This window comes from Alosa sapidissima, chromosome 20 (genome assembly GCF_018492685.1).
Source record: "Alosa sapidissima isolate fAloSap1 chromosome 20, fAloSap1.pri, whole genome shotgun sequence".
Lineage (NCBI taxonomy): Eukaryota > Metazoa > Chordata > Actinopteri > Clupeiformes > Clupeidae > Alosa > Alosa sapidissima.
In genome coordinates this window covers 2188414-2444154 of record NC_055976.1, presented here as the reverse complement: position 1 = coordinate 2444154, position 255741 = coordinate 2188414, and the positions used below count along the sequence as shown (strand labels likewise).

General features: G+C 39.2%; 6 protein-coding genes and 1 long non-coding RNA gene across 20 annotated transcripts; 2 read left to right on the top strand and 5 right to left on the bottom strand.

Moving 5' to 3' along the window:
- Positions 1-36563: 36563 nt before the first annotated feature.
- On the bottom strand, positions 36564-49355 carry ctbp1 (C-terminal binding protein 1). 5 transcript variants are annotated; one of them, XM_042073525.1, is made up of 10 exons: positions 48851-49343; positions 47314-47360; positions 44659-44813; positions 43183-43327; positions 42572-42778; positions 41922-42136; positions 41521-41651; positions 41167-41294; positions 39964-40078; positions 36564-38019 (listed from the first exon to the last, which is right to left on the bottom strand). In XM_042073525.1, exons 2-10 carry the CDS (start codon positions 47321-47323, stop codon positions 37800-37802), a joined length of 1326 nt encoding a protein of 441 aa, XP_041929459.1. In that variant the 5' UTR covers positions 47324-47360; positions 48851-49343; the 3' UTR covers positions 36564-37799. The 5 variants fall into 5 exon arrangements, with proteins under 5 accessions (XP_041929459.1, XP_041929458.1, XP_041929460.1 ...); XM_042073524.1 differs by lacking the exon at positions 47314-47360 and having other exon boundaries at positions 41167-41288; positions 48851-49355; XM_042073526.1 differs by lacking the exon at positions 47314-47360 and having other exon boundaries at positions 36564-37986; positions 48851-49346.
- A 2684-nt stretch (positions 49356-52039) lies between these two features.
- On the bottom strand, positions 52040-62109 carry brcc3 (BRCA1/BRCA2-containing complex, subunit 3). The gene is made up of 8 exons (XM_042073561.1): positions 61921-62109; positions 58496-58615; positions 58302-58389; positions 58112-58200; positions 57978-58033; positions 53961-54092; positions 53297-53340; positions 52040-52943 (listed from the first exon to the last, which is right to left on the bottom strand). Exons 1-8 carry the CDS (start codon positions 62023-62025, stop codon positions 52795-52797), a joined length of 783 nt encoding a protein of 260 aa, XP_041929495.1. The 5' UTR covers positions 62026-62109; the 3' UTR covers positions 52040-52794.
- An 8653-nt stretch (positions 62110-70762) lies between these two features.
- On the bottom strand, positions 70763-76198 carry LOC121693858 (proline-rich receptor-like protein kinase PERK14). Its single transcript, XM_042073562.1, has 3 exons — positions 76175-76198; positions 72475-72630; positions 70763-71781 (listed from the first exon to the last, which is right to left on the bottom strand). Exons 2-3 carry the CDS (start codon positions 72618-72620, stop codon positions 71175-71177), a joined length of 753 nt encoding a protein of 250 aa, XP_041929496.1. The 5' UTR covers positions 72621-72630; positions 76175-76198; the 3' UTR covers positions 70763-71174.
- Positions 75168-90185, top strand: maea (macrophage erythroblast attacher, E3 ubiquitin ligase). Of its 2 annotated transcripts, none has more exons than XM_042073545.1 (9): positions 75168-75315; positions 79094-79276; positions 81280-81483; positions 81630-81752; positions 81914-81990; positions 82071-82179; positions 82411-82544; positions 82983-83178; positions 87413-90185. In XM_042073545.1, exons 1-9 carry the CDS (start codon positions 75247-75249, stop codon positions 87506-87508), a joined length of 1191 nt encoding a protein of 396 aa, XP_041929479.1. In that variant the 5' UTR covers positions 75168-75246; the 3' UTR covers positions 87509-90185. The 2 variants fall into 2 exon arrangements, with proteins under 2 accessions (XP_041929479.1, XP_041929480.1); XM_042073546.1 differs by lacking the exon at positions 75168-75315 and adding an exon at positions 75928-76076.
- Positions 90186-94057: 3872 nt separating this feature from the next.
- On the top strand, positions 94058-140284 carry uvssa (UV-stimulated scaffold protein A). 9 transcript variants are annotated; one of them, XM_042073516.1, is made up of 16 exons: positions 94068-94107; positions 94197-94269; positions 95391-95452; positions 97288-97397; positions 98964-99294; positions 99878-99998; positions 100281-100613; positions 103073-103182; positions 112276-112404; positions 121144-121237; positions 126762-126963; positions 127736-127873; positions 128572-128755; positions 128899-129010; positions 138844-139036; positions 139436-140284. In XM_042073516.1, exons 4-16 carry the CDS (start codon positions 97288-97290, stop codon positions 139527-139529), a joined length of 2151 nt encoding a protein of 716 aa, XP_041929450.1. In that variant the 5' UTR covers positions 94068-94107; positions 94197-94269; positions 95391-95452; the 3' UTR covers positions 139530-140284. The 9 variants fall into 9 exon arrangements, with proteins under 9 accessions (XP_041929443.1, XP_041929448.1, XP_041929450.1 ...); XM_042073509.1 differs by lacking the exon at positions 95391-95452 and having other exon boundaries at positions 94058-94107; positions 94197-94375; XM_042073514.1 differs by lacking the exon at positions 95391-95452 and having other exon boundaries at positions 94067-94107.
- Positions 125384-137364, bottom strand: LOC121693870. Its single transcript, XR_006025608.1, has 3 exons — positions 137032-137364; positions 135598-135603; positions 125384-125394 (listed from the first exon to the last, which is right to left on the bottom strand). It is a non-coding gene; the product is annotated as an uncharacterized LOC121693870 (long non-coding RNA).
- A 4609-nt stretch (positions 140285-144893) lies between the features above and the next one.
- On the bottom strand, positions 144894-147759 carry nkx1.2lb (NK1 transcription factor related 2-like,b). The gene is made up of 2 exons (XM_042073547.1): positions 147357-147759; positions 144894-145636 (listed from the first exon to the last, which is right to left on the bottom strand). The coding sequence occupies exons 1-2, from the start codon at positions 147757-147759 to the stop codon at positions 144924-144926; spliced, it is 1116 nt and encodes a 371-aa protein (XP_041929481.1). The 3' UTR covers positions 144894-144923.
- Between the last annotated feature and the right edge of the window lie 107982 nt (positions 147760-255741).

Genomic DNA, 255741 nt, shown 5'->3' with positions numbered 1-255741 from the left:
AGTACTGTATGTATGATGTATGTGAGTGATGACAGTGAAGATGTGTGTGTGGGGCGGGAGGGGAGTGGAGCAGTGACCTGTGTGTGTGTGTGTGTGTTGTGTAGTGTGTGTGGGTAGGTGGGGGGGCAGTGGTGCTGTAAGTATGTAGAGGATGTGTGTTGGAGAAGATCCTGAAGACAATGTGCTGTGTATGTAGGGAGGGGGGGGGGGGGGGCAGTGTGCAGCAAGTATGTAGAGGAGGCTTACTGTAGCAAGCAGTGTGCTGTATGTATGTGAGGTGATGACAGTGATGATGTAAGTGTGTGTGTTGGGGATGGGGGGGGTGGGGGGTGCAGAAAGGCTAGGCAATCAAGGACATGGGTAGATAGATGGAGGGAGAAATCAAAAATAATAAATAAAAAGTTCTATGGAGATGTGCAAAAGTTGGAGAAAGTCAGATGTGTGTGTGTGTGTGTGTGTGTGTTTTGACGTGTGATGAAATAAGAAAATAAATAAAAGGTCTTTAGCATATGGAGAGGGATGTAAAAGTGCTAAAAGTCATGTAGGTGTGTGTGCCATCTACATACTTACAGCACACTGCCCCCACCTACACACTACACACACACACACACAGTCACTGCTCCACTCCCCTCCCGCCCCACACACACATCTTCACTGTCATCACTCACATACATCATACATACACACACACATCTTCACTGTCATCACTCACATACATCATACATACAGTACTCTGCTTGCAATAGTAAGTCCCTGCCCCCCCCCCCCCCCCCCCCCCCCCCCCCCCCTACATACACAGCACATTATTTCATCAGGGAGCTTCTCCAACACATATCCCCAACATACTTACAGCACACTGCCCCCCCCCCCCCCCCCAATACACAGCACATTGTCTCATGAGGAAGCTTCCCCAACACACATATTGCACACTGCCCTCTCCCCACATACACAGCACACTATCCCATCTCCCCTGTCATCCCCCCAACACACACACCAAGACCCCTGGCAGTTGGGTTAGCCCCTTGAGCCGTGGATCTGCCCAAGGTTTCTTCCTTGGTAAGGGAGTTTTTCCTTGCCCCTGTTGCTCTTGGGTGCTCCTTGTTGGTGCCCCCCACCCAATCCCAATCCTCCCCCACCTTTTTTATGCAGCCCTTGCCACTTAATCTTGCCCCCCCCCCCCCCCATTAATGCACAAATAGGCTGACACCAGACATAATTTCACTGCATTTCTTACTTCCAGTAACTATATGCATGTGACAATAAACTTCCTTGTATCCTTGTGTGTGGGGGGGGTCATGAGTGCTGAGGAGTGAATGAGTGCAAAGTCAGTATAGTGTGAATTCAGAGTTGGGAAATGTTTGAGAGTGCTGAGGAGTGAATGTGTGCAAAGTCAGTATAGTGTGAGTTCAGAGTTCGGATGGCCTGGGGATAAAAACTTCTCCTGAGTCTCTCAGTTCTGGCTTTGTGACTACATAGGCGTCTTCTTGATTTCAGCGGTAGGAATAATCCATTGTTGACAAGAGTCCTTCAGAATCTTTTGGGCTCTTAGGAGTACTCTTCTGGAATAGATATCTTGTAGAGCAGGGAGTTGAGTTCTTATAGTACGTTCAGCTGAGCGCACTACTCTCTGCAGAGTACTACAATCTCTAGAGGAGTTCCCATACCAGGTGATGATGCTACCAGTTAGAACACTCAACCACTGAAGTGTAGAAGGCCTTCATGATGGATGTAGAAACTTTGAATTTCCTTAGCTGACGAAGGAAGTAGAGTCGTTGTCTGGACTTCTTCTGAACATATTGAGTGTTAACAGTCCATGTTAAGTCTTCAGTAATGTGGACACCAAGGTATTTAAAACTTGTGACTCTCTCTACAGGTTGCCCGCTGATCATTAGTGGGATGTAACTGTAGTTCTGTTGCTTTCTTCTGTAATCCACTACCATTTCCTTGGTTTTATTGATATTCAGTGTCAAGCTGTTAGATTGACACCACTGTGCCACCTCATCAACCTGATCCAAGTAGAGCTGTTCATTGTTGTTACTAATCAGGCCCAAGATCACTGTGTCATCTGCAAACTAATAAACTTTATTTTACGGTTTGTGAAGGGTGCAGTCCCGTCCTTTATTTGGCTAACGCAGGTAGGCCTACTAATCACCTTTACTTTCTTTGGTTGTAGGATAGTCCGTGATTCACACTAGTTTTGGCTATCATCGCAATTAGGCTACTAAACGCAAGGCTTACCCAAGTTCTAGGCTATTCTGTCGCCACATTTATAATATTGCTATAAAACCTTCGTTAGTAACAGTCAATACTTTTGCCTGCATCAAATCGCGCATTTGCATTCAGTGTGCTACCATCGGCTTAACGTGAGTTCTAAGCGTCTTTGTATGCTTATATCTGATTTCACTCGACAGTGAATGCATGTATATATGTTGTAAGACATGTAAAATAAATGAATGGCACTGGCACTGTGCACAAATTAATGTAGCCTAAACTTACACCGCACTTTCCTAATAACTTAAGTTCTCTCGCGTCACTGACAGTAGCTAGAATGCATAAAAAAACACCGGGAAAAACAGTGTTCAGTCCACCAAGTCATAAGCTATCGGTATGAAAACTAGTATTGTTAGGCAATACTATAAGTGCAAGTCCAGGGCAGCTGAGGTGTGGCGATGACATCATCGATACGCAAGCAGGATGTGCGGTTTTGCTGTCTAAACGAATTCAAACGGGCTACGGTTTCAGATTTTTCCACTCTGGGACCAGGTTTCAAAAAAGTGCGGTTTTGGGCAGTGCGTTTACAGGATTCGTTTGGCCCGGACGCTCGGCCAAGACGAAGCAAAACCTCTGCGTTTAACTTAAAAAGCGTCTCCGTGTGGACAGGCCCTAATGTGAGGTGAGTAGGCCCTGGTGAGTACCTCTGTATTTACCTTTGTTGTCTTTAATCTCTCTTTTTGTTTCTATACAGATAACAGCTTGGATAGATTGGGGGCGGTGCTGTCCCAAGTGCGAGGAGGTCAGGAGAGGGTCATCGCCTATGCCAGTCATGAGAAGAGAAGAATCAAAATTATAGCTCATCCAAGCTGGAGCTGCTGGCAACTGGTTAACACAGAAAAATTAAAAGATTACCTCTGGGACATGGACATAGAGATGTACAGAGATAGCAATTCTTTGGTACACCTAGAAATGGTGAACAGTACTTAGTGGCTCAGCTATAGAATCAGGTGTCGGACAGGACCAGCCAATGCTAATGCAGATATACTCTCTTGATTGCCCAGGGAGCAGTAAGCAGCAGCCATCGTCCAAGCTGTGGCTGGAGAGTTGAGGGAAATGACAGAGGTGGGGACAGCAGTTGGCACGTAAAACAGAGACCCAGACATGGCTAGGACAAACTTTACATAAAACTGGAGTTCCAGGTGTGCATAGGCAATTGACACTGTCACATTCCAATCTTCTTAGTGTATCACAGTGTAGAATCAAAATGAGTTTGAAGCCGGTTATTTTAAAGTAAAATAACTTCATGTATTACTTTAACAAGACTGGACCAGAGGTAAGCATGCCCTTGTACCCATCCACACTCAATTCCCTTTCTATTTTCTAGGTATTCTCAATTAACACATTTTGGTAATGATTAATCTCTTTTTTTTAGTACGTAATGGACACATCTGGTGTGGACACATCTCCTCCAGGTGTTTGGAGAGGCACTTAATCACTCTGCAACAATTTGCCACTTTTTGAGGTATGCTTTCATCAGGCAACTAGTTTTTGTTTTATCTTTAAATTCATTTTGATGATATATGGTCATGTGCAGTACAGATAAGATAAACACACATGTCGTTCCCACCAGCCATCCAGGAGATGTGAGATGCAGTTGTGTGTTCCGGTTTGGAAATGGAATGGAAAAAATAGAAAGAATACCTTTCACAGCATGTTAGCAAGACACCAGTTAGCATGTTCCTTGCAAGATTTTGCATTCCTGTTAGATAAATAGTTTGCTAGTTTTAGACAAAAACTCAGTAGTGCTGCTTTGATTGAATAGACGTGAAGTCAACCAATCACAAAATGATAAAAAAAAAGATTCATGGATAATTTGGACAAATGTGAGTTAAACATCATCTGGTCAGCTGTAGCCACTATTAAACTGAGAAACGTTCAAAGAGAACCCTGTCTTCCATTTAATTTGTATGTACAGTACAACATATACCAAGCCTTTTGTGATTTGAGTGACAAAATGTGTTATTATCATATTATAAAGTATGAGTTAATAATATTAATAATAGCAAAATGTGTGTACATTATGTAAGAAATAACGGCCGCTGAGCTGTCCCAATATACGGAATTAATGGACTAGACAGAGGCGAAGAAGTTTCCTCCTCCGAATCCATTAATTCCGTAATAATTTCGTAATAATAAATAATTATCTTTTTGTTGCTGGTACAATCTAGCCTGACGAGCCAGACCCACATTAAAATGTAGGGTCTGGGCACTCACCGTTCGCAGTGCTCAGTCCGAGGGGCGGGATAATCGGTTGTCTTTCAAATTCCCTCTGCACACAATAGGACAGCGCTATGAGTCCCATGCGTTTACCACCAGCGGAGCTAGTTGGCTAGTTCAAACTTTTGCCAACTTAATGAAAGCTTAACTCGTGTCACACTGTTCGCCAACAGCAACATTATCTTATTTGTTTTCAAGTAGCAGGGAATTCAAGCCAAACTGTTGCAACTCTGCCATCAATCATTATGTTAAGCCCGTCTAACGACTCTATACACGATTTGATTGGCCTGATAGAAGTTTAATTTTTCGAGCTCACAAGGCAACAGAGAGTTGCTAGACTAGCCCTGGCAGCAAATGTAATTTGCTAGGGTGCGTCTAGATTTCTAGGCTAGGCACAATCCACTAGATGTTTAAAACGCAAATCAGGAATTCTGGGTGAAATTAGCCCGAAATGCCACTGTGGCCCTTTGGCATAGTTCGAATTACAGGGGGTACTGGGGGGTCCCCCAAAGAGACAGAAATATTAGTTTTGGGGGGGTCAGATAATGTTTCTGATATTGTGAAAAAATATCATTACAGTTACAATACAAGTCAACTCCTATTTTCACTGTAGGAACATTTTAATGTAAAGCGATTTCAGACACCCCTATTGTGGACCGTACCATTTTTAACCACCGTGGCGCTGGAAGCAACTGAGATAGAGAACCACTTCAACTTTTCAAGCAAGTGTCAACATTGCATGACAAAACGCTAGTTAAATTCCTCCAGTAGGCTAAATTCAGTTTGCTGCTGACGTGCATGGGTAAATGTAAGTTGCTAGCTTGTTGAAGATTTTACTACCTTCATTTATAACGTGTTTTGTTCTTTCATAGCTCATGTCACGTCTTCATACATTGAATTACTGGCTACTTACCTGCTACTTACCCACTGAGGCTAGTAAAGTGGACCTCGGTTAGTTACCAAGGTTATTTAGCAAGATAGGCTAATTCTCTATTTAAATCAAGCTTTACATTGTGGTGAGGTGAAATCGATTGTCATTTCCAAGGAGATGAACTCCATAGCCTAGGTGTCCATTCTCATTTTATCTTGAATAAATTATTGTGCCTTTTTGAAATTACTTTGGCACAGATCCTGTGTTTTTATATTACCGGGCACAAGAGGGTCTGATGTAGCTAAGCCTACATATGTTATAACATCAGAGAAACCTGTGGAAACATAAAAGTAGCCTAGGCTAAATATTATGTGCTAGAATTCGAATTTGTTTTTAATTGGTTGGTATTTACATTCTATTATTTCATATTTTTAGTTTGATGAATGTAGTTTCATCTGAGAACCCTGATACTATCTTAATGAAACTAGGATTTTACGTATTTTATTCAAAGAGACACTATGAGGAAAAGGAAAAGGCACACATCAGGCAGTTTTTGGTGCTAAAAGAGTAAGCAGGAAATATTAACACTAAGATCTACAAACAATTACATTAAAAGTGTAGGTGCAGTTAGGTTTTATACACTGTTCATATGTGTTAAGGAAAGGGGTGCTCAGCAGACAGGAGAGGCACAGGATATAACCGTGAACAGGCCGCAGGGAGACAACAGGATATATAATAACAATGAGATATTCTGTAGCCTACTGATTATCAGTTTGTCGCATGTTTAGACCTTGTATGTGTTGCACAACACATGTTGCACTTGGTGATCACGGTGGGGATTGATATGGTAGTGGACCATGATGGTCATAGAAGAAGTGAAGGAGCAGTACCCCCCAATTATGGTGGGGTAATTCACACTCTGCCCTTTGGCTACTGTATGCAAATCTATGAGTTCTGTTCGACCTTAATAACAGAAGCAGCAGAAATAATAGAGGGAATCTGCTTTTTTAAAAGGATTGTTTGAGTTTGTTTTACTGACATTTTCCTGTGACATTATTGTGTTGTAGATTTATTGACAACCTCTAGAGTGGTCCACTCAGAAATGTCTCAATAACAGGATGAGAAAACGTGAAAATGGCACAAAATCTGTTAAAGTTGCAGTGAGCCACATGATCCATTTCCTTTTGTCCTTCAGGTTTCATATTGAAATATCAGGGTTACATTTTATCAGTTACAGCCTCAGAGGATTTTCCCCAGAGGATTCTATTTGCTTTTGTAGCCTGATTTTGTTTGTTGCTTTGTGATCTTACTAATTTGGAATCTTAAGAACATTAGCCGAAATATGTTCATTGCCAGCTTCAGGAAATATTTCCTAGAAAGAAACAAACATAAGTATTATGGCTGTATAGCCCTTGCTCTATACTTGAGAACATGGAAGGCTGACAAGTAAGTGAGAGCCCTCTGGTAATTCAATTGCTCGCCCCTGCAGTCACAATGACTGCCCTTGGACCGGAGGTATAATGGACATGATTTATAGCTGCTCCCTGAGATTCATTTTCCAGCTTCAAAGTCTGTTTACAAGAGGGTTCTGATAAATTATAAAGTAAAAATCACCTTCATAGCTTTGTCACATATAATTACCAATGTAGCATGCATTATGAAATGTATACATATTTACATATTCTATAGGTTTACAACTATTTAAGCCACAATAGCAACATGTTTGAAAAAAGCTCAAGCAAAATGTATTCCTTGAAAAAAACTGAGATTATTTATAACAATACTTCAGTGGTGTTGCATAAGCTGGTAGACAAAATGTTACTCCATTTACTACAATCTACATATGTGCTAACAATGTAACCTTAGAACTGTGAAAGGAAGGCCTCATGCTATATTCATGTAAACATATTTGTATTAAGTAAGGGATAATGTATTGTCCGCCGGTAATTATCAGAAAATAAGTCCCGACAGGGAGAACAGAACCCCGACGTGCAGCAGAGGGGTTTTGCTTCGACCTGAAGGGACTTATTTTCTGATAATTACCGGCGGACAATACATTATCCCGCTTATTACACGGCTACTTGCCAAAACGAGAAAAGCAACTTAACACAATGGGTATATTAAAAATGATTTTGCTACCATCTCGTGGCTTCCGCTGACAAAATAAATAGTTAGAACACACAGATAGAACTTGACAGTTTCAGGTGTTATGGCAACGTATTACTAGCTGACTTTCACTTTCAATAAAATTCCATTGCAATAAACGAACACATTTCTTGTGGAGTGATATGAAAGACCTTAATTAGAAGCACAAAACCTGTTGCCATTGGCAGTGGTGATTATATACTTTGCTGGTGATTATATAGATTTAACAGACCACTGAATGTTGAGAAGGCCCATTCATGCAGCACTCTGAAGAGCCGTAACATACTTTATTACCATAGAAATATATGTATATTTCAGTACAGACCTAAGATTTGATGAGACCAGATCATAAAGAGCAATATTAACCATGATATATAACGTCAACAAACTGACTTTTAGTTCAGAAGAATGGCAACAATGATGTTTGCATTCTGTTTGAAGAAGTAGAGAGAGGTTGTGGGGTCTGATGGTGTGAGCACATGTGTTATAAGCATAAGCAGAAACACATGGATATGTAGTGATTGAGATATAAATATAAAGAGCACATAACTTATTGGTTGTGGTGTGTTGGTATAAGTAGGACTTATCATGATACATACACAGGTGTGATGTATTTACTCAGGAGTACTTTAACTTCCTTATGGCTTCTCTCTGTGCACTGACTTGTTTTCCTTCTTCCTCTGTTTCAGCCCCAACAAATCTATGAGTGTTGTGCAATCAATTCACGTGTTGGGAATGACATCACGCATCTTAAAAACAAAGTGGGGGTTGTTTGGGTAGTGATCCGTATGAGGAATCTTGAAGTGGCCTGGTAGCGAGTGAGCTGTTCTATTTCTCTTCATGACTGGACTGTTTTCTGCGTCACTGGCTTTTAACACATCCTCGGCCAGCTCTACAGGCTCTGTTCGCCTGGGAAGTCTCTCCACCACGCATACACATTTCTGTACCTTCTTGTCTTTCTCAGCTCTGTGGCCTCCAGAGGTTGTGTACAGAATTCTGAATGCTTGCTGCAGAGAGAAGAGAGACTGTCTAGCCCTTTGCTCATCTTCTGCGGGAGCTTTTCCATTGCCTGAAGAAGGATGTTGAGAGCCTGGAAAAAGAGGATGGACTGGAAAGGCCTCCAGCTGTCAGGAAACACAATGGCGGAGGCTCATCGCTGTTAGTGAGAGCGATGAACTCCCCCTCCAGCTGAAACAGGATGTTAGGGATTTCACTGTTACATAAAAGAAGAAAAATGCACAGACCTACGTCAACCAGAACATGTGCAACTGTTATCTTACTTTTAACTATCTGTCAGTGTAGTCCTCACAGAGACTCCCCCAGTGTTCTGATCATGAAGGCAACTACAGGACAGTGTTTTCCACAGAATTGGATTCTATTTGTGGTGCTAGATGACTTGGGCAAGGGGGGGGGGGGCATTGTATGTGTGTAGGTTTAAGTTGAGTTACTGTCACTTTAAGATTGTCTTGTTAGTGTGTAGGTCTAATTAAGTGCCTGTCACTTTAAGACGTTTGTGAGGGAACCCTTGCATTTTAAACACAGTTAAAAGGCTGCTGATATGTGTGAATGGAATTCAGAATGTTTTCTACGTAGTTAGTTAAAATAAAGGTTCGTACTTCTCCTTGGAACAAGCACTTTTGAGTCTTGGAAAACACTTTTCCATTTTCATCGGGATTTTGCAAACATTCAGTGTCAGAGTCAATAAGTCAAGTCAAGTCACTTTTATTTTTATAGCGCATTTAACATGCACAGAGTGCAACACAAAGCACTCCACAAACAAGACACATAACAAAAAGACAAAAGATGCCGGACGGAGCGGCATAGTCACCAGCGTTCCCGCAACATCAAGACAAACAAACTAATTTACAAAATAACAATTGACGCACAAGACAAAAGATGCCTGATAGAGTGGCGTAATTGCCAGCGTAGGCTACCCGAGACACCTAACGGTAGACATACAAGACAGACAACAAACAAAAATTAACAAATAATAAAATAAATAAATAAGAAATTCAAATAAAGAAAAGTCCGTGTTACTTAGTCCAACTCAGTCCAATGGCAATGACAGGGCTCACAGCTGCGTCTTCAGACCAACCCGGAGGATCCAACGTTAACATAGGCTTTCTGTAAGTGATGTTAGTAGGCCTACTTGTAGACTACAGTCTAGAGATCACTGGAAGCATAGAAGCTAACCGTCTGAAGTCATGGGCGATCCCGCAGATCAGCAACTCAGAGAGACTGCAGAGTGAGAGCTCCCCAATGTCAACGGTAGTTTCGAACATTAGCGGCTAGAAGCTAGTCTGCTCAATCATCAATCCGGACACAGTTAACGTTAGTCTGCACAATCCAGACTCCAGGCAAGGCAGATGGCAGCTCGCAGGTCAGCAGCAGCTCGGCGGCCACGGCAGATCCCTCGCAGAGTACTGAGCTGTCCTGATAGATCTCCTCGACCAGACAGTGAAGTGCAGCACCGCTCACGGAAGGATGTCAGTCCAGGGCAAAAGCTAGTTCTAGCCATAGCAAGCTCCCAATGGACCAACGCCAACGACATCAGCGGACTTGGAAGCAGTAAAAGGGACTAAGAATAACACGACAACTATCAAAAATAACATAAATGAAGAGAGAATACATTTAACTAGACAAATAAATACAAAAAATGAACATGACATTACATAAAAACAAACAAAAACATGATGCCAGACGGAGAGGCGTGTCTCGCCAGCGTCCTCGTAACCTAGCAACTGAATAAAATGAATAGATCCCTGCAAGGAACTGTAACTAAGCATGCTAACCTCGACATCCAAACAGTATTGTAACGTTAGCTTAGAGATACGGCTTGACTGTGTAACTTTTTAGTCTCCTCAATGTACTATGTTGTAATAAGACCTTAGCAGAGTTAACTTGAATGCAGCAGTTTTGAACAAATTTGCGCAGCATGGTCACGATGCCCGCCGTCTTCTATGCAATGCTTCTATGTGGCAACAACAATCCTTCAACAATGGTTAATGTTTTGTTAAATATACATGTAGAAGAAGGGCAGCGGGTTTGTTACGAGATAGAGCGAGGCGGGGCAAGGAAAGGCTGCATGCGTAAAAAGCACAGCTTAATGAAAGGATTTTAATCTCATTTAAATAGTACAACATAGAACATTATTGTGTGGCGGCCAGTTTTGATTTTGTGGCGGCCCGCCACAGATTATTCAACATATGGGAAACACTGCAGGACCTTAGGACAGAGGCCTTTCCACCCACCCTGGAGGTGCGGAGCGCCTCCCAATGTTTGCCTGCGACATGCAGGTTTCAGACTGCGTTGTGAAACTCCTAATAGGCCAAGGGGATCTACATGTTGCAATAGGCCACTGCCTTTCTGGCCACAGACTGAGGTGTTGGAAGTAGATGGAACCACAGTTCCAATAGTGGCTGTCATTCAGCCAAATCCGCAGCCTGCAGTACACTCTTTTGGAAGGCCGTGACTTCCTGCTGATTGTAGAAGCCTCTGTGACATTAGCTGGGAATCTCTATGGTGGACACTCCAGCAAGACCCAAGGTCAGTCTAGTGCCCACAAAGAAACAAAAAACAAAAAAACAGCCACAAAAAAAGGAATCTCTGTTCCACCCGGGCCGCTCCTGCTGTGGGATGGAGATTACAGCAGTGTCATATGCTAACATCACATCAAACTCAGCTACTCAGGTTAATAGTTTCTCATATTGGCATGAATATATCTGATTGGTGTGAGACAACATGCAGTTGGATTACCATACTCACCCACTTGTGATTTTACTGTTATGTTTTCATGGAAATAGTAGTAGTAGTAGTAGTTTTGTGGAAATAGTAGTTCTATGGTTGTGTATCATACTTATATGATGTGCCGTAATACCTCTATAATAGCCCTCTATAGTGTTCCTATAGTCAGGGCTTTGAACCGATCTTTTTTTCCAATCGGTTCGTTCCGAACAGAAACGGAATTATAACGTTTCCGGTTATGAGTTCCACCAATAAATTGACGTTCCCGAACCGGTTAGAACAAAAAAATACTGTTCCCGGAACGGTTAATTTCGTTCCTGTCAGCTGTTTAATGCTATAGAATTATGTCACATCTTTCTCATCCAGCTTAAACCAAATGTAATAATATTACAACCATTATTAAATAATAATAATTATATTATTATATAATTTACAACAAATTCCAACTGTCGGGGGGAAAGGCCATCCAGTAGGCCTACTCATACCGTAACAAGTCATCTGTGCATTAGGCAAACAGAGGTGTTGGCGCCATTTAGCCAAATGTTCGCTAGTCCATCATTAACGTGGAGTCGACAAATATAGCTATTGTTATTGTGTTTGGAATGAGCGTTTTAATTAACGATGGATCGTAATTTACCCCTTATTTAAGATGTGGAGTGGAGACTTTGTAATCCACCGCTCTTTCTCCATACAGTCAGCGAATGTCTGATGTGATGTCACACAGGAAGTGAACCTCAGCCGTCATGGTAACGTGCGCAGGAAAATAATTACTTTTTTTTTAGGCAACGAAAACTTTGAGGAACGAAATAAAACCGGTATTAACCGGTTACCATTATTTTTAAATAAGTGTTCCTGTTCCAGAACATAAAAAATAATAACGTTTCCGGTTTCGTTCCTGTTCCCTGTAAAATACAAAAAGTTCCCGGTTTTCGTTTTCGTTCCTTGAACCGGTTCAAAGCCCTGCCTATAGTACAGTTTTCTATAATATGTCCCAAAATACTTTAGTATTTGTCTTCTATAGTATGTCCCAAAAAAGTCACCACTTGTCACAGTGAATAAAGGCAATCAAACTTCGGATGGGACAACAAGGTCTAGCCTCAAATCCGGTGGAATTCAGTGTGAATGCTCATTTTATAGTTATTGTTCCTGGTGTGGACAGCCCTTAAATGAGGCTAGTATTAGAGACAATCGTGTTCTAGAGCATCTTTGCTAGGCCTACTACTGTAAGAGTCTTGTCTTAGTTCTGTTTCCATGGCTGCAGATCATTTGTCTTTTTGTCCATCCCCCCTTCCTTCCTTCCTTCTGTCCTAATCCCTCCTTCTAATTATTTTTGTGAAGTCAACGAGGAAGGAACGATAGGAGGATGGAGGAATGAAGGAGATACAGATATGAGAGATGAGATGTCCTGCTCACTCACACATTCCTTTTAAAGGGACACCAGGCAACGTTTTCATGTTAATTACTCATCTTCGTAAGTCGGTATATGGTTAAATAACTCGTTACAGGGCGAATGAAGACTCTCTCGCCCGCCCCTACTGCCTGTAGGAAGAATATCCCCCTTGCAAGTTCAGTGTATCCTACCCGCCGGCCGAAGCAGGCAGGCTAACGAAACGCTAGAGATTTTGCAAACGTGTGTATAATGGCAGAGCCGGCGAAGAAGCAGCGAAAACCCTTGACAGAAGACGCAAAGAAAAGGAAAAGAGCTTCAGACCGAGCGAGGGGACGTTTTATAGAGAAAAAGCATCAGGCTTGCCTGGTGTCCCTTTAAGCGACGTCAATTACTGATGATGCAGCGCATCACCTTTTAGGCTAGAATAAACAGACACACAAATTGCAAAGAATATGAACTTATACCAAAGCCTACAAATATCATATGAACATGGCCTCTTCCCACTTACTGACCCTGATAATGAGGTATGTTTGATAGTTTTCAAGACATGAATGAATACTTATTATACAGTCCGTGAACAAAACAAGCATGAACTTTTTAAAAAAAGTTAGATCATAATAATTCCAGCATATAAAAATATTTTCTTGACCAGGTATACTCCAGTGCAGTACTGACCAAATTAGTGAATCAGATCAGAAAATACAAAACAATAATCCAATTAATGAACCCAAATTATCTTGTAAAAGCTTAACTTTGAGCATGAGTTAAACCGGTCAGCAGCAGAAAAGGGCATTGTGAATGCTCTGTCACTGACTGTGGTAGTACTCTAAACTTTCTTCATCTGTATTAATCATGCCAGTCTACAGCTGACACAACATCAAACACAAAATTCACAAATAATTAGGTCTTCTCTCAAATAAGTCTTTCCATTTTGTATCACAACCCAGTAAAAAATACATGATAACACTATAACTAGGTGGAAGGGGGGAAAAGAACAAGTTGTTAGTAGTTGCTGCCTGGACACCTCCAAGAATATGTATAATAATCAGTTAATTACAACAGAAAGTTTAGGAGTAATTCCTTGGATTGGGAGCGTAATTCTCTGGAGGTGGGTTAGACCAGTTAGCTCCCTTTTAGCTATAGGCTAACTGGTCTATCTCACTTTCAGTGAATTATGCTAAGGCATGTCGAGTCCACATTCGCTAATTAAATGGCGTAATTTTGTGATCAAACACTGGGCGCAAAAGAGTTCTGAAAAACAAAATGTTTCTTATTCAGTCATGGGTCTGTTTTTGGGCATAACATCCTTTAAACCAATGAGAATGACATCTGTCATTTCCTTTAAGAGCCAGCAGCGAAACATCAAACAGCCCGTTGGTAGTTTGACAGTTTGACAACGCATCTGAAGGAATCTGCTTGCACAATTCCACTGGTAGGCTACTTGCTTTACTAAAAACTGTGTGTGACTAGCAGAGTATAGCCTACATCAGTGTTTCTCAAACTTTTTCAGACCAAGGACCACTTAACCAATAAATAAAAAAATCACGGACCACAAATAAAACAGTAGACCTACTTCAAAAGTATATTACACAATAGGCCTACTCTCTGAACCACCTTGCTTATTGTCTTTGCACCTTGCTTATTGTGTCAGAGGATTGATTGAAACTAGCGTAGTGTTGCAGAACTGTTTGGATTTACATACAAGGTTCAATTTGCAAACAATTCATCTCTATTATATTTTATCACGTCTGCTCGTGGACCATAGCTTGCGGACTACCAGTGGTCCCCGGACCACACTTTGAGAAACACTGGCCTACATGCTTTCTGCACTCGCCTATTATTAACTATAACTGACTGACAAGGGGTTACAATCGAAAACGTAGCCTGAAAAAAACAACAGTTACCCCAATAATGTTCGAATGACTGAATAAAAATCCTAAGGATATTTATCATGCAGAGGAGATGTTTGGGACTGGTTGCTAAGGGCTGCTTACATCTCGTGACCGTGTGTCTTCAGCTGTGCTTTATATGCACCTTTCCCTATAGACCTGGGCCCAGTTTCCCCATAACGACGGAGACACGCTCTTACGAGGGTTTTCTACGATTCATCTTACGATCGTTTGTTTGGTTTTTCCGACTATTTCCCGAACATGCTCGTAGCGTGAACGCGCGTGCACTGCTCTTAAGACGCTCTTAAGGGGAGCTGTCCACGTTAATAGTTCTGAAATATCCTTTGATTTGATGGTGATGTCAGGTGACTGCACGTCACAGCTATAGGCCTACCGTTTAAGCTTCAGATCTACACATTAATTCACATCAATACGAAAATAGAAAGTAGGCTATGATGTTTTGCACGCTAAAATCTAATTCATCACAGGTAAACACAATAAAGAATGGGAACGTTGGATTATGTATTCTAAGTTGTAATTCCTCTGTATGTCCTGTTGGTGACCTCAGTGAGAAGTACTGTTAAGACGCTCTTAGCCGGTAACGAGTACTCTGGAGCACTCGTAGATCTACGAGTGTTTTCACGACGCTCTTAAGCTACGATGGTTTCGGGAAACAGTCGGCAAATCTTAAGACGTTCGTAAGAAGGACTTTACGACGCTCTTAGGCTTAAGATGCTTTCGGGGAACTGGGCCCCGGTTTTTCAGTGGCATGATGATTTTTAGTGGGTGTAACCTTATGTTGTTAATTGCCTCACCCCTGGGCGCAAGGTTTAATAAAAGTGGAGCGCATGCCAAAAATTCACTGACTGGGTGTACGATATGAATAAGACTTGTATCGCGCTTTGCGCCGGATGCACGATAGGGCTCTAAAAGTTCGGTGCATGGCCACTGTAATGGTCGCAACACAGAACACACTAAATACGTAGTAGTGAAGTCGGTAGCTCCTCCACCTTGCACTCTTTCTTATGTTGCTTTCTGATTTATAGTTATATGCTTATTTTTGTTACAAATGTCTATGTCTACATGTATGCATACTGTATATACATTCATACATTCTCCTTCTGCTTTGCGTCCGACTAATAGCGATTTTTATTTGGCCTATGGCCTGTCAAAATAATCTTAGCATTCACAGCGCAAATTAATTTAATCTTTTACGCAGTGGAGAAAGTGACAGCGCATGGCAAGAAAGAAAGTTTGTCCAAATTCACCCATTTTTCTCAGTTGAACTACTCCCGAAGTAGCCTAGACCAAGACATACAGTAGACCGCAACAGTCCAGCCCCCTGCTGATTCTGGAAGTAAGAATTCAATACAATTTCTCTATTGACAACTGGAGTATAAGCCATAAAATCATAACTGTCCATGGTAGACTTAAAGCCAGCTACATCATTGCCGCGCCTGTCGTCTCATTACTCACTGGAATCAAGATGGATACCGAGGCTGTCAGAACCGATGTGTGGCCGTCCAATAAAAACTGTTCTCATCTTGAAAGTTGAATTTACTCAATGGAAACAGTAGGAAGTTAGTCATCTTGTTGTGTGAGATTAGAATTGAAACATGTTAAACTATCATTAGGCTGCAAGGATGTTCGAAATGTGTAAGTTTGAAAAGGTTCATGGGATAGTAGTTCCTTCCGGAATTCCACTCGGAATTTAAAATATGTACACAGTCTAAGTACACCTTTGCCTATTTTTTGTATTTTGTTCGTTTTTTTACTCGAAATGATATGTTGTATGATTATGAGTTAGCCTAAGGTATGGTCTAAAACTCTTTATATACAGATGGAGAAATGAATGGGAAACTTACTTTCGGAAACGAAGCTCTCTCGGAGGAGGGGCGGGACTGTTGGAGGTCTTTTTGTCAAAGTTCTTAAATGTTTGTTCAGTCTTTCAACCCAGTCAATCAAGTCTGTGTCTTTTGGAGAATTAATAAACCCAATTGTAGTTTTTCTCATGCCATAAAGTAACAAAAATAACAGTCTTTTATACAGTGGGCATCGCTTTCAAATGACCACTTCATTCGCGCATTACGCGGCGTGAAGCTGCGTGAAGCTTTAGTACCACTTTCAGCCACTGTGCGTCGCTCTGCCACTGTACATCGCTCTGCCTGCCGTCCCTTACATAATTGTTGCCGAGAGTAATCCCAGCCTACGAATTCAATAACAAAATAAATCATGCATAATTAAACATTACCTCGATTTAGGCAACTTGGGTATGGCTTAAGGCTTGACTACACGAAAATCGAAATCGAAATGTGCTGTCTACATTATTGTCAGTGTTGGGGTTAACGCAACTACGCAAATCAAAACAGTGGTGTGATAATTGAGCCAGTAGAGAAATAACTGTTCAGAATTAATCTGTAGCCTTGGGTAGGCTTCTGCAGAAAACAATGTTGTTGCCGATTTAATACTATCTGGCGACGTTTTTAACAGGCTACGCAATAGAGGCTTAGACAACTATGACCCACGTTTTGGTTTCGTAAATTAATTTGCCCTACTTCTTGACTGCAATGTAGTCAATTGACTGCTTGACATGTCATTTTTATTTTTCTGTACAATAAACAATTACATCTGCTTTATGCCGCAAAATTACATTCATATTTGGCTGACTGCAAACGCGCCACTTCCCTCCCCATATTCCAAGATTAAGATAGTATGAAGTGCTTTTTGTATAGGCTACTATCATAAAAAAAATTGTTAAAACGAATAGCTATTTGCAATTTGACAAAACACTGGTCCTCATTTTGCGAATGCGAGGACGATATGAGCCTGTTGCATTCAGTTAGATGTCCGAGTCACGCATAATGTTTGAAAACCACTGGCTCGTAATCACAATAATTTAACACACGACAGTTGGATAACCTACTTCATCATGTCCCCATGCCTACATTTTTGTGAGTAGCATAGAGATCGTTAAAAACAATAAAGTATGGCTCTCCGTTTGGGACATCGAAAACTTATATTTTTAATAGACTACCGTCGAAGATGCTGACTTGCAAAAGCCTCGGGATAACACGTTATCTCCACTATCATCAGTCATGCCCCTTGATCAAAGTGGGGAATGAAATAAAAGTTTGAGAACCACTGGCTTAACAAGTTACCTACAGTCCAGAACACAGAATCTGTTGCAATATTCTGATGATCGGTGATGATATCGGCAAATGTTTGTTTTCCAAAGTAAGAATTTCACTTCACCATGCACCTTCGACAATACCTGGCCTACCTGGTATCATTACAAACATTATTCTGTGTCCTAAAACTGGCATATTTTATGGCATTGTGTCATGTAAGTTCGTTGCAAAATCTAGAGAAATGTGTGAGGTGGTCAGCGGGGGACAATTGAGACACACATTGGATTGTGTTATTACTTGAACATTCCACACTATCCACAGCTGTGGTAGGCCTATCAGGGGCAGGAGGATTACTGTCAGCGCAGGCTTTATATAAAATTCTTCAACAGAAGGCCTCGAATGTTGTCTTGTTTGTGAAGCGCTTTGCTTCGCTTCTGTAATTTCGGCTTCATTGAAAATGAGGGCTTCCCTCAATGACCCTCCGAGAATAAATAAAGGTTGAATGAATGAATGAATGCAGGCTTGCCCAAAATAAAGGCATGTGGTTTGCGCAGCCTACAGTATATAACAGACCCGCCAGAATGTGCGTTATGATGCTTTTTTACGAGCAAGATGTTTTTGGTACCCTACGCACACTGCATGTTCTTAAATAACAATGATCATCAGTAATATTCGACCATTAATTTGGGTAAATGGGCAAGCGTGACCACCTTGATTGGCTGATTGGCTGATGATTGTAACGCGGGCATGATTCCAAACACCTCCCTTACGATGATGAGTGACAGGTCTCAGAATGCGTGCGCTACACAAGGACGGAAGATGATGAATAACTGGGGCCGTAGGCTATTCACAAAGGCTTTTTATCTTACTACTAGGAGTAGGCTACTCCTAAATCGCACTTAAAGATTTTAGATTGGAGTTTTCTCTTTAAAGTTATTCACAAAGCCTTTCAGACAACTCCTAAACTAGGAGTGAGTCTTCGTGGCTATGGATGACGTCATTACTCATGCACAAGCTTGACTGAAGTGACCACCTTGATTGGCTTGTAACGCGGGAATTCCAAACACCTCTCTTCCGATGATGACTGACAGGTGACAGGTCGGAGAATGCGTGCGCTACACAAGTAGTGCGAAGGACGGAAGATGATTAATAACTGAATAAAAAGGCCTAGCCTAAATGAATAAAGAGTAAGGCAAAACAAATAGCTTAGTAGCCTAATGAAACATAGGCCTATGGATTGATGCAGTAGCCTACCTTTGCAACATTATTAAATTAATCTGTCACCATATCCCTAGGCTACGTTTGCAAAGAGGAGAACATTTTAATTTGATTCACAATGAAACGTTACATTTCATTTACATGTTAACAATGAGTAGTTTTGGTTGTTGTTGGTGGCGTTATTGCATCCCTTTTATGAATGCAAAATTGTTCCCTCGCGATTGGAAGCTCCTGTTGCGCATAAGCTATTTCAAAACATCGCAACGTAAAATGCCACAAAAAAGCTGTTTATGAATAGGTCAGTGAGTTAGGAGTCCTCTCGACTTAAGCTGTCCCAGGCTTAGGTGCTACTTTTAGGTCTAAAATGCTTCGTGAATTACTTTTTGTGAAAAAATTAGGAGTCCTAAAGTTAGGAGTGACACGCCGATTATTTTTAGGAGTTGCTCCTAAATTCGCCAGTTAGGAGCTACTTTTAGCCTTAAAATTCTTTGTGAATACGGCCCCTGAATAAAAAGGCCTAGCCTAAATGAATCAAGGCAAAACAAATAGCCTTAGTAGCCCAATGAAACATACGGATTGATTTAGTATCTTTGTAACATTATTAAATTATTCTGTTACTATGCCTACGTTTGCAAAAGAGAACATTTTAATTTGATTCACAATAATGTTACATTTAATTTACATGTTGACAATGATTAGCCTAGTTTTGGTTGTTGTTGGCGGCGTTATTGCATGTTAGTTATGCCTACAATGCAAAATTGCTTCCTCGCGATTGGAAGCTCCTGTAGCTGCATAGGATTTCAAAACCGCAGGTTTGTGAATAGGTCTGTGAGTAAGGAGTCCTCTTGACTTCTTTTAAGCTGTCAGAGGTGGTAAGGTGTGATTTCTTGGGGGAAGGGCCGGATTAACTGGGCACAATTGTCTGATGGCCCCCCTTCCCCCCAGCCAACGTGAATCGGGTGGTTAGTTAATAGGCCTATCGTGAAGATTTTTCCTGCCATCTAAGGCACGAGCTCATCTGTGAGGCCAAGCCTCACCAAGTAGCTCGTTTGTTTACAACTAACATTCCATTTAATTAAACTGCTTTATAGGCTATGCCGAAATAGTTTTCAACATTTTGAATATTAGTGTCGGGTGAATTGAAATGTTCTCAAAGTAGCCTTATGGCTGAAAGCTGCTTGGGACCCCCCGTCAAGCAATATAACCATACAAACGCGCTTCCTGCACTCATTGTTTCAAAAGGAGTAATTTTGGCTTTGTCAGAACTGAAGAGCTGTGGACGGCACGGCACGGTATGCCCAATGAAAATAAATTAACGCAACGCAACACAACACAACACAGACCCCGCTTCTCTCGCGTCAGTCACTGACATGAACGAAACACAGAACCCGCTTCTCTCACGGCAGTCACTGACAGTAACCTAGAATAAATGCATGGGGAAAAACACTTCCCCATGACAAAGACATCATAAAACACTGAAAGTTAATATTTTGTCACTAGCAACATTCATCTGTCCAAATGTATTATGTTCCAAGTACCCTATGCGTAATTCTGCTTCATAAAGTTGAACAAATACATTTGCTTATTAAACAGAAAAATATAAATAGCCAGTCTACAGTGCAGAGTTGGTAAGTTATGGTAGGCCAACCTGCAGTGAACATACAAACAGGGGAAATTATTTATCTTGCAGCTGACTAGCCTCAGGTGCGCACGTAGACATAAGGCCGAACATGCAAGCGCCAATGAATCGTGCTCTCACGACAATCGCGCCGTTAAACTTAAATAGGTTAACATCACTCTAAGTTCGCCTTCAAGCAAGGAAAACGATGATTTGAAGACATCTGTTTCGTTGGAAGGGCAAGGGGTAGCAACAGGGCAACACAGAGACAGGCCCGATGGCAGGGCTGTTATGAGTGTATTAAAATATGGGATATTCTACGGGAAAACATTAAAACGGCAAGACAGCGGGGAAAGTTAAAATACGTGATAAACACGGAAAAAGTTGGCATGCATTGTTTCGGTCCCCGTGCACAGTGATTATTTGTCATACTATTAATCACATATGATTATTTGTGAAATTGTGCAAACAGGCGCAACACATTTGAAAAGGATGGACTGGTAGCATGCAAGCTCACGGGAAAGATTGATTTAAGAACGTTATCACAAAGTGTGTGGCTGTGGCGCGGGCGGAAGACAATTGGCAGGGGAGGGTCATTGAACAATTTCTAGCAGGCAAGAGAGGGTCATGCAACCTCCAACTGAAGCACTCAAAATTCCTCCGGTGGCCCCTTCAATAAATAACGATCAGTCCCTAGATTGCTGCTGGGCTATATGTCTTGGTTCTGTTAACAACTCATTGTCAAACGCATAGCCTATCTCGCGGTTGCATCCATTACAAACAAACATGCAATGTGAACGTCTGGGATTGGGGAGAGCACTAAATGCTCTACTGAATAAGCACGAAGTCAAACCTTGAAATGAAAAACACTCTTTAATAATCCAAAAAAATAAACCGCTAATGAAGTAAACTTGTGACCATCAAAAATCGTTTATCGCTTGTAACTCCGTGATACCAGGATGTAACAGGAAGGCATTTGGCTGAGCAACGGAGGTTAATATGCTCCATGTTTTGTCCAAATGATGACTGTCTATCATCGTTGCACTCGTTGAAAACCGGAATGTTTCATTCGTCCCCGTTTCAATCGTCCCGGTTGTACCCACTCAAAACGCAGATAGAACCTTATTATTCTAAGGTAGCGAAATAGCGTTCAGCATGATTCATGCCCAATTAATTCCCCCTGTTAAAGTGTTCGCCTTTGTAGTTTGGTTTCGTGATAGCCTATGATAAACGGCGTATGGCCAAATATGTGAAAACGTTAAAATACAGTAAACCCGGAAAAAGTTGACAGTGATTTTTTCATAATCACTTTGGAGGGTCATAGAAAAATGTATTGCTGGCGAGGGAGGGTCACGTCTTTTTGGACTAATGCTCCCAAAACTCCTCCGGTAGCCCCTTAAATAAATAACGAACAGTCCCTAATGAAGTAAACTTGTGACCATCAAAAATCGTTTATCGCCTGTAACTCCGTGATAACAGGACGTAACAGGAAGGCATTTGGCTGAGCAACGGAGGTTAATACTCTATATTTTGTCCAAATGATGTCTGTCTATCATCGTTGCACTCGGAGAAAACCAGAATGTTTAATTTGTCCTGCGTCTCTACGGCTGCAAACGGGATTCACTCGCAGTTAACCAAATATTTCTTTATTAGGGCAGGGCAGGCATATTTCTGGCTATTACATTATTTCTAAACCAGTCTGCTAAAGTCTGTAGTGAAGTCTGTGTAGGGTTTTCCAGGCTCCATTTCTTTTTACGAGACACCCTGCTCACTTGAGCCATCTACCGGTTGTTTGGGTTGTTGCAGCGTCTCACTGGAAAAATACAAATTAAAGTCGCGTGATACCGCGTGATCCCACGCGCGGACCGCGAGTGAAGCTGGCCAAGTCGAAGCACTGCCTACTGTAGCCTATCCACTTGATAATTTATGTTATTTATAGAATTGGATACTATAGAATGGAAAATAAAATTTGAAAATAAACAAATGTTATGAACTGTATTGCATTGAATCGGATCGAATCGTACCAAATCATTCTGTATTAAAACGTATAATTTCTGAATTGTATCGTAGGCCTACCCAGAGCGGTAGAAAAACAGAGTGGCGACACTCCCATAGACTTCCATAGGAAACAATGGGGGCACTTTTTCCAGGCTACTTCGGCGTTATGCAGAGCTCAAAAGTTCCTAACTTTGACATTCACGGCTTTAGCCCCATCCACTTCCATTGCTTTCTGCCTGATATTGTCAGTGGTAAGTAGACGAAGGTACGACGTTTTTTCAATTAACATATGCATTTCCTATACCAACTGCACTAGTAGATACTGGTATTGTTCTTTGAGGTTTTTGTGCTGCTTGTTTAACTGATATTTATTGCTTAAATGTTAACCGAAATTTTAAAGCCAAAAGTTAGCCTGCAAAGCTTGATGTGGAGAGAGGCTAGCTTAAAGATAATGTTCCTACGTCAATAATGAATTTCATACAAAACACATTTGGTTAGCCTATTGTAGTAGGGGAACTTTAGATGATAGGTTGGTTGTCAACAGGTTTTTATTATGTTTATAATGCTATATTTTTCAAACCTGATTGCGTTAGCTTACTAGCTTACGTTAGCTAGTCAGCTCATTCACATACATAGTGTTAACGTTAGACATGCTATTGTAACCTGCGTTGTGTTGAACCTGCGCGATTCAGCCCTGCACACGCCCGGACTCGAACCCGCGAAACAGCAGCACCTCGGATCGGGAGGCGAGCGCGCTAACAATTGAGCCAATAGCCCAGGCTACTGGCTCGCATGCCAGCAGCACTCTTGAGGCGTCAGGGAGTGAGGTTTACCAACGTTCCACAAGCACAGGTAAGCTAGCTGGCATCCGTTACACTCACCCCCGTAAACCTCACTCCCGATCCGGGTCACGGCACCAATGTAACCTGCGTTGTGTTGAACCTGCGCGATTCAGCCCTGCACACGCCCGGACTCGAACCCGCGAAACAGCAGCACCTCGGATCGGGAGGCGAGCGCGCTAACAATTGAGCCAATAGCCCAGGCTACTGACTCGCATGCCAGCAGCACTCTTGAGGCGTCAGGGAGTGAGGTTTACCAACGTTCCACAAGCACAGCTAAGCTAGCTGGCATCCGTTACACTATGAGGGGGAACACAAACTTTATCTTGATAAAATACATTTCATACAGCATGGTAACTCTATATTCAGATGTGCTGGTTATCAATGGGTTTGTGATTAATGCTCTTCAGGTGAAAAATCGAGGAAATTAATGTGATTATTGTCTTTAAACCTGATATAGATTAGCTTGCTAGATGGCGAGTTTTATGGCGTTATGAACTGAACCGTGGGCTGAACATGACATGAAGTAGGCTAGTGTCCACGACTTGTGAAAGAGGGGATTTCAGTTATGTATTTCAGGGGAAGCAGTAGGAGCAAAACCTAGACTATTGTAAGTTATTGTTGTTGTTACTGATGCGTGGCTCTTGTGTCCCTTGCCAGCCCAGTCCTGTGCCACTATCACTGTTCCAAACAGGACAGTGGCACAAGCAGTAGGCGAGTGTGGTACGAGCGTGGTCGTGGGACAGTAGCGTCTGCATAGTAGCCTACAGTAGGTGTTTTTGCTCCAACTGATGATCGGTTTCAGTTCATTTAGTTTTCTGTAATTTTACATTTCGTGTTGGTGTTCTTGGTGTAATAATTTTGATTGCTTTGTCTGCCAAGTCATTTGTCAAATACATAGCGAAGTTCTCCACTGTGCCTGTTCTGCTTATCCAGGACAAAGGATGCAGAGGACAAGAAGGGTGTGCGATATATGACTGGAATGGTCAGATAAGATCATTTTTTATGTTTGAGGTCCACACGATGGGGCCCTTACACAAATGGAGTTGTGTTGATCCAGCATCTTCCACACCTTCCATAACACTCCCGACTCCAGCCAAATGTGTTGCATCCTCCTTACCATGTCCCTCTTATAGGTGTACAGAGTACACGGAGGGCTAGCCATCCCTTCCACATTGTGTCTTTTGTGTAGTTCACACACAATTGTTGTTCAAACTTTGGAAACTGAAATCTTTTTATTTTTTGGAAACCTAAATGAGTGTCAGACCTCCTTTTTATGTTGCAGTGTCACCATACCTTTCTCCCAGTCTTTTTTGCATTTGTTCCTGTTCTTGTTTTAAACACACATTAAAAACTTCTATTGAAAACCTAACATGTATCAGTCATCCTTTTCATGCTGTAGTCTCACCAGCCGGCTGAAATATAAGTTATAAGTATTTTATTGAAACAGTTGATTGCTTATTGAGTTACAAGTGTGTTACTGAAACAGTGGGTGTCTTGCAGTATTGATCAAACTTTCACATTTAAGTTGTTATTGATTCTTATTTAGCCTATGTGTTTTTGACATGTTTATGGCTAGTCTTAAAATGTTACTACCAGCCACCTTTATACTATTTTTCTAAAAGAGAACAGATTTAATGCATTGATCAAACTTTTAAAATTTAAGCTGTTAGGCTACTGAATGCTATTTATATATTTGATAGACGTTTATTGTTAGTCTTATGCTACAATGATCAAAGCTGTGTGGTAGATTGGGGGGGGGCACCTTCATCTTCATCTCACCAAACGAACTGAAAAGGACACTGGATCTAATGTCCACACACAAAAAGGATACAAAATGCATAGCCTACGTTTTGACAATGTAAGTAAAGTATATGTAGCGTGATACAGGCAAATGTAGGAATCCAATAACATGTCCAGCAAGGAAACAAACGTTCAATGTTAGAACTACCAACATATTTTAGATCGATGTTGCAGACCAATTATACTCGCAATATGTAATTGACACTATAATGTAAGCGTACTAACACGTAATAACACTCGTTTTTGTTTTGTTGTAATGTTTCCCGTTCAATAACGCACTTGCTGCTGTCTATCCCATTGAAATAACACTACACGCGAAGAGCTGTTTGGAACTGTTGAAGCGTACGTGACCGCGTGGCGGCGACTTCAAAGAGTGTCGCAACTCTCTTTCTATGGCTCTGGGCCTAATTTATGCATCTAGATCAGGGGTCTCAAACACCCGGCCCGCGTCCTGCCCAATTCCGGCCCGCGACGTATGACAAAATAATAATGTAATCCGGCCCTTGAGGCTATTAATTGCGACAAACAACGATACTGATTAAAATAGACGATAGATCCAGGTACGGTGACAAATCTCATTTGTAGGCCTACTCTGCTCCACTATGTGCAAGACATCCAGAGCTGGATTCAAACCCAAAATCGCTGCGCAAAGTTTTCAGGAAATACTTATTACACGCGAGAAACACTAAGACGTGCATTTGTAATGACGCGGAAGAGATGCAGGCCATAGTGTTGCAGAAATTAAGCAGAAATAGGCCTACACCAAATGTTCACGTGTGATGAAGTCTTAGGTAAGCTATGTTATTCACCTATTCTAATTCTGAAGGAGAATATCCTTTTGGAGATTATGATCGATCGTCTATGACAGCGTCTGTGAATGGAGGTGCGTGTATACAACGGTGTCCACTAAGCATACCATGCTTGTTTCGACCCTCTGCCCAACATAGCTTGGAGGTTGCAGTGGTAATCGTGATGATAGTGTCCGTAATGGATGTGGTACAGACAGCAGGACTAGTAGAAATAGGGCTCTAAAGAACTACAAAGTCACCCGCAATATGATGCGAACTTCTGGGTAATGCAGATTACCCGCGATAGGAACTGTTTGACCAGAATACTTTATTGTAGGCCTATATTGTAGTAATCTATTACTAAACCACAACATCTTAGGTGTTGGTATACATCTTAGGTGTTTTCCTGTTAATTTGTTATGTGGGTAATATGAAAAAAGGAAAGTAAACCTGCTTAAATATGTTCATCCAGTATTTACTGAAAGGTGCATAATTTGAGGTGCTTGCCATCCAGTGACAAATTAGATGGGTAAATTTACCCCCTTCATAAATTTTTGTTTTACTAAAGATTTTTACATTTACAGTAGGACTTTATCTCTGACCACTTTCAAGCCATGGCCTTTTGAAATTTTGATATAAAAATCCAATGGTGTTGCGTTCTTAACCCTGATGCCTAGTTTGCCAGGTTTAAAAAAGTTATGAGAGGAAATATTTTTATTTGGTGTGAAACACACACACATACCTGTTTTTATGTTTTTCATTTATTTTATAATTTGTATTAATATTTATTTTATCATTATTTTATTTATAAGCTAAGGTTGCTAGCACAGGTGTCTAAAACTAGATAAAAACACTTGCACTTTCTGTTTGCAGTTTTGTGTGGTATTTGAAAAAAGAACATTGCATTTTCAGAAATAGCCGGCCCTCCGATCAGATGGCGTTGGCAGAATTGGCCCCCAGCTCATTTGAGTTTGAGACCCCTGATCTAGATACTAGATGATACTCTATTAAATCGTCTTATAAGGGAGAGATGCACACCCCTAATAATTTTGTTTGTTCTCTTTACCCTTGTGTTTGTGGTGTTCCCACGGGGGTAGGAGAATGTTTGGAAAGACTATTGATAATAGATGATCACTTAGGGCCCTAATTTAACAATCTAAGTGCAAAGTCTGAAGTCCAATGTGTATGAATGTTTAGGGCGTGTCTGAAAAGACATATACTATCTTGACTTTGGTAAAAATGGTATATGCGCCAAGCGCATAGTTCAAAACTGATGTTCTTTTTTGTTTCTTAATTAGTCATGGGTGTGTTTTGGGCGTAACATCCATTAAACCAATGAGAGTGACATCTGCCATTCGCTTTAAGAGCAAGGAGCGCAAAATCAAACAGCATGTTGGTATTTTGACGACGCATGAGCACCTCTGGTATACAAAAGCAGGATTCAACTTAAGGTTGTTTGTGTGTGACAAGCAGACTATAGCTTACACACATCTGCACTCGCCTAGTATTTGAACTTGTAGGCAACGACAAAACAAAGTTTTACACTTACAGTACTTACAGTCAATTATTTTCACTATTGACTGACAAGGGGTTCCAATTGAAAACATAGCCTGAACAAAAGCAACACTTACCCCCAAAATATTCAAATGACTGAATAAATATCCTAAGGACATTCATCCAAGCACCCCAGCATTGAATTGTGTTGCCAGAGACTTACAGTACTGCTAAGGTCTCTTGTTGGAGCTGTGTGCGTCGCTGTCACAGCAATTTACGCTCATGGAATTGTTCATGTGGGTGCCAGATAAGCATGAGGGGGCGCTAGATATCTGCTAAAATGGGCCATTTTCTTTCCCAACCTAATTATAGGGTTGTAAATGGGCTTGTAAATAGCATCTGAGCATGTGTTTGACAGACCAACGTTGCAAACCTTCTATGTTAACATCCGAGTAAAAGGTAAAATACTCTGTTCATGTTTCTTGTGGTTCTCTTATTTTAGGATTTCTTCCCTAGAAATGTTTTTTCTGCATCTGGTACCATGTTTTTATTACCTTTTTGGATGTCTTTTATGCCCCAGTCAACTGTTGGATTAAATGTTACCGCATTTTTTCCAGATTAGGTTTTCTTTTTATTGTTACACTCTTCTCTTAACATTCTGCAACATGTCCCTATAACTCCTCTAAGAAACATTTGAAGAGTTTGGTTCTAAAACGCTATAGCTCCGTTTTTAAAAACATTATAAAGTCAGGCTATTTAATTGTGTATTTCAGGTAATATCACAGGGTATAGTACAGCATCTCAGACTTAGCTTGAATTTGCTGGTACAGTACTTGTTATTTGTTGATCCCCTCATCAAGGGTTTGCGTTTTGTTTGGATATGTTGCTGATCGGATCATAATGGCCACAGCAATGAAGAGGATTGACTGAAGAATTAGTTGGTTTTGTTGGTAGAGAATTCATTATGAGTGTGGAGGGGGTTGGGCCTGGGACACCAGACACCACAGTAGTGCCTTCTGGAGGTGTTGTGGGCCTAATTCAACTAAACACAGATAAAGGAAGGTGCTTGCTTGATAACCCCAGTGAAATACTCTCAGGCTGCTTTGTCAATGATGTTTTTTAACCCACAAAAGTTGCTTTGTTGATGATTTTGTTTTTTGATGGTAAATAGGCTTGGTTGTTGATTGGCCACTGTGGAAATTCCCTTACCTATAACACAAAGAATTGAACACCTGGTGTTTAATACCTGTCCTGTGTATATCTGGAATAGAAATATTTGTGAAACTGGCCCAGGGACATCGCCTCTGTATTCCTACACTAAATAGGATTAATGCATTATCATACCGGATATGTAACCATCCCACCCTTGTAACATACACCTCAGGTAGCTTTAAACACCATGTTCTATTCTCTACATCTGACTAACTTAGGCATTTATCATGTATACAGACCTTACTGTTCTGTAACTGACCCTAGGCAGATGGGTCAGGCCCTAGAGTTGTGGACCTGCTTGAGGTTTCTTCCTATATGTATCTCCAATTCCAGAGAGTTTTTCCTCGCCCCTGTTACCCATGGGCCTTCTTTTCTTTTCTCTGATTGTCTAACACTCTGTAAAGTGCCATGAGACATGTGTAATGTTTTGGCGCTCTATGAGTAAAATTGAATTTAAATTGAATAGATATTGAAGTGTGACGTTCCATTTCCATGACTGCAGTGTCACTGGATCTACACAAATGTATCTGATAGGTATTTAGGTCCTGCTCCATTTTCTGATTTATAAACAAGCAGGAGTGCTTTAAAGTCAATTCAGTGACTTACTGGAAGCCAGTGCAGGGACTTAAGAATTGGAGTAATATGGCCAGTTCTTTTAGTTTCCGAGAGAACCCTAGCTACTGCATTTTGTTTCACCTGAAGCTGTTTGATAGTCTTTTTAGGAATGCCCGTGAAAAGCCCTTTGCAGTAATCAACCCTGCTGGAGATAAATGCATGAATGAGTTTTTTTAAATCATTTTTTGACATCAGCCCTCTATGTTTGGCAATGTTTTGAGGTGATAAAAAGTTGATTTAGTTATTGTTTTCATGTGGCTGTTGAAATTTAGATTATTGTCAATTAATACACCAAGATTTTTAACAGTATCCTTTGCTTTGAACCCTTTTGTGTCGAGGAGAGTGGCAACCCTAAATCTTTCCTCCTTTTTACCAAATAGAATTACAAAATAAAAGTTTAGACATCCAGTTGTTGATTTGGTCAATACATTGACATAGATTCAAGGGGACCATAGTTGTTTGGCGAGATGGTTGGGTGTCATCTGCATACAGGGGCGGAGTAAACATTTATTGCCCCCCCAACACGCACACACATCAATTGCACAAACAAAATATATGTCAATTTAAAATACTAATAGGCTACGTATAGGCTATTGGAGAAAGGAACTATGGATAGTGCTAATGCAGTACAACAAGCCAGTCAACCACAAACCAGGCACTTTCAATAAATGTGTAAGGAACTAGATAAAAACAGCTTTGTGGGTGGATGGAAATTTCAAGCATCATGCAAGGACATGTATCTGGGTATCATAGCACTCCAATAGTTGCCTGTATAACTTTAAAAAAGGCCTAGCCTACAGACAATGCCAACCTAATAACACAGGTAATTCAATAATTGGAAAACCAGGCACTTTGAATAGGTTTGTAGAGAACGATTAAAGTTGGCCTATAGGCTTACATATAGACAGTTCCAACGAACCCATTTATCAGCCTGAGCCCACTAATTAGTCATTAGGCTAGGTCTACATATCAACATCAGACTAGCTTGTGCTAGTTTCCGCCTAGCAATAACGTCAATGCTTTAGCTCCGCTAACCTTTCTCTCTGCCTTCCATCCATGTGTAAAACAGCAAACAACCACGCAAATCCGTCGACTGTCAAAAATCCTGTAATTTTCCTCGAACTTGATCACTTGTAGGGTCATGCCATTAGACGAGGGGCCGCTCATTTATCCCCCTACATTTCTGTAAATAGACTTGACCTGCAATCGGTTAATTTGATAAACCAGAAACACATTCCCAAGAGGCTTTGCTCCATTCTAGCCTAGGCCTAGGCCTACGTTAATTTAGGAACAAACAAACAAATGAAATTGTCATTTTTTTTATTTGTGACCATGAAAGTTCTGTAATGCCTGAATAAGACAAAAATTGGGCAGCTGTGGCCTACTGGTTAGCACTTCGCACCTGTAACCGAAGGGTTGCTGGTTCGAACCCCAACCACTTGAGCAAGGCACCTAACCCCTCACTGCTCCCCAAGCGCCGCTGTTGATGCAGGCAGCTCACTGCGCCGGGATTAGTGTGTGCTTCACCTCACTGTGTGTTAACTGTGTGCTGAGTGTGTTTCACTAATTCACGGATTGGGATAAATGCAGAGACCAATTTTCCCTCACGGGATCAAAAGAGTACTATACTATAAATGAATTAAGATAAAAAATTAAGGCTAGCCTACACAAAAATCAGCATGGGAGAGATGAGTGTGCAGGGTAACCATGAATGACATATAGACAGTGAGCGAGTGGTATATTGGTTGGACTTCTTTAATTCTTAAAGTGTAGATCTTAGAGATTTTCGCGGAAAGTTCTTCGTCGAGTACACCTCACAGCCGCGATAAAAGCTCTATGGGACGGCCCGCACCGCGCACACTCCTCGGCCGGCCGACCGGGAAAACTCCCGAACGTCCCGATTGCCACTCCGCCTGTCTGCATAGCTATGGTATTAAATCAAATTATTTTTGATTTGTCAAAGTGGGAGGATAGGCGCTGAATAATAGTGGCCCCAAGATCGACCCCTGGGGAACACCACAGGTCAAGGACGTTGGTGTTGAGGTACAGTTGCCGATGGCAACAAAGAAGTTCCTTTCTTGTAGATATGATTTGAGGCAGTTGATAAATACCTGTAAATCCAACCCAGTGTTCTAAACTGTGTAGTAATATGTTGTGATCAACAATGTGAAATGCTGCACTAAGGTCTAGTTGCACTAGGACTGATGTTTTCCCTGCATCTGTATTGAGGCTTATGTCATTTAAAACCTTAATAAGAGCTGTGTCAGTGGTGTGATTTGCCCAAAAATCAGACTGAGTAAGCAAATCAAGCAAATACATTTTTGATTTTCATTTTTGTGTTAATCTGGACATGTTTTGAATTATTGACTTGCTGGATGATCCAATCATGACCCACTTTTGAGTGTCTTGGAAGAGGCAGACAGTTTTTTTTATTTCATGACACCATGCAAAATAACAAGGTTCCCAGGCCCTTTGGAGGAAAAACAGCCCCACAACATCACAGACCCTCCACCTTACTTAACAGTAAGCACGGGATTCTGGAGTGTTTGTTGCCAAAAAGCTCAACTTTCATTTCATCAGACCACAGAACAGAACTCCTGCCAAAGTCCTGGTAGCATCTGGCAAACTCCAGCCACTTACATTTGTAATTAAATGTCAGGAAAGGCTTTTTTCCCTTGGCATGCCTTCTAAATAATCTATTAGCATGGAGGTTGTGCCTGCTGTTTTTTTTTTTTGGAGACTGGTAAAAACACAGTTAGCCAGTTTTGACTCTCAGCAGTTGCCAGTGGCAAACTAATAAAGGTAGTTCTATCAATCACTCTCAAGATGTTAAAATGTTGAAGGTTTATGTTGAAACCTTCAACCTAAATTTCAGAGGTGGCGACTGACTTCTGGACTGGTGCCACCAGTTATAAAGTTGATGCGTAAACAGGTGACACTATTGGGTATTCATGAGGAAATAGCTACCTGATTGCCTGTTGAACTGTTTTCAGAAGCGTTCCAGAAGTGACATTTGTAAAAAATACACTGGGCATATTCGGAGCAAAGCAGAGCATAGAAACGTTTCTGATATCCTTCTGAAATGTGCCACTGCGTAGCAGGTGGAGCAGCAAGCACTGTTTAGAGTAGTGGCTATCGGAACCGTCAACACATCGCACAGATGGATGTTGTGGAAAACAGGACTTACTCTAGCATCTAAGATTGGAAGAGACACGAGCCACCATTTATAATGTGAAAAGTTCAAATAATCTTTAATTTAGTTGAGAATGTTTCTTGTTGTATAGATTATATACATTTTATAATTTGAGGCCTTTGGACTGAAAAACTGTTATTTAACTGTTATGTATACTGTTATACTTAAGCAGTTCTGAGTGCCACCTGATTTAGTCAGTGTATTGCATTGAAGCTGAAACTGAATGTGACATGGAACAATATAACAATGAAAGCTCATCTAAAGTAATTGCTATCCTGTTCTATTAAGGAAGTAAACTTAGTGAAGCTGTGGTATCCCCATGAACTCCTGAACTCATGTGATCGTTAGGCCAATACTTTCCTGATTTATTTCACTGTCATGCAGTTCAGCAAAAAATATTTATGGATACCGTAGCAATATTTCAAAGTTGACTTCTGATTTGAAAAAACTATTATTTTGCACAACTATTTTGTGCAATTAAGGCTTATTTAACATAGCCTCTGATGCTGGTGCTAATAAAGATATAAACAAGTTGTTCCTTTCATTTTGTGTTTTGTTTTATTCATTTTCCCTCTCAACACCTAAATCATGTTACCATATTCTGTGGGTATAGTGAACACTGCCAGGCTTTTCCATTAATTCAGGAAAGGGATGTCTGGAAATTCTGGCCGTGGATAGAGACTGTGGTTGATAAATTCCATTGTGGGAGAGAGGCCGCTATTGTAGGCTGACTGCTTCCAAAGATCACACTAGCGAAGGAAATTCAAAGATGCTACAGAAAGTAATAGTAACTGATGCATAAACCATAATCTGTATATCAAAAATAACATCACATGCTTAATAAGAGGAAGTAAATAAATACATAAATAAATAAATAAAAGCAAATAAATAGCCTTTGTGTGCTCTTGTTCATATGGGCCAAGGTACAGTAGTTCTCTGGCGTCCTCAGACAAACGGGCAAATAGCATTTGGATAGCTACACTGACTACAATGCAGGACCAACTTCTTTGTCATGTAAGAAATATAGACGAAGAATTTAAAAATCACACACCCATCCCTGTGCCAAAAGAGCCAATTATGGTACTTGCAAATGGTATAATATGCCACTAACATAGATAATGTGGACAAGTATTTTTAACTAATAAAGATCACTCAACAGCTTGTGGGATAACTCAGTCTCAGTCATCATAGTTTGGCACTAAAAAATGGATAGTTCACTAAACTGTTATATTTTATCAGACATCATGGTCATATATCATTTTGTAATAAAAATCAAGTTGCCATCAATATACTAAAAAGCAGTCAAACCTGCAGAGGCTTTAATATGTGCTTTCACAATCAAATGGTCATGCTCTAATGGCATTTGGACAACATTAATATTTCCCATATGGTCTTCAATATCTTATCTCCCTTTCCTATAGTTATTTCAGTTCAGTCCACTGTGACTGACGGCAATGTGTGCTAACCTTGCAGTGTTAAAGACTGTTATGCCATCATGTGGTATCAGAGAGTATCACAGATACAGTGCATGTGCATTGGCATGCAAAAGTTTGGACATCCCCTGCTGTTGCATAGCTTATGAGTAAAAGATGACCTTATTTCCAAAAAAGAATACATTTGAATATAACACACAAAATTTCACATCAGGAGCCATATAAAATGAACAATAATAACATAACATGTAAATTGCTACGTCTGAGTCGTGCCATTTGATAAAATGCTGAACTTTATATATGATTCTATTACTTCCATCTAAAGAAGGGTTGGTTAAACTATACAAAAATATTGTTAAGTTCAGGATGTTAAGCTCTAATCTTTTTAACCAAATGATGTGACATAGGCAAAATGCTATACATTCTCACCTTCATTGATTAGACTAGATATTTGTTTTTCCACACAATGTTGATGGTAATCATTTGGTACAGTAAGAAGGTAGTTCAATTCCAGAGAACAGAATGTTAGCCTCAACCCGCTAACATTCTCATTGGGTCTCTATGCTCTCCGTGGTTGTTAATCACCTACAAGTGCGCTGTTGCACCTTATTGACTATGCATCAATATATAATGGCACAGCAGAGAGTGTGGGAGGATATTATCAGCGCTGCATGTGTGATTGACTTCACTCTGTGGTTGTTTGATAACTTAACAAATGCACTTACGCATTGTTAATATTATGTTGGTGAATTAACCTTTGGTTACAATGAGGGGATGGTATATGTGTTCCCACTGGTTAATGTTGAGTGAGTTTGACTGAAAGAGAACACAGGGTTAGTTACTGCAGGAGAATGTGTGCGAGACGTTAACCCTTTCACCCTTATTTACTCCTGATTCTGGCTGTATTGGCTGCTTCAGAATGTTGAAGGAGGAAGATTATTTTGCAAACAATGCCTTTAATACACTCAGCATGCAAATATTCCCCCACAGGATGGGTGATTGGAGGTTTCTGGTCAGTGTCATCATCTAAAGTTGGATTCCCATTGGTTAACATCTTGTGTTCTTGGTTATATACATAGCCTTAGGTTTGCATAATCCTGTTGAATCCTAATGGTAAAAATGAAAATCCTATCACATTTTTTGATCAGAGAATAGTAATACTCTATGGCAGCCTCTGGTGGTCAAAAATAGTCCAAACTGTGACAAGATGAGACATGAGACTTATTATTATTATTATTATTATTATTATTATTATTATTATTATTACAGTGCATGAACATTCAATTTCTGTTATCCGAACATTCAATTTCTGCTCTACTAGGCCCCCTCAAAGAGTCAATTAAACCAAAGTCCTTTTAGGCAAGTCCCTCCACTCGGCGGCCATATACCAACGTTTTATGGGCACTCATCGGGCACAGTCTTTGGGTCGAACTGCGCGTGTGCAAGGCTTCACGACACCAATCTTGCTCCAGCGGCGAGATCACAACACATGATTGGCACGATGTCTTCACAACACACTATATGATTGGCTCAATGTATTCACATCACACCACATGATTGGCTCAATGTATTCACATGTCGACGTTTTGCCGAGGAAGGGGTGGGATATGTGTAGAACGTGTAGTAACGGCCATATTGGCGTGACAAACTAGCCCCATGCATTTCTATGGAGTATTTTTTGAGTGCTGTGTCTCCACATTAGAAAGTCTCTGATTAAACTGATTGCACCTGTATCAACTGCTTTCTGCTCAACTAGGCCAACTCTCTCTGTGTCTCTCCATTCTACAAGGCACATTCCATACACCTGTATCCATCCATCTTCTTCAAACCATTCACTCATCCACCCATTAAACCATCTATCAACATCTATTAAACTTTCTGTCTATCAACATCCATTACACTATCTACATTCAACTTTTAAACTATCTACACTGTCTGATCTTGTTCAACTGTGTCCTCTGCCCACAACTGTTTTTAAAATAAAAATCCTCACTACAATAATTCACTATTAAATAATTTAACCATTTAAACTACTCAACTATTTAACTGTTCAGCCATTCCAACTGTCAGTTATCATATGACTCCTATGACTCCCTAACTTGAAAGTAGCCTAGATACATTTTTGCATTATATTTATACTGTGTTATGTATACACCAGACTGTTCTATGTGGAAACATTCTTCTGTCTCCCATTTTGTTTTTTAATTGTTGAAAATGTGCTTGATATTTTAATTCTGGTGTCATGTTTACAGGCCACTTTCTGCCATATTGAATCACCTAAGGCCTTGAAACTATACAGATACCCACAAATGTTTGTTTTACAGCAGAGTATTATTTGTATATTTGTAATACTTTTTGGGGAGTGGATGGTCACAATATAACTGTCCTCATCAGCAAAATGATGGGTATACAAGTAGCTGTATAAGACCCCACACACTGTAAAAGTTGCTTTAACTTAATATTACTCCATGTGTCTAATACTTGGGATCTCCCCATCATGTTGGTCAATTTATCTTCCATGTAAATATGAAGTGTGGAAACTATAAGCTCAAATCTCTTGGGGATGTCCAAACGTTTGCATATGCTCCTTTCCCTTTTTTCACTAAAATTTTACAAAACAAAGATCAGAAATCAGTTAATGTTCTACTCACTAAATCAATTAATTTGAAAGTTCATAATTACACACAAAACATGTTTACTGATGTTTTATTTATTTTCTAAAATAATTCATACAAATGCATACGGTCACAAACACCTCTTTTTGGAGTTTGTTTAACAAAAAATAATATTTTATATTTGTATGTGTTTGTGTGTATCTGAATGTGTTTGTATGTCTGTATATGTATATACAGATAGATTGATAGATAGATAGACAGATAGATAGACATGTATTGCTAGCCTACCACGTTACCAGGAAGATATCAATGTAGGCAATATAGTCTGCTGCCACTATTCTTTGCAGCAAAATGCTATTTATTTAACATGTAACAATAAATTCACACATGGACAGGCAAGCATGAAGTTGGCTTTGCACAATACATTTTTTTATCAATGATGTAATCATTTCACACAGAAAAGAATACATGCTCCTTTAAGTGAATAAAGTCACATTATGAATATTTTTGAGTCAATACTAACAAATCACAACACTCTAAATGGCTTGGGGGCCAGGGAATTATTTTTTCCTGAGAAGATGTGCAAAAACTGCCTCATTTGGGGCTTGCTGGGGAACGTTAAAACATACAGTATAAAGACCCATCCACACTGTCAATTACACCTATAATAAAAACATAACATAACCTATGAATGTAAAAACAATAGTTTTAAATACAGTCAGTTCATAAAAATGTCAATGTTCACACCCCACACTACAACAAGAGCAACATGATGAATGATATTGTTGGGCATCACTCAGAGCAAGTGTCTTAATGACAGCTCATCAGAATACATCAAATTAATCATTGAAATATGAAGGATATTTTTTAGGCTTTCTCCTTCATTGGACAATGTGGACGCTGATGTAGTTACAGTTGCAGTTACCATCATAGTTATCGTTGTCAGTGTGGCTGGGCCTTAAAAGATAGCATTTTTTTAACATTACTAGAACTAATAGTTGGAATAATTTAAGAAATGTTTCAACTGTATGTAAACCAGGGTACATTCATGTTATGTAATTTTGATGAACAAGAATCCAAGCGACACAACAGATAAAAAATGCCCACTGTACTCAGACAAACTACAAAGTAGGGTTCTTTTACAGAGACTATTTTCTTTTCACTCTGAATCCGTACAATTCTTATTTTTAGGTGATGAAACAAAACAAGTCACAATTAGACCAAGGTAATTCCATGGTAAATGTTGCCAGTTGTTCAAGTTCATGACTTTGTCCTCTTCTTTAAGACAGTCAAACAAGCAGCTTTAGCAGAGAAGCTACAGCTGCTCATTGGGGTGCTGTTCTCTGTCAGGCTCAGATTTGCCTGTATTTCCGGGCGATGGGGCATGTGGTGGATGCGTCATTGTTGGCAAGCTGTGTGTGATGGGCACAGTGCTCGGAACAATTCCCTCAATGGGGGGAGGCAGCCCTCCAGAGGCAAGGCTTCCTACACCAGGCGGATACCTAAGATTGACAATATAGCTTTGAGGAGCAAAGCTTTCAGAGAAAAGGGTTACATGACGTCTGTATTTTAAGTGAATATACAATATGCCAACAGATCATGCATATCCTTTTTTTTTACTAATACTAATATTTGCATGATGATGCATGGAACTGAACACATATGTGACTAGTAAGACTTGTTTATTTCTCAAATGGTATCTATCCCAATTATTGATGACCTAACCTTTCTAAACTGACAATAAACCACATCAGCAATCAGGAAACGATGTATCTAGGCCTACCTTCACTACACATAAATCTACACATTCCACCAACTGCAGTTTTCATGTTTGCAGGCGTGGCTACTACTGTTTACCACAGCCACTTTTGATTTCCAAACTATAGCACCCCCTCTGGTCGCTGATTGGCCCGTCACCCTTTGTGCTCAGGGGAAAGGGTGGTGTCGTGTGGCTGACTAGTATCTCACTGAAAGAAGATTCTAGGTGGGAGTAGCCAGGCTACTAAATTAATGAAAAATGGGCTAAAATTATTCCCAACTATTATAAAGTTTATGCAACCTGGAAATATTTGATTGAAACTATTGTGTTTACCCAATACAAATTAAGCAGTTGGAGTCTCTGGATTAAAGCATCCGATAAATCCCAGTCACTTCATTAGAAGAGGTTCACATACTTTCAATTCTTGGTCCTCTGCTTTTCAATCTGTACATGCTCCCACTTGGGCCTATTATTCAGCAGTACAATATTTCTTATCATTCATATGCCATGACACGCAATTATATATCTCTGTTTCTTCCAATAATCCTAGTCCAGTGAATGACCTCATCCAAAGCATTTCTGATATTAAAACTTGGATGGCCCAAAACGTCTTAAAACTTAATGATAATAAAACAGAGATTCTTTTAGTAGGTCCTAAGGTCTTGAGACATCAGTTTCACTCATTGCTAACTCCCCTGTCTATAAAACCGTGTGAGAATGTCGGGTATGTAGGTGTGATCTTAGATGCTGATGAACTTTCAGAAGCACATGTATCTAATATTTCCAAGACTGTGTTTTATCATTTTAGAAATATATCTAAGGTTAGATGCTTTTTAACTCACAGTTAAAAACAGACTCTGAAAAGCTGGTTCATGCTTTTATATCTAGTCGATTAGACTATTGTAACACACTTTTTGCTAGACTGACAAAATAGAACCTAAACAAACTCCATCTTATCCAAAATGAGTACTAACCAGAACACAAATATCTCATCACATCACTCCAGTATTAAAAATCACTCCATTGACTCCGAGTACAGTGAATAATTGATTTTAAAATACGTGTAGCTCCCTCCTACATTTCTGGCATGCTTATTGATCCTCAAGTAAAGGGCTCCTTGCGATACCCAGAATTAACTAAAATTCAGCACATGGTGCCTTTAGTCACTATGCCCCCACTCTCTGGAATTCCCTGCCTCCTGAACTCAGGACTGCTCCGACAGTCTTTTGGAGATTTTAGGTTGTATTTATGCAGATTTTCAGGAATTTGGGCTAATAAGGGGTTCACAATTGTTTTTAACAAGACTATTAAAGGTGCTCTAAGTGATGTTACACGGTTTCTAAGCTAAACAAATTTTTGTCACATACTGCAAACATCACGTCACCATCCGCTAGCTGCCTGTACCCTGAATACACTGTAAAAAGAATGGCTTCTGTGAACAGCCCAGGCTCCAAAAACGGCAACAAAAACAACTTGGCCCAACCTGGACCATAAAAACATATCAAACTGTTCCAGCAAATCACCGACGAGATGCGCGTTTAGGAGAGTTTCCATCGCACGGGAGGGAGGGGGAGGGAGTAGCGAGCTAGCTCTCTGGTTTGTTTGAACGTCAACAGAAGTGACGTTACCCAACATCGCTTAGAGTGTCTTTAATGGACAAGATCTTACATATCTATAAGTGTAACAAACCAATATGCCTGTGGTTATTTGAGAGTATTACCTGTATGCTCCATTCAGTTCTGGATGAATTGTAGAAGGATCAATGCTTGCCCAATGTGTAGTTTGGTTTAGAAATTCTTTGTTAACACAGTTCTTCAGGCTGTCCGGAATGCGACCTACAAGACAAAACATATGTGTTATTTTCCAGAAATGTTCTTTCATTAAAATTAAGGAACATGTTATTACCCCTTAAAGGAGAAATCCGGACGATTTTTACAAGGATCTTGATTGCTAGATGTTGCCGAGCACTATTGATAGGGGGGGGTGGGGGGGGCAACCAAAATCGGTGCTACCAAACTGGAGTAGCTGCAGCTAATGGCCAATGCTCCCATTGAGCTAGGCATCATCTAAACAATAGATGAAACAATATAGCCACAGTGTGATTGAACGTGTCACAAATTTTTTGGACTGATTTGTATTTATTTATTAATATATTAATTCAATAGAATGGATTCAGGAATTGGCTAATAGCTGCATGTACCTGTAAAATGCAACAGTGTAAGAGTCGAACGCTCTAACCACTGAGCTAAAAGCCCAGGCTTCCAACTCAGCAGTTAGAAGCGTTCTTAAGGTTAGGGGTGTGAGGATTTACACGGGCAACTAGCACGTTAGCTCAGTTCGCCTCCGCTACACATGGGTCTGTCCACACACAGATGGAAGTTCATGTATGAATTACGTCCTTCGATATTGTTCCTTTTGTGTGTGTGTGTGTGTTTTGGTGTGGAAAACATACTAATGGACTACAAAACCAGCTAGTTATAAAGTTGTCAATCAGCTAGTAAATATCTGTATTGAATTAATCTGTCATGAAACCCCTACTCTAGTCTTTGGTTGGTCAGTGTATCACTTTGTTTAAATATTGATCCATTTCAGGTAGGCTATAGTAGTAGGAGGGTTTGTCCATGTGAACCTCTGAGAATAAAAAATGGTTGAATGAATGAATGAATGAATGAGTATGTATCACCATCGCTATAAGTGGGAGGGTTTTGCACATGTGTATCACCACAACATAAGCTATTTTTCACTTTCTGTTTTAAACTGAAACTGAAGTCAACAGGTATGATAACAAGTATGACTGACTCAGTGGCTGGGGAAGGGAGAGGAAACGAAATGTCATCACACCCCAAAAACTGTCTGTACAGTGAGCAGAGATGGTTCCTCTGTTCTAAAGAATCTTTGTTTTGTTTTTTAAGGCGGTGGTTACCTGTAATGGCTCTGCGGATCTCCCTAGCTGCCTCTTCTCTCATCTCTATGGATGCCTGCTCGCTGTACCAGGCTGCATGTGGTGTGCAGATCAGATTTGGGGCATCCTTCAGTGGACCTTGACTGAAGCTGAGAAAGTGATGCTTACTGAATATAGTGGCTTACAAATACTTTTGGTCTAAGATGGGACAAAATATAGTAAGTAATAATAAACCAAGCTGAAAAAAAAACTAATTCAATAATTACACAATACACATTGGGATACAAGAAAAAATGCCTTTACATTACAGTTTGAGATTCAAAAGCAATACAGTCATGTCATATACAGTACATATATATATGCATACACACTCACCTGAAGGGCTCCGTCTCATGGACATCTAGGGCTGCTCCACGTATCCTCCCCTCCTTTAGGGCTTGTGCCAAGGCCTTCTCATCCACTAATCCCCCCCTTGCCGTGTTCACCAGGAATGCACCCTGACGCATCTAAACCATGGATAACAGATGTGATTGTGCATGCAGATAAGTGAACAATGTTACATAAACTAGATAAGGCTGACTATTCACGCAGACGACAAATGTACAACTGTTGTAATAATAATAATAACAATTATTGTTGTTGTTGTTGTTATTGTATGACAAGGCATTAGCTGCAAAAAAAGCTCTGATGGGGCAGAGTTTTCATTGCATATCCTGAAGCTAGAGATAGATATGAAAGTAATTTGATATTCTTCAGTTTGACACCACTTTCAATACCTGCTTGATGGTGAAGTCATTGATGAGATGATGGTTGTGCTCATTCAGGCTGCAGTGGAGTGTGACACAGTCACTATGGAAAAGAAGATCTTGGAGGGTGTTTACTCTTTGTAAGCCCAAGGCTCTTTCTATCCCATCTAAAAGGTATGGGTCATAGAAAATCACATTGAATCCAAAGGCCTTAGCTCTCAGTGCAACTGCCTGACCAACGCGACCTGAAGAAAAGATTAATAGAATATCAGGAATTGAATTGAATAAGTGAAATCATGAATTTGGATTAGTATGTTACAAACAGCTTAACAGTGTTGATTATTTATGTTGCTTCCAATACATCCAACTACACAAGTTCCTCTTTTACAGAGCACAATAAGACTTGAGGCAAGGAGTGATTGTCACATATTAGGTTTCATCTCACACTGTAACACTGCACAGCCTCCTCACTAAAAGTATTTCAGTTTAGCTGCCTTCTTGCTACTAGATTCAGTCTGTCAGTTTGTGGGTTAAGTTGAAAAACATAATCATTAACAGAAATCACCATCAGACATTCTGTCTTATACATAAGTAATGTTAACATATGAAATTTGGGTCATTTTATGGTCTCAAATCTCACTTGAATCTAAAATGACACTTTATCCTCTTTTTGTACTGACCAAGACCAATAATTCCTAGTGTCTCTCCTCGGATCCGCGCAGCTCCTGATGCCACTTCCCGGATTTGCTCTACGCTTTGGACCCGAGAGCCCTCCCGCAGAGTCTGATGCAACCATGTGGTTCGTCTGTATAGGTTCAGGATGTGACAGAGGGTGGAGTCAGCCGTCTCCTCGACAGATGCAGCTGGCATGTTACACACGGCAATACCTGTGTGAGAAAAAATATATATTGTTGACTGATGATTTCAGTTATGACTGACATTCAATTAATTACAAATCATCACATTAATACTGATGATATTCTACATTAAGAGTAAAAATAATACTGGATTCACCTGACCCTTATGAGAGAGGAAATTGCATTATAGGACATGTGGTACAATCTTGCAGTCATCTAATCCTGAATCAGCAACTGTCCATAGCAGAGATATGTAACTTGAGAAATATGAGTATGCATATCTACTGTGTCCAAAACTTAATTCAGAGTTTCTGAAGATTAGTGCAAGATCTCAAATACAAGTAATTAAAATATTCAGCATATTCACCATGGATAATCCTGAACCTTGTCCTATTGTAGTAATTAAAGAAATGTGTGTGACAAGGCTCATTTACCTAGGTCTCCTGCAGACTTGATATCAATGTTGTCAAAGCCACTTCCTATGCGGACAATAATTCGAAGTCCTTTGAATTTCTCAAGGTCCTCTCTCATGAGTGTGATGGTATGATACATTAAGGCACCCACAGCCTCATTGAGTACCTGAAAAAGAGGAAGACATACATAGGCATTTGCAGACATTATACATTACCTTTTTAATTGTATTTTTGGAATCCACAATTTAGGAGCATGGCTTTAATTAAGTATTAACAATCTCATAGGTTGGAGCTTGTTCTTTGATGTTAACATAGAAGGCATACAATTTTGGTGCGTCAAAAATAGGCTCCAGCTTTTACCTGAATATTCAACTCGAAAGTGTAGGCCTACACATTAGCCTATGTTCCATTGCCTGTTTACTGGAGGGACAGACCCATGGAGCCCTGATGACATTGAGCTGCATATGTTTGAGCCAGGAATTTGAGGTGGAATCAGATACTGAAGAAAAACCAGTCCCTCAGAGATTGGAATTAAATGTTTTTTCTATTCTGTCATAATCATTAGCATAACCATACCACTTTGGATGCTCAACCCTAACAGTATAACTCAAAAAATGAAAAACCCATATAATCTATAACAAATGTAAAATCCTTCCAACCTAGGCCACACATAAGTGAGGTTGTAATGAATTGGGTGCTGCCTCAAACTTCAGTATCAATATGTTCAGCACTGATGTATAAGCTATTTGAATAGGTCTATTTGATTAGGAATACGAATTATGAGTAGGCCTGTTAATGCTTACTAATTCTACAGGTTGTCAATTAGCCATTATTATTTATCTAACCTAGCAAGTAGCAACAGTAACACTAACCTAGCAAGTAGCAACAGTAACAAGGCGGGACTTCCTGTAGCTGACCTGCGTGGGCTGGTGTTGTGAATTTTGGGGGCATACCAAAAGTGCGATCCCCATGTGTTACGTAACATTGGGCCTTTGTTCATTTCAAGTTGTGGGATGTGTATGTGAAAGAGGTGACAATGGGATTTGAGGTTTACTATGTCCTTTTAAAGATTTAAAATATTTAGAATCTTTCATTGCCTGTCTGACACAGCGATAGCCTATACTGCAGAGGCAAAACATGGCAAGAGGTCCTTCAAGGACAACCTGCCTTGTTATGGCTGAATTTTCCATTTTAATAAATGTCTAAAAGAGTTGACAAAATGTGGTGATGTAACTGAAACCATACATGTGTAGTTTGGAAAACAATCTTGCTCATACCATAGAAGATATTTCAAGATAAGTCACCCAAATCACAAATGTTCCTATGCCGATCTTATGGAGAAATCCCAAATATCAGGATCACATTACATCACAGTTTGTCAGAGCGCATTAATACTCAGATGTTACAACATTAAAAAATGTAACAAAAATATGACAAAGCTGTTGTAAAATGCTATACTCAAGATATTTAAAACAAATGATATAGTCTATATTTCACCTTTTCATGGATCTCCTGGGTAGACTGAGCATCACAAAAGGCCACTGTGGCTACATCCTTCAAGATGGGCATCTCAATGGTGCAGTCCCGCCCATCTAGCAGGGCCACTAGTGGCCGTGGGTGCATTGGTCCATTCATTATAGGGGGTCTAATACCTATACAGAGAGAGAAGGTATTGTGTTATTGACAGTCTACAATATATCTAGTCTACAATATATCTAGCATCTTTCCTTTTTCACTTAAGGTACTTAAATTAATATTCTCATTCAGGCGACACATAATTATTACTCCTTTTATGTACTAAAACATAGAAATAATGGGTGAGATACATACAGCCAATTGGGTTGTAATTATTGTACAGCAACTTTAACTAGGCTACTGTATATTAAACATGAACTGTTACATGTCTTAAATGTATACTATGCAGGTTTAGCTATTTTTGGCGACTGTAGAGCCCCCAGAGTTGCAATATATATTTTACTCTGCTGTTGTAAATAGCAAACTTCTCGTGACTTATCCCCGCACAATGAAAATGTTTTTGTTGTGGAGGTGAAGGATTAACAACGGGCAAAAATTATCTCCAAAGAGCTAGATCTACTGACAAGGTAATGTTTCACGAAGATTTGTCTGGCCACCGTTCTTGAAGTTGCATGGCTGGTTTTCTCGGTATATGCTAGGTGAACGATTTGCCTATTACAAGTTCGTTTACCATCAAATTGGCTTCGTAAAGGTGAAAATCTAGCATAGTGTACTTTTAATAGCAGATGATCTCATCCCAAGGACTAAGCGTATCATCAGTGTATACACTGGGAAGGAGCTGTGTGTACCAGTAGTTTTTGTTTAGATTAACACTCAAAAATTACCTACAAGTAGAAACAGATTGTGGAGAAACGATGGTTATGACGCACTGCCTGTTCTCTGTGTTGCCCAGATATCCACTAAAGTTAAGATGCTAACCAGCTAGCACTGGGTCCGCTCTCTTGTAGTACCATGTTGTACCACATGTGGCACTGTATTACAATGCAAGTAAATAGAGGAGTGTCAACAAGAGTATAATAGCGCACTCAAGACAACTCAAAACTAGCACCTTGCATTACTAGTTGGGCCTTAATATCATTATCAAATGTCATTATAAAGTGTAGGGATATTAGAAAGCCATGTGAACATTACTTAATATTGTCAAAAAATATTAGATGTATTAAAAATATGGGTTACACTTTACTTGACAGTGTTGACATAAGAGTGACATGACACTGTCATGAACGTGTCATAAACATGTATGACACAACGCTTCTGTTATTAAGTGACATTCGGTTTTTGTCATAACAAGTTAGGGTTAGGATTAGGGTTAGAGGTTAGGATTAGGTTTCATGTGTCATGACAGTGTCATGTGTAGACCATGAATGAAGCTCAGCTGAGAGGGTATGGAGGCAGCACCTCTTATAGCACAGCACCTTATACAACATATATAAAGTTTTCTCCTAAGCCACATTATTATTTACTTTAATTATGGTTACTGTTACCTTTGTTCTCATAAATGTGACAAAACTGAAGTTGGGCTACAGCTGAAGAATCTGACAATTCAGATCAAAGTCTAAACCACAGTGGGATATTCATATAAACTTTACAGGCTGCATTTGAGTAATAGCATATTTGGTATTTGCAAAAAAAAGATGTGTGGCATCCCATTTTATTTTAAAATGCCCTTACAATATTTTTATTAGCTTATTTATTCTCTCACATCAAAGCATTCAGTAGCCTACTGTATATGCCTTCTTTTACCAATAAGCAATCTTTCTCACAAACTACTGCAACTTGAAAAAGGACACTGTGCTTAAAGTCACCACATCTTCATGCTCAATCTCAACAGAAACACATGTTTGTTTGTTTTTTTAAAAGTTGCCAATAAGACCAAATCTGCTTCCTATTCTGAAAGGGTAATTCCTTTGCGCTTCTGCGGACATCTGGTGCGTCTATGGGAAGGGACAGTCTCGTATTAGTAGGGAGGATTGCCGGAGCAACACAGAGGTTTACTTATTTCTAAGTTTTAATGCATAGGTGATCACTTTTTAGTAGTCCCTTGCTGTTCATCTATGCATTAAAACTTAGAAATAAGTAAACATCTGTGTTGCTCCAGTGATCCTCCTCTATTGCTTCCTATTCTAATGGTGCTGTTTATTTTGTCTCTTACAAAACTCAAGAGGGTCAAGAGTCCATATCTAGTTTTATCATATCTATCTATTATTCACAACCACATTTGTACATGAAACCAAGTGAAACATTTAAAGCTAAGCCATTGTCAGTGTTGTATTCCATAATAGGCAATCCTTCATTCAACCATTGGGGTTTGATGATTTTGCCAAAACATTTTGCCAGATGGGTAGATGAGGGTATACATAACATCATAAAATTGATTATGGGAGGCTATTATTATTTATCAGGCTATTATTATTTATCATATTTATCATATTATTTGACAACCCTTTCAGATACATTAAAATTCGAGTTTACATGTGCCACAGGAAAAATTCGCCAAAACCAATAAAAATATTCACTGACTCAAACAGAATAATATCTCATCTGTACCCATTGTACAATCAATGCTCAATGGGAGCAATAAAACAAGTATAGAAGAAGAGCTACGTTTGAGTATACCTGATGACATATGACAAGGAGGTTTGGAGTATCTGCTCTGTTAATGCCTGAAATGGTTGAATCCAATTTAAAGTACTGCACTGTAGCCTACTTGCAAAACCACAGTGTTGAGAGTTCTGAAATTGTAGGGAAGAACACAGACTCGGATACAATGATAACCCTTTTAGGGATACCTGAAAGGGTCCAGAGGCCAACTAGACAAATGCCAACCTAAACACTCATGTTTTGTAAAAAAAAAGGCACAATCATCTAAACAGTGGCCCACTAAGCTAGATAATATACATCACCTTGACAACAATCTTTTAAAGGCTAGGTTATTTTCCTTATTGGACAAATAGACCATTTACTTGCTCCATCACCAATATGGTTGACCTGCTCAGGGGTGTGGGTTGGAAAAGGAGACTTGGGATTTGCTCTGCCTGACTAATATTTTTTCCCCCCCGTTTTTGTTTCATTGACTTACGTGAGGAAAAAAGCAAGCCTGGTCACCAGCATAAAACAAAGCAATAGCAGACTGCTAAGGTACACCTAGAATGCAGCCATATATTTTATAATTATATCCAAGTGCACAAATCTGGTGTGACCATCTTTCTCATGTTTCCCCAGGAGCACTCTCCCCAGGATTTTGACACACCCCTCCTCTTTTCACATTTTTTCATCTAAGTGCTTACAAATAATAATTTAAAAAAATCAAACACCATATCTCAATGACATATAGGCTAGGTTTGTTGACACACAATACTGAATCACATAGTGATTGTGTCAGTGGAATTTTTGTGAGATATTGGATTTCACTCTATTTATATTTGCATACCCTGAAGGTATGTTTGAATTAGCCTGCTTATATGAATATAATACAACATAGTCGATCTCACACGGTGCCCAAAGACCTCCGAAAACCTCAGTTAATCATTCAAACTGACACAGATGTTGCCCATGAACAACAAGAGCCCAATACAGCTGCTATAAAGGTAATAAAAGTGAGACACAAAAGCATACAAGCTGTAAAACACAAACCCTGGTTTCTCGGTGACTAGTATTTCTTTACTCATTTGTTCATTTCCTCAGAGAGAAGAAATTGGAGAGCAATGAAGGCTGAAACAGCAAACTATATTCCCAGAGCACAATGCACAAGAAATCCAGTTCTACTACCTGCTGAAACCTTTCTAGTCGTAACATTTTTTGAGAGATAATGTGCATTTCTGTCCTTCAGGTCATGCAGCTGAATCAAATCTGAACACTACACTGTTGCCGTACCTATTCTCCATGATAATACACACAACACATGAATAAGAAATACTCAGAAAGCACAATTTTCTGAGTATTTTCTGTGGGCAAATGGTTAAGATGAAAGATAATGGAGAGAGACAGAAAAGATGGGGGAGGGGAGGAAGGAAAGGAAGAAGGGGGAGGGGTAGACAGAGTACTGTACAATACGCACCCCACACACATACACCACAGACAAATATAGGAGAATGTAGATCTTAGATTAGTTGCATGCGTGGAAGTACTCGAAAAGGCAACGGTTAGTGTTTACCTAAAGGCAAGCCTTTGTTCAGCAAATGCGAGCTTCCCATCTTTTTTTCTACACCCAACAGGAAAAGAGTGTGTCACTTCAGCATTCAGAAAAATCCACAGCATATGGCGGCTACTTCAATTTTCTTATTCTTTCCCCCTGCCCTTGAGTAACAATCGTACACACATGCCCCCTCCCTCTCTCTTTTTCCTGTTGTCCACTCTCCCTCCCACTTACTCTCGTTCTCTCTCCCTCACGTTCTATTTCGACTCCTTCAGCCTGACAAACACGCATACACACACAGAATGCAAGTGTCACTGGGAGTGAGAGTGAGAAAGAGAGAGTGTGTGCGTGTGAGAGAGAAAGAAAGGGGGAGGGAGGGATGTAGATGGTTGCAAGGAAAAGAGAAGGGGAATGAGGTGGAGCTTATGCCACCCCACACAAAATTGATCTTTTGTTTCCTGGGGAATCATGGAAAGAGGGGAGGGAACAAAAGAAACAGAAATAATATCTGAAATGCTCCTTTTCACATAGTTTCTTCCATTTATATTACAAACAAATGTTCATCCTAATAGTTTAGATGTTACACCCAAAAACATGATAGACCATTTTAAAAATCTGTTTAAAATTAAAACGCACATATGTAGCACACAATTTTGTATCTCACATTTTTGGAATTATTTTGATAGGGCAAATCATTTGTTACACATTCACTGACCTGTCAAAATGGCCCAATCACAGTTGATAGTTTAATTCATACAGTAATGTGGCATTGGTGGAATTCCATGGCAGGCACACTAATTATATTTTTGCTCTTGACAAACCGCAAATTGATTTCATTGTCAAAGTCATTGCCAACACAGGTCCGGAATGCCTATATTGCATGTAACTTTGGTGGCCTGGGCAGGAAAAGTGACCCGTGTCACAGACCTGTGAGGCCTACAAATAAAACAAAATCAAATAAATAATAAATAAAAAAGCCTACATACAATTGTAAAGGGGGAAGGGGAAAATTCATAATAATAATAATAATAATAATAACCAGAATCAGAATCAGCTTTAGATAGATAGATAGATAGATAGATACTTTATTGATCCCCAGGGGAAATTCAAGTTTATTTATTGGCCAAGTTGTGTACAACAAGGAATTTGACTCCGGTTAACCTTTGCACTCAGTGTACATACAGTACATAAATAATTTAGGAATAAAAAAAATAAATAGACAAAAAGAGAATATCAATTTTTTAAAATAAAAGGAATTAAACTTTTAAATATAAGGCAGGAATTTTAGTTCAAATAAGAAAATAAATAACAATAAATATGTAGTGGGTCTTGTTGAACAGTGGTTTTCTCCATGCTCTGTGATTGTTGGATGTTCATCAGAGCGACTGCCTGGGGAAAGAAACTGTCTCTGTGTCGGCTGGTTTTGGCAAACAGTGCCCTGTAGCGCCTACCAGAGGGAAAAAAGTTTGAACTGTTTGTGTCCAGGATGTAAGGGGTCAGCAGAGATATGTGTTGGTCAGGTCGTGAATGGAGGGAAGGTCAGACTCAGCACCAATGACCCTCTCTGCAGCCCCGATTGTCCATTGCAGTCTAGTCTTGTCCCGTTTGGTGGCTGAAACAAACCAGGTGGTTGAAGTGCAGAGGACAGACTGATTGATGGCTGAGTAGAAAATGATTAGTAGCTCCTTTGGCATGTACATTTTCCTGAGCTGTCGCAGGAAGTATAACCTCTGCTGGGCCTTCTTCTGGACAGTGACCAGTCATCTTTAGGCCCTGAGAGATGGTGGATCCCAGGAACCTAAAGGAGTCCACAGACACTGTGTTGTTCCAGATGATGGGGGGACTTCTTCTAAAACTTCTTCTACTGGCATCTCCACCGTCTTCTGTGGGTTTAGCTCCAAGTGGTTCTGACTGCACCATTTGACCAGTTGTTCCACCTCCCATCTGTAAGCAGACCCGTCACTGAATTGCAGATACCTCACTTCCTGTTGGCTATGGCGAATGCAGTGGAGTGCGTTATAACATAAACTGTTCATGTTTTGATACAGTACAACCATGTCACTATCAAACAGAGGACACCAATAAAGTTATATTTAAATGTGATCGTGCACAGAGTTGGTGTTCGATTTGAGATGACAATGTTGCTATGTTCTGAACGTCTGTATTGTATAGATATTGCAACGTGACAGTTCATTTAAACTTCAAAACGAGTTTGGCAAATGAATATACAAGTGTGATACAGCTAAAAAACTGGAGCTACTTCATAGGTGTGAAAATAACCTACGGTTATTACATGGTCTGAAGAATGCATGACAATGGGCCATTCAACCAAGCAGTGGCATAACATTAGTTAAATTGTAACTAAACATACCATTCAAATCAGGTGGCATCGATTATCCAAACTGTGCTATTCATCAAATGTACCAAGGTTAAAGGTGCTCTAAGGATGTTAAATGGTTTCTAAATATTTAAGATAAAACATTTTTGTTTTGTTTGAACGTCAACAGTAGTGACCCTACCCAACATCTCTTAGAGCACCTTTAAGGTTGTGAGATGTGCATATCTACTCACAATGACATATATTAACATTATTATGACAGTTTTTATATTTTTACTTCACAATTAACCTGAGAGAGAACCATCCATTAATCAAACCAAAGCAGAGGCAACAACATTTGTACATAGTTCCCTTGTGTTTGTTCTGGATAGGAGTTCTACATTGAACTACACAAGTTTGTTGGTTAATGTAAGTTGCTATGGATCAAAGCATCTGTTAAGTAGGGGTAAATCTAACCCTTATATTTGACCATGAATGTGTATCCATTGCCTTGGAGTTTTATGTGTATCTAGATTCGTTCACTGAATGTTTTGCAATTAACATTAAAAAAAAAATCTTTTTCTGGTGACAATCAGCCTAGTGGGGCTGCAAGCACAAGTTTCATGTGTACAGATGCACTGGTGTCTTTAACCTATAATCTCTTACAGAAAAAAACCCTGTATTTTGCAAGTCAGCATAGGGGGAAGCACAGGCGTAGTACTGCTACTTGGATGCAGAGATATCATGCAACACATCAGTACTTTCTCACTCGCCACAGCACGGACAATCTCTGCACCCAAGTAGCAGTGTTTTGCCTGTGCTTCGCCCCAATATAGTGCCAAGTCAATACCTGCCTAGGAGATCGCCCGTCTTAATCTGCACTGCCACATTTGTTTTGTTGGCTCACTTTTACTCACGGCATGCAATCCGCCAACAAAGGATTCCATTCACTACGCTAAGCTAACCTAGCGGGGGCGCTGCCGAACTATGACAATGCATGCATGGACACAAAAATGTTTTTGCTCACTTATCTAACCCTAGGGGAGACGGTGAATAACCCAATTTTATAAAACGGTGGCATGTTCCTTTAAAACACAAAATACCCAATAATACACATCTACAAAGAACAATAGGACCACCTCTCTACCGATGTAGGGTTTTCAATAAATAAGCTTTTAGGTCACATATAATAAAGGAAGGAGATTACCACATTATTGGTATTTTATTAGCAATTCCCATTAATTCCCATAAATTTAAGTCTATTTAATTATAAGCACACATATTTAAGTATAAGCCTCTTGACATAAAATATTGGTCTATTGAGGCAGAGTGAACCAACAGTGGACTAGAGAGAGAAAGAGAAACAAGATTGTGGGAATATTGGCAGTGTGAGTAGAGCACAATATGGCTTCAAAACTTAAGTGGATACAATTAACTTTAAGAAATCACACACATAAAAAAATGTTAGCAAGTTTCCACAAAATTTCAATCACATTGTCAGAAGATCTGTGTATTGTGATCATTTTAAATTAATTTATATACATCCTTAAAAGTCTGTAAGGATGTGTACAAGTGCTCTCTCATCAAATGATCAAATAAAAAATAACAGACACTTCACTCCATGCATTCCCATTCATGCATTTCGTTACAAGGAGGCAAGTTCCAGGGTGAGGCGCTCTTTCTCCTGTTGCAGCTCCAGAATGCTCTGCTTATTCTGTTCAAGACGGTCCTCCAGCCATTGCAGTAATGGGCCACTCACAGCAGACATCTGACTACACAGGTTCTTGGTAAACACTATATGAAAATATCATAACAGTTTGTTTATGTTTATGGGATCCAGCATATGTTTTTACAGAAAGTTCACAAAGTACAACATTAGGGAAAAAAGGATGCTAGGATGGAAAAGTGCTACTGTCGGAACGGCTGGATGAACTGGGGAAAGGTAAAACTCAATTGTTTAACTCAAGGGGAGGTGGAAAATGAGTGTATTTCCCCAAAATGGTGGAGTATCGCTTTAAGGAAGGGAATGAACCACTTAATTATGTAAATCCAAGGACAATGTTTTCTTGTAATCATTCCTCATCATAATTTGACTGGCAAGACTTACAATTTAGAGTACAAATCAGTTAACAAAACACATGCCATACCTGAGCCATTATGTATCTTTGTGATTGGGTCCAGGTGGGTTAAGCTGTAGAAGATTACAGATGTTTTGATTAGGTACTGAAATATTAGCATTGTTTCTCCTCCAGTTGTCATTAGAATGCACTATTGACATTTTATTTGTCTGTTGTGGATTGACAATTGGTTCATTCCGTGTCAAATCAGACAAAATCTACACCATCTCAATTTGTTCACAGTTGGTCTAAGAGCTTGTGTTCAACTCCAATGTTTTCATGTCATCATTTTGTTTTGTAAACAATTAAAAATGCCTTATGTGGGAAGCCATGTTCTGGCATTAAAAGTTTGTACTGCATGCCCATTGATTTTATAAGGCCCTAGATTTGGAACAAATATTGATATCAAGAAGAGCAGCAACCCTAAACTTTTACTTTTTTTAAAACAATATATAATTTTTATATAAATATATTTGCTTATAATTTTCTTTGTCCAGCAATATTATATATATATATATATATATATATATATATATATATATATATAAAATATTGCTACCTAGTATTAGGAAATATTACATTTACCATCATTTGTTCAAATTGTACTTAATCATTCATTGGAGATAGGCATCCTGAGTGTTTTCCAATTGTGTTACTTCTTTTCAGCCTTCACAATTCCTTCTTAAAGACATACCTGTGGATCCTTCTGTATGTGTCCTGCTCCTCTTGGCAAAGGATCCTGGGGAGCTCTACAGCTGATTCCAGGCAGACTTTACCAATGGCCTCATGTGGTACCACATGAATTGGAATCTCTATTCTCTCATACCTAAAGGAATACCATCAAAAGCAGATTGGTTTATTTGAGGTCATCAATTATGCCATACAACATGTTAGTTTTATAACTTAAATAATAAAAAATGACTTATTTGACTGTGCAAAGTACAACAAATAACATGTGCAGCAAATTGCAGTGTGGCTGCGGGTCTGATTTGTCCGTTTTCGTTATGCATTTTTGCTACACAGCATGAGTGAGAGTGGGGTTGGTAAGGGTTATACCCATAGCTGTGATGAGGCACGAGACCATCACGACTGCAGCTACATTGTTAGACTGTATGTAAGGTATACTTGGTCAAAACAGTTGAAGCTGCTATAACTGCAAAGAGTGGACCGACGTCATATTAAACCTTGGATTAAGAATGGGATGTCACTTAAGTTCATATGCGAGTCAAGGCAGGTGACCCAATACTTTTGGCAATATAGTGTATAACATCCACACCCAATTTCTGTCATAGCTCATATTTTTAAAAGAAATCAGTGAAACAAATCCTGACAAACAATAGGCAACATTTTAATGCCTCATCAAGTGATAGGCTAACGATCATTAACATCCAACTTCTGTCATGTTTCATATTTGTTACAAGGATACAAGGAAGTTTATTGTCACATGCATATAGTTACTGGATGTAAGAAATGCAGTGAAATTATGTCTGGTGTCAGCCTATTTGTGCATTTATGGGGGGGGGTAGTTTACTTTAGTAGTGGGGGTTTAGTAGATTAAGTGGCAAGGGCTGCATAAGAAAGGTGGGGGAGGATTGGGATTGGGGGGGCACCAACAAGGAGCACCCAAGAGCAACAGGGGCAAGGAAAAACTCCCTTACTAAGGAAGAAACTTTGGGCAGATCCACGGCTCAAGGGGCTAACCCAACCGCCAGGGGTCTTGGTGTGTGTGTTGGGGGGATGACAAGGGAGATGGGATAGTGTGCTGTGTATGTGGGGTCAAGTCAAGTCAGTTTTATTTGTATAGCGCATTTTAACATGCACAGAATGCAACCCAAAGCGCTCCACATATAAGACATTGTCATTGACACATAGACTAACAAAGACAATAGCGGACGGAGCGGCGTAGTCGTCAGCGTACCCGTGACACCAAGACATATAACTACATTTAAGAAATAACAAACGCAAAAGATGCTGGACGGAGCGGTGTAGTCGCCAGCGTACCCGTGACACCAAGACATACAAGACAGACAACAAACAAATTAATAAATAAAATAAATAAAAAATAAGAATAGAATTAGTCCAATTTCCAACCGGCTGAAAATGTCCAAGGGCAATGATGACTCGCGTGAAACTGCGCACAGCTGTGTCTCCACAACCGATGCAACGCCAACAAAGTTCTTTACACTCACTGGCAGTCTGGAGATAACGTGAACGTTAGGCCTTGTTAGTCTGAAGATCACTGGAAGCATACCAATCCGAAAGTCGTGGGCGATCTTGTAGATCAGCAACTCGGTGGACTTGTAACGGCGACAGTTTGTTGGTCCTTAATGCAGAGTTCTTCAACGTTAACGTTAGTCTGCTCAATCCAGCTCGGCGACCTCGGCAGATCTTTCGCAGAGCTGCTGTCCCGAGAAATCCCCTTGACCAGACAGCGAAGTGCAGCACCGGCTCACAGATGGATGGGAAGGATGTAAGAGGCCCAGGGCAAAAGCTAGCCAGCAAGCTCCCAATGGACAGACGACTTGAAAGCAGTAAAAAGGACTAAGAGAATAACACGAAAACTATCAAAAATAACGTAAATAAAGAGAGAAAACATTTAACTAGACAAATCAATACAAAAAATAAACATGACATTACATAAAATTACAAACATTACATAAAAACAAACAAAAACATGATGCCAGACGGAGCGGCGTGTCTCGCCAGCGTCCCCGTAACCTAGCATGTCATGAGACAATGTGCTGTGTATTGGGGATGTGTGTTGGAGAAGCTTCCTGATGAAATAATGTGCTGTGTATGTAGGGGAGAGGGGGTGGGGGGCAGTGTACTGCAAGTATGGTGAAGGGACTTACTATTGCAAGCAGAGTACTTTATGTATGATGTATGTGAGTGATGACAGTGAAGATGTGTGTGTGGGTCGGGAGGGGAGTGGAGCAGTGACTGTGTGTGTGTGTGTGTGTAGTGTGTGTGTGGGTAGGTGGGGGCAGTGTGCTGTAAGTATGTAGAGGATGTGTGTTGGAGAAGATCCTGAAGACAATGTGCTATGTATGTAGGGGGGGGGGGGGGGGGCAGTGTGCAGCAAGTATGTAGAGGAGGCTTACTGTAGCAAGCAGTGTGCTGTATGTATGTGAGGTGATGACAGTGATGATGTAAGTGTGTGTGTTTTTTGTGTGTGTGTTGGGGATAGGGGTGGGGGGTGCAGAAAGGCTAGGCAATCAAGGACATGGGTAGATAGATGGAGGAGAAATCAAAAATAATAAATAAAAAGTTCTATGGAGATGTGCAAAAGTTGGAGAAAGTCAGATGTGTGTGTGTGTGTGTGTTTGTGTGTGTTTTGACGTGTGATGAAATAAGAAAATAAATAAAAGGTCTGTAGCATAGGGAGAGGGATGTAAAAGTGCTAAAAGTCATGTAGGTGTGTGTGTGGGGGGGGGGGGGGGTCATGAGTGCTGAGGAGTGAGTGAATGAGTGCAAAGTCAGTATAGTGTGAGTTCAGGGTTGGGAAATGTTTGAGAGTGCTGAGGAGTGAATGTGTGCAAAGTCAGTATAGTGTGAGTTCAGAGTTCGGATGGCCTGGGGATAAAAACTCCTGAGTCTCTCAGTTCTGGCTTTGTGACTACATAGGAGTCTTCTTGATTTCAGCGGTAGAAATAATCCATTGTTAGGATGAGAAATAAACCACAGTGAAGCGTAACTTCTGCCAACGCGTAAATTCCTCTGTAGGTTATCCGATAGCCCAGTGTGAGAGCCGCAAGCCGCGCAACATTGTTTACTTTTGCAGCCAATCACTGCTGTCGTTGTATTTTATTGATTTTATCTTAGTCATGGAAGCTAGATTTGAAGGCAATTTGCAGGCAGGCCACTGGTAAAATCCAGCGGGCCACTAGTTGAATAGCCCTCTCTTAGAGCTTTTGAAAGGCACTGTTAGAATCCTTGGAAGTTCGTCGGAAATGCATTCTACGTAGTTGGTTATGGTCATGATTATGGGATTTTTTTCATTGCTTATAATCTCCTTTGAATCTGTGTCAGGGTCCATTACACCATTTATTGAACTTGACCTGTTTACCCTCTGTTACCTGTTGATTTAAATATTGGGCGAGTGCAGGCCACTTGTTAATGGACCCACGCACCACTGGCAGCTAGTTGTATTCAAGTATAATGTCCAAGGATTGTTCAATAGAAACTGTATGTATGGTTGATATTAAGTTTAGACATGATAAAATATGATTTAAACAGCCTAAGCAATCTAAAAGAAAACTGGATATGGATTTTTTCAGCTCTGGCATGGCATTTGGCATTTTTCAGCTATGGCATTTCTTTGAGAAACACAGTTAGTGGAAGGCCGTAAGATGAAGCTATGACTTCATAAGTTTATGCGTGTTGGATATCAACTGAGGTGATAAAAGGCATGAAGGTGAGAACATAGTTTAATTGCTGCTTGATACCAGGTTAAAAGTTGGAACACCTTTGATACAAGCCTTTCTCTTTATGTCTTATCCTAGTGTGTTTTTTATGTTCATCAATGTTTGGCTAATGCAGAATAACATACCTTGATCATATTTAATTTCCAGACAGAACTAGGGCTATACACTGTGTAAATAAAGGGAGGACCAAATACAACACTTATTGGAAAAGACAACAAGAAAGTTTCTCTTAATGGCAAAACATGCCAGTGCTTTCATGCAAAAGATTCTGGAAGCAATGCACTCACTCTGAGCCTTTCTGTGCCTGGACTGACTGGAAACAGGTGTAAAGCACTCTACCTGTCTGAAAAGTACAAATGGAATGATTATTGAATATTGAGTGATTATTTTAAATATATGGATGATTCATTTTATCACTCACTTTAGTGTTCTTGTCCTCAATGAAACAAGAAAAAATAAGTCCCACAAATCCTTGATCCATCATCTGATACATTGCTTGAGTTCTCACATCTAGAATTAAAATGAAATTATGTCATGACATTCCATGGATTGATCATAACATTATGCATATTGACAAAACGAGCAAAGCTTTACAATCATCCGTAGCCTACCGACGTGTGATGGCCAAACTGTGATGTGTGGATGGGAGTGATACCATCCAACAACTCTCACTGGGCGCCCAGTCATCTCAGCTAATCTGTATGTTTGACTTAAGGACAAACTGCTACTTTTATCAGTGCCAAGGTCTACTGATAAAGCAAAAAACACAAAACCAAACAACTTTGCTACAAGGGTAAAAGGATATTTCTGCCTCGGTTGAGGCAGCAGAGAGCTGTTCAGGTGATATTTCGACACGATCTTTCCTTTTGTCTGACCGCCGCAGGATGATCACAGAGTGAATGTGTACAATGCGATTTGTATCAACCTGACAAAAAGAGGCATACTATCATGTGAAAAGTATGACAAATGATTCATATGTATAGAATAAATTAAATGGTTGGGTAATTAATGTTAGCTACTGGATTAATCCAGCTGCAGAAACAAAGACATGCTGAAGCTATACTAGCTATACTAATGCACAACCAACATATACGGCGTCATGCTATCCTTTATTTTTTTTCTATGATTGCTGCTAGTCTCAGATTTACGGTATAAATTCACTGTCTGAAAACTTCCAAATGTCTTGACACTCACACTGTTGGAATATTCTATCAACCATTTTAATATAATACACTAGGCCTACATTTTTTAAAGAACAAGCATAAAAGAAATCCACACAAACACTTTGCTGTCAGCCCCCAAGCCATGTCTACTACTGTGAGTTTTTCTTATCTAATCTCAAAATTAGATATACTATATAAAAAACACTTTAATTCATAAAGGAACAAAATTTAAGGAGAAAACCAAATTTATGGAATGAATTACGAGGAAAAAATTGTTACTGAATTACAAGCTTTCAGAGGGATCATCTAGCCTATGTAGACATTACATGTTTCATGTCTACAGGATAGGCCTAGTGCACATTGACTGCATTGCAGGGCAGAGCTGTAATTGGGAGAACTACCTGCAAGCTGCCATCATCAGGATGCTCGCGTTTCGTCTCTCCGGGCGTACAAATCAAAGTTCGCTGTCTTAACATAGATGAAGATCACAAAACCCACTTGAAAGCAGATGACAAGTGTAGGGCAAAATGTCGGCATTTCAGACTTCTTCGTCCCAGCGTAACAGCGGTTATTCAAAATCTCAATGTTATTTTCCCATAGGAAAAATAGCAAGATACTGGATGTCCTTATATAGGCAAAGATGGCAGGTTTTTTGTAGGCAATCTTCAGAGGTCTATAGAGCTCAATAGTAACTGCCCACTCCGATTCTGGAAGTAAGAATCCAATTCATTTTCTCAAATTCATTCATTTTATAAAGCATAAAATCGTAACCATCCAAGGTAGACTTAAAACCAGCTAGGCCTATATGATGAAGCAATTGTATGCTCATGTATAGTATAAGTATAAGTATACAGTATATACTCTTTTAATCCCGTGAGGGAAATTTGGTCTCTGCATTTATCCCAATCCGTGAATTAGTGAAACACACTCAGCACATAGTGAACACGCAGTGAGGTGAAGCACACACTAATCCCGGATTCCCGGCGCAGTGAGCTGCCTGCAACAACAGCAGGGAGCAGTGAGGGTGCCTTGCTCAGTAGCTGTAAAAATCAAACTTCGATCAGGCCAATCACATTATGTATAGAAGATGGATGCTGCTGCTGGCAAAAAGCGCCACTCGAGTTAAGCTTTTTTTAAGTTGGCAAAAGTTTGATTAACTAACCAACTAGTTCCACTGGTGGGAAAACACACGGGACTCGTACTATTCTATTGTGTGTTAAGGGAATTCGAAAGACAACCGTTTATCCCACCCCTCGGATTATGCACTGCCAATGGTGAGTTCCCAGACCCTACATCTTGATGTGGGTCTGGCTCATCAGACGGAGAAGCACTACACTACCCAAAATCCTAAAGTGTAAAGCAGAGCCTTTGATTGGTAGAGATTACCTTTGCCATGGAAATGCCTCAAACAACGTTGATTTGCTGCTCACTCTTGCAAGATGGCTAACGTTACCAAGGTAATGAGGAGCAATGCGTGGACATCTGATGAAAACTGTTTCTCACCTTGAAAGTTGAATGTGCTATGTAAACGGTATGAAGTTAGGCATCTTGTCTTTCATTCAAAAGGAAGCGTGTTAAACTATCTTTAGGTCGGAAAACGTATCGCTAGTAGTAGTCGTCCCGTATTTGAAAGGAAAAAGATGTGTTCCGTGAACTGATGCGGAAAGCATTTTGTTCTGTATTATTGAGAATCAACTCAGTGCAAATCCATGACAGATCAGTTTTATAAGTTAGACTATAAAAGCAAGAATGCACGATTTGTATGAGATAAAGGGAAACCTTGCTGCTATTTATCCCTCGGTTTGTCTGTCATCACTCTCCCAACAGAGAATTGCACTTTTCGTTTGAGCCACTGGGAGTCACATATATTAGGCTACGCTGATAGTAGCGTGAGATGACATGTCTGGCTCAGAGTTTTACAGTGCATCTGTGCTAGATAAACAACTAGGCTAGCATACTTGCTGCTGAGACAGAAAAAAAACAGAGATAATTAAGGCTTCACCAAATTCAGAGCTGTGCTTCTGGAGATGCTTATGATGTTCACAAGATATTTTTTCTGTGATATCTGCCAGTTCAGTTTTATACATTTCAGAGTTGTTTGGTTTGAGTAGAATATAGGCTACAAAAGAGTTGTCTTTATTGAGTGTTTTTGTATCGAAATGATTCTTGTTTTTCACCGGATAGAAAATTAGTAGGCTAGTACATTAATGCCATTTCGTTTTTGTATATCGTGAGAATGTGCGCTCATTTGACCAAATTGTGCACTCAATTATGCTCTCATTTTACTAGATTGCGCAGAATGTATATTATGCATTCATTTTAGTAAAAAGGCTGTGTTCATTTGACACCATTTAGTAAACAGGCACACAATTTTTTTCTTTTCGAAATGCAGTGTTGTATGAGTTACTCCATAGCTGGTCAACCTTAGTTAGGCAAGGCCTAAACACATACAGATTTGTACAGACCTCAAATGGAGAAATTAATGAGAAACTTACTTCCGGAACCTGAGCCATCACGGAGGTGGGCGGTGACTGTTGAATTTTAAAGGGATGTACAGTAGGCTATAGAAGAACTACTATAAAGCTATCATAGCTTTATAATGCTCTGGGCATAACCAGAGACGGTTAACTAATGTTGGGACGGATGTAATCTAAGTTATGGATATTTGTCAACTTACAACTCAAACTTCCCTAAAACTCAGAGCAGGTCATGTCATGGCAACGTTAATTATGTGCACAAGGGGAAATCAGAGCCCTGTGAGGGAAATCATTTCTCAAAATCCATTCCATAGATTTAGTTTATTCTCGGTGCAGGCTATGTCTTTACATCTGGAGTCGTTTATTGTCAAATTGAAATTAAATGAGTGGTAGAATAGCCTGGGCGGTGTACAGGAGTGTACAAGAGTTTAGGTTTCCAGATCTGACTAAAGTCAACTAACACCATTTCAACGAAGACTAACCAGAGACATATTGTCGGATAGTAGGCTATGACGCCGGTACCAACATACGAACATTTGCAAGAAACCATCAACAAATACTAGTAGGGCCTACGATAAAGTTAACGTTACCTCTCCAATGCATAGTCCCATAACCTCTTCTTTCTCCGTACTTAAGGCATGGTTCATACAGACAAGAAAGGCGTCTGATCCGAGATAAACGGCGCTAACAGCCATGTTAAAAGAGAAGAGAGTAACAGACTAACTTGATTTTTATTCGTAATGCATATCAGGAATCATTTGATACCACAGGCTCGGTTGCTTTCTTTTACTGTCTATGCTCGGTTGGCGTCGCACGCAAGTCTTCCGGTGAGTTTCCTCTTTCTTCTTCTGTTGAGTTTAATCGGCGGTTGGCAGATCTTATTTAGTCCATTACCGCCACCAACTGTTTGGGGGTCTAGTGTTACTGGACAGAGCACTCGAAGCAAAAGTCCATCCTTTCATAATTTGTCCTTTCAATATCATGTCACATCATGAGTCTAAACGGACAGTGACTTTTTTTGACATGGCTGAATCTTTGCCATCTTTGCAACAATCAAGGAAAATAACATTAAAATCCATTTAAAATGTATGTTGTTTTTTTCTCCTCCACATTGACTGACAATATCAACAAACAGGCTACATTATAGGCTATCCCAGACATCCCAACACTAGGCAGACACCCCCCCCCCCCCCCCCCCCCATTACTTTAGCCTACTTAGATACTGAAACACAGATGAATATATTTGTTCAATAATGTCCGTACACCAAATAAGGAAGGCAGATATAAATTGTGGTAATAAAATATGTAGATTTTGGTAGTTTGGTCTTTTAGCCTTGGCTATAACCATCTATGGGCCTGAATAATATGCACATAAAATGGCATTTGTTAAACTCACCTCAACATGTCTTTTGCAATCATTTAACCCGCCATGGGCAATGCTAAAGTCACTGTTACAAACAATGCAGCGTGCAAGACATAGATTTTTACTCTTATGAGACAAGGGTACACTTTTGTGTAGTCTAATGTGAAATGGGTCTTAAATGTTCCTTTTTGGGGGGCACTGACTCAGTTGTTTCAGGCATAACATCAGGGTTCTAAATTAACGTTTTTGATCACCAGCCAATGTGGCTGGTAACTTTCTAAAGTTACCAGCCAATCAGAATTTCCACTACCCAATTTTTTTTTTCTTATTTTTCCGGTGAAAATAAGAGAAATTATGAGCGCCACTGAAAGCATATACTTCATTTCAAGTTTGGGATCTATCTATCTATCTATCTATCTATCTGTCTGTCGATATCCTCATCCCCTGCCTCGTTCCTCTTCTCACCCCCAGAAGTCTGTTTCAACCACCGCCGCATTTAGTTTAATCTTAACTTTTTACTAAGGCTGTCAAACGATTAAAAACGATTACTAATCAATCTCATATTTTGACATTCAAAAATTCAGGCTAATCTAGATTAATCGTGATTAAAAAGTAAATTTTCTCCTTAAAGACTAAAGCTTCTTAAGTGACATTTTAAATACAACATAAGTCACAAAATGAGTAACCAAAGGTAAAAGTTTAACACTTTCATATTATTTAAATGACAATAATGACACAGTAATTTTATGAATTTCTAGTAAGTATGTAAGTATGAATTTCTTAAGAAATATTACTCATTTGATGCTGTTTAACTCATTTGTTAATGGTGCACTGTCACTTTAAACCCATTGTGTCCACACATTCTCATAATGACCTTTTTTTACCAGCTCCATTCAAATATAGCCTACAGTATGGTTAGTCCACAAACTCTAACATTGTTTGTGCCACATGTATAGCACAATATTAATAATGATGTTAAGTTGGTATAAACAGCTTTCATTCCTTTGGAAATAGAAGCATGTAATTACATGATACTAGCTAGACATGTTCTGTTTGCAAAGTGAACTAGAAAATGTAATTCCAGGGAATTACCATTGCATGTAATTGCAAAAAGCTGCTGTTTATAACATTATATTACTAGCAGTATAATTATTCAGATTACATAGACTTACAGTATTCCTGAAAACCACTTACTTGGTTAGATGTTTAGAGTATATGACAGTCAGTAAAAATAAATTGTTAATTCAATATTGATCAACATTCTTTGTTTTAATACAGCAGAATGATACTCAGAATACACTAATGAACACTTAAAAACCAAAGTAAGCTTGAAGTCAAAAAATCACAGTTGTTGAAACCAATTTTAAAGTTACCCAATAATGATTAGGGAGAAACCAGATGTCTACTGAATTTGCATTCTTACAGAACTTGATAATGCCAATCATATTGTCCTAAGACAGATCTATTTATCAGTGGTAATTCTGAACTGGCAGCAAGAGCTAGAGGTCTCAGTTAATTGTATACTATACTATATTATATTATATATATTATATACTACTATACTATACTATACTATATTATATTATATATATTATATACTACTATATAATACTGTAGGTCACATTTGATGGTATAGACTGAAGAATAAGATTCAGCCCATCAGATGATCAGTTTTAGACAGAAGAATCTTAATTTTCACACAGCACAGCTCAGGTCTAAAAACAAAGGTCTAACAGCACAGCTAAGTTTCACAGATGTCACAGCACAGGTATGATTCAAATGTATGCATGCTTCGTATAGTTGTCGGCATAGTCCTCCTGTAACAATATAATACTCAGAATGTCTCAGTGTAGATATCAGATCTACGTCTCAGTATAGTTCAAAGGTATGAGCAGATATGTTGAGATATGGTCACATGTTTTTGGGAATGAATGTAAGTGTTAATGTCAGCGACGTATGGTTGGCAGGATGCGCACAGACAGGCACACACGTAATGTAATACACGGTCATCACCACACTGGTCTGGTCTGGAACCTAAAAGACAAAAGCAAACAAGTTAGAGTTATACCAAAAACAAGGAATGTGTACAATTGTTCAATACAACTTAGATATTTAAGTGAGGTTGTTGCACCATAAATCTGTAATGGTAGTTAAATATACTAGCCTATAGTATTTCATTGCAAACAATGCAACATTTTGTGTTTCATTCATTTCAGTTTAAGGATAGTTGATAGCCAAACAGTTTAAAGTAAACAGCTTAGAACACTTTGTAGGATAAGGATGTGTTGTCGCTGTTGATAATCATAAACTGAGTCTTAAGGATGGACTATTCTGATATTAAGTATCTTAATAACCAACTACACCCTTGCGAGGTCTGTCATCCACATGTTTCTACAGAGACGATGTAGGCATGGGCGGACTGGCCATCTGGCATACCGGGCATTTTCCTGGTGGGCCGACGCACCTTTTGGGCCGATAGAACAGGCTATATATATAATTTAATTATTTTGGCCAACGATCGGCCCAAAGGAAGGACAATCAGCGGCCCATTGGTTACATTTCAATATTGACACTGGACTGATCCAATAACAGCTCACGTCAGACCCCACCCCTCCCATTTTGGCTCAGAGCCAGGATTCTGTGAGCGCATCAAAAGTTAATAGAAGTTGCCTACACAAGGAAGTGACAATTATGCAAAATGAACACCAATGTAGAAGCTTCAAAAATACAATATTGCAAGTAGGCTAGCATATGTCAGCAACATATTGAAGTTTGTTGAGTTTGAACGAGGATGTAAGCAAGCATACAGAGCAAGGGACAGTGAGCAGGTGGAGAGTGCGAGCCTAGTTGAGGCTACATGATAAGAACTCAATGGTGGAGCAGGTAGGCTGTGACATGCCATGCTGACTATGATGATTATGATGACTTATTAATTGCGATAATTTAATGATATGGTAGCCTAATGATAACATAGTAAGGCCATGCTGTGATTATAATAACAAATAGCGCAACTTCAATTTTCTAGGCCTAAATGAATGATTTGCAAACCCGGACAGCAAAATAGTGTCAAATCGACGTTAATTGTTGGTCAGATTGATCAGTTTCCGTCAGACGCCCAAAATTCAACATCGATGGCATGAGTGGTGGTTGGTCTCTCAAAGTAGAGAAGGGTTCTATCTTGGAAGGGTTATCTGTAGAGTGTAGTTATCTGTAGAGTGGTGGTTGGTCTCTCAAAGTAGAGAAGGGTTCTATCTTGGAAGGGTTAACTGTAGAGTGTAGACTGACGGAAATGTAGGTTACAAAACGTCACGTCATGCACAAGCCAACTAAGCTACAGTATATATAACCTTTACGATAGGCTACTGGAAGACACTAAAGATAATTAGTTCATGTACTGTAGCTGTACTGTTCCAAAATGTACCAGCAATGTAGGTAGGTAGTATATCCTACAGGAATAAAATATTTTCAGCAACAGCCCTGTTTATTTTGTGTTGTTTCAGTTGTCCTACAGTGATAACTGGTATAAATGACGGTAACACTTTATTTTAATGTGTCGCTGTTACAGTGTACTTACCTAATTAGGTACAGTGGTACAACCTGTGTAACAACATGTACTATCAGGTACTATCATTGTACTTGCATAATGTATTTGTGGGTACCTACATATAGTTGTTACATTGTGATACTGAGTGCTTTTACAAAACTTTGCCAATTTGCCTAAATTTTCATCACAGGCAAAGAGCTGACCTGAGACCTGCTGGATGGGGTAAATCAGGTCATGATCGATTTGATATACAAAGCATGCTTAGCTCCAGTCAAGGCCTCATTGTCTTCAGTGTACATGTAACAGCTGTGCTGCTACAACCTTGTTACTCTTTGATACAATGGAATAAACCTATTAAGTGTACCAGTTAATTACTTACATGTACATATGACATGTATGTTATGTCTTCGATGTCTTGGAACAGGTCTACTAATTCACTACATAGTACATATATCAACTGTGTTGGTACACACTTATTGCTCTTTGATACAGTCTTCCGCTGACAAAATAAATAGTTCTAGCCTGGCGGGCCATCCTATATCATTGAAATGTATAGTCTGGAATCAAACCATTTACCTCGCTTAATCCAAGGGGCGGGCAGAGAATTGTCTTTCAAACTGCCTAGGCATGCAATAGGCCAGCGCTACGACCATATCCGTATCCGGTCGGCAAAACGGCAAATACATCCTTCTTCGAAAGGAATTACTTAAGTGCATTGTGTTGCTCAACTTTCAAAGAAAAGCACAAGTCCAACTCCTCCAAAGTTGACGCCAACGCCGATTCAAACAACCGCTCTTCGTTAGCCATAGCCACCTTCCTTGTTGTTCACCGTCACAGGACTGTCGTTATCCTGTTAAGCCCGCCTTAAGACTCTAACAAAATAGAGCGCTGTAATTGGATGAAGTCCACGGCGTCAGCCAATAGAAATCCCTATGGTTTGATACTAGACGTACAGGCTGAGCAAATTAATTTGCCGCCGCTAGGGTGCGTCTAGATTTCTAGGCTAAAATAGTTCGCCACACAGATAGAACTTGACAGTTTCAGGTGTTGCGTGGCAACGTCTTACTAGCTTACTTTCCCTTTCAATGAAATTCCATTGCAATAAGCGAACGGAATTCTTGCGGAGGGATATGAAAGACGTTAATCAACCCGTTGCCATTGACAGCGGTGATTATATACTTTGCCGGTGATTTATATAGATTTAACATAGGCCCGAACGTTGGGAAGGAACGTTTCTGCAGCACTCTGAAGAGCCGTGTAATAACGTTAGTTAAAACACTGCTGGTTAGTGAGCAAATGTAACGTTAACGTCAGTGCTTAGCTGGGAGCAACGTTAAAGTTGATGTTGCTAACGTTATCGAAACCTACAGCTAACCGGTCACTTTATAGTTGACGACATATTAACGTTGATTAGGTGGGTTTCCTTACATAATAAATATCAACGGATAGGGTAAGTGTTATCGTTAACTATTCCCCTAACGTTAGAACTACCATAGTGCTAACGTTATAACGTTAGTTTGGCTATTTGTGACCTACAGTATCATTTCATACATAGCCCATAGTAGGCCTATAGACTGCAACATAACATAATGTTTGACGACATAAATTAGTCAAATACCAAAAGTCGGACCACTTATCTTGTCTGTAATTAGAGAAATGTGCCTCTGAAGGAGAGTTTTTTACGAGCAAGTAAAATATCACGGCAGGCCAAGACGTTCAAAACGTTCAGAAGACTCACAGCTCCAGTGCATCGCTCCAGTGGTAGAAAGATTGCAGCGGCGGTTGATTGCTTTCAGCTGGAGGTCACGTCATAATGCTAAAAGTTGCCGCCACGGCGGTCAATGTTAACTCTATGGGAATTTATTGCTCTTTTATCGTAAATATCTCAAAAAGTATAAAGTTCACAAATGTAAAAATGACATTGTACAATTGTCCGTTACAAGAACTTTGTAGGAGTGTTTGAATGATGTCAAACGGTTCAGTGGTTTTAGTGTCATTAAACGTCGAATTTGGTCGGAAGAAGAATAATAACTAGAAAAGCATTTCCTGAAGGAAATACAGTGCATGAAAATTCAAAAATATGAGGTAAAATATCATACAGAGTAAAACTATATTGGTTGCTAGGTAGATGAGGTTTAATATAGTTGGAATGACTGAACAGTTAAATAGGTGGATAGTTTAAATGGTTAAATTATTTAGGTAGATAGTTGACAATAACTGACAGTTGGAATGGCTCTAATGTTTGCTAGCAGTTATGCTAACTATGTTAACAAAGATAATAATGCTAACCAAGTTACTTAGTTAATTTAGCTAATGTTTTCTAGCAGTTTATTTTTAAATGCTAATAATGTTAATGCTGTTAACTATGCTAACAATGTTAACTATGTGACTTAGCTAATAATTTATAGCAGTTATGCTAAAATACTAAGAATGCTAACATGCTAACCATGTGACTTAGCTAACTTAGCTGTTCATTTTTAGTAGTTATGCTAACAATGTTAACCATGTTACTTGTTTTCTAATAGTTTTGTCAAAAATGATAACTATGTTAACAATGCTAACTAGCATGCTAACTATGCTAACCATGTGACTTAGCTAACTTAGCTAATCAGTTTTAGTAGTTATGCTAACTATACTAACTAGCATGCTAACAATATTAAAATGCTAACTATGTTAACCATGTGACTTAGCTAACCTAGCTAATCATTTTTAGTAGTTATGCTAACTATGCTAACTAACATGCTAACTATGCTAACCATGTGACTTAGCTAACCTAGCTAATCATTTTTAGTAGTTATGCTAACTAGCATGCTAACTATGTTAACCATGTTACTTAGCTAACTTAGCTAATCATTTTTAGCAGTTTTGCTAAAAATGTTAACAATGTTAGCAATGTTAACTAGCTAACTATGCTAACCATGCTAACTAGCTACAGTGGGTAGGAGTCATAGTTGATGACAAGTAACAGTTACAATGGCTGAACAGTTAAAAAGTTCAGTAGTTTAAAGGGTTAAATTGTTTAACAGTGAAATATTGTAGTGAGGACTTTTATTTTGAAACAGTTTTTGGGAGAGGAAGCAGTTGAACAGGATGTGTAGTCTTAATAGAGCCAGTTTGTATGCTTAAAGCCTGAGACTGGCAGTTGATCCAGGTGGCCTGGCCACCTGGCAGAAGATTCTAATTGCTATGATGTCATAAAGGGCAATGTTAAGTCAATGGGGAAATTGTAATAGTTTTTAATTAATAGTTTAAAAAGTATACAAGTTACAAAGCTGAAAAATACATAGCACCCATGTCCTAAGTAAGACCTACGTAACATAGTTTGAATGAAGTGTCTACGTTAAACAGTTGAAGCTGCATTAAACGCGTTAGAAGAAGAACTAGAAACGCAATTCCCAAGGAATTACCAGTGCATGAAAATGCAAAAGTTGTGATGTAAAATATTATGTATAGTTAAAATAGATAATACAGAGCTTGTTACTGCGGTGATCCTAGAACAGACATGGTGGTTGCATAGCTCAATAAAAGTTGATAGTTTAAAAGTAGACTGTTTAAAAGCTGAATGTAGATAGTTTAAAAGTTGTTGATAGACAGCTAGTTTAATAGATAGATAGATTAATGATAGTTTAAAAGTAGACCATTTAAAAGTTGAAGGTAAATAGTTTAAAAGTTGTTGACAGACTGGAAGTTTAATGAATGTTGATATTCAAATAGTTTAATGGCTGTGTATAGGTAGATATTTGACGATAACTGAAAGTTGGAATGGCTCTAATGTTTGCTAGCAGTTATGCTAACATTTTTAACTATGCTAACCATGCTACTTAGCTAATGTTTTCTAGCAGTTTTGTTAAACATGCTAACTATGTTAGCAATGTTAACCATGCTACTTAGCTAACTTAGCTAATGTTTTCTAGCAGATTTGCTAAAATGTTAACTATTTAAGCAATGCTAACATGCTAACCATGTTATTTAGCTAACGTTTTCTAACATTTTTGCTAAACATGCTAACTATGTTAGCAATGCTAACATGCTAACATGCTACTTAGCTAATGTTTTCTAGCAGTTTTGTTAAACATGCTAACTATGTTAGCAATGCTAACATGCTAACCATGTTACTTAGCTAACGTTTTTAAGCAATGCTAACTATACTACTTAGCTAACTTAACTAACGTTTTCTAGCAGTTTTGCTAAACATGCTAACTATGTTAGCAATGCTAACATGCTAACTATGTTAACCATGTGACTTAGCTAACTTAGCTTATCATTTTTAGTAGTTATGCTAATAATGCTAACATGCTAACTATGCTAACCATATGACTTAGCTAACCTAGCTAATTAGCATGTTAACAATGCTAACATGCTAACTATGCTTACCATATGACTTAGCCCCTTTACGCAGATAGGAATTCCAGCTTCATTTGGAACGATTTGTACTTGAAGACTTTAAGATTCTTTATCTAATGTTTTACATGCAGCACATTGGATATTAAGGGCTTAAATTGAAGACAACAAATGGGCCAAGACATTAATTCACCTCCAGACCTTTATTTCCTTCATTAAGTCTACATTTTAGAACATCATATACAGAGGAAAATGTCAAAAAAGTAAAAAACGCCTATTATTTTTGTAGTTGTCAGTGTGTCCATGGATGGTGTGTTAGAACAGCAGGTCATACACTACATTTCCTGTATCTACATGTTCTTAGGAAGCAAACTCCAAAATTTTAAGCAGATGCATAAAATTACATAGGTTCTACACAGCAATTTCTAATAGGTGCATATAGGCGTTTCCAAGTGTCCATAACCTCTCCAAGCTCTCCAAAATACAAAAACAAGATTTTCCCCATATAGCAGGTTGTGTGTGTGGTATTTTTGTGTTTTGACCTTGTAAATATAAATTTCACTTCATTTCAGGCTAATATTTACACTTATTTCAAGTTAACCAATAAGGAGGATCCTTACCTCTCCAAATGCCAAATACTGTATTGAAACTAAGCTTATGTCTTTTAGGGGAAATGTAGAAGTGTTAGAAAACAGTCCACACCAGAGCCCCGTTAGCCAGAACAGTTGCAAATATGAAAGGAGGAGGACTTGAAAGAACTTGAAAGGAGGAGGCTCCACATCTTCCCAGTCTGCATCATGCCACATGTCCACTGGGGGGTCACTCTCCACTGGGGCTTGAGCTGGGCGCTTGCCATGCCTGGCACCACGCTTCGCTGTAGGAGGGCATGGAGTTGAGGCTGGGGCTGGGCGCTTGTCACGCCTTGCTGCTGGAGGGCATGGAGTTGAGGCTGGGACTGGGCGCTTGCCACACCTGGCACTACACCTTGCTGCAGGAGGGCATGGAGTTGAGGCTGGGGCTGGAGCTGGGCCTCTTGCACGATGCTGAGGTGCACTAGTGCTGGCTGAGGGACCAGTGGCAGAGGTACCAGGAGTGGCGATGGGGGGAGACGCTGGAGGCCTGACAGGTGGGGCTGTAGCTGAGGTCCCTTCCAAAGGGTCACTGGAGGTGAGGGAGCGAGGCAGAGGGGCAGATGGTTCAGCACTGCATGAACAAAAAGATGGGACAATATATTAAAATGAGAAATGGCTATATGTTCCACTGAGTAATTAATTATATTTTGTGCAAGCTAATAAATGTATCACTCACAAAAAATTGATCACTATACCAACATAACAAGTGCATGTTTGATGGAGTCATATAGTATAAGAACAATGAGCCACATGTAAAAGTTTGCATATTTAAATGGTCACCATGTAGTATTATAAGGCACACCTGCATGGCATGCTACTAACAGGTTAATAGTGATGATAAAGTAGCAACTTTAGGGTGGGCAGCAGTAGCACTGACCACGTGTGAGCGTGCAGAACTTTTAGGCAGGGTGGCTACTAGCTCGCAACACTGGTACTGTATGCATCTCTAATTTCTATGATAAATTACTCCATTTTACTTGCCAATACATTATAATAGTATGCCTTACCCTTTCCTACACTGTGCAAGACATGGACATATTTATGACGAACAGGCTGCCAAAGTATCTCACTCTTTCTCTCTCCTACATAACATGCACTGCGTTCAGCTAAATGCAAAGGCTAACATTCGTGAGACATTTTAGTATCTCATTCGCTCGTACGTGACATGCACCATAAAGTTCAGCTATGCAAAGGCACACATCCTTATATATATACATTTGCATTACTTCAACTACATTACGTGAATAGACACAAGATCACTTACAAGTCAAGGAGGACATCCATGCCCTCCGCGAATGCATCCTCTACCTCGGAGTCCACGCTGCCAGACTCTGAACCACTATCACCAATCTCCTCGAAGTTGAAGTCCGACTCCACATCAAGGAAGGTGTGAATCTCCTCCAAAGTCATGCTTCGTGGTCTTGCCATGATGCAAAAATAGCAATATTATAGTCAGAAGCAAAGATATTGCTCGTCAAAGCCACTGACTTTACCGGCGCCGTGTCTCACCTCTGCGTAATCAACATGCGCATAAGCACTACACGTGGGTCCTTGTCATGACGCACTATCCTTGGAAAGGCATGGTTAGACCGATCAAGGTAAATTACACATCTATGTTTTTGTAAGAAGGCATACTATTCGTTAAGAAAGACCTCAATCACTTCTGGGAAGCCTGACGCGAAGTAGGAAGTAATATTAGAGACCACGTTTGAATGTAAACAAGACAAGCGTTCTCACCATAGGTGAAAGAGACCGTCATTTATCAAAACTAGTTAGTTTACAGCAAATAACAACTCTGGAATTATAAAGAGGACATCTTTAGCTTTTGATTCATGTATAACATTGTATGTAAACTTGAATTTGGCGGTCGGGAAGAGTTAGAGAAGATCTTGTTGCATTTATATAGGGTAAATGTTACTGTTCTTCACTGTAACGTGAGCAAGCAAATAAACAACCTTTTTGGACATATCCATGCAGCTGAAGCCAATTATTAAGATATGTTGAAGGTAAATAATTTTATTTTGAGTTTATTTGAACTTAACTTACATCTTGAACATGTTTAAAGAGCTCCGTTTTAAAGGGAGGCTACTTCCGGTGTAAACAATAGCAACATGCTAGGCTAGGTGAATATAGTTCGTTCTAGTTAACTATTGCATTAGGGCTATCCACAATACATATGCACATAGTTGGAATGTTAGTAACAATGACTAGTTGGTTGTTTTGGAAGAATATTGATGACTGCAGGAATAAATTACAAGCTAATTTGAATATTCATAATGGGCCCGCCGGCGGGCCCACTAGGGGGCGCTTCTGCCTAATAGGGTTAGCTAACCTAACTAATCATTTTTAGCAGTTTTGCTAAAAATGCTAACAATGTTAGCAATGCTAACTATCCTAACCATGCTAACTAGCTACAGTGGGTAGAAGTCATAGTTGATGACAAGTGTTGACATAGTTGATGACAAGTTAAAAGTTGTTGATAGACAGTTAGTTTAATAGATAGTTTAATAATAGTTTAAAAGTAGACTGTTTAAAAGTTGAATGTATATAGTTTAAAAGTTTAAAAGTTAAATGTAGATAGTTTAAAAGTTGTTGATAGACAGCTAGTTTAATAGATAGATAGTTTAAAAGTAGACCGTTTAAAAGTTGAATGTAAAAAGTTCAGTAGTTTAATGGGTTACATTGTTTAACAGTGGATTATTGTAGTGAGGACTTTTATTTTGAAACAGTTTTGGGCAGAGGAAACAGTTGAATAGGATGTGTAGTCTTAATTGACCCAGATTGTATGCTTAAAGCCTGAGACTGGCAGTTGATCCAGGTGGCCTGAACACCTGCCATAGGATTCTAATTGCTTAACGTAAAAAAAAGGTTTTTAAAAAGTATAAAAGTTTCAAAGTTGAAAAGACATAGCAGCTTGGTCCGTTTGAATACCTACGTTACAAAGTTTGAATGAAGTTTCTAAGTTAAACTGTTCAAGAAAAATTGCGTACGGAAAAAGTGCTAAGCGGAATAATAATAAGAAGTTGTTGTTGCCTAGGAAGAACAGTACAGTGCATTTTCATGCACTGTAATAAATCGGATAACAGTAGAGATGCACTCTAATAAGAAGCCTAGGAAGAACAGTACAGTGCATTTTCATGCACTGTAATAAATCGGATAACAATAGAGTGCATTTTTCATGCACTTTAATAACAGATAATAAGAAGAGTGATAATAGTCCATTACATTTACATGCAATGCAATAATACAAAAATAAATAAACCGCTAATGAAGTTTACTTTTGACCATCGAATGTAGTAGTATTTGGCTGAGCAACGGAGGTTAATATTGTAACGTCGGTGCCTTTTGGACTGACTGCTAGCCTCCCAGAATGCAATGTGTGTGAATGCTGGTTTGTGTAATGTCGGTTTTAGTTAGTGTAATTGCGTTTTCCTTGTCATGTATGTGTTAGCTTGTGTAGTCTTTCTTTAGGTTTTACCTCATGTGTTTTACCCGGTGTATTGTATGTGACAACCCTGTTCGTGTATCGTGCTTGTTTTATTGACTTCCCTTGTGTTTCCTATATAATGGTGTCTTGGGCTATGTGTTGGCTGATTCCCGCTTCCGCATTAAACCTTTGATTGGACAACTGTGTGTGTTGTTATCAAATCATTACAATATGTTGTTTTGTCCAAATTATGTCTGTCTACTGTCTTTGCACTAGAAAACTGGAATGTTTCAATGTTTCAACCATCCCAGTTGTAGCCTACCCTATTTGAGTACATTTTAAGTACATCACGTTTCATAGAGAAATGGCACAGAATGATGTGAAATAGATATCTGAGATTACTAGTTGTGATATTACATGCATTGTCTAGGAGTTGTAGCGTTGTCAACACGTTGTTTACGCCACATACTTTTGACCCTATGGGCCTTCCATATGAGCCTATCCGCGTTCCATACTACTACGTATTACTGCTACACACTACTGCTACATAGGTGTAACTGCAGCCTAGTCTACTGTCTGAACTCCGTTTTCCCTTTAATCCAGGCGAAGATGGCGGTCAATGAGACAGCTGCACAGCTCTCCATGGCCCTGAAGGTTCAAGAATATCCGACTTTAAAGGTCCCTTCTTCTGCTTCACTATAACTTAGTAGCAATCATAGTTTTACGAGCTAACGTATACTTAACATTAGTTGGTTTATTCATGTGCCGAGATTGCACAAGAATGTTTGGCCGTGCGTTTGATAATGTCAACGTTAGCTTGCTGGCTCGCTGCCTAACATTCATTTTCTACGGTAAACTGTAACGTTAGCTAAATAACGTTACAGAAAAATTGTCCATCGTCAGTGTAACCTATCTCTAACGTTCATTATGATGGCATGGAAAGCAAGTCATAATAGGAATAACACTCATCTTTAGATAGTCAACGTCACCTAGAATGCTATCGTCTGTGTAACGTTGTGTGCGCTTGCTTGCTAATTTAACGTTAACATCATCGTTACTCAAACTATTGATTTAGAACTATTGTATTGTGCTCGTTAATGTTAACATTAATGTCTTCGATGTTTGCGTAACCGAAGTTAGCTAACGTTAGTCTGTCTGTGATGCCTTTGACCAACCAGCTACATTTGTAAAGTAAGCTATCCTAACGTTAGCTCATGTTAAGAAATGAAGCGTTAGCAGTCGTTTGTTTGCTATTTAGCTGTTATCGATGTTCCTCACTTTCAGCTTAACGTTTGTGATGTGAAGTAGCATAACGTTACATAAGCAGCATGCATTAACGTATAAGATGTGAAGATAGATGTAAGATAGGAATACACATCAAAATATTCAATTATTAGCAATGCCATCGTGTAACACGGCTTCATGGTCAGGTGGACATGGTACGTAAAATGAGGGGAAATGCTAAGAGATATGTTAACATAACTATATTACTGTCATCGATTGTTAAAAAAAGAAATGTTGGTAAAATGGTACTAACTTGTTTGCTCTCCATTGTCCAAAATATCATGTAAACGCTCTTGTGATTTTGAACCTAGCTGATTCTAACTGGCAGACAGTAAAGTCTGTGTATTTCTTTATCATTTTATAGGCTATAGGATTGGTAAAAGAATACTCAACCTCATCAACAAAAAGAACACAGTATTGGATACTGCAAAGAAGCGTATTCTCAAATGTCAAAAGCAATAGGCAAATTTCTCTAACGGGATCAAAAGAGTATACTTATGCTATATATATATATATATAGATTATGCCACATACGCTGTCAAAAACAGCAACAAAAAAAGTAAGGCCATATGCATACCAGACCATTTGTAGTGAATCAAACCACCATTTTTACAGAAGACCAACATCTAGGGTTGTGATATATATATTATAAACACATATTAAACATTTGTTTAAATATAATGAGAAAATGCATCATTATATGTGCATTAGACAGTGTGTTATAATTTTGCTGTGTGATCCAGCAGTAGGCGTTCTAAACGTTTTGTATGCCCTGATTGGCCTCTTTACCCATCAGTAAATTAAGCTAATGACGTTTTGATACTAAAATGGAGACAGACCTTTCCAACTCAAAGTGGTTGTGTTTACTGTTGCTAATGTTCCACAAGCTTTTGCAGTGGTAAGGTTAAACTTAGGGTAGGGGGAACAAGAGAACCAATGTTTAACAATTCATTATGGTTACATTACTCTGCCATAAAACCTAAGAAATATCAAGGTGTACCACTCACAGGGCATTGACTTTAGGCTTACAATCAGAATATTTGAACTATGAGAAGTGAAATTTGTCCAATGCAGTCCCACAACTATCCCACACATCACATGCTAATGTGCTGGGCTCTGTTTCCCAAAATCATAGTTATAGATCATATCATGTTTTTTTATCACATAGCCTATTTGTTAGCCCTTAAAATGTGACAGAATATCAACACTGCATTTCTGTATCATTTACGTGTGACTCAAATACGGTCGACTCACATTTGGCAGTGACACTACCACGGAAGATGCATCGTAGTTAACAACTATGTTTTTGGAAAACAGACACTTGTGCTCCTAACCATGCTATGAATTGCATCATGTTACTATCTGGTCTCCTCATCTATGCTTTTAAACAACATCAATGTAAAGTTAATGGTGTTTCGTGATTCGTTGAAGTGAAGCAGTTTAATGCAAGTTTATTGACCAATCTCAAGACTGTACCACCTTATCCACCTTAGCTATCACCGACATATTCGGCACTCTGGCAAGGACATGCCCTCTTGCAAGTGCGACTCGCCCTATCACCCACTCCGCTCGGCCCAGCCCGTGGTGGAGATGGAACTCCCTCCTCAGCACGGTGGTCAGTCACTCTTTCTAATATTTATGACCTGGCGTGTGGTCTCCCCTGATAGTATAAGTATACTCTTTTGATCCCTGCATTTATCCCAATCCGTGAATTAGTGAAACACACTCAGCACACAGAGAACACAGTGAGGTGAAGCATACACTAATCCCGACACAGTGAGCTGCCTGCTACAGCGGTGCTCGGGGAGCAGTGATAGGTTAGGTGCCTTGCTCAAGGGCACTTCAGCCGTTCCTACTGGTCGGGGTTTGAACCGGCAACCCTCCGGTTACAAGTCCGAAGCGCTAACCAGTAGGCCTAGGCTGCCCCCAATTGTGTGGTGTTCCTGGTCTCCCCTGATTGTCGTGGTCGGAGTCATCTTGTCTTAGTAGGAAGGTGGACTCATCCAGCGTAATAATAATAAGTGGAATAGTTTAAAAATCAATATGAAGTATTCAAATTACTAAATATGTTTAGCTAGTAATTATGCAGATTATAAAATACTATACATTATTAACTAAATACACTTTATATGAATTTCAAAAATATATGAAATAGAATATGACACAAGCCATCATTTTCTGTGTGTGTGTGTGGAGAGAGTCAAGCAGAATCTAGGATGGCCACTGGTGTGAATGATCACACTACTACAGTATATACAATATTACTGATGACGCCCCCCTCCCCCCCAAATTGTGTAAATTCCCCCTACATGAAGAACCTAAGGGGGGAATTCCCCCCATTTTGAAAAAAAAATTTTTTTAAGCCCTGCTCTCTCTTCTAATTTTCTTGTTGAAAAAAATTGAAATGTATTTTGAATAGTTTATTGCCAGCAAAGGTTGTATCACAAAAATATTGTTATCGGCCAAAGTGAAATTTTAAATATCGGTATTGGCCCAGAATTTCAATATCAGTGCATCACTCATTTTAATAATAATAATAATAAGTTTATTTTATATAGCGCCTTTCTCAAACCCAAGGTCGCTTTACATAGTAGGAAAGCAGGGAAACACAATAACAAACAATACAACAGAGACAAAGGCAGGGAAACACAATAACAAACAAAACAATACAACAAAGACAAGTTATCTGGAGGAACTATTTGTTGGGTGTGGAGGAGAAGTGATCATTAAACAGAAAGGTCTTGAGATGTGCTTTGAAGAAAGGAAGAGAAGGACAGGCACGAAGGGGTTGGGGGAGGGAGTTCCAGAGTTTGGGGGCCAAGGCACTGAAGGACCTGCCACCCAGGGTGGAGAGTCTGGAGCGGGGGATAGCCAAGAGGTTTTGGTCAGAGGATCTGAGTGAGCGGGAAGGAGTGTAAGGGGTCAGGAGGTCGCAGATGTAGGGGGGAGCAAGGTTGTGGAGGGCTTTGAAGGTGAGTAGTAGTACTTTGTATTGATCCGGGACGGAACTGGTAGCCAATGGAGTTGATGGAGAATGGGGGTGATGTGTGCTGATCGTCTTTTATTTTAAGATTTTTCAGTTTGTATTTTGCTCTCTACAGTTTGTAAAATTCCTGGAGTGAAGGGAAACTTAAAACTAAATATTTAAATTTCATGCTATATTTATTTACAGGTACCATATGAGACTTTGAATAAGCGTTTCCGAGCAGCCCAGAAAAATATTGATCGGGAGACCAGCCACGTGACCATGGTGGTAGCTGAACTGGAGAAAACCCTCAGCAACTTTCCTGTCGTTGACTCTGTGGTATCACTCCTCGATGGCGTGGTGGAGAAGTTGAGTGCTCTCAAACGGAAGGTATGTATTGTGTGTCGGTTGCAACTCTATGATTGTACCCAACTTTGTTACATATCGATGTTTTGTAACATAGGTCTATTCATTGCTGGTCTGAGTGTTATAATATTCAGAAATACAATATGCACTGTTTCATACACCCAGGCTCTACTCAATCGGGTGTTACATACCCAGTGATCATGCATCATCAGCGCAAGCTTGGTTTGAAACTGGTTTCTGGGGATGGGGTTTACACGATCCTTCACTGGGCTAGTGCCTGCTGTGTTAATATGACCTGACCTGATAGACGAGGCACTGTTGCTCATCTGTCCATCATCGTATAAAGCCCGCCCTGACAATTTCCTTGATAAATAACCAGGCTATAAACTCATAAACAACAGCATTTTGTTACCGTTTGTCATTCACCGTGCTGTGAATACAGCATTAAGATGCTAGACTAAAGCGCTTGAGATTCAGACAACCTGCATGGTTGTGCTCATCCTGTCAGAAAATAGCAATTTGATCAGTGATTATGCATCATCAGCGCAAGCTTGGTTTGAAACTGGTTTCTGGGGATGGGGTTTACACGATCCTTCACTGGGCTAGTGCCTGCTGTGTTAATATGACCGTGCTGATGCTAACAGCTGCAGCTCCCTCAAATCTATATAGGTTCTCATTTTATATTATATATTAGGCTAGCTTTTGCCAATGAAAATGAATGCAACATAAAAAAAACAGTAGGCTACTGCTCCTAACTGAAGAAACGTTTACGTTACTGTAAGGAAATTATTATCATTGTATAACCATTTATGTAAGCTGTAAGCAGAAATATTGTTCTGCTGAGTTCTAAGAACAGAGAGTTCAAGTTAAATGTTGTTGTGCTGAGTTCTAAGAACAGAGAGTACAAGTTAAGTGTGCACCCAGACAGACAGGAACTGCACCCTGTCTGTGTGTGTGTGTGGGTGAGAAGAGTATGTCACAATAAAGTCGCTATGTCTTGCTTCCTATTTTCTATGTGCATCTGTACAATAAAAGACACAGCTTTTGGGCTGCAGAGTCAGAGACTGATGGTGTGAGGAATTCTTCCTTACATTAGCAGGCTCTCCTCTTGGTACCAGAGTTTGTGGGCAAAGCCATACTACGTGTTGTGGTTCTTGTATCTATATGTTGGGGTTAAATTCCCTGACAGTTACCAACAATGTTAACAACAAACTCAGCTTCACTGCTGCAAACAAAGTTGGCTATATGCTTCGCCATATAACGAACCAGCTAGCCTTGTGATAACAAAATCTTTACCCTTTGTTTAGTCCGCTGAAAGTTATCCACATATCAAACGATTAAATACACAGTTATGGAGGAATTGTTTTGGGGAAGCAGTTGCACTATATCCCACTTTTGCTGCCTTTAAGCCACTTAAATCCATAGCCTAGGTGAGCATTGTGCATACGTTACAACTTTACGTGATGGTGAAGCTAAATGCCCAAGAAACGTCACGTCATAAAAGTTGTAGGCCTACTAAATGCAAAAACTTAATGACAGCTTGTTCGTGGTGGTGTAGTGCTGCCTAATTGAAATGGGATAGGCAAGGGTTATCTTATATTCGGCTATTACGTGTGGCACATTTATTGGGCTTAGCCTCTTTTAATTTATTTGATGAGGAACTGATAAAGACTGAGCAGCAGAAAAGTCATAGTCGATACATAAATCGTTGTATTCGCTGTAACTGCACTGCTGCTATTATTAATTGTTAACTTCCGGGAACTATTTGAGGCTTCCATTAGCTGCCATTGTTGGAAAAAAATGGAACATTAGCGTCAATGGAGTTGTCGCAACTCTACCTTTATATGGCTCTGGGTCTATCCAATTGAGTGCAGAGGCACCACATCCCCACCCACCCCGGAATCGGTTGAGACATATGTCAAATTACAACCTTCTCTTGCCAACAATTGTTGAAGGCAGAGTATTGTGATCATTCTAAGCAAGCATGCCCTTACTAGATCCCACAATACCATGTGTTATTCTGTTAGGCTGCTGAGTCCATCCAAGCAGAGGATGAGAGCGCTAAACTGTGTAAACGGCGGATTGAGCACCTGAAGGAGCACAGCAGTGACCAGTCAGCTGGAGTTAACGTGTGGAAGAAAAAGCGTATGGACCGCATGATGGTAGAGCACCTTTTACGCTGTGGCTACTACAACACAGCTGTGAAGCTTGCACGGCAAAGTGGTATCGAGGTACAATTTTTATTCACCCTGTCTGATATTGGTATACATTTAACACACCTCCATAGTACATCATTTAAAATATGATTAATTTTTACCTGTAGCGTTTTAGATCAGTGATGCCTTCATGTAAGACTTTTTCTGTTGACATGTTACAGGATTTGGTCAACATTGAAATGTTTCTCACAGCAAAGGAAGTTGAGGAGTCTCTGGAACGACAGGAAACAGGCACTTGTTTAGCATGGTGCCATGATAACAAGTCACGGCTTCGCAAGATGAAAGTATGTTGGAATAACTACCAAGGCAATATATGCAGTGACATGACAAAAAATGTATTGAAACATTTAGACAAATGCCGGGAATGAGAATTTCATTAATTTGATATATGATGTGATTTGGTTGTATCTGCTAATGATATAGTCATATGAAACTATTATTGTAGAGCTGCTTGGAGTTCAGTTTGAGGATTCAGGAGTTTATCGAACTAATCCGACAAAACAAACGCATGGATGCTGTCAGGTAAGATACTTTAGCAGATGATCTGGCAAGGGGTTTCTTATCTGACACCATAGCTCATGATCTTATGTTTCTTGTTTTAGACATGCACGGAAGCATTTCAGCCAAGCTGAAGGTGGGCAGTTAGATGAAGTACGGCAGGTGATGGGCATGCTTGCCTTTCCCTCCGACACACACATTTCCCCCTATAAGGTAATCTGCAATTAATGTAAAGTATGTTTGACATAGGCAAGACGTATTAGTTCCAAAAGATGACATTTTAACGAGGCTGACCTTCTCGTTCAGTCATCTTGATGACTTGATCGTTTTCAAATAATGTCCATAAAGGTTTTCAATTTGAAAATATTTATTATCCTTTCAAATGGTTGCATCACGACTAAATTGGTTTGTGACTTTTTTTTTTTTTTTTTTCATTCCTCCTAGGATCTTTTGGATCCAGCTCGCTGGAAGATGCTAATCCAGCAGTTTAGATATGATAACTACAGATTACACCAACTGGGCAACAACTCTGTGTTCACAATCACACTTCAGGCTGGACTCTCTGCCATCAAAACCCCGTATCCTTTTGTTGTATGGGCTATAAAGCATGGCACTTTTTATTGTCTTATATTTATATACAGTCACAAAAATACATATGACACAATTTTTGTAATTTTGCCTAGGTTAGACTATTCTTCTCTGATTTTAGGTGTGGCAGCATGACTGGTCCTGGAAGTGATTTGTAGTCGTGTGTGTCTGTGTGCTTGCATGTGATTGTGAATGTGATTAACTGAACAGCTGTTAAAATGAATGACTGCTAAAATAGCCTCATTTAATCTGGCACTGTGCCATAGAGAAATAGTTTTGCTTTACAAACAAATATCCACTTAAGTTGCTTTGGATAAAAAGCATTGGCAAAAAAAATACATTACTTTCTCTGTTGCCTGTGTTTGAGAACATTTTAACAATGAGGTTAAAGGATTCTTATGCTGATTTCCTTGACCTGTTGCTGTTAGCCAATGCTATAAGGAAGATGGATCCTCCAAAAACCCAGATTGCCCAGTGTGCAGCAAGTCTCTAAACAAACTGGCTCAACCACTACCCATGGCCCATTGCGCAAACTCACGGCTAGTCTGTAAAATTTCAGGCGAGGTCATGAATGAGAACAATCCACCTATGATGCTGCCCAATGGCTATGTATATGGGTACAATGTGAGTAACCAGACCAAATCTGGGCTGTAAACTCGTTTTTATTTTGTATAGTTGTTTGATATTGCAATATGCTGTCAAGATTACTCTGCCCTAAACCTCACTCTGTGATGGGAAATGACTGATTGACTGGGCTCTACACAAAAAACACAGCATAGTTAATTAATGTAAATGAATGTGGTTCTTGTCAAGCCTGTAGCCTTTATCCCAACCCTGCAAATATTTAAAGGCACTTTAAGTGTTATAGCTCCAGGAAGCTATAAGTGTCATTGTCCTTGGAGTGTAGGTTGTCACCTTCAGCTAAATCTTGAGAAAGCTGAGAGTGAGCTCAGACAATCCAACTATCCCACAAAATATCACTATCCAGGTAGTTCATCTTCAGTGACCCTAACTAAAACTGCATTTAACTTTGGTGTCATGTTGATGACTGACTGAATCTCTCTGGGCATGTAATTTCAGTCTTGAAGTGTAGTCGGTTCATGCTACAATATTCGTAAGGTTCGATGCTCTCTCACAGTGTGCCTTTGCTGGCCCTGGTAAAGGGTTGATCACGGATAGTGGTATAACTGATAACCCATTTAAAAAAAAAAAAAAAAAAAAATCCTTCATAATAGCAGCTTCAAAGTTATTTTGATGGTAAACTAACCTGAAATGGGGAGAATGGTGCGCTTTCCCAGCTGTAGCCTACCTGTCCCCCGACCCAGAGAATTACAAATTACTTTACGGTAATTGTGTAATAGCAGAGAATGTCTAATAAGGGGAGAACTGCCACTCTCGGAAAACTTCCGGTTTCTGAACTGGTTGCAGTTCCTAATGTGGTTCCACATGAGGGCGCTCGTCCACGAGTGCAGAATGCATGGAGGTCTATGGAGCTGTACCCCTCAAAATCCACTTTTCTCGGGATATAATTTTTTTTTCAAGTAATTTGAGTATTGTATTCGAAAGGGGAGGCAAAGAAAATACACTTGGTTGAGTATTATATTTTTTAAAGTCACTTAATTGTTCTAAAAAGCCTTTAAAATGTGTCAATGACGTCATTCATTAGCACAATGCTAGTGTGTTATGTGCAACAACGACCCAACCTGTAAGAAATCAAAAGGACATAAGTACTCGTTCATTCAACTTTTGACCTATAACCCATGTTGACCCATGTTGTACAAACTACAATCAAATCTGAGATTTGTCAACGACAATCAGGTGAAAGAGACAAATATAGCCGTCGAGCTCCATTGACTCCCATTCATTCTGCACTCTGCTGTGGTTTAGTGGTTCACCAAAGCTTCATTTGCCCATCACTAGGCTAGGCTACTCAACGTTTTTTTCTAACAGAATTTCAATGTTCAAAGTTTCACGTAGCCCATCTGTGACATCCAAAGACATTTCTGCTCGCCGACTCGCATCACTATTCCAGCCGACATTTCGGACGTACCTGTCTGCGCCTAGAGAAAGACGTGAATATCATAATAACGTAGCCTAAAAATAAAAGCGACATTTTATTTTTTTATTTTATTTTTCATTTTATTTTATTTTACCTTAACCCAGGTTATTATTAAACTAGACCAATTTGGGGACTGCGGAACTCCGCCTTGTTTCAATTTCTGTCCCGACGGCTTTTTAATTGTTAGCTACAGTTCATTATCTCACCACAGCTTTACAAGGGGCAATAGGTAGGGCACAGTTCATTTTTGAGTCTTTTTGACAGTCTTTTTACAGTCTTTTTGACTCTGAGGAAGACTCAGTGCGTCGAAACGTCAGTCGATTGTGCACCACAACAGTCATCCCTGGGTTTAGTTTCTTTGAAGTGGCCCAGCCAGTTTCTCTGACCTTTTGGTCCTGGACTGTGAGCACCGAAAAGGCTTAAGTGCAAGTGACACCCGTCTTACAAGAAACAAAACCATATTAATACCATATTAACTGCCCCCGTGTATTAACCTCGTAGCTGAAGAAATTTTTCAAAAGCAATGTATAAGCTGCGGCTAATAGTTGGGAAATTACGGTATGACATGAGTGGGAGCGGGGTTGGTAAGCGATATCCCCGCGGTTGTAAAATTTGGCCGAAAATTCAAACGGACCCGTCAGTGACGTTTGTCACACATTCTTTATTATTATTCCTGCATAACAAATTACATTTTATCTCTGGCAGTCAAAGACTTTCTGGTGGAGAATTCTCCATCACCGTGTCACCAACATGGACTTGTATTCCCCATAGACAGTACCGTTAGGACCATGCTGCCCATTGACGTAAACATGGAATCAGTTCCGGAGTGGGACATGGCCAACAACCGCTCATTTGTATTTAAGGCAACAGGCCCCAGAGACAGCCTATTTTGAAAGGGACTGAAACTGGGAAGAATGGAGCTGCTGATAATGTGTAATTTGAGGGGAAGTTTTGCAAACCGCTTCAGTGACAGGTTTTATGCAACCCATAGGTCTATTTTGACTTGTTGAAAAATAAGTATAATATGGGACGTTTAAATTAGAATCTTGCAATCACAATAAAGAGTGGATCTGAGAATTTCTTTGCGTTTTCTTTGTTGTTTTATGTGACTCATTTAAGTGTGTAGCCTATGCAATGGAGAGATATAAGTGAGACCAGCGGATTGAGTTCAAATGAAGGACTGTCTTCACATTGCGTTACTAGAGCGTTACTACATGCGTTAACATTGTCGGTAGTTCAAATATTTTACATTTTACCTTAACCCAGGTTATTATTAAACTAGACCAATTTGGGGACTGCGGAACTCCGCCTTGTTTCAATTTCTGTCCCGACGGCTTTTTAATTGTTAGCTACAGTTCATTATCTCACCACAGCTTTACAAGGGGCAATAGGTAGGGCACTGTGGATTTCCTGTCAGCAGAGATCAACAGGCCCATGACATGAGTGAGTAGCCGGGGTCACTACGGAGCACTGTCTGAGACTTGACAATAGTTGCAGACTTGACAATATGAAGCATTTCATTTGAATGTAAAATGACATAACATGAATGCTGATTTTTGGCCCACGGCAAAATTCTGGGAAGAATTTGGTCACCCCTGAGTAGACCATAGATATGGATTTTTTTACTGTGCAGGCACCTGAACCGTTCAGGACAATTCAGAATATAGTGGTGCATTTGGTCTTAGCAAATCAGCAAAAGAACACGCATAACTCCTCTACCTGTCACTCTTTATTGACCTGTTGCTAATAGGAATTAAATTTAAATCACTCTCTCTTGCCTACAGGATTAGCTCTGGATCTACATAATTTTATTTAAATACTGAAGCAATATGACAAGAGTGGGAGTAGTGTTGGTAAAGGATATCACCACGGCTATAATTACAACTAATATTGCTTTTATACAACAGTTCCATTACCAACTAATTTAGTTTTAAGATGCAAAATTGTGTTTTCTATTTTTTTTTTTTTTTTTTTTTTTATTCTTGTTCGTTCATCTTCCACCCACAAAAATAGTTCTAACCTTAGCCTTGGTGTTTCTTGTTGCAAAGCAATGTAACACCACTCTAGAGTCAAGTTCAGTGAGAGGCTTGTGCATACAGTAAGTAATTTGTATAGCCTACTTACTTGTCTATACAGTATGTATCCTATTAAATTGAACATTCACCCGCTCTTTATTTACTCCATTTCCTCACTGAAATGTGACGTTATGAAATCGCTGCTCTCTCGCTTTGAATGACACATGGAATGCCTCTCATCGAATCAAAAATGACTAAATAGTTCGACCGGACCTAACTGTTGTGTAATATGATTCGGCTCTACTCCTCCTCTTGACCACTTCAGTCTTCTGATGAGCATCTCTGCCTTCCCTAAGTACCAAGAGATCAGTCAAGGCCTTTTTCATTTGTAGTACCTTGGTGGAATGATCTACCTAGTGCTGTCAGTTATAGAAATAACCTTGATGCATTCGAGAAGCATTTAATTATTCACATTTTTTAAATCATCTGTCTGATAAGTTGGTTTAACTACTTTACATTGACGTACCTTGAAAGTAGTTGTTGTTATTGTGATCACTATTATGACTTGGTTTAAATTTTACTTTAAGTGTAAATTGATACATTTATTATTATTCTCGCTAACTGTTATTCTAATGTTCAGAAAGCATACACCAGATACCCTGTGTAATTTAAGATAATTACTGAAGAAAATATTACAGCTCTGTACTGAAGGCTTTCATTCTATTTGTATTTGTTAATTCAGTTGTACATGTTTCATAGACCCAGTCTTTTTTGTTTTTCCCAGTCACTTCTATCCATTCGCCAAGATGACAAGGTGGTTTGTCCCAGAACCAAAGAGGTCTTCAACTTCTCTCAAGCTGAAAAGGTGTATATTATGTAGTGGGATTTGTCTGGACATATGAATCTTAGGAGCATCTGATGTAATCCCAGTCAAGGGCTTCAAAATGAAACCATTCAGTTGTGACTGAATCCAAGAAACTATTTGCTCCCATGCCATGTTGCCCAGACTTAATGGGGGTGGGATAGGGTGGGTTTGTGGGTGTGCGTGTGTGTGTGTGTGTGTGTGTGCGTGTGTGCGCGTGTGTGCGTGTGTTTTGGGGGGGGCTTAATGTTGGAATGGACAGCAGTTTGGTTAAAATACTTGCTCTTGAATAATCTTGCATTCATTTCCTAAGTGTGGTGTTGGAAACAGGGATTCAAATCAGAACACCAGAACTGTTAGACAGTTTTTATTTAGTAGGAAAATACTCAATAAGGAACAGTGACACCACAAGAGTTATTATGAGGTGTACTAAATGGACTGTTTGGTACCTTGTATTCACCTCTGTGTGAGATTTTTGGAGCATAAATCTGTTGGATTTCTTAGTATTTAAACAAAAAACAGTGTGACTACCATTTGGGTTCTTGTGATTTCCTTTGCCATTCTTGTCAGACAGCACAATCCTTAAAAACTGGCTTTGAAGAAGAACAAAACAGAACATCTTAATTGTGTCCCAGTTATATAAAACTGTCTTGGGAAGTTGCTTCTGCAGAAATCTATGTTAACAATAGTAAGCTAGCTTTTGTGAAACATGTACACCATGCGTTGAACATTCTTATGTAATCAAATCTCAGGGTAGTCACATTTTATACTGATTTTGAACAGTGAAAAAAAAAAACTTCTCATAGCTGACCCTGGGCGAAGGATGTGTATTTGGGGGATATTTGCCACAGGTTTCTATATTTAAACTAATTAAATTCGTACACATTTAAGGTTTGGTTTCAATTTATTGCAGTGATATGCTCAATACATATTCATATAGGGAAGGAAAGTATTTTTTATCGCCACCTAGGCCTACTGGTTGCATTCCTGAGTTTAGCAGAGTGGATGGTATTTTGTTTTTAGAAACAATATAACTTGGTGCACATTGGGAACTTAATTGAATGCCTTCCATATGCTATGCACTAGGGTCACCTTTACTGCTTCAAGTGGTCAAACTTGAACTGATCAAAACGGCAATTTGCTTGACTGGCTTAACATATTTTTGTAATAGTTCCAAATAGTTTTTTTCAATATGAACTATGTGTAGGCTATGCTATGTCTGACTCCGACATTGTTCAATTCATCCCGTGTGTATGTTTCATTCTCTCTCATGCTGTTCCATTCGTTCTGAAAAGGAGGGAGAATAAAACATTACGCACGTCCCACTTTTGCATAAATAATTCCTAACCGGTTGTGGTCAGGGCTGAAAATATAACTATTTGACAGAGGACAGGTAGGTTGCTAATGACAAAATATTAGCTTTCAGTGTGGTACGATCTCTGTGTAAATTACCTTTGATTAAAACGTGTTTAATCTGTTTCGGCTCTCCCCGCTATTTGGGTCTTTGAACATCATCATCGGATAGCCTAGTCATATGGTTAGGCATTCAGTGTGTTTGAAATAATTAATTTGATAATATTTCCCGTCTTTGCAGAGGAAAAGTTTTGTGTGAAGGAAATTAAAGGCCTGTCTCGTATAGACGCCTGTCTCAAATAGGCTACTAGCCGGTGCAATTTGTCGATTTGGGAAAATAAAAGCCCGGGCTATTGCGGTATTTGAAGTTTTACGGTAGGTCTGTGGGACTTAACATTGGAGCTGCTCTTCGATAGGAATGCAACCACTTGGGGCGCTGGTTTTCACTTTCCTTCCCTATAGTCTAAAGCCAATGACACACAAGACAATGTTGCAATGTTACTGAGAATTATTGTTTGGGAATCTTTTTTCTTTCTTTCCCGGGAGTACTTTAATCATCAGTGGGCTGATTGTCATGGTCATCCAATCGGAACACATGAAACCGGTTATGTTGCCCGCAACGTTGCCCCATGTGTCATCACCTCAAGAATCATGGCAGTCCAATGCTAGGGTTACTTTGGAGATTTGTCTGTGTGTTCTGCTTATATAAGTATGGGGACATGAAGCATTAACTGGAGAAAAAAAAAACTTTTTCTGAATTCATGATTTAGAGAAACAGGACATTTTCTTAAAGATGTCATAAACTCATTGAAGCAACACAATGCAGTTATTTTACCTTAAAGTAACGGCTTTAAACTTAATCTGCTACACTGATTTATAATCCGAAGAATTAAATCTCTGACTTGTGCACCCGGAACTCTTGATAATGGACTGTGTAACATTGTTGATAGGGTAGGATCATGACCATTTTAGCTGTTTTTGACTGACTGGGTACTGTCTTGGCATATATATCAACTTCCATCGTGTTGCTTTAATACTGATAAAAGGGGGACTTTTTTCCTATCTCAATACCTTCTATGTAAAAGCGTTGATAAAACTGATTTTAAAAATCAAGACTGGCAAACTTTTTTTTCCCCCCAGGATCTTTCACACATCTCACACGACTTAGCAAGTCACATTAGTATGACACTTGGGTCATTTTCAGAACATGCCCAAGGTCTAAAAGTTTACCACTGAAATGTAAATATTTGCAACAGTAGTATGGTAATATCAAGCATGTTTTTACTGTTAGGGTGTAAAAAGAAATTAATTTGCTAATAAAGGTTTGTTAAATAAAATAAGACTTAAAAGTGTGCTTCATTACTTATTGAAACTTTGTAAACTGCATGGGGTGTATCCAAGCATCAGTTGAGAGAGACATAAACATAAGGTAGCAGAACTGTATAGGCTTGTGACTATCAATTCTGAAACCTGGACAATGTTTATAGCAGCAGTACCAAAGTCAAGCTGGTTACCTTCAATGTGTTCTAACTCTTCTTCTCCACCAAGTAATCTAACACCCACTATACCTACAAAAGTGTCAAAATTTTGTTTTGTGGTAGAATAGAACTGCACATGCTTTTTAATCAGTATTGTTTTATATGCCACACATGTCAGGAAAAATAAGCCTTTTGGTGGCATAGAAGAAGTCTTTTACTATAATTTATGAAAAATAGGCAGCAAAAGCTGTAGTTTTTATGTGTCAGTGTTGGGGAGGAGGGTGGACTCTGTAGGAGATTTGGTGGATGAAAGAATGAGGAGCATGATGAAATCCATCCTCAGTAACAGGATTCACCCGCTGCATGACACTGTGGTGGCCCAGCAAAGCAGCCGCAGTGACCGACTCCTCTCCACGAGCTGCAGGACAGGTTCAGGAGGTAATTTGTTCCGGCTGCCTTAAGACTACATAACGGACCTGTTTGAAGTGCATTAATTATTTACTACTAATGATAGTAGCTTGTTTTAGGACTCTTTATTTTATTAACTGTTGTCATCAGGGTTTTTATGAGTGCATTGCCGAGTGAATGCTTGTGGTAGACAACACACACTCCTGAGGAGGCTGCAGTCCTTCAATGTCTGCAGTAAGCTCCTCAGGATGTTTTACCAGTCTGTTGTTGCCAGCGTCCTCTTCTATGCTGGGGAGGAAGCACAAATAAGAAGGATGCTGGGCGACTAGATAGGCTGGTAAGGAAAGCTGGCTCTGTCGTGGGAGCCGAACTGGAGTGCATCACTTCAATATCAGACAAAAGGACCCTGAATAAACTGATCAGCATCTTGTACAGAGGAGAGATGGACTTCTCTAGTCTGTCTGCCTTTTCACCTTCTCCATGTTTGTGTGTGTACTGTACACTAGTCGCCCTCACACTGAACAAGTCAATCAACACTGTTTTGCTCATCTACCTCATGTGTACTTCAACCTTACAGTTACAATAGTATTAATAATACATGATCATTGCACTGAACTGCCTTGCACTATATTTATATCTAATCTTAAACCTCAGTGTATACTGCTATTGCACTATCCCCACCCTTTCAACTGTATATTGCATCTTGCTTGTGTCTGTTGAGGGGTCCACGACCATGGCACCCTTGACAGGGAAAACAAGGAAGCGATCATCCTCAGCTGCACCCCCCAACCCCCCCAATAGTGCCAATATGACAACATATTTTCCCTCATGTCCTGGAAGGTTCGGCCTACATCCACACTGGCTTGATGGCCTATGAGCTTTTACATTTTTGTACGTGAACAAATTGAATCAATTCTCATCCAGAATTGAATGACAAGTGGCAATTTTAGCATAAAAATACCACAGAAACTGATGTAGCATATAATTGGCACAAATAACTGTGTAACCCCTTTTAGTAGCCTAAATTTAGACGCACCCTAGCGGCAGCAAATTACATTTGCTTCAGGGCTAGTCTAGCAACTCTCAGTTGGCTTGTGAGCTCGAAAAATTAAATTTCTATCAGGCCAATCAAATCGTGTATAGAGTCGTTAGGCGGGCTTAACATAATGATTGATGCAACGGTTTGGCTTGAATAATGATTGAGTTGCAACGGTTTGGCTTGAATTCCCTGCTATTTGAAAACAAAGAAGATGGATGTTGCTTTTGGCTAACAGTGTGACACTTAGGGTTGCCACCTGTCCAGGATTTTCCTGATTGTCCAGGATTTTCATGGTCTGTCCAGGAAAATAAAAATAAAAATCCTGGACACTGAATGCGCATAATGTGTATTTCAATTTAATTGAAGCGTGCCTACGTCCATAAACGTATGCACAGCCTTATTGGCTCTACAAAAATGACGTAGCATAACATGGGTGGTGGTGGTGGGGGCACGCACCGTGGAGGTTCATTAGAAATGGTAAGGTGGAGACGGAGAGTGTGTGGGACAAGGAGAGACAGAGAAATGAAAGTTTATTCCACATAAGCAAAAAAGCAGAACCTAATTATGTATTCCCCCTTTTTTCTAAATACTGCCCCCAGGTGTCCACAACTAAAAACTGTTGAAAATATAACAAAATAATAAAGGTCTGCTATTAAATAAAGCAATTAACTAAACAAATAACTAGAAATTGTCATTCTTACTAATTTTAGCTATACAATTGTCGCTTAGAATGACGGTTTTTATCTTGGGTTAGATGTGCGAAAGGCGCCGTTGCTTACAAACAAAAAGGTCGATTGGATAGTCAAAATGTCCAGGATTTCACAAATTAAATGTGCCTACCATGATCATGATTTAGATTTAGATCAACGCGGATGGCAGCCAGATCGGTCCAAGACGAGGCCGTAGCGGCCCTAGAGTCCCCTTGTATCACATGAGGCCGGCCCAGGCAAAAATCGCGAGCCTGCTCAATTCGTCGGAGAGGACAGTACCTAAATCCAAGCTCCTGCATTCTACGCCGTACTCTCCTCTCCGACGAATTGAGCAGGCTCGCGAATTTTGTTGCTGTCATTCCTAACTGCACATAGGCTGTAATCGTCTCGGCAGGGATATCCTGCCTGGGCCGGCCTCGTGTGATACAAGAGGACTCTAGGGCCGCTACGGCCTCGTCTTGGACCGATCTGGCTGCCATCTTGCCTTCAACCAACCGCGTTTATTGATCTAAAGCTAAATCATGATCATGGTAGGCGTATTTAATTTGTCGTCACCAGAGCACCACCCACATACATCTCATTAACAATGCAGCTCATTTGCATGTTGTGAACTTGAAAATGAAAATCGAGAAATGGAAAATAAATCGCAAGCAGGTGTCAGTTTACATTTTATTTATCATTTTGGCATACATTATGCGCAAGTCAAAGTGAAGTTTGCATTTTCATTTTCCAACTAACATTTTCATTTTCATTTTTGGCAGTAATATACCAGGATGGTAATGAAAATGAAATGACAAATAGACGTTTTCAATTTATTTTTATTTTTGTCACAAATGTATCGTGTTTATCAGGAAAATTAAAATCCAAATGTATATATTTCATTTTATTTTTAAATTTGGCAGGATAATTGCACTGACACTTTGAAAATTAAATGGCAAAACGAGTTTTTCATTTTAATTTTATTAATGGCAGGAAAAACGCCCCCATAGGTGGCAACCCTAGTGACACGAGTTAAGCTGGTTTTAAGTTGGCAAAAGTTTGAACTAGCCAACTAGCTCCGCTGGTGGGAAAACGCATGGGACTCAGCGCTGTCCTATTGCGTGCAGAGGGAATTTGAAAGACAACCGATTATCCCGCCCCTCAGACTGAGCACTGCGAACGGTGAGTGCCCAGACCCTACATTTTAATGTGGGTCTGGCTTGCCAGGCTACCCTTTAAAACCTATATAGGTATCAAAATGAATTGACAGGCTACTTGAATGTTTTGAGATCCTGCAACAAAACAAAAGCAATGAATGTGAAAAAGCTATTTCCATCACCCTGCCCTGTTTCTTAAAAAATGCCTGATATCCACTCATATATGATTTCAGTGCCTATCAGTCCCAGCATTTACTAGCAATATATCATAGCCTATCATAGACTATAAATATATCCACTAAAGTTAGCGTGCAAGACCGCGGGAAGGTAATGATGCGTTCAAGACAACTCGATTCTTCCTACAGAATCCAACAAACAAAAAAATAACAAAAATCGTAACGGTTGCTGATGACTTTTATTTCAGTACATCAAATTGCCCGGAAGTTGAAGGAGCGTTGACGAACTGCTCTGGAGGTGGAGCGCTGTGCAGAAGGTATAACCAGAACTGTCTATGGGTTTAACCCATATGGTTTAACCTTTAATCTTTTGCTTCTGTTGAGCACATTTCTTCATTCTCCCCAGGTCGAGGGAATAAAGAACAACCGTTTATACCTCATTTGGAACCTACTTCAAGCTTTGGGGGCAGGAAACAAAGGTAGCGAGAAGGGCCGGGCTTTGGAAAATAGGATGCTTGTTTTGTTTTGTCTCCTGAACTGAACAAAACGTTCAGCTGCTAACATTTAACGTTTAAAGGTAGCAGGGTATGTATTATATTATGCAATGTTTATGGTTTTTAACGATTTCTGTCGCTGACAACTTTCTGTAACTCTATAACTTATTGTCGGTATCCTCTTAATCACTTAATGTTATTTTTTCTGACTGAGGTTGTAACGTAGAGGCTGCTATAATGCACTTATCACTTAGCCTACTAACAGTGTTGGGGAACAGAAATGCATTACGTAGGCTAAATATCCTAAGTAGCCATTGTCCAGTGTGGAATGTGCATTAACCGAACTGAACTGTCATAATAAATGTCTTTTTCTGGACAGCAACACATCCCTAAATGGACAGCAAAATGATTATGACCGCCGCACTAGCGAAGTAGACTGGAAATACCCAGACCCATTCACGCACGCACGCACGAACATAAACACATACACACATGTGCAGGCAAGCAGGCACACACACACACACATACAGATAAACACACATAAACTCTCACACACACACACAAGTGAACACACACACACACACAGAGAAGCACACATACACAAAACAAACACACACTATGCACACGCTCATTTACATACATAAAAGTTTTAAGAGTAGGGGCTGGAGTAGGAGATAGAGACTTAAATTGACAAGCGTGATTTATTTTTGTGGAGTACTATGCAGGACTGAGCGGCGGTCATATTTTGTACCGTTTCGCGGTACATCTAGTGTGCGCCTGTCGTAGCAAAGACAGGGAAGCAATAAGAATTCATGAGACAGCCAGACGACTAAATTGTAGTCAGCAGACTTAGATGATTTGTAGTTGACTTGAATTGGCTTTGTTATTTGCATGCAAAATATGATTCTTATGCCTAAAAAACATGATGAGAATGAATGTTAAGATAAATATTGTTGCCGTAGTCACACTTTTTTTTCATAGTTTGGCTGGTCCTGCAACTTATAGACAGGTGTGACTTATATATCAAAATATATATAATTTAACATGTTTTTAAATGTTAGTCGGTATGAATTGACATGAACCTTACATGAAACATTACCGTCTAGAGCTACAAGAGGGTGCGCTATGCTTGTGGAATGAGATTGTGAGCTTGGTGAATTTGCAACAGGTCAGACATTTTTTCATACTTCAGCCCAAAAGTTAAAGGGGGTTCAGGGGTGTCACCACCGGGAAAATGTATTAAATATTGTTATGTAAATGCACAAGTTCTGTGCAGTCAGAGATTAGGGCTTGCACTATGCCTAAAACACGTGTGCATACCATAAATCCTCAAATTATGGCCAGGATTCTGTTTAGGCCTATAGCCGGGCCTTAGATTCGGATAAATAAAGGCCGGCCCCCAATTAGCCTACAAGCCTGGGTAATAATTGCCTACATTGTTTTGATTTAACTAAATTAAATAAAAGAGCTCTTCTTAATATTTTATATTGTTGGTTGGTTTAATACTGTTGCCAATGAAAAGTCGTTGTCATACACTGGGTCTCCAACACGTCGCTCTCAAGCTACCAGTTGCTTGCCGCCCCCTTCTGAGCTTGACAGAGGCTGAAGCATAGCCTACATTTACACAATTGTTGTCGCGAGGCATTCCAGCCTACGAATTTAATAAAAAAGTAAATCATGCATAATTAAAAAAAAAAGAACTCAATTTAGGCTACCGTAGGCCTACGCAATACGGTTTCCATTACAGCACAGCGCACGTTCAATGAATGAAAGCGGATGCCTTGTCTCGCAATAAACAGCGGATGGAAATCCCGACACTTTCAACTACATGAAACTTCAGTGAACCATCAAATACCCCCCAGATGTCAGTGCCTATCAGTCCCAACATATAGCAATATAATCAAACAGCCCAAACGTAAATTAAATCCCAAACCAAAACGAACATCTTTTGCTTTTAATAGCCTACTGGTATGATGCTCCAAACAAAACGCATGTCTCACAATAAAAGAGAAGGCAAAAAAACGCACATAAGAAATCGAATACAAGCCTGCCCCAAATAAAGGCCTGTGCTTTGCGCAGTCTAAGTAAATAAAATGAGCCCTGCATGAGTAACGAAATTGACAAGCAGCTGTAAGTAAGCATGCTAAACTGGACATCCAAACAATATTCTAACGTTAGCTTTGAGATACTGCTTGATTGCATAACTTAACTTAGTTTAGTCGCCTCAATGTACTATGTTGTGATAAGACCTTAGCAGAGTTAACTTTAATGCAGCAGTTTTGAACAAATTTGCGCAGTATTGTCACGATGCTAAGCGGATTTAATAGCAATTTAGCCCGCCGTCTTCTATGCAATGCTTCTATGTGCAAACAACAACTCTTCAACAATCGTTAATGTTTTGTTATATGCACATGCAGAGGAGGGCAGCGGGCTCGTTGCGAGAGAGAGCAGGGCGTGGCAAGGAAAGGCTGCGTGCGTAAAAAGTGCAGCTCAATGAAAGGATTTTATCTTATCTTTAATTTAAATAGTACAACATAGAACATTAATGTGTGGCGGCCGGTTTTGATTTTGTGGCGCCCCGCCACAGATTAGTCAACGTATGGGAAACACTGCTTGATTGCATTGTATTCTCCACATTTTTAGCTACATCTTAATGTACCACATCAGCATTTTTGTTCAGTGAATCTTTTGTAAATTCCTTTACAATTACCGTTGGGCCATTGGCCGCCTTCCTTATCGCCCAGTTTGCCTCAGCTTGCCGCCATTCACTTCTCCTGTTCTGTTGTTGATGCAAGTGTTTTCTGTATGTGCAAGTGTTGTCTTTATTGTCAGGCCACCTTACAAAGTAGATAGATCTACTGTTGGTTCATTTCTTACCATTTCAACTGTCACGGTGTTGGTGAAAGAGTTTATGAGCAAAAATATGACAGAAATATTGCCTGTCATATTTTTTGTGATGTAATGCAGGAGCCCCTTTGAAACCACGTTTCCTGTCTCCAACAGATGGATTCTGAAAAGAGGGATAAACTATCAGAACTTGTGGAAGAGCTGACTACTTCTGGTGAACCTACTCTGAATGCAAACAAGATGAAGGAGGTGAAGAAGATATCCAAGTAAGATTTGTCCTTATTTTATCTTCTCTCCTTTGACTCTGATGGCTCGAATGCATTGCGTCTGCAGAACAGCTCTATTGTGTGTTGATGGTCCTTTTGGTGCTCATGTTATCAGGTTAGAGCAGCCATACTGCCATATTCTGCCTATGTAAGCACATCTCAGGCACTGCTTGAACCACACTGCAACCGTGACCTAGAGAAGGGGCACCCATATTTTCCACTGGACACAAGTGATTCAGTGCAGGAGTACAGTAAGAAGACATAATTTGTGTTTAAAAAGGGAAAAGTGGAGGCTACATGTGTTCTATAAAGTAGCAGAAACCAAATGAAGCCTGTTAATACATTCTGTTGAGTTAACAGTGGGTGAATGACAGTTTGTGGCCAGCAGTTGGACCAATGGTGTGGGTGTGGGCTTCATTAGTTCTTGGATGGGAGACCTCCAGCAACTAAGTTGCTGCTGGAAATGGTCTTGGTGGGGAACTAGTAGGTGGCACTCTGGCCCCAAAAAATGAATCCCAATGCCCCAGTGACGGGGACACTGCTGTAGGAGATGCTGCCGTTCGGATGAGACGTTAAATCGAGGTCCTGACTCACTCTGGTCATTAAAGATCCCATGGCACTTATCGCAGAGAGTAGGGGGTACCCCTAGTGTCCTGGCTAATTTCCAACTGGCTCATTCAATCTGGCCCCCTAATCATCCCCCAGTGTAATTGGCTCATTCATTAATTCCCTCTCTCTCCACCTCAAGCTGGTGTGGTGTGTTCTGGTGCATAATGGCTGCGGTGCATCACTCAGGTGGGGGCTACACGTTGGTGGTGGCTAGTGAGGTTCCCCCTCCACTGGGAAGCCCTCTGGGCGCCTTCAAAAAGCACTATTTAAATGCAATATGTTGTTGACTGCTTTCTGGTAACAACTAATCTGCTAGTGCTTTTTGGTCTTTATTTTAGCTCATTAATGTAGCTCATTGTGGATTTATTGCCATTATCATAGGCAAACTCTGTAGATAAAACACAAACAGAACTGTGCGACAGCAGTTGCAGCCGTTCCACAGACTCAGACTCAGACTCAACAGAGGCCAACAGGAAACCAATGAAGAACCATGTTTTTGGAGTCTATCATAAAATATTCATTACTGAAATAGTTTACTAAAGAATAACCATTTCTTCAGTTGCTTTTACAGGTAGGTCTCATATTATTTAATATGAAGTGGAAAAATGTTCAATTGAAGTTTGTCTAAATTGCTTTGGATGAAATAGGCTTATTGTGTTCCTGGTCTTGCTGAAGCCTACACATTTGTGTATAAAACTCTGCTCTCATTTTGGTTGGACTTTGGTCAGCCATATTGACAAGCTGACCTTTGATTTAAAATTAAAAAAATGACGATGTCTTTCACTCATCCTCTCAATGTTTTGTAGGAGAAGTGGAGGGTGCAACTGAGCAATATACATCACCTTATGTTCTGTGAACATACCAATTCTCTGTGCTCTACATTGATTAAAAGTCATGCATTCATAGACTTTGTACACGCTATCAAAAAATGACTTTTAAACCATTATTCCCCTACAGGATTTCCAACGACTACATTGAGCACGTGTACCATTTGATCATGACCCAGTTGAACCAGGAGCATGCAGAAATCAGGCTGTCAGCTTTCAACATGGTTGCTGAGTTGTTCAGCCGCTCACATTACTTCCGTGTGCTTCTAGTCGCCAATTTGCAAGAGTTTCTTGACCTCACTGTTGAGACAGACATAGATCAGCCACTGCCACCACCAAAGGAAGTTGCCCAGAAGTTGAAGAGACTAGCTATCCAGACTGTACAGACATGGCATGCCACCTATGGAGAGGCTTACAAGAAGCTTGCTCTTGGCTTCCACTTTCTTAAACAGGTGAAGAAGGTCAGTATTGCATTGTCAAATTATTTTGTTAATTTAATAAATAGTTACAAGAGTTATTGTGTCAAGTATGTCTTGTTAATGATTCATGTTTGTGATTAACTTTAACTTGAAATGTGGCCTTATTTACAAAATTAAAAAAATGGTGCAAATATTGCTTAACATGCTGCTGAGCCTAAATCACTTCCTTCACCACAATAATGTGAATAATAATATTAAAAGTGATAATACATTCGTTGTATTTGTGGAGTTACTGTAAATAACAACCTTATTTATGTCATTGTTGTAAGGTTGCCATGCAGCCTTTTTGCTCTCTGACTGATTATGTTGACGGGTGAAAGAGTGTTGGTTTTTCCTGTTGATGAATTGTATTTTATGTTGTGTACTACGAACGGATCTACTGCCTTCTTACTAAATAAATGCCAGTTTAATAAGCCCTATGTCAATTATGTTCCAATACAGGTACAGCCAACATGCCTAAGTCTAACTGCAGTTTCAAAAAGCTAAATTTGCAAATTCATGTAAGCATACCATAAATAATAATTTTGATGTTCTATTTATGTTTAAAATCATCTTTTTATTTAAGGTAGATTTTCAGGATGTAGAGGCTCGAACTCTTACAGAAAGAAGGAGACAAGAGGAGAGACAGAGAAGACTGCAGATGGTGTACAAAGACAAGCTTGAGAAAGCCAAGTCAGAGATGGAGGGTACTTTTTTTTCATGTTTTAGACAATGTTTTTTCCCTTTGCTGCTTCTTCTCAACACAAGGTGTGAAGAGTTACTTGTTTACTTTGGATTTACTAATACTAGGCTTTGCCTACTGGTCATGTTAGACTAGTAAGCATGTAAATACTATGTTATTGTCTGACCTGTAGATATGCACCGCTGACAGGATTTCAGTCCCTACAGGTTGTCATGAGATGTATGGGTGTCATGAAAGAGGTGTGTGTTGAGTACATGAAAACTGTTTTTGTGTATTTTCAATACAGAAACCCGTGAAGACATTGAGGTGAGCTTGACTGAGATCCACAGCTGTATGAAGCTCTTACTACCTGACCCAGAGAACTTTAATATGTGCAACCTGGAGCCTATAGCCAGCTCAAGTGGAGCTTCAACATCCCTAGAGTTTCGAGACTCAAACAGCAATGAAGATGTCCAGCCATGCTGCAGTCGTGACCTTAAGGAAGAATCTGATGTGATGACGCAGAAAAAAGATCCAAATGATTCTGAGAGTGAAACCGAAGAGAGTACAAATGATAGTTCCTTCCTGCGCAACTCTGGTGTGATGTCTCACAAATATAGTTTGGAACTCAGTATATCTGGTATGTTGATTTATGTGATCAGCAGGGGTTTCCCACTTTTACAGAAAGTTATCTCAGGTTATCAGCTTGAAGATGGATATTACTGTGCAGTGTTTCCCACATAATTGAATTCTATTTGTGGTGGTAGGTTTGCAGAATTAACTTGAATGCAACAGTTTTTAACAAATTAGCGCAGCGTGGTTATAATGCTAACCAGATTTAAGCACAATTTAGCACAACCTGGAAAATCATTGTGTGGTGGTCAATGTTGATATTGTGGTGGGCCGCCACAAATAAGTCAATGTATGGGAAACACTGCTGTGTGAATGGGTGATCTATAGACTCACCTGGCCTATTTTGCTTAAATGGGTTGTATTTAAGCAGTTACAATCATCAGTACCCATTTTTGCTTGATCTGGCTCTGCTAAAGATAAACAACTGTTTCATAATTACTTTAGTGTTTGTAGACAACGTTTCAGTGATTGTTTTATTTTATATACAGGTTGGTTATTATCGGCTAAGCTCTGCAGAATGGGCAGTAGTAGCTTTAGTATCCTAGGCTACAATTTGAAGAAATTACTGTGATTTCATGTTGAGGCAATATTCCTTGCAGATTTGCCATCTGTTTTGCATGTCACCACAATCAGTGACATAATTAAAGCAGCTTGAATGTTTAGTGCAGATTATCAGCAAAAATTCTGCCTGTTCTCCTTTTTTTCAAATGGCTACAGAAGATTTAGGCTTATTGGTCATTTGGCATTATTAGAAGCCCAGCAGTATATTCAGAATGGAAGGAGGAGGCAGGATGTCTATCCTCTGTTGGTCATATTATAGTATTTGAAATCATTATATCAGACCATCTGGAATGGAATGAAAAAACGGCAATTATCATTGTCAGTTTTAGACTGTATGCTATATCTTCGGCGTAAATATTTGGTATCACCTAATATAGCCCCTTTGGCTTGAGTGTTAAACCACTGGCAATACAGAATAAAACTCTAGATCAATATTCCATGGACTGGCATCATACAACAATTGTTGAAAAGCTGTGGTGTATGGCAAGCATTGATGTGAAATTAGCATGTCTGAGGATACCTCTTGGGTCACATTTGAAAACAGTGTTTCGAATAAATTGTTCTGGTCATTATCGAAGCCATTGTGAGCACTTGTGAAGACCAGCTAAACTGAGTTAGTGCAATTTATGTACAACCGTCAGCTTCTGTTGAGCTGACTATGTCTAAGGCTGCGTTTACACCAGCAGGCCTTGATGCACAGTTCTGCCTATATCAGATTTTTTTGGACTGCCTGTTTACATCTATGTTTAAGAGTGGCCCATATCAGATATCTGTGTTTTTATGGTCACCGAAATGAAAGCAAACAGACGGCACTGCATATGCACAAAATAAGCATTACGGTATTTCAGTGTCTAGTCTGTTTATTTTCGCTTCCAAAGTATTTAAGTCTGTGAAATAGGTGACTGTTTTTCTTTTAAGGCAAAAAAGAAAGTGGAGAGCCTACCACCTTTAATGCAACTTTTCCATCTGTGTTTTCATTTTAATTATACTGTTTTGCTAGTTGTGCATTCATGTGAAACTGAAAGCAATATTGTAACGCAAAAGACTGGGCATTTTCAACGATTGTGAAAGTTGAAAATGATAGGGAATATCTGATCTGCCAGTTTAGACACATTGGCACATATCCAATTCATATCAAATTTATTTCCACGTATGAATAAGGCCTGAATCCGATCTGAAAATATCGGAAGCCATGCAGTTTTTTCCTTTTTACAGTCCATTTTGCAGATCGGAATTGTGCCATATATGACCAAAAAAAAATAAAAAATCAGAATTGGTTGACATTTAATTGACGGTGTAAACGTAGCCTAACATGGTTGGCCAATGATGTGTATATCTGATATAGGAATTTCTGTATCTATAAGTTCTGATATTTGTCATCAAACTCTTCCAGAGGATAGCTCCTATTGGCAGACATTTGCAATCCCTGTTGACTCTGACAGTGTTCTGGCATCTCACTCATGGCATCTAAAACAAACCCCCACAGAAGTCAAATGCACCTGATCATGCGATGCAATTTATAATGTAATTGAATATTCTGGCTCTGAAACCCTGTGAAAATGTTGGAAGTGCTTAAAGCTCAACGTTGCTAGATACTCTATATATCATCCAAATACAGCACAATTATTTTGGATTTTAGACTGCCAGTCTACTCATTTTGTCCATGACACTCCTTACTGTTATTAAATAATGAAGTAAGAAATCACAGTAGTGCAACTATCAGTCAGAGGCATTGACATGCTTTGAATTGGTACTTAATTACTACTTAAAATAGCAATTAAGAGTACTTAATTGGTATTAATATCCAATACCAATTGAAAGAGGGCCCAGGATGGCTTAAGGTAAAATTGATGATGAGCAAGGTGTAACTTGGTCCCTTTGGTGCTCTTCTCTTTCTGTGCACAGATGTGGATCTTCAGGAGACTGAAGACAATGAGGCCATTCTGGACACTGTAAAGGACCTGCACCGACTCATCACCACCAAACATCTGCCAGCTGTACAGTCCTGGATTCAGGTAACCCTCTGCAGTCTGTCTTGGCCCATGACACTTTATTTAGTTTGGTTAGAATGCCATCTTTAAACCTACAGTTTCTAATTGTATTAAAATATATTGTTTTAATGTATACATGTCATTATCTGTGAGTCATCCCAAATACTTGCTTCTTTTCTGCAAATTGAATTCATTCAATTGAAGTGGTAATGGTGTCATGCACTCCATGTTCTGAGAGGGTATGGTCTACACTTTCACTTTAGGGTAGATACATACATACTTCACATACTGTCCACTATTTAATCACATTTAGTCCCGGAGTCCTTGTATAACTCCATGGGCCTCATGCACAAACATGTAAGAACACTCATGGTGTGATGCATCGAGTGACATTAACATGACTGTTTCTTCTCGCCAACTTCCTGACAGATACACACACAATTGCTGACACTTAGAGGCTATACAGAGCAACTACCAACATTTTAAACTCCGAGTTTGTTTATGTAGGCCGGGCCCACAAACTACTACTTTTCAGAATTATTTGCACAATATTTAGACATCAACCTTAATCATAACGCATCAATAATATCACACATTTAAACATGTGCAAATACTGCTCAACAATATATAACCAGATAAGAATGGCAGGCATGTCCTTATTGTAGGATAATGCCAGTGGAGTTTATTAAGGTATTTTTTTGCCCCATAATTATGATTGGCTTACCAACCGTTTCATATTTTTAAAAGCTACTGTATCCACTTCAAACTCTGTGGTTTTCTGACCCCACCACATCTCTAGCCACTGTTGTGTTATTGATGGCAGATGGCAAAATTTGGCATTTAATGCCAAAGAAATTTCACGTTCTTGTCTTAACCTTGGATAAGAGCACCTCATATCAACCCACTTCACATTGGCAAACATTTAATTTGAGGGTAGAATCTTGCATGTGCACCATTTCTTACATATGAATTGCTGTATGCAGCCTTCTAGCTTTGTGTGTTCAACATGGTTTGAAGTCTACAGTGGGCAGTGTTTCGACTTGGCCAGCTTCACTCGCGGTCCGCGCACGGGATCATGCGGTATCACGCAACTTTAATTTGTATTTTTCCAGTGACGCTGCAACGACGCTGCAACAACCCAAACAACCGGTAGATGTCTCAAGTGAGCAGGGTGTCTCGTAAAAAGAAATGGAGCCTGAAAAACCCTACACAGACTTCACTACAGACTTTAGCAGTCTGGTTTAGAAATAATTTAATAGCCAGAAATATGCCTGCCCTGCCCTAATAAAGAAATATTTGGTTAACTGCGAGTGAATCCCGTTTGCAGCGCAGGACAAATTAAACATTCTGGTTTTCTCCAAGTGCAACGATGATAGACAGACAGCATTTGGACAAAATATAGAGCATATTAACCTCCGTTGCTCAGCCAAATGCCTTCCTGTTATGTCCTGTTATCACGGAGTTACAGGCGATAAACGATTTTTGATGGTCACAAGTTTACTTCATTAGCGGTTTATTTTTTTTGATTATTAAAGAGTGTTTTTCATTTAAAGGTTTGACTTCGTGCTTATTCAGTAGAGCATTTAGTGACATTTAGTGTCATATAGTCAGATTTTTTTTTTTTTTTCTTTTTTCTTTTTCGCATGCCCAAAATTCCGATCTGTAGCCCACCCGCTGGACTGGACCCCCCGAAAGGAGGGTAGACACAGTTTTCTGTGAATATCTCGAGAACCGTAGGGTTTAGAAGGACCATTTTTTTTTGTATGTTGATCTCAAGGGGCCATGTCAACCCATTCCATAACCACTCATTTCATGTATAGCGCCACCTAGTTAAACACAAAAAAGTAAAAATGAGGTGTTGTAATCGCAGGTATCTGTGACCTAACATAGTCAAAACTGCACAAAATTGGAAGTGTAGGATCATTATGACACCCTCTGAATGCACGCCAAGTGGAATTCCGTTCATGGGGGGCCACACAATAAATTAATTTATGTTACTATACACCAACTGGCCTGTAGGTGGCCGGAGACAGTTTTCTGTGAATATCTCGAGAACCGTAGGGCCTAGGAGGTCCACCTTTTTTTTGTATGTTGGTCTTAAGGGGGCATGTCAACCCATCCCATTGCCACTTATTTCATGTATAGCGCCACCTAGTTAAAAATTAAAAAGCAAACAATTAGGTGTTTTCATCACAATATCTCTGGCTGACATGGTCAAAACTGCACGAAATTGAAGGTGTAGCATCATTATGACACCTTCCGAATGCATGCCAGTTGCATTTTTTTGTGAACTTTCGTTCATGGGGGGCCTTACAATAAAATAATTTATGTATACATTTAGTGACCGTACACCAACAAGGATTCCTGGGACACTGAAAGACCGGGGTACACGAAACTTAGTGGGCATGTAACCCCACATGGATAGCATGGAACCATCGTTTTTCGTTTTGATCTGTAGCCCCCCCGCTGGACTGGACCCCCCGAAAGGAGGGTAGGGCAGACATAGTTTTCTGTGAATATCTTGAGAACCGTAGGGCCTAGGATGACCCATTTTTTCCGTATGTTTGCCTCCAGGGGTCATGTTAACCCATTCCATGTGCACACATGTGCATAAACAGATACACACGCACACACATACATTCACAGTAATCATACGTATGACACATACTCACACAGTAGACATATGTACGCATGCATGCACATGCACAAACACACATACGCAGACAAACACACAAGCACACACACACACACACACACACACACCCACACACATAAACATGAACGTGTGCATGCACACAATTCAAGAATTTCGCAGAATTATGAACAGGCAAGATGGGGGTGGGGTTGTATAAAAACAATTTTACATGTGAAATCTATGAACTAATCATGTTTTGGTACTTGTTGTCTAGCAGATACCAGTGAGAATTGAGTGTTGATAATGCAATTTAGTGAGACAGTTAGAATCATATAGGCCTTTCAGCACGATTTATTTTTGTGGAAAAAATGTGCTTTGCTGCACGGCGGTCATAATAATCCCTGTGCACGGGGACCGAAACAATGCATGCCAACTTTTTCCGTGTTTATCATGTATTTTAACTTTCCCCCGCTGTCTTGCCGTTTTAATGTTTTCCCGTAGAATATCCCATATTTACTTGGAACATAACACATTTGACAAAGGACAGATGTATGTTGCTAGTGACAAAATATTAACTTTCAGTGTTTTATGATGTCTTTGTCATGGGGAAGTGTTTTCCCCCATGCATTTATTCTAGGCTACTGTCAGTGACTGCCGTGAGAGAAGCGGGTTCTGTGTTTCGTTCATGTCAGTGACTGACGCGAGAGAAGCGGGGTCTGTCTGACAAAGCCGAAATTACTCCTTTTGAAACAATGAGTGGAGGAAGCGCGTTTGTATGGTTATATTGCTTGACGAAGGGGATCCCAAGCAGCTTTCAGCCATAAGGCTACTTTGAGAACATTTCAATTCACCCGACACTAATATTCAAAATGTTGAAAACTATTTCGGCATAGCCTATAAAGCAGTTTCATTAAATGGAATGTTAGTTGTAAACAAACAAGCTACTTGGTGAGGCTTGGCCTCACAGATGCGCTCGTGCCTTAGATGGCAGGAAAAATCTTCACGATATAGGCCTATTAACTGACCACCCGATTCACGTTCGCTGGGGGGAAGGGGGGCCATCAGACATTTGTGCCCAGTTAATCCGGCCCTGCCCCCAACAAATCACACCTTCCCACCTCTGTGACAGCTTAAAAGAAGTCGAGAGGACTCCTAACTCACAGACCTATTCACAAACCTGCGGCATTTTACGTGTTTTGAAATCCTATGCAGCTACAGAGCTTCCAATCGTGAGGAAGCAATTTTGCATTGTAGGCATAACTAACATGCAATAACGCCTTCCAACAACAGCCAAAACTAGGCTAATCATTGTCAACATGTAAATTAAATGTAACATTATTGTGAATCAAATTAAAAATGTTCTCTTTTGCAAACGTAGGCATAGTAACAGAATAATTTAATAATGTTACAAAGATACTACATCAATCCGTATGTTTCATTAGGCTACTAGGCTATTTGTTTTGCCTTACTCTTGATTTATTTAGGCTAGGCCTTTTTTTCAGGGGCCGTATTCACAAAGAATTTTAAGGCTAAAAGTAGCTCCTAACTGGCGAATTTAGGAGCAACTCCTAAAAATAACGGGCGTGTCACTCCTAACTTTAGGACTCCTAATATTTTTCACAAAAAGTAATTCACAAAGCATTTTAGACCTAAAAGTAGCACCTAAGTCTGGGACAGCTTAAAAGAAGTCGAGAGGACTCCTAACTCCTCCTAACCTATTCATAAACAGCTTTTTGTGGCATTTTACGTTGCAATGTTTTGAAATGCGTAGCCTATGCAGCAACAGGAGCTTCCAATCGCGAGGGAACAATTTTGCATTCATAAAAGGGATGCAATAATGCCACCAACAACAACCAAAACTACTCATTGTTAACATGTAAATTAAACGTAACGTTTCATTGTGAATCAAATTAAAATGTTCTCCTCTTTGCAAACGTAGCCTAGGCATATGGTGACAGATTAATTTAATAATGTTGCAAAGGTACTGCATCAATCCATAGGCCTATGTTTCATTAGGCTACTAGGCTTTTTGTTTTGCCTTACTCTTTATTCATTTAGGCTAGGCCTTTTTATTCAGTTATTAATCATCTTCCGTCCTTCGCACTACTTGTGTAGCGCACGCATTCTCCGACCTGTCACCTGTCACTCATCATCGGAAGGGAGGTGTTTGGAATCATTCCCGTGTTACAATCGTCAGCCAATCAAGGTGGTCACTTCAGTCAAGCTTGTGCATGAGTAATGACGTCATCCATAGCAACGAAGACTCACTCCTAGTTTAGTTCTTTTAGTGCGATTTAGGAGTAGCCTACTCCTAGTGGTAAGATAAAAGCCTTTGTGAATAGCCTACGGCCCCAGTTATTCATCATCTTCCGTCCTTGTGTAGTGCACGCATTCTGAGACCTGTCACCTGTCACTCATCATCGTAAGGGAGGTGTTTGGAATCATGCCCGCTACAATCATCAGCCAATCAGCCAATCAAGGTGGTCACGCTTGCCCATTTACACAAATGAATGGTCGAATATTACTGATGATCATTGTTATTTAAGAACATGCAGTGTGCGTAGGGCACCAAAAACATCTTGCCCGTAAAAAAGCATCATACCGCACATTGTGGGGGGTCTGTTATTTACTGTAGGCTGCGCAAACCACAGGCCTTTATTTTGGGCAAGCCTGCATTCGAGGCCTTCTGTTGAAGAATTTTATATAAAGCCTGTGCTAACCTCCTGTAATCCTCCTGCCCCTGATACCACAGCTGTGGATAGTGTGGAATGTTCAAGTAATAACACAATCCAATGTGTGTCTCAATTGTCCCTCGCTGACCACCTCACACATTTCTCTAGATTTTGCAACAAACTTACATGACACAATGCCATAAAACATGCCAGTTTTAGGATACAGAATAATGTTTGTAATGATACCAGTTAGGCCTATGTTTAACAGTAACAAGTGTAATGAGCTATTCATTGTTGAAGGTGCATGGTGAAGTGAAATTCTTACTTTGGAAAACAAACATTTGCCGATATCATCAGAATATTGCAACAGATTCTGTGTGTTCTGGACTGCAGGTAACTTGTTAAGCCAGTGGTTCTCAAACTTTTATTTCATTCCCCACTTTGATCAAGGGGCATGACCGATGATAGTGTTATTCCTAGGCCTTTGCAAGTCAGCAATTCTGACGGTAGCCTAGTCTACCCTATTAACCCTTAGAACCCGATTGACGCAAAGTGCGTCAAAAAACACACCCTTTCTTCTCTGTTACATTGCTCCAGAACCGTTCATCGCAGCGAGATGAAACCTTTGTTGCGTGACAGAGCAGAAGTGGGGCTTTCCAACGAGACCACGCACTTGTCTGCGATCAAGTATGAAAATTAAAACAAATCATGAAATTAAATCAAATTGCATCATATTTACAGCCTATACTTCTCTGCGTTCACCTGCGCACCCATCACTCTCGTTTGAATTACTCGCGAACCCGTGATCGCATAGATATGGCAAGCATATCAGATGAAAGAGGAGACACAGGGCTATTCATTGGTATCATGTATATTGATCCTTCTGGCTTATAAAAACAGACGATATGACTGCAAAATAATAACGTCATGTACACAAACCAACGCTGCACTCCCATTACTCTCGTTTGAATTACTCGCGGACCTGTGATCGGATAGATATGCCACGCATGTCAGATGAAAGAGGAGACACAGAGCTATCGTTTGATACCAAGTACATCCTTCTGGGTTATAAAACAGACGAAGTGACAGCAAAATAATAACTTCATATAGCTGGACTTACCCCACGTTTTTGTCTGTTTTTGTGGCAAAGCATGTTTATAATCCAACGCTATTGTGTGTTTCTCTATGGCAAAGCATGTTCATAATCCGGTTTTGAGATCCTAGCAAATTCCTGCATGGCATCCAATTCAAGGCTCACATTGCATTCCAATTTGTTCAACAAAGAAACACCTTTTTTGCCTTTAATTTGTTTATGGCAATGCAGTATAAAGTTGAGAATCATTATGAGTGCATACACACGCAGGCCAACAAAGCAAACTCGGGTCAAGTCAGGTCAGATCAGTTCGTGTCACAGATATGGAGCGCAGAAAGGTCATTTTTCATCACTAAATAAAAAATGGCATTTATTTCCGTAAATCACACGCCACATATTTCAAATTACTCAGCCCCAGAGTATCCTTCCAACTGTCACGACACCACCAGGTTCTCCACCAGTCTCTCCTCCTCGTCACTCTGCTCCAACGATCTCCCAATCTAATTCCCCTGTCTAACTCTGTCTGATTATCCAATCATCCAAATTCCCGTTTGCCACTCCCCAGCACCTGTAGCCAATCTCCTACTGCCTATATAAACCCCTGTCACTCTGCTCTCTCTGTCTGGCCTCTTCAACGGAGACACTTACTCCAGCGCACGGACTGCTCCTTGTTTCCAAGCCCAGCGCCTCGTTTCTGGAATTTCCTGCTACGTCCCAGGTTGTAGAACTTTTATGTTGGACATTTTCTATTGGACCTTTTCTGTTGGACGATATCCTCTTGTAAGATTGGAGCCTTTATGTAGGACTGCCTTGTTTGTCAAGTCAAGATCTTCTGAGCGTTAACTTCACTTCAAGACCTTGTTTAAATTCTCCTGCCTTGGTTGCTGTTTTCAAATTAAAACTACTTGATTGAGCCTAACCTTGTTTCCTGAGTCTGTGTGCCCTGACACCAACATGGCAATGATCTTGCCAGATTCAAGACAGTCTGCCCTACACACAAATGAAATGCATGTAGAGCTATGAGCTTGCTGTGGTGAGATGCATGACAAAATATAAGAATTTTTATAATACGCTTTTTGTATTTTAATTATTTAAAAATCAAAATAAAATCAATGCCAGTACTAATACATGAACTGATGGCAGATCTGTATAGCCTAGACTCTGCTGAAAAAAACAATCTATAATATGTGTGTGTGGCACTTACAATGACCAGAATAAATCCTTATGAATAAAGGTAGTGAAAATGCCCTAAAAACAGCTTAGGGTTCTAAGGGTTAAAAATAAGTTTTCAATGTCCCAAATGGAGAGCCATACTTTATTGTTTTTAACGATCTCTATGCTACTCACAAAAATGTAGGCATGGGACATGATGAAGTAGGCTATCCAACTGTCGTGTGTTAAATTATTGTGATTACGAGCCAGTGGTTTTCAAACATTATGCGTGACTCGGACATCTAACTAAATGCAACAGGCTCATCCTCGCATTCGCAAAATGAGGACCAGTGTTTTGTCAAATTGCAAATAGCTATTCGTTTTAACAAATTTTTATGATGGTATGAAGTGCTTTTTGTATAGGCTCTTGGAATATGGAGAGGGAAGTGCGTCTGCAGTCAGTCAAATAGGAATGTAATTCTGCGGCATAAAGCAGATTTTTCGATTTTCGCTACCACCGTGTAGTCAAGCCTTAAGCCATACCCAAGTAGCCTTAATCGAGGTAATGTTTAATTATGCATGATTTATTTTGTTATTGAATTCGTAGGCTGGGATTCCTCTCGGTAACAATCATGTTTAAAGGTAGCCTCCTGCTTTTTCAGAAGGGGCGGCAGTCAGGCTACTGACAGAGCGATGTACAGTGGCAGAGTGACGCACAGTGGCTGAAAGTGGTACTAAAGCTTCACGCAGCTTCACGCCCTCGTAATGCGCGACTGAAGTGGCCATTTGAAAGCGATGCCCACTGTACACAAGACTTTGTACATGTAACCCCAGGAGAGTATTTTAAATAGGGTGGTTTGAATTCAGGGCCTAAACTGATCTGGACGAATCCAGTTAGTTTAGAGTTGAGTAGCACGGTTCCTGTCTCTCTTTAGTGAATTTAGTGGAATTTTGCTATTTCTGTTAGCCTGGTAAACCAAACTCATTCACAAAGTGAATAGGACAACCTTCCCAACACTCGCATTGTGACGGGCATAGACATTGCTCTGACTTTGAAATCACTGGTCCAGCCTAACCACTCACATTGATCAGTGATGTATAACATTACAAAAATGTACAAACAGCATTGGCAGTCAGGAAACAATGTATGCTGGCCTACCTTTGCTGTGTATAAATTTACACATTCTTCCAACTGCAATTTTTGATGTTTGCAGGCGTTGCTACTACCGTTTACCACAGCCACTTTCGATTTCGAAACTATAGTGTCATCCCCTCTCGTCGCTGATTGGGCAGGTAATGCCCAATGGAATGCCGACCAATGGAAACTTTAGTGAACTATGGTGTTCCAGACAAGTATCTCCCTGAAAGGAGATCTAGGTGGGCGTGGCAAGGTTACATTTCTGTATGTTATGGGAAAGAATTTTGTGAAAAAAGTATTCTCTGTTGTATGTAATAGATGGTACTGAAATCTAGCTATTGTGCCACTGCTTTTGAAGCGCACTCAACCAGTGGCTGTGATTGAGACTGAGTGTTGTATCAAATCCATGACTTGTGATCTATGGCAGGTTTTCACCAAAGTTGAAGGTGAGGAGCAGCTTCTTAGACAGACCGTGGAGCTGAAGCACTCTCTGGAAACTGCTTTACAGAAGTACAAAACCCTTAACATCAGCCACAAGAACAGGCATCACAGAGTGGTAAGTCATTTCTTTTTTTCGAAATAATGTTCTTTTTTGTGATTTATGATTGTGATTTAGCAGAAATGGTGTGCTATCCAACTTAAGCCACAGGGTGGCAGTGGTTTACTGTTATGGGTATTTTATTTCCTCCATTATTAAATGCCAGTGTATTGAGGATACTGGCAGGGCACAATATACAGTATTTACCTCAAAGTTAAAATAGAAGCTGATGTTTTATTTTAACATTCAATTATTTAATGAAGATCTCATAATATGGATGAAGCGATATAAAACTGCTGTTCATGGACAACTTGGCTTAGATAATAAGATTCTCCACCTGAAGTGGGCCTTTTATTTAACACACACGTTATTGTGCTGATGCGTGTTTGAACTGGAACAATAAGATATTGAAAGATAAAGTATGCTATAAAAAGCAATACAAAGGTGCTGTTGTAAAGCACTTTAGCATGCCGTGTAGAATTTTATAACTTGTCTTGATAAATATTTCATCATATTTGTATCTAGTTTTCCTAATAACAGATTTAAGCACTTGTTTTAATCTTGATCACCACATTTTTAAACTGTCTTGTTTTGTCAGAGACAGAGTCTGCCCATGTAGTTTTAAGTAAAAAAAAAAGCAAATGTTTAAAACCTGTTGGAGGATTTTTATTCAATACTTACATGGTGTTCAGCTTTGGTGGCTGGTGAAGTGTGATTGTCCATTGATTATTTCATCAGTACCTTGGGATGGGATAACTAGAACACTGAATCAACAAGGAAGGTTCAGTGCAAACATAGTGATTAAGCTTTTGAATCACTTACATGTTGAGATATTTATTACACAAAATGCTGGAATGTTTCTCTAGTTGTGCTGTATCTTTATATGTTGGTTTTGAAGAAGCAGAAAAACTTTCTTTAACAGTAACCCTCATGTGTGTCTTGTAGCAACCATTTGGAAAAGCAGGATTAAAACACACATGCACACAAGCACGCACACGATGCATGTCATGCACAATACATTAAAATAGTTGGCTTGACATTTAGGCTTGTTTGATATGAATGTTTGAATTTTGAGACTAGAGAGCAGTGGTAGTTGCAAGTTAATTTTATTCTACGTCCTGTTACATTAGTGTTGAGGGCCGTTAATTCCAGGAAACAGCCTAGTCAAATGTTCTTAGCCCAGAGGCATCATGCTGCAGTGTATGCAACAGCAGTCCAAGGTCTCTTTCAGAGGCTGAAGACACAAACATCCCGGGCATCTATTCTCTGTTGTTAGTACCATGACAACAGATGGATGGCCATGTACTTGTTGTACCCTCCATGGACAGGTAGAAACAGGGAGGGTCATGGCAGAATGTCCAGTTCCAGGGCACTAAGCCAAATATAGGCTCCCCACGACTACACACACACACACACACACACACACAGTATTTTGATAATCTCAGTGACTGAAAAAGGCTCACTGGAGACCAACAATGTTTAAATTTTAATTTTTAAAACACTTTAATTTTGGTTATTTGGTATTCTTAAACCTTTCTGACTACTTTATCTTTTGTTTACTGTAGGCTTGGTGTGGCAAATTAATGTATTTATGAATTAGTTATGCACCACTTACTGTGTTGTTAAAAAGTACCACTGAATGAATACTATACAAATATGAATCAGAAGCACAGATCTTTTATATTACATTATATATAGGCCAGTGCAGCGTAGAAGTAATTTACTAGCCTAATTTTATGTAGGATATGCAAGGCAATATTGAGGCTTTTATGAAATTACCTTCATCTAAAGTTAGGTTACGTATTTCTAGGTGTTTGCCATTGCACGCACACAAAAAGTTGTAAAGCCTATAATGCTGTTTTAATACTGTATATAGCTTAATGCTTTTACTTTTTCAGCAGAGGCCATGTGGAACATTAGCTACTAAAATAAATGTAGTAGTCTAGCTCTTACTTTTACTCACTTAGGTTAACATTACCTATCAGGCTATGTGAGCAGCAGAAGATTTAAAAGCCTAAAGCCTAAAAGATATAGTCTGGGAGAACCTAGTTGAACCTATTAGAACATTTGAATTTGCTCTGTGGGCCTTTGGAAAGGATCCCATTGTCACCAGTTTCCAGCCACTAAATACCCAAGATCCAAACTCAACACAACCAATGACTGCACTGATGGTGATTAGGTTAAACAGATATGGTGTATATTTTCTTAGGAAACAAAGCATGAGTGAGTAAACAACTGCATTTAAAACCTTTGTTTATAAGAAAGGTGTGTTTACTGCAATTTGAGAAACAATTTGGTAAGAGTTGAATGCACCAATTTATGTTTAATTTCACTGCTGGTTATGCGCCTGGAAGTCGTAAAACAGAATGAAACAGAAATCAATGGGCTCCTTTCTCGATTAACCTGTAGAGCAAATTCAAATTTGCTAACAAGTTTGTCTGGGTTCACCCAGGCAATTTTGATAGGGAATGTCTCATACATATCCTAAATTATTATTTTCCATTCTCCCTTTTGTACTCCAGACTTTTAGGTATGCTGTGGGCTGTACTTCTATAGACAAAGAAAATTATGTCCTATGTCCTCTATTAACCACTTTTCCTGGACCTCTGTGAACAATGTCATGAGGTCTAGGAAAAATGGGAAGGAGAATGTATAAGGACGTAGGAAAAGACAGTCACAGACAGTGCAAAGAGAATCTACCTGCACTTTCACTAGGTTACATAATTATGTGACAGTGGATATTATTGACGTGGCTCTTAAAGTTTTGCTGCTGCAAGAAATTGTGGGGTACTATGGTCTCTGTTGTGTGATGGCACGGTCTCTTTTCCTTTAGTAAACAATGGCACAGTGTACTCTCTGCTAAAGGAGAAAAGAAAGGAAGCATTGTAGTAGCATTCTTTAATATTTAGAGACTTTGAACAGCTCCGATCTTGGCTGCCAATTTGGGCCACCTCTAGGTAATTTCCCTCAGTTTGGAAAAAAGTAAAAAAGACTATCCAAAAACAGACGTGATATTTTCCCTCTTCAAACCTCTCAACACATATATTTTGACAGTAGGGCCAACTTCTACTGGTATAAAATAGAGTGCAGTACTATGTGTTACTCCTTGGATTTCCTCCATTTAGATTTTAAGTTATTTGGAGGAAAGCCACTCCACAATTTTTTGTAAAAGCAATAGGATTAGGTCTGAGCAGATGGAAGTAGCTGAAATTGCACTGAACAGAGAATGCCTATGTACAGTGCACAATAACCATACAAATCTGATCAAAATTGACAAAATGTTGAGACCAATTTATACGGCTTTATGGTATGTTTTATTCCCATTTACCACCTAAAAGTTTACAAATCAGCAAATCATTTAGGTTGTCGTCATCGTCACACCCCTTCCAATATTTATTTGCTCAGATAAATGGTAAATCTACTTTTTAATGTGATGCTTCAATGTCAAAGTATAGTTTTTTGTCAATCGATTCAAGCACGTTTAAAAAATAAATGAAATTTCACTGAATTGAAATTTCTGGTAAACTTAGTGTCATCTTTGTATCCCTTCAGTCAGTTTTTCCAAACTGTTGGAAGACCTCTGCAACTATTTCATGCCAAGACAATATTCTACACCTCCTGGGTAGCTGTTGCCTTTGGTTCACACACCTGATTTATTGGCTTTCTCCAATCATTTCTAAGAGCATTCAGCAAGACAGGAGGATATTAGCATATAAATAGCACATGTGCTATACCACACCGCCACCCCCTGGTCATCCCATTTTTGTACATTTTATTTGTGCGTTAAGATTGAATGGGTTGTTAAATTCATAACCATTGGACTTTGGAAGAAAGACAAATGTAGTCATTAATTCAGTTGTTATAGGTGGCCTCTTGACTTCTCACAGAGAAAACTAGACATTTTTCTCAGGCTGGTAGCAATGGTCAACACTAACACTGGCCTGTTGTAATGTAGGTGTGTAGACAGTTGATTACATTTTGATGTTTGGAAGGTGGGATGCTAACATTACATTGTGGCTGTTTGACTTGGTTGTCATTCTCCACAGCTTTCATGAAAGGAAAACAAACTGATTGTTGACATTAACGGCTTGCAGATCAATTGGAAATCGTAGCATTTGTCAAGAGATTGCTGATTCCTCATGTCTTTCTATGTACCTCACTGTTTGTCTATGGAGTGGTTCACTTGTAGAAACACTCTGGTCAGTTATCATTATTTTGTAATAATTATCTTGTTTAAACATTCTAAATGTCATCAGTCATTTTTTACAACAACTTTTACTTCAGTTATACCAGTCGCACACAGGAAATACACTCATCTATTGTAATGGACTTACACCAAGAAAGCATCTTCAGTGTGAAATCCAATGCATCTGTGTAGTGGACAAAATTATTTTATCTCACTAAACTTGAAGAAAATAAAAAAAAAACTTTTTCTGTATCAGGTGAGTTGGGGCAGTTTAAATGCAAAGAATTGAATATAGTGCACATCCCATATTTTAGAAAAACCCAGTACCAGCAAAATGCCTCCATATAGCAACTAATTCTCAGACTACTGCATACACTCAACCACAAGAGTTACAGTCCTGCCAGGGTCTGGTGGCAGATCTGATTTTATCACAACAGAATTAAAGTGAATTAAAAGTAAAATAATGTTTGCTTCCCAAAGAATTGTGAGCTTGGGTGGTAATAGTTTTTTTTACGCTTTATTTTCATTTTCATCTATCAAGAGACGAAAAACTGCACACGACTAAGGACAACAACTTGCACAAACAAAATAGCAATCTTCTCTCCCACAATTACTTTTTTTTCTTGACTGCAAGAAAAACTGTTGGAATGGAAAAGATGGAAATGATAGTTAAAGTTGTGGTCAGTGCTAAGATATTTGGTTTTAGCACCTTCCTGCAGAGTAAGCATTAGTTTGTGATAGTGAATGGGAACAACAGGAACTAGTCAATAAATATAAGTACTGTTGTAGCAAACAACATAATTGATGTGCATTTGCTTATAAAAGCTTGCACACTGTTCCTGTAATGTTTGTCAAGTAGTGTCTAAATGACATTTCAATAAGCCTGTTGTGGAACAACATTAGGAGATCAGGTAAATCAAATCATGATACCTGAATTATCATAAAATTTAAGGAACAATCTTCAATTCCACAAAGAAATAGCATTTGTTCTCAAATTTCATGAGGAAATTATTCACTGTAAGATGATAATGCAGTACATAGATTACAGTCTTTTGGAAAAAAGGTCACAGGCTTCAATTGACAGCACTTTAATCTCCAATTATTGGATGCAGTATGGGGAAGGATTTAAGTCCAGAAAATAAATACTTAGGACCAATGCCAGCTTTGATTGCCTCTTTAGTACCTGATATAAGCTTAATTACATTAGCAATTAAGGTGAATTAATACATAAATAATTATGTTTTAAAATAATGCAAAAACAGCTCCATTCACTATATGCCCTAGAAAAACAAAGGGCACCCGCCTTGTGTATAATGCTTTATGAAAATGACCCCCATATTTAAAAAATGGCATTCGGTTATGCATTGTAGCACCCGGGAACAGTTAAGCACTCTCTGAGAAAATTAAAAGGCATAAATTCTGTTTAGCGCTGATGGGATCCGCGGTGCTCTCCCTGGAGTTGAGTGCTATCCCTTGCACCAGATGGAACAAAGAGGAAGGGGGAGAGAAAGAGAGGAAGCCTTGGGTTGCATTTTGTCTTCCATAAATTCTTGCCCCTAGATTTCTATGCTGTCACAGATGGGAGGAGAAAAATAATAATAATTTGCCTTTCTAGGAACTCATTGATATTACATATAGATTGATGGTGGCCATTTACCCTTCAGAAGCTAAGTGCCTGTCATTTCTGTGGAGCATAATTAAGAGGTGCCACAGGTCAATGTCAGTGACAGTTTTCTCTTTTGATTAGTGCCAGAGTGATAACTAAACTTACATAGAGAGGATGATTGATGTGAATGTGAAGGCTGTAGGCTGAAAAAGCAGCATTAGGGAATAAAGAGCTTTAACGGTGCATATTTCGTATACAACTGGTTTGCAAATTCTGATTTTTTTCAGTAACATTCATTAATATGAATGAATTTTAAAATAGTCTATGCTACAAGACTACAAGTTTTTGTTTTGCATAGTATCACAGGGATTAGCGGTCATAGTCATCTGTCAAAAGTTGATGGAGAAAAACCCATTGAACACCTACAAAGCTCCCCTCTTTGAGAATTAAAAATGTCCTCCATTTTTACTGCTGAAATAGAACTAGTTGATTCCATCTAAGATTACCTTGCAAGGTAATTATATATATATATAAGGCAAGAAGCTTATTCAAATTCAGTTTACACAGAAAATAGCAAATAAGATGATGTAATGTGTAGTATTTTAATGTGTAAGATGTATTTTGTAAAGTATGTATTGCAGCAACAAATATGGGGTGTAGTGTACTAAATTCACAATTCTATTTTTAGTCTTACTGCTCAACCAGTCTATTTCTAGTCTACAGCTGTTACAAAAAATGAATATTGTACAAGGCAACCATAAGCTGTGAAATATATGCTTGCTTTGTCCTTAAATAATCACCATTATGCTTGCTTTTCTTATTTTGGATGTGAAGTTAATGTTTAAATGTACTAGAATGCAACAATATTTGGTGGAGAGTGGGGTAAAGAAAAAGAGAAAGGGGGGGGGGGGGTAATGTTTCTGTAGTTGTAGTATGTCAATATGACTGACGTGTTATATGTCAACATCATTTGCAAGGCCATTTTTACATTACAGCATGTAATTTACTATTGAAACCTGAGATCTATTAGGAATAGCATTGTTTGTCTCTTGTATCTGTGTGCTGCCCATTTCACTTTACTAATAATTTGCTGCAGACAAATATGTCCTCACAGTCTGAAGCATATTATTGCATATCCTTCCTTTTGTAAATGTTCTGTCTTCAGTTTCTTTCAATTTTCACTGAATATGTAGTTCTATTTGAAAAAGGAACTGTAGTCTACATTACAGCTATGCTGTATGTGGTCGCAATTAGGTGAACTATTGGTTAAGTAGATCACATTTGGAGGAAGCAGTGAAAAGATTGGATGTGGTCAACTGGAAATTCTATTAGGAGTCTGAATTATAATGGTAAGATGGACCCACGTTACTGCAGAGTGTGCTGTTCTGGGCGCCATAAATCTCAGGAGATTCCCCAGGCCATTGTAGGTCTCATTTGATTGTTAATAAGCTGAGAAAGCACTGCTGTTGAGACCCTAATTCCTCTGTAAACCAGCGGCAAACAAATATTGAGTGAAGGGTGGCCATATTAAGGTAGGTCAAACCTCTTGGGAACAGCCTTTTTGAAATCTTCAGTCAAATACTCACTTTTATTGCTAATACAATGTTAAACATGCATTTATTGGAGCTTCAATATAATTTTCAAGATTTCATAAGGGACAAGTACTTTGTAATAATAAGTCCAATTAAATCATGATTTGGTTCATGCGACTGAATTTGTTACTTTCATGCAAAAATCAATCAATACAGAAATATATTGTGGTGCGGACATCTAATCACCTTAATTGACTACAAATGATTGTGGAAATAGTTGCAAACTAATGTAATCATTTAGTTGGTTTGTCATTAAGCATGCTACTGCACACATTAACATAGAGGTTGTTTCTAGGTTTGTGGTCTATCTAAGCAAGACTATGTCACTTTGCTGTTATGAGAGGGAGAGTATCTAAAATTGACAAGACGATACTAGCACTGCAATGAAGCATATTTTACTTTACCACATAGGAGAACATCAGAACAATGAAGCAGACTTTACTGTACTGCATAGGAGAACATCAGAACAATGAAGCAGACTTAACTTTACCGCATGCGAGAACATCCACAAGCATACTTTACTTTACCTAGCATAGGAGAACATTTACAAGCATTTGAGGAGGAGAAAGAGGAGGCATCACTGTGAAACGAGGCATAAATAACTTTACTGTATGAAATTACCCAAACTAAGTAGGCCTATGTGCAGATGAGTCTCAACTGCTTACATGTCCTTCCAAATTTTGGGAATTTACACCAGCATGTCAAGATGCAATTTCAATAGGCATTTCCATCATTTTGACTGTCACTAATTCACTATGTCAGTGTAATTAGCCAAAATGTTCCATTTTGATTCGCATAGCAAAGTGGACACCCCATTTGACAGTAATAGTCTATTGAATGCACACATAGTGTAGATAAGCATGGTGGTAGTGTTTAACACTACTTAAGATGCATTAAATTGGTTACTACTGCTGCTACCACTACTATTACTACTGCTACTGCTACTGCTTCTAATAATAATAATAATAATAATAATAATAATAATAATAATAGTAGTAGTAGTAAGAGTAAAAGTAGTAGTAGTGGCAGTAGTAGTGTTATTAGTATTAGTGTTATTAAAACCTGTATAATAAAAAAGGAACCCTGCATATTTCTTCTCATACAGTCTTTTATATGAATTTATTCAGATTTATTTCCCTAATCCTTTGAACTAGTGAATATATTGGAAGCAGTTATAAACATATCATTTATTGCTGGTTGATATTAAAATCTGATATTGCTTAGTTTTAAGTTACAGATGAAACTGTAAGAACTGTATAATTAATCATTCAGTTGTGCTCAAGTTTTTTTTTTTTTTGCACTAATCTTTTACATTCCTGTTTCCAAACCCCATGCACCTATAAATCCCCTTTCAACCATACAAAACCAAACAGATGAGAGCTGATGAAAGTGATGAAGACTTTGAGGAGGTGCCAGAGAAGGAAGGCTTTGAGCCACAAGTTCTTGATGATCTGCGTGTCAAGTATGGTAAGTTTATTCAGGTGGCAAGAAGCAAAGACCTCTAAAATAAAGTAAACAGACAGCTGTAACAAAGCAATGAAGGCACGTGCTGCCATGATGGTAAGCCCACAAACTACTTTAGATGAAATTACTAAATTAGGCATCAGTTGGTGAATAATTACAACAACAAGCGCTATATATTTGTATATATGTTAACCATATATTTGTTTCATGTCTCACCACTTAGCAGCCATCTTGGCAATGCTTCTAGGAAGTTATTTAGGGATAACAAGGTCACTGGCTGCTGGGACGATGTCCGTAATTCCACATAGGATGGTCAGACAAATTTTAAAAGTAGATAAAGTGAATCTGCAACCTCAATGATGTGAACATCTTCTGCAGAAGATAATCACAGAAATGACTTCATTCTTTGTGTTGGCCCATGTTTGCTGCAAAACTGTTGCTATGCTGACAGTGAAAATAAATAGAAGGCCAGACATCAGTAATGCCGTTTCCAACAAAGCTATTGGCTCTGTATATCACAGGGCATGATGTCCTGTTTCAAATCAGCCATGTTTATCATTGTGGATTTCCCCTGTAGATTCCTATTAATTTTCGCGCAAGTGATCTGTCTCCTCCATTAGAATGTCTCTGCTTTAACTACATCAACAACAACTTACAACAACTATTTTACCTTAGATTTTGTGTTATCTTAGTTTTTTTATGTTGACCCTTTCTGGGTTTGAACAGATTTGTAGAAGGCTTGTAGAAGGTATTTATTTCCATAGGCCCTCAGACTGGCTTGGAGTTTAAAAAAAGACTTTAGAAAGTGATGATGCTGAGAGCTTGCAACCTGACAAGCAGCCAATTCAATGTGTGAATCTTTGCTACGTATAAAATATAAGGTTTACAAATGAAATTGGGTGGAGTGGAATTGAACCAGACTATGGAAAAATGAATAGAGCAGTTTTAAACCAAATGAAGTTTGTGGGAGCTGTAAACCCAACCTAACCCAAGAATCTCTGTGAATTTTGATTGTAATTCACATGACCATACACGTGTTCACTTTGATATGTTGCTAGAGGTGATCTCGAATAGCATCAAGTGTGAAAGTCTATAACATGTATGTGAGCTGTGGGGTTCTACAGTCAGTACATGTCTGATATTGAGCTGGAAAAGATGCTGTTACAAATATAGTTTACTAAATCTAATCTGCCTTCTATGGCAAAACTAGAAATCTCTCATCTGTCTCATACAGATGGATAGCTTTTAACTGGAACCTTCTGGGCTCTCACCTATAGCTGCATAATGTCCCCCTTTTATTTCCCTTTCTCTTTCATGCAGTTTCTGTCTCTTGATCTTTTTTTCTTGTTGGGTTCTAGGCGGGTCAATATAGGGTTCAACGTCCAAAAAATTGATACAAAAGGTTTCTGGGTTTTCCTTTTATGGATTCTGGTACTGTTGGACATGCTAAATAACATACTAAAAATCTAGTAAAATCTGACCTTGGCAAAGGGGTCATTTTCAAAATGGCGGCCAAAATGGCTGTCAACAGGTTAGAATGGCTATATCTCAATTACTGTTCAGCCTACAGGGGTGAAATTGATATCAAATGATGGTCAAATTAAACAAGAATAGGATTTTAAATGTTAAAATTGAAAATGTTTCAATGCTCTACCTTTTCAGCCATAAATTAAAATCAATGTGTTTTAATACAGAGCAAATGCAATACAGGATTATTAACCATCTCCATGGCATGGAGGAAGATAAGACATGTCTTAACTGGTGTTATATCTCATCTAGAGGTTATATGCTTTTAGAAAATATATAGTTTAGGATGTTTAATCTGTTTTCCCTGGACAAAAGAGGCCAACATGTATCCCCTTTACACTAGATTCGCCTATACAGAATAGAGGGCATTGTATTGTGCATTCATGGAGGAAGATGGGACATGTTTTAAATGGTGCTATATCTTATCTACAGATTATGTGCTTTCAGAAAATATATATTTTAGTGTGTATAATTTCTTTTTCCTGGACTGTACATGCCAACATATATCCCCTTTACACTAGATTCGCCTATACATTATAGAGGGCTTTGTATTGTGCATTCACGGAGGAAGATGGGACATGTTTTAAATTGTGCTATATTTTATCTACAGATTATATGCTTTCAGAAAATATATATTTTAGAGTGTTTAATTTGTTTTTCCTGGACTGTATATGCCAAAATGTATCGGCTTTACACTATATTTGCCTATACAGAATAGAGTATGTATTATGCTTGGTGTGGAGGAAGATGGAAATGTTATTTTGTTGATTAATGTTATATTTCATGTACAGGGTATATGCTTTTACAATATGTAGAGTAGAGTTTGCGAGTAAGTGGCTGTTTTATGACTTTAATGAACCATGTACTGTATAGGCATGCATTGTATATTTGTGTAGATCAATAATCGTTGGCATCCATCATTAGGGGGGAGCTAATTAAACTGAATCAAACTATATGCATAAGTAGATCAGAAATAATTATTATATCATTATTCATCATCCTCTTACTCCTCTGAAAGGAACTTGTGTGGATTGTCACATTGTTCATTTTGACATGTTCCACAGGCAGCAGTGCAAGGTAATCCATATCTTCTACACGAACAGAGGAGTGTCTTGCAGAAATGCACACAATTAAGAACAGTTGACGGTCTTTGTACTTGGATCTAACATGAAAGAGTATTTGATTGAGGTTGATTCCATTCCATTCCATTCGGTAATCAGTATCTGAAAGCTAAACTGAGGGAGCGGTACGGGAATGACATAAGTTTCACAGAAGGGAAAGGTTTTGAAGGCATGGTGACACTGAGAGAGAAAACATCATGCATCCTCAGGTCCTACTATAAGAACACTAAAAAAGGTGGAGATGAAGAGTCATCAGTGACCTCTTAATCTGATAAAACATGAAAAACCCTTTCCTAGGCTGAATAATGCTTCAGATATAGCCAAAATTAGCCTCTGGTGGCCATCTTGGACGCCATCTTGAAAATTCTAAGTCTTTGAAAATGATGATCTGATACTTTAGTGTGACATATATGACTCAGTGACCGCTAAATCTGATTAAACATGAAAAACACTTTCCTAGGCTGAATAATGCTTCATAGCCAATATTAGCTTCTGGTGGCCATCTTGGATGCCGTCTTTGAAAATGATGAACTGATACTTTAGTCTGACGTATATGAATCAGTGACCTCTAAATCTGATTAAATACGAAAAACACTTTCCTAGGCTGAATAATGTGTCAGATATAGCCAAAATTAGCTTCTGGTGGCCATCTTGGACGCCATCTTGAAAATGACCCCTTTACTGGGGTCAGATTTTACTAGATTTTTAATATGTTATTAAGTACATCTAAAGGTATCATAATCAGTTGAAAAACCTTTTGTATCATTTTTTTTGAGGTTAGGTGTTTTTTTTTTTTCATATATTGACCTGCCTATTCCTTTTTATTTCTATGAAGATGCTGAATTGTCAAGGTCCTTAAAAATATGTTGATCTCAGGAGCCTAAAATTGATTGGGTATCAGATTTGTAATTTTGATGGATTATATCCTAAATGTTTTTTTTTTTATTTCCTATTGGTGCTTGGAACCTAGAGAAAATGGTTCCATCTCTTTCCATTTCAGTCATTCTTTAATTCATTTCTTAAGTCCCTCAGTCCCTCAGTTTCTGTCTTTTTACGACTGATGTGTTATCTATCCCTTTATCAAAGCATTCTTGTCAGGACGTTATCTCTTTCCAAAATTTACATTTTAATTACAAGGCCTGGTGAACCCACTGAAATCAATACCCCTGCCATTGGCAGACTCAACTGTGTATCTACTGGAAAGGCCCTCTCCATTTCCTGCTATTGATTTATCTCTTTAACACCTGCAACTTTATTGCTTCAGACAAATAGCTACCATTTTGGTCAATTTGAACAGAAAAAGAAGGGATTTGGTAATATTTTACCATGGTTCCCGACAAGGTCCTGGCTATGATGCAGTACGTCTCTGAGATAGAGTGGAGCAACCAAAAGCCCCAGCCCCCCCCCACTCCCGGCAGTAGTCAGACCAGTATCAGTTATTTACAGCCAGACATTTTATTGTTTCCCTCCCTCTTTTTCTGCATTCTCCAGTGCTTGCTATTTTATCATTTACTAGGAAAACAAATTCAAACATGTACAGACAGACCACAGTAATTGTCAAACTGCCTCATATAATGCATGAAGTAGGCAGGCTGCATTTGTAGAATCTTCAAATTCATCAAATGATTTGGGACGTACTGGACATAACTGCAAGAAATTAGTAGAAATAAAAATTCTGTCTAATAACAAACTCAAAAAGAGTGCAGGAAAAGATGTTAAACGCAGCACGTTCAACAGGAATTGCTTTCTCCCTATCTTTCTCTACAGCATGATGTGTGTTTGTGTGTGAAGCTGCTTTCATACATTGGGGAGGGTTGTTATTTTGTTGCCCCAGACATCACCAGGACACTACAGTAGCCAGTGCAAAATCTTGGTCATGTCCGAGTGAGCCCATGTGTGAATAGAGCACATATTTGTTTGAATCCGAAAGGCTTTTGTCACATTTCGACCTTGCGTCCACGTTACACCATTGTAGCCAAGCTCCCAAAACAGAAAGAGCTGGATCCGCTTGCCACCCTGTATTTGTTTTAAGGGAGCTGTTGTGTGTGAGTGTGGACAACTGAATCACATAAGCATCTGGCACAGATGACGTACAAGTTCATGTTCCCTTCCCTGATTTGTTGTGCTCGCATCATGTGACAATGGCCATGTGTTCCTTTTCCGGAAGTAAACATAGGGATGCAGGATAAAGGGTGAATGGTCGTGAGATTTGCCTGTCAATGGTAATAATGTGGATGCACAATGGGTCTACTTTGAAACTGAAACGGTCGTTGTGGATGTGGAACGGATTTGTGCGCCAGCATAAAATGTGCACCCAAACATTTTGTCCACATTTTTTTGGCACCACAATAGTACATTTTGCTTTTTGTGTCGGTACGGTAGCCATACCTACTTCAGTTACAGATTGCCACTAACCACTGTTTTGTTTTTCTTCACCTTCTATCAGTGTCTTTTGGGATTGAGTAGTATGATGGTTGCGTTTCATTGTGCTGCTGTGTTGTAGCCTAATGATACTCCTACCAAACTAATGGTGTAGGGGGCTCTTGGACATGTCACTGTAATCTGCTGCAAAATCCTAGATTACAAGGAGGCTCTAATTGAATTGTTATTGTTGAGGACTGCAATCAGCTCTCCTTGGGGTCCTCCAACTCTGCCTCATGCCTTAATCCATGTATGGGAAACCAGCTCATATTGTTTACCATGACAATGCCTTGGTGAATCATGTCTGGCCAAAGATCGGTGTGTGTAGTATCTACACTCATTTCATGCCATTGTTTGGTTCACAAATTGTTCTTATGTTATGTTCATTTCCCATAATCACTGATTAGAAAGAGTTATTCTTCTCTGGAGCTAATTTTTTTTATTCTCATTATTTATAGGTATGGAACCACTCATCTCTTCCCCAGGGTCGGTGGGGGGAAAAAAGCCTCCAAAACAGCTGGCTACCAAGCATGTTCCCTTGACTTCCCCAAGTACCTTACGTTCTAAAATGAAGACCTGGGAGGAAGAACAGGACCCTACCAGTGCTGCTGCAACCTTGCGTATCCTCAGGCAACGTCTCCCATCCACTGTGACTGAAAAGTAAGTAACTTCACTGCAAAGACTGCTAACCAAGTGTTATTAATCTTATATTTGCCCTTAGAACTTAAGCCATTTTTTGCAGGTTTTTGCATTACTATATTTTAATGACTTTATAGAGGTCTCAGGAAAGTGCAATACTGACTATCTTGTATCCTTTTTTTCAGCACAACCTAAGCAATATTATTCAAGTATTGTCATTTAATTTTAATCAACTATATACACAATTATGAGCAAAAAACATCAACATATCACGCATATCAAGCATGTATTCATTTATTTATTTATTTATTTATTTATTTGTAAATAAATGATTGGCCAAAACACATACATAGATTAAACTTTATTTACTAATTGAAATCATACACACACTTTTTCTGAAATAAATACCATTGACATTTTTGCTATCATAGTTGGAGAGATATCCCTAATGATAAAATGATGATTTGAGTTTTTCCCTGCTGATATTTTCGTGACACATTCACACACACAGTATTGACACATTCCGGTCGTGGTAAAAATGTACATGTTTTTAATATGGCAATAAGGTTAGTTCTACTTCATGGATCTATAAACCCATCCGAAAACCCTCCCCTTTCGATAGACACCAGCAGCAGCTCCGGACAATGAGTATAAGTCTGTTAAAGTTAGTCATTTCCCAAGGGTGCGTCAGTGGCTCAAAAAACTCAAATTTGTCTGCCAAATGCCAGATCCCCTTTTTTTTCTTAAATATTTTTTACTTGATATGTCATCTGAGTTATCCTCTCTCTGATAGTTGTGGAGCATCAGGCAGCAGTGTGTCACCCGAAGAGACTACTGAAGTCGGAGAAGAAAAGGAAGTCCCTGTTGTACCGTTTGGTATAGACCTCTACTATTGGGGGAAGGAGCAACCTACTGCTGGGAAGATTATCAAGTATGACTTTATGTAAACAGAAACCATGCATGAAAAAGGATATATTGACTACACTTAAATTAAACCTCATACATATAACACAACAAAACAGCCACCATAACGGCTCGATCCACACGCCTCAGTTGAAAGCGTTGATGGAGACGCTTCTCATTCACTTTACATGGGCCAACGTCATGTGTTGCCGAACTAAATTGTGAGAATGAAGCCTTGCATTGCCGTCAAAAGTTGAAAAAATTTCAAAAAGTTCAAACCTATTCAAGCAGCAACACAAGCGCCAGACAATGTTTTGGTTATGAGCAAAGACGGCTCTCATCCGTATTAGCAGATAAATGTAATTTCTTTGGCTTTTGTATGCTTGGATTTTGTAAAAGTTAGCAAGAAATAGACGCTGTACACTCTGAAAAAGCTCTTATTTAAACCCCAAAACACATCTAAAATGATGTGTGAGCAAACTATCTAACATTAGCAAGTTAGCAAGCCGGCTAACAATGGTGACTGGTTGTTGGCCTGTTAATCTTGCTTCAATGCATACACACCCCTGAACTGCCGAGAAAACCCACCGGCAAGCTTTGAAGCGTGTGACCGAGCTGTAAGGGTTGGTAGCCTAATGTTTTGTGTTTGTAAGACATTGAGTAGCTCTCAAGTACTAGTTCACCTCCTCCTAACCTCTCCATGTTTCACTTAAATTAATTTCTCAGGTACTCCTCACAACATCAGTTCTGGGTACCCAATGAAAGAGAGGAAGAAGTGGTGAATGAAGAGCTTTCTGCCCAGATGAAGTCGCGTTACATCACATTTGCTGGTCGCTTCCAACCAGTGCTGCATAAGTGCAAAGCTCCTATGCCTAATGGTGGTCTTTGTGAACGTCAGGATCGTGTTAAAGTAATCTTTCTACAAGTATTATTAGTATTATTTGTCATAGTCATAGAGAAAGGTCTGCAGAACTCCTCTGCCTGGGACTTTTTAAAGTAATCTTTCAATTTTGTCTGGAAACGTCTCTAAAATGTATTTATTGTATTTCCCAGTGTCCTTTCCATGGAAGAATTGTTCCACGAGATGATTTAGGAAGGCCAACTAACCCAGAGGATTCAGAACGTCTTGAAAAGGAGAGGAGAAAGCTTCAAGAAGAGCAACCTGGTAAGAGAACACATTTTAGGAATCCCGATTTTCAAATGTATCAGCAGTACATATGTCCTTATGTTTCAAACTTGGTTGTCATGTTTCAAGTTTCAAGTTTATTGTCATTTACTCATAAATAGTAATTTATTAGCACAATATTATGTTTACAGGCTAAACAAAATTTAATGAATCTACAGAGTATTGTAAAACCTTGTTGAATTTGAAGAGATGCAAAGTATTAAAGATTGGTAGGTAGATAATACAAATTATTGACCGTAGTTTGCCGGGACAGATCCTGTACCCTGTCCATGTTCGTTTGAGACAGAGAGGTGAAAATAATGTGGACATTTTAGCCTAATACATAGCCTATCACATGCAGTCCTGCACATGGATATTTACAACGCTGCTATCTAGCGATTTTGACCCAACCCATCCGTAATCCGCAATAGTAGTAATATTAATTGTTGTATAGCAATTCCATTGCATAAAATAACATATTCTTATTACCTATGAGTATTTTAGAAAATTAAGAATGCCATTAAAATATTGAATTTCACTTTTGTCACAATACTTCTGGCCACCACTGTACATGCAAATCATTTCAGATGGAAAAGTATAATTCAAAATGATTGCACACATCCACCAAATAAAACACCTGACCCAACATAATCTGTTGCATTAACAATAAAATATGAGGTCACTGTACATACTACAAAGGGTGCGTTACCTTAAACCGGTCACCGCCATCTTAAGGTAAAGTCTGCACAAGTCAGTGGCAACAAGTCAAGATGGCGGCGACTGGAGGACAAGTTAAAGACCCATGTGTAAGATCTTCTCCCATCTAGTGTTTAGGGATTATATTGCAACCTAATAGAACTACGGTAGCCGCCATCATCAACATCAAAAAACATTACAGTAACACCCAATTCACACCAAAGATCCGCGTCCGCGTCGAGACTAAACTGTCGCAGAAGGAGTTGCAGCGGTGTGAATTAAATGGTGCACGTCATTGCCAGCTGTTGCAAGCCATCGCAAAGCATTTAACATTACCATATCTAGTTGCAACTCCATCTTGTTGCGAATCTACCTAGATGATGGCCCTAGTTCCGGACTCCTAAATAGGTGTGTCAAAACATAAACTTTTCTCTTTTGTCATTGCTTGTGTGTGATGCCAATGAAATACACTTTCGGACATGGAATAAATCATTTAATTTTGCCTGTTAACCGCGGTAGTTAGCTAACGTTAGCACAATAAACGGAAAGTGAATGGGAATGGTTAGTGATGTTCGCTAGCTAGGTAGCAGCTAAGGACTTTGGTTAAAACTTGTACATTGTTCCAAACTAACCTGAAATAACATACATTCAGCAACGTTGTGGTAGTCTGCTAGTTCTAGCACAACTATGGTATGTTAGTTTATCAACTGTCTCTGGGTAGAGCCTTTGAACAGGTGGAGCTTTGTTCGTGATCTGTCACTGTCTCAGCAAAGTTATTTTTTCTCTTTATTTGTTTAGTTGGAAAATGCAATGCCAATGTCGGAATGTTAGGAAGACATGTAGGTTGTAGAAAATGGGTTCATAACATTAAATCGCTGAATGTAGGGAAGTTCAGCAGATGAATCCAAGTTTTTCTTTGCATGCCAAAGACGGCGCTCTATTTGACAAATGTCCCTAGCTGGCCACCGTTATTTTAACATGGCGCCCGTAGATGGAGCGTTTATAAACGCTATGTATATGTAAATGCCGATTTCTAAGCCCATAGGTATGCTTCGAATTGGTGGTGGTGGTAATTAAACATGAATGAGGCCACATTTATGAATGGGAAATGTTAATATAGCTAACAAACAACTGAAAATGTTCTACACTGTCCCTTTAAGGTAATGCACTGACGCCATAAACAGTCCTTATTATAACCTCTCTATACACTTTATAAATTTTATAATACTTTGATTTCCATTGTTTTAAAAATAGCATTTGTTTTGACATGGCTCCAAGCCCTTGCGCTTGTACTATAAGATATTTAGTTGTTAATGTAAAAAAAGCCACTAATTGATATATTTTGCTCTCAAACGAAAGTTTGAACTTATCATCCATAAATAGACCCTAGGTTGTTTTTACTCTTGACACTCCTTTGAAAAGAGAATCTGACATATGTGGTTTCACTTTCGCTAACTCTGTGAGACATTTGGCCTTGGCAGAATCGTTTCTTTGATTTATTTTTTGTCAGAAATTGTTGTTGGAAAGCAGTAGCGAGAAATTGGTATGTTTTCTTGTGGATGGTATGGTTTTTAAGTGGATTCTATCTGCTGCACTTGCAATGAATACGACTTTGTGATAGCAACATATGAGACATTAGAAGCTTCCAATCAATTGGTAGTGCAGTAATGCTTACATTAGTGTTGCATGGTGCACCGATACTACAAAAGTATCGCAATACCCTGAATTTAAAAATGTCACAATACTAATTGTATTAGTATCGATACATTTTAGAATGACCGTGTTCTTTTGCAGTAATTCAATTCAATATTACTGATGACGTCAAGGTGGTGGGGGTCCCCCAAAAAGTATTGAAATCGAAATTCTTCACTTGGTATCGAAACAATAATTTTGCTATTGTGACAACACTAGACTATATACTATGTTTAGTTACAATCGTTTTACACTAAAATCCTAAATGTTTCCTCATAGGGGATATGAGATGGCGGTGCTTCTTCAAAATGATCTTCTCCATCTCACTAGTCGCTATGCTTCGAGTTGTCAGTCCTGAGGACTGTTAGTTTGATTTGTTTAATTTCTTTGCCCTTTAAATCCGCTTAGCATTGTGACAATGCTGTGCTAAAACTGTATGTTAAAACTGCTGCATTCAAGTTAACTCTGCTAAGGTCTTATCACAACATAGTGCATTGAGAAGACTAAACTAAGTTAAGTTATGCAATCAAGCCGTATCTCAAAGCTAACATTAGAATACTGGATATCGAGTTTAGCATGCTTAGTTACAGCTGCTTGTCAATTTCGACTAGGTTTCTCATGCAGGGCTCATTTTATTGACTCTGACACTGAACTCTGACACCCAATGCAAATGGAAAAGTGTTTTTCAAGACTCAAAAGTGCTTGTCCCAAGGATCAGCAGTCTTTTAACTGTATTAAAATTGCAAGGGTTCCCTCACGAATGTCTTAAAGTGACAGGCACTCAATTAGACCTATACACTACCAAGACCATCTTAATCAACCCCGTACTTTAGGTTTACTGACATTTGAGTTAGCTATGCAACCCATTGGCAAACCTTTACATCTGGAGATGTCCTTGTTAGCTCATGTCATGTTTGCTTGTAGTTCGTGTAGTGCTTACCAAAATCATAGAAATGAATAACATTGCAAGACACTTATCCCTTCTATGATCCAGATCATTCAAGTTATTTTTTAACCTTTATTTTAACTAATGACATCCCGAATTGCATCCACATATTCTAATGCGGTGTTTTTCAACCTTTTTTGTGCCACGGCACACTTTCAACACCTAAAATGTCCCACGGCACACTAACATCCTGTGTGAAGAAAAAATAAACATACCATAGCCTAAAATTTCAAATAATACACAGATATGGCCTTATTATGGCTTCTATGCAAGACCTGCTCAATAAAACAAGCGCCCTCTGTTTCATTTGTAGGTGACTCTATCTAATTTCATTGTTGTTATGAACTCGATATGTGATGATTCTGTGAATACTGGATATGGGGCCCCCGTTGTACAATGCCTGCATACCACAAATAGTGCAATCATACAATCAATGAGAGCATGTGGTTATAAATTCTTTGATGCAACAGATGCTTTTCTGGACCAGATGGATACATACATACATACATACATACATACATACATACATACATACACACACACACACACACACACACACACACACACACACACACACACACACACACACACACACACACACACACACACACACACACACCTACCTACTTACCTTATTGATCCCCGGGGGAAATTCAAGAAGATCTCTCACGGCACACTAGTGTGCCCCGGCACAGTGGTTGAAAAACACTGTTCTAATGCACTAAGCAAAAAGTTATTTACACTTGTAGCCAAAAACAGTGAGATGCAAGCCTTCCAATCCACTCAGAAATGCTACTCATGTCCTTAAAGTGACCGGCACTTAATTAGACCTACACACCACAATACAATGTAATGACATTAAAGAGAAGTATAGCATCAGTTTAAAAATCAATATGAAATATTGAAATAATTAAATACTTACAGAACATAATATGAATAATTAAAAAGATATTAACTTAATATGAATACCAGATTATATGAATGTATTGATACATATGACATGATGCCATCTTTTTAGGGGGTGGCTGTCATTTTTGGACAGTTCTACAAAGAGTTATACTACTTTGTGAATTACCCCAGTCAAACCATTTCTTCATTTACAGTTGGGCTCATAAGTTTTTGGACCCATGCTAAAGTTGACTAAAAAGAGGAATATAAAACCATCTTTTGGAAATTGATCTTAATGCCTTAATTCAAAAAATGAGGAAAAATCTAACCTTTAAGGACAATTTTCTTTGTGAATGAATAATGTATCGTAAATAAATAAATGTTCTTTAAATACAGAAGGCATAAGTATATGAACCCCTATGTTAAATTCCCATAGAGGCAGGCAGATTTTTTTTTAAAGCCCAGTTATTTATTTCATGGATCCAGGATACTATGCATCCTGATAAAGTTCCCTTGGCCTTTGGAATTAAAATATCCCCACATCATCACATAGAGATTGGCATGGTGTTATTTCAGTTAGCCTATTAGCTGGTTTGATGCTCATTGAGCTCCAGCTAATAGGCTAACTGAAATAACACCATTTGTTATGTTTTAGACTCATCTTAAAATGGATTCAGTTCATTTTTTTTCTCATCAATCTACACACAATGCACCAGAACTCCACAAAAAGGCAGGTGTTTGGAGTGTTTCATACATTTATAAAAAATAAAAGACTGAAATATTCCATTTACATAAGTATTCAGATCCTTCAGGGCTCTACACTAACATTTTTCCAGGAGCACTTGTGCGCCCAAGTTAAAAAATTTAGGAGCACAGACAAAAATCTGGGGCCACAGTCAGTTCTGTACTTAACTTACACATAATGTAACTTTACACTGCAGCCAACAGTTAAACAAGCCGGTGAACAAATTCCGAAGATAAGAATGACTGACAACATTTACAGGAAACAAGATTTTCATTGCCTGCTTTATTTTTAGTCCGTTCTATTTTTCTACATTTTGTTAATGTAAAATAATATACCGTATTTTCCGGACTATAAGTCACACTTTTTTTTATAGTTTGGCTGGTCCTGCGACTCAGGTGCAACATATATATATATTTATATATATGTTTTTTTCCTCTTCATGACACATTTTTTCACTGGTGCGACTTATACTCAGGTGCAACTTATAGTCCGGAAAATACGGTAATGCATTGCCATATTTGCATATAGCCTGTATATGAAGTAGGCTATCCTGCCAAATGTAGGTCCCTAAGCAAATTTATTTATTTGTGAATCCACCTGTAGCTAATCCAAATATGCCCATGGTGACCTATCTGACTGCTTACTGCCGAATACTACTACTAAAACCGTGAATTTTCTCTTCCACAAAACCCAACATAGTGCAATCAATGATATTTATATTTATTTGAAATATCTGCATTGATGGGGGCAGTTGGCAAATGGTAGGCCTATGCATACTTTCGTTTTGCACTTCAGCTTGTATACAGTGTAAAACAAACAAGCGGGCATGGAAGTCTGGAGTTGTCTGTAGCGTTCTCCCTTTGAAGAAAACAGGAGACTGATTATGAGGGTCGAGATAATTTTCCGTAGACCTGCGAGACAGGGTTGTGTGAAGACACAGATCTGGGGAAGGATGCAAGAACATTTCTGCAGCACTGAAAGTGCCCAAGAGCACGGTAGCCTCCATCGTTTTCAAATGGAACATTTTGGAACAACCAACAAGTCTTGCTAGATCTGGTTGCTCAGCCAAACTGAGTAATCCGGGACGAAGGGCCTTGGTCAGACAGGTAACCAAGGACCCAATGGTCACTATGAATGAGATCCAGAGTTCTTTTGAGAAGATGAGAGAAGCGTAAAGAAGGACAACCATCTACCATCAACCTTCCTGGTTTCTTCCACACACGACATTGGGAATTGTGACCAAATAGTTCAGTCTTTATTTCATCAGACCAGATGATTTTACTTCTCATGGTCTGAGAGTCTTTCAGGTGCTTTTTGGGAAACTCCTGGAATTGGCTTGCATAACTGGCCACCATAAAGGCCTGATTGGTGGAGTGCTGCAATGATGGTTGTCCTTCTTTATGCTTCTCTCATCTTCTCAAAGGAACTCTGGATCTCATTCATTGTATTGTGTGTAGATTGAGGATTGAGGAGAAAAAAAAATATTTGAATCCATTTTAAGATGAGTCTGAAACATAACAAAATGTGGAAAATGTGGAAAGGGTCTGAACTTTCCAGTTGCACTGTACATAACATTAAGGAGTCTGGCAAACATGCTACACCTTATCTTCTGTGCCTCACTCACACCTCCTCGTTACAGCTGTCATTTGGGGTCCAGCTGAAGTATAGTGACCCATGATATATTATATAGGCTCAAGGTTGAGCTCATGGAGAGAATGAGAAAACTCTACAGGATAATTAGATCAACTCACTGGTTGTGTAGCACATGGACCAATGTAAATAACAAAATATATCATGTTTTTATTAGATGAAGTTATCTACATGTAATTGCAAATTATGTGTATTAAAATATATTAAATGACTGGTAAATGGATCACTTGATATTTCTGTTTATTGGTTGGAACAAGAGGGGCAGAGAGGCTGGGTAGGCGTACAGGTTAGTTGTCTCCACAGTACCAGAGCTGTAGCAACGGGGCAGGCAAAGCAAGCAAATGCTGAATGCTTTCAAAGTGCAAAGTCAGTGTTGCCTACTTAACGTAATAAGTTAGGATATTTAAATATTTACTTATTTACATTATTAAAGGTCCCCTGTGTAACGTTTTCAGTTGTCTGTCAACAAAATCAGCATTTCCCATTCATAAATGTGGCCCCATTCATGTTTAATTACCACCACCACCAATTCGAAGCATACCTATTGGCTTAGAAATCCTTGTTTACATCTACATAGCGCAGGGGCAAGTCTCCATGCCAGCAAGGGACATATGTGAAATACAGCTCAGTCTTTGGCATCTGCATGCATAGAAAAACATTACCTTGGATTCATCTGCATTTCCCTACTTTTAGCAATGTAAGTTACAAACCCATTTGTACATTTCGACATTGAAATTGTATTTTCCAACGACATTGAAATTGTATTTTCCAACTAAATAAATAAAGAGAAAAATAACTTTGTTCGTGATCTGTCACTGTCTCACTTGAACTCTAGTTTCTAGACCCAAAGACAGTTGATAAACTAACCTAACATAGTTTTGCTAGAACTAGTAGTCTACCACAAAATTGCTGAATGTGTGTTTTTTTTTTCAGGTTAGTTTGCAACAATATACAAGTTTTTTTTAAGTATATTTTTTTGGCTTTTTTGCTTTTATTTGGACAGGACAGTGGAGAGTGACAGGAAGCAAGTGGGAGAGAGAGATGGGGTGGGATCGGGAAATGACTGCAAGTCGGATTCTAACCTGGGTCCGCGTGGGCACTCGGTGTAGCCTGCTGCGCCACAGCGCCCCCCAACAATATACAAGTTTAACCAAAGTCCTTAGTTGCTACCTAGCTAGCGAACATAGCCGTTCCATTCACTTTCCGTTTACTGTGCTAATGTTAGCTAGCTAGCTCAGTTAACAGGCAAAATGAAACTATTTATTTTGTATCCGAAAGAGTGTTTCATTGGCATCACAGACAAGCAATGGCAATAAAATAGTATTGCTTATTCAGAGAAAAGTTTATGTTTTGACGCGCCTAGGAGTCCGGAACTAGTGCCAGTTTTTGATGTGCGACGGCTACCATAGTTCTAAACGAGGCAGCGCTTGAGAGGTTGGTTGCAATATAACTCCTAACCACTAGATGGGAGAAATTCTTACACAGGAGGCTTTAAAGGAACATTACGGAGTAAAAACAACTTATGTTCTATTTACGATAGATACCAAGTTCAAACTTTCGGTTGAGAGCAAAATTATGTTAATTGGTGGAGTTTTGAGCAAGACCGTTGTTTGCATTAGCAATGAACGCACCCACAGATTTGACACTACACTGCACAAAGTCAAAAGATTCCTTTCCTCCAGAAACACGTCTTGTTATAACCTCTCTGTACACTTTCAAAGTTTACAATACTTTGGTTTGTCTGTAGGGACATTCACTACACTACCACTGAAGTGTAATTATATTTTGAGCATTGTTAATGAAATTATTTAAAAAGGATATGAAAAATTTTGGACAAGCCATTTTTCATAAAAAAAATGTAAAAAAATGAAATGCTTTTTTTTTTTTTTTTTTTTAATTCCATGTTCCTACCACATTGTCTTACATTACAACCTTAAGCCATGTGGCAGTGCCTTTTTCAGTCAGAACAAACATTGATCAAGAGAAAGTCAACATTAAATCAATATTTGCCAGGGGTATGAATAATTTTGTTCTTAACTGTCTGCTGAAGGGCCTACCAGGTTCCTTTTGCCTGGGGCCCCCAAAGTGCCTTGAAACTGCACAGTACAGTAGTGGAGCTTTTCTATTGCATGTTGATTACGATGCCACTCTTTTTATGTAAATAGTTATTTTCTTTTTATGTTATTCTTTTGTTACCTGCTTATTTGGGGATTTTTTTGCATCTTGACAGTGGCACTGAAAAGACTGAACAATAAACCAGAAACATGCTATTATATCTGAAGCATAATTTGTCAGCAATATAGGAGTCCTTTCCAAAATGTATTCAGACCAATGTTTTCTTAACATCTCAGTTGTTTTAAAAGAGGGGAAAAAATCATTTTCGTATCAGTATTTGCAGATACTCAAGTTTGTGGTATTGGTTAGGGATGGCACAATACCAATCATTATGCCTTATACCAGTACCATAACCTACCAAAGTCACCTGAGAATATTATGATGAAGAAAAAAGGGGGCACTCCAATTCAAGTATTAGTGCTCCCTCCTCAATGTGAGTAAATTACTTGACCTCCTTCACCTGAAAAGTCACTCCAGTCGATGACCCTTAACAGAAGCACTGATCTAAGGGACAGGATTTCAGTGGCTTTTGTTGTGTGTCTGTGTGTGTTTGCTCCTCCACGAAAATGTTATGCTGTGTGTGTGTGTGTGTGTGCATAGAAGGCTTTCCTCCACAGCTGGAGGAGACACCCGGAGCTGTTGACAGATAAAGAGACAGGGCTGCAGGGGCTTTTCAGACAGCCCATGCCAATAAGAGTTGTGTTAAAACCCTGAGGAACCTCACTTTCATTCCACACACTTCAAATGAAACCTTCAAATAGTGGAGCTTAAGTGTGATAAGGTTCCCGGACACATAATTTAAGCCTTTCACATTACTATCACTATACAATGGGTTAAGCACTTGCACCAAATTAATGGGTAACTAAAATTAGTTCCTTTTTATTTAAAGCTTAAACTATCTGGTCACAATCCAGAATGTTTAGGGATTAAGAGGAATTCATGGTTGGAGACTAATAACTTCTGGTATGATTTCCCCTGGCTTTGTTTAATGAGAAATAAAAATGTAGTGACACTTCAGTCTTGTGACCTTTAGGAAAGACTAAACAGTTGCAAACATTTCTATTCCATCCAATCAAAATATGTTAATCTTGTCCTTTTTAGATTGGCGAGATCCCGAGTTGATGAGAGAGATCGAGGCAGCCACTGGAGAAGATCTTGGCTCCTCTAAAACATTTGGCAAGGGGAAGAAGGGCTGTAAAGGAAAAGGGAAAAAGAGGAAATACCCCAGCCTGACCGACCTGAAGCAGAGTGCCAATACCGCACGCTCCAGGCTTGAGAAGAAAGTTTTTAACAAGTAAGTCTGTAAATAGAATCCTCCTCAAAATTCTCCTACTATTATTTAAGTCCTGTCACATTATTGTGTGATGTCCTTATTTTATGCACACATGAGACTGCTGTCTGCTGATGTGAACTGTCTATCTGTGTGATGTTCTGTATTTTACATCATGTGTCATGACGTTGATGTACAGTGATTTTGACCAGAATTCCCCCCTGAGCACAATGAACTAACTAACTAATGTTTACCACTGGGTTTGAGTGTTACATTACAGTGTGGCTTATGCCCCTTTACATTCTGAACCAAAATTAGGTCTGTATTCTATATAGAACTGTTGTGAAGTTTTGACGGACACCAACAAAAAGGAGGATTAAATCATCACAGATTATTGGAGTCACCTGCTTTTCTGTTTTTCAGGAGCTCCATGAGGCGGGTCACTGATGTTATGAATAAAATGGACAAAAGGAAGCATGAAAAGTTTTCCAATCAATTCAACTATGCGCTCAATTAAAACATGGACAAACACAACAGCTTTTACACTGTCAATAACACTCCAAATGTGCATGACCTGTGGACACAATTTGGCTTTTTGCAGTTTCATATTCAAATTTCTCCTTTGTGTAACATTAAAAAGTCTTTGTATATGAGATGAGGAGCTATTTAATTTAGTGAGAAATATTTGTGGGTCGTGGTTGGTCACATAACATAATGACACAGGTAATGGAAATGAGATTGTCTTGCACTCATTGTTCATATGCATAGTACTGTCATAATGTTATAGATGTATGGAGCTGTCAATGAAACATATTTGAGCGTTCCTGTTTGTTTCTGGGATGTTTTTTTTTTAGATATTGCCAAGTATTTTATACACTGCCAAAACTGAATAAATGTACTAATTAATAAATGTACATTACTATGCTAATTTATTGATCATTCATTAATTATTTTCCTTAGATGTCATCAGCAGCTATGCTGTTGTCTTATCTTTAGGCCTTTTACCTCTGATACATTGGAGCACACTGTTCTTACCCTTATCATTTTGTTATACAATAATATGCAGGTTATTGTTTTTTGCAACTCAAAACAGTTTTTAGCTACTGCCATACTTTGAAAAGAGAAAAATTATGCTTTAGATTATTCAGAATCCTTCCAATTCTGAGTAAAGGAATCGGTAAGCTTGTTTTATTTTTTTTAGGCCTACTGGAATTAAAATAGCCCCACATCACGTACCCTTCACTATACCTAGAGATTGGCATGGTTTTATTTCAGTTAGCCTAATAGCTGGTTTGATTTGCATTGAGAGATTATCTTATGGAAAGTACCCCATGCCAATCTCTAGGTATGGTGAAGGGTATGTGATGATGTGGGGCTATTTTAATTCCAAACACCAAGGAACTTTATCAGGATGCATAGTATCCTGGATCCATGAAATAACTGGCCTTTAAAAATAAAAATCTGCCTTCCCTCTATGGGAATTTAACATAGGGTTGTGTTTACTTAGCCTATATGCCCCCTGTGTTTTAAGGAAGCACATTTATTTATTTACGATACATTATTCATTCACAAAGAAAATTGGTGTCCTTAAAGGTTGGATTCTCCCTCAGTTTTGTATTTAAGGCATTAAGATATTGTTTTCCTTTTGTATTGATTTTGTATTCCTCTTTTTAGTCAACTTTAAGATGGGTGTGCTAACTTTGTAACGTGGCTGTATCTGTGTTATCTTTTTTTGTTGAGAATGTTGTGTAGATAAGGCTCATAAAAGATCATCTATACCCAGACAAAAGTGAGTTGCTTTATCTCTTGTTTGAAATTAAATGGATTGATGGTATTGCTGTGTTGGTTGATTCTATATCCATTGCAATTTTGACAGGTGCTGCATTCATCTACTAAAGGTTTTAGGAAACTCAATTTGTGTTTAAACAACTGTCCTGACATCTTAATCTAAAACATTTGACACAACTTCCCTGTATGCCCTGTATATTTCTGATATGCTTATTTTGTGTCTATTTCGTGTATAAAATATTGAGCCGATGAAATGCTTTTGTTTGCAATATAAGCTCATATGCTGAAACTTCTCATGATAACCTGAGTTATCTTATATTTCCATTATAATATTGTAATACAATTGTAAATAAAGAAATAAATACAAATAAAAATGCATATGCACAGATAGGCTACAGAAATATCGCTCTCACCTTGGACCCTATAGGCTATGCCTAATGAGATGCAGGATATCGGGTCAGACGGAGTTGGGCGGTAGGCCTCCTCTTGCTTTAAAATAAACTCACAAATGTATCAGAAGAAAGAATTACCCATGAAAAAAACATCACCATTCAGACAGATTACTGAAATATTGACCTGAAACCGGCTGTGTAGCCTATGTAATGACGTTTTCGTTTAGAGCAACAGTTCAAATGCAGTTGAATATGCCCACAACTTCACCAAAGCAAAGCTTTTGAAATGAGTGAGTTGACCGCAAAGTTAGTTTTGTCTGCCATCTGGTCAAAGTGTTGCCTAGGCCAATGCTCCTCTAAAGCCTCGGCCATGTAGCCTAGGCTACTCTAAAAAAAACTTTTTGATGTTGGGGAAACAGGGCGAAAGTAGGCTACACGTTTAGGCCTAGCCCTACTCTGAATTTGTCTAGCCTATAAGCTACAACGATAACCTTAGACTACATTGGTCAACAAGTTGGTCAATAAATGTTATTTAACAGAGGAAAGATGAGTCACTAAATATTGTCTTTCAGTTCCCTATAATCAATGTATCAATCTATGTATCAAGTAAATTGTAACTATTAATCAATTAATAATTCAATTTAAAGTGTTACTTTTGTCCCTTTGTTTTCTGGCAAGTTGGGTTAGGTTATATTCTTCTAAACATGATTTAGGCTATGCATAGGAGTAGCGCCGCGCTGTCTTCAAAAGATGGAGATGTAGGCAGTTGACTCGTGGGGCCAGCATGAATGATTGATTAAGGTGTTATTATTATTTGTATTATTGTTGTTTATTGGCTTACTACATTTGTAATAAAACAGGCCAGTTTCTTTCTTCAGATAATTTAGCTCCTCTACACCATTTCAAATAACTACCACAACTTAGTCAATTAATATCCTAAAGCGTTCCAAATCTAGGCTATTTCAATTGAATAAAATGTTTAAGCAGAGCAATTGTACGACCCCACCCACAAGCCAAGATGTTGTTGCCAAACTTTGCGTTTTATTTAAATTAAAAGTAGGCTAAAACAAGAGTTGATCATTGCATTGATCATTGCATGACCATGCGCTGGTGCTCCTGTTTTTATTTTATAATCATTATTTGAAATAAGCGCATGCAAAATTAGCTATTTATAAGATGGCGGCGCTTTGCTATAATATGTTTTGGTGTAGAATATTATTAGGCAATTGTCCAGTCAAATTGGTTCAGTTAATATTTGACGACTAATACCGAAAAATCACAACCGACTGCGTTGCCCTTGAGAACCAACTTTTCTAAAAGTAGCAGTCCTAAACTATGCCATTCGTATAATCCCCCTTGTGTTGCCAGCCTTGACTTTCATGATTATTAAGCCAAATGTTGAAGGAGTTTTTGTTTTTTCTAAGCTTGTTCTGTAAGAGTGGAGCATAACCTAGGCTATTTCTAATAGGCCATATGCATAAATTGTAGACCTAGGCTATGTGTGGCAGAGAGACGGATAGAGATAGACGAGGCGCAATCCTTGCGCACAGTGTGCTTGTGTGGTCTTCTGACTACGTTCCTATATATTTTGCGCAATTTGTAGGTGTTGAGGTAAATAGGCCTACATCTCGGCTAACAACCTCTGATTCCAGTCACTGTCGTTTCTTTCTTTCTTTCTTAGCACTATTTAAATTAGCAACCAATTATGCACAATGTCTTCCACATCTGCCATTACATTTTTTACAAACAGGGTGTTAAACATAATTCAAAATTGCAATAGAAAAAGGCTTCACTTACTTTCCCTCTTCATTTTTTAGCATGTCTGCATTCGGCAAGGTTATTGGCTAAAACCTCGAATCTGCGAATTAGCTGCGCTAATAAATCGATTTCTAAAAATAAAATGATATCAGTGTGCATAATAGCTTACAGCACAACGCATAACTTTTTTCCAAATAAATCAATAGAAGCAGAAGGAATTTTGTTCTACAAATAGCCTAACTAGGCATGAAATAAACCAACAAGGCATGAAAAAACGTACAAATACCAACAGCCCCGTTGTAACCAAGTTATTAGACAATATTGGTAACATGCTAAATGGTGTCTATTTAGTAAAGTGATGCCTACATTGATTGAATGAGGTTGAAAGTTTAGCAAACTGTTATATCTGATCCGATTCTGTCACTTTCAATTCAGCAATTGAAACTCAAATCTCAGATATTAGAACACCGAGCTGTCTCCGAAAGATCATAATATACTTGATGAACATGAAGAATGTTGATTGTAAATTTGTAAATTGATGTAAATTGTAACTATCCTACAGCCCCACCCCCAATTATTATTATTATTATTATTATTATTATTATTATTATTATTATTATTATTATTATAAAATGTTTAGGGCTGGTTAGAACGACGCTGGTTTATCCTTTCCTTTAGCTTTCAATGTCGGGTTATTTCTGTGCTCATAAGGCCTTCATGATGGGGTTTCCCCCCAAAATAAACTTTGCAAAAAAGTAGCATGCTGTGCAAGCGGGCCTAGTAGAGATCATTAAGATTTTGACCTTTTAAAACGTTATGTTTTTAGATTATGTGCACTTGACAGACATAATGCCTCACCTCTATTGCATGAGTTTCATGGATAGTATCGTGAGATTTTCTTGGGGGGGAAATTACATATTTCCTTTTATGTCAGGGACCATGAATCGTTTTGCCATGTAATTGTGTCGCCATAGAACGTCTACAATTTAGGCCTTGGCCTTAAAACGTATAGTTTATAAAACAATAGCTGTCTTCTTTGTTAGCCTATGTTTAGCATAGCACATCACACCGACTACCTATTAGCTGCCTATTAAATGGCTTGTCTTGAGCTTAATCTTATTCTTATAATTATTGTTATATCAATTCTAATAATAATATTAATATTACTGTTGGGTCTAGTGTTATTAATACCATGATGCTAATTAGTTTGAGGCATTGGACATCCTTTTAATTTAATCTCTCATCATTTTGGGGTTTCAAAACAAAATTAATATACATTATTTTACATTGAATGTAAACTGTATAATGTACATACATACATACATACATACATACATACATACATACAAACATACATACATATGCATACGAACAATGACAGCATGGGCCATAGGCTATATGTTAGTATGCCTATATTATGATAGTATATCATACTGTAGCACTGACTAAACCTTTTGCCATTGAAAGTTTAGATAGAAACCTTAATGCTTCAGAATTTTATGGTAACCCTAATAGATGTATGTAAGTGGCATAGACGATGTCATTTTGTTGTCGATATACTTTTATTGTCTGATGTGCTATTTCTTCCGTTGCATTCCAAATAGGACTGTTGACATCTTTAATATTTACAATTAAAACTAGAGTAAGTTTATAAAACAAGAAAATTCTATTAAATACAACTTCAACAAAAATCCAGGCAGATCTTACAACTCTGAGCAAAGTCAGGATAAATATTCTCCGTCAAGACAATAAAGAAAGTTTCTAAGTGCATTAAAAGGGTTTCTTAATATCCCTGAACGCAAGCTAAATTTGCAATTGACATTCTCTCAAGATCATTAGAAATGTTTAAAATATTATTAAAATATTATACCTTTTACAAAGTGATTCGACACATGACTTCAATGTAATATGTAGAAAAGCGTATTTCCATATTTACAGTTTTTTTTCTTCAGATGTTTTGTTTCGATTAGTTTTCATAAGTGCGGAGTGTAAAATGTGGGCGCTCCATATGTCTGTGAACCTAACATGAAAGGTGAGAGAACTGCATGACTTGGCAGAAACGGTAATTGAGTCGTACAGACAAGTCCCCCTGGTGCATGGCCCGGGTAGCTGGTGTGCATAGACAGATGACCGCCCATTGGAGGGGACGGACTCAGAGGGCTGAGGCCCCCCAATCCGTTGCTCTGACCGTTCGTGCCACTGCCAGTTGGGGCACTCGTATCTGCCCCAGGATTCTGTTTTTTCCACTTCGTACGCCGGTTCTGAAACCAGATTTTCACTTGTGTCTCTGTCAAGCTGAGTGACAACGCCAAATTGAGTCGTTCACAGACGGAGAGGTACCTGGTAGACTTGAATTTGTTCTCGAGTGCAACAAGTTGTTCGTAGGTAAATGCTGTACGAGCCCTCCGAGGCTTTCCCGACTTGGAGTCTGAACCAGAGCGCTTTCTCTTAGGTTTTACCTGGTTGCTTTGACCGTTTGATGACGACTGCTGATTTGGTGTGCAAGCAGGACTCGGACTTTTCTCTGTCGCGTTGTCCTCTTCATGGGGATCTAATCCTCCGTCCGCGTTGCTCATAAGCGCGCTGCTACTCTCCTCGCTACAGAGCTCGTCCTGCATCTCACTGTCTGTGTGGTTCCCCTGGATGAAGTCGTGTTCACAGTCGTCAGACCTGTATACATAGCTATCTTCTGTAGAAAAATGTAAACAAAATTACTTAAAAAGTAACCTATACAACATTGGCCATTGCTGTGACATTTTGTAGTGGTAGGCCTACAAAAAGTAGCTTACATTTACCTTATAAGATGAATTTTAATTAGCCTATGTAAATTAACTGAAAGTGAACACAAGACACCTGTAAATGAACTCGAAGAAAACGTGGTCCCTCCAGAGATTTCTAGCGGTCTGCCATAGGCCAATAAGTTATGATACCAGGCCAAAAAGCACACATTAATACCAATAAAGCAAACAATATGGGAATTCCCTTGTTGAAATCTACCCAAATATATTGAATGACGAAATTGAATATTTTACGCACAAAGATGGTTAAAATAATTAGATTACATTCCCTATAATATTAACAAGATAACACAGGAAAAATATAAAAAACTACATTGCAAATGTGTAAGAAACTTATTACACGTTGTATTTTGTACAATTTTGGCAGATCTGCAATCGCACAGACGCGCGCACTGTTTTAGAATAAGAGTCGTGTGTGACAGATTCGACTAACTGTGTCAAACGTGGAAACCGTGTGAACCACTTTTTACATTTTTTTAGACAGATGTTGTTCAACTTCGTTAACTTGAGAAAATGCTCTGAATCCTTTGTACCAGTAGGCATATGCGATTGTTTAACTCGGTGTTTGGCATGTCTAGGCCGACTTGTCAGAAAGTAGCCTACCCTGTCAACGACAGACGCAGAGTGAACAGGTCGATATATCATTATTGTTATTATAAGTATATTATAAGACCATACATTTCTTAAGCAGCTTGCAGTTCCCACAATATAACAATTAAGAATATAGAGTCAGTTAACATTTTGGACAATTAGTGTTAAAGTCTTGGTTGGTAGGCTACTGCAGTTTTTGAGTGTGATTGATCCGGTTAATGAACTCGGCTAAAAGCTGTTTTTCTTTCAGAAATTCCATATCTGTAGGAATTGTAGTAGGTCCTTCAGTAAAAGTTTTGCACTGAGGAAAGTCATGAACTGAAACTTTTGCACAGTACCTTGCACTTTCTTTTGAACCTTTTGCACACTTTTTGTCTGTAGAGCCCCTGATGTGTATTTCCAAAGAATATGAATATCGAGACTAACTTCTTGGCTCTTTGTGTGTGAGTCCTTCGGCTGTTTAACCTTACCTTGACTGCCGCATCAGAAAAACCAATAGACTGAAAACAAGGCACAGCTCAAGCTTTATTTAAACTCTTCTGCAACAACGCCGATGCTATACAGGTTGTGATCATCTGAAGTCAATTGAAACGTGTTTAAGTTGCTCAGACTGTAGACCTATATTTGTTAGGGAAACTAATGCCATGTTGACATCTATTAATCAGCAATGCAGTGTCAATTTCGGTAAATGTTGGTTAACAATTTCACCTTGACAGTGTCTTATTAGTCACTTAAATAGGCTACTCCTCAGTGCAACACTGCGGAGAGTTTGCATCTTACCTAATTCTTGAAAATTAAACTTGGCATGACAATTTAGGCTGTAGCCTACTATCAGATATATTGAGTAGGCTATAGCCTACTGTCCATAACGTCAGTGTTAATGATAAAATGCTGGGATTAGGCTATTTGGTTAAATTGAGGGATTCCTACACTAGTTTGGTTTTCTGGTCATGCGATAGGCCTAGGCTATTCTTCAATGTTGCTAATCTGTGAAAGTATTCGAAGTAGGCTACTCACTTGATAATGATGAAGATTTTTTACAAGTATCGTAGTCTGTGTATGTTTTCTGGTCGGATCCATGTGACGATTCCTCGTCCCCTCGGTTCTCTGCCCCTAAGGTGAAATCGATGACTGTTCTTGGTTTTTTACTTGTAAACTTATTCGGATCCAAAATGTCCAAAACTGAAAATGAAGTCGTCCGATGGACCGTTGGTGCGACGGCTGGCGCGGGATCTTGTCGCAGTGAACCGTCTCCTCTCCCACCTTGTAGCACTTCTCTTTCTAAATCGTTGGCAGACACTCGCTTCGGGCTGAGGTTGTCCATGCTCTCCGGAGATACCGCCACAATAACCGCTGTCTGTGCGACCACTTCGGACGCAGGTGGAGCGATTGCTGTGTCTCCAACCTGAGTCTTGTTCATAATTTCTACAGGGGAAAACACTCCCCCTTTCCCCGCTGCCCTGCGTTTTGCACAGCAACGATACTCGGTTGTTTACTTAGGCTACAAAAAATGTAAAAATGTCCTGAAATATCAAAACCATTCAGTGACCTCTTCCTTCAACACTGAGAGTTGACAGTTCACTGCTGGATGTTGGTCTCCTTTGCTTGAATCCTTTTTGGGGTTTAACCATCACCCCAAGACCTCCAACGTGCATGACACACATGCGCCTCACTTGCACTCTCTGTGTGTCACCCCTCCCCTTGCTTTTCCTGCCCTTACCCCGTCGCCAAAACTTAGACATAAGCGACGCCTTACTTATGTATTCATATTCCACCGTGGATTGTAATTGGCTACAAATTAATCCCATGCCTTTAATAGCCTATTATCTCCATCTGCGGGCGTGAGAGGCAACAGAATCGAGCCGGGAGTGAGCGATGATGTGGCCCATGATATACTAAGCTGTCAGTTCACAGTCGACGCCAAGTCCAGCCGACTGGAAAGTCTCTAAATAGGCATATTTTTCTGCCTCCCTCCTTTCTTCATAACGGAAGAGCTTATGATAATGATTGTTTCATGACGAGAAGATAGAGCAATTAAACGCGGTGGTCTAGGGACTCGATAAAACGGAGATGTCCTTTACAATATACATATTCAGGCAGGTAAAACGCGTTAAAATTGGCTGCAATATTTAACGACTATTTTCATTGCAATTATAATGAGGTGATTTGGGTCCTCACAGTTGTCTTGCAAATGGTGTCTCAATATCTGACATAAATCTTACCGTTTGCTTGATTAAATGTGGTTTAGTGATAGGCTGCGTTTTCTCTAAATGGAAACTACGTTTCACTTAACTCAGTTCAAAAACTCGATATACAATAATTGCCTTTCCAGTGAAATATTGATTACTAATCTGGTATATCATTATTAAGCCAAGAACATAATAGATTTAAAATTAGACTTTGAGATCGTGGCATATTTATTTAGAAAGGCAATAATTATCCCCATGAAAGCTATTAATTCAGGTTTAGCCCCCTGAATTCTGTGCAGTGACTGCCCTAAGCTGTGTAGGCTAAGGTTGAGGACTTCACAACTTTGGCTTAGATACTGTGGAAAGAGAACAGCCCCACAGACTGAGAGGCGTCTATAGTTCATAGTGATCTCTGGAAATGCAGGCCTAAATATCAAAAGCTGGCCAAAACAACAACAAAAAATGTAATTATCACCGGAATAAAAGAAGATTATCACATAACCTGCACCTGGATGAGTATTCCGATGTTCCCTTAAAGCATAATGAAGCTAATGAAACAGAGGCTGTCCTGGCCTGTTTAGAATTTAAGAGCTATTATTGCAACCAGATTTGATCAGTATCCCATGATACTGGGTTTCCCATATTCCCTGAAGGTATTCAGCAATTCTTCATGTTATTATAATGTAGAAATGACACATTCTCCACATTTCTCTCATGGCAAACCTTATGTAAAAAGTGTCAAATTGTTCTTGCGGTAAGTTCTTTGACAGAAGGTTAAAGCTTTTTTGTATAGCATTTGGCAGCAGACCATTTCTTATTCAAGTAAGCAGATCTTACTCACAACAATGAAGGATTAGAAACACAAAACAGTATAGAATCTTTAAATAGATGAAACATTACTAAGGTGATTTAAACTTCGAGTATGTTTTTCTGATGAGATGTGTTCAGGCCATTCAATGATTGCTTAAATCAATTGACCCATGTTCTGGTCCCATCACATTACGACTTTGTACAAGATGTTTTGTCTTATTATTTGCAATGCATTTTATGTAATTTAAAGAGAGGCCGATGTGTCTGAATCAAAAAGGCATCACCACTTTCACTTGATTCGTCTCATCTCATGCTCTCTGTTGCCTGGAACCTAATAAACTAATAAAATACTTTAGGTTCCAAAGGCCAGTCAACAGATTGAGAGGTGGTAGGCCCAGTGATATTATAATTCCCCCGTTGAGTCTGATATCCCAATTTATTCACATAATGCCCTACAATTTGCATTTAAATAGTCTCTTTCAACGCTCCCTTTCTCTAACAGCTTGAGCCACTGTCTCTTCACGAGTTACGAGCCCATAGCTACTGGATTATTTACCAACACTGAACTTGAGGTATCTATCACGTGTCAGTCTGATATAGCAATGCATCAGTTATTCACAAATGAATCATGTTAAGTATGAAAGCATGGGAAATGTTTCCAAAAGTAAAAATAGGATTACCTTTTTTTGTAAAAGGGTCCTTTTCCTGATCTTTCACTAACACAACAGGCTTTGTAATGTGGTAAAGTGGCAACATTTACTTTAGTATATTATTTTACTTTTTGGTCATATTTGCAACTATATGCACACACACACACACACACACACACACACACACACACACACACACACACACACACACACACACACACACACACACTCACACACACAGTATATATATGTGTGTGTTAAAAAACAGATCACTTGCCATTATATAATATTTTAGAAATTGTGTCTGAATCATCCTTGTGATCAATCAATAAGCCTAATAAAAAAGAAAACAAAAATGATTACTTTAGTGTAATTCTATATGTGTAAATATTTATATGAAACACAGACAATCATAACCTTCCCATTTGTATTGTATCTAGTTATATTCAAAGCATCCATTAAATATTGACACACACACACACACACACACACAAGAATGTGAGCATACACACACACACACACACACACACAGACACACACACACGCACAGACAGACAGACAGACAGACACACACACACACACACACACACACACACACACACACACACACACACACACACACACACACACACACTAATGTCCATGTGTTGGTTGGGATGGTATGTTCTGTGGTTAAGGATAGGGATGGGGGGTTGGGCATCTGCAGTATTGGCAGTAGCAATTGAATGCCTTTAAATGAGCCTCAGAGTGGTGGAAGCTGACCGTGTCTCACTGCCAACACAGATGATGCTTCAAATGACCATAGATCAATATTCTGACCGGGTGTCTCCTTCTGATAAGAGAGGCCAAGACAATGTTGACTATTAAACTTGACAGCTTGAGATATTACACTATTAGTTATGGTATTTTTAATCATCTATAATATTTTGGTTATAATTAATTAATTATACAGATTAGATTATATCTACAGCAGTGATGAGGTTGGAGGCATCTATTAAGGCTAGTAATAGAATAAGAGAAATCCTGTCTTTGTGATGAGGCCTCAAATACACCACCACTTTAGTCTAATGGAGGAGAGCAAGGACATAGGAAAAGGAAACTATAGTATAGATGTGCTGTTTAAAAGAAGAATAATCATTACAGATATTATGAAGACATTTATATGTATTTTTTAAAAAGAAAGACATAGGCCTACATACATTGCTGACATGGAAATATACATGGTCATGTATAAAATATAAATATATTAAATATTAAATAATATTCCTTGATGTATATTTTCCAGGTATTCTTTTGTTGATTGTCACTATTAAATCTTTAGAGCTGCGACAGATGGCTCATCTAAATTTTAAATTTGAGCTTTTCAATGGAACAGAGGCTGTTCAATGTAACATTTACTCCTTGATCAATACATTTGTACAGAATTTGTCCCTCTAGGTTAACCTAATGCCAACAATAGCATTCACAGTGGCACATTCTCATCATGCACTGATCACATGTACAGAGCTTTACAAGGTTTGCCTGCAGAATCAAAGTTTGGGTTCAGGCCACACTTGGTCACCATTAGGGCATCATATCAAATAGATATTCATATAGGTCTCAGGAAGACATTTTCCTCCTGCACTGAAACATCATTGCTTCACCTTCATTTTTGTCAGATGATCAGATTTATGTCCATCGTGTCACTTGTAGATAAGCCTTTAAATTGTGGAGCTTGCCAGAGACACAGTGGTAGTTTAAACACTGTGGAACTGACTGCCCTTATAAGGTTCATTAACAGACAGTGGAGTGGATATAAATCTACTGACGCTGCACTCCTTTGTGGTAGCACACATAGGATGCTGTGACATTCACACTAGATTACAGTCATCTAATTAGTCAGTGAATGTTCTAAATTTCCAGCCCTCCTTTAAGATCTTTAACCTTTGTGTATGCTGGCAAAATTGTATGCAAAATAGCCATGTTGTGATCTATATGGAAGGGATTACCGATAGAGATGATGACAATAGACTACTTTAAGACCAGCTTTTCTTTAATGCAGTATTATTGTCATAGCAATAGTATACTTTAAAGGTTAAACCAAAGGCTACACTTATATAGCACTGGTCTGATCAGGTGGAACCCGTGGTCATGTCATGGATAAAGAGACAATGTTGTGATAGCTGATGCTATGCAATGCCATGGTAGATCAAATAATAAAAAAAGAAAGCACCGTAGTAAATAGCATCGGTCATCCAACTTCATACTCAGGTACTGGTGATGACTTGTCATTCTCCTTGCGGGTAGCAACAATGTTCAATTATTAAAATGCTGAAAGGGCAGTGGACTAAGTAAGTGTCAGGATATGTTATCTCATCTAAACATCATATAATCGTAATTGCAATGTGCTTCTAACACTTCAGTCCATGAGTAGATAAAGTAATGATGAATAATTAATTTTGAGCATGTCATGGAGGCACTGGTACATCATAGTTAGTGTCTCTCTTCACAAATAGCTCCTCTTGTTCACGTCAAATTCAATCAAGCCAGTGGAAATGTGCCTTAGCACAGCCAATTAAGACAAGACAGTCCCGTAGAAAATAATTAAAAAACTACTCTGCATAAGATCTCTTACACACATCATAGTCAGTCAAGATTGGTTCCATACTACATTAAGCATTACACATTAAAATGTAGTTTTGGATTTTCTTTGAGAAGGCAGTGTTTTGTCTTCATAGTCAAAAATGTCTCGTCACATATATCCATAATATGTATCTAGCTGTAGTGGTGCCACTGTGAGGCAGGGAAAAGTTATCCAAGGTCCCTGGGGGGGGGGGGGGGGGGGGGGGGGGGGGGATGGGCACCTCTGTCTAGTTGTGATATAAGTGAATAAAAAAAGGATAAACTACTTTATGCCTCTGTCTCTTCTTCATATTTTAATACAATTGATTTTCACATTCATTCATTTTCACATTCAACACATTCATTTGTCATTGAATTAAGCAAATGCAGTACAAGATGTAATAAATCTATGTTAATCACCAGAAACTGGCAATTACTGTTATGACTGGCTTCATTTATGGTCATACTCACTTAGGCTACATTCATTTTCATAGCTATTGTTAATTAAGACCACGGCCATTAAGTCTCTAATTAACAATTAGCATAAACATAATTACTGAATGGTGACATTCAACCTGTTACATTGTTAAAATTATTTTAGGAACTGCCTCCAGAGAAACTGAGCACTAGTGTCATAATGGCAGCACTTTGTCTTAGATGCTTGTGCAGTGCAATGGACACCCCATTTCAGTTAGGCAACATCATGAGAATATAATACATATCAGATTATTTACATCCAACATTTTCATTGCAGTGCAAGATGACAGCTCTTTGAAATGTATTTTCTTTAAGGGTTTGGTATTCACATGATGACTCACAAACAATTCTAAAATATTCATAATTGACATACTTTTGAAACATATCATTCAATGATGCGCGTGTGTGTGCGCGTGCGTGTGTGTGTTATCGTGTTGAAATATAGTATTTGTTATTATTAATATTGATATCTTCCATCTCTAAATTCATGATCTATTAATTAATAGATCATGAATTTAGAGATGGAAGATATTTTTTAATGATATTTCTATTCACACAATGAAGTATGAACTAAGTGATGTTAATAAACTAACTAAACTAACAGGCCTATATAAAAAGTGACCATACTGCTACTGGCATTATGTGCTAGCACTTTAACATGCACTATAAATATACACTGATGTCACTAGAAAGCATATATAAAGTAAAAAAATAGACTACAGGGCAGTTCCAGCGTTATGGATGTGACAATTGGACTCATATTGGTAAAAAAAATGCCTTAGAGTGGGGGCAACATTAGTATCAGTGAATTAATTTGCATAACTTTTAATGTAACCTCTGTCCTCTGAATACTGAGAAATCCTCAAATTTCATATAATCAATTTCATCCTAAGAATACAAGGCATTTTATCAGCGTTATGGATGTGACATGAAATGGACACACTTTTGTGAGAGATTACAGGTTTTCTACAAACTCTGTGAATTTTGAAGGAAACTGCCAAAACTATGATATATGTAGCATGAAGGAGACTTGAATGAACACAAAAAGTGTGTTTTTGAAACTATGCGTCATTTTCGTAATGCATTATGTAGGAAAACCTGGCGTTATGGATGTCACGGTTTCACGTTATGGATGTGACGTGTCTGGACCAGTTCTCGGCAAACTACATAAAACACATAATTAAGTAGTGAATTTTGATATGAAACAATTGAAATAGTAATCATGAAAAACTAACGATGAAATTATTGCTTCCTCAGTGCCCACTAAGATCCACGGGAAGAATCAGGACAACAAGTCATTTAAAATATAAAATATATATACATATATATATATATATATATATATATATATATATATATATATATATTTACCGTCATCAATTTTGGTCAGTGATTCCCGGGTTACTGAAACACCAGGGAACATGAAACTTGGTGGCCACTCCCCTAAATAACTAGCCCTACCTGAACCGTTGCACCCAAGATGACAAAATATTTATGGTATGTTAGTCTCAAGAGCCCACATCAACCTAACCCATACCCACTCATTTGTGATTTGCACACATAAAGTACATGCACGCGCACGTGCACACACGCACATACACACACACACGCACGCACAGTCGCACACATACAGACAGGCAAGCACACACACACATAAACACATACAGACAGGCAAGCACACACACACACACACACACACACACACACACACACACACACACACATAAACACATACAGACAGGCAAGCACACACACACACACACACACACACACACACACACACACACATGCACAAACACCCACCCACATGAATGCAGACACATAAACACACACACACACAGGCAAGCATATGCATGTGCGCATGGAAACACACACACGCACACACACACATAAACACACAAACACAGGCACGCATACGCACATGCACACACACAGACACACACACACACAGACACACACACACTCTTATAAACAAAAGCAAACTCATATGCACACACTCATTTACATGCACATGAGTTGCAGGAGTAGGAGATGGAGACAAATTGACAAGCGTGATTTATTTTTGCGAAGAGAATATGCAGGACTGAGAGGCGGTCCTATTTTGTACCGCTATGCGGTACATCTAGTTTATTGCTGCCGTTACTAATGTTACTCTGTGGGTATTAGCTACAGAGGACCTGACACTTCAAATGCTGGCATATCGCGTCACATTTAAAATTAAACTGTGTTAAGCAGACGTGAGCGGCAGGCTGAACAGATCTGCAACAGAAGGAGGTTGCTATGTTAACTCCAGCTACAAAATTGCTCAGATTTTCGTTATTAGGCCACTTGAAAATAGGCTATGGCTAGGCTAATCACTGGAGGTATTTTAATCATTTGTTTTGCTAATAGTTAGGCAAGGCCTCCTTGTGGTTTTGATCAACCTAATAATCTTTGTAATGTCAATTGTAGGCATAAACACTAAGGTGAAATGCGTTGAAACTGACATGCCACTAGAACAGACGTTTTATCGGCTTTGAGGTATAACAAAGTCTCCAGTCTTGTAAATTCACATTATGTAACATCCATAACGTCACATCCATAACGCACCATTAAAGGTTTTAAAAGTAAGAAAGGGGCACAATTTGGTCATCACACTTTACATTGATAGCTTTGCACAGACACTATGGACATTGTTGCATCAACACTGTATGTGTAGCATAAACTTTTCCTATAAAACGTTATGGATGTGACATGGCCATGGAACTTGCTGACTTAAAAACAAAAGCCTTACAAATGTAAGGAGTTGTGCTCTTAAAGGCAAGCTGAGCATAGACATTACTCTACCATTCCCTTGTCAATCTGGAATTTGTCAAATGACACAATTTGTTTGAACCTTAGGTCCATTTATCCACTTTTTAAATATGTATAATATTACCATGTGAAAAAATTTTGTTTCTGTATGGTTGCACACCATATTTATGATGTAAAAAGAGTGTAATTCTTCATCAAATTCAATCAGATCAGTTACAAACAATAAAATATAGACCTAAATAAGGATTTTAACAACAGTTCTATTTGCGTATGCACAACTTTTTTTTTCCATGTTAAGGATGACCTTTGCATGGAAAATGCCCTACATCATAATGGTGTTTATATTCGAAGTTGAAAACAACCACATCAAACTGGCATATTAATACCAACATAAACAAAACAGATATATCTCTACTAGGAACATGAGTGAAGGATGACAGTAATACAGATAACTTAAGAGTCTGGCAAAGTTATATATCTTTGGCATGAGCCAAGTCATTTTAAAGACAGGTGGGGCCAGATACTGCATGGGACTAATGCATTAATGGCATAGCATTAGAGTATTCCTGGCACAATACACTAAAGCTTCCATTTCATAGGTATTTTTTAGAAGGAAAACAAAACCTTTCTTTGAAAGCTAAATATATTAATTTAAGAATTAATTTATAACATGGGCACTGTTTGTAGATATTGTTAGGTACCAACATTCAGTAAAAATAATTTAAAAAAAGAATGGATGCAGTTTTGAACAACTGTAGTATGCTATTCAGTGACTATAGCATTGCTGTCTTGTAGGGGAGTGGCTACACCAACACAAACATGTATGAAGGTTTTGCAGCACAATGGTGTTGGCAAGGTTTTCCATGCCTTTCACACACACATAATGTCCACAGTGCACGTAATGACTGCTGCATGATGTATGATGTGTGTGTGTGTGTGTGTGTGTGTGTGTGTGTGTGTGTGTGTGTGTGTGTGTGTGTGTGTGTGTGTGTGTGTTTGCCTGTGTGTGTGGGTCATTTTCAGCATGATAGTGATGCATTATGTCAAATTTCATGATGTTTGTACTTTTAGATCACAAGATTACACAGGCATGTTTTGGCTAGTGAGCTTTGATTGACCATTGGTGGCCATTTTGCTGACTGATGGAATGTCACAAAATATGGTGTGCATCCAGAGAATGTTGTTGTTGTTATATTTCGTGAACTTCTCATGACAAGACTTTGGCCAGTGAATCACTATATTTTTGCTGTCATTAGGTGGTGCTACACCACATATGAGTTGGATGGGCTGGACTGATAAATCTCTTAAGGCCAACACCCACTAGCGACGACATTCGTGTCTATGGATTTTGACACTCAAGAGATTTTCTAAACTTTGGCGTCACCTTTAGAGGCTAACGTATCAACAATTCTTACGTTTTGCCACAATGGCTGCCAAGCAATATCAAAAAGTCTGTTTCATGTGGAACGTAGGATAACATTTAGCAAAAATGCCGGTAAAAAGAAAAAAAAAGTAAAATCTTGATGACAACTTGATAAACACTATGAGATCTGGGCCGGGTTTCCCAAAAATATTGTATCTTAAGAATGTTATGAAAACATTTTTGGATGCTCCAAAGTAAATGTCCCACTAAAGTCACGAGCAGGGCATACAGGGAAATTACAACTATTTTCAACACTTATAAATGTTACATTCCCATCCTTTACTACATTTAAATGCAGTGAATCAGTTTTTAGTTGAAAAAAGATTAGCTATATTTTATAGTCATAATCATAGATTAAAACAGACATAATTGGCAATGTTAAAGACTTAAATTAAATCAAAAAAGGGAGTATCAAACATATGGCCTAGCCTACAAGACTTTTGCTACATCAAAATGCAACCTATATTATTCACTTATTTCTTCTCATATCTTACTCAACCTCTTCCTCATCTTCAAAATACCCCAACACTCTGTGCAGGCAGCATACCACACACTGTGGGACACTTACAAGTGGCAAAGAGTAGACATTATGTTGGACGTCATGAGTAGCTTAAGCCTAATATGTTCACATCTCGTGCAACAAACAAATACGGAAATAGTGTAATAATATAATTTTAAATCATTCGCATCTGTGTGTATATCATAGGCAGTTTAGGTTTAGACACTTTATTAAATTACATGGAGATGTCAGGTTTTTCTCTAGGTCAGTTAACATGCTGGTTCAAAGGCAGCTGTGACATAATTCTACTGGTGTGTATACTAAAGAATAGTCAAAAATGTTTTCTTCTTCTTTCTAAAGTTTTCTTTAATGTGAATTTCAGTGTAGGTATTAATTAGTTTAAAATGAATGAACAGCAAACTGTTTGAAAACAACAAGGAGACATATTTATGGGAAGTATTTCAAGATGAAAAATGCACAGTGAGAGGTCAATGCAATAAAGGGCACAAGCCTCTTTCTTCCCCACAAAATTGGTGTTGTTTTAGCTATATTTAATGTACTGTTCTTGACGTGAAGGTACAATTCATCCTCTTGGTGTGTTGAGCCGTAATGAAAGAGTTTAGTGACTTGGATATATATGTGGAAGAGTAATTGTATTAGACCTGTCTGCTGGGTCAGTATGTTCTCCACTTTACTGGAGGTAGGGATTTGGCATTGCTCTTCTTAACCAAAAAGACCATGTGGATGGCTTAGAAAGAGATCTTGCCCGTATGTGTGCACTGAGCCTTCCTGGATCACTACAAAGAGGGATGGAGAGGGATTACAGTCAGACTTTAGTGGTTTAGGACCTTATCGACTGAAGTGAATTTCCTCAAGATGTGAGTTTTACAACCAAGTGACAGCACACCTTTCGAAAGAGACTTATTTGATATGACACTCATCCTCTAAGTGCCATTGGTTCTTCCCATTTAAACCTCAGAGGTAACTTGAACATTATAAGGGAAGGATCTGATAACTTAAGCTAATGTCCCACATATTATTAATATTCATGTCCAACCAACAGACATTCTAAGTGCTGATATTTTTTGTTTGTATCACGATACTATAATATACTATTATTATTATTATTATACTATTATTATTATTATTATTATTATTATTATTATTATTATTATTATTATTTAGCTTTAATTAAAATCAATTGTACAATTGAACACATCCTACAATGGATCACAAGAGAGGGAAATATTCATACACAATTCTTAATTTTCATCTAAGTTGTTTTTCATTTACAATTCTTAATTTTCATCTAAGTTGTTTTTCATTTACGCAGGGCTTTTAGTTTTTTTTGCTTCTGTATCAAGTATCCTTTATTATTTTGAATATGTGATTTAAAGCAACACCAAAGCACTTTTCCTGTTGCATGCACGCTATTTGTTTATCCAGCACTGGCTTTGGAAATAGAGAAGGTAGAGTAGGTTGCATGATTTTATGAAAGTATGATGAATTGCGACATCAGAAGCAAGTCAAATTTGTAGTTTCTTATGTCTCATTCTATCGAACTACAGATCCGCTACCCGATCTGGCAAACTTGCATAGTGCGGTTATAGCCGATAGAGAATGCAGAAGTGCCGTTCACCCTGTTACGAGTTGATGAACCACTGAAACGATTTTGGAAACAATATTTTAAGGTACAAAAAACTCTTTGGTGTTGCTTTAAAATATAAATTATTCTCCTACATATATTTGAGTGAAATAATAATATAGGTCAATGAAATATATATTAAAAAATAAAATGTTATAGGTGTGAGATCTACACCATATAAACTGATATGTAAGACCAATGCTTGAGGCAAAGGTTTGCTCACTGAGTTCCTAGTTGTTTCACCACAGAGAGATATCTTGGGAACCTCTCTGAGCAAAGCTTGTGTCATGTCCACCCCCTAATAGAATCCTATAGGAGGTCTAAGATCTGCTGCACCAAGAGGGTTTGGTCACCTATTAAACTCTGGTAAATTTCTCATTTCCGTTTGGCGGCTAGCTGTCTAATTGCTACTTAGTTTCACTAGTCAAGTAATTCGGGGTGATTTTTTAAAAGCAGCCACTAGTAGTTAAGCCTCCATGCCATGGGCTTCACTGAACAGTACTGACATCTCATCACAGTCTTTGTCTCCTTGAGAAGACTGCGAATCAGGTTCCACTTCTCTTGAATGGGCAAGCAATCTTCAGAAAATTAAGTCTGTAAAGCTGAGGAAGAGGTGTGCGATCCATCACAGCTGACTCTGTCAAGCAGAGGGCTATTAGAGTCACACCAGTGCATGTGCACCACAGGCTGGCTGCTTCTGTCAAGTGTGGTGACTTGCAGCATGGGACAACTCCTTTGCTGATGTGAAGGGTGTAGATGGTCTTAATAGCATATGTTGCACACCATTTATATTGGAAAATTTGTCTGAGAAAACGCCTGCTTTAGACAAATTAATATTCAACAATTCATATTAGTAAAGATAATATGAACAAAATATAGTCATTTAGGTGTGCAATGTGTAACCTTCATTTTGCATCTGCCATATTTTAGTGTTTGTGTCATCATCATGTGTATACTTTTTGAATTGTTGTTGTTGTTGTTGTTGTTGCTGTTATTATTATTATTATTATTATTATTGTTTTAACAAAAACAGCATGCAACTGCAACTCTTGATGGTATAGCCAGGACATAATCAATGACAATAAACACAAAATCCTTGCATTGCCAGCCATACAGTACACAAATATTTGACAAAATGACCAATGACCACAATTTAGTGAAACATGAAGAATTAGCAAAGAGAAGAATTTGTTTCAAAACATACCATCACTCTTTTCAAATGTGTTATTTGGTACCATCAAGCATCATGATCCAGTCAGTGAAATATTAAGATTGATAATGATATTAATTGTGTTTGTGGACTGTGCCAAGCTTTAGCTAATGCAAACCAAATAATAATGGTGTCCCCTCACATTTCAGTTAAGCCTGCCCTTGTCCTGAGCATTAGACTATTGTGCTTGTGAGTAACACAGCAGGCACAGAGGAGCTGCTTAGCACCAGACCAGACATAGCACTGCTGGCTAAAGAGAACTGGCAAGGAGGACCCTATTGATTTTAATTACACTGAATGGCCCTTGGGGACAAAAGGACTTTGACTGTTTATTCAGCTATCGTCTCCCGCTTTGATCGTGTAGGTCAAGATAAAATCACTCTCCTAATTATTGCCATAATAACGTATAGAAGGCTCCAGGCCTTGTCTGTTGAAAAGATATCAATGAATTAAAAAATCAAACAGATTGAAAAAATAACATGTTTTCCCTCAGTTTATTTTACTTCACCCTGTCATGTTTTTCCCTGGTAAGCCTTAAAAGGGGGCATATACTGTAGTGCCTTAGCTGAGCGGTTGCCAGTGCTGGAGACCCCATGTCATGGATGCCTCTTGTGGAGTATATCAGGATTCCCTTAGCTTGTGATTGGACAAGGTTTAATGGAGGTTCAGTAAGATTAAGATCTGGTAATTGTCTCAACCAAGGTTAGATGTGAACTGAGATCTCAATTAGAAGCCCTTACCACAGAATTATCTGATTATTTTTGTCTAGAACTTCCATTTTGATCAGCCATGAAATATAATTCAGCGTAGGCATCCTAGTGCAATCTAGTTAAACCTAGTCATACAATACTGAAGAGAAATCGATGTATGACCTGCCACATGCCATGACAGTATTTCAAAATCCCCATTCGGTGTGATGATTATAAGCTCTGTACATTTTAGTTTTCACCCCATAAGTAGCCACAAGCTTAGTTTTGCAGGATGGCCCTGAAACCTGTTCACTGCCACAATGGCAAATCTAATCTGCTGTCAGGACCCGAGCATTGCCCTTCAGTTTGAGTCAACCACCATGCCTAACAGAGTGAAACTGACCCGTATTAAGGCCCCCTCACTCTGGCTAAATTATTTGATCATAGCTCCCGACAGTTGTTTGGATGGGTAATTGCTTGTTTATTGTGGGTGACAGGAGAGCTGGTCAATGGCAGGCTAGAGGGACAGACATTGAGGGCTTGCAGACAGCACCCATTTTCCCCCACTGTCCACAGGAGATAAGCCATTCAGACCTCCGCACCACCCTCTCTATCTGTAACGCAAGCGCGGGTAATCTTGCCTTTCTTTTTTTCCTCATCGGCATCCCAAAGCCATGCCCTACAGCAGTGATACAAAGAGCCAATGAGTGCATTCCAGTTGGATGTAACATCCCTCAGACCTAAGATACTGCTTGTAGAATTGGATAGATTTCTCAGAGCAATTACTCTAAAATGTCAATTTCATGGCACTGTATTGGGGAGATTACTGGGGAACAGCAGATGGAGTATCATCCATAATTTTTATGTGTTGGGGTCTAGATTGCCTGGGGTTTGTAGTTGTATTACGCAACAGAATTTTAAAATTGAAGATTCAACAGAAATGTCTGCATATTTCCTTAATTTAATATGAAATTAAAAAACAAAAACAAAATGAATGAAAGCTTCAAAATAATTAATTAATTAAAAAATCTAGTGCCATTTCCACACATTACTTGATGGATTCATTAGACACAACAGTGATCTGTGCGACACACCAGCGCATTTAGGGTCATTGCAATATTTGCAGGCAATCAAAAAACAAAAGCTGATTTTAGCATGCTTAGTAAAGCTTTCCCAAGACATCCAATATCACATAGACTCACCAAATATCACATAGACACAATATCATCTAGACTGCTCATGTTTTAACATTTCTATTATCTCTTTACCTCTCTTCTTTGACATAAGCTCTTCAGTAAATAAGGTGCTCTTCGGTTTTAAATACTATTAAGTACTATTTTATTTCCCATGATAACCCTGGGGTTGTTTCTAGGGACCACTCTCTGGTTTTCTACTGCCCAACTTGTAAAAATGTCTTTTCTAGGGGGAAAAACACCTCTGAAATAAAATTGAATTGAATCTTGTCATGTGTTCTGTCGGGCATGAAATACCTCCCATGCTGTGCCCTGTGGCTGTGCATGCTGGTCCGCGGGGCACTCACTACACAGGGCACTGCTCCCTGAGCTGCCCCCTGTAGTGTCCTTTGGACCCACTGGAGTCAATCATATGCTACCCAGTCGAGTGGCTATAAAGCCTCTCAAATACAGTATATTAGCTTCCAAATGAATAGACAGGGCAATGACCAAAAGCTATGTTCTCAAGTCATATGCAACAATTTATTACAGAGATTCTTCACATAGTCACACAGATAAAAACATATCAGGTTACCAAGCTAAAGGTCTATGTCCATGTCACTGTCAAAAGTGCAAATACAAAAATCAGAAAATGAAAATGCAATAGCTTGCTTGCTTATTGCTAACTAAAGGACCATCAAACATAGAGGCACTCGCAGACACTATCATTCACCCAGAGGCACATTGACATTATGTGCACCAAATGCTGCTTGTGTTGCCTTTTGTGGTCCTGAGCATCAATAACTGCAGATTATCAGCTTTGGTGGTCTCGAAGTTACCCTCACAGAGGTCCGTGTAAACAGCCCCTGCCTCTGGTCCCATCCCTCCCCCTGTCCAACCTATTCTGCCTCTGTGATAGTCCTACTGCTGGTGATTTATCTAAATCTCACCTCTCTTTAAACAGTTTTATCAAAACTGGCGGTCAAATGAGCTGCATGCGGCAGCTGGCCTCAATTGGAAATGCGATGGTGTGGATTTTAATTTCGGAAAGATTAATGTGCTTGTGGACCCTAATACTGCAGATGATGTCTATCTACTAATTTCTAGCCATTGGGTTATAAGCAATACACACAGCTATGTGAACACAAGCGTGGCAACACAAGAAAATAAAATGGGCTACCATGCTCCATTGAAAATAGAGGAATTCAACAATTTTCTCAAATTTTCTCTAAATTAGATAATGTCTTTCCTGCTTTGGACATCCATTTAAAAAGAAGCTTTTCCTTTCCACAGAATCGGTCCCATTGGGATCACTAGAAAACTCCATCACTGGCACGAGAAGGAAAATAGAGCAGACACACTCTTAAATGGCATGTTTTAGGGAGTTGTGGAGCAGCAGCAATGCAGTGGCAAAGCATTTGCTTTAGAGAGAGTGTATGGTAGTGACAGAATCGTTGGTAAGCTTGAATTTTGATGTGTTACACTGTTTTAGACTTTAATTTTTGACTAAAGAAAGTGCATTATTTTACACTCAAGTCAGTGTAACGAGCATGCTGTGCAAGTCATTTCTGTACCAAGACTGTAGAATAGGCTGCTTTTCACACTGCATCCCATTAAAGTAAAATGTCATTCGTGTGTATTCATGTATGCGCTCATGTAAACAACTGTTGGCCAATGGTAAACACATTATGAGGATTTGTTTTACAAAATTTTTAATAAATCCCACATTCTGTATATTTTTTCAATACATATTGTATTGTATATTCACATTCTATCTGTTAGTCATATGTCCTCAGATTTATTACTGAATTCTAACACCAAACTGAAAAAGAAGACTGTTTCGGTCGTAAGATATAGTTTAAGTGCAATTCCATTGAATCATACAGGTGCATCTTATGCAATCCATTTTAATTACAATACACTGTTAGTTGCACAGCCAAGAGTAAAATTAAAATGGCAATCACAATTAGAAAATTGCAGAGTCGATTAAAAGGCATTAGCCGGGGTAGGAGGTGTAGCAGAGAAAAAAACAGGCACGGCCCCTTTTGCTCTTTATGAATTTAAAGAAAGGACACACTGCAGTGCTCACAGTATATCTTCAGAAGACATGCTAATTATTGTAACGCTCTATATACTCTTCAAGTTCCATACATTCTTGTAAAAACATGATTGCAATCTGAATGTAACATGAATAAATGATATCATGGGTATGCATAGGTCCGCCTCTGTATAGCTCTCTCTTTTGTGAAGACTGTGAGGTTAATAAGATCCTGCTGGAAATCTAATGGTGTATGTGCAATCGCTGCCCCACCCATTGTTTCTGAAAAAGTGCTTTGTGTTAACTTCTCTGAGAGGTCTTGCTGTAATGCTGACTGCAGAATATACCTCTGAGAATAAGTAAGTAGTCGTGATTGTTTCTTTTATCATACTGACTTTGCATTTCTTCATCCTGAAATGAATTCATTGAAGTGCCTGGCTGGTTTCGTGGTGGGGCTCTACAATAAAGATGGGGTATAAGGGGTCACCAGTAACCTTTTATCTGCTACATAATAAATTTGCAGTCCTCATCCCTTGGCTACTGCAGCTAGTGATATGTTTAATTTACAAAACATGAGGAATTAATCACAGATCTACATTTAAAAGGGTTGGGACATTGCATTGTCACATTCAAATGCCCACACAAGGCATGTCACTTTGAAATAACCAGCAAAAGCAGAGTACCATAATAGCCTCAACCTATTCCATTTATTTTTTTCAGCAGTGAGACTTGAATTGTGCCACAATTTTATTCTAATATTGTTAGAAAACAGCGTACGTGGCAGGTTTCTTTTCAACTTAGCTTCTGAAATGGAGAGAGGAGATCCCAAAAATTCCACACCCCCAGCACTTAAAGCCTGACACTCTGAAGACCTCAGACCTGTCTACCTCTTACCGTTGTTACTTCCCCTCTCAACCCACTCCTATTCCACTGCCACAGGTCCCTCAGACAGGTATCTGTGCAAAGAATCTTGCCCCCCTAAAAAATAACAACACATGCACTACGTCTCAGATATGGACATATAGTGTTTGTGTCACTTATAGTTCTATGATGTAAATGACAATAACATAAGGGGTCTCAGAAAATCAATTCTGTCTATTTTCTTCCTGAACACTGTATTGGCAGTCAGCTGATATCTAAATTTGTATAAGGAAGAAAAACAGCTAATGCCAGTTGTCAGTTGCCAGTAATACCATCTTTATTAGCCTTGGCGTCTTCAAACACAACATTGTTTAAACACATGTAATAATTTCCATTTTCAACTAAACAAGACTGCAGTGTTTAAATCAAACTGCTGCTATCCACCCCCTCCACCCCTACCCCCACAACCAAAAGCATTCCATTTTGTTTGTCGCTTATACAATACCTAGCTGTTAAATTATTACAGATGGTGGAAGATTTGGGGGTAAGTGCAGCTCTTCAGAATGCATTCAGGGCTCTAACAAAGCTGAGGGTAATAGGCTGGATACTGCCATTATCCATTCAGTGAGAGTAATAAATTACTTGGCCCAAGCATGCCATATACCACATAGTCGAGATAACAGCTAGAGAGGGAGGGAAATGAAATTCTGCTTTTGTTGAAACATTGTATGATTTATGTATTTGTAATACACCACCATGCTGTTTGTGTGTGTGTGTAAGTGTGTGTTTGTGTATTTCTGTGTGCATCACATAGTCAAAAAATTCCCTATACACCCACCCTCTATACACACACATATAGTCCTAGCTGAGCTGATGGCAAGCACAATACTAATACTCAGTTAATGATAGTTAGAATTATTTTCATTTGCTGAAAATTGGTGGTCCGAAATGTTGAATGAGTATATAAGTGCTGTGGACAGGAAGGTGTCAAGAGTTTAGATAAGCCTACTTGTTAATGGTAATTAACACTGAACAGCCCTGTTGAAATAACCCAGTCAAATTAACATAAAAAACTACAATAATAAAAACAGCAAAATATGATACAATTATTAATTTAATGATGATTTATGAATTATAAATCAAATGTAAAATAGCAATACTGATAACCTGCATTGCATTTAGACGTAGAGTATCCACAACTAATATTAAGGCCTTCTGATCACATTAATGTTGACTGATGTGTTGATGTCATCTAGTCTGTATTTGTGTACACTGTCCTGGGATCCGTTCTAATGGCAGGGAGGTAGAGTAGCCACAGTCAATTGACCCAAGGGCAGACCACTTGACCTCCAGTCCCTCACACTCTTTCTCATATAAACCCTCAGAAAGAGGGACAGGCACATGCTTCCTCTCACTGAAACACATAAACAAGAACAGTTTGTAGAAATGCACCTACAAGATAATACAGACTCCCAGCAGCCTTTAACAGGCTAGTGTTTCTATACATTTATCTTCACCGCCATATTTTTTCAAGTCAACTTCCCTACACATTTGATCGTGTGAATGCACAGAAACGTGCTGATAAATAGGTCAGCCCTGGTCCGCAGGCTCCGCTGACCAGAGAAGCACAGCTCACACCTCTGATCTCGGATTTGTCCAGGTCAGCCGCATATCACTGAAGCTGAGATTAACACTGTGTACCGTCTTTTATGTTGAGGTGACCATGGACGATATCACAATGTATTACACACTGCTTTTAATATATTGTTATGGCAAGTCAGGCTTTAGAGGGAGATTAATGTGGTCCTGCTAGTGGCGGTGGAGGGAGTCAACCACAGCAGAGGTCTACAGCAGAGGTCAACTCAGCTGAGTGGTAGTACAGAGAGGTCCTCTCTCTAGTGTCTCTGCACACACCAGTCGTCAGTCCAAAGCTAGCCAGCAGAATTTGCTGGCTGTCGGAAATGTACAGACAGCTATTATATCATGTACACACAGTTTATGAAGTAGCCACCATACGGAACTGGTGCCTAGTACATATGTTTTGTTTGTTTTTTTTCTTAAAAAAAGGCCAGTATCTAGGCTACATTTTCTGTTGGCCATCCTTATTTCAGTTATACCATGTAAATAGATGTCAACCAGCAAAATGGTAATTATAGATTAAACAAAATTAGCCAAGATGGTTTATGTTTATGGTTACATGTTACAGAATATGACTAATCAACCTGTGCATGTTTTCTTGTTTTGTATACAGTATGTGCTAAATATTATATTCCCTTCATATGTACTCTGAATAGTCAACCCTGTGTATCTTGACTAATGCCCTCTAGTGGCTGCATATGTAGCATTGTCTTTGTCAGCCTTCATAGTGTCTTGCTTTACATCTTGAAAATCACAGACAAAAGGTGATATAATGCTCTAACATTGGCTTATTAGCCCTGGACATTTTGCACAATGAACATCAGTTTGCCTTTTGCTGATTAACTTCCCTTGTTTAGTGTCAGTTTGTGATTGGTCATGACTAGGGACCTATCTAGGAATAAAGTCGAGGAAAAAGAGACAAAATCAAATATTGTGGTGTACTGCTCACACTACTGGGGAGGCTCAGTGACAGTGAGTGGAGTTTGGGCATCATTGGTACGTATAGGCATGGCTCATATTGGTTGTTTAATATACAGCCTTGGCATGCTTTATACCTACAGTCAGCATTTTCCATTTCTACAAAGGTACAACAGTGCATCACAGTGATTAAAGAAAAAATGTGTATTATAAATGTTGCCTTGGAGTGCTGTTGTAACTGTAACCAATATCTCCAGGTTTTCAGGCAACGTTCAGTTTGTATGTTGAAGTGACAAAAACATTCATATTTATACATAAGAACTCAGTTTTCTCTCTCTCTCCCACTCTCAGTAAGAGACAAGTGCTCTCATCTACCATGTGCAATCCCTCACACAGAAGGGGTGGCAACGATAGCTCTTTCGTGAATCAGTGATCCTTTGTGTTGCAGTGGCCCGGGGCTTGTGGTCCCCCTGCTCAGTAGATACAGGCTATTTAAATGCTCCATTGGAGAGGGATTAAAGTTTATGCAAGGTCACTGGGGATGTGATAATTATAATCACAGCTTTTTGGCTCTGCAATGACAGCCATTTGTTATTTTCACTTGAGTAATTCCCACAGCCCACGGATGTTGACAAGCGTGCACTGATTTAGTGGCCTAACAGCATCCCCACCCACTCCCAGTCCTCCCCCAGCACCAGCCAGCCAGCCAGCCATTCAGCCAGCCAACACCAAATTGGAGTCCCATACTCCCTCTGGGACTCAGCCATTCTCCTGTCTGGTTCCACCACTTCTATAGCCAGCACAGACACTCTCAGAGGACCTAGAGAGAAGACAGCATGGATGAACACATTTCTATAAAGCTACACTATGGAAGGCGACAAAGCAAATCGTCAATGTGGAAAGCACCCTAATTCCACCATTTTGCGAGCTAGAAAGTTGTATCATAAAGCTATGTCTCTCAACCAAAAAAGATCTACAATGAAGTGTAAATGTCTTTATCAGTGCAATTGCACAATGAAGCTAGTTTTGCTATTTGATTTGATCCAAGGCCCTTGGTTGAGGCAGAATTTGCAGCTCATTCCCTGTCTAATTGCACACAGACTGTGGCACACCTCACAATCAGCACGTGAAGGACAACCAATTCCCCATTACCCACAATGGAAAAGCAAGAGAGAGAGGCTGGGAGACGAGAGAGAGACTTTCATTAGTCATTCTGCTCTGAAAGCTTTAATCCCAATTGGATTTGTGAAAAATCTGAAGATGGTGCAGTTGTGCAATTTGCACACAAAGTGGTCTGAATTGATCTAAAATAAACCCTCAACTTTAAATGTGCAAAAAAGGCAGATAATTACATCATTTAGGAAATTGATTGTGGTGGAGTCAATGTGAGAGAATTCGGAAACAGGAGATAAATGGCAACAGGGCCCTCTTTTAAGGAGAGTCATTGACGTTGACGATGACCAGAGAGAGATAAAATTTCTCAAACAGCACAAAAAAAGGTGAGGGTGAATAATCAAAGTGCTTCAGGGGAACAATGGAGGATGGAATTAGGGCCAACAAAAGATTTCATTAAGCCAAACAAGGCTTAACTACAAAATCAATATGTCATAATTAAAGCCAGAGCCCTGCCTTTAGAGGAAAGAGAAAGACATGGTAAAAGGAACTTATTTGAACTAAATGATGGCCAGGTTATTAAGATTTGACGATAAACGTGTTTCCTGCACAAAAGACATGGCTCAATATATTTTTCCACCCGTTTTCTTCTACACTTAGTATCTGAAATTAATAGGTAAGGATATGACAGTGATGTTTGAATGGCGAGTACATTTCAAGAAAAGCTTACATATGAAAAGCAGCATGATGAGTGAAATCATTGCATTACAATTCATTTACACAGATCTGTAAGAAGCGATGCCGTTGAAAAGATACAGTGATTGCAAACAATGAATGAAAAATCTTGGTTAAACATAATTTGATTCCATTTAGAATGCTTGATTACCCAGGGACATCTAACCATTTTTAACTGTTAATATAAAAGTTCAAGATTTTCCGCTTCAGATGATGTTGGGAGGTCAGTCCTTTTCAAATGTTTTATCAGATTTATTAGCTTTTGGCCTTACTAGAGCTCTCATTTCATCCCAAATTAACATCAAAGCACAATAGTATTTCAGTTACAGTTAAAAAAAAACATGAAAATCTTCCTGATGATGGACTCATTTTGGTTGGAATCTGGACTTCAAATGATAGAGATCATTTGAATGAAATAATTCCTTTCCATTCCATTTTAGTCAGGAATCAAGAGTTAATACATAGCATTTGAATAGAAGGCTTATCACCTGTATATAAAGCTGAGAAATGAACATTTGTTCTGCCTCATCTAAATTTTATGAATACTATACAAGTCATATATGGGCCATTGTTAGTCACCTTTGAATTTCTCCCCCTTTTCCCATTCATTCATCCATACTTGAGAGAGCTTGAATGAGGTCCTCCCTTCTCTGCTACTACATTCCTTTCCAGTTCTTAAAATGTACAACCTTTGTAAAGGCACTGTGAAATAAATATAAAAATGAACACAACGATTCTTTCAAGAAGTGCAAGGGTAGACATTTCACAAGGGCATCTTTATGACAACAGCCACATTTCCCCCTAGGTCACACAAAGGTCAAACAACATGCTTCAAGGCTTAGACCATGGGTCAATACACACACCCTCTCTGACACTCAGTCTATGTTTTATCAATCACTGTTCCCATTAATTAGCTGTTATCAATTAATAGACCTGTAAATGTGAAAAGTGTTAGAAATCAATTTTGGTTGTGTTACCCTTGAGTAATAAAATAAGTATTGTACATTACAACACAACATGGACCACCAGGGAAGGGGATGCAGTTTCTACTATGAGCAATGTATTGAGTTTTAAAATTAACTGTAATATGTTCAACATTCATTGACCTGACATTCTAAAATGTTACTTTTGGTTGCTGCTTATTCTGCTTCAATAAAAAGTTGCACTATAATTTTTGAGGGGGCTTTTTGAAACCTTTAAATTGATATGACAGATTATCTTGGAAGTATATGAGAGAAACAGAAGAGAATAGGCTCGAGAAATTAATTCAGGACAGACTTGAGCCTGAGTCCTCACGGTACGCCCACACTGTTGTAAATGGCAATTCTTTAGTAATTGATAAATAGTGTGGTAATTATTGGTAATTTCATGTACTTACCCATTGCCTTCAATTTTGAGAACACATATTGGCTGGGTATAGGCCTACACACAGTGGCTTGTTATATAGGTATACAAGTATATACAGTAAGGCCCGCTAACAATTAATTAAATTAATTCATTTATAATGTAGTTGAAAAAAGACAATCATTCATGCATCACTTTAAAAGAAATGTGTACATCTACATTTTTCTTAAGTCATATTTACTATAGCAGGAACGATGACTTAAAGTCAGTGAACTTCTCATTTATTAAAGGCAGCCTACTGAGTGATTTCTAACCTGTAACACCTTTTGTGACTCTCAGTGAATATTATCTCCTCACGATCTGCTACTGTAGCTGTCCATTCTATGAGTACACTGCAACCCGGTCTTCGTACACAGGCCTGGCACTGTGTAACCTTCCTTTTACATTCCTCTAATTACTAAGTATTGACCTACTGTAGTAAATTATAGTAACATATAGGTAAATACAGAGTAACTACACATGAAATGCTGAAACACCTGACCTCAATGACTACCAATAAAGTATAGCACATTATTATAATTACTACAGGTAATATAATAAATAAATACAAGGAGACTACAAACACAAATCTCCACTATTATATATATAACTCAATTAAGAACCAGCTGTGCAGTTTAGGCTTGTAATAACTTGTAAGTTAGTCCTTTCTAGATAAGTAATTTTTGTAGTTATCCAAGATTCATGTTGGTAACAGCAAAGATTTATCAAGCAAGAGAGAACTTTCCAATAAATCACTTATAGTATAAGTATATATACTCTTTTGATCCCGTGAGGGAAATTTGGTCTCTGCTTTTATCCCAATCCGTGAATTAGTGAAACACACAGTGAAGCACACATTAATCCCAGCCTGCAACAACAGTGGCGCTCGGGGAGCAGTGAGGGGTTAGGTGCCTTGCTCAAGGGCACTTCAGCCGTGCCTACTGGTCGGGGTTCGAACCGGCAACCCTCTGGTTACAAGTCCGAAGCGCTAACCAGTAGGCCACGGCTGCCCTGTTCTACTTGTTCTAACTTTTAGATGTACTGTATGCTCTGCAACATTACCTAGTCAAGCATGACCTTTTCTGATTAAGATGAAACTGTACTATAAAAGGAAGTCATTCTTGTTTCCCTAGTACAGGCTCTTACCATTGTAGTTCTAAAAACTAGCTCATAGCCTAACTAGCTTGCTTGCTGCCACTTACTGGCCACTCCAGCCAAACAGCCTTGCTGTTCATGCCCCCCAAAACACATTTTGGAAGGAGAAAAAACTTGGTGTTTCGCTGTGTGGAGACCTACCGTTAGAGATAAAGTGAAGACACAAATCTGACTATTGCCACTGTGCATTATCTAACAGGTAACTGTAACAGGAGGTTCAATAAAAGATATGCATTTGGAATAGCAAAATAATTTAGATTCAAGCAGTGATAAGTTTGGCAAGCCACCCAGTAGGGCATACTGTAGTTGGCATGGCAACTTATGCCATAATATCATTGGTTGACAATGGTTGTAATCTCTCCTAATAAGTTTTTATAACAATTTAACAAAGGCTGGCCAAAGTTTGATTGGCTGTCACAGACAAACACTATTTAAAACAAACAATCCAACAATTTTTTGTGAGTTTTGGTTTGAGGATCATCTTTGCCAACTTCTATGAAAATGTGTGCATATGTGCTTGTTGTGGCACCTCTGGGGGTGAAAGGTCAGTATTTATTTTGGAGTGCCTGAAGATGGGGTTTGGTGCGGGTACATTGGTGTTGATACAAGTTATGACATAATGTCCTGTGAATCCATTCGATACTTTCTGTGTGGCTTATATCATCTGTGACAAATCTGGTGCCATTTCAGTTCCTTGAACACAACCCAAAGAATCCAGTGATACTTATTTATTTTGGTATGTGTGTGACTTTGACCCATTGGTGGCGCTAGAGCTTCTGAACATTCACATAATTATGCTGATAAGTACAAGAAATTCATCAACAATTACAATATATTTATCCATTACTAACTAAATAATTACCAGGCTCTTGTCATTGTATACACCTAGCAAATAACTACTGTATAAAGTATATATACACTACTGGTCAAAAGCTTGGGGTCACTTAGACATTTCCATTCCACTCAATTATAGCTCAGTTGCATTGTTTTTTTTTAATCAGGGCAGCAGTTTTCCGATTTTAGCTAACGCTAAAAACTAAAAGCTTCCAGGTGACTAGCACACTCTATTACTGTACAATAAAATAAACCGCTACTCTAAAATCTACATGGTTGCCTTCACTGCCATTTGCTGTCTGTCACACTGTGCAGAAAGTAATTCAAGTTCATCATATCATGATCAGTTACCACGTAATGCAGACAACTATAGCAATAACCCAAGATCTGAACACGGACTAAAATGATCATGGAGTAAATCTGCCTGCTGACCAGACCACTTGCGTCAGGTCAGACTTGTGATATTACACATGTAAGAGAAATGAAGACAGTCTCCTAATCTGGTGTAGGTCACTGAAGTCACCTTCTGAGGAGTGAGCTTTCATTAGCACCAGGGTTTAGCCTCAGAAAGAGGTGGAGTAGTGGGGTGTATTTTTAGCAGAAATAACAAATGAGGCCATTGCTGTGATAAGGGGAGCTGCTTTGCAGCAGTTAATGATAGCAGGGCTCGGCTGCATCCATCTCATTTTCACGGCTCAGCCTCTTGTCTCTCATCTGGTCTCAGACACAGAAATTAATATGCCTCCATACACTCCTTCATCAATATCGGCCCTGTAAGCAATGTGGCAATTTAGCTTCTTATGTTTTCTATATAATATCCTATTAACAAAACCAGATGAATACTCACTTGAAGACAATCCTTCATTTGCAAGAGGGCACAGTTACCAAATGAACATAATTACTAGCTGTTTTTGTTTCATAAAAAGATAGTACTTTATTGGGATGTACTCCATTATCATAAATTGCTGAGATGATGGAGGAATGGACCATCTACGCAACAGCAGGATTCAGTTAAAGCTGTGTGTAACAAGCAGATTATACTCATGTTCTGCACCTGCCTATGTAGGCATACAACGTAAGCGTACTACAATACAAAGTTTTAGATTTAGGTGTTTACTTTCACAATATGGACTGACAATGGATTCATCAAAAACATCAAAAGAATGAACACTAACAACACGCATCCTAGTTGTTGGATTTCGTTGATAGGGACTAATTGCTAGGGAGTAGACAATTGATCTTTGGTCAGTATTTCTTGATTTTTCTTGTTCAGTCGCACAATCACTTCCAGCTACCACAAGATAACCAACGCTACAACGCTCCTGAACTCACATCATTGTTTTACCAACACATCCATGGGCACATATGGGCGCAAGTGTACTTGCTATTTAAACAATGTGCAATATTAACTGTGTCGGGCACTAACTAGCAACTACCAGACACTAGCAACCAGCCTAGTGTTGTGATGTGGGGGGCTAAAGAAATATCGTCAGAACATCTTTTCGGTGCTCGCAGTTAATATCAATTAGTGTTTAGATGACCATACAATATTTTTAATATCATTAATAACATAATTAACATCATTATTTATTTTACATTTATTTGAGTTTTTTTTCAATGTCAATCTTGAAATCTCTGTTCTGGCTCCATAGCAAGTGTCAAGTGTCAATCAAGTCGATTCACTTCTGCATAGAAAAAAAAAAATAAAACCATGGGTAAGCTCTAAACTATGTCAATGAAACATGGTGTTCCAAAAATATACAGAAATCTTCTACTTCAACAATCTCAACAATCTGTCTGTTCTTACATAGTATTTGAAGCAAAACAATGTATGAATCCCCTTTCGCCTATTTTCAACGTATTGGGTACACATTTAGCTCTGGAAAGACACTGGTACCCACCTCTGCACTGAAAAGGTGTCTGTGAGGAATAATACCAGCAAGGCAACATTTGAGGAGACTATAGTGAGAACTTTGTTGATAAATGTTGATACAAGAACTACTGCATGCTCAGCAGTACAGCATAAATAATAACTGATATCATAAAGACTGAATAATTTGAGGCAGCCATCCTAACTGAAAAGCATGTCAAGTAAGTCACTCACTCCACTGAGATAACCGTGAAAAAATGAACAGAAAGAGAGAAGCTGTCAAGTTTCATTTTCAGTCCAATCTATGTCTTGGACTGAAAGCTGAATGCATTCAGAGGCTATGATAAGTTCCACAGAAGATCCAAGGCTTGTATGGTCACTCCATTAGGATGGAGTCATTTTCTGTTTAAGCTCCGCAGTCTTCTTTTACACATGGGTATGTGACTGCATTTCTATTAAGACTCTGAAATGTTACAATGAAAAGTGTGACAGAACAACCTGATAAAAATTAGTGTGCAAACTGATTTCTAAAGAAATCTCATAATTCCAGAACTATCATATTGTTTTTACTTCTCCAGTTGACTATTCTCTGCATTCTGTCTAAAAAGAAACAACAGATTTATTGTCTAGAGCAATCATTATTGTGAAGTAAAGCACTTAACATTTGAAATAAACACTGAGGCAAAACTGAATGAACAGTTTTTGAGTATTATTCATTTAACAGAGCGGACAGACGTGTGCATTAATGCTGTTTCCACACACACTCTCTGGATGGTTCAAATGGCCCCCTGGTTTCTACTGGGCTCCTAGGTCCTTCTCTTGTCACAAGGTCAACGGAAAGATTTTAATTGCAGTGGGCTGTTATGTGCTTTCATGGGCTCCGCCATGATAAATGACTCATTGGTTGAAAAGCAAGTCTATATAAACAAGCTTATCTCCTCTTCTCTGTAATGAAAAATGAGTTGTGAGTATCACTGTTAATCATGGTAATTGTTAATGTTAAGAGAGCTGTTTTTCCAAGGTTTCCCATTATTGATTTAATTTTTTTTCCACATTAAAAGTGTGCTATTTCCCCTTTCACCCCACTTTCTTATAATTCTCTTAATTAGTTATTTTTCGCCTCTCAGACAATCGCAATACCTTAGATAAAGGAAATTGCTTGTCGGACCATTCAGACATTATATAGCTCATGTGTTTTAGTAATACTTGCCATAACCATGAGATCAATTCCTATTTTAACCTTGTTTCTGTGACGTAGAAGTGGTATACCATTGTCTAATGATTTTTTGGAATATGCTTAATTCCTTCATGTTGCATAGCACTGTACTTTCAGCACTTTGTTAAAATACTCACATAAATACAGGAAGGATTTTGAGATTTCAGATTTGTATATTGGCAACAAAGCTACAGTGAAACAAAAGAAGTCAAATGCAATCAATGTGACACAGTAAAATGATTGCTTTAGTTCTTTAGTGGAATAGTAGAATATTAGCAAGGAAGGTTTGTAGGGGTTTCAAATAACCACACAGAGAGATGTGAAGTTAATTACTAAGCAACAGCTAAAATAGACAGTCCACAGATCCTTATCCTTTTATGCAACAGTAGTAATTAACCTCTCCTCTAGTAGGATTCACAACAAGATCACTGGGCATTGATGAAATAATTATTATAAATTCCATCACTCTGTTCCACTGCCACTGTTAATTACTTGTAGGTCTACATAGCAGTTCTGTTACTTTCTTATTTGGTGTAAATATCATGCAGAACTCAGTGTGTACTTGTACTTCCAGCTCATCCTTCATTGCACTCTTGATTACCCTGTCTAATTAGATGGCATCTGTAGAGGTAACCACCCATCTGGCAATACATTAGCAGATATAAAGAAAGCTAATCTGACATGATGATATTAAACTGTCTTCAAATCACTTTGACTGTGTAATGAATATGGATGAAGAAAGTTACATGGCATACATTTTTGCATACACTGTAGGCGAGCAAAGTGGCACTTTTTTTTTGGCCTTTTGCCTTATGGTTAAAACCTGATCAGAAACAGCATTGCAGTCAACTGCACTCTGCCATCCCTCGACACAGGGGGAATTTAAGAAAATGAAGCCAGTGTAGTCCAGTAAAGATACAGTTAGGTAAATCAAAGCCATTGCATTGGTGTCACGTCTAGTTGTGTGCCCCTGACATCATAGGAAAAAAATATTTTGTATCATATCTGTGTGCATTGATTAAAGGTGCTCTAAGCAATGTTACATGGTTTCTAAGCTAAAACATTTTTGTCACGTACTGCAAACATCACCTCACAATACGCTAGCTGCCTGTGCCCTAAATACACTTTTAAAAAAAAGTGGTCTCTGTGGACAGCCCAGGCTCCAAAAACTGCAACAAAAACAACTTGGTCCAACCTGGACCATAAAAACATAACAAACTGTTCCAGCAAATCACCGATGAGATGTGTGTTTAGGAGAGTTTCAATTGCGGGGGGAGGGAGTAGCTAGCTAGCTCTCTGTTTTGTTTAAACGTCAACAGAAGGGATGTTGCGGAATCTAATCTGAATTGCCTTAGATTCCAAGTAGGCTGTGAGTTTCCACCTTCCCAAATATGCCAGTCTTGTCTATATTTCGTCATTTACTTTTTCAAGACACAGACATGACTATTCATGACTATTCGGTGAGATAGATATGGGTGTCATAGGCATAGCTATAAGCTACCCCTTACAAAATGTAATGTTTGTGGCAGATTTTCAACAAACTTGTGGGTGATTTGTGGGAAACAAATGAGTTCACTAGAAGTTTGCCAATGTTGGCTGTTAGAGGCAAACTTCCAGCAAAGTTCTGGCAACAATGAGAAGTTTGCCACTAGTGCCAAATGTGTTCGCCAGTGATTTGCCACCACACTTAGCTGATAATGGCAAACTTCCAGTGATTTTCTGGCGACAAACCTAATTTGGATATAACATTGCTGCAAATTTGCTGCAACATTGCCAAAAGTTAACCACAACTGTTTGTCAGAATTTGCATGTAAAAAAAATGACCTTGCCACAAATTTGTGACAACTGTTTGATATTTCTGTAAGGGACCTTGTACTTTTCAAAGATTTGGCCAAGAAGGAGCTTGTTAAACAAAAGGGGCCCAAAGATGGATCCCTGTGGGAAACCAAATGGCATGGCACATTGAGTCATGGTCACATTACCTTGAAGGTGCTATTTTAATTCCAAAGGCCAAGGGAACTTTATCATGATGCATAGTATCCTGGATCCATGAAATAATTGGCCTTTAAAAATAAAAATCTGCCTGCCTCTAAGGTATTTATTTATTTATTTATTTATTTATTTATGATTATTCATTTACAAAGAAAATTGGTGTCCTTAAAGGTTAGATTTTCCCTCGTTTTTTAATTAAGGCATCAATTTCCCAAAATTATTTTTTATTCCTCTTTTTAGAGGAAAAACCACCCAAAAACCACTCAACTCTTTCACCAGCCACTAGAGATACAATGTGATAATGTGATATCATGATTATAGTAACCTAAATGGTCCCGGTTATCGGCATTATTGCAATATGATTAAAATGTGCTCAATTTTTTTCTAAGCCTACCACCAATGTTAGACAGAACTCAAAATTGGTCTAACTATACCATAAATCTTTACCATGAGCTGTATATTCTCTGATTCTAATATTTACACATATCTAGGCAATGTAAGCACAGCTCAGTTTTAAGAAATGTTTAAAGCATTTAAATGTTTAAATGTTGGGGGCAGCCGTGGCCTACTGGTTAGCACTTCGGACCTGTAACTGGAGGTTTGCCGGTTCGAACCCCGACCAGTAGGCATGGCTGAAGTGCCCTTGAGCAAGGCACCTAACTCCTCACTGCTCCCCGAGCACCGCTGTTGATGCAGGCAGCTCACTGTGCCGGGATTAGTGTGTGCTTCACCTCACTGTGTGTACACTGTGTGCTGTGTGTGTTTCACTAATTCACGGATTGGGATAAAAGCAGAGACCAAATTTCCCTCACGGGATCAAAAGAGTATATATACTTATACTTACTTATAAGCCCAAAGAGACCATGTTGAATTTTGCTACAATTTATTTAAAAACTGGATTACTCTGGAAAGGCTAATCATACGTGGAAATGCATTACACCTTTGTGTTTGGTAAGGTCTGCTGTTTCTGAGATATGGTTTGTCATGTGTTGTGTGAAGAGTTCGTGAGATATTCCACCAAGACGAATGGATGTGGAGATGGGCGCAGAGAATAATGATTAAATCTCTTGAAATTTTCACATTTATCACAGCAAATAGCAGCTAGCTAGCATCTTTTAAAAGCTGAGAAAAGGCTCTTTCATGTGACATCTATGGGATGAGTACTTCTCGAGGAGTTCAACAGAGAAGAATGGGTAAATTTAGACGCACTTTGTGTGCCTATTGTAGTTTCAAAAAGTGAAGCACTGCGGCATGCTGCAGCCTGCGGGAGACTGCGGCTCACTGGTTATTAGGCCTATAGGTAACTTCAAATCAGCACGATTTACCCTTAGGCTACTGTACATTACATGATCCGTACGAGACACTTTCTTATTTTTAACCATCAGGGCCTATGAAAATTCCACCGTATCTGACTGTATATTTGGGGTATGCTAGCTCCAGCTTACCCCGCCACAGTGGTAAGTTGACAAAATTCACCCACCAGTGCACAAATTCTATTTGGCTGGTGGCGGTGCTAATTATTCCTGGGCTATACACATAGCACTGTCAACTAAATTTGTACCAAAAAACAAAGTTTTTGGCATTTCTATGCCTTGAACTAGCATATTATGACTTACGCTTTGTTTCTTCACCTTTCTTTTCTTGCCCGACATCCTCTAATCGACAGCCAAGGAAAGATTATACAGTAGAGCAAAGATCTTTGCAGCCAAGTGTGCCAAAAACTTTGGCAGCAATCAAATCGACAGCATACAGGAAGCTAAGCCAATCAAAAAACAGACCTGTCTCAAAGACGTATTTTGGGAGTGCTTTTTTCGTTTCAACCTGAAAATTGGTGGGGACATTTCAGTCGTAATTTGACATTGGTGTGGACACGTCATTCGGTCCCCATGCAAATCTACGCCATGACTGTGTACACTGCAGTATCTTTCTATACTGCACATAGTGCTTTTTTGCACTTCTGGTTAGACGCTAACTGCATTTCGTTGTCACTGTACTTGTAGGCTACTCTGCACAATGACAATAAAGTTGAATCTAATTTTATATAATCTAATCTAAGGGGCCACGGCAACAAAGAGTAGGCTAATGATTGAAGAATTTGTTGTTAGAGAACCTATTATAGTGTGGAGGGGGCAGAGGCTGGGGTAGGGGCTAATTCAGTAATACACAGATGAAGGAAGGTGCCTGCTTGATGACCCCAGTGAAATGCTCACGAAGGCTGCTCTGTTGGTGATACTGATTTTTGTGCATGAAGGTTGCTTTGTGGTGATTTTACTTCTGTTGTTTTGGTTCTATCAAAGATTGTTAAGGCGGAGCTATCAATTTTGGGCATGTTTACATGATCCTCAAACCCTTCTGAACATTTCAGGTACATTTTTAGTATTTTGTGAGCATTCCAGTCTGGAGAAGATCGATCTTATATCAGGTGTGCGCCTGTTATTTATTCTGCTGTGGTTGGCCAGTTGCTACGTACGCTCATCAATACGTCAACGACACACCTCTTTATGCAGACAGGACTCGATCCCCATTTTGCGCCCATAGACATGAACTACGACAAACTATCTTGCTCCGCCTTAACAATCTTTGGTTCTATGTTTGGGCATTCAGGTTACTAACAGCTCAAGTGGCACCATGAAAGGAAAAAATCCAGCGATTTTTCACAACAAAAAAACCCAAAAACAATCGGGTATACCTATAGATCGAGTTGCTAGGTTGTCTAGTTAGAGCTTCCAGGCAGCTATGGTGCTACACTCTAGGGGCACATTTATGAGCCCACAACATGCAATGTATTTGCGACTGCCATCAGCCAACCATGCATTGTTGTTATATCTTGCGTCACTCTAAGTCACTTTAAATAGGGTTGGCTGTTGATTGACCACTGTGGGAAATCCCCTACTTATGGCACAAGGAATTGAACACTTCTCCAGTGTATATCTAAAATGGTTTGCAGGTTTTCTAATTTCCTGGAAATTTTGTAACATCTAATCACATTTCTAAGAAGATCCAAAAAAAATTCTCTGGCAATCATATGACATGTCTCAACTAGGTGAACCAATAGAAAGGTCATTATCAGTAAGATAAGTTTAAAAACTGTCGTATAGCTGTAAGATGTGCAAACTTCTTACAGCTATACAACAGTCCCTTTTTGCCAGAGCTTTGCAATTTCACAAGTCCTTGTTAGTAATTACAGGTTTATGATGATAATCATGATGCATTTTTAGTTTTTTTTTCTGTTTCTGTTTTATACTGTTTCTTTCCTTACACCTTTGCCATCAAAAAAACAACCTAAACCCAGCCTTGTGATTCTATAACTCCAGTGTAATGGGCATGACACTCATATCGGCCTTTAACACATCAGCAGTAAGAGACCTGCTCTTAAGCATGATTTTAATTAAAGATAAGTTCTTCTTTCGTGTAAGTCCATGCTTAGGTTACTAATCTGAATTCAATACATCCATATGTTCAAGGTAGGGGGCTAATGTGTGAACAGGGAAAATATTGAAATGCATTGCACTTAATTTGGCACTAATCAATTTCAGATTGACTGCACTTAACATGCAAATGGTCTGTAGGTCAAATTTCCCTGCCTCTCCACTTTACCTGATGTACTGAATTCCAAGCGAAAAACAAACCAGGCAACTTGTATAATCGTGATTGTAACCCATACTGCTAGGGAAATTCTTTGAAACCTTATGCAACATTATGGCTGTCACTATACAACAATGGCAGGTAATTTGCATAGAAGACCAATGTATTTAAACTGGATGCTAATGGAGGCTCTCTGAAGGTATGAAGAAACTCATTACAGGGTGTGGGCAGGAAGTGATGAAATGAAATGTCATGCACCCACACACACCAATGTGCAATAAAGTGTAGCAATGAAGATGAAATTATTATCATTCCTATTTCTAAACCTCTGCCATAATGAAATGATAAAAATGACCATCTTGCCAACTTGCTACTAATTCAATAGATTTGTTTTTTGAGATTTAGCTTGTTCACATTTCTATTACTGATTATTGTAAGATATATTTTCTGTACACTTAACACAAAAAGTTTTTTATGGTCCATGATGCCATGAATAAGGAACATGGAAGACAACACAAATCAATAACCAGAGCAGTTTTCCAGTTACACATTTCCACATGGCATTGCTCAAAAACGTTTCCTAATAGATAAGCACTGCAGGGTGGCTGATTAGGAGTGACTGGAACAATTTCACTCTTTTACATGTCAAGTGTTCTTCAATTCATTTGTTGCAGCATGCAGGCTCAGCGATAGATCCTCTTTCACAGGGATTTTATTTTTTTACAGTTCTATGACAATGGTGATTACTGATACATATTAGCCTAAAGCTGTGAATAATTTCATACAGCACAAGAACCATTTGTAAAACACTGAGAGCGTGTCATGCACTATAAGGTTTCCCGCTAAGACAAATCAAGGAAGTTTCAGATATTTAATTTGCAATTATGGCATGGAACCATCTCAGTTCTCATTACCATCCAGCTGTGAATGTGACAACAGAAAATGGGAATTGAATGATAACAATAACAACATCAGGAGAAAGATAATGGGTTAGGCTGCAGGTGTAAATAGTGGTATCAGTAAATGCTATGTGAAGATCTCCCCAAGCCAAGAGACTCAGTCACACTAATGATTCTCCCAAGAAACCCACAAGGGGCCTGCTGAACACAGATATTGGTCTCTCAACAAACATCCACAATTCAATAGAGTTCCCTGACTCCTGAAATGCTACAATGCTTTGTCTTTTGAGGGCTATTTCTTGCATGGTACTTCACTTGCATTAAGAGACAGTTGTGTGATCAGCCAAAAACAACACAAAGTAAAGTAGAAGGAAACAAACAAAATGATTGTGAACATAATGTTCACACAACATCTGACTTTGCCCTTTAAAGTTCAAATGAACAGGAATTAAGTATTTTAAAAGATATCTCATTTAACTAAGAATAAAATAAAGAAATAATATGTTTAAGGAATAATTATCATGTGTAACATATTAATATTTGGCCTAATTAATGTCATTGTGGGATTGTGGTAAGAATACACTGTTCAAATACTGTTGAAGTAATAAAAAACCATGAATATATTAATTCATTTTTCATCTTCTTATATTTGCAGAAGACAAATATCTTTTCAAGTGTCTGTTTGTATGTGCATGAGTGTGTGAGACACACAGAGTCAGTGTTTGTGGAAGAGAGGGAGATAGAGAGAGAGAGAGAGAGGGAGAGAGACTAGACACAAGACGGAATTGAAGGCATTAGCCTGATTTAGCTGCTTTAGATTGCTTCTGACTGAAAATATTTGAAAACCACAAGGGGCCCCTCAGATGTTATGATATGGTCAATTCAACCCCCTGTATGTTCTGCCATGGGCTTCTGTTATAGAAATTGAATTGATATTTTGTAAACTTCATTTGTGGATAATATAATCTGACAGGGACAAATGCACAGGTGAATTGTTTTCAAACTGACTCTAAATAAAAGTTATTACAGAAATAAATGTGGAATTCTTTTGTCTTTCCCTCCTACAGCTTCAACAGAATTGACCTCACAGTCCCTTTAAGGCCCTGAATATGTATCCATTTTCAGGGTAATTGAATTGATACTGTCATGTGCTTGGGCCAACAGAATCACCCAGCAGGTCGAATGGCCCAGGTGATTGAATTGGAAAAAAAGGAGAAAAAATTTCCTTTGCCACACGCCCCACTAGGTCACAGTGGCATCATAAGATAGACACACCTCACTGTTTTTTTGTGATTACACAGGCGGCTCCAATTGTCTTTCCAATAATCGGCCCCGCTGATATAATGCAGACTTTTCCAATTCCACAGGCTCCAGCCAGAACCTCAGATGTATTACATATTAATTTCCTTCCCCGTAAAATTTGCTCAGCTTTAGTTCAAATTCAGTTAGTCGGATTGATGAAAGTGGCAAAAGGATACGACATTTACTGATTCTCCCTTTTCACCTTTGATTAGCTCTACTTGTGAATTATTCCATTGCTGTCAGAGTGCTATTTAGCTGCCAGAGGACCGAAGCCCTAGACAGGACCCTCAGGGAGAAAAGGGAGTGAGAGCAACCAGCGAGCTCTGCTCAGTCCAAGAGCTACCACAGTAGAATACATCAATAAAAGAAATGCTTGCATGTTTTCATGGGCTCATGAGGGTATAGACATACCAATGAGGCACCCTAACTACACCCCTAACCCATCGAAAGACAATGAGTATCACACACACACACACACACACACACACACACACACACACACACACACACACACACACACACACACACACATTGCAATTTACTGTGTATTAACTGGATGAAACCATATGACAAACTGCTACCCAAAATCACAGGTATTATTAAATATTTGCAAATATTAATTTTACATACAATTCATTTAAAGTTGTATGACCTTGCTCTTGAAGTCAGTCAATCTGCTATGCAAACATTGGGTGGTGCCATGCACAAATAAACACATGGCCATTACTTTTCCCTTGTAAATATGAACAGACAAATGCAATAACCATGTTTTTTAACTTTGGAAGAAGATGTAATACAGAGGTGGGCCTTATCAGTTTCTATTGACTTTTACTTTTAATATGTCAAAGAGTAATCATGAAATATTTTTTTTTAAAAGTTGTGTATGGTTCAATGCAACAGCAGAGAAAAACTTGAAAGCCAAATGATTAAGATGTGAATTATGAAACTGCATGCAATGTACATTTTCCATTTTTGAAAATATTCAAAAATGGATTTGGTGCAAGTCTTTTGTAGTAACAAGGTTAGCTATTCCATCTTACATACAAATAGTAAGCCCTGACCATGTTTTACACTAGTACACTAACTCCACACCAAATAAGTCCATAGCAGGCTACTCTTCTGTGAGAGCAAAGTCATACTCAAACTGACCAGTTGGTAGTTTAGTTTGGTAGTTTTAGATTCTCATTCCATTTTTTCTTTGTCCTCAACCTGTGTCTCCCTTGCTGTTTCTCTGCATGTACCACACCAGGTAAGACAGCACTTACACTTAAGAGGTCTGATGGACAAACTGTCATATACTTCTGTGCACAGAGAGAGAAATTGCCCAGATATAAGAGGTGAACCTACGCCTCATTATTTGTGACATGAATGTGACATAGGCTAAACTGGACATATTTCAATTCATCACCCATTGGGTGCATCCAGAAAAACTCAATAATGTAATGTAATGTTGCATTATTCATACAACATTTACTAAATACACTATTGTGCTCTTGTTGATAAATGAAGAGTAAACCTGTAAGTGTTCTACAACCAAAATGTGCCCCATGTCAGGGTTATTTTCATATTGAACTTAATTTTTTATATATCTTATGAACTTATGTTAAAAAATAATACATTATTTTTAAGATATATGTCAAAACAGCATACAGAGGGTGTACATTTGATGAGGGCAATTTCATCTATCCTAGACATTGAGGGGAACATCCCCCCTGATCTGTATAGTGATTATGGCCCAGCTATAAACAATAACATCTGTCTGAAAGATATATCAGAACGCCTCCATAAAACTAATCTCCACTGGCAACCTTGCAAGGGTGGACCATTTGCCATAAAACACTAATTGCTTATTGACTTTGATTTTATATGAAGATAACCAATAGCATACACATAGACCTGAGGCTGCAGTTGTTATACACATGTCAAAAACTTGTATTTATTTTCTTGTAATTATTCATTCAGAAGACACTTTTATCCAAAGTGACTGAACAAAAGTATATATTTTATCTGTATTTATGAAATCAAATGACTTATGTCCTCATTGTTGTCACCAAATGCTCCACCAGTTGAAGTATGAGAATGAGAACACTAATTCTTACTATTTGAAAGATTTACTCAAAAGGCTTGACTTGACTGTTATGCCATATCATCATAATAGTAAGTCAACTAAATTTCCCCATGTCTTAAAAAGCATGTACTATGTTTCATATGTCAGATGATCTTTGATAGCTACCACGATATTGCTATGAGTGTCATAGTGATTTCTAGCTAACTGTAAGTTGAGGTAACCATAAATATTTTGTTTAAACAATTCTCCATACCAGTTTTAATTCTGTGGTTGTACAGAAATATTAAAAACAGGTGGTTGCTGAAAGGATGAGAAAATGTTCTATTAAATTTACAAAAAAATATGCTAATACTGTTTGATAATACTATGTTTTTCAATAAAAAAGTATATTACAATATCTGTCTTTAGATGGCACTCTTATGACATTTGAAACTATAGGACACAATTTTGATATAACATCAAACCATTTTTGAAATAACAAGTTAGAAACTTTATTTACAGGGCTGAAAATAAGCTCAGAATAAACTGACTGCAATAGAAAAAAACGCTTATCCCTGGAAGGCCTAAATATATTGAATATAAGTCTGAAAATATATAATAAAATCTGAAAATAGTGAATGGAATTCTGAATATAGAGTGGAATCTGATACCATTTTTGTGCTTGCTGCTACTTGTGCTTTGTGGAAGACCTAATATAACAGAGGTCATAATTCGTCCACCGTTCACAGGCCTTGAACCCGCCACCTCGACACACACAGGCATGGGAGTCGAATGCTCTAACCACTGACCTAAAAGCCGTTATTACAGAAAAATATCCTAACTGCTTGTCCTATCTTAACTTAAGTTTCAAAGATAGGAAAAATCCTATCTTCCTATTACAGAAGCAGTTCCTAAACTCATGGCTGTGTCCTATCTTATCTCAGACCTCCTATCTTATCTTAACTTAAGAAATCCTAACCATAACTGTCAGTTAGATTTTTAAATCGGCAATCGTCCTGTCATGCCTGTTTCTATGATTAGAATGTATACAAGACTGCCTGTATCTATGAGAATGTATCTATTAGAATGTCAGGTTGCAAAGATGGTGTTCTAAAGACAGTTGTTTGCTCAAGATGGACAAACCATAATATCAGAGAGAAATAGGTCTAGGTTAGGCCTATGTAGGAAGAAAGAGAGTGTGTCAATATTGATTCATTGGATGAACAGGATAAAAAAATGAAAAATGGTTATAATTATTAATATTTAATTGTTATAAATATTATAAATGTTTTAAAATACATAGCTTATAGGCTACATTTTTTTAGGTTACAAGTTTTCACTTAATTAACTTATTTAGTGAAATATGCTTTATGGTGTCCCTAACAGCCATGTCCATCATCTTGTCATAGGCTAGGCAACCACTCTCACAAGACTATTGCAGTCAGTTTTGGCAGTTATTTTGCATTTAGGACAGGGTATGTGCCATCCTAAGTTAGGATTCCTAAGTTAGGAAATTCTTGAGTTAGGATGGTTCTGTAATGGCCAAATTCCTATCTTAAGTTAAGATAGGCCTTTTTCCTAAATGCAGTTAGGAAACATGCTTCTGTAATACCAAAAATCCTAAATGCCATCCTAAACTGAGATAAGATAGGATTTCAGAGTTAGGAAGTTTCTGTAATGAGGCAGGTTTCCAACTCGCCGGTTAGAAGCGTTCTTAAGGTTAGGGTGTGAGGATTTACACGCGCAACTACATGTAGCATGCTAGCTCAGTTCGCCTCCGTTACACTAACATAACAAATCAGCATGCTGTCGAAATGATTAGCAGTGTCATCATAGGCGTCAATTTAGGGTGGGACGGGGGGATGTGTACCAACCTATTTTTGTCATGACTCATTTCGTCCCCACCACTTTTCCTCGGTTAAAATAAATGAAGAAAAAACATCTCCCTTTTTGATTTAGTATTTTGCAATGAGTGTAACAGTGCCCCTGTAAATGTAGTGAATAGTGAATGTGGTGAAACACAATATTACACTCCTGTCATCTTCAAGTGACCTACACTGAAACAGCTGCTCTGCTCTAATGCAATTGAGCAGTTATAGTCCATACTTCAACAAGGCGTGAACATGAAATCTTCTGTCTATTTGATAGGGATAGAGATACTAAATGATTTTTTTTCAGTGTAAGCACATGCATAATTTAAAGTGGCTTTAGGTGCATATTTGTACTACCCGATTTGGGTAGCCCTACTTAAAGGAACCATATGTAAGATTGTGGCCAAAACTGGTACTGCAATCACTTTCAAAATACTGAAGAGCGGTGTATCCCCTCCCCCTCCCCCCTGACTCGAGGTTGCCAACCCTGATGGCGAAACACTACTGACTTCGTGATTAGTACACGAAGTGTACATCAGTTGAGGGCTGCAACTTCACTTTTTAAATGACAATATCCTGGCCGGACTACTGTTGTCAGTGATATAAATATTTGAAATTAACATGATTTCTTAATGTCTAGGGCCATTTTATGATTAATTGAAATATTTTTCTTACATACGGTTCCTTTAACCCATTCAAAAGTGCACAATAGCCTATGCACATTACAATTTCACATGACATATCAACTTGTAATTGACCAACGTTTACCCTTCCTAAACCTCAACTTCCCCCACCGTCTATGTTGATAGGTTTACATGACAGTGATTTTCAGAACATAAAATAATATACATGTAAATGTATATTGTAGCTTTACCAAAATTGAAAACATAAAAATGTCATTGTCCCCATCACTTTTTAAAACACACATAAGTTGATGGTTATTGTCCCCATCACTTTTCAAAACAAACTAACGCCCATGAGTGTCATAGTGATAACTATAAGGGTATGGCTATTTGCACTCCTGGTACAATTAGTAGTGTATGCTATAGATAGATACTTCCCCAAGGGGAAATTCATTCATATACATACCCTGGTGCAATTAGAAGTGAATTCTATTCGTACCCCGGTGCACACAGCAATGTGTTCTATTAATACTCCATCTGGTACAAATATCAATGTATGCTATTCGTACCCCGGTGCACACAGCAATGTGTTCTATTAATACCCCTTCTGGTACAAATATCAGTGTATGCTGTTTGCACCCCTGTGCATTCACTCTGGGATATTGATCACACAATGTACTGCACTTTCTACTTCCACAACTACAGTGGTGTTTGCAGGTAAACTTATAGTTCATAGGCCTAAACTTCATATTCACGAAATTTCTGTTAACTAACAAACTGACGGTTGTATGTGTTCACTGAACTGAAGATTATGAAAATAAAACACAACTTTTCAATTTCAACAGATATTAGTGCCGAAACCTTTCAGAATTCTTCACTTTCTGCTGACGAAAAAATGAATGTCCGCCATGTTTTTTGTGCACGTGAGCAACGTCTTTTTGTTGTTATGTCACAGGGTGTGAATAGCTCAGCTGTGTGGCCAAGGCTATTCGTACCAGGGGTGTAAACAGACACTCCATAACTATAATGGCTGCAGTTAACTAGTTGCAGAATCAAGTGGAACAGTGTACACACTACATTGCTCAACACAAGAATGTACTCACAATTTGTGCATGGAGTAAAAACCACCTAAAGAAACTATCATTCTACCCTTTGCCACTCTCTGACAGTTCAACACACAGTATTGGTACCAAAATAATCTACAAGGCCTCTGCTTTCAAAAGAGGTCAAGCACTTGAATATAAGTCAAAGTATGTGGAAACAGGGCCATGTTGTAGGCGGTGTGCAATTTAGAGCAAAAACTCAAAATAGGGGGGTAAATGTAAAGGGTTAAGAGATTTGCAGATTATTACATTCAGATTATTATATACAGATTTTGGGCTTTTGGCGCAAATATTTTACATCATTCTGCAAGTAGTCGATTCACAAGAGCTTCATTGTAAGTGAGTAAATACATTAAACAGCACAATTAAAAACAATTTGACAATTAAAAGTTCTATTTGTGTGAGAACTATTTTTTTCTCAGTGGAAGATAATGTATAGTGAAGTAAAACTAATTCCTGCCAAGATACGTAAACAGGACCACGATGTGGACTGGCCGGCAGAAGATACATTATCCCTTACATATATCATCTGTCATAACAAGATGAGGGGAGCTTTGTCTTATAAAGCACGGTCCAAAAGTGTTACTGAAGGCCTCAGGGATAGATGGGTCAGAGAAGCCCATTTTAGTATGTGTAGAAGAGCAATGGCTGACTGAAAGGTTAGTTAATATTGATAATATTGAGATTGCATTTAGTCAGATTCTCAATTGTAAAGATAGGTGACATCATATATGTAGAGGGAGGACTGTTAAAAGCACAGCTGAGTTCATCACTATTTGTTATCTGTAGCAACTATACAGGAGTGCTACTTCTCATGATTCCCCTGTCCCATAACGACGTTCACTATTGGCTGAGACGTGTGCTTGTCCCCCTTTCCTTGTCCTATGTGGTGGCTGGTTAACTAGCTAATCTGATTCCTTGGCATCTTGCTTGAGATTGCAGTGTGGGTCCTATGTTCTGCTTTTCTGTCTGTGTAACTGATTTGTTTTGTAATGCTGTGTGGATATGATCTAACAGCATTGTTAACAGCTCTTGCTTTGGTTTTATTTGTGCCTGTGCTGGGAGCAAGGTGGTGGGATTATCTTCCTCTAGTGGTGGTTACTTCTTGTTTTTTTGTGTGCTTGTTCATCGAGTTTTATGTGACATACGTGAACATGTCCGCCATATTGCTGGGCCAAACACCTTACTTTCTATGAGCAACACTTGCCGGCAATCAGAGACACCTGACTGATTTCCAAACAGAAACACGTTTCTCAATTGGCCTCCAGTGATTGTTGCCACCACCATGATGGCAGCACTATCTACATACATTCTGGAGCCCAATGCAGCATCTATAGCTTTCTAATATATGGTACATAACACTTGTGTGTCTTCTTTAGGATGTCGCCCCATTAGTTACCAGTCATCCACCAGTAAACCCCTTACCCCAATCCAGTACAGCTTTGTAGCGCATGGTCTTGTCATCTACATTTCGTGATTGTGTTTGTGTGGCCTCTGTGCCTTGTATGTCACCAGGACACCAGCAATATGTGGCCTTAGTGGTTAGAGGGAAAGCTTCATTTGGGATTTTCCCTGGGCAACCAAAGGAGGCTTGATCTTGACTTGAGGCTTGACTTGGTGCTAGTATTCAAACACCCCCACAGTACTGTCATATAGACAAACAGTAAAAATAACCAATGAATTAGTTTAAGTTTCATCTAGCATGCAAAATAAGAGTGCATAACCTCTTGCTCAGAATCATATGATGCTGTATAACTTTCTGTATGAAATGTAGAGAACGATACATGAATACTTGATGACACTGAACAGAACTAAACCTAAAAAGAGTATTGCACATCAACTGGTAAAAAATGTGCTCGATATCGTATGCCACAAATCCATTAAAAAATAATTCCGAACCACTCCAGGTAATAGAGTCCAGTAATGTAGTTTAGTTCTCAGAATGATACAGTACATGGCCTAATAAAAACAAACACTAACATTTTATGATACTGGAACTGTGCCGAAGTTTTAATAGGCCAAATACTATTAGATTATTGACTTATTGGAACCCTGCTCATTGTCATTTAAGTATTATTTCATCGTCTTCCCTCCCTCTTAAAGCTCCTACGATAATCAATATCAATTTCCAACCTTTCAAACTCTTTATGAATTCATTGAAGATGTTGTTGCTTACTGCTTAAAATGGTTTCCCCCAAGGTAAAATCCATATTTCTTTAATGTGAAGTGAAGGCAGCTTTGATGTTATATTAGATACTCGTCTAAAGTAACCACAGAAAACAAAGAAACACAGCATTTTACTATCGCCACACCTCTACATTCTTTACAGATCAAACTAGCTTGTTAGATAACAGTTAGGTTCGGTCAATCTATTTATTAACTTCTGATTCGACGCAAGGCATTCCAGAGTGAAGATATCCCAGTACAACCTCACTCAAACTTTCCACCAATACTTAGCAGTCTGATAAGAACCTTCCATTAATTCAAAATGTGGTACCTGCCATGCAGAACACCTACTTATCCAATCTGACTATGCCACCCCCTGATAAAGGGCAGGAGGAACCCTAAGCTTTCTCAGTTTGCAGTGTGGCTACAGTAGTTCAAAACATTCCCAGCAGAGGAACAATTGACAGAGGCATGTGTGTTGATCAATATATCAAATTTATTCCAAAATAGCATAATCACATACTCAGTGTTAAACATTAAAATAGATAATTATGTGGAGTAGCTGGCTGGTTCTCCTCAATATAAGAAGGTCAGGTTGGCTCACAAGCTCCCAGCACAGGAGGCCCCTGGCGAGAGACAGAAAAAGGAGACAGCAAACCCAACACCAAACAAGCAAGCAACACTACAAGCACTACACACTGAAGATCTGTAAATGCCACTACACAATATCACATCGTGTTGCGGTTACATGTAGTATACACCAATACAGTGTCCCTCACCCAAGTGGCCCTCCTCACAGGAGCAGTGTAGCAGAGCGGATCCGGCCTTGTACAAGGAAAACCTACTGTATGCAAAACACAGAGAGAGGAGAATAACCAGAACCCACCAGTATCACCAATACTGAGCACTAGTTTAGTTATGATTGCTGAAATGTGGAGACAGAAGCCTTAACAAAACCAGCTAACATGCTGGGCAGTTGTTACGGATCAAGGAGCACAATCAAACAAAAGCATAAATTCAGCAAAGCATGCCCAACCTTATGACCAGCAAATAGAGGCCTATCCAGGGAAGGAGGAGAGAACCTTCCAAAGCTACAGAAACAAAGCAATACTGTAAACACATTTTTAAATACTAATATAAAACAACCAATAAAATACACATAAATATTGTTGCATCAGCGTCTATGGCCCAGCAGCTCAGAGATGGTCACATTAATGTTAAAATGCCAATAGCCTGTGTCCTCCATGAACAAATGAACACACTGTCACTCTGATAAAAGTAAAATAAATGCATCATTAAAGCAACACCAAAGAGTTTTTTGTACCTTAAAATAATGTTTCCAAAATCGTTTCAGTGGTTCATCAACTTGTAACAGGGTAAACGGCACTTCTGCATTCGCTTCACAGCCCTCTATCGGCTATAACCGCACTATGTAAGTTTGCCAGATCGGGTAGCGAATCTGTAGTTCGATGGAATGAGACATAAGAAACTACAAATTTGACTTGCATCTGACGTCGCAATACATCGTACTTTCATAAATCGTGCAACATATTCTACGTTGTCTATGGACATCGTTATTTGCAAAGCCGGTGCTCGATAAACAAATAGCGTGCATGCGACAGAGGGAAAGTTCTTTGGTGTTGCTTTAAAACATTGTGTACATTCAGCATGCTCTAATATCACTTCCCTTACCTGCATGAAAGGGGAGCCCAACTCAAGCAAAGTATCACACAGCAGCAGCAAGAGAATCTACCTACAACCACCAAACCTTTTATCACTTCCTGAGTAGTCATGTGACCATGAACAACCTGAGGTGATGGCGTGTGTCATGTGACTGCCTCTGTTGCAAGTCACATAGGTTCCCACAAAAACAAGAGAGCAGTGATTTCATAACATCACATTTGATATAAATAGGGTGAGAAATTGAGTAAAAGGGTGAATGTTCAATTTATCATGTGACGTATAGACCAGTGGTTCTCAAAGTGTGGTCCGGGGACCCCATACACACCTGCCAGAAAACATGGGACAGAGAATACAAATGGTATGCTTAATTGTTCCGATTATGAGGAGTCCCTCGGACAATTTTTTACCCCACAAGGAGTTCTTGGGAAAAAGTTTGAGAATCCCTTGAGAATGGCAGATTACCACATTATGTTTTTTAGTTTGACCAGTAGCCTACAGTTGTAGATAAGACGTAACTACACTCCCAGCCCACCTTGCGTCAAGTGGGATGATTGCTGACAACAGTGATCAAAGAGAATAATAAGCTGCAAAATCAATTTTTTTTCAAGTCTCACTGATTCATTTTCTTTTTAATAGAATCCACAGTGATCAGAGAGAGAGAGTAAATATAGCAGCTGCCATCAGGTTTATTAGGCCTAAAGTTGTTAAAGAAAGACTGGCCCTTATGCAGGTGTTGAACAAGAAATAGGACATGAATGATCCAAATGTCTATAAGACAGGACAGGACTCACATTCAATCTCTGTCCCTCTGACCCTGGCCATGGTAACAAAAGTAAAGAGACAAAGCATTATTTGGAGATAAAAGATACAGTAAATGGGTAGAGAATGGGCAAAACCCTGGGACATGTTGCTGCTGTGACTATTTCATCTTCCATGGTAACTTAAGCACAAAACAAACGCTTTCACACTCCATGGACCACTGCTGGCCTAGAAAGATTGACTGGAGGTCCTATAAAATTCATAGCCACTGAGGCACTCCCTCACTTCCAAGATATATATTGTGATATTGTGACATGGTCTTGATAAACCTGGCCCAAAAGCTCTCCCTGATGCCTAAGACCCCACTTTATCTTCCCTCCTGGGACTACATGGTCATGGTGGTCAATCTTACCTAACAGTAGTCCACTGCTAAATGTGGGGATAACTTTTACATTTGAAGACATCTGCTATTCAGTAGTGTGGAGTTTTTAAGGCAGTGTCAAGGCTCTCAGTTGTGTGACATTGGATAGATATCAGCAATCTATTGATAGAAAGGCTTGCACAATCATCCTTGACCTGATTTTTTTTAGTTAAAATACTCAACGCTACAGTTTCCTTACTATTTTCATCAATAGGATAGTGAACTTCAATAATCCAACAAATAATTATAGTCCTCCTGTGCGTCATGCTGCAAGAGGGAATGGTAAATTCTAGACAGTGTACAATTTTAGAATCTATCTGCTGAGTGTAATTAAGCAATAACCTAAACCCCAAGAGGTTACACTAATTTTAGAACCGCTAAGGGGAATAAAACCCCTCTTAGCTGTTCTAAAATCAGTGCAACCTACGGACTCGAGTGGCTTATTGCTTTTCTAAAACGGTTACTACATATATGGCAAGATTTCATAAAACTAGATGTACCGCATAACGGTACAAAATATGACCGCCGCTCAGTCCTGTACATCCGTTCCGCAAAAATAAATCACACTTCAATTTGTCTCCATATTTTACTCCATCCCCCACTCTTGAAACTTTTGTGTATGCTTGTTTGGCATGCCTGAGTGTGTGTGTGCGGCTGCACAGAACTGGTGCTGAAAAGGTGAATAGATTGTAAAATAGCCAAAGAAGATGTAGCATTGTTATAAAACCTTTAAAATCTCTAAACAATCACAACTAGGGCAGTTCATCACAGTTCATCCATTGCAACTGGATTGATGAAAGGTCACTTACACCTGTAGGCTACATTGTATTTGGGAAAAGCAAAAGGTATCAGCATAATGTTATTTATCTATTTATTTATTTATAAACAAAAACATCTCTGTCAGTTCCATGCCGTTTTCAACAGCTATCAAAAACAAAGGTCATTTTTGGATGGATGGATTTTTTGTGAATGTTTCTTCTTCTACATAAGATTTTAGTCATCTTTAGTTCATGTAATACTTTATTGTCAATGCACAAATAGTCTGAAACGTTATTGTTAATGCACAAATTAAGTAACAGTAGTCTGAAACGAAATGCTGTTTTACATCTAATCAGTGGTGCAAATAACTGACATGTCCAAATGGGCCTTGATGAAATGCGTCGCTAGACTGTTCATACACATTTTAACGGGCCAAAGTTGAAGAGCTGTTGTCCGTTATTGTTCGTGTAAATATAGGCTGATTCATGTTCCCTTGCATTGTGTAACTGAGGTCCATGGCTAGTCTGGCTTTCACCAGACCAAGCTCAATCTTTTAAGAAATCAAAAAATAAATAGCGGGCAGATCAGGCTGGGTTCACCCAGCCAAGTCCATATAGGCACCCGATATTGTTTAATTTTCCGATTGAGATATCCACGCTCTGGCTATTTTAAATGCAAAAATGCATCAGGGAGTTATGACAAAACTGTAACTAACAAACTAGATCCTAAAGCTGTTAGCTCCCCTAAACTACAGGTAGGCTTATAAGGTAGGCCTATTTACAACATAAATTGTCAATAGGCTATGCTGGCGACACAAATAAAATCTACTTGGGAAACCAATGGCTTACGCCTTACAGTATCAATCGGACTTAAACTGCCATATCGTGGCGAAAAGTTGTAATAAAATTCACCCAGCTCCATGAGTCAAGGAAAGCGCGAATGAAGCCACTTCTAAATGGGACCCACTACACAGTAGCTTAAGGTGTGTTGCTAAAGCAGCCATAATGAAATGAAGGTGTCATTGTCTGGATACTTCACACACACGTGCTTTTTAATTTCACAGACTAAAACTACCAAGCTGGAATCAAAGCACATCGATTCCCCTCTCACACCCTGCACGCACTTAAAACAAAATAAACAGGCGTCTCAGTCTCACGCATGTAGGCAAAACTGTATCAGACCGGTGTAACGTTGGTAAATCTTCCATTGCACAGAATGATTTTTGTAGCACGTGCAACAAATGACAGTCGAAAGATACAATTACAGTGCTGCTATCAATTTGCTTGGTATAACCGCATTTATAGTTTTCTACAAATGCAATCAATCAAATTGGCCTCCATCACTCAACCAACGCTAACGCTAACGGTAACATTACCTAGGTCCTTATTGATATTATAAGATTAACGTACCTGCAGTAAAAACCAAGCATGTCAGATAAACATCCTCAGATTATTTCGGCTTCAAGAAGAAATGGGAATTACATTTCATGTGAACATCGTCCTATCCTTATTAGACGTTCTCTGCGGTAAACTAGTCCTTGTACTAAGCGTCTATTGTTTTTCCAACCCACTTTTAACTTCCACCAAAATTACGTCTCACTGCAACGATGCGCCATCTAGTGGACAAACGACAACTTATCGCCAATCCTGGAAATGCAGCCATCATGATGATGATGAATATTTATTTTGGCTTTCTTTTAATCCTACTGAATTTGTAATTATGTATCGGCCGTTCTAATACCGATAGTATGTGGGTGCCTGTGTGTGTGTGCATGTGTATGTGTGCACCGCCATCTACAGCCCAATGAGTGTACAGTCTCTAAATGTACACATAACCTAATTTTTTTTAGACCCCCCCATGGATGAAATTCTACGAAACTTGGCATACCCCCAGAGAATGCCAGGTCAATCATACACATAAAATTTGGTGCAGTTCTGAACATCTTAACTGAAGATAGGGGCGATTAAAGCAGAATAATACTGCATTTTCATTTTTTACCGGGGGGGTGCAAATCACAAATGAGTGATTATGGGCCAGGTTGATGTGGGACCTTGAGACCAACATACCATAAAAGATTCTTCATCCTCAGTGCCACGGTTCAGGTAGTTATTTAGGAAAAACTGGTTTTTTTGCGGTTCGGGGGGCCCAGCACGGGGGGGGGGGGCGGTGTTGGGGGGAGTGGCCCCCGGGGACGAAACAACATTTTTCCGTAAAAGTCTAGTGGGGCTACATACCCAACAAATTTCATGTGCCCCGGTGGTTCGGTGTCCCGGGTATCGTTGACCAAAAATTCAGGAAGTGACGGGGAAAAAAAAAAAAAAAAATAAGCTAATAAAGGCACAGCAACGAGAAATGTAACAAGTTATTCAGATTCTTTCGCCAAGAAACATATTTCCTCTATCAGAATGGTTGCCAAGCAACGTTGAGACGCAGTAACTCTAACGTTCGTATCAAATTGTGGTGGCAGATGTAGAACGAAATGCGGTCTAGCGGTGTAGAGCTATGTTGGATGTTACAACAGCATTGAACGTGATTCAGCCAATCACAATCAAGGACCAGAACTATCCATTTTAGAAGCAACAATATGATCAATACAATATTTATGTCAAAGAAGTGGCCAAGGATCTATAATCTCAGTGTTAACAAAAGACCTCAAATTATACCTGAATCTCATTCATCCAATGCTTTAATCCTTCAGGGGTCAACGGGGGTTTTCAAATATCTTTCTAAAGGAACTGGTGAGTGCAGGATCATCTTATTCTGCTACATCACTAAATAAATGGAATGGAGGCCTGAAAAGGCCGCCCTGAGCACCGTTACCAACATACTTAGGCTAGTTCTTCCCTGTGCATGGTTTTGCTTGCAGCCTCAACTCTCCCTTACTTGATTTGTCAATGTGGGGAATATAGTGCCCATGTGAACTAAAAGACATGAACATGGTTTCAAATAGTTAATTTAATTAGCTATCTATTTAAGTTTTTTTATTTTTTATTTAATGTTTCTGCTATGATATTGATTTACTCTAATGTTTGATGCAATTCAGATTGCACTGTTATAAAAAAATTGTTTTTATGCCAATGTACCCTGCCATGTCAAACTTTAACCAACCAATGAATTAGTGTATCCTCTAATAGATAGGTTTGATTATCTTTTTTCATCACACAGATGTCAACTTCTACAGTCTAAATACATGAGTCCCCTGCATAATGGTCCCATAGAATATTCAAGATTCTTCTGGAGAATGCCCCCCACCACCCAACCCCTAGCTTGTGCACACACTAACACACAAACACTGCGTATCATCATTAGCAGTATTCTTATGTGGAAACTGATAGAAAATAAGTCGCATTTACAGTTGGCCATTAAACTGTCATTTGGGCAACTGTGCATGAAGGGGGCATTGCGATAACGTACAGTGCTGATGCAGAACCAAGTTTTTGAATCATGGCTACCTACAATGTCTAAATCACCTTTTGCTCTAAAGCAGTCAAGGGTTTCATTAAAGAGGTAGTCACTCAGCAAGATAAATATTTTCAAAATGGGTGGGGGACCATGTGTATCACCACAATCATAAATCAATGCATGAATGTGTGTGTGTGCATGTTTTTGAAGTGGTACTGACAGCAGGGACCCATTTAGATTTTCTATTTACAAAAGGTTTTATCAACAGCAAAGTTGGGCTAGCATCTAAGCCTATTTTACCCAATCCAGACACATAGACAGTGTGAGAACCCCTGATAACAGTTTCTACTGTGATACCACTGGGCGACTGCAATATACCCTCTGTGACACTGGAGCATAAACGGAAGGTTTTTCAGCCTTTTGAAAGGAACCATTTATCTAAAGTCCATCATGAGCATGAAAATAACTAAAACAATATTTAGGCCAATCAGTGTGCTACATATCGAGGTATTGCTTAAACATAATAGTGGTCTGCTTTTCACTACCAATGAGTTCATATCAGTTGTCTTTCATAGATGTCCAAACCACAGAGAATATGGTAGTCATGAATTTACTATTGAAGAAAAATAAGGGAGCCAGAAACCATCTGTGGATTTTGATGGCACATTTTAACATAGATCACATAAAAAGGGTCAGCCTTGAATTCATTGCAGAGTTAGCATCAGTCATGGATTTCATTCATTCATATTATTCTGTTTGATGGATAAAAATGAGCTTGAATAGACACACACACACACACACACACACACACACACGATGAAAAATAGGAGCCTGATAAATATGGTATTTGCAACTTCCTTTGTGATGTTGTTCATTTATAGCTGGAAGAATTTAAACAGCCACATAGGCGAAGTGAAATTGAATGCCAGGAAGCCCTCTAAGCTTGTATGTCCAAAAAAGAAATTCAATTAAATGGGATTTTAGTGTTCTGAATTCATGGGAGTCTTAGCACTTCTGATAAGGGCTCTGGCAAGCCGACACAACCTTTATTCCAGACCCTCTAAACGTGTAATCCGTGCTCAGAGCACAATATTGGAAAGCAGAAATATCAATGCACCCAAGAACCAATTTAAACACATCACTAAAAGAAGTGTGTGTGTGTGTGTATGTGTCTTTTTTGTGTGTGTGTGTCTCTGTGTGTGTGGATGTAACTGAACTTGAACTTTCTGTATCCTAAAGAAGGCGGTGACAAGATTTTGCATCTGTCCATTGTGGACCATGTGTAATAGTACTTGTTATTATTCAAGCGGAACACCGATTCAAAGAAGTTGAATTGACATATGTAAGTCGTTTTGGATAAAAGCATCAGCCAAATGTTTAAGTGAACCTAGATCATTTTTTCACTGCTTTCTTTTTTCGTTTTCTCCATGAATGTCTGCCATTATCTACTATTTAGAGATTTTCTCAATGCCAACAAAACACCTTTCCTTCTCTTACACCTCATTTTTAATGAACAATGTATACTGGTTGAAGCTACCAGAAAAAATACCAAATTGAACCAAAAGGACAGAAATATCAAATGCCGCAATAAAAGCAAACTTTTTTTTTTAAATCACTCACAATGAACAACAAAATATCACGTTGATCCTGTTCAGCTTTAATTTTTGCTATATACCTGTACAATTTGTTTTAGTATGTGCCTATAAAGGCCAGAGAGCATATCAGAGGATGAACTGTATTCTTTTCTCCCAAAATGACTTAACCAGATATAACAACACTGCCACATTTTTCACTTCTTTAAATGCCCTGTTGAAAAACAGAAAGCAAATATTTTGTATTATGTTTACGTAAACATACATTTTCTAAAAACATTTTCCTTTAATTCATTCTTGTATGCAGATCTTTTTGAGCCCATGAACCATCATGGGCAACTAAGAGTTACACCTGACACTTTCTGGCATCCAATAACATTGAATTGACTATAGACCTCATTACATGCCTTTGGTGTCTTTCAACCATTCTTGCAAATAGTAACACAGAGAGTAGCTTTTATATAAGGGTAAATAGTCAACGTCAAAGTCTGCTTTATTGTCAATTTCTTCACATGTCAAGACATACAAAGAGATCGAAATTACGTTTCCCACTATCCCACGGTGGAGACAAGACATATTTTACCAATTAGGTCCACAGACAAACATAACATTCAAGTAAACAATATAAAAAGTAAATAAGAAGGCACATACAATGAAGAAATAAGAGCAGCAAAATTTGGGTTGAAATTGTGCAATTGTGCATAGAGTAGACAGTCAATATAATAGTGCAAAATTCAGGCCAATAAATGGCTGAGGTAGTTCTGTTTGACCTAAGTATGCAAGTGGCGTAGTGGTGCAAGTTATGTAAGAGCAGCAGAAGTGTGTTCAGAAGTGTTTTCAGGACAACAGGACAACAACAACAAGTTGCAAAGTGTGCAAGTGTACAAGTGGAGTAGTGCAAGTGGAGTAGTGCAAGGCAGCCATTGTGGGTCCAAAAGTCCAGGATGTTATGTAGCTGAGGGTGGAGGGGGGAGAGGGGGCGGGGGGGAGTTCAGCATCCTAACAGCCTGGTGTATGAAGTTGTTGGTGAGTCTGGTGGTGCGGGAGCGCAGGCTTCTGTACCTCTTCCCAGAGGGCAGTAGATCAAACAAATTATGAGCGGGGTGACTGGCATCACTCACAATTGTGGTCGCCTTGCGGGTGAGGTGGGAGGTGTAAATGTCCTTCAGGGAGGGGAGTAAAGCACCAATAATCCTTCCAGCTGTGTTCACTATGCGCTGCAGGGCTTTCCTGTTGTATTCAGTGCAGCTTCCGCCCCACACAGCGATACAGCTGGAGAGGATGCTCTCAATGGTGCCTCGGTAGAATGTGGTCATGATGGCTGGTGGAGCACTTGCTCGCCTGAGTTTCCGCAGGAAGTACAGGCAGCGCTGAGCTTTCTTCGCCAGTGATGCAGTGTTGGTGGTCCAGGAGAGGTCTTCACTTCACCCCCAGGAATGTGGTGCTGCTCACTCTCTCCACCACAGCACCGTCGATGGTCAGTGGCAGATGTTGGGTGTGACCTCTCCGGAAGTCAACAACAATCTCCTTGGTCTTGCTGACGATCAGCAGGAGGTTGTTGTCCCTGCACCACGTGGTCAGAAGGTCGACCTCCAACCTGTATTGAGTCTCGTCGCCCTTGGTGATGAGACCCACCAGAGTTGTGTCATCAGCAAATTTCACTATGTGGTTGTTGCTGTAGGTTGTATGATAATGATGCTGATTGAAGAATTGTACAAAAGGGTTTCACATAGGTACATTACAGATTCACAGTTATGTGTAGAATGTCCTTTTGTTTACAGTAAAATGGCTATAGGCGATGTATGTGATCATTATATGTGTACACATTTTCACTGACTTGCATGTATTCAGTATGTATTTCTCCTTTACAAACCTTGCACTGCGGCTCCACATAACCATTTGAGAAAGAAGCAAACCCAGTTCACTCCATATTGGTTTATTTACATCAGTTCTAGGCGTGTAGGGTACTATAGCAACCGATTTGGATTACAGAATGCCAACACTGACACACATATCAGATCTAATCACTTGCAATATATAATGCAGACGGTCAGTCAGGAAGATCGGATTGGGATATGCCAAAAAATTGGATATGGGCTACAATCTGAACATACCTGTAGCCCTCGCCTGTCTGTGTCTTGCTTGCTTGCCAAAGCTATGTTCAGTACTAGATGCCTGACAAAAGTGAGAATGAAATACAACTATACGTTTGATAAATGCCAAGGACAGATTAGAGAAGGATGCACAGCAAGATAGAACATCAGTGTTAATGTTACTGTTATCACCAACTAATGTTGCTGACTAACTAACTTTACTGACATCAAACTTAGAAAGCCAATACAAGTTTACCTAACTGCTGTTCCTGCAATTATGTGTTTTTATTTCTGTTTTTGAGAACTAAAGGATAGGTGGGGGAGGTGTGGTCCGCAAAGCTCTGCATGTGTTGAAGTTGTCATTACTTGATTAAATTAAGTATAAGTATAAGTATATATACTCTTTTGATCCCGTGAGGGAAATTTGGTCTCTGCATTTATCCCAATCCGTGAATTAGTGAAACACGCTCAGCACACAGTGAACACACAGTGAGGTGAAGCACACACTAATCCCGGCACAGTGAGCTGCCTGCAACAACAGCGGCGCTCGGGGAATTGGACACTCATAAACTGATAAAGTTAATGGAACTTTCAAAACATTTAACCTTTAATAGTTGGTGTAGGATTTTAAGTTTAAATGTAATCTGTATTGTATTTTATTGGATGGCTCAGCCCTGCACTCGCCCGGACTTGAGCCCACAACTTGCAGCACCTCAGACTGTGAGTCGAGTGTCCTAACAATCGAGCTAAAACCCCAGGGTGCCAGCTCTCTCACTAGCATGTCTCCTAAAGTGTTAAGAGGGAGGTTTACCAACATACTACATAGCCTACCAGCTGGCAACCGACCACATTAGATTTTGTACCTATACTGTAGGTCCGAGACTACACATTGAAAGTGTAGGGTCATCCTTCCTTTTTGTCCCCTAATTTGGTCCCCTAACAGCGCATCAGTATTTTGATAGTCAGCGGCGCATTTGAAGGAATCTGCTTGCACACAAGACCGTATGGAACAGGTTTTCCACTAAACCATGCTTCACTAAAACCTAGCAGAGTAGCTATAGCCGTATGCATCTGCACTCGTCTATTATTTGAACTCATTGGCAAAGTGAAACTAACTTCACCGTGGTGGCATAGTCAACGACAAAAGAGTTATACAGTTAAATACTTTTATTATTGACTGACAATGGGTTACCATCGAAAACATAGCCTGAAAAAAGCCAGACTTACCCCAATAATGTTCAAATGACTGAATAAAAAACCTAAGGACATTTATCCTGCAGTGGAATTACTGCTTACATCTAGTCACAGTGCGTCTTCAGCTGTGCTTCATATACGTCTTTCGCTATAGACCAGGTTTTCTTGGTCAGTAGCGTAATGCTTTTTAGATGGTGTAAGATAGCGATTTTTAGATAATGCGCTAGACCCTAGAAATGTATCCATGGAACTCTCCATGGTACCCAGCATTTCTCTAGGTCAGTACTGTGCCTCCAGGACCCTGCTCAAGGGTTTACTCTCCATGGTGCTGAAAGTGACCCTCAGACCAGCAGACACTCTATACAGTAAGGCCTATGGCCATTATTATTCGTGCATAGTAATGCTTATTGAGCTCGTGAATTCGTGCTCAAGTAATGCTTGATGTCATAAACCACACTGGCAGGAACGTTGGACGTGGAGCACCAGTTTGTCAGCTGTAGTTGAAACAGCCAAATGGTAAGACAATAGTCAAGACCTTGAGCAATACAGATGGCAAGGCAAATCGTGGTACCATCTTTGTATAGAACCTCAATGAAGCAGTGTACCCTCTATGTGAATTGTTCAGAGATGTAAAGTAACTAAGTACTTAAATATGAATGAGGAGTATCTGTACATTACTTGAGTTTATATTTTTCTTCTTACTTTTACTTCACTACATTTTAAAAATTAAATATATACTTTTACTTCACTTCATTTTCATTAGCAACATTAAGTAGAAGGTAGACTTAAATAATGTGCAAATGAAAACAAAAGCCACAGTCTCCATTCAGCATGTTAGATATACGCAACCCCAAGATGCTGATGTCACCACGGAACACAGCAATGAATACAAATATAGTGACAGAGTTAAGAGTTATAAACCTAATGTTTAGGCTTTCAAAATGTGTTTATGGAGTGTGATGTAGCTGCCTTTCTAACCATGTTGGATAAACTTCATTATAATCCTATATAAAAGGAAGCAGAAGTGAAAAATGGCAGTTCAGGCTTCGAATACATTGTGTATAAAGTGTAGGCACCCAGTTTTTACCCAAAGTTCTGACTGCTTTCATTTTCATTAAAAGCATAATGAAGGGAAGGGGTTGTCACCCCACCTGGCCTCGAAAGCTTTTACTAGTACTTTGTATTTCTACTTTTAGTGTTTAAGTATGTTTTATAATAGGCTACTTGTCATACTGAAGTACTGTAAATAATAGATACTTTAAGACTATTACCTAAGTGGTATGCTTATAGATTACTTTTACTTTTACTTACTTTCTGATCAAATATCTGTACTTCTACTCAAGTGTGGGTTTCGGATACTTGGTACAACTCTGGAATTGTTATACTTTACAAATACAAGCTAAGTCCTGTCGTTTGTTAGGGGACTTAACAAACGACAGGACTCTGCTTTCATCTGCTTTAACATTTCTCTGGTTTTATTGTTATGTTGTACTCCTTTGCTGAACTGAACACGGAAGCACAGGGTATTTCCCCCAGACACTGGGATTTTAACCTCTAATGGAAATGGGCCACATTTGATCCAGCCCAAATTAGGGAGCCCTTTGGGGGGTCTGGTGGACCTTAAGCAGCAGACAATTTGTCTGGCATGGATCTCTGAGCTCTGAAAAGATATACCAAATCAATTACAAATTTGTTGCAAGTTGTACTTTCAATATTTACTTTCAATTCTACAGATACAACAGTAGCGAAAATGAAACTTAATTCGTCTACATGAAAAGGATTCATCACTGTCCCACGCTACTCCTTTCCCACCAGGTTTCATGAAAATTGGGTTGATAGTTTTTGTGTAATCCTGCACCGACAAAAAAACAGACAAACCATTCTGAAAATGTAACCTCCTTGACATAGGGACAGAATAGATAGAAAGTTGAAAAGATGTTTAAAGCATTCACAAAGAAAGATGGGGAATGTAGGGCTGTTGGATAGCAACTATATAGTCTGAGAGAGAGAGAGAGAGAGAGAGAGAGAGAGAGAAAGGAACATAGAAAGATAAAGCAGAGAGAAGTAGGGAAAGATAGTGAGTGAAAGAGCAAGGGGTTATACAAGAGAAATGGAGAAGGAGAAGGGGAAGTTGATGGAGATATTCAATTAGACAGAAAGAAAGAAATGGATAGAGGGAGAGATAGAGAGAAGGAGATACAACAGCCTCTACAATTATTGCCCACCCTGATAAAGATGATAAAATAAGTGCTCATATTTAATTACAAATATAAGTGGCTGGAGTTTTCACAGGTATACTGGGACTATGCTACAGGGGTCAGCTCAATGGGCCCTCATGACACACGACTGCTCTAATTCAAGCACAGTACATTTTGCTCATTGAATGATTTTACACTTTTTCTGTCATTTAAATTAGGGCCCATTGTCTATGAAGTTAACTAGCTGGAGGATACCTAGAGGGAAATACATTGTGCTTTTAGAATTATGAATATTATGACCATACAGTAAGATGAATTAAATGAACAGGCGAATGTTTTATTATGACTGACTGGCTAGAGGTCCTGATGGGACTGCTGTTTACCCCAAACAGCCTTGTGCTCAAAAGCTGCAAACCATCAGTCCATGGCTTTCTGACTATAAGACACTTTTGAATAAGTTTCTAATCTCTTATTACTAAATCCAAACAAAGACTTAAGTGCACATCTGTTTTATCCATTTATTTGTTCAAACCATTCTCAAAAAAGCAGACGGAACAAAAGCTGTCCTTTGCCACCACTATCAAGAAATACACCAGTCCCTTCAGTGATCCGTTGCCCATGAGTAATTGAATGTCAAGGATTAGGGTTAATTAATTAATCATAAAGGGCACAGACAGAGTGAGCAGGCATTAATTCCTCTGTGCTCTTCCTAAGGTGATTTGGAACATAGATGCTTTTACTATATATGACACAACTTGTATACAAAAACTTATTTGTCATAAAATGGGGTAAATTATGCAATCTGAGATTATTAATTAAAAAAGATTATTAAATTACTTGCTTCATTATGTATTTTCCCCTGACTTTTAGAGGTTTTTGCCAACCTTTTTATTGAGAATTAAGTGGCTATTTGAAATCAATTTCTCCCGTAATGACCCAAACGAGCTCATCAATTAAGGCTGCCATAATGGGATGTTACTGTATGGTTGTGGTTATCACTTTAACTCTGCCACTAATTTCCATGCTTCATCTATCAAAGATAATTGGCTAGTGCGCCTTAGCCTCTGCTGGGGGTGATAGGGAGATCAGAAAGTGGTCTATGGGAAAACAGTCAAAATCCTGATATGGGTGCTGACAATGTGGGAGAGAGGATAACAGTGACAGGTTGTATTTCCCTGATGGCCATTGTGTGTGTGTGTGTGTGTGTGTGTGTGTGTGTGTGTGTGTGTGTGTGTGTTAGTAAGGGGGGGGGGGGGGGGGGGGGGGGCAGTGTAGGTACAACACAACTGGTGCAACACAAAGACAGAAGTGTATCTGTATATGTGGATGTATGTGAATGAATGTGAATGAGTGGAGGATTTGGAAAAGGTTTAACTCAAGGGAAGTATAGTGGTTAAAATGCAGTACTTGACACTCTTGAATGCAAATAAGGCAATGGCTTTCCCCATCACAGCCCTTATTTACATATATTTCTCAATGGGCTTTCCACATCAAGGACCTCATTATTTTCCTTCTTTCAACACCTTTTATGAGCTTTGCCCTCTCATCTGACCCATGTCTCCAAACACAAATACACACTCCCGTGCACACACCATGCTGGGCTGTGCTGCTGAGAAACAGCTGGGCCTGTGAAATCGGTAACAATAGCAGTGGTCATTTAAAAAGAGAAACCAATCAACAGCCTATCTTCACAATGGTGGTATGTAATAGTGTGGAGACCATTAGGTCGTAATGACTGTGATTATGCTATATTACACCATATTATCTTTTACTTTTGGAAGTCATTTCATTTCAGAATGTGTGTTCAGACAACATTATTCAAATGGAAAATGTTATTCAAGGAAAAGTCCATAATGATATATTGTAAAGCTGAAAAACGAGTGTTTTTTAGTCTTATAGTAGAGTAACAGTTTGTTTAAGCCTTACGAGACATTTGCTAATAAACAGATTAATAAACTATACTTATAAACTGTGGGTTCAGGGGTACAATTAGATTCAACTTTAATTAATCCAACTTTAATTCAATTGCATTTTAATCTCTTAAACCACTTACATAATTTAGTTACAGAAATCCATTAGGTATTTAGCTGTAATTTGCACCTCCTTAACTTCTCTGATTTAACAGTGACATCTCTAGAGATCTCAGGTATGGCTGTATTTGATTCATTTATCACATGTCCATGGGTGCCACTCATTATTCCATGGTTAATGGTCAAACAGCCCAAAACACTGAAGAATGTACAGGGTCACGAGAAGCTGAATGATATTAATTGGTGATCCCTAAACCATGAATACGTAATGCCTCAATGTCATCATAGGTATATTTTATTTTTTGTTGTAAGTCCTATGTCTGATTTATACAAAGCTGTCTACATACAGTATTTTCTGCAAGTGGAGCTACATGTGAAATCCATGAAATCATGTTACATCAACTATAAAATCTAATTTTCAACACTACACACAATTTTCCAAAATATAGTCCAACACTGGAACCTTGCACCCTATGCTCTGTGATTTGAATAAAGGAGAGAGTAAAAGTAGTGATGCTGTCTCAAGTGAACAGCAGTGTGCAGCAGCAGGTTGTACATCAATGAGACTATAATGAAATGCAAAAATCAGCCTAGCTAACAATTGCAGGCCTGTGTAGCAGCTTAGCCTGTTGGTCCAGGGCTATTTGTCATAATCAGTGGCACTTTTCTCATTAGTAATAAGCCATTACCACTCGACTTTATCAACGCTGCCAAGCGTTATCACAACGTTGGCAGGAATCGTACTATGCAACATGGGGGAGGGGGTTGGCTACTGGGACAGAGTGTGTCCTGCTCTTTAACAAACCAACTATAGCTGAACTTTGCATTCAGGTGTTCCTGAGCAGTCTAGTGAAGTATAGAGTACCACTCTGCCATTATGAACTCTCTGCCCAGAGGTATCAACTGTGTGTTATTGCTAATGTCTACTCGCTGAGCCGCACCTCCCCCACATACAATGGGGAGAAGTGTCGCTGGGGTGTTTGTACTGTAGCATGTGGTTTTGTAATGGTAAGAGGAGTAAAATCCTGTTTGAGTAGGCCAGATGTAAACATCATAGGCTAAATGTTTGGATTTGTTGACATGTACTGTCCGTTTAATTATCTCAAAATCTATTCTCAACACTGTAGACATATAAAGTATTGGGATATGCATGACCGATTATGTTCCTTATACATGGATATGAGTATATTTTGATTTATTAGGGTAGCAACAATTTGTACAACAATATGGTGGGAGCACAATGTGCTCAATATGTTACTCTTCAAAGGATAAAAAGATTAACATTCATGTACTCTCTTCTCCTCTCTTTCTCTGTCACACACGCACACACACACACAAACAACAACAATAACAACAACAGCTAGTCGGTCTTTACTGCATATTGTTACACTGTCACAATTTATCCTGTAATGACATTATTACAGCCCATAAATCAGTTCTTTCCCCAAGAGAATGACATTGTTATTTTCTTAAAAGTGAATATGAAATTGTACAGTTTCCGGTTTATTAAACCACAAAGATGGAAACCTTTTTGCTGCAATGTTTTGCCAGTTGCTAGTGGAAACTATAATATGCTGTGGGAATTTGCATAGTGAGACATCTATGGCAAACCACAATCTACACACAGTAGGTTGGCACGATTGCACAAAAAGTAATGGCTGGATTTTGTTGGTGAAAAGGTGCAGCATGAACCAAGAAAGAAACCATTACATTCTGGGGGAGATCTGAGTCACAGGACACCTGCACAAACATAGTTTTACTTTTGCTAATGTTGGGAGCTACACTATTCACTTATATACACAAGTTTACATTTCAGCAAGAATTCCCATTCCCAAGATCACAGGAAAAGACAACCACTTGGAGCATACTCAAGATGACTTTTTGGGCAAGTCTTTGTCTCTCTGTTATTAGTCCTACAGGAAATTCAATTCAAAAGTGTGTTTTAAGGCTTCTAAAATCCCGGATTCATGTGGACCAAAGGCCAAAACGATGGAAAACCTTTCTGTATATTTATTTCAATCAAGGTGAAGTGCAAGGCTAGGAAGATACGGTATGGATTTCAATGCCCAGCTAAGTTCATCGTCACAGTTGGAGACTGCACTGAGACATTTGAGGAGAGGGTGGTATAGACCGCAAAAGTCCCGCCCACAGCCGATTCCGGATGTAAGAATACAATACAATTTCGCCATTGACAACTGGAGAATAAGCCATAAAATCGTAACCGTTAACCGTTTTATTCGTGATTTAACGGAAAAGTACTACACTACCCAACATCCTAACTTGTAAAAGCTGGTAAAAGCAGACCCTTTGATTGGTAGAGATGGCCATTGCCATGGAAATGTTTATGGCACTGTTTCCGCGCCTGTCGTTTCGTTACTCGCTGGAATCAAGATGGATACCGAGGCTGTCAGAACCAATGTATGGCTGTCCGATAAAAACAGTTTTCTCATCTTGAAAGTTGAATTTACTCAATGGAAATGATAGGAAGTTAGTCATCTTCTTGTTAACATTAAAATAGAAGCATGTTAAACTATCGTTAGGCTGCAAATGTTCGAAATGTGTAAGTGCAGTCTTGTACCTTTGCCTTTCTTTGGATTTTCTGTTAATTTTTTTACTCAAAACAATATGTTGTATGATTATGAGTCACATTGTAGCTGGTTAGTCTAAGGCATGGTCTAAAACTCTTTATATACGGATTTTTCCAGACGTCGACTGGAGAAATGAATGGGAAACTTACTTCCGGAGACTAAGCTCTCTCGGATAGGCGGGACTGTTGAGGTCTATGGGGTAGGGGGAGGGTAGACGAGAATGTTCCTTTCTCGTATTAGGAGCATTTTTGTTTTGCTTTCTTTGATTTTCTACAGCACATACATGTTAGTGACCATCACAGTCTTTGAATGTACACTTTTATCCTCATTTAGTAATGTTAGGAGATCTACATAGGCAAAATACAGGACTTGAACAGCACTGTGAAAAGGGGAAAGGTTTTTACACATTTGAAATCGCTTAAAGCTGATATATGCTTCCTTCAGGAAACACATATGTAAAAAAGTACAGCAATGGTTCTGAGGCTACAATGGGCATCACAGATCTTTTAGTCTAATTTTTCTGTCAAAGCAAGAGGGGTTGCTATCCTTATACATAAAAAAAGTTACTTTTCACCACACGCGAACGATTACTGACCAAAGTGGTTATTCGGGGGGAACATAATATCCTATGAGACTGCCGAAAGAAAGCGTACAAGTAGTAAGTTAGTGGAAAAAGCAGACAATCTCACTAATCTTGAAAACAAAATGTCCCCTGACAATGAACTGCTAAACAGGGGTACATTTATCAAAACCGTAGTTGCTAACCTGTTAGCAACTTAGTTGGTTGGCAATGGGAAATTGCATTGCAACCAACAAAGTTGCTAACTTCGTGGCCCTAAGGTATGAGTGCAATGATCTAATTTCAAAAGATGTTATTACATTACTTACAAAGAAATATATGTGTAGTATCATGCACCCAGACCAGACTGGATTTATGCCAGGGAGACAACTACATTTTAATTTACGCTGTCTTTTCAATGTCTTGTATAGTAGCCTAAACACGCAGAGGCAGTCATTATTTAGCATTTGACCAGGTCGAGTGGCCTTACATGCAGGTAGCACTAGAACAATTTAGGTTTGGGTCTAGGTTCAGGAAATGGGTAGAGACATTATATGCTCAGACCACAGCCTCAGTCATAACCGACCAACCAGTTTCTCCACCCCTCCAAATTCATAGGGAACCCGACAGGGCTGCCCCTATCACCGCTCCTCTTTGCTATTCTGAGCCACTAGCAATCAGCATAAGACAAAGTGCTAGTATAGCCCCTGTAGGAGTCAATGGAACTACTCACCATCTGTATGCAGATGATATGCTTTTGTATATCTCTAAGCCACAGACATCAATTTGTGTTATTAATAGAATGGTTTGGGGCTCTCTCTGGATTTAATGTAAACCTTGATAAAAGTTAAGTTATGTCCATCACATAGTACATATAACAAAGAGTTCCTTGAAGGCATACGATTCAAAAAAGCGTACAACTGCTTCACTTATCTTGGTATGATTGTTACAGAACATCCAAATGACCTGTTAAAGACAAACTGGCAAAAGCGGATTGACAAACTTAAACAAAATATTGTTTTTTGGAAATCCCTCCCTATCTCTTTGGTTGGAAGGGTCAATGCAGTTAAGATGGTTGTGTTGCCTCAATTTCTTTTTCTCTTCCAAGGAGTCTCATTCTTCATACCTCAATCATACTTTAAGCAGTTAGATTCAATAATCATACCCGTCACATGGAGCTACAAAACAAAGCAAGCCAATGATGGAGGGAGGCTTTTGTCTACCCTTTTTCAAACTCTATCATTGGGCCACTCAACTGTCCATCATAGCTTGGTGGAAGAATGGCCCTTCAGCCGACATAGATGATTGTCCAGCCTGGTTAACATTGGTGATCCTTATGCAGGAGCACATCCCTCCCAGCCCTGTTAAATAGCCCTACCAAAGTAAACAAAACAGCTTACTGTAGCAGTACCATCACAGGTAGCACTCTAAATATGAAGTCATATCAAATGATAGGCTACATTAAAGCTCCTTATACTATATCAGGTGATGCGTTTCGATTAGCTGCGAGAAAGGTGCAAAAATGAATGCTGAGGAGGTGAAACGGAGGCTGGCCTCAGGGGGCAAAGAAAGCAAAGTCTGAGGCGTGGGAAAGTTTTGGCATGTGCATAATGAGAATAATGAGCCAGTGGGTTAGCCTATGTGAAATCCAAAGGATGCAACATTCTGCAGAACGACAGGGAATTCGTCGCTGATAAGGCATGCTGATCAAAGCTTGTCCACACCTGCCAGCGCCCAGGATCAACCTACAATCACATTGTTTGTTACAGCAACAAAACCCAACCCTACAAAGGCAAAACAAATGGTTATGGAGAACAAGTGTGTCAGCTTTCGCTGTAAAGACATTAGGCCTTTTAATATCATAAATGGCGAGGGGTTTGAAGAGCTGGCGCAAGAACTAATTAATGTTGGGGCTGCGTATGGGAGGGTTTCCGCAAACTTCAGAGTGCTGAGATGTTATGATGTTACAGAGGACTTATTTATTTCTTTGTTCCAACTTCCAAGTAGCCTAGCCTACGTTAGTCATGAAGAAATTATGTTAAAAAATGTATAAATGACTCATTCCTGACAAAAGGCAAAAGAGTTGCATGCGTGCTGACATTTGAATAATGTCGGACTGTAAGGGTTTTGGGAACAATGTCTGGCAAATATTAATGATTGTTCAGTTAATGTCTGACATAACTTGATACAGTATAAGACATTACACCGTCTGTAGCACCAAGGTGCATAAGTTTGACCCATCAACATCTCCACTTTGTAACAGATATCATGTAAGGTTTCGGAGGGAACACTTGCTCATACTCATGAAAAAAATCAGATAACAATGATAAGTTGAAATACTATGATAGGATCTGGGACCCGCTACTATTGCACATAAAGGGCCAAGTCTGACAAACTCCTACTGCTGTATACTTTTGTAAACCTTGATCAATGTTTTCTTCATTTATTTCTGAATTTGTACAGTTCAGTCTATGATTAAAATAATAAAAACATTTTAAAAAAAGCATATCACACTAATGATTGGATAGGTAAAAGATATCCCCATAGCTACACAAATGTTTGTTGGGAAAGTAAAGGATATCCCCACTGCTGCAATGTCTCTCTGGCTCTCATGACTTCACCACCACCATCTTCCCATATGTCATATTATGGGAGTTTTTGTAGCAAATATAGGTAAGTGTGAAATATTATTTTTGCAAAAAAAAAAAAAACAGTTTTTTTTAACAATAATTCAAGCGGCTAACTTGTCTTACTCTCAGATACAGTGATGCTTTTTCTGAAACCCATTTTTTTGTTGTTGGTAGCTAAACTCTGTTGCTCTCTGTCGTGATTAATTAAGCTTGCTTGCTCTAAATGCGAGGCACATTTCAATGGTCACTCCATTCAGTTCCATAAGGAAACATTTGAATTTAAGCGCCTGTAACGAAAAGCTGAAAACAGCTTGTCCGTGTGAATGGCCCCTTATACTTTGGACAACATTGTTTATCTGGATGCTAATATATTTTTTATTTTAGGAAAGGGGAAATACCAAAAAATGGTCTCTTATTTTAAATAATTTTGCAAATTGAAAACAAACCTGTTTTCCTTGTTAATCCTGTGAATATCAAAGATATTGATTCCCTCAAAAGAAAAACAATGTTAGGCACAAGCAGAAGAAGTTAGCATTAGATGACACTGTATTACACCTTATGACACATTCACTCATGCAGGCCACTGCACAGGGGTCATTACACAGTGGTCACCAGTTCTGTCAGCATGTAATTAATACTCTAGCGTTAGCATTTCAGCATAATCACAGCAGGCTATGGCTTTGAAATGGTTCCCTGGCTTATGAATGGCCCTGAGCAACCATCTTAATATGTATTTTACGTATGAGAAGCTTTGCATTATGCAAATCGGTGGCTGGGAACAGGTGACATTTCTACAGCGAAACACGAGCAACAGCCCAGTCTGGTCTGGGGTGCTGATTTAGACATTAGTATCTGTCAGTGGCAGGTTCCTGAGCATTGATCTGCATAGGAACATTTTAATTTTAATCTCTATGGTTTAAGGTGGAATACTGGGTTTGGGGTCTTTGTGTGTACATTTTTTTGTGTATACTCTCCTATTTTGTGAGTGGATGCCTTAGAATATGTAATGGGAAAGATACAGAAAAGGAGACTATAAGATACTGATTTAAGATACTGATACGGAGTAGGATTATCAACACTATAGAGGAATAAAAAATACTTAATAGGTGCAGTGAGTGTTTTCATTTGTCGAAATGAAAGGTATTCATGCTATTGAAAGCAGAATCTAATTTTATTCTCTTAGAGATCAATATACTACTTGCATACCTATATGTTATATCATAATTTCCATAGGTGACAGGAATAAGGAATATCCACACACAAACATATGCAGTATTAATCAAATATTACATTTGAGATAACTCAATAACTGTTTAATTACCACCAGTAATTACTACAGGATGTCCAGTGTTATACAGTATCTGGCATATTAAAAGCACCAAAGTGGTGACGTGCTGGGTACTCTGGAATGCTACTCTTCAGCGTAATTATATTTTTCCAGTCAGTGTTGCTGGAAATATTATTATTTAATATTTCTTAAATTAACATTACTTGTACACTGTAAAAAATGATTTGCCTTTGGTGTTATCTTAACTTCTATTCTTTTGTCAAGTTGAGTATTCACCACTGTTGTTCAAATAACTTAGAAATCTGTGTTATTCTCCCGGCACAGTTGATACAAAGCAGTCAGGGATTATGGGTAAATGCTACTCTGGTGTGATGTTTCTTTTTTCTCGTTACTGTTTAGTGTGGCTTTTTTGGATTTGTATGATGTAGAACAACTGATAAGCAAAATTACTGTGTAAGAGATTTTCAGAGTATTGTCAGGATTACCATTAATGAGAAGACCATTATTGAAATATAGAATATTTTAGAGAGTAGGCTTATCTCCCTTCTGGGTTCAATGCAAAATTGATCACTTTCTCAATTAGCTTTGATCTGCCCACTTGGAGGTGTCACAAAGTTGCGCTCAATGCTTACTTGCATTATGTGTCTGTGTACTTCCTCCTGGAATGGATTTTATCTCCACCTTATATGGTGATTGTTTTTGGGCCTTATATGTTTACTATGCATATAATGGATATGAAAGCCGTAGCAACTAAGTTTATGTACATCTGTTCCTGACTCCAGCACAATCAGTACTTTACACCCTATGCACAGAAATAAGCTGTTGTGGATCGTCATCTACTTGATGGTTTGTGGCACAAACAAATAATTTCATTAAACATGACAACAGCAGTATAGCCTTTAGTGTCACTGTCTGTTAGCTATGTATTTTAAGTAATTTAAGTAAGGATTGATATGTGATCTCTTTAAGAATGTAGACTGGGGCAGTGGCATTCTGGGAACAAACTTGGTTCAAGTCAACAAATTTATTTCAACTAATGATCATATTTTGAAGCAACATGTACATTAATCAAGTGAACTTACATACCTTTTTTGACACAACAACAGTTTATGTAAACTTCTGTTGACTTGAACAACAAAGGGAAGTTAATTTAAAATAAATGTTATTGTCAAGTTAACTCTAAAAAGGCAGCAGGGTAACACATTTTTTAAGGTAAAAGGGAATATTATTTTTTACAGTGTATAGGAACATCAACTGTAGAAACTGCAGGTGGTGACATGCTTCTGTCTGGACAAGTTCCACCTTAAATGAGTGGTATCAGCCTAAGCTTCACTGCCCTGGGCTAATGTTTGCGTCCAATAAAGAGCAATTCAGTGCTCAAGTTGATTCATCTTATCATGCAGTCAAAACTGATGATCAAAGAAGTCATAAAGATCCCATTTAATCTTGCATCTATCTATCACCCTGATGTCTTTATCCACTTTTGTGCAGCAGGGTAATATGAGCCCATTATAGGAACCAAAACAGATCTAGCAATGAAGTGCTCAGTTTGATGTGACAGCGTGATCAGTGGAAAAGGGTGTAATCTGTAGCTGAATAAGAAAAAAATATCTCAATTATTCCATAGGCATGATGTGGAGGGCTCCTCAGAAGGACACATCTGCTTTTATACAGTGTGACATGAGCTGATAAAACATCCTTGGCAATTTACACTCGTCTTGCTTGAGTAATCCTTCACAACCCTAATCACTCCATCAGGGGAGAGAGGGACAGAAAAACAGAGAAACCTCAGTCTAAAATGAGAATGAGATTGGGAGATCTTAAAATCATTGCACTTGCAAATCAGCCACATTTTCTCTTATTCCCTGCTGTCATAGACAGTTATATTCATGAATGTTAAAAATACAGCAAGCCATAATGGGATGGAGGAGCATTAGGACACACACACACACACACACACACACACACACACACACACAGACAAAGATATCAAAGGAAAATATTATGCCAAACAGATATCCTCCATCTTATGTTCTCCTTCACTAAAAGAGAGTTAACATTAATATGATATGGATATAAGCCGTAATATGGATGACCTTTGATGTTGCAGTACATAATATTGGCTAGCAGTATAAAACTGACTTTGCTGTATGTAAGTATGTGTTGTGGGGGGAGTAAATTAATTATCATGAATCACATGATTGCCTGTCTTTTTTTTACAATCCCTCCCTCTGTGAAAGGTTTGCCTCCCTTCCACAACAATTATTACACCAATTATCATAAATTCCCCTTCACATCAATTAACAATACAGGGTCGGCACAGTTTATTTTAGGCATTATAATTAAGCCAGGGTCTTTTGTTAATTAGCCAGCAATGACTACGGTTTTTATGCTGCTCATCTGCTCATTACTGGCGCCATTTAATTCAATTAGCACCTTAATTAGATGAACAGCCATGTTCTGATGTTTCTGGTCTTGTTGAAGGAGCGCAGTGTGATTAGCAAAGACAAACACAGCATGCAAATCATGAGGTCTAAAGTGGGAGGCTGTGGGAGATCCACTGGAAAACAGCCAGATGGGTGGAGTGTGGTCTAGATCATGGTTTCACTCAAGGGAACAAATAATCATCTCTCTCTCTCTCTCTCTTCACACACACACACACACACACACACACACACACACGCGCGCGCGCGCACACACGGACACACACTGTCTTCAGGATAAAAGCTCTTTGTTGTATTTGTTAAATACACACATTGCCACAGTCACTGATGGACATGATGGACAGAATATGGTGAAACTGAGACTTCACTAAACTCACTAAACAATGACAATTATAAAATGTTAAGACATATGAGTATGTAGAATGTGATTAACAGAGAATGGTTATGGCTATGGGATTTGGCAGACACCTTTGTCCAAAGCGACACACACAAAAACAATATAATATTTAAAATTTAACAGGGAACAGATTAGAATGTTGGTCAAACTATAATAAGGAGAATAGCAATAATAAACAATGTCAATTCAATCAATAGCCTAATAAAATAAGCAATGAAAATGAGGAAAAAAGCAATAATAAACAATAATGTCCATTCAATCAATAACATAAAAACAATAATGGTAAACATGACATTTGAATTTAGAACTGTTAAAGTAACAACGAAACCAGAAAATAAATCATTTAATAATGTAGTACTTCACAAATTTGTATAGATTAAACTATTTAAAGGTTATATTAGTAAAAAAATCCCTTTGCAAATTGTTTAGAACATCACTTTATAAAGTTGTGTTAGCCTTACAATGAGAGTGGCAAAAGAGATTAACAGTGTGATATTGTGGTTGTGGTAGTATACTCTCAGATCCCTGCTGACTCTGATAAGAAAGCCCATTTGATGACATGAGGGACAAACTCAATTAACTATAATGGAGAAGGGTCATTCTGGCTCACATCTGATGGAAGGCTACAAAATTCAGTTTTCTCACACCCAAGAGATATTCCCTCCCTGCTGAGAGAGAGGGAAAACAATAGTGGGTTGTTTTGGTGACAAGCTGTATCAGTAACTATCAATGAAATATAGCTTAATCTGCAGATTGCATAATAAATTGGCGCAATTAAATTCCCAATGATTTGCATACTGTATGTGTCCTGATGTCTTATACGTCTAATGTTTTGCATACAGTGTGACTGTTATTACCCATCATAATGTTAGTGATTATACACTGTGTAGGGTTGTGTAGGGCCATGGTACCCAGCTGCCAGATGGCAGTGTAGTAAAGGTTATGGATTTAGCACACGTCTAAAACAAGTTGATTAGAGATTAATGTAAAACGAACCATCATAATAATTAATGCATAATTATATAGACTATAGCCTACTTACTATAAGTTTAAGAATGACCAATTACACACCCCGCATAGCAATGCATTCTGTGACCACCGCATGGTGTTGCCACCTACAAAATCCAACTCATCCTACCCCTGCAACTCCTTGCATCCTTTCCCCTTGATGCAATGCAATATTATAGACTTTTCAAACTGCTTGATGATAAACATGTGGAATTATAAGCGTAACAACAATACAACACATTATCCTGCTTATTACACGGCCATGGACGGATTATGAACTTTCGGGCCCCCCACTAATTGTCGCATATGTGGTAGGGGGGGTTTGGGGGTTCTCCCCTAGAATTTTTTAAATTTGTTTAATGTGATTTCCTGTATTCTGGTGCATTTTGGGGATGGCCAATACTTTAATTCAATCAGATTCATAGCCTACATCCTGATTTGTTGATATTGAGGCAGTGATTCCATGCTATGACTTGGGCTTCAGGGCCCCCTGAGCCCTTGGGCCCCTGGGCCTGGTAGGCCCGTGAGGTAATCCATCCCTGTACACGGCTACTTGCCAAAACGAGAATCCTAACACAATGGGTCTTTAAAAATGATTTTGCTACCGCTGACAAAATAAATGGTTCGGCACAGACAGAATGTGACAGTTTCAGATGTTGCATGGCAACGTCTTACTAGCTTACTTTCCCTTTCAATGAAATTCCATTGCAATAAGCAAACGGCTGTCTTGCGGAGGGATATGAAAGAAGTTAATCAACCCGTTGCCATTGACAGCGGTGATTATATAGATTTAACATAGGTCCGAACGTTGGGAAGGCCCATTCATGTGAATGGAACTTTCTGCAGCACTCTGAAGAGCCATGTAATAACTTCATGTAACAGCTTTGAAGTCATTTTGATGGTAAATGAACTTGTAATAGGCAGAATTGTGCAGCTAGCATTGTAGGCAGAAAACCAGCCTTGCGATTTGGCTGATGGCGAGTCAGAGACATCTTGCGAGAATCATGAAACATTACCTGGTCAGTAGATATAGCTCTTTGGAGATGATCTTTGCCTGTTGCTGATCCGTAGGCTCCAAAACAAATGCACATGTAGGCCTACCGTGTCCAGGGAGAAAGACTTAAGCTGCGTGAAGTATTTACAACGACATGGTAAAATATAAAATATAAATAATTTGCAACTCTAGTAGGAGCTTTAGAAACGGCAAAATACCCAAAACTACATTGGATACCTTTAAAGGAATACGCCAACATTTTGGGAAATTGTAGCTTATTTGCCATCTCCCCCAGAGTTAGTTAAGATGATACATACCCTTCTCGCCTGCAGTGACTCAGTCTGACACACCCACCGTTAGCCTAACTTAGCATAGTTCATTGAGGTACTCAGAACCAATTAGCCAATAGCCAGATACTTTCTAATGAGGAGACTCAGCACTCAAAGAACGAGTCTCTGCAGAGCAAGAGCCTAGCCTGTTAGCCTAGCTAAAAAGAAAGATGGCGAACACTATTTCTAAATTCTGGGAGTGAGGTCACACCCCCATAGACAATAAAAGAAAGCCCACCCACTTATAGGCGGGTTGAAAACATGCTGAACTAGCGATGTAGTCTCCAGCCTCTGGCCAAAAAATCCTCCAATGACACAAAATGACGATTTTGGTGTCATCGGAGAATTTTTTTCCAGACAAAAAAATCTGGGTTACTACACACAGCTTAATGCTAATTGGTGAAGAGTCCCTTTAAAGGTCTTAGACTTATCTCCTCACCAGAGGACAAAAATAATTGCTGGATCTGTTGCCTTCATTTCATGACAGTTGTGTGTACCAATTAGTGGTAATAAAGGCATATTAGACTGTTTTGTGGCGAAAATCAAAACTCCAGATAGACTGTGACACTTTTAGAGGAAAGCTCAGTGTATATAATGATGCAATCTGCAGGGCAAGGCAGTCCTTCTTCTCAAATATTATCAATCATAACCTTAACAACTCTCGGGTGCTATTCTCTACTGTTGAAAACCAACATCTCCGCCTCAATCTGCATTCAGCAAAAGCATGTAATGACTTTGCCTCTTACATCGCTGAAAAAAATTCTAGAATTAGGGCCAACATTTTTTCTCAAACACATAGTAGTCATAACCTGGAATTCCCACCCATTACAAAATGCCCACCCACCTCAATGTCTGACTTCTCCTCTATTGATTCTGAAACTCTTCTTAAGACCATACATAACCTAAATTCCTCCACCTGTTCACTATACTCTCCCTACCAAATTCTTAAAAACTGTGTCCCATCTTCTATCATCTGATCTACTCCTGATCATAAACACATCTCTGCAGTCAGGATCCTTTCCTAGATCTTTGAAGACGGCCATTGTGAAACCCTTCTTAAGAAGATAAATCTATACACCTCAGTTCTTAATAACTACAGACCCATTTCCAACCTTCCTTTTATTGGAAAAATTATTGAAAAAATAGCCTTTATTCAACTGAGTGAATTTCTATCCAATAATCACTGCCTCGATCCTTTTCAATCTGGCTTCAGGTCATATCATAGCACAGAGACGGCTCTGAGATGGCACAAAGAGCATCAGTGCTAGTCTTACTGAACCTTAGCGGAGCATTTGACACAGTGGACCATGCCATTCTTCTTCATAGACTGGAACACTGGGTTGGACTATCAGGCACAGTTTTAAAATGGCTTAAATCCTACCTTGGAGATAGGAGTTTCACTGTAACCATTGGTAGCTGGTCCTCCACTCCACTAACATGTGGTGTCCCCCAGGGGTCCATCTTGGGTCCTCTATTTTTTAATCTGTACACGCTTCCATTTGGACAGATTATTCAAAAGTGCCAGATTTCTTACCATAGTTATGCTGACGACACACAAATCTATTTATCTCTGTCACGCAATGACTCAAGCCCACTTCAAGCTTTATTTCAATGTCTTGCAGATATCAACATATGGATGTGTCAGAATTTCCTCCAGATAAACAAGGAGAAAAATGGGTAACACTTTATAATAACTACACACAATTCATAATTTATTAAGCCTTTGTTACTTATTAGCTAATGGTTTATTCATCATTAGTAATGTATTGTTCATACATAATTTAGCATCAGTAAAGCATTTGTTCACACAGTTATAAATGGCTTGTTCATAGTAAATAAGCCTATCCAAAAAATATGTTTGTAAGTACATAATTTATACTTAATAAATAATGAAACAACCACTTATATATGAAATCATTTTCCCATTATAAACCAGTTGCAAACTATTACAAAACGCTTTGTTCATCATTTGTAAAGCATTGCTCCTATGTTAATTCTCATAAAGTATTTGTACAGTACACACAGTTACAAATGGTTTGTTCATAATGAGCCTATATCTAAAATATGTTTATATATTATTGTTAATACTTAATAAATTATGCAATAATATTTTGTTGATGTAGTAATATTTCCATTAGTTAACACATACACATGCACTAATGATTAGTTAGGGTGGGGATACATATTTTATAAATATTAAATATCATAATAAATCATGATTAACTCAAGAGTTACAAGTGGTTAGTTAATGATATTTTGTGAGCTTATCTAAAGTGAGGACTTTCTCTGCCTTGCAACACATTTTTAAGTTGAGTTGTAAAGATTACATTCACATTCATTTAGCAGACAAGCGACGTACACATGTCAAATAAATTGAAGGTCATTGACACAACAGTTAAAGCCAGGAATCGAACCCCCAACTTTTCAGGGTACTGCATGTTAGTCCAGCTCCTTATCCACTACACTACCTTGGCCCAGTTGTAAATCATGTTTACACACAGTTAAAAATGGTTTGTTCATACACTGTAAAAAACCTTGGAGTCCAAATTGACAGTGATCTCACATTTAACAACCATAACAAGTCAGTTTCTAAATCGGACTTTTATCACTTAAAAATATTTCAAAATTAAGAAGTCTCATGACAAAATCATATCTGGAGAAACTCATTCATGCCTTTATATCCAGCAAGCTTGACTACTATAATGGTCTCCTTACTGGCCTACCAAAGAAAAACATCAGGCAACTCCAGCTAAATGGGAGGGGGCCCTTCATTTTATTTGTGTAAAAGCACGTTGGGTTGCCATTGGTATGAAATGTGCTACAGTATATAAATAAAATGGCCTTGCCTTGCCTAGACTGTTTTGGGGAAAAACATGTTTTACCAGCGGGCATGTGACAACTATTGTCATGGTAGAGTACCATTGTATTTTATTGGGTTGAAACTTGTTTATTTATGCTTATGAACAGTTCTAGTATGATATGGCATACATTTTTCTCAGGGCTTGAAAACGGAATTATTTTCCAAACGTTCATTTCCGAACGGTTCAGGTAGGCCTATGTTTAACGTTTTCGTTCTTGCATGCGTTCCGCCACCAACATATCGGTCCTGAACCGGTTCGGAACGCAAAATATCGTTCGTTCTTAAAGTTCCAGCAGTGTTTGGCGGGCCTATCAAGTCTATTTTTGTGGACTTTACCTTAGAATAGACGTACTCATTATTTCCCCTTGATTTAGCCTATACCGTAGCTATGCCCAAAAATAATAAATCACAGGCGGCATCCAAAAACATTCAGATGGGCTATCCATCCCATAGCTTACAGACTTACTGTAGGCCTAACCTATGCCTATAAATAATTTCTTATCAAAAATATTTTCTGGATACGTGCTAAACTCCTTACCTGGTTGTAGCCTAAGTTTTATCCATATGGAGATCTTCAAAGGCTTGCGCTATAATTCCAACCCTGTTTATAAACGAACCTGTCTGTTGCTGACAAGGCCTATCTCAAATTTCCCGTTTAACTATTCTACATAGAATAGGCTATAATTGCGCAAACATTTCAAATCCCGACTTTAAAACGACAAGGCGTGGACAGGCAAAATAGGCTATTACGCATAGGCTACAAACAATTTCCAAATCAGTTTCAGTAGCCTATGCTACGAGCTGGCCTAAGATCCGAAGTGGCAGACGGATAGGTTACATTACAAGAGCAAGACAAAATATACACATTTGGACCAAAGGTCCATTTATTCGTTGTTTTTTTTTATTGTAAAACATTAAGACACTTTTATGTCCTAATACAAGGACATTGGGACTTATATGTGTGCTTCCAGATTGTGTCCACACAATAGACCTATGGTGCTAGTTCTAACTGTTTAGCAATTTTCAATACACACATGCACACACACAGTTTGCATTGTTCTGGCATTTTGCACTGCTGTTTTCACACAGTCTTTTAAATTACATGTTCCAATGTGGATACACCGGAGGTATTGCTTTCTTTGTGTATATGAAGGAGTATGCACTCAAAATTGTGCACTCAATTTATTAAACCGTGTGCTTGTTTCACTAAACAGTGTGTTTATTTTACTAAATTGTGGGTCATTTGCTAAATTGCTCTCTCATTTTACTACATTGTGCTTTTATTTTAGTGTTTGTAAAATGAGCACACAATTAAGTAAAATAAGCATACTATTTATTAAAATGAGTGCACTTTTTAGTAAAACAAGTGCACAATTTAGTAAAACAACCACATAGTAAAAGGATTGTAGGTTTTCTCGATACATAGAACATCTTGCAATGACTTTGCAAAGATTCATTGCAAAACTGTTCTTATATATCAAGAGAATATACACTCAATTTATAAAAACCATGCTCTCATTTCACTAAACTGTGCACTTGTTCTACCATATATTATAGTGTGCTCATTGTGCACATCATCCTCAAATGAAGGGAATGGAATAACCATGTCTAGATCTGCACAGCACACAACCAAAGAACTCTCAATTAGAGGCATGATGGGCATAGGTTTAGATGAGCACCATGGTGACTAGTCCCCATCAATATTTTAAGCCGAAGGGGGGTTATCTGACATGCACGTGAGTGTCAAAGCATACGTACAACCGTTACGTAGAAATATGTATATGTACTGACTCATGCCGAAACTAGTGTATGTACATTACCTAATTCGTTTCCAATACCCAAATGTTGAGGACAAATTTGGCTCATAGCTAACACTTACCATAATCTCCAATGTAGCACGGTTAGCTTGCTAGCTAGCTAACTGTGGAACTTAAGTATACACAAATCTGCCGCAAACTCTATGGGCGCCGCCATCTTGCCTGCCACCATTACTGCGTGTCTGCAGAGTGTGAAGGTGTGACACTTGCCGGTGCCCTCTAATGGCTTTTCAATGAAAGCATCCTGTCAGAGAATGTCTAATAAGAGATCCTGCTCATGAAAGAAAATGTCAGGTGAAAGGGAACATTGGGTAGATGATGTCAGACAGTGGCCAAAACTTACCGATGAAGTTAATTTATTGACAAAATAATGTATTAAGACGTGTATTAATGACAACAATCAAACAGGATGCTGTCATTACTAGCTGTGTTGCTAATATGTTCACAAGCTTCACAAGTTGCAAATAACTATTAGCCACGACACGTTGTAGTAAAATACATGTTCTTACACGTATACAGGATTATTTTATCAATCGTCTGGCATGCGATGAGCTTCAGAATGCGAACTACAGGGCACTTATTGAAGGACAGAATTACATGAGCTCTGGATGGATTGACCAGATACTGCATGCCATCGCAGATGAGCTCATCACATTGAAAGGTGTCCTGAGGTTTTTACAGGCCTGTATTTTCGTACTGTTGTTTAAACAGCCGACCACACAACACTCTCTTCCCGGCATCACTGAACAGCATACGTACTAAAAAAAATAAAGAAAAAGAACATTTAGCATCTACAGCTAACGTCTGCAACAGCTGCCTACGGGACCAACACGCTACTTCCTTAGCAGCAAGGCAACGCAGTAATGGCAGCGCTGCTTTACAGGCTAGGGGGTGTACTGTATGTCGTTTCTGCGTCTAATTGTGCTCCTATGCATTGTTTTAGCTAATTTGTCATTTTCCCTATATAAACTTTCCCACATGGACATGTTATTAGATAAATCACTCCAGTGGTTGAGCATGTTATAATCCCTTACTTATTACCGTATGATTGCCTTGCGTGTGTTGGCAACTTTTTCAGCTAACATGATGCATTGCAGCCACTCTATTTCTCCTGTAGGCTATTTTGCCCAGTTGGTTCCTTAACGACTTAGCCTATGCAGAACTAGCTAAAGAATCTTGTGCAGTTTTGCTGACTATGTATAGGGAAAAACTAGAAGAACAGAAGGAAGGGAGCAAGCCCAAATAGCCTAACCAACTACACTTTAGAAACAAGTTTAAAGCAACCTACACACAAAACGGTAGTGTGAGCTCGGCATTAGCAAGTATGTAAGCTAAAGAATAATTCTTTATTAATTTAACCAATAAATTAACAAATAATTGAAAATAAACAGAAAGATGCTGGATGCTATTTACGTACGTTCTGGAGCACAATGTGGTATCTAGCTTTCTAATACTTGTGATGTCAGCATTATAGTAATGTAGCCTTATTGGATTTCATAAAAAACACTTGAGAGTTTTCACAGGCCACAATTTCATTTGGTACAAATGATCTTCAGACCAATCTTCACAAAAGTTCATAATTGGCATTTTGATTTACGAAGGCATACAAAGACAATTAAAAATATAGCTGCAAGCAGCAATGCGGGGGCCTAGCAGTGCACTATAGCAGGAATGGCGTTGCCATGGCATGAGCAAGCACTCACAGCAAGTTTGATTGCAATTGAATAAAGAATGGCTGATAAATAAGCTAATTTACTTTGTTACAGTGCCCCTAGAGGCCAAATTACACCAATGTCCTTGTGCGTTCTCACAATCAACTACCATGTCCCTGAAGTTCATACACCAAAGAGTTGCTGAGATGTGAGCTCACTTTCTTTATTACAACACCCCTAGAGGCCAAATGAGACCACATTCCTTGCATGTCCTCACAATCAGCTACTTTGTCCCTGTATTAAGTTCGGACTTTCTACATCAAAGCGTTGCTGAGATACAAGCTCACTTCCTGTATTGTAGCGCCCCCTATAGAGGCCAAATGATGCCAATTTCCTATTGCGTCATCACAATCAGATACCAAGTCCCTGTACCAAGTTTGGACTTCATACATTAAAGCGTAACCGAGATGTTAGCCCAACTTCCTGTTACGCAGCATCGTCACCATGTGTGATTGGCTGTCATGGGCAAATAAAATTGAAATAAAAAAAATCTGACAAGTATCTGACAAGTGCGCCTCGGTCTGAAGATCATCTCCGCCAAGTTCACCGTTTAATTGCCACATGCGTGAATGTGAGTCCAGATTCGACCCATTGGTGGCGCTAGAGTGTTCGGCATAGAGTTCTGTAAATTGGCGAGAGTGATCATGGGACGGTCCTGAATCAGTGTGCCGAATTTCATAACTTTAGACCCAGCGGTTCAATTTTCGGCCAGATTTTGACCCGTTGGTGGCGCTAGACGGCTGGGTTTAGAGATCCATAAATTAGTGTGAGTGGTCAGTGGAGTGTCCAGAAACTTTCTGCCAAATTTCAGCACTTTTTAGCCAGGCGTTCCATGGGCTGCCATAGACTCCAATGGCAGAGGAATAATAGGAAAAGCTAGTAACTCAATGGGTGCCTTCGCAGCGTCGCTGCTAGGCCCCCAATTTACGCCAAAGCCGACGAACAGGAAGTGAGGTCATATCTATCTAAAACAATGGCCAGTCGCCATGAAACTTGCTGTGAGTAGTTATTACCTAACCCTTGACATAACTCCATTATGTTTCCATGGCAACACCATCCTGCTAGACAGCTAGGCCCTCACATTTCTACTTGTGGCTAGATTTTGTTAAGGGATTTGTGATGCATGTTTTGTTTACTTCAATATAAAAGGTAGAATTGACATCTTGTTCAGCCATATCTGGAGACGGAGCACTGGGAGACACCACACATTATTTGTCTTAATGGCGTGTGAAGGAGAAACTAGTGGATCAACTAAGGTAAAAAATGTTTTCTTAAATCTTTAAGCCATCTCTAATGATTGTGTTATACAACTATTCTTTTAGTCCTACATGAGTGGTCTACATCATAGACTGCATATGTTCTATATATACAGTCTATGGTCTACATGTTCTAATTAGTAGTGGCTAAGGAGCTGCATGAGCCAGCATCCAATAGACTGAAGAAGTTCTGAGTTCAATTCCCAGCTGGCAATGTTGAGCAAGGCATTTAACCCTGAGTTACTCTGGGAAGACCGGCCTTCGAAATAATTAGCATATGCAAGTCCCTTAGGATAAAAGCATCAGCCAAATGAATAAATAAGTAAGAAAATGTAAATGCAGCTTGGGTGTACAAGCATTCAGTGTCAATATCTATATTCTGAAAAAAAATATTCAATAGCAAGTCAAATGAAAACTTAACATATGTTTATTATGTTCATTATATAAATTTGTTTGTTTTTTAAACACATACATGACTTAAATCTAATACATCCGAAAGAAGTTCAGACTCTGTCGAAGACGTATCCATTAAGTTCTCCTGTTATTGGTGGTGCTAATGTTGCTGCCTGTGTAGCATCCAGGCCTCAAAGATAGGAAAACCCAAAGGTCAGGAACAACAATTGGAGTACAGGGATCCCCCATCAGCCAGAGGCAAGGGGCCTTACCAAACAAATCAGCCTCATTATTGACACCCCCATGGGTAATTACACTAGAAAAAAGAGTGAAAGAAATGGGGGTGGGGGCAGGGGCAAACAGACTGTCAAAACGCCTAAACAATAGAGTGGGCTTGTAAGTATCCTGCTTGTATCAGCTGATAAATGGTTGCCTCTTTAAGGGACTTATCTCTTTAGGACTCACAGCGTGAGGAATGGCATCATTTGTACTGTTTGCCTAGCTGGACGAGTCAAGCTGGATCCATTTAAAAGATAGTGAGATACTGTCGACAGCAATGGACAGGGTAATTGCAGAGCCACTACTGTGGTATAAATTACATCACTCCGAATGGCAGCACTAGGCTGCCGAGGGGAAAAAATTTGGACAATCCCGCCTCCCCACCATACCTTGTGCGCTTATCACAGCTTGGCAGAGCAAAGAAGGCAGGTGAAAAAGAATTAAGTATTGATCAAATTAACAGTTTAACCAAGCCTTTTCACAATGGTTCAGGGCAGAAAGAGATAGAGCAATTACATTTCCCACAAATATGAGCCACTGGATAAGTCTTGACCGGCAGAGGAACAGTCACACCACCAGTATTTAATTATTGACAGATTCATATTAAATAGAGATAATCACATTTTCATTAGGAACATTTCAACAGCTCTAATGTAGATGTGTTTAATTCCATTGCCATAATTCATTTAATGTATAAATGGTATACATAATGTGTTCATTGTTATTATTATTATTATTATTATTATTATTACATTAGGAATATCAGTAGTAGTAGCAGCAAGTACATTTTCCATCATGGTTTTGTTATGAAGATTTAGAACAAGCAACTGCATAGCAACACTTTTACAATACATGCCTAGGATGCATTCCCACATCTGACCTTACCAGATGATAAATTAAACTTTTGAGGTTATTATTTTTCCACTCCATAAAATATGAATAAGTTAAATCCAGCAATTAATAATAAGCCATAAATCTAAACACTCTGATATACATCTTAAAACAAGAATTGAATCTCTGAATGCCTTTGCATCTTTTCATTTAGACAGGGGAATATAATGCTTCAGGTTTTTTTGTCATTGTTCCGGAAAGGAGAGCTCAATATTCCTGTTGGAACCAGAGATTTGTTTTCTGCATGGTGGTTTTTATGCATCTACTGCTTGGTCTCAATTTACATGTATGTCCTGGTTTATGACTGCATTCATTTAGCTAAGGCAGTTAAATCAATGGCGTATAGTGCAACCTTCCTGGCCAAGACAAGTGACACATTATGGAGCATTAAAGAAGCCCTCATTGAGCACAGCCGTATAAATAAACTCTCCTCTGTGTTCATTATGTCATTCATTTAATATGACCTTGTGAAATCTTCAGTGTCTGGTGGACAGGGTAGACACATGGGTCAAAGTAGGAGGCAATAATCAAAACACTCTTTAAAATACCACTGCGATGAAAACATGCAAACAATTTGAAATGCTACAATGAATATGTAGATGCTGGTAAAGGACACTGGGTGATTGTTTAGAGAGGTGATGTAGATATATGGCATAACAGCAAAGTATAGTCATCATGCACAATGTGAACACAAGCCAATGCCAGAGACTTTAGAGACAGAATTTAGATAATTAGAATCTAACAATTTGCACACTGAACAACATTGTTTTGGCTTTTGTTGATAAAAAACACATATTGCACCTCTACACTGCAAATAATTAGGTTAGTGGTTTATTGAACTTATAATATAAAGTTTTATTAATTTATCTCCAAGACATGTGAGGTCTGCCTATTTGAAAAGATAGAGCACCCAAAAAAAGGCCTCTGAAAAAATAAAAAATGTTGCATGCATTATTACATGTTGAAACCTGTTTTCAAAAAAATATGAAGCAATATTTGGCAAAAAATATAATTGTTGTCTGGCCTTTCCTATCACCCACATTGAGTCAGACATGTCCACTACAGATTTTTCTAAGCTCAACACTATCTGTACAGATAGGATGTCGCTTACTTTAATGCATAATGTCTCTTAAAATCCCTAGATCTATGTTGTAGGAGTTGTATCTCCATGGCCTGGCCTCCAATGCAATTAATTCACAGACAAAATAGTGATGGCTTCAATTTCCAGGACCTTTTGATAAAATCACAGTAGTCTCTGGTGTATTGGGATTGAATGTCCCCGTTATGGGAGCAGTTTAATAAAGTGCCACAGTTTCAGGACCTTGTGCTTGACATAACTTCACTCACTACTGTAATAAATGGACTGTGATAGATCTAGTGCAGTCAGTGATCAAATGTATGCTATAATTGAGTTAATATGATTTAAAATGCTTACCATTTATTATCTTGAACTGAGCTGTTATATGCTTTTGGTGAGTCATTCACTGTTAAAGGTATGTGTATTATTTTGCTTACGGAAGATCTACAATACCACCGCAACATTCACCTCAGAGGCCAACAATTTGTCTGACTCACAGTAATGTATCTTTGCCAATCAAGGCTTTAAAATGTAGGCTATGTCTGAAGTTCAATTAAAATGATGCAAAACTAAGCTTGCTAAGACAATGATAATTCTACAGCACTCAAAAAGAGGAAATGTTCTGTTTTCCATGAAGTGAAAGCCAATCTTAATATTGTTTGTGTTATTGGTAAGTCTCCAACCTTACATCTGAATCATATGGTATTTACATCACACACACATTGCACATTATTACATCGTAGATGTCAAGCCTCAGTGTGGAGAAAGAAAAGTTCAATTATATTGAAACTGAAGAAAAGAAATCAGTATTTTTTTCTGGATAGGTTTCTCCATTACTGTTTCAGGGCAAAACATCCTGATAAGTCTGTTCCCAGTCAAGGGGCATCAGGGCCTCACCACTAATGTGTTTTGACAGGCCAGGCAAGAGAATCACTTTCCTGTGGTAAAACCCTGCTGATTGTTCTCCAAACACCACTAGATATCTGCTTGTTTATTCTGTAGCTGGCACTTGACCATTTTGTGATAGGATTCCCTTTTGAGGAGGCAGTTACTAAGGGATATCTCCCAAGTCCCATCATTCTGGAGAGGTTGATGACTCCAGTAGATCTCCATCACTCTCCACTCAAGCAGAGAATATGTCCACAGGCTAAGATGCTGGTGGTAAGAATTACTTTAGGCAGGTGATGGGATCACATTCAGGTGACGGGAAATTGACAGCAGCTTCCTTGCAAGATGCCTCTATTAGTCCCACTAAGCCCAAGGGCTTAGGGTTTGCATTGCTATTGTAAACGGTTAGCACATGGCATGACTGTATCTGAGCTTCCCTCTTTCCACAGCTGCAATACAGTAGGTTACTCCAATGGCTTATGTGTAATATACCCAGACCTACTATTTTTTTTATTTACATAGTAAACAATTTTAGAGCGGTTAGAGCATTCCCTGTATTCATAGCACATTAGCAAACTGACTTGAATGATTCCACAACCAAGATTCCAAGCACTAAGACAGTGATGGCAAGGGAACACTTCCTTATAGGAAGAAAGAGCAGACCCAGGCTTTTCGGGGGCTTCTGACTGCTTAGGACATCTAACCGGCTGGAGTCACTCACAATGCTTTAATGATTAAAAGAAAAAAGAGATCATTCAAATCATATACAAATAAAGGATGATTGAAAAAAAACAGCACAATAGCTAAACACTACTTTTGTATGTTTAGTCATTACCTTAGGCAAGACTAACAGACTCTTCCCTGATAGTCTAAGATAATTTAAGAATGGCAGTGGTATGGTCCCATCTTGTTTTACTAGGCTACTAATGAGAACTCTGGAAGCTGCATTTTGAATTAAATGAATCCTAGCTGTGTCTCGAACCACATACACTGAGTGTGCACTGAGCAATTACTTCCATAGTACCCACTTTTTGATGGTTAGTATTGTCCCAAAAGGAACACTTATGTTAACACTTACTGAAAGTGACGCTCGTTTGTAACACCCACCAACGTAATAACTTCACACCAACGTAATAAACCACCAACATAATACAAATCTGCACAAAATTCTGTTTAAATCTAATAATCCTGCCAACGTAATAATTTTATCAGTTTTAAGGGTATAGTTGTCAAAAATTGTCACCATCTAAACCATCTCATGACTGTAAAACATTGTACCCCCCCCCCCCTTTTCTTTTACCTTCACCTTACCCATTTACCTACCTTCACCTTCATCATCACCTTTACTTAGAGCCTTTACAAGCAAAGATACATGGACACCTTGTGTTCTTTTTAGGGCTGTCAATCGATTAAAAAATGTTATCAAATTAATTACACAATCTGTGATTAATCAGTCTAAATGAATCACATATATATCTTTTGCTGTGAAAGTATTTATTATGTAAATTCAAATGATTAATTGAAAAATCAGCATTAAAAAGGGACGAAATTCAAAAGTGCTTCGGGAAGTAGTTTTTTTTTTACATACAACGCATTTCAGGCCACAGATATAACCTAGGGGACACAATGAAAATAAATGAACACTCCCCTCAATGTCAACACCATTTCTTTGCATTGATGTGCGACTTTAGAGCTGACGAACTCAAATATATGCAAATCCCTTGCTGCAGACATTGCAGAGGACTTTATTTCTGTTTTTTTAAAAGTAAATGTTCCAATCAATGATCTAGGCAGCACATTTTCTTCTCTCTCCTTCATTTTACAGTCTAATGGTTACTGACTAGAACGGCTCGGGGTCAAAGGTCATACAGAATTGTTTAATCTGCGCTATTTTTTTTAATCAGTTATTTTTTCTCAAATTAATTAATTGAAATTAATCAGTTATTTTGACAGCCCTAGTTCTTTTGTTATTATTTCACTTAAACAAACACCATAATTTCCCTCTGGGGATGAATAAAGTAATCTATCTATCTATTTACAGTATCTATCTATCTATCTATCTACAGTAATTGCAGTCTGTGGCAGCCCTAGAACCGTAGAGGAAATAGTTTTCAATGTATATTTATAGGGACATCGTCGGACAGTCGGGCGAGGTCGGGGACTTGTCTGTTTGTCCCGTGTCCCGTGCCAACGTCAGTCGGAGGAGCTGTCGGCGTTCATTTTGGCCGATTTGACATGTCGAATCGGCCAGTGGCAGTCGGCCCCAATGACCAATCTGATTGGTGGAGTGCTAGCTCTTGACTAAACATTATCTCGGATTAGTATGACCATTAGCCCTACATTCAGCGATGTTATGAAACCATTTTGATAAACTATCCTAACATATTTTTGCTAGAACTAGTAGACTACCACACAGTTGTTGAAAGTATGTTATTTCAGGTTAATTTGCAAGTTTAACCAATTGCTACCTAGCTAGCAAACATCACTAGCAGTTCCCATTCACTTTTCGTTTACTGTGCTAACGTTAGCTAACTAGCTCTTTTAATGGGCAAAAATAAATTATTTATTCCGTGTCTGAAATAGTGTTTCATTGGCATCACACACAAGCAATGATAAAATAGTACACAATAAATTCTGTGTATTGGGACACCTCGAAGGCCGTCATCTCGCTTACTCCGCAGTTGATACATGCATATTATAGGCTTTATGATGACAGAGGAGTACAGTTAGCAGAGCTCTTCTAGATAATCAATGGCTGTGCTGATGCCGTTGAAGGCACAGCCTTTAATGGAGTTAAAGTTTTAAAGTGTTAAAGGGGTCATGGAATTTAAAATTGTGTTTACCTTGGCGTAGTTGAATAACGGTAGCCTGGATCCGCCCTCCTACGTACTTCCGCTCAATTTTCATTTTCCCTCAGTAGGTTGTCTGGGTTTGCGGTATTTTCGCGGGTTTTCTCCGGCCGATCTACCTGTCCAATCAGCGAACGGAGTGGCTGAGAATGTTGATGTTGAGGTTGTGCGCTAGTTTCAGCGATGAGAGGGGAAACAAAACCGAAATTTATTGTGATAAACAGAAGTAGCAACACCTGCAAACGTCAAAAAATGCAGCAGGAAAAATGCTGAAATTTATTCACAGCAAAGGTAGACCCACATACATTGTTTCCTGACTGTTGCTGCTGTTTATTGTCAGTTTGTAAAGTTTAGGCAAAGTAGGAAGTAACATCAGTGGCAGCAGGAGACAAGTATGCAGACGTGAAAACAAAACTCAACGAATACTTCTCGCCCAAAAAGAATGTCCAATACGAGGTTTACGTCTTCAGGAAAGCTGCACAACAGCCCGGTGAGAATTTAGATGCGTATAATACCAGACTTCGCATGCTGGCAAAACACTGCGAGTTTGGTGATGTGGACAATGAAATAAAGTCACAGATTATCCAAAGCTGCACGCCCTCCAGGGTGTGCAAATACGGTTTGAGGGATACAGTTGGAGGCAAATAACACATTAAAAGAACTCCTTGAATACGGCAGGACTCTTGAACTGTCTGAACTACAGTCAAAGGGAATTGAAGAAGGTTCCAATCTCACTGCCACAGTAAATCAAGTGCATAGACAACCCCAGGAGAAGGCATATCAAAAACGTGCACAGTGCAGAAACTGTGGGGGTGAGTGGCCACACAAAAATGAATGCCCTGCAAGAGGCAAACAATGTAAAGCATGTGGGAAGCAGAACCACTTTGCAAGACAGTGTAGGTCGAAACCACAACACACAGAGCAGCAAACACACGGACATACAAGAAAGGCTATAGACACAAAGTGAACCAGGTAGAAACACAAAGTGAACCAGCTCAGCGAGAGTCATCCTCAAGCAGTGAGGAATCCTATGCGTACACTGTTAAAAGCATATTAGTGACACTAAATAGCCACTGACAAAAATAAATCTGAACGGAGACACAGTACCAGCTCTGATCGACTCCGGCGCTGCAGTAAACATAAACAGTGAAAAAACATATAATAATTTGAGTCTCCAGTCCCACCTCCTGCACACAGATCTCAGAATACTAGCCTATGGATCGAAAGACGCGCTGCCCATCCTAGGGAAGTTCACAGACAGTGTGGAGGCGAGGAACAAGAACAAAACAGATGGAACGTTCTACGTGATTAACCCTTAGAACCCTAAGCTGTTTTTAGGGCATTTTCACTACCTTTATTCATAAGGATTTATTCTGGTCATTGTAAGTGTCACACACACATATTATATATTGTTTCTTTTCAGCAGAGTCTAGGCTATCCAGATCTGCCATCATTTCATGTATTAGTACTAGCATTGATTTTATTTAGATTTTTAAAGAATTAAAATATAAAATGTGTATTATAAAAATTCTTATATTTCAACATGTATCTCACCACAGCAAGCTCATAGCTCCAAATGCATTTCATGTGTGTGTAGGGCAGACCGTCCTGAATCGGGCATTACAATTGCCATGTTGGAGGGATACTCTGGGGCTGAGTGATTTACGGAAATACATGCAATTTTTTATTTAGTGATGAAAAATGACCTTTCTGCGCTCCATATCTGTGACACGAACTGATCTGACCTGACTTGACCCGAGGTTGCGTGTTAGCCTGCGTGCATATGGTGTATGCACTCATAATGATTCTCAACTTTTTACTGCATTGCCATGAACAAAGTAAATGCAAAAAAGGTGTTTCTTTGTTGAACAAATTGGGATGCAATGTGAGCCTTGAATTGGATGCCATGCCGGAATTTGCTAGGATCTCAAAACCGGATTATGAACATGCTTTGCCATAGAGAAACACATGATAGCGTTGGATTATAAACATGCTTTGCCACAGAAAAAATGTGGGGTAAGTCCAGCTATATGAAGTTATTGTGCCATATGTATGCGATCACGGGTTCGCGAGTAATTCAAACGAGAGTAATGGGTGCGCAGGTGAACGCATAAAGTATAGACTGTAAATATGATGCAATTTGATTTAATTTCATGATTTTTTTTAATTTTCATACTTGATCGTACAGACAAGTGTGTAGTCTCGTTGGAAAGCCCCACTTCTGCTCTGTCACGAAGGTTTCATCGCGCTACGATGAACAGTTCCGGAGCAATGTAACAGAGAATAAAGGGTGTTTTTTGACACACTTTGGGCCAGATGTACTAACGCTTTTGCGCCCATTTCAGGCGTATTTGTTTCGCAATGTGCGTGTAAAATCATTGCGAGGTATGTACAAACAGGCTGCAATGATGTAAAAGCGCAAACTGCCTGTCGCGGGAGCTGAAAGTGGCAGATTGCGATTGTCATGTCATGCATATGCATTCATGGGAGGATCCAGGGGAAAGTGGGAGTTTAGCGTAAAAAGATGGGAGGGGAAGAGTAAAGAGCGCCTAGTTATGTATTCCGCGGTATGTACAAAGACTGCTCCTGAAAGCGCACGTCTATTCTGCGCCTAAATACTTCCGCCTTGTAAAAGCAGGTGTTAATCCACATTGCAGTTCAATGCGTCAATAAGAGAACCTTTCAAAGACAACAGAATCGCTATTTAGAACACCAGTTTTTGTGGTGAAAGTATTTGTACTACCAAAAGCAACCTTAAGTTTCGTTGGCCTTTCGCATGTCTTACTTTCACTTTCACGTCATTCACTTAAACTTTCCTACTTGCTAAGATTTGACCAATCTCCCATAGCCTACGTGCACAAGTAGTTTGAGTAGAACTACTGATCTTCATTATCTCCCTGCTTGTTGACATCTTATCATGTATGGTATTATTTCATGATCGCTAAACAGCCATTCAGTTGTGGACGTTCGTAAATTGCGTTTGTGGGCGGAGAAGGGCAGAGAAAGGCGCAGTTTACACTAAGGATTGAACGATTGATAAATACGACGGAAACTTGGGTCTGACAGCGCTCGCAATCTGCGGTGTGTCCATGGCGGTGATGGGAATGTCCATGGAGGTGCAAATGTACGTACATCTGGCCCTTTGCGTCAATCGGGTTCTAAGGGTTAAATAGGCTACATCAATACAATATATAATATGTGAACTGAAACTGGAAGGGCCATAATAAACTCTGACTAGTTTTAGGCTACTTATTGCATTGCATGTAAATGCAATGGTCTATTATCGCTGTTCTTATAATTATTATTCTTCTTCCGACCAAATTTGACGATCAAAGGCTCTAAAACCACTGAACCGTTTGACGTCATTCAAACACTCCTACAAAGGTCTTGTAATGGACAATTGTACAATGTCTTTTTACATTTGTGAACTTTATACGTTTTGAGATATTTACGATAAAAGAGCAAGAAATTCTCATAGAGTTAACATTGACCGCCGTGGCGGAAACTTTTAGCATTATGACGTGACCTCCAGCTAAAAGCAATCAACTGCTGAGCAGAGCTACCTGGAGCTGTGAATCTGCTGAACGGCTTCGCCTGCTGTGCTGTGGTGACTTTATTTGCTCGTGAAACTCTCATTCAGAGGCACATTTCTCTAATTACAGACAAGGTAAGTGTTCCGGTTTTTGGTAGTTGAGTCATTTATGTCGTCAAATATTATGTAACGTTAGCGTATGAAATGTATGAAACAAATAAACTACACTAACGTTAGGTAACGTTTTAACATTAGTGAATTATTTGACGTTAGCACCTTGCTACGTTGATTATGTAAGGAAACCCACTGTTAATCAATGTTAATATGTCATCAACTTTACAGTTACCGGTTAGCCAAAGGTTTCGATAGCTAACGACAATCAAACGTAGGCCTATGCACTAACGTTACAATTGTTCATTAGGCCTACTAACTAGCAGCGCTTTAACTAGAACGTTAACGTAAACCAGAGAAGTAGGCTTACAGATACTATGGCTCTGATTTTATTCGACCAAATTTGTAACGTTCACCGCTTGTTTGTGTATCAAATAGGCCATGGGTTAGTAGTAAACACTATCACGGTATGCTATCATAGTTAGTCTATTGATGGGTTTCATCAGGTCCCTTTCCACAGGTGTATACAATCAAGCACCTAGATTATGAATGCATTTGGTGCTTGATTAATACTCCTGTGGAAAGGGACCTATATGGAAGCCATGAATAGGCTACTGTTAGGACAAATGCGGATATTCCTTGTATTGTTTTGACATAACTGTTAAACTTGTTTGCTTTTGTCTTTTAGGTTCCAGACCAGACCAGTGGTGATGACCATACATCTCTGACAATGTTGCTAGCAACATACCTACTAACATACATTCTTACAAACATGTGACCATATCTCAACAAATCTGTGCACATACCATTTAACCATACTGAGACTTATCCGAGATCTACACTGAGACATTCTGAGAACTATATTGTTGTGTGAGGAGGACTATACTAACTATATGGAACTTGTATACTTGTGAATCATATTTGTCAACCATTCATACCTTTGAATCATACCGGTGCTGTAACATCTGTGAAACTTAGCTGTGCTGTTAGACCTCTGTTTTTAGACCTGAGCTGTGCTGTGTGAAAATTAAGATTCTAACCAAAGTTCTGTCTAAAACGGATCATCTGAAGGGCTGACTCTTTTATTCTTCAGTATATATCACCATCAAATTTGACCTATTATCATTAACTGAGGCCTCTGTTGCTGCTAGTTCAGAATTAAAACTGATAAATAGATCTGTCTTAGGATAATATGTTTGGCATCATCAAGTTCTGTAAGTATGCAAATATAGTAGACTCTTGTTTCTCCCTTATCATTATTGGTTAACTTTAAAATTGGTTTCAACAACTTTGATTTTTTGACTTCAAGCTTGCATTGGTTGTTAAGTGTTCATTAGTGTGTACTGAGTATCATTCTGCTGTTTCTGTAGTACTGTATTAAAACTAATGTTGATCAATATTGAATTGACAATTTATTTGTACTGACTGTCATACACTCTCAGCTAACATCTAACCAAGTAAGTGGTTTTCAAGAATGCTGTAAGTCTATGTAATCTGAATAATCATACTGTACGTAATGTTATACACAGCAGTTTTTACATTTACATGCAATGGTAATTCCCTGGAATTACATTTTCTAGTTGTTAAATTGCAATGCGAGCGGCAGCCAGCAGAGGAGGATACATCGCAGGATTATTTAAAAAGCAAATGTGCGTCTGCCCTGATTCTGATACCGTAGCGGTATTAATTAAACCGTGGGGGGCCGCCATGCTGAAATAAACGTAGAGGAAACACTGCATGTGTTGTGAACTCGCCGTGTCATGAAGCCTTGCGCACGCGCATTTCTGCCGAATAGGATGCCCGATGAGTGCCCAAAAAGCGTTGCAATATGGCCGCCGAGTGGAGGGACTTGCCTAAAAGGACTTTGATTACATATCAATCCAGACATACAACCAACATGCCAGCCACACCGCAGAGTTCCTTTTCATGTACGTGAGAAAGTTGAAGCTGAGCTATGGAAACTCTAAGCCGAGGACATCATTGAGGAAGTGTCAGGCCCAACACCCTGGGTCTCGCACATCATAACGCCACCAAAGCCCAAAGATCTAGAGAAGGTGCGCATATGTGTTGACATGCGACAGGCAAACACAGCCATCCAAAGAGAGCGTCACCTGACTTCTACTATGCATGACGTCATTCATGAACTGAATGGAGCGACTGTATTCTCGAAGCTGGATCTGACGTCGGGATACCACCAGATGGAATTACATCCCAGCAGCAGGTACATTACCACATTCACAACGCACCTGGGTCTGACGAGGTATAAGCGCCTCAACTTTTGCATCTCCTCAGCTGCAGAGGTGTTTCAAAACGCCATCCATCAGACACTTCAGGGCATCGCTGGGGTGAAGAACCTCAGCGATGACATCATCGTCTACGGTGCGACACAGGCTGATCACGACAAGAGCCTGACAGCTGTGTTCCAGCGACTCAAAGAACGCAGCCTCACACTGAACCGAAAGTGTGAGTTCAATGACTCGGCTAGAGTTCTTCGGGTTCATATTCTCCGATGGTGGCGTCTCAGCCGATCCGAAAAAGCCGATCCATCATCCCTATGTTCCCCGGGTCCTATATTCCCCGGGTCCTATGTTCCCCGCTCGGGGTTAGGGTTAGGATTATGGTTATGGTTAAGGTTTTAAGAAAGGGTCCTATGTTCCCCGGTCCCATACAAAGGAACATAGGACCCGGGGAACATAGGTCCGCTCCCGGTGCAGAACAGGACGCAGCGCTGAGCACGCCGAGAGAGAGTCTTACCAGCGAGACCACGATGGCATACTTCGACCCGAACAGGGAAACAGAGCTCATCGTCGACGCTAGTCCAGTAGGACTAGGGGCAATACTGCTGCAAAAGGACAAAGACAAAAAACACATCATTGCGTATGCAAGCCAGCGATGTGGAGAGGCGCTACTCTCAAACAGAGCGTGAAGCACTCGTAATTGTATGGAGCTGCGAACATTTTTATCTTTACATATACGGCAAGGAGTTCACAATGGTGACGGATCATAATCCACTCAAACTCATCTGGAAGAACCCGAGGTCAAAGCCGCCCGCCCGCATTGAGCGATGGGGACTTGGACTGCAGCCATACAACCTCAAGGTAGAATACAGGAAAGGGTCTGACAACCCGGCAGACTACATGTCCCGTCACAATCCAAGCACAGGCACCTACCAAAACCACCCGTGCACCCAAAAGTAGCTGAAGAATATGTGAATTTCATCATGCAGAACAACACACCAAAAGCAATAACTCTGGATGAAATCAAGTGTGAGACACTCAAAGATGCAACACTACAAAAGGTCAGTGCTCTCATACGCAACAACACATGGCACACAGTCACAAAGGACACTGTTCTAAGACAATATGAACATGTGAAAAGCTAGCTCACAGTGTCACATGAAAATGACATCATACTAAAGGGCTCCAGGATCGTCATTCCCTCCTCACTCGAGCACAGGGTACTCCAGCTCGCACACGAGGCACATCAGGGAATCACAAAAACGAAGGCCCTCCTGAGAGAGAAGGTGTGGTTTCCAAACATTGACCGACAAGCTGAGGCGATGGTAAGAAACTGTTTGGCATGTCAAGCCACCACTCCAGAAACACACAACGAACCTCTGCGGATGTCAGACCTCCTCGACAGTTTCGCAAGACGTCAGTGCAGACTTCTACAGTCCACTGCCGACAGGTGAACACTTGCTAGTCATCATAGATGAGTACTCCCGGTACCCTGTGGTGGAGGTCATGCACTCCACCTCTGCAAACTCTGTTATCCCTGTCATGGACAAGATCTTCTCGATGCTGGCATCCCCAGAACGGTGAAGACAGACAACAGCCGCCCCCCTTCAATGGTGAGCAGTTCAGCAAGTTTGCGGCCTACATGGGGTTTCACCATCACACCACTATGGCCCCAGGCAAACAGCACTGCAGAGAGGTTCATGAGAACACTTGGAAAGTGTCTCTGTGTTGCCCACATGGAGAACATCCCCTGGAAGCAGCATCTCTACACATTCTTGCGACTTAATACCTCCACAATACCTCGGCGACTTTAATACAGCCTGAGAAAAACCGACAACATGGACTGAAAGGGAAAAAAAAAAAGGACTGTGAAATGGACTGAATTTGGTGGTGGTTGAAAAGAGTGCTCTTCATCTGTAGACAAGTTTGTCTGTTCGGAATCTGAAAATGTCTATAAAGGCGATTTCTATGTTATATGTTTGAAATGGCATTTGAGAAAGCACTTAATTGATTTATTACACTGAAGCAATCTAATTGTTTGCTTCATAGAGTTTATTGTTGTTTAGCCTACAGACTGTGAGAAACTGAACTTTACCGTTCTCACTGCCTCATTCGCGTTGCACTGCAAGCGCAGACACGAGAGAAAGGGACTCTGTTCGCACACACGCACACACTCCCCCACTGCGTCCCTCTTTGAATGTAAAATGTTTTGTTTGTGGTGTAAAGTGTTGTTGCATGTTATGTGGCCTTTGTGTTATTCAAGGGATGTACAGCGGGTTTTATTGTTGGTGTCGGGTGTTTGCCGCCGGTTTGGCGTTCGTTCATGCAGCAAACCAATTGTTTAGTTTGGCGCGATTTCGCTCATTCATTCATTCATTCACTCATTACAACGTCATTACCAACTTCATTCTTATCAATAACAATTACATAGTGTGGTACCCACTAGCTTGTCTTCCATTTGCCATGTTATATCGTCTGTATAGTGCCCATAATCTGGTTAACGCACACATCTACTCACAACACTTCCTGACGCTCCGACTTCTGTCACTGTCCCATTGCGGAAGCTCACTCGATCTACGCCGGGACCGGTCATTATAAACATTCTGCAGGGGTAGGGAGCAGGGCATTATGCTACAGGGGTGTTTAGGATATTATTTTGGTTGTATTGTTTCTTTATCCCTTGTGGTTATGTATGTATTTATAACGGACATATGTTTTGTTCATTATATACTTTTCTGTTGTTTTCTATATCATTGTTATGTTTATTTATGCTATGTATTATTGAGTCATATTTTGAGTGCTTCCCTGGTTCAATGGTGTGTCTCAATTATCCCCATACGGGCCATTTGAGAGTAATAGCTGGGGCTATTTAATGGGGTAGCTCATTACATTACATTTACATTACATTACATTACATTTGGCTGACGCTTTTTAACCAAAGCGACTAACAACATGGTAAACAGTAAGTTTTTAGAACAATTCTCACAATTTTAGGACAGTTTAAAAAAAACATTAGAGTACAGTAAGAATAAGTGCGTCGGTGAGTGCTGTTTTTAACAGTTACTTGTCAGTTTAAAACGGCTGGTGAGTGCTAGGATCAGTAAGACTTGTTGTAAGTGTTGCTATGAGAGTAGATGTTCTCTAAAGAGCTGGGTCTTCAGGAGTTTTTTGAAAGTGGAAAAGGATGTCCCTGTCCTTGTAGGAACTGGCAGTGTGTTCCACCAACGAGGAACAACAGATGAGAAAAGTTTGGATTGGCTTGAGCGTACCGGTGGTAGAGCTAGACGTCGTTCGTCAGAGGAGCGCAGCGGTCTGGAGGTAGTGTAAGTCTGTATGAGGGCATTCAAGTAGGTGGGAGCAGAACCGGAGACTACTTTGTAGGCAAGCGTTAGAGACTTGAATTTGATGCGGGCCGCCATAGGTAGCCAGTGTAGTTGGATGAGCAGCGGGGTAACATGTGCCCTTTTGGGTTGGTTGTAGACCAGGCGCGCCGCCGCGTTCTGGATCATCTGAAGTGGTTTCACTGCGCAGGCTGGGAGACCTGTCAGGAGGGCATTGCAGTAGTCGAGTCGTGAGATGACTATTGCCTGAACCAGAAGTTGGGTAGCATCTTGAGTCAAGTAAGTCCTGATTTTCCGTATGTTGTAGAGTGCAAAACGGCATGACCGGGCGACTGAGGCAACATGATCCGAGAAGTTTAGTTGGTTGTCAAGAACAACTCCTAGATTTCTTGCAGTCCTGGTCGGTGAAACAGACAGGGAGTCAAATTTGATGTTGATGTCGTGGTGTATGGTAGGTTTAGCTGGGATGACCAGCAGTTCAGTCTTTGAGAGGTTCAGCTGGAGGTGGTGTGCCTTCATCCATGTAGCTATGTCTGAAAGGCAATCCGAGATCCGTGCTGAAACCAGGGGGTCGTCAGGTGGAAAGGACAGATAGAGCTGTGTGTCGTCTGCATAGCAGTGGTATGAGAAGCCGTGCGAACGGATAATCTGTCCCAAGGAGGTGGTGTAGATAGCAAAGAGGAGGGGGCCCAGCACTGAGCCCTGGGGGACCCCTGTGGTGAGATGGTGAGGTGCGGATAGCTGACCAAGCCATGATACGTTAAACGAGCGTCCTGTGAGGTAGGATTCAAACCAGGAGAGAGCAGAACCGGAGATTCCCATGTCAGCGAGTATAGAGAGAAGGATACGGTGATTAACCGTGTCAAAGGCAGCCGATAAGTCAAGCAGAATGAGTACTGATGACCGAGCGGTCGCCCTGGCTTCAGTTTCCATTGGGTGCGTAGTAGATAAAGGACTCTCCTGTTGTGAGGCAGAGTAAGTGTATTATACTGATACTTTGGTCTGTGCATTGTTTATGCTATTTTTGTTTGTTTTTGGTAGGGAAAAGTATTTTGTTTATTAATGGTGCTATTTTTGAATACGCTGAAAAATAAATAATTGGAGTTAACAGAACCTACATCCAAATCTCCTGCAAGTGCTTTTTTCTCTATTTCCACCTAACTCACAATCCAACACGTGGTTGACCGCCCGGTCGCTCACATTTGGTGGCAGCGGTGGGATTGTGACGCTTCCCGACAAACTGGAGAGGAGAAGTGGAAAGAGAGGTGGAAAGCGAGGATGAGGTGGAAAGCAAGATCGTACCTGGAGGAGGATGGCGTATCGACACCTAGAGCAGACAGACCAGGGGGAGGTCACGGAGGCAGAGGAAGAGCCACAAGGGAGATGGAGGAGCACTAGCGGGTGAGGTGCCAGAAGGGACGGACATGGCCGGGCTGTATGCGCTGCTGCAGAAAACACTGAAGTCTCAGGAGCGTGAGTTCTTTAAGCAGGAGCAGCGCTGGCGAAGCGTACAGGTCCAGTTGAACCAGCTCCGGGATGACGTTGATGAAAATCGTCAGCCGCCAGCACTTCCACCAGCACTGCCGCCAGCCCAGCCACAAGCACCGCCAGCCCAGCCACAAGCGCAGCCACAAGCACCACCCGTTCAGCCGCTAGTCCAGCCACCAGTACAGCCCGCAAATCCAACGGCTCCAGTGGCGTGGTCATGTGCTGCTGTTCCCAGGTATGAGGAAGGAGAAGATATAGAGCAGTATCTTACCACCATGTAAGCAACAAATCCTGGATAAATGTCCTTAGGTTTTTTATTCAGTCATTCGAACATTATTGGGGTAAGTGTTGCTTTTTTCAGGCAATGTTTTCGATCCAGATGAATTTCGTTCTGCCTAGCTCCACTCATCCATCTGGGATCGATCCATTGGAGCGGTGCTTCAGAAGGCTGAGCCTTTTTAAAAAAATCCTTGCATATGATTGGATAAGCCACTTGTCCGTCATCTATTGACGTGCTACTTCAACCACTCACATCGAAGGCAACCCGTGACTCTGAGAACAGTCTCACAGTCGCTTCTACGCTACGTCACATCTATGAAACTCCCGCCCTGCGTCCTGATTGGCTCTACCATACAATCTGGTGCCGAAATCACTCTCAACAGAACCGATCCCAGATGGATGTGAGTGGAGCTAGGCGGAACGAAATTCATCTGGCGAGAGTCAGGTTATTGTTAGTCAATAGTGAAAGTAACTAGATGTACCGCAGAGCGGTACAAAATATGACCGCCGCCCAGTCCAGCACATTTTTTTCACAAAAATAAGTCACGCTTCTCAAATTGTGTTCATTTCCTACTTTGTTCCTGCTTAGCTTCAGTAATTCAGCAAAGTCAGGGTATCTGCTGGTCTGGCTGCTGGCTAAAAACAAAAGGTGAAAGGCATATATGATTCTAACTGTCTCACTGAATTGCATTATGGACACTCAATTCTCACTGGTATCTGCTAAACAACAAGTACCAAAACATGATTAGTTCATAGATTTCACATGTAAAATACATTTTATACAACCCCACCCCCATCTTGCCTGTTCATAATTCTGAGAAATTGTTGAATTGTGTGCGTGTACGTGTTTGTGTGTGTGTGTGTGTGTGTGTGCGTGCGTGCGTGCGTGCGTGCATGTGCTTGTGCTTGTGGGTGTGCCTGTGTGTGTGCATGTGCACATATATCTACTGTGTGTGTATGTGTCATACGTATGATTACTGTGAATGTGTGTGTGTGAATATCTGTTTATGCACATGTGTGCATATGGAATTGGTTAACATGACCCCTGGAGGCAAACATATGCAAAAAATTGGTCATCCTAGGCCCTACGGTTCTCAAGATATTCACAGAAAACTCTGTTGGTGTACGGTCACTAAATGTACATATAAATGAATTTATTGTATGGCCCCCCATGAACGAAAGTCCACGAAACTTGGCATGCATTCAGAGGGTGTCATAATGATTCTACACTTTCAATTTTGTGCAGTTTTGACCATGTCAGCCAGATATATTGTGATTACACCTAATGTTTTGCTTTTTAATTTTTAACTAGGTGGCGCTATACATGAATTGAGTGGTAATGGGATGGGTTGACATGGCCCCTTAAGACCAACATACACAAAAAAGGTGGACCTCCTAGGCCCTACGGTTCTCGAGATATTCACAGAAAACTGTGTCCGGCCACCTACAGGCCAGTTGGTGTACAGTAACAAATTAATTTATTGTATGGCCCCCCATGAACGGAATTCCACGAAACTTGGCGTGCATTCAGAGGGTGTCATAATGATCCTACACTTCCAATTTTGTGCAGTTTTGACCATGTTAGGTCACAGATACCTGCGATTACAACACCTCATTTTTAGTTTTTCGTTTTTAACTAGGTGGCGCTATGAAATGAGTGGTTATGGAATGGGTTGACATGGCCCCTTAAGATCAACATACAAAAAAAGGTGGTCCTCCTAAACCCTACGGTTCTCGAGATATTCACAGAAAACTGTGTCCGCCCTACCCTCCTTTCGGGGGGTCCAGTCCAGAGGGGGGGCTACAGATCAAAACTAAAAACAATGGTTCCATGCAGGTGCAGGAGTGGGGCACTAAAATCCACCGGGAAAATTCTCACGGCACCGCCCCCACCCACCCAAAAAAAAAAAAAAAAAACACGCACACATATCAATAGCACAAATAATGTCAGGCTACATATCAACAGAAGACTAGCTTAACGTATAATGTCAATGCTTTATCTCCGCTAACCTTTCTCTCTGCCTTCCATCCATGTGTAAAACAGCAAGCAACCACGCAAATCCGTCGACTGTTAAAATTCCTGTAGTTTTCCTCGAACTTGATCGCTTGTAGGGTCATGCCATTAGACGAGGGGCCGCTCATTTATCCCCCTACATTTCTGTAAATAGACTTGACCTGCAATCGGTTCATTGGATAAAACAGAAACACATTCCCCATTCCCAGGAGGCTTTGCTCCATTCTAGCCTAGGCCTACGTCAAACAAACAAATTAAATTGTCTTTTTTTGTTTTGTTATTTGTGACCATGAAAGTTCTGTAATGCCTGAATAAGACTAGAAAAATTAATTAAGATAAAAAAAATAAATAGCCTACACAAAAATCAGCATGGCAGAGATGAGTGTGCAGGGTAACCATGAATGACATATAGACAGTGAGCGAGTGGTATAAATATTGGTTGGACTTCTTGAACTCTAAGGCAGTGGTCCCCAAACTTTTTCTTCCGAGGGCCAGCTCACTATGCCTGGCTCTAAGAGAAGGCCAGAGACTCGGAGTATATCAGTAACCATAAATAGCTTAGCGCTGTGAACAAAGGCAGTCTACCTTAGTTGAATATTCCATTACATTTAATCTATAGGCTATTGCAATTTAATACCATTGTTATCTGTGTTTATATTGCCATCATGCCATATCAGTGTAAAATGTAGCTCAAATGAAATAATACTAATAATAGCATTCTCAAAACTATAAGCAGGGAGTCCCAAAAGTATATTTTGAACTCTGAACTTTCCATACACAGCTCAAAGTTGTGAACAAGCAATATCCTACAAATAATTAAAATTCTCAAACTATGAGTTTTATGAAGTGGTGGCAGAAACATCTGAAATGACCACCATTCTAACTTACACTCACCTGATGAGAACTTTGTGAACTCTGTATGAACATTTGAACGAGTGAATAAAAAATATAAATTAGATGTACCGCATAGCGGTGCAAAATATGACCGCCGCTCAGTCCTGTACATCCGTTCCGCGAAAATAAATCACACTTCAATTTGTCTCCATATTTTACTCCATCCCCCACTCTTGAAACTTTTGTGTATGCTTGTTTGGCATGCCTGAGTGTGTGTGCGGCTGCACAGAAAGTAGCCTACTGGTGCTGAAAAGGTGAATAGATTGTAGAATAGCCAAAGAGGATGTAGCATTGTTATAAAACCTTCAAAATCTCTAAACAACAGGTATGATAAGGGATCAGATTCCAAAAATAATTCAGTGGAAATGCATAGATTCCAGTTTCATCCAGTAGCAGCAACTGGAATCCATGCATTTCCACTGAATTATTTTTGGAATCTGATCCCTTATCATCTGTTCATTCTTACTTGTTGCTCGACTTATCGTGACTAAATTCAAGATGGCTGCAAACGCTAAACTTCGTGAAGATACTGTCTGTATAAATCGTCTTGTAAGTAAACTAGCAGTGCTTTTTCAAAGTTCTCAATGTCTCGTTTTAAATGTCAGGGCCCTCGGAAGTCTACCAATGAAGTGTGGAGATACATTGAGCCTCGTAAATGGGTGTAAAACAGTGATTTATTTGCATGGCTAGCCCGATGCCTAAGCACCACTATTGAAAAAGCTGTTGGTAGCATCGGCTAACTAGCGCCAGATTTTGGAGTGCAGGGGACAAGCCGAGATGGGCTATGAGACATACGTTCACACTCGGTATCATGTTTCAATACACTTTAGGTCAATATCACACCGGAATTCTCCTTTAACGGGCCAAAGTTGAAGAGCTGTTGTCCGTTATTGTTCGTGCAAATATAGGCTGATTCATGTTCCCTTGCATTGTGTAACTGAGGTCCATGGCTAGTCTGGCTTTCACCAGACCAAGCTCAATCTTTTAAGAAATCAAAAAATAAATAGCGGGCAGATCAGGCTGGGTTCACCCAGCCTAGTCCATAGGCACCCGATATTGTTTAATTTTCCGATTGAGATATCCACGCTCTGGCTATTCTAAATTCAAAAATGCATCAGGGATTATGACAAAACTGTAACTAACAAAGTAGATCCTAATAGAAAGCTGTTAGCTTCCCTAAGCTACAGGTAGGTTTATAAGGTAGGCCTATTTACAACATAAGTTGTCAATAGGCTATGCTGGCGACACAAATAAAATCTCCTTTGGAAACCAATGGCTTACGCCTTACAGTATCAAGCGGACAACTGCCATATCGTGGCGAAAAGTTGTAATAAAATTCACGCAGCTCCATGAGTCAAGGAAAGCGCGAATGAAGTAGCCACTTCTAAATGGGACCCACTACACAGTAGCTTAAGGTGTGTTGCTAAAGCAGCCATAATGAAATGAAGGTGTCATTGGATACTTCACACACACGTGCTTTTTAAATTCACAGACTACAACTACCAAGCTGGAATCAAAGCACATCGATTCCCCTCTCACACCCTGCACGCACTTACAGGCGTCTCAGTCTCACGCATGTATAGGCAAAACTGTATCAGACCGATGTAACGTTGGTAAATCTTCCATTGCACAGAATTATTTTTGTAGCACGTGCAGCAAATGACAGTCAAAAGATACAATTACAGTGCTGCTATCAATTTGCTTGGTATAACCGCATTTATAGTTTTCTACAAATGCAATCAATCAAATTGGCCTCCATCACTCAACCAACGCTAACGGTAACATTACCTAAGTCCTTATTGATATTATAAGATTAACGTACCTGCAGTAAAAACCAAGCATGTCCGATAAACATCCTCAGATTTATTTCGGCTTCAAGAAGAAATGGAAATTACATTTCATGTGAACATCATCCTATCCTTATTAGACGTTCTCTGCGGTAAACTACACTCCTTGTATGAAGCGTCCATTGTTTTTCCAACCCACTTTTAACTTCCAACAAAATTACGTCTCACTGCAACGGCGCGCCATCTAGTGGACAAACGACTACTTATCGCGAATACTGGAAATGCAGCCATGATGATGATGATGAATATTTATTTTGGCTTTCTTTTAATCCTACTGAATTTGTAATTATGTATCGGCCGTTCTAATACCGATAGTATGTGGGTGCCTGTGTGTGTGTGCATGTGTATATGTGTGCACCGCCATCTACAGGCCAATGAGTATACAGTCACTAAATGTACACATAACCTAATTTTTTTTAGACCCCCCCATGGATGAAATTCTACGAAACTTGGCATACCCCCAGAGAATGCCAGGTCAATCATACACATAAAATTTGGTGCAGTTCTGAACATCTTAACTGAAGATAGGGGCGATTTAAAGCAGAATAATATTGCATTTTCATTTTTTACCGGGGGGTGCAAATCACAAATGAGTGATTATGGGCCAGATTGATGTGGGCCCTTGAGACCAACATGCCATAAAAGATTCTTCATCCTCAGAGCAACGGTTCAGGTAGTTATTTAGGAAAAACTGCTTTTTTTGCGGTTCGGGGGGCCAACCCCGGGGGGGGATGGGGGGGAGGGACGAAACAAAATTTTTCCGTAAAAGTCTAGTGGGACTACATACCCACCAAATTTCATGTGCCCCGGTGGTTCGGTGTCCCGGGTATTCAGGAAGTAGATGACGGGGGGAAAAAAAAAAAAACTTTGACAATCCCTACAGTATATGACCGCTTCGCTAGCGGCGGTCATAATAATTATACCAGAAAGTTCCAGAATTATGACTTGAATAGAAGTTAGTTAGTTAGTTAGTTATTAACAATTAATTGATACACTTTTAGAATACTTTGAGCACTGATGCAGTCAGCAGAGGCCTCTTACATTGTTTGCAGGTAGGCCTATTATACATTTCATTCCGTTTTCGATGGCAAACGTGAAACAGCGCCAAAACAACCACTAGTGGACAAAAAGAGTATTACATGTATGTTAAGACCCGCCATAGAGAATGAATGGGGGAAATTACGGAGGTTATAGTTTGACGATGTCGTACTCCTGTGCGGGCCGGATCCTATATACCACGGACATGTTTTGGGGGGCCATCTAAAATGAGGTGGCGGGCCGTAGTTTGGGGACCACTGCTCTAAGGTGTAGATCTTGGAGATTTTCGCGGAAAATTCATAACAAATCTATCATTTCCATGGCCGCGTACACCTCGATACCGCGATAAAGGCTCTATGGGCTGGCCCGCACCGCGCACATTCCTAGGCCGGCCGACCGGGAAAACTCCCGATCGTCCCGATTGCCACTCCGCCCCTGGTTTCATGCTATCCTTGTGGGGCTACATGCCCACCAAGTTTCGTGCACCCCGGTCTTTCAGTGTCCCGGGAATCCTTGACGGGAAATTGGCCATGCGAAACTTTCGCTGCGCTGTGAAAATTTCGCTGCGCGGTGGTCATAATTATAACTGTTTTGTCTTTGACTATGACACCACGGTGAAGTCAGTTTCACTTTGCCTATGAGTTCAAATAATAGACGAATGCAGACGCAGGCGTAGTAAACGTACTGTAGTGCATGGTTTAGTGGAATACCTGTTCCATATGGTCTCGTGTGCAAGCAGATTCCTTCAAATGCGCTGCTGACTATCAAAATACCAATGTGCTGTTTGAAGTTGCACTATTTGCTGTTAAAGAGAATGACAGATATCATTCTCATTGGTTTAAAGGATGTTACGACCAAAACACAGCCATTTTTTTGTTTGATAACAAAACCACCCCCAATGTGGACTGGACAAACCCCTAAGCTATTCGCAAGTGACCATGCGTTTTAGATCGCCGAGGTAGGGCTCCAAGTCTTTAACAGTTTTAGAGACATTGGGAAAGTATCAAGTAGTGCAATTAAGGTAGAAAGTATCAAGTAGTGCAATTCATTCCTTGGCTTAACTTTTTTCAGGATTATCCACATGTAAGTTTAGATCCCCTGATATAATAAGACAGTCAAACTCTATGCAAATGGCTGACAAAAGTTAAACTAACTCTAGCTTTTTGAAAGACTTTAGCTTAACCTGAAATTTGGGGGAGCTGATTCGATGGGGGGAGTAGCACTGTTTGCTTCACCTAACCATGTCTCAGTTAAAAGTATAAAATGTGGACTGCCCTCATCCTCCCATTTGGCTGCCCGGAGCAAATCCACACCGACCAGGAGGCAATAGTGAGTCCACCCTGATGCAGATATTGTGCACGATGTATGACTGCAGGAAGGTACATACTACCCTGTACCACCCACAGGGCAATGGGGCTTGGGAGAGGTTAAATCATACCCTCCTGTCTCTGCTGAGTACCATCAAAATCCAGCCCAGGCCCAATGGCCCAGCCAGCTACCTGCCCTTCTGCAAGCCTATACAACACCACACATGCAAGGACTGGAATGACTCCACACTACGTCATCTTCGTCCGGCATGCCAGGCTGCCAGTGGACATGCTACAGTATACAAGGTTGCACCACCCCAATGTAGAAACGGATCTGGATGGTTGAGTGTGAAGCCACCATCAGACTCTTCTACAATCTAATGCCTTTGTCTGTAACAACGCTGAACGCCAAACCCACTGGAACCAGAATTACTACAACCAAAACGATTGGAACTTGCCACTGTTGCCGGGGCAGAGTGTTTTCCATCACAGGGCTCAAGGGAACCTTGCCCCACAGTGCCCCCCCTTTGTTAGTGTCAATCTGCCCTTCCGTGCCTGCCCAGTGTTTACCACATGACAGTTGCTAGTTGTAGGAACTGCTCACGATCCAACAGAGTTCCACCTCAGGCAGTGTTAGATCTCTGCCCAGCCCCAGAACACCATCAAAGCATGGAGCAACATGTCCTTAGTTGTGCTCCCTGCCTAATCATATATGACTATATTTGGTGTGTTGGTTGTTTGTTGTTAAAATTGTGTTTTAAAATGAAATGTCATTGTTGTTATTTGTTGTTATAATATTTCTTCCCCTAACCTCCCCATTTCCTTCTGCATGGGTTTGTGAGTCTGATATCAGTTTTTTAATCACAATGTCAAAATGTTTGTTCATATAATCTTTTAATCAAACTGTTTTTGTCAAACACAGTGACATATCTGAAATGAGGCTACGTTATGGTAAAGGAGGAAAATCTTTAAAATGAAACTCAACTGAATTATATACAATTTATATACATTTTATACAAATGTCTAAAATAATGATGTTTGGTGTCCATGCATTTGTAAGAGCTACACGTGAACACTCTTTTGGGGTAGGGGGTGTCTGTATCTTTGTACATCTTTATCTGTGGCATACTAACCTTAATTATCCCCCTTTATAGGCTATGGACTCATTTGGGAGAGCTATGTAGGGGACATATTCACCAGTACTGGTGAGGCAGTGATGGTCACATGTATTTGTGCAGAGAGGCAAATACTCCTGACAACTGTATAAAGTGCTGGGGTGAAAAGGTTATTCACTTAGAGCATCGGTCAGCTGTAATTTAAAAGAACTATCAAACAGATTTGTTCCATTTTTTTCTCTTTTATCACCAGCCCTGTGTATTCCCCTAGTGAAAGTTTTTTTAACCAAGACATTACACACTAGAGCAGGCACCAGATTGGTTAAGATTACAACAACATCCTAGACCAGTCTTGCACTTCGTAATATCTCTGCACTGTGCAGTCATGGCCTGTCACCCTGGCTGACCAGTTGGGACACTTCTTGTTTGGACCAAGCACAGTCCCTCAATCAATTTGAGTTATTACTACGCATAAAGTAATGTCTAAAGAAATGTAGAGATGGATTTAAATAAATGCAATTCATAATTTCACCAATTTATTTGACCAATCCACCCATCTGTTCTAACTTGTATACTCTTACTCTCACTTACCAACCTTAGAGATTGGCCCACTTGCTCTGACCCCCAAATAAGTAAAAAAGAGGGGCCATTCTATAAAGGACAGCTATAATGGATATGATTGAAAAGCATCCTATGCACATTTCCTTAATATAACTGTTTCAACATAATTTTGCTGGTAAATTAACTTGTGAAAAGGAGAATCATGTGCCTTCCGATGCCATACATTTACAGAGAACCAGCCTTGCAACTTGCTCTCCCCCAACCCCATAGAATAATTAATTGCTTTGTGACAATTGAGCAATAGCCTATTTGTATAAAATCGTGTCTTATCACCTTCTACATATATATATATATATATATATATATATGGCCATTTAGTAAACAAATCCACATATGCCATGTCCAGAGGGAAGGGTGCTGCCTGGTATTAATGGCATTTGTGTAAAATTCATATACTCCACAACTGTAGGGGGAGCCCAGTAAAACATTTTTTTTAAATTAATTACAGCAGTTTTTTGTCTTGACAGTTATGCAATTAATTTTTGTTCGTTTGCAGTGAAGGGCTTTTGTAATCAAATTAGATCAGATCTAGTCCATGGCTAGTGACCAACATTATAGGGTGGGGGGGGGTGTATTTTAAGAAATACTTAATCATCGAAGTGGTCAAGGAAATTATGACTGTATAGAATGATCCTCATCGAAAGTGCTCTTGTAGAAATATTTATATTTAGAATTTGAATATACCTATGATGAAATAGGTATGTTTACTTCATGTTTACTTCAATACTACAACAAAATACCTTATCTTAAGTCTAGCTACTTGTTACACTTTTTTGATGGTAAAGTAAGTATGGTAAGTTTTGGAGAAAACAATTTCAAATATCATTTCACTTTCAGAAATTAGAGATTGGCAAGGCATACATAGCCTATATCAGAGTCTCAACATTATGCACTACATAGATGTTGTGCATATTGGTGTATAGAAGAGAAGATTAGTGATAAGTAGAAGTCCTTGCCACCTTATCATCACAGCGATTATTATTTTATATGCACTATTGACTTGGCCTTTATTGATCTCCACAAATGTATCACACAAATCATGTTGTACTCAATCAATAAAGAAATCTTGTGGAAAATTTATATTAAAAGCCCTTTGTTCGGGTAACTGTGTTTAAGACAGAGCACACTGAACATTTTGCTGATTAATTGAATTAGTTTAAATTTGATCATATTGAGGCTATTAAACAATGCACTCCTAAATCAAATTCTGCCATTTATGATTGAAATGACTTTTCCATGAAATGGAAATGGAGCAAAATAAATCAGGTTTGCATTTTACTGTCTGCAATAAATTGGTGTTAGAAAGGTTCTCCAGGCCACCCATATTAGCTTTCTCTGTGTATAAGCCTATTAAATAGGAAGCAATTGTTTTGTTTTCTCAAAATGCAAAATATAGTTAATTGATGCAAAGAACAATTGTTGTAATAGTGCTGATGTGACAAGGAGGTCATTGGTGGTGTCATCCTATACAAGTAGCTTGTGAGAATTGCTGCAGACACTGTCAGAGGATATTCAGCTTTACTGCCACTGAAGGGCAGACTCCTCAAGGATGTGGCTGTTTTTATAACTATCAGTTGATCATTTCTTTTTAATTATGTGAGGTGGATTTTGGAGTAGATAACAAGCTGTTATCTCCTTTGTGAGCTGGGATAGAAAGATGATATCAAAAAGATAGAATCC

Bases quoted from the DNA above. Each gene is read 5' to 3' on its own strand.
- ctbp1 (XM_042073523.1), bottom strand. From the start codon at position 48,890: ATGGGAAGCTCGCATTTGCTGAACAAAGGCTTGCCTTTAG. The intron at 43,328-44,658 runs GTGAAATATAGA...CCTCTTTTTCAG, and splicing joins CCCAGGAGATCCATGAAAAG to GTACTCAATGAGGCTGTGGG. The intron at 42,137-42,571 runs GTCAGTACAAAA...TCTTTTCTTCAG, and splicing joins ACTAGGAATTATTGGTCTTG to GTCGCGTTGGTCAGGCAGTT.
- brcc3 (XM_042073561.1), bottom strand. From the start codon at position 62,025: ATGGCTGTTAGCGCCGTTTATCTCGGATCAGACGCCTTTCTTGTCTGT. The intron at 58,390-58,495 runs ATATCCTTTTAC...AGTCAAACATAC, and splicing joins CTGCCTCAACCGAGGCAGAA to AGATTAGCTGAGATGACTGG. The intron at 58,201-58,301 runs GTAGGCTACGGA...TTTTAATTCTAG, and splicing joins AGTTTGGCCATCACACGTCG to ATGTGAGAACTCAAGCAATG.
- LOC121693858 (XM_042073562.1), bottom strand. From the start codon at position 72,620: ATGACTTTGGAGGAGATTCACACCTTCCTTGATGTGGAGTCGGACTTC. The intron at 71,782-72,474 runs GTAAGTGATCTT...TTGTTCATGCAG, and splicing joins ATGGATGTCCTCCTTGACTT to TGCTGAACCATCTGCCCCTC.
- maea (XM_042073545.1), top strand. From the start codon at position 75,247: ATGGCGGTCAATGAGACAGCTGCACAGCTCTCCATGGCCCTGAAGGTT. The intron at 75,316-79,093 runs GTCCCTTCTTCT...ATTTATTTACAG, and splicing joins AAGAATATCCGACTTTAAAG to GTACCATATGAGACTTTGAA. The intron at 82,545-82,982 runs GTATCCTTTTGT...TGTTGCTGTTAG, and splicing joins CTCTCTGCCATCAAAACCCC to CCAATGCTATAAGGAAGATG.
- uvssa (XM_042073509.1), top strand. From the start codon at position 97,288: ATGGATTCTGAAAAGAGGGATAAACTATCAGAACTTGTGGAAGAGCTG. The intron at 99,295-99,877 runs GTCAGTATTGCA...TTTTTATTTAAG, and splicing joins TTCTTAAACAGGTGAAGAAG to GTAGATTTTCAGGATGTAGA. The intron at 126,964-127,735 runs GTAAGTAACTTC...TCTCTCTGATAG, and splicing joins CCATCCACTGTGACTGAAAA to TTGTGGAGCATCAGGCAGCA.
- nkx1.2lb (XM_042073547.1), bottom strand. From the start codon at position 147,759: ATGAACAAGACTCAGGTTGGAGACACAGCAATCGCTCCACCTGCGTCC. The intron at 145,637-147,356 runs GTGAGTAGCCTA...TTTCTACAGAAG, and splicing joins AAAATCTTCATCATTATCAA to ATAGCTATGTATACAGGTCT.